This window comes from Melanerpes formicivorus, unplaced genomic scaffold, assembly GCF_026170545.1.
Source record: "Melanerpes formicivorus ecotype bairdi unplaced genomic scaffold, bMelFor1.0.p_v2 SCAF_23, whole genome shotgun sequence".
Lineage (NCBI taxonomy): Eukaryota > Metazoa > Chordata > Aves > Piciformes > Picidae > Melanerpes > Melanerpes formicivorus.
The window spans coordinates 4,101,457-4,384,354 of NW_027142375.1; the positions used below are offsets into that span (position 1 = coordinate 4,101,457).

Genomic DNA, 282,898 nt, shown 5'->3' on the forward strand with positions numbered 1-282,898 from the left:
CTAAATGTGCCCTTCTTCAGTTTGAAGCCATTGCCCCTCATCCTGTCACCACAGACCTTTGTAAACAGTCTCTCTCCATCCTTCCTGTAGCCCCCTTCAGGTACTGGCAGGCTGCTATTAGGTCTCCCCAGAGCCTCCTCTTCTCCAGGCTGAACAGCCCCAGCTCCCTCAGCCTGTCTTCATAGCAGAGACACTCCAACCCCCTGATCCTTATGTCCTCATCAGTGAATGCTCTGCTGTGCTTGCCGTTGCCCACATCTTTCCACAGGAGGAATGAAGGACCCTTGAAGGACATGGGTTTTTTTGCAGCAATAATAATTTATCTGGAATTGGAGAATGGGAAAACTGGAAGGACCACAGCCCAGGTGGGAGGAGAAGCCTCCAGGTACAGGGAGAGCTGGGAGAGGGAGCTGTCATGGGTTAAGCTGAATATTTGCTGCCGTGATTCAAACCCACCTTGCCTCGTGCCAGCTTCAAAATGAAAGTGCTGGCTGGAGCAAAGTACTATGGGGCTTGAAGTTCAGATTGTAACATGAGAGGTTTCTTGTTCTGGTTGCTGCTTTTGGGTTCTGGGGGTTTTGGTGTTGGCTCTTTTCTGCTGAGATAGCAGCAGGACAGGGAAGGATAGGGTTGGGTTTTTAGCTCACTTGATTCTGCTTGCTGCTGCTTTATGCTGTGATTTTCTGCAAATAGGCTAAAGTAATTGTGCAGTGTAGTATTATTATCTCATTTATTCAGTAAACTCTTACCTTAACTCTTTATCTCAGCCTGGAGGGGGTTTTGTGTGTTACTTTTCCCTCACTTCTGCATTGTGGGGAAAAGCCTGTGTTAGTCTTGCACAGGAGCCCACCTCAGCCCAAGCAGGAGGAAAGCTCTAGCTTCTGGCAGCTTCTCTGTATAGACAAATAGAAGTAAAGCATCATCTGAGATCAGAGGTTGAGCAGGGGACCACCTCGGTGTGGTAAACTGTTGTATGATCAAGGACATCTGAGTCTAGCAAATTCCTGACAGAAGAAGTTGCTGCATGCCTTACAGAAATTGGTTTAGACAGAGGACAAAGTAATTAGGCCAAAACTGACCCACTTTAGGGTACTGATAAAATTGACACTTCTTGCTTCTTTGAAAAGCTCTCCCAAACTGAGTCCATTAACTCAAACCTTCATTGCTGTCATAATCAAGTTCCGAAGCTTTCTGCTGCACTTCCACTTCAGTTTCTTCGAGTTAGCCTCTCAAATGTTTTACATTCCAGCTTAAAGAGTTGATGATGCTAGCAGAACACAGTTCTCATCAAGCAGAGTCTTGCTTGTTTTATTGCAGGTGATAACAATCTCATTCCAAAGAGTGGAAACACTATTTCTGACTGATCGGGTCACGCGAGACAAGTCGCCGGTTTCAGTCGATGTACAATCATCGCAGTTAAGCATTATCCCAGACAGAGAATATATCCTGCAACCTCATTCAATCCTTCTAATTATGCCCATAAAAGTGTGTAATGTCCTCATATAGTTGATGCATTGTCATGACCATGGTGCTCTGAAGGAGAAAGATCCTGTTCCCACAAACTGCTAATTGCCATGATATACCATAGCTGTTGCCACAGCAATAAAGTCCAGAAGCTGCTTCGCTGGGGTTTGGCCTTCTGTGTGTTGCACTGTGAAAATCAGCTGAATAGCACTGTGTACATGTGGAGAAGAGACTATACTAAATGAAATCATATCTGACCTTTCTTCTCCAAAAGAACTGCAAACACTGCTGTGTAACACTGCAGTGCTGTGTCCATAGTGTCATAGAAACATAGAATTGTCAGGGTTGGAATAGACCTCAAAGATCACAGGATCTCAGGATGTTAGGGGCTCGAAGGGACCTCCAGACATAGAGTCCAATACTCTGTGCTTCAGAACTCATCAGTTCAAACAGAAGAACCTTTTGCTACCTGCACATTCCTATTCTTTGCCTCTCTCCAAAGAGCCTTACCTCCTCTGCTTGTCAAGACCAAACAATAACAATCTGACCATTAAGAGTCACTTCCCACCCACAAAATAAATCATTTACCATCTCCATTACTGTTTAAAAACTATTGCACATCCATTATTAAAGAGAGGGGAAAAAAAATCCCATAATGTGATAAGGAAAAGGGAGGTGGTAGGAAGAATTTCTTCCCCATCAGGGTGGTGAGACACTGGAACAGGTTGCCCAGGGAGGTGGTGGAAGCCTCATCCTTGGAGGTTTATAAGGCCAGGCTGGATGTGGCTGTGAGCAACCTGATGTAGTGTGAGGTGTCCCTGTCCATGGCAGGGGGGTTGGAGCTAGATGAACCTTGAGGTCCCTTCCAACCCTATTGATTCTATGATTCTATGATGTTTAAATGAAGGCTCCACTTCATAGCTCTTCCTTCAGCCAGTTTAACTCCTACAGCCTCATCAAAAGTGTCAGTGGGTTTGTGGTGGTACTTGTTGACAATATGACTTAAGCAGCTCACTCTATTCTGACTGGAAAGCAACGTGTCCAAAGTGTACACAAGCCATGCTGTGAAGCAGCCATCTGGACTTCACTACCACCCTGACACCTGAGAAACACTCTAAAATACAGACTCTTTGTGCTATAGCCTGATGTCTGGCTGGGGAGGCAGTGGAGTCACCACGCCTGGAAGAGTTTAAGAAGAGACCGGATGAGGCACTTAGTGCCACGGTTTCATTGATTAGATGGTGTTGAGTGACTGGTTGGACCTGATGATCCCAAAGGTCTTTTCCAACCTGGCTAATTCTGTGAAGTCTGCCCAAAAGAGAGGGGGAGCCTGCAAGTGTTTCAGGCATTCACAACCACCCTTTTGTTGGCTTGGGGCCTGGCATCCTCTCTGCTGTTGGCATGGGCCGAGGTTTGAATGCAATCCTTGATATTTAATTAAGAATGGTATTTGCAGCATCTGTTTGCAAAAGCAGTCAGAGTGTATTAGGATACCAAATAATGAGCGCTTTGCAACCTGCTGTGAGGCTATGCATTTTATTTAGAGCTTTCCTGGAGCTGAATTCCTCTCAGTATACACAGAATGAAGTAGAAAAAGAATCTAAATGTTCTTCTTCTGACCCCCAACACTGTAATGGCTGTGCTGAAAGTACACTGCAGAACCACACAAACAGAAGTTCTTGTAGGCCATATGATAAACCTAAAATTAGACCACTGGTTTGGCTGAAGAATTGGCTTAGGATGTCAAGTCTCTTCAGCTGAACAGAAAAGAGTAGAAGGAATGATGCCAAGGTAATAAGAAACAAAAAACAGAGCTTGAGTTATCCTTCCTTATTCATTATCAGAGCTTGATTTGGTGTTGTTTTTCTGAAAAGTGGATTATGCTGCTCTAACCTTCATGAACACAACTACTAATGCATCCAGGGAACATAATATGCTTTACACTGTTAGAGTTCTATAGACATGAGAGTTATTCCAAAGTGCTGTGCATTAACCCTACACACTGTGGAATAGTTTCATAGTTTCATAGTTTCATTCAGGGTTGGAAGGGACCACAAGGATCATCTAGTTCCAACCCCCCAGCCATGGCCAGGGACACCCCACACTAGATCAGGCTGGACAGAGCCTCATCCAGCCTGGGCTTAAACACCTCCAGGGACGGGGCCCCAACCACCTCCCTGGACAACCCATTCCAGGGCTTCACCACTCTCATGGTGAAGAACCTCCTCCTCACATCCAGCCTGAATCTCCCCACCTCCAGCTTCATTCCATTCCCCCTAGTCCTATCACTACCTGAGATCCTGAGCAGTCCCTCCCCAGCCTTCCTGTAGGCCCCCTTCAGATACTGGAAGGCCACAATGAGGTCACCTCGGAGCCTTCTCTTCTCCAGACTGAACAGCCCCAACTCCTTCAGTCTGTCCTCATAGGAGAGGTGCTCCAGCCCTCTGCTCATCCTTGTGGCCCTTCTCTGGACACCTTCCAGCACCTCCACATCCCTCTTGTAATAGGGGCTCCAGAACTGGACACAGTACTCCAGGTGGGGTCTCACCAGGGCTGAGTAGAGGGGGAGGATCACCTCCCTCGACCTGCTAGCCACACTTCTGATGCAGCCCAGGATCTGATTGGCTTTGCGGGCTGCAAGGGCACACTGAGAGCTCCTGTTGAGCTTCTTGTCCACCAGCACCCCCAAGTCTCTCTCCTCAGGGCTACTTTCCAGCCAGTCACTAGAAATGGCCTCACCTAGATTTAGTTTCTGATTATAGCTTTTGGTGAGCAATAGGTTCTGATGGACTTGTCATTAACCCAACCATCAGAAAATAAACTATGGCAGCAGCTTTTGTCTCTGTCAATAAATGCCAGGCTGGGATGTGGTATTCAAAGTGTTCTTGAAGGAAGGAAGATGAGAGGTCCTTCTGGTTTTGATTATATGAATGCACACAGCAGTTTTGTTACTTAAAGTGGCATATGTTCAAAAAGGTGGAGGCATAGGAAAGTTCATTTCTGTAAGTATAATTGCTGTAAGTGTAATTTCTGGGGTGCATTAAGAGGAGTCTGCCCAGCAGATCGAGGGAGGTTCTCCTCCCCCTCTACTCTGCCCTGGTGAGACCTCATCTGGAATATTGCATCCAGTTTTGGGTTCCCCAGTTCTGCCTGACAGAGCAGGACCATAGAATCTAGCACAGGTCATACAAGAATGCACCCAGATGGGGCTTGAAAGTCTCCAGAGAAGGAGACTCCACAACCTCCCTGGGGAGCCTGTTCCAGTGCTCTGTGACCCTCACAATGAAGAAGTTCCTCCTCATGTTGAGGTGGAACCTCCTGTGCTGTAGTTTCTATCCATTGCCCCTTGTCCTATCCCAGGGTGCAACTGGTCAGACCCTGTCCCCTCCGTCTTGACCCCCAGCTCTCAGATATTTGGAAACATTGATTAAATCCCCTCTCAGCCTTCTCCTGTCCAGACTAAACAGCCCCAGGGCTCTCAGCCTCTCCTCACAGGGCAGTGCTTCAGTCCCTTCACCATCCTCATAGCTCTCCCTTGGACTCTCCAGTAGATTCCCTGTCCCTCTTGAACTGATGAGCTCCAAACTGGATGCAGTATTCTAGGTGAGGTCTCACCAGGGCAGAGTAAAGGGGGAGGAGATCCCTGGATCTGCTGGGCACACTCCTCTGAATGCACCCCAGGATCCCACTGGCCCTCTTGGCCACAAGGGCACACTGCTGATGTAGACAAAATTCCCCCAAGTGCTGAATCTCTCTGAAAATCAGACCCTTGCACTTAAGATTCTGTTCATAGGCTTCAACACAGTGAAATAAAACAGATGCTTTCTACTAGCAGGGCTCTTCATAACTCACAAATTTCTTGAGCTAAACCACAGCACTGTGTTATAGCTCAGAAACAAATGATAACAAAATGATGGATGAAATGCTCCACTCCTCAGACAGCTTCTGTCTGCATGTGCTCATGTATCCTGGCTTTCTCCACCAAATCCATACTCAGCTTGGCCTGTGCTCAAGAGCACTCAAGAGCAGTGTTTGACTTTTCACAGATTTGTGACATTGTTGATTTCAGCTCAACTTGTGAGACATTTTCCTCGGGAATGGTGCATGTTAAGTAGATTGATTGCAAGTACTAGGATGAAAGTGGCATAGAAGTGATTACAACCTAACAGATTTCTATTCTGGGTTGGCATTCTTGTAGGACCTACCACTCTCCAGTCCAGTTTTCACTGTTGACACAGAATGGATTTGTGGTCACTTCCACATTGGAATTCCTGGAATTTCTAATGCCTGCAATGGAGTTATTTTTTCAGTCTCATGGAATCATTGAACCATTGAGGTTGGAAAAGACCTCCAGGATCATTGAGTCCAACCATTATCCCTACTCTACCAAGCCCAGCACCAAACCATAGCCACTGCATCTGCACAGCTCTTAAAACCCTCTGGGGATGGGGACTCCACCACCTCCCTGGGCAGCCTGGGCCAGAGCCTCACAACCCTTTTCCTACTGCCCAGCCTAACCCTCCCCTGGTGCAGCTGGAGGCCTTTCCCTCTTGTTCTCCTCTAGTTCCTTGGGAGCAGAGGCCAAGCCCCACCAGCAACTGCCCCCAGGTGGTGTTTCACATCAGAGCCTTCCACGGGGTCAGTGCTGTGGGAATTTGCTTGCAATCAGCCACAGTGGACATCAACCAGGTTCAGACATGCCCAGAAAATACTTTGATTGATCAAAAGCCTTCAGGCAGCCCTCCCCCAGCAGCCCCCAGCTCCCTCTTTTATCAGGATATCTCCCAAGTGCAACATCCCAGTAAGGGTCTGTTGAAATAAGTCTGAAGATTCAGAATCTATTCAAATATATAATTCTTAGAAGGGCAAGACATATTCTCTCTCATTCATCAAAACTGGGATGAGAGAAAAGATATTCAACGTAACCTATCCTGTAAGACAGTTACCTAAAACAGGTTCACCATGAGCATTTTTCTTCTGCATCTCATGGCAAGTGTCTAAGGTAAGAGAAGAGAGGACATGATGGCCGCATCCAAAGAGTGGCTGTCAATGGCTCCATGTCCCAGTGCAGGCCAGGGACAAGCAGAGTCCCTCAGGGACCAGTCCTGGGACCTGCCTTGTTCAACATCTTTGTGGGTGACATGGACAGTGGCCCTGAGTGCACCCTCAGCAAGTTTGCTGATGACACCAAGCTGTGTGGTGCAGCAGACACGCTGGAGGGAAGGGAGGCCATCCAGAGGGACCTTGACAGGCTGGAGAGGTGGGCACAAGCCAACCTCATGAAGTTCAACTAGACCAAGTGCAGGGTCCTGCATCTAGGTTGGGGCAATCCCAGGCACAAATCCAGGCTGGGCAGTGACTGGCTGGAAAGCAGCCCTGAGGAGAGAGACTTGGGGGTGCTGGTGGACAAGAAGCTCAACAGGAGCTCTCAATGTGCACTTGCAGCCCGCAAAGCCAATCAGATCCTGGGCTGCATCAGGAGAAGTGTGGCCAGCAGGGCAAGGGAGGTGATCCTCCCCCTCTACTCAGCCCTGGTGAGACCCCACCTGGAGTACTGTGTCCAGTTCTGGAGCCCCTATTACAAGAGGGATGTGGAGGTGCTGGAACGTGTCCAGAGAAGGGCCACAAGGATGGTCAGAGGGCTGGAGCACCTCTCCTATGAGGACAGACTGAAGGAGTTGGGGCTGTTCGGTCTGCAGAAGAGAAGGCTCCGAGGTGACCTCATTGTGGCCTTCCAGTATCTGAAGGGGGCCTACAGGAAGGCTGGGGAAAGACTGCTCAGGATCTCAGGTAGTGATAGGACTAGGGGGAATGGAATGAAGCTGGAGGTGGGGAGATTCAGGCTGGATGTGAGGAGGAAGTTCTTCCCCATGAGAGTGGTGAAACCCTAGAATGGGTTGTCCAGGGAGGTGGTTGGGGTGCCGTCCCTGGAGGTGTTTAAGCCCAGGCTGGATGAGGCTGTGGCCAGCCTGATCTAGTGTGGGGTGTCCCTGCCCATGGCAGGGGGGTTGGAGCTAGATGATCCTTGTGGTCCCATCCAACCCTGACTGATACTATGATACTATTTTATCTTTTTTTTTCAGTAGATGCCTAAAAATAAAACATGTTTGAATTCTTATGTTAGAAAAACTATGAATCTCTATACAACTGCTTCAATGTCTTGAAGAATCTGGACCCTAGTGGGATTTTCCAAGTGCTGAGCTGCCCAATTTCGTGAGAATCATGAGAAGTTTGGTGGCTAAAAGCTTAGGCATTTTGGAAAGCCTCTTTAGCACCTGTCAGTAGTCAGGGCAGATGTTCAAGGCTGTTCTTTGAGCTGTTAAACTGTTTTGGTTCTGCTCGGTGAGACGAAGGCACAGAGCACCAAAAGCCTTTTTGTTTCCATTTCTCAGGCCTTGGAGGAGCATTTGGCCCAGGGCTGCCTCTTTCTCCAGATCTCCACAATACACTGTACCTTACTTGGCAGATTCCAGACCATTGCTAAAGAATTCATAACTCAGAAACACCAACATGCAGTGCTAGATGATGCAGTAGGTATGAAAATAATCGATGCCAACTCTGAATTGTCGAATCATGTATAATGCATCATGTTAACTACCACAGCCAGATCTGCAGGCACTAAAATGACATTTGAATGCAGTCCTCAGGCACTTTGTGTCTTACTTTCAACATGGGAAAGTGAAAGAAGGAGAGGCAAAAATATCTCAGAGCAGAAAACAAACTCAGTGTTGAAACTGGTCAGTAGTGCTTTCAACAGTTGCTTGCTTAATTATTTCTTGCTTTCTTTGTGCTGTTGCAAAGAACAAAGGTCATATGTAATGACTGCCTAGATAATTTGCAACATTTTTCAGACTTGCCCCAGAGGCAGCTGATGGGGATCATTTTGTACTTGTTAGGACAATCTTATAGAGATTACTCTGTTAAAGAAACATTGCCTCTATTCATACTTCTAAAGTTATTCCAATCTCTTCACATCTTCCAAAATACACACTTTCCCCCCCACCCTCTTTCTGTCTTATGTCAGATGCTGTAGTGACAAGTCCAACGAGGCAACACTGTTTGTTTCAAGATTATAGAGCACTCAGGACACCCACATCAGCTTTGAAGAAAATTAGGAAAGCCACAGGCACTTCCCTCTGCCAAACACAAAAAGTGCTGTCTGTCACCATGAGCTGGCTCCAATGACATGCCTCCTCACCTGAGAGTCACAGACAATAGCTTCACATTGAGAACCTCAGTCTCCTCAAGTAGAAAATGTCATGACTCCACCAGTTGGGTACAGCACTTTACCATCACTGATCCAGCAGGTGAATCACAGAATCACAGAACATTAGATGTTGGAAGGGACCTCCAGAGATCATTGAGTCCACCCCCCCTGCCAAAGCAGGACTACACATGGTAGTCCACACAGGAATGCAGCTAGGTGTGTTTTGAATGTGTCCAGAGAAGGAGACTCCACAACCTCTCTGGGCAGCCTGTTCCAGTGCTCCATCACCCTCACTGTAAAGAAGTTTTTCCTCATGTTGAGGTGAAATCTTCTATGTTCAAGCTTGTATTTGTTGTTCCTTGGCTTATTACTGTGCACCTCCAAAAATAACTTGCTCCCCTCCACTTGAACCCCAGCCCTCAGATATTGATAGACATTGATCAGATCCCCTCTCTGTCTTCTCCAGACTAAACAGCCCCAGGGCTCTCAGTCTCTCTTCATAGGGGAGATGCTCAAGTCCCCTAATCATCTTTGTGGCTCTCCATTGGATTCTCTCCAGCAGGTCTCTGTCCCTCTTGAGCTGGGGAGCCCAAAACTGAACACAGTATTGCAGGTGTGGCCTCACTAGGGCAGAGCAGAGGGGGAAGAAGAACCTCCCTGGACCTGCTGGACACACTTTTCCTGATGCACCCCAGGATCCCATTGGCTCTCTTGGCCATAAGGGCACATTGCCCTTCATTTCTGAAGAGCATGATCCAAGCATAAGAGGGAACTGTGGAAGAGAGGGAGACTGTCAGGTTATGTGCCTGCATTTCCTAACCTGCATTCCTAACCTCTCCTGGTATTTAAACAGTGTGAATCCTTGATTCAGGATTTGGTGCTTTTCCTTACATGGGGTTCTTCTGAAGTTTGTGAGACTGCTTTCAGCAATACCCAAGAAGTGGCTTGTTCATTCCAGATCTTTTCTCTTGGGCATTGTCTTACCAATTTCAGGTCTCTTTTGCCCACACCACTGTACACCTTTCTATTTCAAGGGACATTACCACTTCAGAAGAAAAATAAAGCAGATCCTGGCAGCACATGGTGGCAGCAGTGAGTAGCAAGCAGGGGGTGATGAAATCAATGCTCAAGCTTCAAATAGAATACAGAACACAGAATAAAACAGGCTAGAAAAGACCTTTGAGCTCATCATGTCCAACCTATCACCCAACACCATCTAATCAACTAAACCATGGCACCAAGCACCCCATCCAGTCTCTTCCTAAACACCTCCAGCGATGGTGACTCCATCACCTCCCTGGGCAGCACATTCCAATAGCCAGTCTCTCTTTCTGTGAAGAACTTCTTTCTAAGATCAAGCCTAAACTTCCCCCTGCACGGCTTGAGACTGTGTCCTCTTGTTCTGGTGCTGGGTGCCTGGGAGAAGAGATCAATCCCCACCTGGCTACAACCTTCCCTCAGGTAGATTGTAGATGGCAATAAGGTCTCCTCTGAGCCTCCTCCAGACTAAACCCCAGCTCCCTCAGCCTCCCCTCACAGGGCTGTGCTCCAAACCCCTCACCAGTTTTGTTGCCCTTCTCTGGACATGTTGCAGCATCTCAACATCTTTCTTGAATTGAGGGTCCCAGAACTGGACACAGTGCTCAAGGTGTGGTCTGACCAGTGCAGTGTACAGGGCAGAATGACCTCCCTGCTCCTGCTGGCCAGACTATTCCTGACCCAGGCCAGGATGCCATTGGCCTTCTTAGCCACCTGGACACACTGCTGGCTCATGTTCAGCCTACTATCAGCCAGTACCCCCAGGTCCCTCTCTGCCTGGCCTCTCTCCAGCTACTCTGTCCCCAGCCTGTAGCACTGGCTAAGGTGTGAGCAAATTCCATACAACTGCAGAGTTTTTCACATACCTTGGTTCCTTACTCATAGGTGTATATTTCTGCATTCTTTGTATGCATCTTTGAAACTCCAGGTATGATGTATCAGGTTTTTTTCTAAGGGCATTTTATTCCTCTTTGTGTATCTCAACATCCATCCCCCCTAGTCCTATCCCTACCTGACACCCTAGAAAGTCCCTCCCCAGCCTTCTTGCAGCCCCCTTCAGATACTGGAAGGCCACAATGAGGTCACCTGGGAGCCTTCTCTTCTCCAGACTGAACAGCCCCAACTCCTTCAGTCTGTCCTCACAGGAGAGGTGCTCCAGCCCTCTGCTCATCCTCGTGGCCCTTCTCTGGACATGCTCCAGCAAGTCCAGATCCTTCCTGTAACAGGCACTGCAGAACTGGATGCTAGCTTTGTCTGTCTGTCTGTTTGTTTTGTTGGGTTTTGTGGTATTTTAAGAAAACAAATACTGGTTTTCTGAACACTGTGGGTATTGTGTGGTAATGTCAGCCCCTGGAAATCTAATTTGCAGAAAATTACTTTGTGTTTGGGTCATCTGAGCACCCTAATGATCAAATATCAGCCCAGCTCTGGGCTCTGACTCAAGAAAAATATCAGGACACCTGACCAGATTCATTTTCACCAGGCCTCATTTTGAAACTTGTGAAGATACATTTTCAAATGACAGGCTGTAAATGGCAAGGGTTTAGGAACTGCTTCATGGAGAGCTGTGCAGTCTGTGGTGTGGAGGCAGAGCTGGTGATTCAGGACTATGAGCTCAAGGACATCCCCCCCATACACACACATTGTAGGCTGCCTTTGCTCTTCAACCAATGCCGTGTGAAGAAAGTGAGGAACATTAGCAGAGATTTGCAAGCATGGCAGGGAATGAAGTCTGTCCCCAGGAAAGCTGATAGCCTTTAACCAAAATGGTAATTCCAAACATCCATTGCCTGTCATAGACTTAGTGGCAATAGGGAGACATCCCTCCAAAGGCAGCTGAGAGGATGGGAAGCCACAACAGCACAGTCACAAGTGAACATTGGTAGGTTTCATTGATTCTATGAAATGACTGTAGAGTGCAGTTGTGATGGCCTGCGAAGTGATGATAGAAGTGGAGGGAGATGCATTTGTAGCAGTGGTGATTTCAAAGCCACTTCCGTGAGACTGCAGCATTTGTAATAAGCATGCATGGAAAGGGCTGAAGGGCTGCAGAAACACTGCAGTCTTGGAACTGTAGTGATGCTGATAGGATTTAGTGTGGAACAAAACCTAGTAAGGAAGGACTTTCCACTGCTGCAAGAAGTAATAGCCCAATAATGTAAAGAATGGTCAATATTGCATTGCCACTTTCTCTTCTCCTGACTGATTGTGTGTGAAAGCTTTTATTCCTGACGAATCCACATTCCTGTCTGTGCCACTATCGCTATTAATTACCTCCACCACACCCTAAAAGTGTCCTCAGTAGGACTTTATAGTAGCCTCAATAGTGCTGTTCACATAAAATGCTTTGTACCTTGGCCCACAATGTGTGCAGAGAAGATTATAACATTCCCAGGCTGTAAAGACAATTCTATTATAGTTGATGCAGAAACTGTATACTCTAAGCATACACAGGTGTGGAAGTCATTCATGCAAAAATCTGAGGGTCACAGAATGCCAGAGGCTGGAAGGGACCTCAAAAAATCATCCAGTCCAACCCCCCCTGCCAGAGCAGGAGCACCTACACCACATCACACAGGAACACATCCAGGTGGGTCTTGAGTGTCTCCAGAGAGGGAGACTCCACAACCCCCCTGGGCAGCCTGCTCCAGTGCTCTGTCATCCTCACAGGGAAAAAATTCTTCCTCATGTTTCCATGGCACTTCCTATGCATCAGCTTCCACCATTTCCCCCTGTGCTACCATTGGGCATCACCCAGCAGAGCCTGGCTCCATCCTCTTGGCACTCACCCTGCAGAGCTTTATAAACATGAATGCACCAAGGTAAAGAGCCCCAGCTCCCTCAGTCTCTCCTCATAAGGAAGATGTTCCACTCCCTTACTCATCTTTCTGTCTCTCTGTGCTGGACTCTTTCAAGCAGTTCTCTGATGTCCTTCCTGACATGAGGGGCCCAGAACTGGACACAATATTCCAGAAGTGGCCTCAGCAGGGTAGAGTAGAGGGGAGGAGAACCTCTCTTGCCCTACTAACCACAGCCCTTCTAATCTACCCCATAATGACCTTGGCCTTACTGGCCACAAGAGCACACTGCTGGCTCATGGTCAGCCTTCCATCCACTAGGACCCCCAGGTCCTTTTCCCCTTCACTGCTTTCCACCAGGTCAGTCCCCAAGCTATGCTGGTACTTGGGGCTGTTCTTTCCCAGCAGCAAGACTCTATGCTTGCCCTTGTGGAATTTCATTCAATTTCTCCCTGCCCAACTCTCAGCCTAAGTGTGGCTGTGTGGCAGCACAACCCTCCTGTGTGTCAGCTACTCCTCCCAGTTTGGTGTCATCAGCACATCCCTCATTTTCTACAGTTACTTGTTGCTTGTTCTGAGCTTAGATTTTGGGACCAATGGGAGCCACCTCCACCATGCAGTAAGTCTAATTACTCTAAGTGACTGTATGCTACACAAACTTAGTTACTGAATGTGACAACAGTTTGCCAGCACTGTTAGAGGGTAGCAAGAAACAGAGCCCCCTTGCAGTTTCATTAGCATAATTGGTGTCCACAGCTAGATGGATTCAGCAGTACTGAAGCTCTTTCAAAGGGACTGATTATGTGTGTTATCCCTTAGAGCAGGATTTCAGGCAGAGGTCCCACGGGGATGGAGCAGACATGAAAAGAAGCTCTACATTTTAGAGTGCTGTGTCAGTATTACTACAAGAAAAGTGTAATATCTAAAATAAGGCTATCAGGCATAGACCATTACCAGTTTGATGGATTTATGCTGTTCTTTTACATTTATCTCCATCAATTTTCAGTTAGAGCTTCCCTTGATCATCTAACAGGTTCTTCCCCTAGAAAGGGAACTTGGCCATGCAAAGTGTAGTCACTAACCACAAGAGTTTGGAAGTAAGGCATAGCAGCACTCTGACTACATTGACCTAGATGGTTCTGTTAGCAGCAGCCTTCAGAGGTTTTTTTTTGTTTCCCTTGTTGAAACAAATGCCCCAACACAGCTGAGCAGCAAGCAGAGCACAAAGTCACACACTTGGTTGTCCCTCAGTCAGAACAGCCAAATAATTTCTGACAGTGGCAACAGGTTCTGAGAGCATAAATCAGAACATGCAGGTTGCTAAAGTTTCAAGGATGTCCCAGCCACCCCCTTTTATTCCAGCCCAAGAATTGTAAGGATCAGAGAAGGGGAAAAGGACCTGGGGCTCCTAGTGGATGGAAGGTCGACCACGAGCCAGCAATGTGCTCTTGTGGCCAAGAAGGCCAATGCCACTCTGGGGTGGATTAGAAGGGCTGTGACCAGCAGGTCAAGAGAGGTTATATAAAAGCAGTTAAGCAAATGAGAAGTATTTAATATTTTTAAAAATCAGTTAGAATCATAGAATTGTTAGGGTTGGAAGGATGATCTAGTTCCAACCCCCCCTGCCATGGGCAGGGACACCTCACACTACATCAGGTGGCTCAGAGACACATCCAGCCTGGACTTAAACACCTCCAGGGATGAGGCTTCTACCACCTACCAGGGCAACCTGTGCCAGTGTCTCACCACCCTCATGGGGAAGAACTTCTTCCTAACATCCCATCTGAATCTACCCATTGCTAGTGTGCTTGCATCCCCCCCCACTCCTATCACTCCCTGACACCCTAAGAGGTCCCTCCCCAGCTTTCTTGTAGCCCCCTTCAGATACTGGAAGGCCACAATTAGGTCTTCTCAGAGCTCCCTCTTCTCCAGACTGAACAGCCCCAACTGCCTCAGTTTGTCCTCATAGCAGAGGAGCTCCAGCCCTCTGCTCATCCTCATGGCCCTTCTCTGGACATGTTCCAGCACCTCCAGATCCTTCCTGTAATAGGGGCTCCAGAACTGGACGCAGTACTCCAGGTGTGGTCTCACCAGAGCAGAGTAGATGGAATTGATGAGGCAATTAACATCACTTCCCTGTGTGTTTCAAGCAAAATGTGTTGTGTCCTGCACAAAAGGGTTTGTTTAGCCCTGTTCCATCACTGGCTATCTCACAGCATCTTTACACTGCATAAGTAGAACAAAAAATTGCAAGTTTCTACCTACTGTACTCATCTAAAAGCACATTTACCAAGGGCTGAAGGGCTCTAGCTCAAGCAGTGAGCACCCTGAGATACCCCAGCCTCACTAATGGGAAGTACTTTCATGCATGTGCATTTTGGCAGAAGCCAGTGGAAGCTGTCTCGTGTCTCCCACCCCTCTCCCAGTTCTGTGCTGTCCTTGACCCCTCCTGGTGAGATTATTTCTCCGTCTGTGCAATGAGCTGGTTCAGTGGGTGGATCTGAGTTAAAGATCAGAGATCACTGAGGGGAAAAAAAATAATCAAACAGAAAGCAAGCAGCTATTTTTCAGCCTGGCTGACCAAGTAGCAGAAGTGGGTGCTTGGCAGTGAGGAATGGCAGCAGCGTGAGGCTGTTTACACTAGCTCCTGTCAAACCACAGCTATACTGTGAGAATCCTCTGCTGAGCAATGGGAAAGGGTGAGGGCAGAGCTGGTGGCTCACTTCTCCCACTCTGGCATTTCTCAAAATGGAATAGCACTCTGGAAATGAGTGTGGGGTAATGGAAATGAGTGTAGTGCCAACCCCAGGCACTCAGAAATGCTGAGTGAAGAAGGCTAAATCATGAGGTCCTGAAAAATAAGAAAGATTATAAGAAAGCTGGTGAGGGACTTTAGGCTGTCAGGTAATCATAGAATAGAATCATAGAATTGTTAGAGTTGTTAGAGTTGGAAGGGACCACAAGGATCATCATAGTATCATAGTATCATTCAGGGTTGGAAGGGACCACAAGGATCATCTACTTCCAATCCCCCTGCCATGGGCAAGGATACCTCACACTACTATGTGTGGCTGCTCTGGCCTTAAAAACCTCCAGGGATTCTTCAGATGGTCATGAACCTGATCTTCACTCACCATGGGCAGTTCCTTCTTCCAGTCCCTGCCATTATCTTCCATTATTCTGGAAGTGTGGCTGGAGCCCTTGCCAGTGAAGACTGAGGTAAAAAAGTCATTGAGACCCTCAGCCTGCTCCATGTCACTTGTCACCAGCTCACCTGTTTCCTTTCCTTTCCCTAGTCTTCTTTTTACCATTAGTATACCTACAGAAATTCTTACTGCTCCCCTTGATCTCCCTGGCTAGATGTAATTCTAACTGAGCTTTACCCTTTCTAACCAGGTCTCTTGCTGCTCAGGCAGCTTCCTTACATGCCTCCATTCTACCTGTCCTTCCTTCCACTCTGTAGAGTTTCTTTTTGTGTGCCAGCATGTCCAGGAGCTCCTTGCTCACCCAGGCAGGTCTCCTAGCATTCTTTCCTGCTTTCCTCTTTGTGGGTATACTTTGCTCCTGGGCACAGAGACGGTGATCCTTGAGATCATGAGATACTGAATGCACACAATATGAGACTTTTCAGACACTGATACAACCATAAACAGATTTTCATGCTGTTCAGAAAGTACACCCAGTCTTATCTTGGTGACTGTTCAACTACCTAGGGCATCTCCCTAGCACATCTGACACTTGTGTAGCAGGAAAAAAAATGAAGCTGGGAGATAACCTGGCCAACACTTTCCAGGCTACTGCTGTGGTTGCCTACTGCCTGGGGCTGGCCATTGTTCCTTGCTGCCAACACTGGGCAAGGTGTGCAGTCCCTGAGCTGCAGGCACCTGCAGGCATCCAGTGCTGGTGGGTGAGCTCCTGAGCTGCTGATCATCTGCTGCTGTGCCATACACACCAGTCTGGGTCACATCCTGCTCTGGAGCCTGCCAAGTCGGTCATCCTCAGGAAATACTGCTTCCCCCCACTCCACTGATTTAATTTCACCAACCCTTTGAAGAGCAAAAAAACTTTCCATGAAGCAGTAAAAGTTTCAGATTATGGATATCTCTTCTTGCCCTTAGGGCTGATCAGAGTGTGCCCATATGTATTATTTATTATGCCACTGAAGTGCTTTCAGAGTTGGAAAACTTACTACCAGGAGACAGTTCCAGCTTTGTGTAGCTGGCAGTCCAAAAGAAATCACAAGAATGATTGTAGGGGGGGAAATCTGCAGCTTGGCAGATGCAGACCTGCCAATATACACATGCAGATGTATACCCTGGATGGAGATATGCAGCTGCTTACTACCCAAACTGAAGTGTCAACTTTCTGTATCACTCCCTTCCTCTACTCTGTGTCCTCACATGGCTCAGTGTCATGTGGCCCCATCCAAAAGCCTACTAAAAGAGAACAAACAGTGATTTCAAGTGGATGACTACGTGATTCCCAGCTAAAATCACGTTGCCTTGCACAGAACTTTTGCTTTGCCTTATGAGTAATTATTTGTACCTGCAAACAATGGGCTAAGAAGCCACAGCCCCTTATATACAGGATCTGATCATGTCAGTGCAGAGGGCATCACTAGGTTTCCAAGCTGAGAGGGTGGTGGTAGAGTGTCCTCAGCACTGAAGATATAAACATCTGTACCAGACAGCAGGTGAAGAGGTCTGGAGTGGGTTTGTCCATGAGGGAGGAGCAAAGGTACTAGCTAGTAAAGGGACCTCTGGGCTACATTTCATTTTGATTTGTTTAGCACAAAGACAGGCAGAATTCTAGGTGCTCTCTGCAAGATGTGATCAAGCAGTTAGCAGCTGGCTTCTATGAGCAGGTGACAAAATTAATAGATGAGGGGCGAGCAACTGATGTCGTTTACCTGGACCTGAGCAAAGCCTTCGACACTGTCCCGCACCACATCCTGGTCTCCAAACTGGTGACACATGGGTTTGATTGGTGGACCACTAGATGGATAAGGAACTGGCTTGATGGCCGCACCCAAAGAGTGGCTGTCAATGGCTCCATGTCCCAGTGGAGGCCAGGGACAAGTGGAGTCCCTCAGGGATCAGTCCTGGGACCTATCTTATTCAACATCTTTGTGGGGGACATGGACAGTGGCATTGAGTGCACCCTCAGCAAGTTTGCTGATGACACCAAGCTGTGTGGTGCAGCAGACACACTGGAGGGAAGGGAGGCCATCCAGAGGGACCTTGACAGGCTGGAGAGGTGGGCACAGGCCAACCTCATGAAGTTCAATAAGAGCAAGTGCAGGGTCCTGCATCTGGGTCGAGGCAATCCCAGGCACAAATACAGGCTGGGCAGTGACTGGCTGGAGGATAGCCCTGAGGAGAGAGACTTGGGGGTGCTGGTGGACAAAAAGCTCAACATGAGCTCTCAGTGTGCACTTGCAGCCCGCAAAGCCAATCAGATCCTGGGCTGCATCAGGAGAAGTGTGGCTAGCAGGTCGAGGGAGGTGATCCTCCCCCTCTACTCAGCCCTGGTGAGACCCCACCTGGAGTACTGTGTCCAGTTCTGGAGCCCCTATTACAAGAGGGATGTGGAGGTGCTGGAACGTGTCCAGAGAAGGGCCACGAGGATGATCAGAGGGCTGGAGCACCTCTCCTATGAGCACAGACTGAAGGAGTTGGGGCTGTTCAGTCTGCAGAAGAGAAGGCTCCGAGGTGACCTAATTGTCGCCTTCCAGTATCTGAAGGGGGCCTACAGGAAGGCAGGGGAAGGACTTCTCAGGATATCAGGTAGTGATAGGACTAGGGGGAATGGAATGAAGCTGGAGGTGGGGAGATTCAGGCTGGATGTGAGGAGGAGGTTCTTCACCATGAGAGTGGTGAAGCCCTGGAATGGGTTGTCCAGGGAGGTGGTCGAGGCCCCGTCCCTGGGGGTGTTTAAGAGCAGGCTGGATGAGGCTCTGTCCAGCCTGATCTAGTGTGGGGTGTCCCTGCCCATGGCAGGGGGGTTGGAACTAGATGATCCTTGTGGTCCCTTCCAACCCTGAATGAAACTATGAAACTATGAAACTATGAAACTATGGCTGCTCTGGGCATGTGGGCAATGTGCACCAAAGGCTGAGGCACCACATACCAAACCAACTTGCTTTTCTCAGGCAGATGCCTGCCAGGGAGCTGTGGATTTGGGGGTCTTCACACCCTGTGATGCTCTGATGGACATATTTGATTTCTGGAAGTATTGAAAGAACTGCCAGATCCATTCATTTTTAACCTCACTGGTTGGTCCCCATCACAAACATTTCAGACCTCTGCAGTTACCCTTCTCTTCAGCTGGGTAGTACCATAGCTATTACTTTCTCCATACTTGGAGAGACTTGGACAGACTGAGAGCTGGGCAAAGAGGAACCTAACAAGGTTCAATAATGATAAGCGCAGAGTCCTGCATCTGGGAAGGAAGAATAAACTGCACCCATACAGGTTGGGAGGAGATCTGCTGGAGAGCAGCCCTGTGGAGAAGAACCTGGGAGTCCTGGTGGACAACAAGTTCTGCATGGGACAGCAATGTGCCCTGGTGGCCAAGAAGGCCAATGGGGTCCTGGGGTGCATTCAGAGCAGTGTGTCCAGCAGATCCAGGCAGGTCCCCCTCCTCCTCTACCCTAGTGAGACCTCACCTGGAATATTGCATACAGTTTTGGGTTCTCCAGTTCAAGAGGGACAGGGATCTGTTGGACTCTGTCCAGCAGAGGGCTAGGAGGATGAGACTGGAGCACTGCCCTGTGAGAAGAGGCTGAGAGCCCTGGGGCTGTTCAGTCTGGAGAAGAGAAGATGGAAAGCGGATTTAATGAATGTTTCTAAATCTCTGAGGGCTGGGGGTCAAGAGGGAGGGGACAGGCTCTGCTCAGCTCCACCCTGGGATAGGACAAGGGGCAATGCATATCAACTACAGCACAGGAGGTTCCACCTCAACATGAGGAGGAACTTCTTCACTGTAAGCATCACAGAACACTGGAACAGGCTGCCCAGAGAGGTTGTGCAGTCTCCTTCTCTGGAGACTTTCCAGACCCATCTGGATGCATTCTTGTGCAACCTGTGCTAGATTCTATGGTCCTGCTGTGGCAGGGGGGATGCACTGGATGATCTCTGGAGGTCTCTTCCAACCCCTAACATCCTGTGAGCCTGTGATCATATAAACCCCCAGCAGAAGGGATGTTCACAAGCCTCATCTGCCACTGTTCAGTCCCTCCTGCCCCTTTGCCACAGATGCTGGCATTCATGCAGCCCTGCCTGTGGCAGGGAGCCCACTGAAAGCTAATCTGACCACAACCCGGACCAGTCATCATGCCTGTGAGCACACAACACTGTTCAGGTTACCAGTTAGCTGACACCAGTCACCACTGCTGCCTTGTCCCCACGTCCTGCACCACTACTGCTTGCCTCAGGCTTGCAGGCTTGTTCTCCAGGGGAGAAGCTGTCTTTTTTGATCTGTGCTTGTACAGTGGCTACTACTAAACCAGATTTTTTTCAGCTGGAAGTGTATTGCTTTGATACTTGTAGAAAGCTGCAAAAGAAACTAATGACAGGAAACCTTAGGTAGAGCATTAATGCAAGTAATAATGAAATGAAAACTTCCACATATAGCCAAATAACTCTTCTAAGTGAGAGGAGTAAGGAGGTATTTATAAGGGTATAATGTATAGCTAGGTGTGAGTGTCAGAGCTGTATTTCAAATGCAAAGAGGATGCTACTTAGTATTGATGGAGTGGATCCAAAGGAGGGACACACAAATAACAAGGGGGTTGGAGCACCTTTGCTAAGAAAACCTTCTGAGGGAGCTGGGGGTGTTCAGCCCGGAGAAGAGTAGGATCCAGAAAGACCTAATAGCAGCCTGCCAGTATTTGAAGGGGGCCTGCAGGAAGGGTGGAGAGAGACTGTTTACAAAGGCCTGCAGTGACAGGACAAGGGACAATGGCTTCAAACTAGAGAAGGGTAGATTTAGATTGGATATCAGGAAGAAGTTCATTACTATGAGAGTGGTAGAACACTGGAACAGGTTGCCCAGGGAAGTGGTTGAGGCTCCTGCCCTGGAGATATTTAAGGTGAGGCTGGATGAGGCAGCCTGATCTAGTTGGGGCTGTCCCTGCTGACCGTGGGGAGGTCGGACTGGATGACCTTTGGAGGTCTCTTCTGGCCTGGACTGTTCAGTGATTCTGTGATTGTATCTATGGCAAGCCTAATGGTGATTCTCTTCCAAGATTCCCATTTTGGACAGTGTTCAACTCCAAAGCTGCTGTGATAACACGAGATGCTTTGCATTCCACAGTAGGAGCGCAGGACACCGCTCTGGAAATCAGTATTAATTTTAGAATACTCTGTAGAATTGGAAAGTGTGCCATCTAGAAACAAAGAAAGAAACAAATCTGCTCTGTGTGCGCAGCATTTTCAATACATGTTCACATTCTGCTTCACTTTGCAAATGCAAAGCCCTGCCCTAAGTCAACATTATATTGCACAGACCAGTAGCCTGTACAGGACCACTGCCAAATATGTTACATGGAACTTTTCCAGTCCTTAATTATGCTATTTCTGTGTATCTACACTTCAGTTTAGCAAATTCACCTCATGGCAATGTAGAACTCTGCAGTCATTACTTTAGGGAATATTTGGTGTTAATGTCTTCAGTAAAAGAGCTTTAATTACATTCATCCCAGTGCTGGCTGACCTGGAGGTTATTGTCACATTTCTCCAAGGGAAGTATCATGTTTTACTGTTTAAGAAATGAAAATGCAGGTTATGCAGCATGCTCTACAAGTTAAGAATCTCAGGCTCTTGCAGGTGAGGAAGGAGAGGTGTTCACAGTATCACAGTATCGCTAAGGTTGGAAGTGACCTCAAGGATCATCGAGTCCAACCTGTCACCACAGACCTCATGTCTAGACCATGGCACCAACTGCCACATCCAATCCCCTCTTGAACACCTCCAGGGATGGTGACTCCACCACCTCCCTGGGCAGCACATTCCAATGACTAGATCCTGAAGAGGAAACACACCATCTGCAGCTCGCTCATGTTCAGGGCTCTATCTTTTCACCTCCCAGATGAAAACACTTCTTTCAGCACTGTAGTGACAGACCCAGCTATCAAACACCTTACTGATTTCATTTGTTGCATCATATGCTGGGGGAGGGGAGAACTTACCAAATCATAAGTAATAATGAAGTTGTAGGTGGTTTAATGCATTCTCTACGTGCACATCAGTTGCCACATCCAGAGCAGCTCTAGAATCATTATTAATGAAGAACTTCAGACTGAAAGAACCACATATTAGTTTCTCCAACTGCTGTAAGTGACAAGAGTACTAACCCTTACCTGTACAACTCCTTGTTAATATTTTATACAAATGGAAATCCTTGAGCAAGAGAAGGAAGACAACATAATGAAAACACGAATCAGGCTGTCTATTAAGATGCAAAGATAAATGCAAACTGCTTGCTTCATTTTCTCCTCTTTTTGAGGTACAAATTTCTCGCTGTCACGGAAAACCTTTTCATCTTCCCTGAAATTCATCACTGTGGCACTCAGTTGACAAATATATTCATCACAGCAGTGTGTTTCCTAGGGATTCCTGTCTCCTGCTTCAAGCACTTTATTCCTTTAGATGATAAAAGTATTTATCTGAGAAGAGTCTGCATAGACGTCTGTGTGCCTGTAGGCTCCTGTACACCATCAAAGTATTAAAAAGGTATTTGTACTTCAAGAAAAAAACAACAGCTTTGGAGATGGATAATCTTTATGACAGAATCTTTATTCCACAGTGGATGTACAGTGATCACACTTCCACAGTGTTTGGACAATAAAATGCTCTCTCCTGTAGCAATTAAGGAGACTACAAGTGTAATTTTATGAACTGAAAAGTATTATCTCAGGGTGCTGGGCAGGGACTGGCTTAAGAGCAGCCCTGGAGAAAAGGTCTTGGGGGTGCTGGTGGATGAGAAGCTCAACATGAGCTACCAGTGTGCACTTGCAGCCCAGAAAGCCAATCTCATCCTGGGCTGCATCAAGAGAAGCATGGCCAGCAGGGTGAGGGAAGTGATTCTCCCCCTCTGTTCCGCTCTGGTGAGACCCCACCTGGAGTACAGCATCCAGTTCTGGAGCCCCTATGGAGGCTGAAGGTGCTGGAAGGTGTCCAGAGAAGGGGAACGAGGATGATCAGAGGGCTGGAGGACCTCTCCTATGAGGACAGACTGAGGGAGTTGTGGCTGTTCAGTCTGGAGAAGAGAAGGCTCCCAGGAGACCTTATGGTGACCTTCTCCTATCTGAAGGGGGCTACAAGAAAGCTGGGGAGGGACTTTTTAGGGTGTCAGGGAGTGATAGGACTAGGGGGAATGGAACAAAACTACAAATGGGTAGATTCAGACTGGATGTTAGGAAGAAGTTCTTTCCCATGAGGGTGGTGAGACACTGGAAACAGGTTGCTCAGGGACTTGGTGGAAGCCTCATCCTTGGAGGTTTTTAAGGCCAGGCTGGATGTGGTTCCGAGCAACCTGATGTAGTGTGAGGGGTCCCTGGCCAAGGCAGGGGGGTTGGAACTAGATGCTCCTTGAGGCCCCTTCCAACCCTAACAATTCTGTGGTTCTATGATTCTCCGATTCTGAACGTCTGGCAATGCAGCTGCAGTGCTACATTTGTATGTGCCACAGCCATTTACATAAAATGCCAGCAGGCAATACAGTATTACTGGGTGAGAATACATGTGTCTAGTTACTGCATTTTGGTTTGTATTGCAGTCCTGAGGGGAATGAGGGCTGAGAAATTTGACCATTACTGCAGCAGCTGCAGTACTGGTAAAACAAGCTTCCCTTCATCTTCACCCTTCTTTGCAGGACACCCTGTCCCCATTTTCATGACACCTACTCCTGCAGCATTGGGTGTGAAAGGTGAACTTGTGAAAGCAGAATCCCAAATTGTTCTCCTTTCTGAGCTGTTATGTGTAGCTAATTTCAGAGGTCTCATTTCAACTGGAATCTGCCAATTTGAAGAATTGTGTGTGTGGGGGGGAAGTCTTTTCGTTTCCACCTCAGCAACCACTTGAGTGCTTTTTAACAAAATATACAAACCACCCACTGGAGTCAACTGCAACCAAACTACTCTGAAAGCAAAAATGAGAGGATGTAGTCAATAAGGTATCCCTGGCTCATTAGGACAAGAAGTTTATGTATGCAGATATCTTCTTTACATGAGAAGCTGGCTGGAATATTAGAAGCACATCTGCAGAAAGTTGTGGCAGTTTTAGATTGTGCCTAGGGAAATTTTCCCCAGATTGAGCAGGGAAGTGGTAGAATGCAAATAAATTCCCATTGGATGTAAAAGGGAAAATAATGATAAGGTCTAAATAAACCCACTGGTCTGGTAACTAAGATAAAGTTAGTTGTATACACTAACTCACTCTCTTTTCCACTTCTTCACCCAAGGTGATACCAGCTGGTGCTTTTGCTTGGCTGTTGCTGACCTTGGCTGCATTCTTCTTGTGGCTAAGTACTAGCAGGCTACTCTATGCACTTCCCTCTCTCTCTTTTACCTTGTATGGGGTGAGGGGAGGGAGCAGGGAGGGGGAAACTGTTGGCAACCCCTTGGTTTGGCCCAGGGGAGTTCTTTTGTGTTTATAAATAGTAAATCCATATAAATATTGTATATTTTGTCCATATTAATTGCATTTAATATTCCTAGCTTGTAGTCTTGCTTGTAAATACAGCTTCATTTGCTTTCCAACTGAGCTGGTCTGGCAATTTTATTTTTGGGGGAGTAATTTCAACCCACCACAAAAGCAAAGGGTTGAGATGCTCAGAAACTCCTTGTTCAGAAGTCAGAACTTGTATTTTGCCTCTTGCATAAAAATCAGCATTGGCACTTCAGTACTTTTTGATACTTCCCCTAATGATTTCATTCCATACATCACTAGAGCACTGGTGCTGGAGTCACCATCATTGGAAGTGTTCAGGAGGAGACTTGATGGGGTGCTTGGTGCCATGGCTTAGTTGATTAGGTGGTGTTGGATTGGTTGATAGGTTGGATGTGATGATCTTGAAGGTCTCTTCTGGTCTGGTCTATTCTATTCTATTCTATTCTATTCTATTCTATTCTATTCTATTCTATTCTATTCTATTCTATTCTATTCTATTCTATTCTATTCTATTCTATTCTAATGCATCTTTAACAAAATATCCCTGTGTGGCAGGTGACATAAAAATACCCTTTCAGTTAACCAAGAGGACTGACCAAAACTCATTCCTTTTTGTTCTTCACTTTGGGTGTTACCCTCTGAAGAACTGGCCAAGCCTGAACAAATAATTTGCAAGATCACATCTCCCTGGAGTTTCCAGTTAGTCAATTCCATGTCCATTCTGAAGTACAATGCATGTGGCAAAAGGACATTTTGAGGCACATGTTTATTGCTAGAACATGAACCCCAAACAACATTTGGTTAAATAAACACTAATAAAATACTCTGTTTATATATAAAAAGATACATATATATATTCTGTGTGTATATATATATTCTGTAACCACTAATTCAGGGTAAGCTGGTGTGAGAACGCATAAGGGTGCTTGCATTCACAGTGTTTTAAGAAGGAGCATAGGAGGTACCAATACTAGAAAACATCTAAGTTACCTCTTTTTCTCTCTTTTTCCATGTCTCAGTTAAAGGTACAATTTATTTCATTAGTTTTTATTAGATTAATTCTGGTTTTAAAGCTACTCACAACTAATAGTCTTTTAGGACTACATTCCCAAAGGTGTACAACTTCTTTTCACTAATGTTTGGACAGTTTTGAGACTTATTAAAGAAAGGAAAAAAATATAAGAAGATTTGGGATAAAATTCTCTTCAGTCCAGAGCCCAGAGTTCTTTACACCTTGCTTATGACTCTTATCCTGATGGAGATGAGAAACTTAGTTTTATGGGGAGGGGGAGAGGAAATTTGCATGTTATTTAAACTAGAATTGTGAACAAGATTTCTAATATGCAAGTTGAAGGTAAAAGTGCTACCTTTGTGGAAGTCACCTTTGTATCCCCTTGCTTAATACATTATTTACCAGTAACACTGGCAATCAGGCAGCACAAGGACACACCAACCATCTTGCAAACATCACAAGTCTTTCCCATCACAATGCATATTTCTCACCACTGCTGCCTCATTCTACCTATTTGTAATTTGCTTTCTCTCACTTCTACTTGATTTTGCCTTAGGATACATGATTGATAAGAACTTAGAGCTGTTTGGCAGGCCTCTGCCACTTGCTGATTGTACAAAGGATGCTCATATTTCATAGTTTCATAGTTTCATAGTTTCATAGTTTCATTCAGGGTTGGAAGGGACCACAAGGATCATCTAGTTCCAACCCCCCTGCCATGGGCAGGGACACCCCACACTAGATCAGGCTGGACAGAGCCTCATCCAGCCTGCTCTTAAACACCCCCAGGGACGGGGCCTCGACCACCTCCCTGGACAACCCATTCCAGGGTTTCACCACTCTCATGGTGAAGAACCTCCTCCTCACATCCAGCCTGAATCTCCCCACCTCCAGCTTCATTCCATTCCCCCTAGTCCTATCACTACCTGATATCCTGAGAAGTCCTTCCCCTGCCTTCCTGTAGGCCCCCTTCAGATACTGGAAGGCGACAATTAGGTCACCTCGGAGCCTTCTCTTCTGCAGACTGTACAGCCCCAACTCCTTCAGTCTGTGCTCATAGGAGAGGTGCTCCAGCCCTCTGATCATCCTCGTGGCCCTTCTCTGGACACGTTCCAGCACCTCCACATCCCTCTTGTAATAGGGGCTCCAGAACTGGAGGCAGTACTCCAGGTGGGGTCTCACCAGAGCTGAGTAGAGGGGGAGGATCACCTCCCTCGACCTGCTAGCCACACTTCTCCTGATGCAGCCCAGGATCTGATTGGCTTTGCGGGCTGCAAGTGCACACTGAGAGCTCATGTTGAGCTTTTTGTCCACCAGCACCCCCAAGTCTCTCTCCTCAGGGCTATCCTCCAGCCAGTCACTGCCCAGCCTGTATTTGTGCCTGGGATTGCCTCGACCCAGATGCAGGACCCTGCACTTGCTCTTATTGAACTTCATGAGGTTGGCCTGTGCCCACCTCTCCAGCCTGTCAAGGTCCCTCTGGATGGCCTCCCTTCCCTCCAGCGTGTCTGCTGCACCACACAGCTTGGTGTCATCAGCAAACTTGCTGAGGGTGCACTCAATGCCACTGTCCATGTCCCCCACAAAGATGTTGAATAAGATAGGTCCCAGGACTGATCCCTGAGGGACTCCACTTGTCACTGGCCTCCACTGGGACATGGAGCCATTGACAGCCACTCTTTGGGTGCGGCCATCAAGCCACTTCCTTATCCATCTAGTGGTCACCCATCAAACCCATGTGTCACCAGTTTGGAGACCAGGATGTGGTGTGGGACAGTGTCGAAGGCTTTGCTCAGGTCCAGGTAAACGACATCAGTTGCTCGGCCCCTCATGTATTAATTTTGTCACCTGCTCATAGAAGGCCACCAGGTTGGTCAGGCAGGATTTGCCCTTGGCAAAGCCATGCTGACTGTTCCCAATCACCTCTTCACTATTCTTTTGAGCGAGTAGTGACTCCAGGAGGATCTGTTCCATGATCTTTCCAGGCACAGAGGTGAGACTGACTGGCCTGTAGTTCCCTGGTTCCTCCTTCTTGCCCTTTTTGAAGATGGGGGCAATGTTTCCCCTTTTCCAGTCTGTGGGGACTTCACCAGACTGCCAGGACTTTTGAAATATAATAGAGAGGGGTTTAGCAACCTCCTCTGCCAGTTCTCTCAGCACCCGTGGGTGTAACCCGTCGGGTCCCATGGACTTGAACACTTTCAGGTTCTTCAGATGATCACGAACCTGATCTGCACTTACAATGGGCAGTTCTTCCTCCCTGTCCCTGGCTTTGACTTCCATAACATCAGGAGTGTGGCTAGAGGCCCTTGCAGTGAAGACTGAGGTAAAGAAGTTATTAAGTACCTCAGCCTTTTCCTCATCACATGTGACCATGTCACCATTTTCTTTTCTGAGGGGGCCCACACCTTCCCTAGTCTTCTTCTTCCCATTAATATACCTGTAAAAGTTCTTAGTATTCCCTTTAATCTCCCTGGCTAGATTCAACTCAAACTCTGCTTTGGCTTTCCTGACCAGGACTCTTGCTGCTCGGGCAGCTTCCTTGTATTCCCCCTGTTCTACCTGTCCTTCCCTCCACTGCCTGTAGAGTTTCCTTTTAAGTAATAGTGTGTCCAGTAGCTCCTTGCCCATCCAGGCAGGCCTCCTAGCATTCTTACCTGCTTTTCTCTTTGTTGGTACACAGAGCTCCTGGACACAGAGGAGGTGGTCCTTGAATACTGACCAGCTGTCCTGGGTCCCTCTTCCCTCCAGGGCTTTGTCCCATGACACTTTGGCTAGCAGATCCCTGAAGCGATCAAAATCTGCATGCCTAAAGTCTAGGGTCATGAGCTTGGAATACTTCCTCCTGATTGCCCTGAGGATGTTAAATTCAACTGCTTCATGGTCACTGCAGCCAAGGCCGTCTATGAGCCTCACATTGCTTACCAGCCCTTCCCTGTTGGTGAGAACAAGGTCCAGCATAGCACCATTTCTTGTTGGTTCCTCCACCATTTGGAGGAGGAAGTTGTCTTCTATGCAGTCCAGGAACATCCTGGATTGCTGGTGCCTTGCTGTGTTGTCCCTCCAGCAGATGTCCGGGTGGTTGAAATCACCCATGAACATATTTGCCTTACCCTCCTCTGGATATTAAATTTGTTCTTTGAATATGGAGGGCACGTGAGCTCTCTCTACTTGTCTGCACCAAGCAGGGACAAAATTGGTCAAGTGAGCATCCATAAGCATAAAAGTGCTTTGGAAATGCCAATCAATGATATTTGATTGATGATGCCATTATGATATTCAATATGTTGCCATTACAATCAGTAACCATGAACAGCCAATGAATCAAAATGTAATCTCTGGGATAGAATCACAAAGTCTTGACTGGTTTGGATTTTGATGAATAAAATGTCACAGTATGTCTAAAACCTTTATGATGGTGCTCCCAGCACACTGATGCCTTCCATTGGAAGAGTGGCTCCTGAGTAATGCTGATTCAGGGTCGTACAGATGAAGACATCCCTCCACAGGAAATGATAACATTATATTGATTTTAGACACCTTGCATTCTGTGCAAAAATAGATTTGGTCCTGCCTTGATTTAGAAGTATGGGACAGTGTTTGCAGCGGCAATCAGGTCTCCTGGATTCTATTCCTAACCACAGCAGTGACTCATGCCATGACCTTGTGTAAGTCTGTTGACCTCTGTGCCTATTTATCCACGCAGAAGAACAACAACAACCAAAAAGAATAAACACCCACTTTCCTGGGCTTGAAACCCTCGGTTAGAAAGGGCAAAATATACAGGCCTTCCTGGCAAACTGAATAAATCATGAGCGTGCTCCAGATGAGTTCACAAAGCATCTCCAGCATGAGGTTTCTATGGTCTCTTCAATTTGATCCCATTCTGTATTTCAGTGCAGCACATATGGTCCTATCTTTAAAACACTGGGTAGAGTTACACACTGTGGGATAAGTTACAGCGTGGAGATTTAAGATTAACGCTAATGGGAGCCGTGAAGTTAAAGCCTATCGGGCTCGGCTGAAAGTGTGCCCCCAGGAGAGCTCTGCTGTTAATCACTTACAAAAAGTGTTGTGGAAATTACTCAGCTCTGCAGAGGAATATTCTGGACATGGAGAGAAACGTCATGGCTTTCAGGATGTTTGGAGGGCCACACTCAGAGACTTCTGTGAAGCATTCTGTTGGCATTCCTAAGAGATGCCTGGACAGCTGTCCGTCTCTTAACAGCATCTAAAAATAACACAGGTGAAGCTACCCCAAAACATGAGGTAATAAATGATCAGCAACCACTCATTTCCTTATAGCACTGTTCCTTTTGACTTTTGAGGTTTCCTTTCAATCATTTCTATTGCCCTAAGGCCACATGCCATGTTCTGTGGGACACGAGCAGATGAGGTTAAATTGTTGGGGATATGATCCTATTTTTGTTGCAGTTAAAATAACCATTTGGGCTGCTTTATAGAATAAGATTAGGAGAGTAATTTGTATTGTAACTTGAGAAAAAAGTGTCCACCTGCAACTGACTGGTATCAGGGACACCACACCCAGCAAAGTCCACACTTTTGCATAACCCACCTCCTTGTATACAAACCATCTCAACAACCACTCTGCTTAATCTGAAACAGACAGGTATCTCCAGTATGGCTATTGTAACTTCCATGTTTTACCAGTTACATTACCTTGTGACTCAGGGGAAGCAGACCCAAACTAAACCACAAAACCCATAAAACAAAACAAAACCACAAACCAAAACCCACACACAGACAAACACCCAAACCCAAACAAACACAACTCAATGATCTGAGGTCAGGATTCAGTTGGCTGATCAGGTTTTAAAGTACATATGGTTAAAAAAAAACCCAACCCAGCAACAAACAGCTGGATCTGGTCCCTAGCTATAGCCTGAGGACTGAAATAAGGAGTCAGGGAACCAGTAAGATAAAGATTCACCTCTCCCTACCAAACCAGTGCCTGGCTTCATGCTGCAAGAGGTGCTAGTGTGACAGAAATGACTCTAAATAGTGGGTGAACTGAACATAGATGTTTTTCTGAGTAACTCCATAAGCTGATAAGCTTCACAGGAAGAAGCAGAACTTTATCAGCTCCTAGACATTCTCTTCACTTTGAAAAGGAGCAGTCTAATTTGGGGACAGACAAAGCCAGTGCTTCCTGATGTCATTTTCTCCTTCACTGACTGCATTGGTAAAATTATCTCTCATTTCCACAACCATCAGTCTCTTTACCATGTTGTTATCATGGCCCTCAACCATCTTGCAGAGTACCAAAATCTACCTGCTTCATATTTGGATGTCATACAATTCTGTTCACATATTTAACTAAAACACTGACCTACCATAATCATAAATTCTGGACATAGCCAGATGTCAACAAAATGGATTTAGACAGTGTGACAACACCGAGGTTCTTCCTGTGCCAAAGAAAACAGGACTGCAGTCTTAACTGGTTCAAATAACATAAATGAGCACACCTCATCAGGCCACTAGTATTGAAATATAACTGAAGAGCTGTCTCAGACAGCATTATAGAAAACCCTTCTGTGTCTTCAGGTTGCTGGTCATCAACAGAAGAACATGTCCATGTGCAAGGCTCCTACTGGAAGCAACAACAATCACACCAAGAAGGGGCAAAACCCCAGAAATGACTGTTCACACAGAATATACTTACTTGCTTTATTAAACTTTCTTCTTAGGGTAAGCCTTAATGTCTGAGTAGATTTTACTACATGTGAACTGCTATGTCAATCTATTTTGAAGCTACAAGAAAGTCAAGGAGCTTGAGACATCTGTATCAGTGCTGACTGGCAGAATGCAATCAGTAAAAAACCCCAATCTCTTTGGTCTGTTATTTTTTTGATGGGAGGAGGAATCAAATATCAGGGGAAAGTAACCCTACCAAATCAGTTATCACGCTGGCCTGGCTGGCTGATATGTGATTTTACAGAAGAGCAGCATTCACCAAAGCTCAGTGTGCTGCACACTGCTTTTTCTTCCTTTCAAAAGAGGTTTTTAAAGTCCTGTCTATGAAGATGTCTTTTGTGTTTGATAGGCAGAGGCCTACCACCAAGCCTGTAAATTGCTTCTCAAAATACACAATGAGAATTACACAGGTGACACGTCTACTGATCCTCTGCCAAAGAGAGATGTGCAATAGAGAGCTGTATTAACGTAGTGCAACCTTTCTTTTCAGAACCATCTCCTGTATTCTGTTCGTGTATGCCTGCTCTCGCTGTTTGCTATTTGTCAAAGCGCCCCTTTATGCCTTTACTCGGCCTGTCCTGCTACCCTGCATGCCAGCTCTACTGCTGCTCCCCTCTTCTCCCGTGACAACTAGCATGTGAAGCCAGGCGCTGCAAAGAGCACCTCGGCCAGGAGACACAAGGCGAGTGCTGTCCAACGCCACACCACACCTGCCCCGGGCCTGCAAGACCCCCCGAGTGTAACGCGTACCCCTGCCTGCAGAGCTGCGCGACCCTACTTCTCAACCACCTTTCTGACACAGGCAGGTGGGAGTGGGGAGGCACTGGCTCTCCTCGGCAGCGACGGGGCTCGCACCGCCTCAGAGCTGGTGGGTGAGCTGCAGCCCTGCACGCCTGCTGCAGAGCGCCGCCTCTGGTCGACGGTTGCAGGAGGACACCTTTCTAAGGCCGAGCTCCTAGCCCGGTTGTACCGATAACCGCAATCCCGGAGTTGTTCTTGACAGAGCGCTCGCACAAGGGCTAGGGAAATAAAGGAGGCGATTCCTGAAGCAACCGCCGCAGCCCCCTCGCCGTGCCCAGCCACGCCAGCCTCCGCCCCCACGTGCCCGCCTCACGCTATCTCCCCCAGCCAGCCAGCCCGCCTCGCCCGTCCCGCCAATCAGCAACGCCCTTACTCCGCCCAGCCTATTGTGGCCAATCAGAGCCGCCCTTGGTGGTGCGGGTCGGAGCCGCGGCCGGCGGCGCGGGCGGGCGCCTTTGATGCCGGCGGGCGGTTAATTCAGGAAGCTCGTCGGGAGCGCAAGGAGGGCGGCGGGGGCGGGGCCGAGGGGGCGGGGTGGGAGGAGGCCCCGCCCCTGGCGGTCCAGCCGCGAGCCGCCGCCCGCGAGTTCGGCGCGAGGCCCCGGCGCGGGGTGGTGCCGGCGGCCGCGGCGCGCGAGGAGGGGGGCGTGGCCGGCGCACAGGCGGCGGGGGGGCGGGGCGGCGAGCGGAGCCGAGTCGTTGGTGGCCGGAGGCGGCGGCCGGTGGGTCGGTGTGGCGGTCTCGCCATGGTGTTCCTCAAACTCCGCGAGCAGGTGGGTGCGCGGGGGCGGCGGCCGTCGCCTGCATCTCTCCTCCTTCCCTTCTCCTCCCGGTGCCGCCAGAAGCGGCGGCTGCGCACCCTTCCCCGCCCCCTCCGCGCTGTAGTGTGCTCGTGCGTGTGTGTGACAGGCGGCGGGCAGGGGGAGGCAGCATGGCTGCTGCCGCGGCCCGGCGGGGACGGGGCTGGGTGGCTCCCGCCCGGCGGCAGGAGGCGCCATGTGCTCCCCGTGCGGGCGCCAGTGCTCCCTCGGCGGCCCCGCTGGGCGGGCAGCAGCCGCCGCCCCGCGCAGGTATCGGGCCTAACAGGTGGCCGGAGGAGCTCGCCCGCCCCCTGCCCTCTGCACACCGCGGCGGCGTGCTGGCTCCGGGGCAGGGAGAGGGACGGCGCCCTGCCTGCGCTGGACTGCACCATCCGCCGGTCGCTGCCGTGCTCCCCGTCGCAGGAGCGGAGGCCCGGGAGGAGTGATGAAGGTGTTTGCGGGCTCCCCCGGGCCAGCTCTCCCCCGCGCCCGTGTTTGTGAACGGAGATGGCTCTGGTTGCCGACGGGGTAGCCCGGGGTAGCCCGAGGCTGAGGAACTGCCCGGTGCGCGGGGACCGCTCTGTAGACAGCAGGCTGCGGCTGCTCGGGAGCCGCGGCGGAAGGCGGCGTGCCTGGGAACGGGAGCTGGCGCCTCTCCCGAACCGGGACCGAGGCGGTGCTGCCCTTGGCAGTTTTCACGTGCCCGAGAGCTGCCTGCTCGTCCCCTCACGCAACACCTTTTCCTTTCAGGCCTTTAAAATCTTTTGTTCAGCCGCTCAATCTTTCTTCTCTGTGTCTCGACAAACCTTCCCGAGCCCGTTCTCCCCTTCTGAAAAACAGGCGGCTTTTCGTGCCTTTGGTGGTTTGTTGCTTTCATCGCATCACACCCTTCTTTGTTCGCTAGACTATTGGGTTTCCATCCCGGCTTATGAAAATACTTGTCTCTGTTGCTCTGTCCTTTCCCGGTGTCTTCCCTGTCCTACCTATTGTCTCCTGTGCAGTATCAAGATACAAAGGTGGGAGGGTCTGCTCTTCCAGTTTGCTGCCTGTAAAAAGATGCTTACTAGGAAATGTGTTTTCATTGGTGCTAGACCAAATTCTCTGTGAAAACTCGTACGCCCTGCCGTTGGTGCCCTTGGTACTCTGCTGTAAGATAACTGACTAATGCTTAGAGACCCTACCGCCTGCCTCCCCCCCCCCCCCCCCCCCCCAAGAAAAAAACCCAAACCAACCCAAAACAAAACCAAAAACCCAAAACAAAGCAAGCAACAAGCCTCATATGAAAAACCACCTAGAAACTTGGCAGTGGTTAGACAACTGGTATCCTATGTCTGTTTATTATGCTGATAAGTATCAACTCATCCTTACCTGGTCCTTTCCTCAGTCTGCCTCTGCCTGTCTTTTTGTGCTTGGGCTCCGTGGTCTCTTGACATTGTTTTTCTTAAGATGTGTAGCAATTATGGGGCTGGGATCTCTATGCCCTGTGGTATTTTATCTAAACTTAGCGAAGTGAGATGTTTTTATGAACTGCATCTGAATGTGCAGCAATTGTGGACTCAAAACGCACTTTGTGTCTTTGAGTTAGGTATTTTTTAGGCTTCCTTGCTAGTCCTCAATGGGAGGCTTTCTACAGAAATGAGGACTTGCTCATCCTTTCAGTTGAATAAGGCTTTCTGCTGAAGCCAGGGATTGCAACTGATCTACAAGTAATTGTTAACTTGCAAAAGACCCATCATGATTATGGCAACATGAAAATACTGTATTTCAGAACTTTCCTTTGGGGGAGGATCCTGCTTTTAACTGATGCTGAGGTGGAATATTGGACTGTGTGAGCCCACTGGTCTGACAGTAATGCATGTGAGGTGTTGAGTTTCTGTTGTAACCTAGGCTTTAATCTAGAAGGGTGAGGTGGATTTTTTTTCTTGAGAGACTTCGTGGGTCTGTAAAGGTGCACTGATACACTGGGAGTTGAAGTGTTCCCTCTCTTAGAAGAGGGTTGGTAGAGGCAGGGAAAGGAAGCAGAGGAGGGAGGGAAGTGCTCCTTTGGAAGAGGCTTTGGTAGGGGAGCGATCTTTAGCAGGAGCTGTATTTCCGCTGCATGGGTGTCAGCTGCTTGAGAGGCTGTTTACTGCCAACTAAATTCCATGAAAACTTCTTTAAGAAAGCAAAAAATCACGAGGAATCCTGTTAACATGAGAATGCCTGTTTTGCTGATTAGAGACCCTTCCTCAAGGTCCTTTTCGTGCAGGATGCTGCAAGATGTCTTAAGGACTAGATGCTGTCGCAGGATCGACCACCACCTGCTCATTGTGAAAAGCCACCTGTGGCGCTGTGTAAAAATAGAGGTGTTTATCTTCAGTGTTTCATGAAACATGCTTTTTGTTTGCTTATGCCATACACTTTGCTTCACAGTGATGCAGTAAGTTAGAACAAATTGCCATTTGCATTTGTAGTCCCTGTAGTGAGTCTGTCTTAGAGTGGTGGCTGTCTTTCACGGGGGAGTGCAAAGGCCGGTTGCGCTGTTCCACTAGTAGGGGGTAAGGAAGTGATTTGCTAGTTTTCTTCCACAACAGTCAGATTAATAATTTTCTGGAACAAAAATTCTGCTACATAAAGTGTTACTTTAATTCTTAAGGTGCTTTTTAATTACTATTTGTTTGGGTCTTTTTCTTTCTTCCCCCCCCCCCCCCCATCAACCCAAACCCGTTACTATTTTTCCTTTGATAATGTAGACGGACTCTGTTACTTGTTTAAATGTCAGTTATGCTGGGGAGAGGCAGAACAGGGACACACAAGCAGTTTTGTACTTTCTTACACTTGCTGTAGTTTAGTTTTTCAAGTTCCTGCAAGTTAGCATAAAAGCAGAGAACCTGGAGTGAGGTGAGAAATTCTGCTCTGAGGCTGTTTAGCTCAGAGGGCGAAATCCCAGTTCCGCTTGCAGTTGATGTAATTACTTGGGACACTGATAAACAAAACTTTGATCCTTTGATGCTTAATGTGTTTGTGAAGCTCAAATATTTGGTTGGCTTTGGAGGCTGACATGATACCTTTAACTTGCAGAATAAAGTTTTTCCATGCACTGAGAAGAGCAGAGCTTTCCTTGGGTTAGCAAGTAGCCAGGTGGTGCATTCCCTATAAACTTGGGTTGCCACTGCTTGAGCTTTACTGCTTTGCAGGTCCAACCTGTGAGGCTGGAATACATTTCCAAGTTTTAAAATAATTCAGAGTGTACATTGTACTTTCAGAAGTGACTTATGTTTGCTTACGCAGGATCACAGGATGATAGGGCTTGGAAGGGACCTCCAGAGATCACTGAGTCCAACCCCCCTGTGAGAGCAGGACCCTAATAGAATCTAGCACAGGTCACACAGGAATGCATCCAGATGGTCTTGAATGTCTCCAGAGAAGGAGACTCCACAGCCTCTCTGGGGAGCCTATTCCAGGGCACTGTGACCCTCACAGTGAAGAAGTTCCTCCTTATGTTGAAGTGGAACCTCCTGTGCTGTAGTTGATACTCATTGCCCTTCATCTTATCCCAGGGTTCAACTGAGCAGAGCCTTTCCCCTCCTTCTTGACCCCCAGCCCTCAGATATTTAGCAACATTGATTAAATCCCTTCTCAGTCTTCTGCAGACTAAAAAGCCCCAGGTCTCTCAGCCTCTTCTCATGGGGCACATGCTTCCAAAGTATATTAGGTATCAAAAAATCCCCAAACCCCATAAGATGTATTTGCAGAGATGTCATTTGAAGCTGAAGTGAACTGTTGAGTGGAGCGGATACCTGTAACACACAGTAGTGAACTTTAACTCTGGGATAGAAAGAGGAATTATTCAAGTGTCAGGTTGGAAGCTGTGATTGTCTTGGTTGGTTGGTTGGTTGTGCAATGTTGGACAGAGGTGTTCAAAATCAGAGAAAACGAGGCTGCAAATGCTGTCACTGAAGGTTAAGCCATTCAAAGCAGGGATGAAAAGTATAGTAAGTGTACCTTATGATTAAGGTATTTGCTCTTCAGTTTGTTTGCCTTCATACTGTCTTCATGGATTGCTGCTTGTGTACCAAGCTCTTCTAGGTGAGAAGCTGCTTTAACTACTGAAATGCTAAGTGAGAGTGAGGCTGTAAAAGTTTGTTTCTTCCTGGAGCCCTGCAGTGCTTTGCTGTAGGAAACTGCACTGAAGGCAGTTTAGGTCGAGGTTCAGTAGTGTTTTATCAACTTCAATTTCATTACAATTTCATTAGTATTTTTTGAGCTGGTGCAGGGAGAGGTGTGTTGTGAGGGAAGAAAAAGGAGTAACGTGCTTGTGAGTCTCTCTAATGGTATGCTTTGGTCTCCTGTGTAAAAGCCTGCTCAGCTCTGCATAGCTACCTGTGATGTCTCCTCTTGCTTCTCAGTCACAGTTTCTAAGCTCATTTGCTTCGAAGGGTTTCAAGTTAGTCTGGCTTATACCTAAGGAGTAATTGACAGCCTCAATGGGTAGGTAAAATTTGTATTGCCTAACAGAGGGATTGGTTGCTTTTCTGTTACCTTACCTGCATATGTGCCTACATGTCCTCTTTTAGGTTAGCATATGCCTACACTTCAGTATAGTATTATTGAAGTATACCAAACTCTGATGTACCAATGTACCAAAACTTGCTACATTTTTTAATGTTCTAGCTATGTAACTGCTTGTGGCACAGCTTGTTGGGTGCAGCATCATTATATTGGTAAAGCTTTATTACTACTTCTCAGTCCATCATAGTCTTAGTTACACACCTCTTAGGTTTTGAATCTTAAATATGTGATAGGAAGAAGTGTTAGGGTTCATAATAGTGGACATTTGAAGGAAGTTTGTGTGGGACTTTTCTGTATGACTGCTGGGCTGTGCTTGAGGCAGTGCATTTATTCCCAGAAGTCAGATGTGAGTGGAAGGGGTCGAAGTATGAAAAACTGCATGAGGATATTAGAATGACCACTTATCTTCAAAGTCCTTGAACAGTGAGAGCAGTGACTTCTTTATGGCCCATTTATATCTTTCTTTCAGCTAAGATGGATCTTGTTCAATTGGCAGTTAAACAAATGTTTGCAGTGTCATAGTGAACGCTCTGAATGCCTCGATGGTTGCTATTTTCATTACTGCCAGCGTTAGACTTCATTCGTTTAGAATTCATGCCAAGAATAAACGTCCCAACTAGTTCCTTGTTACACTAAGGAGGAATGGTCTCCTGTGGTGATGAAAAGGAGCTGCTGCTGTTTGATGAGGGAGGGATGTGGTGGGAATGGAATTATGTGGTATTGCTCTACAACTTCTGTGCAGGTGTAGACTTAAGAAGATGTACCTATTTTTTGTCTCTTTTTTTGTAGAAGTTACTTTAATGATACTGTTCTTCACAAAAGCATTGTTTTGGGGAATCTTGTTGAAGTTGAGAACCACTCTCTGTGCTCTCTTCTCCCATCACACGTTCTTCTGAAACTTGCACCTAATCTATTTTAACTGCATGCAACTAGAAAGTTGTAACACTTAGAATAGAATTAACCAGGTTGGAAAAGACCTTCGAGCTCATCGAGTCCAAGCAATCACCCAACACCATCTAATCAACTAAACCATGGCACTAATTGCCTTATGCAGTATCTTCTTAAACACCTCCAGTGATGGTGACTCCACCACCTCCCTGGGCAGCACATTCCAATGGCCAATCTCTCTTGCTGCGAAGAACCTCTTCCTAACATCCAGCCTAGACCTCCCCTGGCGCAGCCTGAGACTGTGTCCTCTTGTTCTGGCGCTGGTTGCCTGGGAGAAGAGACCAACCCCCACCTGGCTACAACCTCCCTTCAGTTAGTTGTAGACAGCAAGGTTTCCTCTGAGCCTCCTCTTCTCCAGGCTAAGCAAGCCCAGCTCCCTCAGCCTCTCCTCGTAGGGCTGTGCTCCAGACCCCTCCCCAGCTTTGTTGCCCGTCTCTGGACTTATCAAGTCTTACTGTTATGTCTTATGATCCCGAGATAGGAATTCCCCTATACTGTAAAGATAAGTTCCTTTTAATTGATGGAAAACTTGGAGTAACTTGAACTCTGTTTATCTTGTTATGCGAAGTAATTACTAGTCCTTCCATTAGAATGTGTTGAGAGAACCTGGGTCTACCACGTGTTTGTTTCGGGGGATCAGATTTCCCTGGTGATAGGTTGGGAGCTTCTGACTTGTGAACAAGCAGTTCTTCTCGGGGAAAAGAAACTCCTTCAAAAGGGAAAAATAAGAGAGGGCAGGGGGGTAAGGTAGAGGAGAAACAAAGCAAGCCTTGATTCTCCGGTCAGATCCTTATGGCAGATCCTGTTAACTCAGTGGCCTTCTGTGAGGGTTATAAAGGTCTATTCATGTAGATAGCATCGGAGATTTGTGCCCATTACTGGGAGGCAAATACCGGGGGAGAGCCGGGAAGAAGCCCATGTGCGTTTGCCTTTGCAGATGCGATTTCCTTAGCACCCACACAAAGGTTGATTGCCGTAGCAAACTAGTAAGTATTGATACTCTGAACTAGCAATCTGCCATCTGATGTGAATTGCTACATTCCCTAACGTCTGTCATTGTTTCTACCCTCTGAAACGGGCTGTGGGATAACAGAACTAAAATTAAGTATCTTTTGTATTATACCCTTCTTATCCTCCACATCCTTTCTCAGCTACTTTGTTTCTCAGTTGCTGTGCCTTCTATTTTTCCTCTACCCAGTTGTGCCTTCCTGAGATCAAACTAATATCTGATCATTTATTTTCTTGCCTCTGCCAACTTCTCATTTGGTTCTTACCTCCATTCCTATTTCTGGCAATTGAGGGGGAGGCTCGTTGCCTTAGTTACAGTGACTAACTGTTGCAAAGTTATTTATAATGTTCGTGTTTAAATAACCTATATGGTAAGAGAAATCACAAAACATTTCACAGCAGTGAAAAAAAAACCCAGTGTAGTTCATTGCTAAGTGCCTGGAGCATGTTTACAGTGCTGATTCTTGGGAGTTTTGTTTTCCTTCATTGTTGGGGGTGGAGAACAAGCATTTGATGATGAGTCTGGAAAAAAAAGGGTGTCCTCCTTTTTGCAAATGAAGACAGAACCTTAATATTTCAGTTCTAAGATACTAGGGAATGTTGTTCTTCCTATCCATAGTGACACTGGCACTATTGATACCCAGAATATACCAGTTTAACCAGAATAGAATAGAATAGAATAAACCAAACCAGGTTGGAAGAGACCTTCAAGATCATCGCGTCCAACCTACCATCCAACACCACCTAATCAACTAAACCATGGCACCAAGCACCCTATCAAGTCTCCTCCTGAACACCTCCAGTGTTAATAAGGTTGTGATTGCTCAGGTGTTGATACAGCACTGACCCTTTTCAGCATAAAGACAAGAGCTGATGCTTACATGGTGGCACTGCATAGTAGGGAGATAAAGGAAGATGGGGCTTGGAGCCAGCTCAGTGGGGGCAGAGTTAAAGAGGAAGCACTAGCAGTGATAGGCAAATGCAAGAGGGGCAAAACAGTTATCTTTAGCATTATTGTTGATTGAGGAACTACTCATTATCTGAAGCATCTAATGAATTGTGTCATAACAAGATGCTCTTTTACTGTGATTTGAGTATAGTCTTGCATTTTCGTTGATCATTTCTACACTAATGTATATGTGTGAACTGACTGAACAATGTAACTAGATTACATGACTAAAGCCATAGAATTGTTAGGGTTGGAAGGGACCTCAAGGAGCATCTAGTTCCAACCCCCCTGTCATGGGCAGGGACACCTCACATTAGATCATGTTGCTTGGAGACACAGCCAGCCTGGCCTTAAAAACCTCCAGGGATGAGGCTGCCACCACCTCCCTGAGCAACCTGTTCCAGTGTCTCACCACCCTCATGGAGAAGAACTTCTTCCTAACATCCAATCTGAATCTACCCATTGCTAGTTTTGTTCCATTCCTCCTAGTCCTGTCATTACCTGACACCCTACAAAGTCCCTCCCCAGCCTTCTTGTAGCCCCCTGCAGATACTGGAAGGCCACAATAAGTTCTCCTTGGAGCCTTCTCTTCTCCAAACTGAACAGTCCCAAATCCCTCAGTCTGTCCTCACAGGAGAGGTGCTCCAGCCCTCTGATCATCCTAGTCTCCCTGCTCAGGACAGTGTTTTATTTCACTAAATTACTGAAACTATATTTGAATTTGGGAAGTGTAAAGCAAAAATCTGCCTGTCTGACACTGAGATTTTGGTATAGCAGGAGGAAAAAAACCCAACTGTTTGCTTATGCTTATGTTGTTGAACTTCAGAACCACCTTTACAGAAAGGGGGTGGGTGGAGGGGGGTGGGGAGAGAGGGGCTTTCTTGCCCCAGAGCAGAATATCATGCCTCTTGGTTGCAAACTGACTGATATTAGGAGAACTTGGTGACTGTTCATGTTTTGTGTGTAGGCCTGTTGGCAGGCCAGCCTGAGTGTTTAATGTTTCTGTATGTTCAAACAATGAGCTGTCACTTAATGACCTTTCTAATTCCTGATGGCAGTTGGCTTGTAAATTATTCCTGGCTGTTCTGCAATCATACTTGAGGTTCACTCTTGCTTTGTTCTGAAATCCTGTGCTTCTATCCAGTGCAGAGAAGAAAGCATGGCTACATCTGGAGTGGGTTTTTTTTAACAGAAGCTGCAGTACCCTAATCAAGGAAGAGAAGGGGGCACAAGGAAGGATTCTAGTCAGCATGACAAAATGAGAATGAAACTGGAGTAGTTAAAGCATTGAGACCAAAATGAGTCTTTTTGGAGAATTTCTGGCAATCATGAAGAGTTCAATGATCTGTTTCAAGACTTTGCTCTATGCACTCTGCATTTCCCTAGCTCCATCTGTCCTGGTAGCACTGACAGGGAGGAAGTGGTGACTTCTATTCAGGAACCTGATCATTCAGTGGCAGGCAGCCTGGGAGAACAAGGATTTACCTGTCTCAGAGCTGACTTACTTGAGTCATAGGCTGCTGAACTGGGAGGCAAAAAAACACTTTCAGGAAGTTCTGCAGTTATTTATATCCTAACATCATCTGTAACTGATGCATAATGTAGTCATTTAAATCCCTTGCTGCAGACTCAGTTTTGTATTAATGGTAGAGATAATTGGTATTCTCTCCTTCCCTGTCTCATCTTTAGGTCATCTGCTTCTTCTGTCCATTGTTTATGATAGTGGGTCTATGCAAAGTCTTTCTTTTCATCTTGAGCACTGAATGCCTCACATTTGTGTGGTGTCTGTTGCTTTTTCTCTACCTCTGCTAACGCTTAATTCTCACCAGTGTCACCCTCGCCTCACAAAGTGTTGGTAGATTAAAATGAAGAAGGAGCACACATAAAATAAACCAAAATGCTAACATTGAGTTTTGTGGTTGCATTATTACTCACTGCTTTGAATTAGTGAAAGATGCCAAGCAAGAACACTTCAGAAATAGCATATTAATGGAATTCCCTACCCCTCACCTCTGGTCTTTGGTAAATGCAGAGTTCTGTTCAGTTCTTGCTATGTTTGCTGAAACATGAGGATCAATAGAAAGAGGTCTTCAGCTTAATACTGTGTTGTCTTTTTGCCAAATTAGAGCTTTGTATTGGTACTGCCTGATAGCTTTCATTCCCTGTGCTCCTGTCTCGGTTCCAGGAGCAGTATTTTGTTTTACAGCTCTGCTGTATCTGCTGTTTTGTTGTTCTTTCATTCTGAGGGATCATTTTCAGTGTTAAGGAGGAGATGTAGGACACCTCCTCTTCTCAGTGTTGCAAATGCCATTAATGGAATGAAATTGAAGGTGGGGAGATTCAGGCTGGATGTGAGGAGGAAGTTCTTCCCCATGAGAGTGGTGAAGCCCTGGAATGGGTTGTCCAGAGAGGTGGTTGAGGCCCTGTCCCTGGAGGTGTTTAAGCCCAGGCTGGATGAGGCTCTGTCCAGCCTGATGTAGTGTGAGGTGTCCCTGCCCATGGCAGGGGGGTTGGAACTAGATGATCCTTGTGCTCCCTTCCAGCCCTGACTGATTCTGTGATTACTGTCCTCTCTCATTCATGACCACCCAGCTCACAACTTAGTTCTTTTCCTCCTTCCAGAGGAATACAGCCATTTAAAGATTATTCATACTATTTAGCTCTCAAACTGAAAAGTCTGTTAAAATAGAACTTAAAAGAAAAATTAACATTTTATGATTTATCCCTAGACATTTGTCTGTTCTTACCATAAGTTTAAGAAATAAGTACTGCAGTCAGGGACATAAACAGTGAGGTTAATCTACCCTAAATAAAAATAGGGCTTGGGAGAGGGGTTCTATGAAACTTCATAACAAGAGCAAAAGAAAGGTGAAGAAAGGATTTGTAAAGCTCTAGTGTGAGAATGAGGAGGTCTGCAAGATGGTTAGGATGTCACAGATTGTCAGTGAGCAGCAAACCTTCTGATTAATTTGTGAGCTGCACAGTCAAGGAGCATCCAACCCCCAACAGGTATGCAGCTGACCTGTGGAGTTTGGTTTGCAGTGACTACAGCCTGGTTCCTTTTTCTACCTGTTGCACCTCTCTGCAGCACAGATGTGGGACTCTGGCACCTGTAATCTCAAACTTATGCTGTGAATGATACATGGAAGAGAGTGCCTTCTACTATTTTTCTATACCTAGAAAAGCAAAAGATGGGTTTGGGGTCAAGTATATACAACTTGTTCTCTTGAGGGGGTGAATACAGCTACATGCAGCCACATGTCTATGTTTTTTTGAAGGGGCTTTGACTTTGCATGCTGTGAATTACTGTTGGAGTTTTTTTTTAAGGCCTGCTCCATTTAACAAGCCATAATTGGGGAACAAAAATGGGATCTTTTTCATAGCTTGCATTTGAACAGATTAGTTTTGAGTTTTCCTCACCTGGAGGTTGATAGAATTCCTGCAATGCTCTGCATATGTTTTAAAACTGCCTTGGCAATCATGAAAGTATTAATCTTATTGCATACCTAATGAAATAAAAACAACAAGCATTGAAGTGAGAAGTACCCTGCTTCATCACTGTGTTCCCACAAGTAGCAGATTAATTCTGTAGAAAAAATTAGCATGGTTATTAAAAAGCTATTGATTGCATCTCTGCATTTCAGCCTGAGCTTAGTCTGGAAGGTTTTCTTTTGCTCTTGCAAGGGCTGTAGAAAATACTGAAGCATTCAGAGTATCACACTGGTTTCCTGTCTCAACATCTGACCCCTTACATGGGGGGAGAGTGTGATACAGCCCCTTCTGTAAAGTTCTTTGCTGGAACTTACATAAGCCAGAGAAACAGTATCCCTGTGGATGACAGGAGGAATAGCAATGCCAGCAGTGTCTGTGGAGACTGTCAGAGGAGAAGTTCAGCTCCCCATTCCTGGAAGCTTGCCATACTGGTATTAGCAGTGCTCTCCTTCATGGTGGTTGGAGGTGTTGCAAAGTCATTCTGGAGTAAGTTCCTGAGAAAATTGACTCTTTGCTTCCCGAGTGTCCATAAGCAGAAGTACATCTTCTTGGGCTGAAGTTTGGCCTTGTGGCAGCTGTCAGCCACAGTAAGCTGAACCTAGAGATAGAATGAATGTGTCTGCAGAAGTTCAGGTGCCTGTACTGTGGGAGCCCTTACTGCCTTCAGAGAAGTACTTGTGTTTTAGCCATGGTCACAAAAGCCTTATTTATTTAACAGGTTGTGACTACAGTGCGTGCTAGTGCTTCCCTTATACCACTTACCATTTTTTGGGGGATAAGTAACTTTTAGAAGTAGAATGGATAACTGAAGAGGAGGAATTTTTGGCATTATGCAATTGACCTCAAGCTTTCATGACCTGCTCTTCTGTGGAGTGCAGCGAGTGTGGAGAGCAGTGACGTAGGACAGCTGTGAAGCAACGCGTGGTCACAGGGTGCCAATCCAAAATGCCAAGGCTGGACTCTCCGTAGCGTGCAGAAGTCAGAAGGCAAACTGCTTTGGTTTGTATTTGCACAGTCTTGGTTTGGTCAGTAGGTGAAAAAAGGAAAATGGCCCACAGCAACAAAGGTTCAGCAAGGGCTGAAACATTAGGATATGTTTTTCTTGTTATTATGCTCTTTTGAGAGGTTAATTAACAACCAAAACTGTGCTAATTACGTGACTTGGAAATTATCTACTGCAGTGAAGGCTGACATTTTCTGCTGACAGATAGAAGGAAATACAGATACATGAACTCCTGAATGCTAATACATGCAGTCCTAGCCTACACCAGAAATACATGTGTGAGAACTGGAGTACATCACCTGAATCGACCCCTGTGTTCAGAGTCATGTGAAGTAGGCAAATCGTCATGAAAGGGTAGGAGCTTCCTAATTTTAGGATGGAGTGTAATGGGTTTTTGTGAGGGGGGGTTAATTTTTTATTATTATTATTTCTTTTAATAACATGCAAAGTTTGTGACAGTAGTGATGGAGACTCACTGGCTTCTGATCTCCTGCCTAAAGTGTGGTTTGATAGCTGGTTGTTGCTGATCTTAAGCAGTCACTCATTCCTCCTCCTGTGAAAAGAGAAGGGAGAGGCAAATTATTTAGGTTAGCTTGCAACTGCAAAGTTGGTCCTTGAAGTAAAAGCAGTAAAAACTAGGAGAAGTATTTTGACTCACATAAACTTACTCTGATGTCTTCCTTTGTGACAGAAGTCCTGTCATAGAAGAGGTAGAGAAGAACGTGAGTGTGGTCTGCCTTGGACCTCTCTCCCAGTAATTTAATGCCATTGGCCCCAATCTTCTTAGAATGTATTCTGAAACTGGCCAGTGTGCTTAATTTTCTTGTCTGGTTCCTGTTTGTTCTGAGATTTGAGTGTAGCTTTAAATTAATGTTTAATTGTGAGAGAACCTAGGGTCTTAAGGATGTCTGCCTCTATGTATAACACTTCATAGTGAAACTGATACAGAAAAGGTCTATAACAAACTTGTCCACTAGATGTGAAGCCTTTCAGGACCTTCACCCTTTCCCCCATCTCTCCTATAACAACTGCATGCCAGTTTGCTTGCAGCATTTTAGAGTTGTTTCCCCCCCACCCCCCAGGCTGATCACATTCTCTGCTGCTTAGTTTTACAGCTGGAGCTCTGAAAATGACAGCAAAACCTACTTAATCACATAGCTTCTAGTTCTTCTCAAGAGGTTACAGTGAAAGTATAAGATAGTGTTGAGGTAGTTCAGTTACCTGAAAACAGTATGCCAGAAGCAGTCTAAACTTCCCTCAGCCTTTTCCCTCACAGAAACATGTATGGACAGAAACCCCTTTAACTTCTTAACTCCCTTGTATGCTTCTGTGTGTACAGCTCTAATTCTTGGACACCATCCAGTGACAGCTTGGAATCATGCCTATTGTGACTAGTGATCCCTCTATCTCCCTGCACACAGAGATATGGTTGGGGTAGGGGAATAACAAGAAAATATGGTAATAGCAAAATGGCTAAGTTGAAATAAACTAAACTAAGGCATTCCTTCTCTACAAATAGCAATTAAGAACTTCAGTTAAGGATAAATTGAAGCCTTCTGCAGTGGAAGAAAATTTTTTCATCTCAGCTCTGTAGGAAATCACAATAGAAAAGAGCAGTTAAAGTTCTTGTTTTATATTCCACATATCACCTAGTATGCTTGTATGGATACCACAGTATAAGCATGTTAGTTGTGCAAGTGTTTGTTATCAAGTAGCTAGAGAAGATGACATTCTGAAGCACCACTAATGAAAACCTTATCAAGGTGGACTTCCTTTTGTTTCCCACAAGTAGGAATAATTACCTTGGAAAACAAGAGCATAATAAAATTGCACTTAATCTCTGCACAAACAGTTGTCTGCAGCTCACCTGTCTGCTTGTTGTGTCTTTGTTAGAGGTGTTTCAAGCTAAAACCCAAAGAATATTGAAGATTTAAGGCAGAGCCCTGAGCCCTCACCTTTCTTGTAGGATCAGGGAAGACTCAGTGAATGTCAGGTTACAACTTCTGCTTCATGCTAATTCCTCAAACTGCTCTTCAGCACCATTGAAAATGTATTTAATGTTTGCCCAAAACTGTGAGTGCTTCAGGGGCTGCTTCATGACTAGCTCAGATGTCTCTGCTGTGGGCTGTAGAGCAAGTGGCTGGAGGACAGTATTAGAGCTGCTTCTAGTAGGTGTCAAAGCCAACATGGGTAATACAAAAGTGTAAAACACTGGGTTGCATGGGAAGGAAAAACAGACTGACAAACATTTATTACAGAACTCTTTTGCAAAGTGTTAATATGACAAGTGGATTGGTATTTAAGAGTGCTGGAATGTCTCCAGAGAAGGGCCATGAGGATGATCAGAGGGCTGGAGCACCTCTCCTATGAGGACAGACTGAGAGAGTTGGGGCTGTTCAGTCTGGAGGAGAGAAGGCTCCAAGAAGACTTTATTGTGGCCTTCCAGTATCTGATGGGGAGCTACAAGAAAGCTGGGGAGGGACTCTTGAGGGTGTCAGGGAGTGATAGGATTAGGGGGAATTGAAAAAAAAGGGACTTTTTAGGGTGTGAGGTAATGATAGGACTAGGGGGAATGGAGGTAAAATAGCAATGGGTAGATTTAGATTGGATGTTAGGAAGAAGTTCTTCCTCATGAGGTTGGTGAGACACTAGGAATATGTTGCCCAGAGAGGTGATAGAAGCCTCATCCCTGGAGGTTTTTAAGGCCAGGCTGGATGTGTTTCTGAGCAACCTGCTGTAGTGTGAGGTGTCCCTGCCCATGGCAGGGGGGTTGGAATTGGATCATCCTTGAGGTCCCTTCCAACCCTAGCGACTGTAGAATGCTTAGCCAAATACATGATTCTAATATTCTTTGTAAAAGGAGGGAATAGGAGAGCATAGCAGAAACTTATTTGCTGTGTTGAAATAAATGAAAGTTGTTAAAGTATGCAGAGCTTTGAGAGCACCTTTTTTATATGGCTGTTAGGATTTAAAACCAGAATTAATCCTTGCAAATTCATTTATGGTAGTATTATTTTTTGGGGGCTATTTTGTACTTAATGTTCCCTGCCTCGTAAGAGAGATGTAGTGCTTTCTGTTGTGCTTTTTGTATTCTGTGGTACAAAGGTTCTCAGTGATAAGACTAGACAAAAGGTTAATCTATTTTCAGTGTGTTTTATTGGCGTGGAGTGTGGGAACTTCAAGGGAATGTTCAGCTTAAGGATGCAGAGAAAAGGAGAGGGAAACTTTCCATTTAAAAGTTGCATTAGGGGAATACACAAACATCACTTGTTAAGATCTAAGTGCAGCATCTGTGTGCATTCAAGAAATTAAAAAAACAAAGGAAATAAAAAAGTAGTACTTCAGTAGCATATATGTGTAGCCAGAGGATTGAATTCAGACTGCTTTATAGGGAGAAGTCATGAGCTAAGCACTTGGAACGAGCTTGTGAAAGTTCACTGATGGAAAGCAGCAATCGACAACAGTAGCCTCTTCCAGAAAAAAAATGGTCCTACATTGGTTTCTTAATTGGCTCTTTCAGTGTTGAAAACTAGAAGAAGCTGAGGGAAAGAAAAGTTTCTTTCCTGAAGTGAAGTGTGCCAGAATTGTGTTCATTCTAAAATTTTGACAGACTTTGTGACAAACCCCCAATCACATCCCCATGGATCCCTCTTGTGACAAACCCCCAATCACATCCCCATGGATCCCTCTTGTGACAAACCCCCAATCACATCCCCAGGGATCCCTGTTGTGACAAACCCCCAATCACATCCCCAGGGATCCCTGTTGTCACAAACCCCCAATCACATCCCTATGGATCCCTCTTGTGACAACCCCAAATCACATCTCCATGGATCCCTGTTGTCACAGCCCTTTCAAGTCTTCCATTGTCTGTGAAATGTAATTTTGTTCATATAATGTTTTACTCTGTAATTTGCCTTGAAGTTTTTTTCCCCCTGTAATGACACAAAGTTGGTGAGGGGCTTGGAACACAAGCCCTATGAGGAGAGACTGAGGGAGCTGGGGTTGCTTAGCCTGGAGAGGAGGAGACTCAGGGGTGACCTTATCACTCTCTACAACTACCTGAAGGGAGGCTGTAGACAGGCAGAGGTTGGTCTCTTCTCCCAGGCAACCAGCACCAGAACAAGAGGACACAGTCTCAAGCTGCACCAGGGGAGGTTTAGGCTGGAGGTTAGGAGGAAGTTTTACACAGAGAGAGTGATTGCCCATTGGAATGGGCTGCCCGGGGTGGTGGTGGAGTCACCATCATTGGAGGTGTTCCGGAGGAGACTTGACAGGGTGCTTGGTTGCATGGCTTAGTTGATGGTGTTGGATGATAGGTTGGATGTGATGATCTTGAAGGTCTCTTCCAACCTGGTCTGGTCTATTCTATTCTATTCTCCTACTGAATTTAAAGATTGTTCACCGCAGTACTCTGACTAGATAGTGAGGATGGTAGGCTTCTGGTAGAGACACCTGACTTTCCTCCCTTTGCAGGCTGTATTGATGTTGTGGTATCAGCAGTGTCACTGGTGCATGACAGGCAGCACCAGGAGTTGTCCTCTTGTGTTCATGTGGAGTGTCACTCATGACTCAAGCTTTAAGCAATTGACAGAGTGCAGGTGAAGGAGATGTTTGCCTGTTGGTCTCTGCATCCATCTGAGCAATTGGGTTCTTCCTTGAAGAAAGCAAGTCCTGAAATGTGTGGAAGTGTTCTCTGCATTTCCCAAAGACTCACACTGAACTGGAAAATGCTAATCATGCTTTTTGCTTGGATGTCTGAGCTGTTGTTGACTGATTTGTGCCTGTTGCAAGGTAAGGTGCTGCTGCATCCGTGTGCTGAAAGTGTGCCTCTGAGTCTGCTGGCTGGTTTTCCTGTTAGAGCTTGCATTTTGGGGAACTAGAAGCTATAGATCATTCAGCTGTGGCAAAAGCTTGCATGGATAAAGTAAACACCTCTGCTGCAAGTGAAATAGTTGATTCTGACTCTTCTCATCTCCCACCCTAAAGCCCAGTTTTTGTCCTGTAACAATAGGCTGAAGGCTGGAAAGGCAACAAGCATGCATCAGCAGTGCTGGAAATGATTACATAAAACTGCAGCCTCTTCAAGTGCATTCTGAGAGCTGCTTATTCCATGTATTAGGCTATGCTTTTCTGTTTCTTCTTTAGATGGTGGTTGAAAGACACAGTCAATAGGATTATGAAGACAACTACTGCTTAAGTTGCTGCCCCTGGCAGTAGAGAATGACGACATGCACTGTTATTCCAGAGGTTATTCCTTGTTAGAAACCCAATGAGGTCACTTGGGTGCCCTTCTAGTTTCATTTAAAAAAAGACTGCTCTAAAAATCTTACTTTAAAAGTGTTGCTTTCCTTTTGGAGGGGAAGGGAAACAACTCCCAAGTATTTCCCTGTCATGATCTGTTCCTGTTACTACATAAGCTGACTGCTTCCTGTAGGCATCAGTTTTGTGCCTATCACTGAATTTCATTTCACAAAAGCATGGGTTTTGAAATGTTGTTTTTTTTTTCCTGAGGGACATGTACATTTGTAGTATTTTCATCAAATCACAGTATCACCAAGGTTGGAAGAGACCTCAAAGATCATCGAGTCCAACCTGTCACCACAGACCTCATGACTAGACCATGGCACCAAGTGCCACGTCCAATCTCCTCACAGGGCTGTGCTCAAGGCCTCTCCCCAGCCTTGTTGCCCTTCTCTGGACACGTTCAAGTGTTTCGATGTCCTTCTTAAACTGAGGGGCCCAGAACTGGACACAGGACTCAAGGTGTGGCCTAACCAGTGCAGAGTACAGGGGCACAATGACTTCCCTGCTCCTGCTGGCCACACTATTCCTAATGCAGGCCAGGATGCCATTTGCCTTCTTGGCCACGTGGGCACACTGCTGGCACACAGCTGTCAATCAGCACCCCCAGGTCCCTCTCTGTTTGGGAGCTCTCCAGCCACTCTGACCCCAGCCTGTAGCTCTGCATGGGGTTGCTGTGGCCAAAGTGCAGCACTTGGCACTTGGACTTGTTGAATGCCATCCTGTTGGACTCCACCCATATGTCCAGTTGGTCAAGGTCCATCTGCAGAGCCCTACTGCCCTCTAATAGATCAACATCTGCTCCTAACTTGGTGTCAACTGCAAATTTACTGATGACTGCCTCAATCCCCTCATCCAGATCACCAATGAAGATATTAAAGAGGATGGGGCCTGCTAACCTGTATTGTTTACCCCCACCCTCACACTAGGTTGGCTGGAATTGTTGATATTCCAACACATGCAAATGGAATTATTATTAGAACCCATGAATGAACCCCCAGATTCAGAAAGTTGGTGTGCCTGGTACAAGATTCCCTCAGCAACTGCTATCCTGTAAGTAGTATTGATCAAATATAATCATTGCTTTCTGGCAGCTACCTAAAGTATGTGATGCTTTCCTCCCACTATCCAATACCCATTTTTAACTGTTGTTTCCCCATGCATGTTCTAGAATAGGTACCAGCTGTGTACTAGAAAGTCAGTGTTCCCTAGTAATAGTCTGAGGGTGAGGAGTCCCTGACCATGGCAAGGGGCTTGGAACTAGATGAGCCTTGAGGTCCCTTCCAACCCTAACAATTCTGAGATTCCATAATTCTAAGTCTTCAGTCCTTTTAGAGTAGAATAGACCAGACCAGGTTGGAAGAGACCTTCAAGATCATGGTGTCCAACCTATCATCCAACACCACCTAATCAACTAACCCATGGCACCAAGCACCCTATCAAGTCTCCTCCTGAACACCTCCAGTGATAGCGATTCCACCACTTCCCCGGGCAGCTCATTCCAATGGGCAATCACTCTCTCTGTGTAAAACTTCCTCCTGACCTCCAGCCTGAACCTCCCCTGAGACTGTGTCCTCTTGTTCTGGTGCTGGCTGCCTGGGAGAAGAGACCAACCTCTGCCTGGCTACAACCTCCCTTCAGGTAGTTGTAGAGAGCAATAAGGTCACCCCTGAATCTCCTCTTCTCCAGGCTAAGCAAGCCCAGCTCCCTCAGCCTCTCCTCACAGGGCTGTGTTCCAAGCCCCTCACCAACTTTGTTGCCCTTCTCTGGACATGCTCCAGCAAGTCAACCTCCTTCCTAAACTGGGGGGCCCAGAACTGGACACAGGACTCAAGGTGTGGCCTAACCAGTGCGGTGTCCAGGGGCAAAATGACCTCGCTGCTCCTGCTGGCCACACTGTTCCTGATGCAGGCCAGGATGCCATTGGCCCTCCTGGCCGCCTGGGCACACTGCAGGCTCATGTTCAGCCTACCATCATTCCTAACTTGGTTTTCATTTCAAGCACTGAGGTTTCTGTGAAGCCAAACTATAACCTGTGAGAGGTAATCTACTCCGGACAAAAGCAGACTTGGCTAGCTCTGAAGCTGTCTTGCCATCTTTGATTTTGATGTGTGTGAGCATTGCTACTTGAACTGTCTCTTGTTTGACTGTGACAAACACCTGTTCAGATTGGGAAGTATTATTCTCTTCTGGTCTCATATGGTGTTTTTGAAGAGTAGCTGCAAATAATCTGTCCTGATTGTGAACTTTCTTGGTGGATTGATTTATACATGAACTGTTGTGACTCATCACAAGCTGCTTTATTTTTATCCAGACAATTACCTTGCCAAAAGATGTGTGAAACAGTGTGTACAGATTTGTTCTCTCAGCTTAAGGAGCAGTGCTATTGTCTATCTTTTTATCTGTCCTCTTAAGAAGGTCAGTTCTGATCTGACATAAACATTGCTTTCTTCCCAGATTGTTTTAATGGCAATGCTTTCTGAAGTACTTAGAAATGTTAAAGTGCGTCCAAGGGCTGTAAAAAAGGGCAGCAGAAGTTTGTTTGGGTCTCTGAAAGCTGTGACAATCCCAGATACAAGCAATTTGAAAGCTGATGTGACTTTTTGTATATGCAATTACTGTTTGAAGAGCTACACATCCACAGACTGAAATAACAGAATCACAGTGTCACCAAGGCTGGAAGAGACCTCAAAGATCATCAGGTCCAACCCATCACCACAGACCTCATGACTAGACCATGGCACTGAGTGCCCCATCCTCTTGAACATGTCCAGGGATGGTGACTCCACCACCTCCCTGGGCAGCACATTAACAGTATCACAGTATAACTAAGGTTGGAAGAGACCTCAAGGATCATCGAGTCCATCCTATCAACACAGACCCCATGACTAGACCATGGCACCAAGTGCCACATCCAATCTCCTCTTGAACACCTCCAGGGATGGTGACTCCACCACCTCCCTGGGCAGCACATTCCAATGACGAATGACTCGCTCGGTGAAGAACTTCCTCCTCACCTCGAGTCTAAACCTGCCCTGGCGCAGCTTGAGACTGTGTCCTCTTGTTCTGGTGCTGGTTGCCTGGGAGAAGAGACCAACCCCTTCCTGGCTACAACCACCTTTCAGGTAGTTGTAGAGAGCAATGAGGTCACCCCTGAGCCTCCTCTTCTCCAGGCTAAACAACCCCAGCTCCCTCAGCCTCTCCTCATGGGGCTGTGCTCAAGGCCTCTCCCCAGCCTTGTTGCCCTTCTCTGGACATGTTCAAGTGTCTCAGTGTCCTTCCTAAACTGAGGGCCCCAGAACTGGACACAGTACTCAAGGTGTGGCCTAACCAGTGCAGTGTACAGGGGCACAATGACTTCCCTGCTCCTGCTGGCCACACTATTCCTGATGCAGGCCAGGATACCATTGGTCTTCTTGGCCACCTGGGCACACTGCTGGCTCAAGTAAACATCTAAGTAAAGGTTTCTGGGAGTTCCCTGGAGGATCTTACCCCTCCTCTGCCATGGTCATTTTTCATTTCTGATAGTGGTGTGACCATCAGAGGATCAACATGTGTTTTCACTGAAGTTGCTTGGGATGCTTCATAGATGCATTGTTCTGCAGGCTTGCAGATTGATTATTTCACCTCTGTTACGCTGTTCAAGCTCAAAGGTTTTCTTCTAAGTAGCAAATCAGTGAGATGCATCAGCAGGAGTGCTCTTAAATCGGGTTTTGCATCTGCTTTTATTTTAAATGGCAAAATACTGTTGCCCTGATCTCTGACAGTTCTGCTGATTCATAATGAAACAGCTTCAGTTACTGTTTCATTTGCCTGTGAGGCTCCTGGGAGTGGTAGTCATTGGTGAATAGGTAGCTATTGAGGAAGTGGTGTGGCATAGCATCCTCCTACCCCATCTAGTTCTCTCCTTCCCCCCAAATCACCTCAGCTCACAGCTGGACATATATATTAATGATGTTAGTTTTATGTTAATGTACCTACTTGTGAACCCTGATTACTGGAGGCAGACATCCTTGTGAATAGCTACTGCTGCTAAACCTGCTGGGAATTGTAAATGCTATTAATATAGCCTACTGAATGCTCTGAAATGACATGCTTGGTTTTTAACCAAGTTAGAGGATCAAGTAAGTAAATGAACATGAGTGGATGAGATTAGTTTTTTTTAGGATAGTGCCCAATTTTCTCATCCTTTAATTAATGAAGGAATGAAAACTAGGAGAGAGAGAGATACCATTTTCAATAAACCATACATTTAATGCTCTGCAAAGCTTGATTAAAAATATAAACAAATTATCACAAGGACTGTGGAGCAGCAGATGGAGGTCTATTCTCCTCCTCCCAGCTGCCAAGATATCCAGGAATATCTCTGGGAGAACTTGGTATCCTTCCTGTAAGCTCTGTAGTTTAAATGCAGCCATCATAAATAAGCTGTTTGTGCTGTGTTGAAGCAGTCTTTATTACTATCTAGTAGTGCAAACTCTCATCTGATGTAAAAGATGGAGTGTTGGGCACCAAAGATGTTGACTTGCATGTCTTGAGATCCAAAGTAAAGCTTGGTCTTGTATTTAAAAATGCATTGGGTTTGTCACAACGTGAGATTGAACACATCCAAGTGCTGGGGTCTGCACATTGGCCACAGCAACCCCATGCAGTGCTACAGGCTGGGGTCAGAGTGGCTGAGAGCAGCCAGGCAGAGAGAGACCTGGGGGTGCTGGTTGATGGTAGGCTGAACATGAGCCTGCAGTGTGCCCAGGCAGCCAAGAGGGCCAATGGCATCCTGGCCTGCATCAGGAGCAGTGTGGCCAGCAGGAGCAGGGAGGTCATTCTGCCCCTGTACACTGCACTGGTTAGGCCACACCTCGAGTCCTGTGTCCAGTTCTGGGCTCCTCAGTTTAGGAAGGAGGTTGACTTGCTGGAATGAGTCCAGAGAAGGGCAACAAAGTTGGTGAGGGGCTTGGAACACAGCCCTGTGAGGAGAGGCTGAAGGAGCTGGGGTTGCTTAGCCTGGAGAGGAGGAGACTCAGGGGTGACCTTATTGCTCTCTACAACTACCTGAAGAGGGGTTGTAGACAGGCAACCAGTCTCCCAGGCAACCAGTACCAGAACAAGAGGACACAGTCTCAGGCTGCGCCAGGGGAGGTTTAGGCTGGAGGAGAGGAAGAAGTTCTACAGAGAGAGAGTGATTGCCCACTGGAATGGGCTGCCTGGGGAGGTGGTGGAGTCACCATCATTGGAGGTGTTCAGGAGGAGACTTGATGAGGTTCTTGGTGCCATGGGTTAGTTGACTAGGTGGTGTTGGATTGGTTGATGGGTTGGATGCGATGATCTTGAAGGTCTCTTCCAACCTGGTTTATTCTATTCTATTCTAAAAGTAATGCTGATAACCTCAGTCTTCCCTGTGCTTCAAGTTCCCGGTATTTTTAATCAGGAAAATGAAGAATCCTGAACTTCACATGTTTTCCTTGTATGAGTGTCACTTGTTTCATGATAAGCCTTTACACACCTTCATTATGACTTTATTGAATGAGGGTCCCCCACTCCCACAGCCTCTTTGGGAATAGCAACCGTCTGTGGCATGTTGCTCTGGGTGCTGACAATGGCTTTGCCTTTGCTTAGCTACTGCCATGAGTTGTATTTTTGTGTGAGACTTGGGGATTAGTCTCACACTGCATCTTTGCATGGTCTTCATGGTTTCTTCCCATGAGGTTGCTGCTTCTACTCTGCTCAGCACACTTTGGTTTAGAAGGCTGCTTGCCAGTGTTGATTCTGTTGGATGGTGGTTGGTGGTTTTTGTTCCCCCTTCATCAATGTGTTTTGTCTTGCCTTTGTAACAAATAGTGATCTTAAATGGCTTCTCTCTGAATTTCTGATGTTTTGGGATGACTTTTTGCTCCAATCTATTTACTTTCTACTTGGATTTTTCTCTTGCATTACTCTGTGTCATAAATGTATTCATATGAAATGCAAGGTTAATCAGCTTCTTCAGGGTCTTTCTGTGTGAGCCTATAGGTATCTCTGTAGCACTACAGGTTTTTGAGTAGAATTCTACAAATAATTATAAGCTCTGAGAATAAGATGTTCAGTTTTTGTTTTTGCAGATAGCTCTTATTTTTACTGATAAGCTTCCCCCTTCTCCCCATCTTAATAGCTACCATAACATTAAGAGCAGAACGTCACGCTGCTTTGTGTTCTCCCTGCTATCTTGCCAGACTATCCTTTGAATGTGAGTACAGATGGTATGACTCATTTACACTTGTCCTAAGCAGGCGAGGTACTTAACACCAAGTATGTGCCTCCAGCTTTTGATTCCTGTGAAAAGATAGTGCTTCCCTCCCCCCACCCTAAACAGTGCTAGAATTCAGCCAGATTTTAGTTCATCTTCCTTTTCAAACCGGGCATGCAGTCTTCCCCTCCCCCCCTGCAACTAAACTGTAGTTGGTTTAAATTTTCAAAGATGCCAGGCTTCTGGTTTTGCTGAGGCCTCTTCTGAATGGGAAAAATGAACACTGCATAAGAAAATTGCTCCACTGTAGGCTCTAGAAAAGACCCAAGGTACTGTAACTATTCTGCTGCTTCTCTGGTACCTCTGAAACACAGGTCACTTCTCTTGTAGTGTATTAGGAAGCTGATGTATTCTGCAGCTTGGGGCCTCTGTAAACCAGTAAATAGTTTCCTATTTCAAAGAGGCTTCAGTGTTGACAAGACCTTGCCTGCTGGGTCTTGAATATGCTGAAAAATGACCTCTCTTCCCTCTTAAGCATTGGTGATAGGAGAATTGACTTGTGTTTGACTGGGGGTATGTAGGCTTGATGTGTTACTTTCTTGAATAGGATCATTCTCCCCTCTTTCATCTGTTCATCAGCTGAGGGTCTGCTTTTACAGATCATGCTGAGGAGCATGCAGTATGTTGAAGTCACACTTGGCACTGAGCAGCAGAGAAAGGGAAGTGAGAGAATGGCATAGAGTACAGGCTGGTGTATAGTCAAGTGCCTTCTTTGTTCAGCTTGTCCCTTTGCAGTTCACTCAGAACCAAAATCAAGCTGCATGTTGTTATGCAGTATCGTTTTTTTTCCACTTTGGAAGGCAGTAGGTTTACTGAGAAGAAGGATACTGAGAGGAAGGATCAGGAGCACCTTTTCCCTGATTACTTATTTAAATGGGTGAAACGGGAAAGCTGTTTATTGTCTCCTGGTCGTGTCTGTGTATAGAAACGGCATAGTAGCTCTGTTTTGCAACAATACCTTTGTTTTCTTGCAGCTGTTTCCCATATATGCCGTTGGGCAACAAAAATGCAGAGGACTGTAAGCCTGTGTAGGTGTTCTGGTCGCCCCAGAGCTGCGTGTCTGCGCTGCCCTGGGCACTGAGTGCTCAGCGTGAGGCTGGCACTCCCTCTGCTGGCAAGCTGCCGGGCTGCTCTTGCTGCCTCCCTGCTCCCATCTCTCCCTTTGGTCTCCATTTTATCTTTTTGCTGATATGTGGAATTAGGCTAAGTCTTTTCATGTGTGCATGTGTCCCCCAGAGAAAGGGTAGCTTTAATAAAGCTGCAGAAACTGAAGGGCCTTAGCAGACTGCATATGTACTAGACAACAATAAGCTATTTAGGTCAGCTGGGGGTAAAAAGTTACCTTCTCCACTTGAATTTGTGTGTGTGTGTTTTTAAGTATCACAGTCATTCTTCTGTGATTCATGTGGAGTGTGCTTCTTAATGCTTGGTTCGTAGTGGTGATTCACTCTCATAAAGCTTGACTAGTTAATAGTTTTCCTCTCATAAACTCTTTGTTCCATGGATGTGAAGTATTTGAATAATTCATGGATTCATAGAATGGTTTGGGTTGGAAGGGGCCTTTAAAGATCATCTAGTTCCAGCCTGTCCCTGCCATGGGCAGAGACACCTTCTGCTAGACCAGGTTACTCAAGGCCTCATGCAGCCTTAACTTGAACACCTCCAGGGAGGGGGCATCCATGACATCCCTGGGCAGTCTCTTTCAGTGTCTCACCACCCATACTGTAAAGAATTTTTTTCTAATATCCAGTCTAGGTCTGTCCTCCTCAAGCTTCAATCCATTCCCTCTCATCCTATCACAGCAAGCCCTTAAAAAAACTCCCTTCCTGACTGCCTTGTAGCCCTCTTCAGGTACCAGAAGGCCACTATAAGGTCTCCCCAGAGCCACCTTTTCTCCAGGCTGAACAGTGTCCCAACTCTTGTAGGCTGTCCCCACAGGGGAGGTACTCCAGCCCTTTTATTGTCCTCTCAGAGCACTTCTGGACCCACTCCAGTAGGTAGATGCCCATCTTGTGTGGGGGGCACCAGAACTGGACTCAGCTTTCTCCAGGTGGGGTCTCATGAGAGCAGAGTATCTTGTGTGTGGTACAAAAATAATAGTGCTATGAAGACTATTGGATGCTTTTGCATGGGGCCATTAAGGAATGATTGTGTGTATAATGTTGAGATTGTACTAATGGAGATTTAGTACATGGGAAAATGAAGCTAAAAACTGCCATTGCAACTTGTGAGTTAATGGTGCTGTGGATAGCATATGGTAATTTTTTATTAGTCAGTATGTGGAGTGCAATTTGTGCAAAAGGAAGTTATTTATCAGGCATTTACAGAGACAAAATGTGATCATTTATAAAGCCTTGTACCTGCCTATGACCAGATCAGTTTGAGAGAGAAGAGAGCTGTGATGTGTTACCTGTGTGGTAAATGAGCCTTGTAAGAGGAGGACACCAGCAGGTCTTTGTGTTCTCATTACATCTCCTTCATGCTGCAGTAGTTTCAGTTTCAAATATTTCTTGGATGTGTTTAATTGTTTTTTAATTTAACCTTCACTTCACATCTGTTATTTAAATGGGTGAAGGCTACCAGTTCTGGTTTATTGTCACTGACTGTAGTAGCACCATGAAGTATTTGCTGCATAAGGTGCTGCCTTTCATGTGTAATGCTGGCAGCATTTTCAGGTGGTAGAAGAGATGCTGGTATGAGACGTGGAAATTACAGTAATGTCCACTGGGAGAGGGTTGCCAGATCTGTGAGACTGGTAATAACCTTTGTGAAGCAGCAGGCAGCCAGCATCTCAGAGGCAGGAGCTGAGCAGGGGGCTGTGGTGGCTGGCAGGAGTTCCTGGGTGATCCTGCTCTGGCAGGGGGGTTGGACCTGATGATCTCTGGAGGTCCCTTCCAATCTCAATGTACTGTGAGACTGAGTTTTCTGGTATGTTGGTAGGCCTTTTCTGACAGCATGGGAAGAATCACAGAACTAACCAGGTTGGAAGAGACATCCAAGATCATCAAGTCCAAACGATCACCCAATACCATCTAATCAGCTAAACCATGGCACTGAGTGCCTCAGCCAGTCTCTTCTTAAACACCTCCAGTGATGGCGACTCCACCACCTCCCTGGGCAGCCCATTCCAGTGGCTAATCTCTCTTGCTGGGAAGAGCTTCTTTCTAAGATCAAGCCTAAACTTCCCCTGACACAGCTTGAGACTTGTGTCCTCTTGTTCTGGTGCTGGTTGCCTGGGAGAAGAGACCAACCCCCATCTATGTACAACCTCCTTTCAGGTAGTAGAGAGCAATAAGCTGAGCCTCCTCCAGACTAAGCAACCCCACCTCCCTCAGCTGCTCCTCATAGGGCTTGAAGAAGGTAAAATTCAGTTTGATGGTGTGTCTGAATTAGAGGCTTCAGGTTTGGTTTGAATGTCTATTTGAATATCAAGCCTTCAAGCATTGCTTCTGTTTGCTCATGCCTCCACCTGCTAGGAAATCCTATTGAGCACGTTTGGCAATTGGTAGGTGAACCTGTAAACATCAGTCAGAAAGACTGAAGTAGAACTCGTTGAATTTTGAGCCTGTAATATTGACTTGGATGTGTAGTCAGTAGCCTTAAAAATTTAGGTGCCTGTCTTAAATTTATGAAGGGACAAGAGCTTGCCAGGAGTTGTGGTACTTGTGTGCGAGGTGTAGGGCTATGTGCTGGGGAGCGGTTTGGTTTTCTTTGGTGCACTGCCACCAAGTGACAAAACTCGATATTGCCGCCTCTTGTTGGAGAGCGATTTCCACCAGTCACTCTCTTCCTTTTCGTCTTTTTTTCCTTTCTTTCTTCCCAAAGTGAAAAACTACAATATGACTGTGCACTTCGTGTATGATTGCATGTCATGTTTCAGACTGTTTGGAGTACCGTGACTGCTTGAACAGTCGGACTGAAACGTCTAGGACAGAAGAGTCATCGAAACAGCTTTTTTTCCCCTCATCATCCTGCTGTTCAGTTTAGAGACTCTAGATTTCTGTCAGAGGAGGGCAAGGAAGCTGGTGGAGGGCCTGGAGAATAAATCTTATGAAGAGCAACTGAAGGAGCTGGGGCTGGTTAGTGTGAAAAAGAGGAGGCTGAGGGGAGACCTCATTGCTGTCTACAGCTACCTGAAAGGAGGTTATGGAGAGGCAGGTGCTGGTCTCTTAAACCAAACCAGATTGGAAGAGACCTTCAAGATCATTGTGTCCAACCCATCAACCAATCCAACCCACCTAAACAACTAACCCATGGCACCAAGGTCCCCATCAAGTCTCCTCCTGAACACCTCCAGTGATGGTGACTCCACCACCTCCCCAGGCAGCCCATTCCAATGGGCAATCACTCTCTCTGTGTAGAACTTCTTCTCACAGGTCATTAGTGATACCTTGCCAGTACCAGAACAAGAGGACACAGTCTCAGGCTGTGCCAGGGGAGGTTCAGGCTGGAGGTCAGGAGGAAGTTTTACACAGAGAGAGTGATTGCCCATTGGAATGGGCTGCCCGGGGAGGTGGTGGAGTCACCATCGCTGGAGGTGTTCAGGAGGAGACTTGATAGGGTGCTTGGTGCCATGGGTTAGTTGGTTGGGTGGTGTTGGTTGATGGGTCGGACACGATGATCTTGAAGGTCTCTTCCAACCTGGTCTGGTCTGGTCTGGTCTGGTCTGGTCTGGTCTATTCTATTCTATTCTATTCTTGAAGCCATTCCCTCTTGTTCTGCGACTGGGTAGGTTTAGACTGAACATTAGGAAACATTTTTTCAGGGAAAGGGTGGTCAGGCATTGGAATGTGTTGCCCAGGGAGGTGGCTGAGTCACCAACCCTGGATGTGTTTAAAGGTCATTTGGATGTGGTGCTTGGGGATATGGTTTAGGGGTGAACCTTGTAGAGTAGGGTTCTGGGTTGGACTTGGTGATCCTGAGGGTCTTTTCCAACCTGAATGTTTCTGTGATTGGAAATAATCTTCAATTTGAAACAATATCATATACCTGAACACAAAGATCAAGTATAAAAAGGCTTAAATTGGAAGACAGCATTTGCCAGATCTGAAAATGTACAATGCACTGTAGAAACAAAGTTTGGATCCTAGTAGATGGTTTCTTTTCAGAGTGTCCTTTGATGAACAGTCCTGTAGCATCATCAGTACACACCAGTACTCCCAAGTGCTCAAAATACTTCATTGTGTTCTGCTATGCAAAAATTCCTTGTAAGATGAAGGACATCAATGTGGGCAAGGGGAGAGTGGAGCAGGTGTGCTCATGGGATGCTGCAGGTGTGCTCACAGCCGTGCAGCTCACCTATCTGAGGTGTGGCTTCTACTGTCTGCTGTGCAGTGGACTGGGAGTGATGGCATGGTGTGGGTGCAGAAATTGCACAAAAGATGATTTGTTGTCCCTGGTTGTGCACCACTGATTGTTACACTGTTATCTGGTTCTTGCAGACTTGAGCAGCAGTAAAGTTGCCAAGCAGCGGAATTGCACTGTCTTTCTGAGAACATAAAGAAAGCAATCCTTTAGTTACACGTTATTTGGCAGCACAATTAAAGGTCTGTAGATGAGACTGGTAGCCAAGATATGTCTGCACAGATTAGCAAAGCTACTTTAAGTGCTGTTTAAAAAGATAATTTCAAACCCATATTGGGAAAGGTAGTTTGCCTTCATATCCCTTGGGAGTTCCTTGGATGTCATCGTACAGTGGCACTCAGCTGATCTTTCATTAGGCCAGTTTGGGGGCTGAATTAGCAGAAAACAGTTACAGCTTGTAGCCAGTTGGGCACTCTAGGTCAGTTTATGGGACAATTAAAGCGCAGGAGACGTGTAGCTACAGAGGTTGTCCCTCTTTACCCTTGGCTATATTCAGTATTCAGACTGAACACATTATGTGCTACTCTGCCCAATTTGGAAAGGTGACCAAGGATTGGGGTTTTTTGACCTGAGTAATTAAATTATTATTGAGTCATCTACACAATACTGTAATGAAGGGAATAGAATAGACCAGGTTGGACAAGCTTTGAGATCGTTGTGTCCAACCCACCATCCAACCCCATCTAACCAAGTGAACCACGGCACCAAGCACCCCATCAAGTCTCCTAAACACCTCCAGTGATGCTGACTCCACCACCACCCTGGGCAGCCCATTCCAATGGCCAATCACACTCTCTCTATGAAGAATTTCTTCCTAACACCCAGTCTAAACCTCCCCTGGCACAGCTTGAGACTGTACCCACTTGTTCTGGTGCTGATTGCCTGGGAGAAGAGACCAGCCCCTACCTGTCTACAACCTCCCTTCAGGTAATTGTAGAGAGCAAGAAGGTCTCCCCTGAGTCTCCTCTTCTCCAGGCTAAGCAACCCCAGCTCCCTCAGCCTCTCCTCACCGGGCTGTGCTCCAAACCCCTCCCCAGCTTTGTTGCCCTTCTCTGGACACATTCCAGGAACTCAACATCTTTCCTAAACTGAGGGGCCCAGAGTTAGTGTGGAAGAGCCTCTGCCTGACTTCTATTCACCTTAATTCTATGTGCCCTCCTGCCTGTCAGAGCTGAGTCATTTGAGGTTGGTTGGTGTTTTGGTTGTGGTTTTTTTTAATGAAACATCTTTGGAGGCTGAACATTCTTTGTAAACATCACAGATTGGAGAAGGAGAATAAGAAGACAGTTCCTTTTGGTCCATAACAAAAGCCCACCAGTAAAAAGCACTAGCAGTAAAGGTGTTTATATAAATACTGAAGCTTCCAGAGAAATTTATTCTCTCTGGCACAGGGAATCTCATGCATTGCTCACTACCCTGCCAGGTCTGTCCCAAGAAGTATTGGCACATCAATATGCCAATTGTGCTGCTTGTTTTTCAAATGAAAAAATCACTAATAACCCAAGGCATGGTTTTGTTTGCCTCAGCAAGCAATAGTAACAGTTAACATACTTTAAACCTTTACTTCTGAGGTGACAGGATCTCTGTTTTAAGAGCAGACAGATGCTCTGTAACCCTTCTCAAAGGAGTTAAAGAAAAATGCTCCACACCAGATTGGAAAGAAACAGAAGTTTAAATGGAAGTATTATTCATAACTACATATAACAGTGCAAAAGCATATAAAATACACAGGACATTCAGTGCAGCTCTCCAGTCTGGGCTTCCCCAAGAAACCTCACTGGATCATCACCTTCCCCACACCAAGCCTCATACCCTGGGCCACAAAAGTCCCCAAGGTCTCCAGTGCCCTCCCCCATACCTCCCTACCCACACCTGAGTGATGCAGTAAAAATTATCTGGGCCAAGACCAAAGCCAGGCTGCAAACTCCTCTGCACAAGCAGAGATAAGACCCCACATGTACAGGAGAGCAGAGAGGGAGGAAGAGGGCTGAACAGATAGAAATACCTGTCTATAAAGGGTTGCAGGGCATATGGGAATGAAATTACATAGATTACACTCTCTGGTCCATCCTTGGACCTTTCTGGTCCTCCTGGAGGTCCTCAACCCTGGTTCTTGAAGGCATCCAGCCTTTAAACCCACATCACAGTAGTTGTTCCTGCAAAATGTATCCATCTTCTGATCTGTTAGGTTCTATTTAATCCTAGTGAAAGAGGATTTAAATGGTGATTTATTTTTTGTCAGTGCAAACTGGGAATTAGTTTTGCCTGTGGCCATTTCAAGTCTGTTGTTAATCTTCCTCTCATACTGCATAAATGCTGCTGCACCTATTCACATGGCATTTATCCTGGTAAGAAACTTATGTGTAATTTCATTAAATGCTGTGTGGCATTTCAGGTCTGTATTTCCTTGTTCTCCCCATGGTTTTTCAAGTGCTAGGGTTATTTCCATGGATAACATGGTTAAGTGAATTTAGTGTAATCCCATCATGGGTTGTGTGACTGAAGTTTTACCCATTCCCCCTCACAGAGCTCATCTGTAAGGGAAATACCTGAACTGTTTACAGATCTGGAGGAACTGGAATTGTGGGCAGACTTCTTAATTGAATAATACTCATGTCCCTGACTCTCAGAGGAGTAGAGACATGTAATTAAGCAGTGGCTTTATTCTGTTTAAAGTAAATGTGTGGAGGTTGGATGTTACCTTAATTCTGTCATTTGCTGTCTTGGTGTAATCCCTGTGGGCAGCTCAGCCTCACTCAGCTGCTCATGCTCTCTCCTCCTGCAGCATAGGGGAGAGATTCACAAAGGTAATGAAAAAACCTGTGGGTTAAGAATGATGTTCATAGTATCATAGTATCAGTCAGGGTTGGAAGGGACCAACAAGGATCATCTAGTTCCAACCCCCCTGCCATGGGCAGGGACACCCCACACTACATCAGGCTGGACAGAGCCTCATCCAGCCTGGTCTTAAACACCTCCAGGGACAGGGCCCCAACCACCTCCCTGGAGAACTCATTCCAGGGCTTCACCACTCTCATGGGGAAGAAGTTCCTCCTCACCTCCAGCCTGAATCTCCCCACCTCCAGCTTCATTCCATTCCCCCTAGTCCTATCACTACCTGAGATCCTCAGAAGTCCCTCCCCAGCCTTCTTGGAGCCCCCTTCAGATACTGGAAGGCCACAATGAGGTCACCTGGGAGCCTTCTCTTCTCCAGACTGAACAGCCCCAACTCTTTCAGTCTGTCCTCATAGGAGAGGTAAAGTAAAATGTTTGATAGGTAAAGCAAAAGGCACATGGCTAGGCAAAGTAAAACAAAATTCTGCCCCTGTACTCAGCACTGGTTAGGCCACACCTTGAGTCCTGTGTCCAGTTCTGGGCCCCTCAGCTTAAGAAAGATGTTGAGTTGCTGGAACGTGTCCAGAGAAGGGCAACAAAGCTGGGGAGAGTTTTGGAGCACAAGCTCTATGAGGAGAGGCTGAGGGAGCTGGGGTTGCTTAGCCTGGAGAAGAGGAGGCTCAGAGGAAATCTTGTTTTTCATTCCCCCACTCCCTTGTAAACCTTTCCTTTTCCCTGAGAAGCTGTGCAACTGCTTGTTACTGCTAAAGATCAAGGTAAATTGCAACAACTTAAATGCAAAACAAGCTATTGGGGGGGAAAATATCTTGGATCCAGGTGGTGAGTAGAAATGTTTTTTCCCCCCCTCTCATTCTTGCATCTCTTTTGAGGATGAAGTGACTGTAAAGATGAAGGTTAGTAGTAGTTCACTTGGGAAATGGAAAGCCATGGCTGGTGTTGCACTTTGTCTTGCTCTGTTCAAATACAAAAGTGATGCACACCCTTATTTAGCAATACACTACTAGCTGAAATATTTCCAAACCCTGCACTTGGTGAAGGATGAGTAATTAACTTACGTAGGGGGAGTTTACTAGTTCTTTGTTTAGGGCTGGAAATCGTTGTTTGAGGGTAAATTATTCAGGAAACTGTGTTGTCAGACAGCTACATTTGTAATATAAGAGAGATTAACTCCAGGAAATCTGGGCTGATTTTTGACAGCTAATAATGATAAAACAACAACAAAAAAAAGGCATCATTCCATTTGTGTGCAGCAGAATCACATGGTGCATGTTTCTTTGACCTTATAAAATTTCATGTGGCAGCAACAAAATAGTGTGGTGCTGTAACTTAAACTGCTGCAAGTGTGGGTTGAACTGATTAATTTTATCCTAATCTTACCAATAGCTGATTTGTGTTTTCTTTTCCTCTGCATTCTTTAACTAATTCTGGCACCTGATACAGAAACCCTGAGTCTGAAGTTTGGCTGAGTTACCAAGCCAAATGCTTATGGCTGTTAGTATGATCTGCCATCTCTGCAGATGTTGGTAGCAGCTCTTTAGTGTATATATGCAGAGTGAAATAAGCTTTAAAGTGTGTTATGTTGGATTCTGTACTTCATGTACTTCAAGATGACCTAATCTTAATCTTTTTATAAATGAGAAGAGGTGTGATAATTCCCTGGGTGTTGACCAGATGGTGGTAGTAATGACTGAAAAATATAACTCCCTTCCATGATGAATGGAATTTACCAGCTGCTGCTTTTGGCTGGAGTGGGAGGGAACGTGTTGGGGAAATAAGCTGACTTGGTTTATGTGCTGTGGGAGCCCTGTGGGACAAAGATGTGATGGGATGTTTCTCTGAGATACAAAGCAAATATTTTTGTCCTCCTTGATTTGGTTTTAATGCTACAGGAATTCCACCTCAAAAGAAATGTATCATAGCATCAACCAGGTTGGAAAAGACCTAAGTGATCATCAAGTCCTACCTATTACCTAATACCTAACACCTCATGACACCCAAACTATGGCTCCAAGTGCCACATCCAATCCTTTTTTAAACACCTCCAAGGACAGTGACTCCACCACCTCCCTGGGCAGCACATTCCAATGGCCAGTTACTCTGTCTGTGAAGAACTTTGTCCTCACCTCCAGCCTAAACTTCCCCTGGTGCAGCTTGAGACTGTGTCCTCTTGTTCTGGTGCTGGTTGCCTGGAAGAAGAGACCAACTCCCACCTGTCTACAACCTCCTTTCAGATAGTTGTAGACAGCAATAAGGTCTCCCCTGAGTCTCCTCTTGTAAAACAATGCTTGTATTAAGTAAAGAGTAAGTACTCAAGAAGGTTTTTTTTCTTCCATTAGGCATGGGAGGGAGATGAGGTAAAGGTTTTTTTTGTGCATTTTTATTTTTAAAACCCACAAAGCCTCACAGCTTTTGACCAAAATATTTAAATATTGTGTTCAAGAATGCCACAATTACTGTGTCCAGTTCTGGGCCCTTCAGTTTAAGAAGGACATTGAGACTCTTGAAGGTGTCCAGAGAAGGGCAACAAGGCTGGGGAGAGGCCTTGAGCACAGCCCTGTGAGGAGAGGCTGAGGGAGCTGGGGTTGCTTAGCCTGGAGAAGAGGAGGCTCAGGGGAGACCTCATTGCTGTCTACAGCTACCTGAAGGGGGGTTGTAGCCAGGAGGGAGTTGGTCTCTTCTCCCAGGCAACCAGCACTAGAACAAGAGGACACAGTCTCCAGATGAGCCGGGGGGGTTTAGACTGGATGTTAGGGGAAGTTTAGGCTGGAGGTGAGGAGAAAGTTCTTCACAGAGAGAGTCATTAGCTGTTGGAATGTGCTGCCCAGGGAGGTGGTGGAGTCACCATCCCTGGAGGTGTTCAAGAGGGGATTGGATGTGACACTTGGTGCCATGGTTTAATCATGAGGTCTGTGGTGACAGGTTGGACTTGATGATCTTTGAGGTCTCTTCCAACCTTGGTGATTCTGTGATTGCTTTAGAAAACAAAGTTCAAGTGTTAGCACCTCTGAAGAGGAGACACAGTGGAGCTTCTTTGCATGTTTAAGAACTAACAATATCCTTTAAGTAGCTTTGTCTTGCATATTTAGATAAACATTCCAAAAGAATGAGTTGTTTGCTCCCTGCACAGTAACAAAAGAAATGAATTTTATTTCATTTAATTAGCTCTAATAAAATTAGCTCTCCATGATTTCAGAAGTGTCTGATAATACCCCTAGCAAAGAAGTCTGACAGGCTTATTACTTTTATATTCCTCTCATGTTTTTCACTGTTGGGGGCTTCCTCATTTTATTTAGCAAGGATCAGTTTGTCAGTTTATCAGTCTTGGGAGATATGATGTGTGACTTGACTTGATGTGTTCACATAGACTGGGTTTGGTTTATGAGGGAGTTGCTTGTTCATTTTCCCTTTCTCTGGCCTCAGTCAAGACAGAAGAAACGGCAGAGGCTTCTTTTCAGACTTGTTAGCTTGTTGGGAAAAGTGAAGGCACACTTCTACTCCAGAATGAGCATCTGGAAGGAACATCACTTTTTACCTGTGTTTTCTATGGTACAGCAGTGTTAAATAAACCTTATTGCTACTTAGCCATAAATTGAAATAGTGTGAATTATGTTCACATTCTTAGGTGATCCTGTGTAATTACAAAGGCTTCCATGGTTGTCCCTGCCCATGGAAGGGGGTTTGGAACCAGATGATCTTTGGGGTCCCTTCTAACCCTGACAATGCTGTGACTTCAAAGAGTAAATTACTGCTGTGTAGCCCTGGAAAATTGTTCAGAGCTAGCTTCTGTTATATGGGGAAGAACACTTCCAGTCTTATTCTTCACATGACATTTGTCATATTTTTCTTTCTGGTCTGTTCTGTAAAGAGTTAACAGAGTTTGGGGCTGTTTCTCTATAGTTTGGAGTGGTGAGGCTGGAGAAGTACCTTTCTTCCTGTGTTCCATGGTTCAGTGTTTAGAGTAAGACCTCCTGGAGCACTGCTCATCCAAAATGAATGCTAAGTATTTTTTATTAAGGGAAAAAATGTCAATAGACCAAATAATGTTCTGTACTTTTCTGAAGAGGACAACAGAACCTAATTTTTTTAAAAGCAAAAGTGATTGGAGTTTAAAAAATAGAGAGGGAAAAAAACAGAACTAAGAAGGAGTAGACCTTAAACGTTTTATAAATGACCATGAGGTGTCAGTGTATGTCCAAGAAGAAACCTGGGAGATCTTCAATTCCTTAGTATGGTGTAGTGGTAGCCTTTATTTCTTAGGACCTGAAATCATTTCCAAGAGAGAAAGCAACAACAGCTGACTCAAGACTCCAAAAATTCTCACCTGCACGACTTTAAAGGCTGCATTCTCATGCTAATGTGTGTGTTGGTTTTTAAACATGGTATGTGAGCTTATTGACTGACTGCTTTCTAGGGTTTGGTTTAGTTTACAAAACAATTGATGAGTTCATTGTCATTCTCTCTTGACTGTCATACATTTTGAGTAGGCTGGTTGCATAGGTAGAGATTCCTGGGGAAGACCGTACAGCCTGGGAGATAGGATACAAACAACAGGAATACTCTGAGCTGTTATCTTGATTTTTTTTTTTGTTGTTACTAAATGTTAGAGATGTTTCTAACATTCCTAAAACTCAGTATATTTTATAGTTTTATTTTACATATATATATATAGTATAATATGGACATATTTTATATATATAAGTATATAGATATTAAAATATATATATATGTAGCTTTATAAAACAAAAGTCACCTTGCCAAAAAAATGACAGACCAGAAATGGTTACAGGATGGTCTGTGGCCTGAATTCTGCAAAAAGATGTGCAGATGTTGGTCAGTTAGAGGGCAGAAGGGCAGAGGGACCTCAACCAACTGGACAGGTAGGCGGAGTCCAATGGGATGGCATTCAACAAGTCCAAGTGCCGAGTGCTGCACTTTGGCCACGGCAAAGTGGCCACAGCCGCCTCAACGTGAGCCAGCAGTGTGCCCAGGTGGCTAAGAGGACCAATGGCATCCTGGCCTGCATCAGGAATAGTGTGGCCAGCAGGAGCAGGGAAGTCATTGTGCCCCTGGACTCTGCATTGGTTAGGCCACACCTTGAGTCCTGTGTCCAGTTCTGGGCCCCTCAGTTTTAGAAGGACATCGAGACACTTGAATTTGCCCAGAGAAGGGCAACAAGGCTGGGGAGAGGCCTTGAGCACAGCCCCATGAGGAGAGGCTGAGGGAGCTGGGGTTGTTTAGCCTGGAGAAGAGGAGGCTCAGGGGACACCTTATTGCTCTCTACAACTCCCTGAAGGGAGATTGTAGCCAGGAAGGGGCTGGTCTCTTCTCCCAGGCAACCAGCACCAGAACAAGAGGACACAGTCTCAAGCTGCGCCAGGTTTAAGCTTGAGGTGAGGAGAAAGTTCTTCACTGAGAGAGTCATTCATCATTGGAATGTGCTGCCCAGGGTGGTGGTGGAGTCACCATCCCTGGAGGTGTTCAAGAGGGGCTTGGACGTGGTGCCATGGTCTAGTCATGAGGTCTGTGGTGACAGGTTGGACTCGATGATCCTCGAGGTCTCTTCCAACCTTGGTGGTACTGTGATACAGCTACTTTTCCTTTTTTCATACCTGCATGTTTGCTGGATGGGATTTGGTTATTTGCAGGCTGTAAGATCCCCTTGCCTCTAAAAATTCATGGGCTTAGTTACATATAAATTCTCTTTCTCAATGTGTTAAATGTATTGCTGACATTTATTAAGTATTCAGGTTTAATACCATCTTTCTGATTCTGTATTATTAAGCACCTCCTTATTAAAGCATTTTGTTGGCTTTTAGAAATGCTAGAATTTACACAGTAAGTTCTTCTCCTGGGGGGGAGTGTCATCTTAATTAAAGAAATCACCAATTGAAGTCAATGTTAGGAAGACTTTGGCAGAGATGAACTTCAGAATAATCCTGATTGGAGGGGAAAAAAACCAAACAAACCAGAAGTTTAACTTTTAAATCATGCATGGATGGTTGTACAAGGTTGTAACTACCTTGCTGTGTTTGTATAGTACTATATACTTGACACTTGGTGCCATGGTCTAGTCATGAGGTCTGTGGTGACAGGTTGGACTCGATGATCCTCGAGGTCTCTTCCAACCTTAGTGATACTGTGATATATGAATCAGTTGCATGTGAATGCTGTATGTGTCATTGGGTTTGTGTGCATTTGTTTGAAATCTGGGCCCTAAAATTCTCTAGACTAATTGCCACATTGCTTTAATAAGTACTGTTAGTCTTGCAGAGACAGTTTGATTAACATAATCTGTGACATTCCTATGTTGTGAAATAACTTTTTTAAGAGGGAAAAAAACAACTTCCTAAGAATTATTTATGTACTGAATCATAGGAGAAAAGCTCAAGTTCTCTACATAAGTTTTTTAACTAAAGAATTTACTGACTGATATACTTGATGGTTAATAGTGCCCAAGTTTGGGACAAAGTCCAGTTTTCACAAAGGCTGTTTGAGGTATTGTAAGGAAAATACAAGGAATTAGGTAGTTCTGATACAGTGTTGATGAAGGGAGCTCAGTTGATAGGTGTGGGTTTGGAAAGCACTTACATGAATAGAATAAACACTTTGGCTCTTGGTACTTTAGAAGAAGAATAGAATAGAATAGAATAGAATAGAATAGAATAGACCAGGTTGGAAGAGACCTTCAAGATCATCACGTCCAACCCATCAACCAATCCAACCCACCTAAACAACTAACCCATGGCACCAAGCACCCCATGGTTTTCTCTGCAGTGAGCAGTTTGAGTGCTCTCACTGCTTCTGTTCCAGCTGTCAGCCCATCATGAACTGGCTCAAAGTCACAAAGAATAGGGACAACAGGATCACAAAAGTGCCCTTTTCAGGCTCAGGAAGGGGATGTGAATGTGCAAGGATCGTGTGGGAAAGGGAGGAGTGAGTAAGCTCTCTGGTGGCCAGCAGTTAAAATCAGACTCAGCCACTTCCTCAGATGTCACTTCAAAAAACCAAACAGCCCTAAATTAACCAAAACCAGTCACACAAATGTCTAGGCTGCTGAAACTTTAATTAGTGTTCCAAATGAACACTTCACTATAATTTTTTGAAATTGAATTCAATAGTGGGCTGCTCAGCTTTCTGAGGAGAATGCTTTTTAATCTTTTAATTAACAGAAGTGACAAATTGATAGCAAAAGAGCCTCTAAGAGTAAACGTGGCCATGCCCTTGATCTGAAGGGATGTGTAAGAGCCCTCCTGGAGCTACTTGCCTGATAGGCATCGAGTTGAGGACTCCCCACAAGGTTTGAAGCAGCCAGGTAAGATTCTTGGCTGCTGCTGTGTTTCTCCTTGCTTAATTCTGGGGAAAGCATCGGCTTTGGCAGCTGCAGAAGGTTCAGATGAGCTCTCTCCTCCTGCAGTGGCGTGCGTATGTTTGTGTGAATACGTGGATTGTATCCAGTTGTGTTTTCCAGACTGTTTCCAGTTGCCAGGAAGGATCTTGCTTTTGGACATAAGGGAACTGTAAGGAGTTTCAAAGAACTTCTAGGGAATTCAGCCTCCCCCCAAGGGCAAATGCTAATACATGGGGCAGCTATTTTAAGGAGAATTGGAATAATTTGTATACAGTGCTGCTGAGTGTTTACATACTGAAGAGAGATAAAATACATTAAATATGATGGAAACCATAGCAACTAGAATGAATTGTACTCAATTGCCCATAGTATTGAGTCCCTGGTATGTATGGAAACAATCCCATGTGTCAGCAAGCCAGCTGAACTGTGGTTTCTGTGGCTGCAGTCTATTTGTCTGTACCCAAGTTATAAGGATCATTTTGTTTCAACTCTTCTGCCAGAGAAAAACTGAATTAGAAGTTTTCTTTTAAAGATATCTCAGCTGTTGTGAAGAAAATCAATAAATATGTTTAGGACTTTCCCTTCCCAAGCCCCATCCTGGGGGAAAAAACAAAAGACCAAAAACATCCTCACCAACCCCTACACTACCCCCACCCACCAGATGCTCTTCCCTGGGTGGGACAGTGAGGTGGGGCCTGGGCTGTAGGCAGATTGTACCATCACATGACTAATGAATAGGAAAATCTGAGCAGAAACTGTTAGAGGCAACAATTTTTCTTTCCTGAGCTTGAGAATTTTGGAGCTTTTTAGGATTTCAGCAGCTTCCTGCCCTCAGTATTACTGGCTTCCAAAACTTTCCTGGGAGAGTTTCAGTAGTGACAAAAATGGGGACTAGGGGCAACCAAGTTGGTGAGGGGCTTGGAACACAAGCCCTGTGAGGAGAGGCTGAGGGAGCTGGGGTTGCTTAGCCTGGAGAAGAGGAGACTTAGGAGTGACCTTATTGCTCTCTACAACTACCTGAAGGGAGGTTGTAGACAGGCAGAGGTTGGTCTCTTCTCCCAGGCAGCCAGCACCAGAACAAGAGGACAGAGTCTCATGCTGCACCAGAGCAGGTTTAGGCTGGATGTTAGGAAGAAGTTCTATACAGAGAGAGTGATTTGCCATTGGAATGGGCTGCCCAGGGAGGTGGTGGAGTCACCATCCCTGGAGGTGTTCAGGAGGAGACTTGCTGGGGTGCTTGGTGCCATGGGTTAGTTGTTTAGGTGCATTGGATTGGTTGATGGGTTGGACAGGATGATCTTGAAGGTCCCTCCCAACCTGGCTGGTCTATTCTATTCTATTCTATTCTATTCTATTCTATTCTATTCTATTCTATTTTCTTGTATTTTTCTTGGTGACAAAATTGGAGCTGTGTTTTGAACAGTATAGAATTCATGTGGTCTTCTGATAAAGTATTGGCTGCCATCACTATGTCATTCTAAATACAGTGTTTCCTTTGGATAATGCTTCTTAGTTGTTTTCTTTATCAGAATGTTATGAGTGAATAGCAGACAGACATTCAAAGCTAATTTTGTTTTCCTCTCCTAAGATGGCCAAACTTGGGAAGTGTTAGTCAGGAATTGCTTCTATGCAAGATGTGCTCTTCCTAGTTTCTTTCTGGTAGTGGAAAAGCAGTCTGCATTATAAAGTTGCTCCTGCTTGGCACTTTTTCCTTCCTCAGTTCAACTCTTGTTACCTTCCCTCATGGTCATTTAATCGCTGGAGGTCACTGAGTCCTGTGTAACACTTCTTTGAATGCATTGCTCTATTCTTAGCTTTTCGTGGGTTGTTCTTTATTTCTCACTCTTAATTGGTTGTATCTTCTTGCTCCTGTGACTGGATTAAAGTTTTGTTAGCACTGGCTGCAGAAATCACACAACCATGTGAGTCCAAGCAAAATATTGGCTAAGATAAAGCCCCAGTAATACAGCTGAGAGCTGCAGCAGGATTACCAAGATTTTTGCAAATACATCTGAAATCAGACTTGGCATAATCACCATTTGGGAGTCAGTGGGCTTTCTGACCTTGGCCTACAGAGCTTCTGGGGGTTTGCATTTTGTCTTGAGGGGGCAAAAAAACCAACACCCTAAATTCATCCCAGAATCACAGAACGTTAGGGTTTGGAAGGGACCTCGAAAGATCATAGAAACATAGAACGTTAGGGGCTGGAAAGGATCTCAAAAGATCATTGCCCATTGGAATGGGCTGCCCGAGGAGGTGGTGGAGTCACCATCACTGGAGGTGTTCAGGAGGAGACTTGATGGGGTGCTTGGTGCCATGGGATAGTTGTTTAGGTGTTGGATGATAGGTTGGACACTATAATCTTGAAGGTCTCTTCCAACCTGGTCTGGTCTGGTCTGGTCTGGTCTGGTCTGGTCTATTCTATTCTATTCTATTCTATTCTATTCTATTCCACAATATAGCAAGGATTTTTTGGAGGATGGGTATGGGAATCTGAGATTCCACTGCCTGCACTACCACAGGCTCTTTGCATGATTTTGTTCAAGCATGGTATACTATCTGTGTCTTACTCATCTAGTCCAAGGCCCTCGCCAGAGCAGGATCACCGTGAATAGGTCTCACAGGAACGTGTCCAAGAGGGTTTTGAATGTCTCCAGAGAAAGAGACTCCACAACCTCTCTGGGCAGCCTGTTCCAGTGTTTTGTCACCCTCAAAGTGAAAAAGGCTTTCCTTACGATCAGATGGAACCTCCTGTAGTCAGTCTTGTCCCTGTTTGTTCTCTGTTTGCTAGCTGAGTGGTTCTGTTGAAAGTGGACCAGTCGTCTTGATTTTCTTGAAGTACTCAACAGCTTCATGTTTGCAGTTTGTTACTTGAGAAAAAGCAGCTGATTCTGGAAATGTCCTAAGCTGATGTGAGTCATCACTGAATGTTTTAAATAGTTGAATGTGATGTTTGTTTCCTCCCTTCCATGGCACAAACTGGCATGAATCACTGCGATTTTTGTGGTGTTTCCCAGATAGCAGTCTGAGCGGAAGCCGCGTGCGTTTCTGACTCAAGTGCTTGAATGCTGGTGAGCACTCCCAACCACTGCTGGTTTTGGCCATTTGGGAATTCCAGATGAATGTATAAAAGCAAACATTCTGTAACCATAGCAGCATATGAGGATTTATGTGGTGGTGACATGAAACAGTGGAAACCCTCTGCTTATACTGGTGTGACTGACACACCAGAAGGCTGTGCTGCCATTCACTGAGATTCAGGCTGGAGAGTTGGGCAGAGGGGAACCTTATGAAGTGCAACAAGGAGAATTGTAGAGTTCTGCACCTGAGGAGGAATAACTCCATGCACCAAAGTTAGGTGTTGACTGCTGGGAAGCTGATGAGCACAAAAGGACTTGGGAGTGCTGGTGAGCATTAAGTTAATGGGAGCCAGCAATGTGCGCTTGTGGTAACAAAGGTCAGTGGAATCCTGGGGTGCATTAAGAGTGCACCTCGCACTACATCAGGCTGCTCACAGCCACATCCAGCCTGGCCTTAAAAACCTCCAGGGATGAGGCTTCCACCACCTCCCTGGGCAACCTGTTCCAGTGTCTCACCACCCTCATGGGGAAGAACTTCTTCCTAACATCCAATCTGAACCTATCCATTTCTAGTTTTGTTCTATTCCTCCTGGTCCTATCACTCCCTGACACCCTAGAAAAAGTCCCTCCCCAGCTTTCTTGTAGCCCCCTTCAGATACTGGAAGGCCACAATTAGGTCTCCTTGGAGCCTTCTCCAGACTGAACAGCCCCAACTCCCTCAGTCTGTCATAGATCAAAGGAGATGGGATAATTCTTGGTGTATGCATGCAGCAGTGTGGGCCCAAAGGGAATTTTCGTAGTTGTTATGCCAGCTGCCCCACTGCAGTTTAGTAGGATCATGTTGTAGTTAATTTACAGGAGTGCATGCACTGTTGATAAAAACACTTTTAAAGCAACTTGTTGGATGATGCAAAACTAAGATTAGGATTTTTTCAGTCATTCATTTGCTCCAGCCAAGCTAGCTGTAAGTTATCTGTATCTGTTTCTTCTCCTTGGGAAGAAGCAGCATCAGGATGTCAGTGCTGGCTGTGCCAGCGGCTTGATGTCTTCCTGTGTCTCTGGGTTTGTTGTTGCTCTGTTCCTGTCCAGTCTCACCTCCCAGCAGCTGGCTGGGTAGGGGCTGGGAGAGGACCCTAGACATGTGAAAGAGCAAATGGACTGCTGAGACTCAGCCTTTGATTTTTTTAATCATCTTTTTAACATTTGTTTTCTTCAACTCTGCTTTTAGATCTGGTGTGCACAGCTGAAATTGCTGCCTTCAGCAATTGTTCTTGGAGGGGTGTTGTCATTATTATTGTTATCAATACAGTTTCCAGTGCCAGAAAACAAAATTGGCTGTGGGCATGGTCTGAGCTACAAGGAACTAAAGAGGCTAGAAGTATTCCTGGCCACAACAACCCCATGCAGTGCTACAGGCTGGGGTCAGAGTGGCTGGAGAGCAGCCAGGCAGAGAGGGACCTGGGAGTACTGGTCAGTGGTAGGCTGAACATGAGCCTGCAGTGTGCCCAGGTGGCCAAGGCAGCCAATGGCATCCTGGCCTGCATCAGGAACAGTGTGGCCAGCAGGAGCAGGGAGGTCATTCTGCCCCTGTACACTGCACTGGTTAGGCCACACCTTGAGTCCTGTGTCCAGTTCTGGGCCCCTCAGTTTAGGAAGGAGGTTGACTTGCTGGAATGAGTCCAGAGAAGGGCAACGAAGTTGGTGAGGGGTTTGGAACACAGCCCTGTGAGGAGAGGCTGAGGGAGCTGGGGTTGCTTAGCCTGGAGAAGAGGAGACTCAGAGGAGACCTTATTGCTCCCTACAACCACCTGAAGGGAGGTTGTAGACAGGCAGATGTTGGTCTCTTCTCCCAGGCAACCATCACCACAACAAGAGGACACAGTCTCAGGCTGCACCAGGGGAGGTTTAGGTTGGATGTTAGGAAGAAGTTCTTCAGAGAGAGAGTGATTGCCCATTGGAATGGGCTACCCTGGGAGGTGGTGGAGTTGCCATCTCTGGAGGTGTTCAGGAGGAGACTTGATGAGGTTCTTGGTGCCATGGTTTAGTTGATTAGATGGTGTTGGATGATAGGTTGGACACGATGATCTCAAAGGTCTCTTCTGGTCCTATTCTATTCTATTCTATTCTATTCTATTCTATTCTATTCTATTCTATTCTATGCTTTTCTGCCTTTTCTCTGACAACAGGTGTCAATACCTGTAACCCATCTGTGAGCCTTGCTTTTCATGTTATGAAAACATATATTTAGCAGCTGTCATCCTTGCAAGAAGCTCTCTTACGCGTGTGAGCTTCAGTAACCGTGGGTTTGCGTGGGTTTAACAAACGCTGAAGTGTTTTGCCTGCTTCTCTGATTGAGCTGTTATTTTGAGATAGTATCTTCTCTAACTTTCAGCAGAAGTAATCTGTCACTTCTGGTGTCTTAAAACCAACCCATCCCCTGTCCAAAACCCACGCCACGCTACCCAAAGTGGTTTCTGTGCTGCTGTTTGTCTACCCTTATCCATGCAGCATTACCTGAACTATCCATAACAACATGTGGACAGATGCATCTTTTTCTTATCTCTCTCTTGCCTGAAACAGTTCTTTTGACTTCCAGCTAATCTTGTATGACTGCCAGTTCCACCATTGAGTGGTTGTTCCAGCTGCCTTCCATTTTGGTCAGAAGACAGGAGGGGGCTGCTGTTAGGTGCAGCTGATGGATCAATAGTCGCCCCCAGCCAGAGCACATACACTTATTTTAATGAAGCACCTTGAAAATCTGAAGTGAGACAGGAGGGAGGACTCCCTTCAGGTACTGTTTGTTAATATAAGAGTGGATTGTTGATTACAGGATTGTACACTAAGAGAGCACCAAACCCAAACTTGCTACCAGTGGAGTCTGGCCTTAATAAAAAGGGAAGTGTTACGGGTGACAGTCTAGCTAGAAAATTGTCAGGGAAGATGTTGCCCCCTCTGATTTCCACCTTCTTTAATAAGAAATGGAACTTGTATTTGCTTTTCTGGTCTTTAGGAATATCTCTGTTCAGTTCACCTTTTATATGCTGTGGCTTTGTTGCTTGGTTTTTGTTGGTTTGTTTGGGGTTGTGTTGGTGGGGTGTTTTTTGGGGGGGGAGGGGGTTTGTTGTTGTTGTTTGTGGGATTTTTCCTAGACTGTTGTGGAAACTGGAGTTGGTTTATTTTTAAGATACTGATTTATGTTCTGTGGTGGTTGTAAGATGCTCCAGGCAAGAGTTTCTCTACCACTCTATTGTTCAGATGTATAGGACGTGCAAGAATCATGACAAAACAAGAGGACACAGTCTCAAGCTGCGCCAGGGGAGGTTTAGGCTGGATGTTAGGAAGAAATTCTTCACAGAGTGATCAGCTGTTGGAATGGGCTGCCCAGGGAGGTGGTGGAGTGGCTGGATGAGGCACTTAGTGCCATGGTTGAACTCATTAGATGGTGTTGGGTGATAGGTTGGACTTGATGATCTCAAAGGTCTTTTCCAACCTGGTTAATTCTGTGTTCTAGAAGTCTTCAACATAAAATTGCTTTAGAGGACTTTTGACACTTGTATCTTATTGCTCTTTGATCAGGTTGTATTTCTGAGGCATTTTTTAAAAGGTTGCAGTTTGATTAAGTACAGGAATTAGGTTTACACCTCAATTACACATGTATTTTGCATTATTACTTTTTCTTATGCTGCTCCAGTGGAGAAAAGTTAGAGCAAATAACTGGAGTTTTGTTGGGGGTTTTTTAATGTCTTTGTCATGCTTATGTCTCAGTTTGTAAGGTGACAGTTCAGTTACTGGATTTTGTTAAATTCAAGCAAAATACATAACTATGTAAAATAGCTCTGTAGATTTAATAGAGTCCATATACCTGCATGAGAAACATAAGTAAGAGCTGCCTTTGGTATCCTGGAGGTGCAAGCCATGCTCTCTTGCTTGCCTTTGGAAGCAGGACTCTGGAGTCTGGTGGTTAAAACTACTATCCCTTTTTTGCATCCCAGCTGTGCTCTGGAATAAACTGAGCAAAGCTGGGAGGAAAAGTAGTAATTTCTTGTTCCTCTAGACTGTTCTTTTTCCGGACTCCACCTCATTCCCGTAGGAGTGGGGAGGAAACAGCAGAGAAGTACAGCTAGATGAGTGACTCACATGGCTTCTAGAAATACTGTAGCTTGTATTGGTGGTGGTGCTGAGCACTCATCTCTGTCTATATGTGAGCAACACTTTCAGAAATATTCTAGGTAAATGATACAGAAATCTGCTTATCCTAGGGCATGCCTGTATACTTACAGCTGTAGCTATTGCAGGCAATCTGTCTTCTGAAGAAATCCATAATTAGGCCTTGGCTTTGCAGAGCTGATGCAGACTCTTTAAAAAATAATTCATAAGACCTGGTTCTAAAAGTTTCCATTTTTAATGGAACCCGACAGAACAATTTCCTCCTTTTACTAAACCCTTCATTATACAACCTAGTGGATGAATCCAAGTTGGAAAGACTTCCTAAAAGCTGGTGGGCAGGAGAAAAATCTGAACTTGGGTGAGTTTGTCAGCATTGAATGTACTTCAGAGGGGTTTTCAGTGTCATCAGCAGTGTGGCTGCAGTCTTCCCTTCATTGGCTCTTAGAGGAAAGGGTAGATCCTCGAAAAGATTGCTATTTTTAGCTGACACACAGCTGCTGTTCTTTCAGTGTAGTGTAAACGTGGCTGCTGTCATCCGTGCTTAACCTGCAGGTTTCATTGCTGTAATACATTCTTTCTGTGCACCCACGAAAAACTCTTGGAACTTGATTTGCATCAAGGGAAATGTACTTTGAAAGTTACAACACAGCTTTATTTGCAGAAAGCTGCCATGTCAGCACAGAAGCTAGTTTGCATATCCTCACTATTGGCCACTTCAAAATGCTTTTTATTCTCTTTCCACTGCACTCCTTAAAATGTTAGCATTATATGTGGAGAGCTCTACTCACAGTTAGTGTGGAGGGTATCAGATAGATTACCCTTTGAGCCACAGTAGGAGTGCCCTGGGGAGGCCTCATCTGGAATATTGTGTCCAGCTCTGGTCCCTTCAGTTCAAGAGGGACAGGGAGCTACTAGAGAGAGTCCAGCACAGAGCCACAAAAATGATAGGAGAGTAGAATATCTTCCTTATGAGGAGTGACTGAGGGAGCTGGGGCTCTTTAGCTCAGAGAGGAGGAGACAGAGGGGACACCTCATTCATGTTTATAAAGATGTGAAGGGTGAGTGCCAAGAGGCTGGAGCCAGGCTCTGCTGGGTGATGCCCAATGACAGCACAAAGGGCAATGGTGGAAGTTGAGGCATAGAAAGTTCCATGTGAATGTGAGGAAGAATTTTTTTTACTGTGAGGGTGACAGAACACTGGCACAGGCTGCCCAGGGGGGTTGTAGAGTCTGCCTCTCTGGAGATATTCAAGACCCATCCTGAGATGGCTGAGGCCCCATCCCTGGAGGTGTTTAAGACCAGGCTGGATGAGGCTCTGGCCAGGCTGATCTAGTGTGGGGTGTCCCTGCCCATGGCAGGGGGGTTGGAACTAGATGATCCTTGTGGCCCCTTCCAACCCTGACCGATTCTACGATTCTCTGTTACTATTCTCTTTTCTCCTGCACTGAATGTTAGTTGTCCAGATAGTCTGCTGAAACACTGAAGCCTTAGTTTGGTTTCTTTCAGCAGAATTGTGAACTTCAACTTTTGGCTTTCAAAACAGCTGTTACAGAGCACAGAAACTTTTACTTTGTGCATGAGGGGACACCTTGGATGATTTTTTTTTGAACTTCAAAGAAGATATGATTAGAGATGGTTGGTTGCCTTGTGGTGAAGGCAGTACTTTCAGTGGAAGGGATGGGAGGGGGAAAGATTGTCCTTTCAAGTGTTGTCCAAGTGCTAGTTCACTAGTTAGATGTTTTTAAAACTGGGTTGTCCTTTGGTTGTAGAAGTCATTGTGCATGCACACACACACACACATTTTGAGCATGAGTGGGGTGGTTTTTTTGTCTGCTGACATAGCTCAGATTGCTGTCAAGATCAATATAGTATTGATCCAGTTGCGTTGGTTCCCTTTCTAATGCAGGCTGTGACGTATTGGCTTTTGAGACTTTGACCATAGTAATGTCATTCAGAAATACATAATGTTATGTAAGATACAATATGTTGACTTGCTTTGGGAAGTAGTTTATGGTTTTGGCTATATGTAAGATCTCTAGAGTAATGCTCAGAGGAGATTCAAGTATTTGTAATTATCCTGAATTTTCACAATGAACTGTGAAACCCTCTACTTTTAAAGCAACTACTGCATTTCTGGCAGATTTTTTAAGTACACTTTGAAGTGTCAATTGTAAAGGTCAAATCTGGGACATTATCTAGCAGCATGGCCACGAGGATGAGCAGAGGGCTGGAGCACCTCTCCTAGGAGGACAGACTGAAGGAGTTGGGGCTGTTCAGTCTGGAGAAGAGAAGGCTCCCAGGTGACCTAATTGTGGCCTTCCAGTATCTGAAGGGGGCCTACAGGAAGGCTGGGGAGGGACTGCTCAGGATATCAGGTAGTGATAGGACTAGGGGGAATGGAATGAAGCTGGAGGTGGGAAGATTCAGGCTGGAGGTGAGGAGGAAGTTCTTCCCCATGAGAGTGGTGAAGCCCTGGAATGGGTTGTCCAGGGAGGTGGTTGAGGCCCTGTCCCTGGAGGTGTTTAAGCCCAGGCTGGATGAGGCTGTGTCCAGGCTGATCTAGTGTGGGGTGTCCCTGCCCATGGCAGGGGGGTTGGAACTAGGTGATCCTTGTGGTCCCTTCCAATCCTGACTGATACTATGATGTCCAATGGGTAATTCCAAAGAAAGCATGTGGCATTTGCTTGCTATATAAACCTGCTGACTCTCAAAAAGGCTTCATTTACAGTAATCATAGGCTTAGGGAGAAACCCTTATCAAATAAGTGTGTGTGTGTATAGTAGGAAACCCAAGTATGTGTGTTGTAGACTTAAATCTGACTTTTAATTCTTCTTTTTTTAATGAGTGTTTAGTTATGCAAGTAAGCCACAGTGTCTGTTCCTCAGGGCATTGTTCACAAACAGCAAGCACAATTTCCTAGGTTGTGGTTGCTCTATTCCCCAGCAGGCAGTAGGTGAGCCTTGAGGACAATCCATGGTTTTGTTTAAACTGCTTTTGCTGTGGCCAAGAACAAGATGATTTGTTGTGTGTGTTCGTGTGAATCTGCGTTGTTTCCCTTCAGTACATGGCTGTAGTGCCAGAAGAAAGCAGCACGATGTACGAACCGCTGCTCTTACATAATTAAGACCAACGGTGTGAGACAGAGGCCAAAACAACTGGACTCTGCATAATGAACAGAAGTTTGTTAGTACAGTGCTGTGAATGAGGACACTTGGGAAATTTGAAGCTGGAATTCCACAGTGGATCAGAAAATGGTGCTATATTCTGCCAGGCCAGCAGTCCTGAGCTTGCAGAGCTCTAGGCACACTTCTACCCTCCCCTGCACGAAGTGTGTGTTAAGCAATTTGTTGCATTGCAGTGAAGCTATTGTAGACATTATTTCAGAAGAGTGGTGATGTGAGCTTTTCCTGCCTGTGGCCCCCAAAGGTGGGAATTCAATATTGCTATTAATACCCAAACCCTTTGCTCTACCACTTAAGCCTGTCTTTCTCTCTGCCCTGGATTCACATGTGAAACCCGAGTGCAGATGCTTTATTGCAGAGCTAGAGACTTGTTCACCCTTGACCAATTCTGGTTTTAGCAGTCACTGAAGGACATCAGAAGTGCCTTCGTGTGCTGCACAGCAGGAGCAAAACCCCTCCCTCTGTTCCTGTAAAACTGAAGCTTATCCAGCAACTTTGACAGAAGCCATTTATATAATACACCCACAAGCCAGCACCGTTTAAGCAGATTCAGGCTGAAATATTTCTTTGGCGAGTTGTAAGGCTTTATATTACAGTTTTATTATGATATTATTAATAATACTATTATATTTAAATGATCCTATTTTTTTTTCAATGTGAAGGTATGTTTCTTTATACTAGTTGCAAAAAAAAAAAAACCCAAACCCCAAACCCCCTAGGTTTGCCATGAATAGCTGGCTTTTGAAAAGTCCATCAATTACTTTGGGGAGATTTTTCAGTTGCAATTCATTTTCAGACTATTTCTATGGGGAGTTTCTTGCCTTCAGTGAGTTACGAGAGGGCTGTTTCACTGTTCTGGCCAGTGCCATATGAAAGCAGTTAGAAGGCTGGAATTGTTTGTGGCCTAAATTGTTAGTCAGCAGAGCTGGTACAGCAGATTTCTTTGTGGCTTTTGGTGGAAAATATTAAACAGTCGCTCTTTCTTCAGTTAACAGGCTTCGTACGTTTTCAGCTGAGTTAGTCACAGAGCTGGCACAGACGTAACTGCGAGGGCTCCCCCCCTCCGGCTCCAAAGGCGGGGAGGAGCGGCGGGTGGGAGGGGGAGAGAAAGGCTCCTTTTTTTTTTTGCCTTGCCAGAGGAAGTTGCATTGGGAGCAGTGGCTGGGTTCTCTGGTGAGTGTGACATGTGAGCATTACTAGGCACTTCATCCTGCCAGGCTGCAGTCGCTGCTCACCAGGCTGCTGCTCGGTGGGAATGCTGCTGCTGTGGTGGTGGTTCGTGCTCCGCTCCTATGGGCTTGTAATGACCGGCTTGGGCAGCCAGGATTTTTTCAAGCTTTGCAAGGCTATCTGCTGATTGTATAATTGAATTTGTCAAGGAAAAAACCCCAAACCCTGGTAAACAGAAGCGCTAACTGAAGAGGAGAATCGGGTTGGCACGGTGACAGATGTTTGAATAAAGAAGTTGGCTTGGAGAAGATGTGCAGAGTCTGATTTTTTGATTTGGTTTTTTCCCCCCCTCTAGCATGGGAACTGCATTCACATGGTGATCAAAAGAAGCACTTGAGTGATGAACTGCTTTTGCAGAAGAAGTCTAAGCCAGTAATTTGATCTTTTGTGTGTGGTAGCTAGCTTATTTCTCTGAAGCGTTCTTTCTCAACAGTGTTTCTGCCTAGCGCGTTGGCAGATGGAGAAGCCGCGGCTACTGTCTGCTGAAGGAAAAGCGAACGCTCCACATTGCGTGCGTCCCTGACGGAGCAGCGCTGTCTGCCTTGCTGTCATTTGGGGAGACTGGATCCAACCAGCAATGTTATTCAGGGAGTTCATTGTCTCTGTGGTCTGACTCACCGCATGTAAATGTGCTGCAGCCGTACTGTATGTTGCAGATATTCTTCTCGCGCGGGAAAGAATTCTTTTCCTCCGAGCAGGTCCTGAAAAACTGTTTGCCATGAGATGCTTTTTCCTGGCTGGGCTGTTTCTGACATCGAGGATGGAAGCTGTAGAATGAGAGGGTGATCGGAAGGAGCGTTTATTTCCCGTCACTAGAAAGCCTGCGACGGCTGATTTGCAACTGACCTTGCAGCAGTGGGGTAGAGCTGCAGCCGTCTCTCTCAGGGCGATTGTTCCGTCCTCGACAGTGCCGTGTCTTCTGTAACAATGATTTCTCTGTGGGGGTAGAAGGACTTTGTGGAAATTGTGACATCTTACAAAGACCAATTTGCTTGTGGAAGGACAGCTGTGTGTGACAGTCAGTGCTGTTCAAATGGAATTGGATCTCGGTGTATTTTTATCAGCTGTTCCACAGTTTCGTTATTGAGGTTTGGGTGCTTAGAGGAATTTTGTTTTGGGGAGGAAAAAACCCAAACAACAACAACAACAACAACTTTTTTTTTCCCAGCATTGTCTTGAACATCTCAGGGTGCTTAAATCTGAAAAATGAAGTGCGAGGGGGAGATGGAGTGTCCTTTTTTAAATCCTAATACACCACCAGCAGGAGCACTCCCAAGTTTGTGAGGGGGTGTGGAACAGGTGAAAGTATTTCCTCTATGGTCCCCATTAGGATCCCTGCAGGCTGGTTCCAAACACGCTGTTCCTGGCATTTTTTGGCTGGCTTTTGCTTCCTCAAACGGATCGAATGAGTCGAGTTTGTATTGTTGTTTTGGAGGAGGAGGAAGATGATACTCCTACATTTATTTCCAAATTACCTCAGGAAAATGTATCCTTGCATCCATCACCCACTGGAAATGTGCTGGTAAGGCATATTGTTCGTTGGCATATTTCCAGCTTGTATAATACTGTTGCAGATACCACGTATTAACATGAATGTGCTCGATGCTGAAACAGGACAAAGTGGTAAAAACTGCCTGGACTAAAGAGGGTGAAAGCTGAAACTTAGTTGTAGAGTTAACATTTGCAAAGGCTCCTTCTTTTTCATTACTCTTGTATAATAGCAGAGGGTTGTTAGAATGCTTGGTAAAAACTGTGTTTGAAGTACACGTTTGGGTGTTGGGGTTTTTTGTCTGCTCCACTCCTTATTCCTCAATGGTGCATTTAGGCAATACCCCTCTAGAAACTGATGTAATCATTGGGTTGCAGTAATATACTGTGTTCATTTTGAGAGCTGATCTATAGCATCCATCAAGCAAGAGCAATTCTGAACTGAAATGAAAAATAAGCCCAAGGTATAATTTTGCCACGAGTTGCCATTTTCTGGAGATGATCGACAGTGGGACTGTGGTTTGATTACTTTATTTTGTCAAGTGACTCACTTAAATCTTGCTAGTCTACCTCAGCAGCTTTTCTTACTAAGAAAGCCTGCTATATTTAGTAATAGATGTGTGTGAGTGTGAATGTTGCCATACTTAATCTGACGGACTTTGCTTTCCCGCTCTGTTTAAACAGGTGAAAATTTCCTGGTAACTTTAGTCATGTAAAAGGGATTTCTTTGCTTATCTTGTACAGAATTTTCAGCATGAAGCAGCAGCCCTACCTTTATGATGAGGAGTTTATTTCTTAGCTGTTACAAGCCAGTCTTCTGGGCCCTTTTTTATATTTCATTGACATTAGAATATGTTCACATGTTGGAGGTTTTTAAAACTTGGAGTTTCTTCAGTTCTCAATACTGTTGGTGGTTTAATTACTTCACTGGCTGGGATTTCTTTTCTCACCTTGTGCTTGTGTTATGTACCACTAACAATTAAGATGGGGCTGTATTGTAAGATGTGGTTTGTTTGTTTTCATTTCAGCCGCTGTTGGTTCAAGCTATATTTAACGGAGATCCCGATGAAGTTCGAGCACTGATATTTAAGAAGGAAGATGTTAATTTTCAGGTAAAAACAAATACCATTACCTTTGAGTACATGTTGTTTTGATAGAACTTTCTGCTGTACTAGTCACTTTAAAACATTGCTAATTTATGAGCTGTAAATAGCATTGCTTTTATGTCATAGACCACGTAAAGCCGGTACATACACTTAACACTAGCAAGGAGGAGTGTGGAGTTGCTCTACTCCTTCCAAATGCTGGTTGTGCAGTGCTTGGTTAACTAAAGTTTGCTTATGCAGTTGCCTCAGACTTTTTAGAAAGTTGGACAGGTTAAGTGTCACATTATGTAGACTTTTCAAATACAGCATATGCAGTAGAAAATGATAAGAACATAGCCTTGGATTCAGTAGAGAGGTTCAATAGGTTTTAAGAGGGGGAGCTTAATTATTATACTAAGTAAAGAAAAGAAATTATGAATCCTGTTTGCAGTGCTACAAACCCAGACACTGCAGCCTTGAAAACTGTACTGAAATGGAATTGAGATCCATTGGCTGAAACTCCAGAGTGGAACAGCATGCAGCTACAGCATTTACTTTCTGTTAAAACTCTCCTATGCATGTTTGGCACTATGCAAGATAATACAGCATCAACTCTTCACATTGGTTAGAAACTGCTTCTATAATAGGCTGATATAAACCATTTAGGGCTCAACATTACTGAAAGGTCTGTAGCTATTTCTCCTCCAAATGCACCAGCCCAAGAGTGCTGCTAAAAAGCAAAGGTTCCTACATAGTGGCCACTGTAAGACCGTGATAATTGTTTGCATTTTCTTCTTGAGAAACATAAACCAGAAGCAAGTATTTTGTTTGCTATGTGTGTTTTGACATTTAAAAGCATTCTGCAGAATTTATACTTCAGCTGGCATTTATCAGATACAGGGGAGCCCTCCCATTGACTTGAAGAGCTGGAGCAGGGCTCTGTATAAGTGAAACTGTCAAATCTGAAGTTTTACTTGATAAGGTTGAACTTTCTTCCTCTCCTTTTTCAGTAGTTTGGCATGTTCCCTGCAAGACTGCATGGCATGATGGATTATATAGTATCAGAAGACTTAATCTTCTGTTTAGTTATAAGAGCATTAGCTTTGTATCCTTCCAGTCTCTTCATGTGTATGCTCTGGTCACACTGCTACTTTCATTTTTAAAGCTGTTTAGTCTGGGTTGTTTCATTTACATTCCTCCCTGTGTAACTCAGGTTTAGCCTTCATAGCTATAGTGCTTGTAAACAAAACTGGGTTAGTATCTTTCAACTTCTTTTCAGTATCTATTAAAAAATTCTCTGCTAGATTTCAGTGTGTCTGCAGCAGTGGTTTGATTTTTTGTTTTATTTCCAAGTTTTCTCAAACAGTTGCCCATAAATAGGAGGTCAACAGATGTGCCTTAACAGGAAAATATGTAATTGCTTGTCTTTGAAGAGGGCTATTTCAGACTGGTGGGTAATTATGGTAAAGAGGATGCTGTAGGCAGAATAGGCATACTGTATTATTTTTTTTTTAATCATTTCTGTGGCTAAATCTCCCTTTAACATAATGTGTCTGCATCTTAGGATAGTAACACCCAAGGTGTCTTTAGAATCCAGCCAGAACAAATTTGCTGTTTTTTCACAGCCGCCTTCTTCAGCGCAGGCAGATGCTTATCACTCCTTCCTACCATGGCATTCCTGATCCTACTAGAGGATGCATTCACGTATATCCCTTAAAACATTCTTTGTTGGGGCTAAACAAGCGGAGGGACCTCGACCGACTGGACAGATGGGCGGAGTCCAATGGGATGACATTTAGCAAGTCCAAGTGCCAGGTGCTGCACTTTGGCCATGGCAACCCCATGCAGAGCTACAGGCTGGGGTCAGAGTGGCTGAGAGCTGCCAAACAGAGAGGGACCTGGGGGTGCTGATTGACAGCATGAGCCAGCAGTGTGCCCAGGTGGCCAAGAGGGCCAATGGCATCCTGGCCTGCATTAGGAATAGTGTGGCCAGCAGGATAGGGAAGTCATTGTGCCCTGTACTCTACATTGGTTAAGCCACACCTTGAGTCCTGTGTCCAGTTCTGGGCCCCTCAGTTTAGGAAGGATATCGAGACACTTGAACATGTCCAGAGAAGGGCAACAAGGCTGGGGAGAGGCCTTGAGCACAAGCCCTATGAGGAGAGGCTGAGGGAGCTGGGGTTGTTTAGCCTGGAGAAGAGGAGGCTCAGGGGTGACCTCATTGCTCTCTACAACTACTTGAAAGTTGGTTGTAGCCAGGTGAGGGTTGGTCTCTTCTCCCAGGCAGCCAGCACCAGAACAAGGGGACACAGTCTCAAGCTGTGCCAGGGGAGGTTTAGGCTGGATGTTAGGAAGAAGCTCTATACAGAGAGAGTCATTCATCATTGGAATGTGCTGCCCAGGGTGGTGGTGGAGTCACCATCATTGGAGGTGTTCAGGAGGAGACTTGATGGGGTGCTTGGTGCCATGGGTTAGTTGTTTAGGTGGGTTGGATTGGTTGATGGGTTGGACATGATGATCTTGAAGGTCTCTTCCACCCTGGTCTATTCTATTCTATGTTATGGAATTTTTTCCAATTCACTATGCAAGTACTTCAGTAAGATTGTTTGAATTCCAGTTATTGCCTCCAATTCCTCTGCAGTCATTTCCCCCTCTCCAGAGCCGCTAATTATTTTGCAGTTGGTGCTCTAATAGCTGAGATTCTTCCCTTCTTCTCAGCACAGGTTGGACTCCACAACCAGAGCCTTGGCAGGGTTCTGTAAATGGATTTTGCCCAGAAGCAAATGGAAGGTAGAGCTGTTGTAGGTCTTTGTTGTGACAGTGACATTCATCTAAGAAAGTTGTTAGTGTCTTGCTGAAACGTGGGTGGTGATTTTCCTTCTGGTAGCATCCACCTTCCTTTACTTCTTCACTTTTGGTGTATATTATCTTCAACAGCAATTTCAATTGGCTCAGTACTTTTTTAAAGCTATGTGAACTGAGTCTATGTATCTGGCTTCCCCGAGCTGGATTGTGGCATCTGGTTTATCTTAAGGTGGCATTCAAAGAGTGCACCCAGACTGGGCTGGGCTCTTGGTGTTGAGCATTATTCCTGAAACAAATTATGTCTACTACCCTAGTGCTGTGTCTAAAAAGATTCTGAGATGGTTGGCCTTTCATAACATGAATTGCTGTGAGTGACCACATGATGATCTACTGATAGCAAACAGACTTTTTCAGGAAGAAGGCTGTTCTCTGTTCATGCTGTACCAGCCTTCTTGAGTCACAAGCTCAGTCTAGATTTAGAAAGTAGGTATTGTATTCTCCAATTGTAATCTTTTGTGAAGAAAGACCAAACTGAATGTGTCCCTAGCTGCTTAAACTGTGGTTGAAAACTGCTTACCTTCTCTGCAAGTTAGAAATGCCTGTCTTTTGTAGACAAAACTGGCTTACAGGATCTTTAATCAAGTGTATTGTTTGGAAGTGGAACTCCCTTAGGGCTCCAATTAGTGGAAGAAATGGAGGGGTGTTGGGTTGCTTCTCCTCAAGTTAGGCTGCACCTCGAGTACTGTGTCCAGTTCTGGGCCCCTCAGTTTAGGAAGGAGGTTGACTTGCTGGAACGAGTCCAGAGAAGGGCAATGAAGTTGGTGAGGGGCTTGGAACACAGCCCTGTGAGGAGAGGCTGAGGGAGCTGGGGTTGCTTAGCCTGGAGAGGAGGAGACTCAGGGGTGACCTTATTGCTTTCTACAACTACCTGAAGGGAGGTTGTAGACAGGCAGAGGTTGGTCTCTTCTCCCAGGCAGCCAGCACCAGAACAAGAGGACACAGTCTCAAGCTGCGCCAGGGGAGGTTTAGGCTGGTTGTTAGGAAGAAGTTCTATACAGAGAGAGTGATTGCCCATTGGAATGGGCTGCCTGGGGAGGTGGTGGAGTCACCATCATTTGAGGTGTTCAGGAGGAGACTTGACAGGGTGCTTGGTGCCATGGGTTAGTTGTTTAGGTGGGTTGGATTGGTTGATGGGTTGGGCGCGATGATCTTGAAGGTCTCTCCTGCTCTATCCTATCCTATCCTATCCTATCCTATCCTATCCTATCCTATCCTATCCTATCCTATCCTGTTACTATTCCTCCCCTTCCCCAAGAAAGCTTGAGAGACTGTATCTGCTTGTTTCATGAATCAGGATGAAATTGCAGATATCACATGTGTCAAGCCTGATACAATTCTGTTCTCCACAGGGCTCTTGCTGTGGTCTTTGTGTAGATGTATCTTTATGTTAAAAACCCCCAAATGTTTCTTAGTTCCACCCTGAGCTTTTCAGACTTGTCAGAACTGACACATTGAATATCTTCTTATTAGTTAACATTTCCTGCTCCTGCTGATTAGATTAGCATGGTGTGTTTGAATGTGATGTACTTTGCAGCAGTTAGTTATAGCCAACTACATGATTGCAGCATTGCCTCTTATAAATCGAGGTTTACCTTGTAAGATTTGGAGATGTATTGCTGTTGGGAACTGTGCCATCTGTAACCAAACCTTTCATGATATATGTTCACTTTGAAAGGTGAGGAAAATGGCATATTTCATCTGAGGTATTTGTTAAAAGTATAATTCTCTGGGGGACTACTAGCTCACTGTCAAAAATGATTTAAAGGTTGCAGACCTGACTACTGAAGTGATTGTTCAGAGTGAGAACAATTCTTCCTACCTCTAGACCTGTTGGGATAATATTTCTTGCCATGAAAAAGGATACTTCAGGTAACCCAATATGCAGTTTCTATAACCCAGTTTTGTTTGATCTTAGCTGAGGGGATAAACACCTGATTCTCCTATTCGGGACACAACGTGGTGTCAAACACCCACAAAACAAAGAGTTCCAACCTCCTACACCTGACTTACTCTTTACTAATGCTCTTAATACCAGAGCATCCTTCTTATGAGGAGAGATTGAGGGACCTGGGGCTCTTTATCTTGCAGAGGAGGAGCCTAAGGGGTGGTCTCATTCATGTTTATAAAGATAGTGAGTGCCCAGAGGATGGAGTCTGGCCTGCTCGGTGATGCCCAATGACAGGACAAGGAACAATGGTGGAAGCTGAGGCATAGGAAGCTCCATGGAAACAGGAGGAAAACATTCATCACTGTGAGGGTGATGGAACACTGGAACAGGCTGCTCAGGGGGGTGTGGAGTCCCCCTCTCTGGAGATATTCAAAACCCACATGGATGCATTCCTATGTGATCTGCTCTATGGGGGTTGGACTGGATGATCTTTCGAGGTCCTTTGCAACCCCTACCATTCAGTGATTCTTGGCAGCTCTTTTGGGGGGAATCTCAAACCCACAGAGATCTCTCCCAGTGTTCAAAAGTGCTCACCACTCCTCTGTAAAGCAGTGATACTGGCTGAAGAGTCATGTTAGAGTAAGAAATGCTTGGTTGGGGCAGCTGATGAAGTCACTCAGAGCAGGTTAATGCATGGTGCTTTTAAAGTAGTGTTTCATCTGCAGTACCATGGTTTGTGTTTTCAGGGGGGCTCAGGGAGGCTGTTTTTAACAGGGAGTGGAGATACAGAGGTAGCTTTGGAAACAGCAGGAAAAACTTGGGCAGTTTTGCATGGCTATTTGCATGCTCCACGGAAAAGCAATGAGAGGGAATGCAGGTGTGTCCAAACCATGCTCTTTCCTCTTCAGAAATACTATGACCATTGATCAGAAGAGCTGTGGTGTTTCCTGATAGTTTGTGACTCAGTCCACCCACAGTCTGCTTGCAGGGAAAAATTTTTCCAGGCCACTCCATCCATAACACCTCTTGTTGCTACTTTAAGCTGCTGGCAATCAGAGCAAAGCTGCTGTGTGGCTTCTGTATATAAACTGGTGAGAACAAGCAGTAGTAGTTAAAAGCTAGCAGAATACAGCAAAGGCTAAGCAGGATTTGGGCACAATTTTTAACTCTTCAAGCTGTGATTCTGAAGTGAGGTGAGAGATTGGGTTTACTAACTAGTCTGTGTGTCCCAGGTATGCATTGGACCCAGCATTGTCAGATTCCTGCAGGCAACATACACTGTTTGGTAAACTGGGCAGACAAGGTTGGTTAGAATAGAATTAGCCAGGTTGGAAGAGACCTTCAAGATCATTGTGTCCAACCCATCATCCAGCACCATCTAATCAACTAAACCATGGCACCAAGCACCCCATCAAGTCTCCTTCTAAACACCTCCAGTGATGGCAACTCCACCACCTCCCCGAGCAGCACATTCCAATGGGCAATCACTCTCTCTAAGAAGAATTTCTTCGTAACATCCAGCTTAAACATCCCCTGGTGCAGCTTGAGACTGTGTCCTCTTGTTGTGGTGCTGGTTGCCTGGGAGAAGAGACCAACCCCCTCCTGGCTACAACCTCCCTTCAGGTAGTTGTAGACAGCAATAAGGTCTTCCCTGAGCCGCCTCTTCTCCAGGCCAAGCAACCCCAGCTCCCTCAGTCTCTCCTCATAAGGCTTATGTTCCAAACCCCTCCCCAGCTTTGTTGCCCTTCTCTGGACACATTCCAGCAAGTCAACATCTTTCCTAAACTGAGGGGCCCAGAACTGGACACAGTACTCAAGGTGTGGCTTAAACAGAGTGGTGTACAGCGGCACAATCACCTCCCTGCTCCTGCTGGCCACACTGTTCCTGATCCAGGCCAGAATGCCATTGGCTTTCTTGGCTCTCTGGGCCCAGTGCTGTCTCATGTTCAGCCTGGTGTCAACCAGTACCCCCAGGTCCCTTTCTGCCTGGCTGTTCTCCAGCCACTCTGACCCCAGCCTGTAGCACTGCATGGGGTTGTTGTGGCCAATGTATGGAACCCAGCACTTGGATGTGTTAAATCTCATGCCCTTGTACACTGCCCATCTGTCCAGCCTGTCAAGGTCCCTCTGCAGAGCTGCATGGCTGTTTTGCAGCATGGTTGTCTGCATGGCAGTGTTTTTACTGCATTGCCTGTCCACTAAATGTATTTTTGCAGTGCTTGAGGATTTGACAGATTGGTTTTGATTCAGTCATTGTTATTTCTTTAACATTGATATAGAGAACCATGAATAATTGGATCAAATACAAATGTGTTTCAGGAATTCTCTGTTTGAGCCTCCAGTGTGATTCTTAGTGATAATGATTTTGTAGATCATGCTTCATTTGCCATATTTCTTTCAGTGATTATGGCTTAAGATTGTAGCCTTCAAAGCATAATTGAAGTTCTGTAATTCCTGCTGCTTTTACAAAACAGGCTAGAGGCAAGGACTTGAATAGTTAGAGCTTACTGGGGTTACTTCTGGCAGTTGCTCTGTCTGTCATGCAGGGGATTGGTATTTGAGAACAGAGAATCTGAACTGAAAGAGCAGAGAGAGGATAAAAGCTCAGTAGACTTAATGTGCGTTAACTTCCAGCATCAGCACAGTTCTGGTGATTGTAAGATAGGATCTGAATTTACTGAGTATTTGCAGTAACTCTGTGGGCAAAAACTTTTCATCTATGTGCAACATACCTTTGAACAAGACAAATTTCTACACTTTTCAGGTGCTTAAAGCTGTCTTAACTATTTACTGTGGAATATCTAATTGCACTATCAGCAAACACCATCATTTCCTTCACCCAATTTGGCCCTTGTACATAGGCTCTGTGCAAGGCAGATGCAGCTTTTAAGTTCCTCAGATCTGCTCTGATAAAGGAGGCATGTAAATCAATCCTGGGAAAAGAAGATACTTCTCCTTTGTTTGCTACATGCTGTAGGGAGAGCTCTTCCATAAACACCCAAGGAGGAGGGCTCTCATTGACTGTCAGTAGATGGCTGTAGGCCCTGGTGTCAGAAATGAGGACAGATGAGGTGGAAGCTCATTACAATGAGGGATCTCTGAGTCCTTAGTGAAAAGAAAGTTGAGATACAGTGTCTGTCTGGAATATTAATTTTGAGTGTTTGAATTTTCTCCAGCCTATAAGGTCAGCTTGTACCTTTCCATCTCCAAAACCAGTGGAATTCTGTTCTCTTTTCAGTCTTTTATCAATGTCCTGCTTTATCATCATCCTTCCTAATTTACATTCAGGTTTTGGTTGCATGAACATGCAGTTGTGCTGGCTGACTTTCTCAAAGGAGTGCAGATGTCTTGCTTTAGTTGCTGCTAACCTTTCCTATAATGGCAGTTACCTTCTAAGCTTACACCTAATCTAGTTAGCCTAAAGAACAGTACAGGTGAAGTACTTTCATCCTAAGCTTGCCAGCACTTTTGGAGGAGTTTGGGTCCTGGTTAGCAGAAGCTTTCTGTTGTGTTTCTTTGTGACTGAAGTGGGGATTTTTCATCATCATTTATTGCTCTGTGGAGGGTGGTTTCAACTCATTCTTAAGAACAAATAAATTCTTTGGGATTCTTTTTTTTTTTTGCCTAATAATTTGTATTAGCATAGATTGTGCTGTATGCTGCTTTGAAGCAGATGTTCAGAGTAGTGCAAGGTTTTCTTAACAGAAAGACTTCACATATTGCAACTAGATGCCCTCATTTTATGAAGCTATTTCATGTGCACAAGCAAAATGTTTAAGCTTGCTAAAACTGAACAGACAAGCTGAAAACCTCATCTTTCCCCGTCACCAAGGTGGTGCAGTTAGTGAGACAAATTCCTGCTTCACATCAGACACATACAGGTTAGTCATTCTGGTGCTGGCCTTTGCAGTGAAGAAGGCAGAAACCCCAGCTGTTCTGAACAAAAGTGTCATTGGCCTGAATGTAATGTGGTGGATTTAAACTGGCATGGAAGATGTGCATACCTTACCTAGTGTGGTGTGATCTTTCACTGCAGCATAAACAGAGCCTGTATTGTACTGTTTGCTCTCTTGGCATGTTTTCTTATTTGTGTCCTCAGATATTACAGATAGATGACAGGAGTAAGGGGAGGCAGCCACTGTCCCTTGTTCAGCCTGCTCTGAGCACAGGCTGCATTATGTAATGTGCTCCACATCACTGTACTCTCATTATGAAAGTCCTTTGTTTACACACAGTGCTTTTATTCCTCCCCCAAAAGCAGTTTCAGAGTCATTTTTTCCTACCAGCCACTGTATTCCAGTTCAAAGCTGGGAATTTCTTTTTCTGCAACACATAGCAGGTGAATGTTTGCAAATCCTATACTTGGCATTTGGGAAGAGGAAAGCTAAGGGAAAGTAACTTTTAATTAGCTACTGTGTCTGTTGTTTGGGGTTTTTTAATAGGACATAGTGTTGAATGCTGTAGAAGTTTGTGGTTTGTGAATGGGTATTTTATAACTTTAATGGTGGAGGGGTTGTGCTGTCTCTCCACCTCTCAGCCTCTCTAGTGTATTAACAGATAGTCTTGGCCCTAAAAGTTGCTCCATTTTAATTCCTGAGGAAGGAAGGGAAATGCATTCCAAATGTCTCAGCTGTACTGTGAGCTCAAGTTGCTCATATCAAAGGGTAGAGAAAAGCTCTTTATTTATTCTGTGTATTGGGCAAGGATTCAGTAGCCTTTGTAAGTGGTAAATGGGACCAAATTCTTGATGTTGTAGCTTCCAGTGAAAGGGGACAGCTCACAAAACCTCACTTATTCAGGTCCTGGTACCCAAATGGATGCTTGAGTTCACTGACAAGGAATCTTAGTCTTTGTAATTTGAGCAAAAGAAGATATGTTGACATTTTTACAGAACAGAGGCCTAGGTTCAGCTTTTCTTAAAAGCTGTGCTGCCTCTGTGCATGAGCTTGAAAACCTGAGCAGTGAGAATTAGAACCGTGACAGCAGCATTACAAAACCTGCATGGCATGTAGGGCACAAGAAGATGTGTATTCCTAAAGAGCACCCCAATTTAGCACTTTCAGTAAAAAAGAGGTAGTTTTGAGGTGAATTTGTCCCTTGAAATACTTGACTACAAAAAATGTCTTCTTACTCTGTACCACTTCAGTTGTAAGAGAAGGGCAATGAAGCTGGGGAAGAGTCTGGAGAAGAGGGTTGGAGAGGAGCAGCTGAGGGAGCTGGGGGTGTTTAGCTTGGAGAAGAGAAGGCTGAGGGGAGACCTTTTGGATCTCTACAACTCCCTGAAAGGAGGTTTGAGCCAGGTGGGTTTGGTCTCTACTCCTAAGGGCAAGTGAAGGACAAGTGATAGGACAAGAGGAAACAGCATCAGGTTGTACCAGAGGAGTTGCAAATGAGGAACAATTTCTTCCCCAAAGGGTTGTCAAGGCCTGGCCCAGGCTGCCCAGGGCAGTGGTGCAGTCTCCATCCCTGGAAGGGTTTCAAAGCTGTGGAGATGTGATGCTGAGGGCCAGGGTTTGGTGGTGCCCTGGCAGTGCTGGGTTAAGGGTTGGACTTCAAGATCTTAAATGTCTCTTCCAACCAAAATGATTCTATGATTCTAAAATAAGGATGTAATATCTACCAGAATATCTCAAGCCCTCTTGTCTTTGTATGTTGATCATTTTTGACCTTTAGGAGTAACATAATGAGAGTAGGAAATGTAACTTCATGCTGTCTTGACTTTGGCAGACAAAAATAATGGCCATCCAGAAACCAAATGAAACAAAGAAACACTCTCTACCCTGTTTTCTTAGTAAAACAGCATGTTTCTGAAGTAGTTCTCTCCTCTTTCTCTCTTCTGTAGTACTTCTCTCCTCTAGGTATTTTTCTGATGTGCTTATCTTGGGATTGCCTGTGGCTCTGAGCAACCTGATGTAGTGTGAGGGGTCCCTGCCTGTGACAGGGGGGTTGGAACTAGATGAACCTTGAGGTCCCTTCCAACCCTAACAATTCCATGGATTGGATCCCCCTAATAACTTTGTTTAGAATCTGCCCCACAGAGCAAATTGACCACACTCAGAATTTGGAAGTGAAAAATGGAATTGTATTTACAAAAGGCAATACCTATGTACAAAGTGTATTTACATATATTTATGCACATCTTAACGACAGCCCAGCCCCCACTGCATCCCGATTCAGCTCTTCTGTCCCCTCATGGGGACAAAAGGGCCCCAGAAGGTTATGCAAGCACATGCATTCCCTCTTCCCTGTACCTTAGAGAATCCAAAAGAGAGAAGCCCAAGGTCAGAGGGAGAATAGCACAGCCCGAAACCCGAAGCGGAGCAGCGAGAGAGAGCAGCCAAGAAAAACAGCAGACTTCTGCTATCCTTCAGGCCAGTCGAGTGAGGTGGACTTAGCATTTCAGGTGACAACAATACTACTCATTCTCAAGTTCTAGTTACATGGCTTTAAGATACCCCTTTGTGGTCCTTCCAGTCAGTGGCCTCAGTCATAGAATTGGGTATAGAATCATAGAATAGAATCAATAAGGTGCCATGTCCAAGCCCCTCTTGAACACCTCCAGGGATGGTGACTCCACCACCTCCCTGGGCAGCACATTCCAGTGGTGAATGACTCTCTCAGTGAAGAACTTTCTCCTCACCTCCAGCCTAAACTTCCCCTGGTGCAGCTTGAGACTGTGTCCTCTTGTTCTGATGCTGGTTGCCTGGGAGAAGAGACCAACCCCTTCCTGGCTACAATCTCCCTTCAGGTAGTTGTAGAGAGCAATAAGGTCTCCCCTGAGCCTCCCCTTCTCCAGGCTAAACAACCCCAGCTCCCTCAGCCTCTCCTTGTAAGGCTTATGCTCGAGGCCTCTCCCCAGCCTTGTTGCCCTTCTCTGGACACATTCAAGTGTCTCGATGTCTTTCTTAAACTGAGGGGCCCAGAACTGGACACAGTACTCAAGGTGTGGCCTAACCAATGCTGAGTACAGGGGCAGAATGACCTCCCTGCTCCTGCTGGCCACACTATTCTTGATACAGGGCAGGATGCCATTGGCCTTCTAGGCCACCTGGGCATGCTGCTGGCTCATGTTCAGCCAGCTGTCAACCAGTACCCCTAGGTTCCTTTCTGTTTGACTGCTCTCCAGCCACTCTGACCCCAGCCTGGGGTTGTTGTGGCCAAAGTGCAGCACCTGGCACTTGGACTTGTTGAATGCCATCCTGTTGGACTCTGCCCATCTGTCCAGCCTGTCAAGGTCCCTCTGCAGAGCCCTTCTGCTCGAACTTGGTGTCACCTGCAAATTTACTGATGACTGACTCTATCCTCTCATCCAGATCATCAGTAAAGATATTGAATAGGATGGGGCCCAGCACTGATCCCTGGGGGACACCACTAGTGACTGTCCTCCAGCTGCATGTGGCACCATTCACCACTGCTCTCTGGGCACAGCCAAGTATTAGTATGTACAGTTTAGTAGGTAACTAAACTTGTGTGGAGTTTATAGTTGGAAAGTAAAAGCCAAATATCTGAGTGTGTTTTTCTTGTATGTGAAGGAACAAAAAACAAATAAATGTGTAGTTATTCTACCTGATGAAATGATCATTTTAAAAACTGCAGCAAAATCTGCACATTAAATTCACTGCTCAGGTCTGGGACTTCACATTGGAAGTGACCTCTGTGGTATTAGACAATAGCAGAGAACTGTAATCATGTCATATGTTATCTGTGAACCCAGGAGTCTACAGATCATGCTGATTGATCTTATCTCTCTAACCTAACTGAAAAATACACTAAGTGTTACATTTGAAAGTAGTTTCATGTACAGGCAATGCTTGTTGAAGCTATTACAGGGCATGTTGGAATTGAAACTCTTTCAAGCTTTAGGAGTGTGTATTTAGGGTTGATTTCTGCATGGAACAGATGGCATGGAAGCAGACAGCTGACAAGTGATACAGCAGAAAACACCTATGAAATTCTGTTTCATAAGTGTGATCATGAAATAATGAGAGCATTTTGAAGTGTTACTGCAAAATTGGGCTTTGAAGAGCAGGTAGGATGAAGAGTTTTTAATCAAAGGGGAAGTTGCATTCATGCTTTTCAAGAAAAATACCTGAACTCAAAGACTTTTGTAAGTGTTTTGTAGCTTAAGTGAGGAGGAGAATCTCTGGATGCTTGAAGGTGTCCAGAGAAGGGCAATGAGGCTGGGGAGAGGCCTTGAGCACAGCCCTGTGGGGGGAGGCTGAGGGAGCTGGGGGTGTTTAGCCTGGAGAGGAGGAGGCTCAGGGGAGACCTTATTGTTCCCTACAACTACCTGAAGGGTGATTGTAGCCAGGAAGGGGTTGGTCTCTTCTCTCAAGCAACCAGCACCAGAACAAGAGGACACAGTCTCAAGCTGCGCCAGGGGAAGTTTAAGCTTGAGGTGAGGAGAAAGCTCTTCACTGAGAGAGTCATTCGCCATTGGATTGTGCTGCGCAGAGAGGTGGTGGAGTCACCGTCCCTGGAGGTGTTCAAGAAGGGATTGGATGTGGCACTCGGTGCCATGGTCTAGTCATGAGGTCTGTGGTGACAGGTTGGACTTGATGATCTTTGAGGTCTCTTCCAACCTTGGTGGTACTGTGATACTTCAGACCAGAAGATGTGGAACTATTTGAAGGGCAAATTGAAGTCATATTCTCACACACTCCTAGGGAAGCCACTGTGAGGTCATGGCAGGCCTACTGGTTCTGTACAGAATAACAAGAGATTTGCCTTCAAGGCATCTCACTCTTTAAATCTCTCTTTAGTTTTATGTAGTTATCCTAAATCAATTTCTGAGAGGGAACCCAAACCAGGAATAAATTATTTTATCTCAAAGGCTGCTAACTACTTCAAAATGAAGTAGATTTGAATGCTACATGTTGAAATTAGCCATGGATTTGTCCACTTTAGAATCAGCAAAAGGCAGCCTGTGTTGGAAGTTAAATGGAACAAAGGTGGCATTAGATTTTCTAGGTTAGGGGAGTCACGAAGAAGCTCATAGCACTGCTATCCCCGGCTCTTTGTTCCAAATTCAGGTTTAATGGAGTCATAAGGCCTTCTCCTTACAGAAACTCCCCTGTGGATTAGATGTTTGGGTACCTTGAGAGATGGAACTACTGCCAATGGAAGGATTGTATGTTTTTCATGTAATGCAATTCATCCAAAGGTGCATGTCAATATAGTGTTGGGGGTTTTGTGTCACAGAGCTGTCATTCTAAACCCTGATTCCTTCAGGTGGTGTGTTTGGGGTTTTTTTTCACTTACTGCTTTTTAGTTTGTTGGCAATGTTGACCAGGAGCTGAAATTAAACTTCAAAATTTCTTATTAGGAATATAAATGTCTTTGGCTCCTACTGGAATACCAACATTCTCTTTCAGCTACGTAAAACCTGCCCAATGCAATTAGTATGATGTGTTTTCTTACTGACACTGCAGCTGATTTAGAGTTGCAACAGTCCTGCTAGCTTGGAAAATGAAGATGGCACAGCACTTGCTTGTCTGCATTGCCAAGTAATGCAGTAATCCTGTGATGGTTTGAACTAAATGGTACCAGCAGTGTTAGATTTTAACCTTTTGTGTAGCTGAGTTATATCTGGTGAGACCCCACCTGGAGTACTGCCTCCAGTTCTGGAGCCCCTATTACAAGAGGGATATGGATGTGCTGGAAGGTGTCCAGAGAAGGGCCACAAGGATGATCAGAGGGCTGGAGCACCTCTCCTATGAGGACAGACTGAAGGAGTTGGGGCTGTTCAGTCTGGAGAAGAGAAGGCTCCCAGGTGACCTAATTGTGGCCTTCCAGTATCTGAAGGGGGCCTACAGGAAGGCTGGGGAGGGACTGCTCAGGATCTCAGGTAGAGATAGGATTAGGGGGAATGGAATGAAGCTGGAGGTGGGGAGATTCAGGCTGGAGGGGAGGAGGAAGTTCTTCCCCATGAGAGTGGTGAAGCCCTGGAATGGGTTGTCCAGGGAGGTGGTTGGGGCCCTGTCCCTGGAGGTGTTTAAGCCCAGGCTGGATAAGGCTCTGGCCAGGCTGATCTAGTGTGGGGTGTCCCTGCCCATGGCAGGGGGGTTGGAACTACATGATCCTCATGATCCCTTCCGACCCTGACTGACCGATACTATGATCTACAAACCCCTTTCTCTCTTGCAATGTTTCTGCTAGAGTAATTCTAAGTTTATGAAATTAAAGGAACAACACTGGGGCCAGTATTTAAATCAGTAATAACAGTGCTGCAAGATGCCTGCCTCCAAAGTTGCTTGTTAAAAGTGAAAGCTTGATTAGTGCAATTTGCTGTAATGCTGCAGACGCAGTAGCTTGTCCTTGCAGATGGAATTTGTTCATCAAATGATTGCTGGGTTTTATTACAAAGAAGCTGATCTGCACAGCAGCACTTCAGTAGCATTTAAAATACCAAGGTCTCATGAATTGTATTCAGATTTCATTTATTAAAAAGCACCAATATAATGTAGGACTTCAGACAGGGCAAGAGTAGAATTTCCTGCTCGTGGAAGCAAAGCTTTTGCACGCTGAGGGCTTGCTGAGTGCAGCATTTGTGCTCTTGCAAGAAGTTCTGAAAAACAAATTTTAAAGTTCTAAACCAAAAACTCTCTCAAAAACTTAAACAAAAACTGTTTGGAAGCATCAAAACCTGACTGCTGTGAAACTTGGGGGGGAAAAAAACCCAGGGCTTCTATCTAAGCACCCTCAGCATGCAGAATGCTTGTGGTTAATAGAGACCCTGTGGCATGGGATTGCTGAGATACCAAGCTTGGCACTTGACCCAGATGATGACAAGCCCATTGGGCACCCCCCTGGTGCTGTAGAGCCAGCAAACTCTCTACCAGCCTCCTGTATGTGTACCTTCCCAGTTTCAGCTCTCCTGGAGAGGAGGAGACTCAGGAGTGACCTTATTGCTCTCTGCAACTACCTGAAGGGAGGTTGTAGACAGGAGGATGTTGGTTTCTTCTCCCAGGCAGCCAGTACCAGAACACAGTCTCGGGCTGCACCAGGGGAGGTTTAGGCTGGATGTTAGGAAGAAGTTCTACACAGAGAGAGTGATTGCCCATTGGAATGGGCTGCCTGGGAAGGTGATGGAGTCACCATCACTGGAGGTGTTTAGGAGGAGACTTGATAGGGAGCTTGGTGCCATGGGTTAGTTGATTAGGTGGTGTTGGATGGTAGGTTGGACACGATGATCTTGAAGGTCTCTTCCAACCTGGCCTATTCTATTCTATTCTATTCTATTCTATTCTATTCTATTCTATTCTATTCTATTCTATTCTATTCTATTCTATTCTATTCTATTCTATTCTATTCTATATTCTATTCTATTCTCTGTATAAAAAAGAGCTGCAGAAGCTAACTTTAGTGAGCAACACTGAAATTGTTGCACATGAAGGTGATGCTGTTTTTGAACTGTGCAGGAGACCCTCAATTCCCTGTCTCTGGAGACAAGTGAATGGTGATTTCTAACTTCTGGGTTAATCTAAAGGTGTGATGAGCATCTGTCAATCCATGTGTGGCAGGAAAACAGTTAACACAGCAGGCTCACTATGTAGGAGTTCCAAGCATGCATGTCTTAATGTAATGATGTTTTCTATTCTATAAAATGTACAGTATTTGGAAGATGCACTTTGATACAGCCATTTTTTTTTTCATAACTCATGCAGAATGCTAAACCATACTTTTTTTATTTTAAATAAAACCTTTTTTCCCCCCTCTTACCACAGGATAATGAGAAAAGGACCCCTTTACATGCTGCTGCCTATCTGGGAGATGCAGAAATTATTGAACTACTTATTTTATCTGGTATGTTCTGTTCCTGTTCACGGGGGGGAAAAAAATAACTCTGTGCACATTTAAAGAAATACTCATGTACATCTTGGTCTGTGTAGCTTTTCATGAGATATTGAACTGTATTAGAACTCAAAGGTGGTTGTACTGAAATTTTGGGGTTTGCTTTTCAGACTTGTCAGTATACTGTGTAGATCTGCTCTGAAGTATTTCTTTGTACAAAGCTCTCTCAGTTACAGCTGGTTTTATTTCATAGTATCAGTCAGGGTTGGAAGGGACCACAAGGATCATCTAGTTCCAACCCCCCTGCCATGGGCAGGGACACCCCACACTAGATCAGCCTGGCCAGAGCCTCATTCAGCCTGGGCTTAAACACCTCCAGGGACGGGGCCCCAACCACCTCCCTGGACAACCCATTCCAGGGCTTCACCACTCTCATGGGGAAGAACTTCCTCCTTACCTCCAGCCTGAATCTCCCCACCTCCAGCTTCATTCCATTCCCCCTAGTCCTATCACTACCTGAGATCCTGAGCAGTCCCTCCCCAGCCTTCCTGTAGCCCCCTTCAGATACTGGAAGGCCACAATTAGGTCACCTGGGAGCCTTCTCTTCTGCAGACTGAACAGCCCCAACTCCTTCAGTCTGTCCTCATAGGAGAGGTGCTCCAGCCCTCTGCTCAACCTCGTGGCCCTTCTCTGGACACCTTCTAGCACCTCCATATCCCTCTTGTAATAGGGGGTCCATTTTTGTAGCTTGATCAGTTTTAAGTAGTTTAGTTTAAAGAAGTAATAGTCTGTATGTTATAGGTATATGAGAGCAGCATTGTTTTGTTTCTAAAATGGCCTTCAGAAGAACAATTCAAGTTGAAAACAGCTGCCATCCACAGTTGGTTATATTATTTTCAAGTATCCTATGCTGTTGTCATAAATGCACAGAATATAATCAGGGTCAGAAGAAAATTTTTTTCATCTCCTGCCTGTTTGTTTTCTATTTTGCACTAAGATGTCCAACTTCTCTAAAAAACCTTACACTTCCATTCTTTTTGTGTGGGGGGGGTTTTTTGTTTGGTTGGCTTGTTTTGTTCAAAATGAGTTTTAAAAAGGTAGGAAACCAAGAAACAAAAAAATCCCAAGAGGAAAACTTTATGACTGTGCTACAGAATTGGTTGTCTTTGATCTTGGGCAAATCTACCCATCAGCTAGTTTGAGGCTGAATTCATGATTCAAGATCAAAACTTGTAATAGTGTGAGACACTGGAACAGGTTGCCCAGGGAGGTGGTGGAAGCCTCATCCCTGGAGGTTTTTAAGGCCAGGCTGGATGTGGCTCTGAGCAACTCGATGTACTGTGAGGTGTCCCTGCCCATGGCAGGGGGGTTGGAGCTAGGTGATCCTTGAGGTCCCTTCCAACCCTGACAATTCTGTGAATCTATGATAATAGTCCCATTGAACTGCTTTAAAGTTCAGTCTGCTTAATGACACACCTTACCTGTGAAAGCTGGCAAAGTCCTCCTCCCCATCAACCTTTAATGACAAATCTTCCTCTAAGGAAATGTCACTTTTAAGGCTTCAAGAGTCACTTCCAGACTTTCAGTTGAAATTAACCAGGCACAATTTAATTTGTTATAATTTAGCAAGATAAAAATCTTCTTACTCTTGCTCTCTTGTGTACTCTTAAAATTAATATTCTGTTAAGTGCTTTTTATCTGTATACATATTTCACATGGAAGTACTCTGTAGTGTTAAATTCTTCCAGAAAAGTTCACCCTTGTTGCTGAGAAGGTGCTGGGTTTCCTTATCAAGAACATAAACAACAAAGCACAAGTTCTGGTGACTCTTGAAAATAAATGATGACCCCATTCTTCTGAAAAGGGGATCTTGGATTTGTGAAGGATATTTTGTGATTGAAACCAAACCAAGCAAAAACCCCAGACTACTAACCAAGTTACAAACAGTGCAAAGTTATATTCACCTGCTTCAGGGAATGAAGCCTCTGACTGTTGTGGCTGAGCAGAGCTCAGTTACCAGAACTGTGGCTGAAGAAAATCCCTCTCTCTTGGGTCAAAGGGCTTATGGAAGGTGTAAGATTCTAGTTCAGATGTTAATGAAACAAGATCCTGATTGGGGGATGGTTGCAGGAGGAGAGAGGTTAGCCATTGCTATTAGGGCATATGGCATGGGGATTGAAAAAAAGATGAACAAAGGAGGCATGTGGGGAGCTAAAATTTGGGACTGTGCAAATAGTCCAAAGTTCAGCTACTGTGCAGAGGAGAGGTGGTGGGGTGCTGCTGTGCCTTTAGATTGTTTGGGAATACTGGGAGGCCTTGGTGTGTCCCAGATAACACCTATTTAATCACAATCCATTGAATAGTTGCCAAATCAAAAGTTTCAACAGCTGTGGAATATTTAGGCAATATTAGTCTCACCTGGCTGTGCTCCTCTGCTACGCCGTGGACTTCAGTTCCGTGTTTGTGCCTTGCTGCAGAAGCAGCATAAATTTGAGAGAGGGGTTGTGCTGAGAGTGAGTTGTGGTGGTACAGTGAAGAAGGCACAGATGCTAGCTGTTGATGCATCTGTAAGTGAATGAGAGGGGCATTAATTGCAGGATGAGAACGATGCCTCTGTGTTAAGGCTCTTCAGTTTGAAAGGCCGTGCTGTATTTGGGCACTAATCTGTATATTACCTGCTTGCAAGCTGTGGTTTTAGGCCAAGCAGCTTAAACAAGATATTTTTATTATTTTTTTTACAAAAATTAGTCACTAATTCAATATTTTTCATTTCTGAATGCTGGATTGGAAATCTTTGATGCAGCATGAGCACTGGCAGCTGTATCTGAAGCACTGCCCCCGCTGCTTCTCTGCGAAATCAGGTCGATGTGTCTCAGCACAAACCAAGATACTGGGGGTTTTTTAACTCCTGTAATTGAAAGATGGAGAACAGAGGTTAAGTGTATTTATCCTCTCCATTTCATAAAGATACTGGAAATGAATCTATTGTTTCAACTGGAAATCAAATCTGTCCTTTGAGACAGACGTATAGTGTTACGTTTTGTCACAGAGGAGCCTTAGGGAGCAAATGAAGAACATCTGCTACAATAACCGTGCCTGAAGGATGCTTGCCATGTTGCAAGATCTCTTTGAACAAGAAGAAAGTAGTTTGTTGAAGAAATAAATAACATTTCCAAACAACAGTCTGCTCTGTGCAGTAGCTTTTGGGTGTAAAACTTCAGTTGACCTGTGGTAACTTATTTGCACAAGGGATTCAGTTGAGTGGACCGCTTTCATCCTCGCATTTCTCACCTTGTGAGAGCTTGGCTTTGTAACTTGTGATGTCCTCTAATGCAGTTTGGCTGGAATGTTTGTGGGAGCCATTAGACAGCTTTCCTTCTGTGCAAGCTGTTGAATGCAGACTGTTTGCTTTGACTTTTTTATTCTTTCTTCAAACTGGACCTCAAGATTACTGAAGTCAGTATTAATCTTTCCACTACTCAGTGGCTCTTACTGGATTCCTTCTCACTATTCTCTGTTCTTAGTTAAACTATGTGTCATATGTTAACTAGACTCAGTTTTCTAAAAGTCTATTGCAAAGCCTTTTACATCCCCCTCCAGGGGAATCCATGTTGCTTTCAAGTATGTATTTTGGATCATACACTGCTATTACAGTGTCTTTAAATTACTTTGCTGTAGAGCAAAGCAACCCATAGTGCACATGCTGAAGATGGAAAAGCTCAAGCTTACAAACATAATTACTTAGTTTCTGAATTCATGAGAGATTTTCCCCATCAAACCTCAAGGTTGCTCAGTGACTTCTACTGTAGTTTTTCATCTGAGCAAGGGACCTGAAGGTGATGGTTTGGTTACAGCTAAGCAAATCACTTCTGTGACTCCAGTCTGAGACTGAATGTTTAGATTGCCTTTTGGTTTTTGTATTGAGGCAAGGCTTCACTGAACTTTGTAATACACTTGTCCCCTGAGGAGGTGAATGTCTTGCCAGCAAATTCTCCTGTGGTCAGTGGAAGTCTAAATATTCAAACTATCTCTCCTTGTTAGATTGTAGCATTCCTACATTTTCTAGGTGAACAGTAAATGAGAGAGAGGCATATTGATGGCTGTTTATGGTACACGAAATGATGGGGAGAAAGTTCACATTTTAGTCACTTGAGAATCATAATTTTAGAAGTATTTTTCTGTTTGATATTACTCTGAAGAGTCATAACACCCATTTTAGTAGTAGTTTTAAGACATAGGTCCAGCTCTGCATCCTGGTGCACAAATGTGTCTGACTGCTTTGCATAACTGCACTGACTTTGTGTAAATACTTAATGGCAAACTGTCGAGAAGCAGAAAAGTCCAATCATTAAATCAGATGATCAGGGGGCTGGAGCACCTCTCCTATGAGGACAGACTGAAAGACTTGGGGCTGTTCAGTCTGGAGAAAAGAAGGCTCTGAGGTGACCTTCCAGTATCTGAAGGGGGCCTGCAAGAAGGCTGGGGAGGGACTGCTCAGGATCTCAGGTAGTGATAGGACTAGGGGGAACGGAATGAAGCTGGAGGTGGGGAGATTCAGGCTGGGTGTGAGGAGGAAGTTCTTCCCCGTGAGAGTGGTGAAGCCCTGGAATGGGTTGTCCAGGGAGGTGGTTGAGGCCCCATCCCTGGAGGTGTTTAAGCCCAGGCTGGATGAGGCTCTGGCCAGGCTGATCTAGTGTGGGGTGTCCCTCCCCATGGCAGAGGGATCGGAACCAGATGATCCTTGTGGTCCCTTCCAGCCCTGACTGATTCTGTGATTCTAATTGGCTGAATATCCAACTTTTGGCTCTTTCCAAGAAGTCCTTATTTTAAACAAGCAGAAGCTTCCTTGAGTTACATCCTGCATGGGAACTGTTGTGAGGAGGCTTCTTGCTTTACAAAAATCGTTCCTGCTATTTGTCCTACATCTCTTTTTTTAGTGCCATCCGAGTAGGCAAGTGAGATGTGAGGGCCAGGAGAGATTAGTGTGAGCCCAAATGTGTTGTTTTGATTAGTCATTGTTTTATTCATGTGTGTTTTTAACTTGTGCAGATTATTATTGTTTTCTCTGAAATCAACACACTTCATAAAGATAGAACAAATAAATCAGATGTTTCTTTTTTGGACAGATTTAGTTACTGTATTGCATTGCTACTTCAATACTAGTACAACACTTTTTTGTTTGTTTAACCCAAAATTTTCACTGCGTGGAGCTCAGCCTGGATGAGTTTGTGGTGAAACTCAACCTCATTGACATCTGGCAGCCCACAAGTTCTTGTGCTTTCCTCTGTCTCAGCTGGAAAATAGAAGGACCATGCTCCTGCTAGAAAACTATGTTTACAGTAATAACAGGTTTGGGAGGATAGTAAAGACCCCTCTGCTGTTACTCCACTGTACCTGAAGCTGTGCAAAAATTCAAAGTCTGTGTTGAAAGGCTAACACTGCAAAAATATCAGCCACATGAGGCTCTCATGGTTTGGATTGCAGCTGTACACACATGCACCAAAGCTGTTGCAGAGGGACTCCTTTTACATTGGATGGATCTTTTGAACACTTCTTTTGATAATGATAATTGACAGCAGAAACAGTCAGTAGCTTTGATGCTCTTAGGAGAGAAAGTGAAGCTGACCTATGGAAAGATAGAAGCATTCAGTAGCTCAAGAAGCCAGAAAATACCCAGTTTCTCTGAAGCTTGAGGAGGTGGTGGCTGAGATGTGGCAGAAGCAATGAAGTTCTGAAAGGAAATGGACTTCTTATATTGACAAGGCAGTGAAACTCTGGAGGATGGCTTTATCTTGAGGTTTTCCTCCCTTTCTGTGCCTGGTGTATCTCCACATGCTGTGTTTGGTTTGGGGCTTTTTGGAGGGGCATTTACTTAATGAAAACTTGTTGAAACTAGTGTTGAAACTGATCTAGTGTGGGGTGTCCCTGCCCATGGCAGGGGCGTTGGAACTAGATGATCCTTGTGGTCCCTTCCAACCCTGAATGAAACTATGAAACTATGAAACATCATTGAGGCTGGTCAAAAGATATTCCAGTCCTGTCCATCTCAGATTGGTTATTTTTGTTGGTTGTTTTGTTTTGTTTGTTTGTTTGTCTTTTCCCTGTTCTCTACTATGCAGTTAGCTTCTAAATAGGAAGATACTTTCTCTCAGTGAGATCTTGTTCACTATTTTTGCAGCGGTAGTTTTCCAAGTATGCCAAATATTCAGTAGGAAATTGCTCTAGATTTCTATTACTGGTTGCTGCAATTCCTACCTAAAATCTTTCAGTTTACAATCTTTTTCTGTGTCTCCTCCTGAACAGTCACATTTTTTCTGTCTAGGGAGAAGTGTTCTTCCCCAGTGTAGTCTGGGGATTTCTACTTGCCATTTTTAAGTACTTCCATGGTCATCTTCTCTAGATTAAAAGTGAAGAGCTTTAAAAGCAGAAACTTATGAAGCTAATTTTAGCCCTTTAGACAATAATTAAATACAGTCACAGTAGGACTGCTGGTTATTTTTACTCATTTATACCTGAGACCTTCCTAATTTCTGCAGAGGTCATTCCTAAAATTACCTCAATGTACTAGCTGCTAAGACAACGTTTTTTAGCTTATTAATTGTGAGCTACAGCTCTCAGTTACATGTTTTAATCCTAAAGACGTTTACTCCTAAAAACATTTCAGAGCTGCAAAAACTGAACCTCAAGTGTCTGTGCTGCATATGCCAATGAAACCACATTGGCTTTATTTGCTTATATTATGATCAGTTGCTAGCACATCTTGTACAATAACAAAGGAAAATACCATGCCTGACAGTCTAAAAATACAAACAGAACAGTAGAAGGCAATTCAGTACTGAAGTCAGTGCTGAGGGAAGGGAAAAGAGCCTCTTCAGTTGTGTTGGATTTCTTTTCTGAATCTTATTTCCAGCCAGTGAAGCCTAATAATGAAGCTGCTGCATTCATTAGTCTTTCAAGGGCATTTACAAATAGGAAGAGGCTTGATGCAGAGTAGCTTGGGAAGAGAACCACAGCAAAAGTTCTTCTGAGAAGAACACAGAGGTGATCTGCTGAGAAACGACTTTTAGAGGTGTTTGTATAGCTGCAGTCTGTGGATGAAGGAGAAGCAGCGTGGCTGTTCCTTGTAGCATTTTACTGTCCAGTCATTTGTTGTCTATCTCACTGGGTGGTGATTGAGGTGCTAGCCTTTGTTCAAATGTAGAAGTGCTGACACCAATCCAACAGCAGCTGGGTCTCAGAAACATACCTACAGGTACTGGTAGGGAATAGCACACTGAAGTCTGCAGTTGCTGGCTAGGTACTGGTGCAAGTTTTCAGGATCCTTCTGTAAATCTGTGTACGTATCAAGTTGACAGATATGTCTCTTGGAAGATAGATTTGCTAAAAGTAAGCATCACTGAGTTTTTCAGTAGCTTCTGTACTAGATTTATTAAGTAAAACATGTTTTTCTGGTTGTCAGACATGTGAATGAAGCTTTGCAAAATTAAATGCAAGGCCCAGGGAGAAGGGAAGAAAAATAATGTAGTACTTCTGTCTCCCTCCCCCACTCCCCCCACCTCCACCTTGTCATTTTTTTGCAGAGCAAAAATCCTGCTTTTGTGTTTGCCTGGATGTATAAATTTAATAGTCTGTCCTGGCAAGGTTGGTGATGAAAGGGAAGATCTTGTTTAACGTCTTGGTTTAGAGCACTGTCATGGAAGAATAAGCTGGTTTGTTTAGAAGGTGCAGTTCTTAATTTCAAGCAAAGGTTCATGTTGCAGTCCTTTACCTGAAGTCTCTGGCAAGCATCTAAATCATTTTTCATCATGCCTACTAGGTCAGAGAGGTTCTCTTCCCCCTCTACTCTGCACTGCTGAGGCTCCATCTGGAGTATTGTGTCCAGTTCTGGGCACCTCAGTTCAAGGTGGACCTCGGGGAGCTGCTGAAGAGAGTCCTGCACAGAGCCACGAAAGTGATTAAGGGAGTAGAACATCTTCCTTATGAGGAGAGGCTGAGGAAGCTGGGGCTCTTTAGCTTGGAGAGGAGGAGCCTCAGGGGTGACCTCATTCATCTTTATAAATATGTAAAGGGTGAGTGCCAGGAGAATGGAGCCAGGCTCTCCTGGGTGATGCCCAATGACAGCACAAGGGGCACTGGGTGGAAGTTGAGGCATAGGAAGTTCCATGGAAACAGGATGAAATATTTTTCCCTGTGAGGTTGACAGAACCCTGGCACAGGCTGCTCAGGGGGGTTGTGGAGTCTCCCTCTCTGGAGATATTCAGAACCAGCCTGGATGCATTCCTGTGTGATGTGGTTTAGGTGATCTTGCTCTGGCAGGGGGGATGAACTGAATAAACTTTTGAGGTCCCTTCCAACCCCTAACATTCTGTGATTCTGTGAAATTTTACCTTAAACAAATAAATATATGAGCAGTTTTAATCAGCATGTTAAGACCAGACTCCTGAAGCCTGGATGATCCAGTATGGTGGGGGGTTTCCTGAGCTTTGCTTTTCTGTTCTGACAAATTGGCTAGTGAGGTAACACTGCAGTGTGCTTTGGAAGAGCAAAGTGCAGCTTAACTGGCATTTGAAATGTGAGAAATGCCCTGGTTAACACGTCAGCAGGTTGGGCTTCACAGAGATAATATTGCATTGGCAGTGTTGTACAGTGTCTTATAAATACATGTGTTCAGACAGTCCTTAAGCAAACAGTGAAGCAAATCACCTTTAAGCAAGAGAGACTCGTTAAAGCTGCACTGTATTCCATAGTATTTATTTGCAATGATCTGGAGTAGAACTTCACCACAGAGGCTGAAGGCTATAAAATCCCTCGCTCTTATTTTTGTTTCCTTTGCTAAAAACAAGGTGTGGCTGACATTGTGAAAGAAGGGCAACAAAGTTGGTGAGGGGTTTGGAGCACAGCCCTATGAGGAGAGGCTGAGGGAGCTAGGGTTGACTAGCCTGGAGAAGAGGAGGCTCAGGGGAGACCTTATTGCTCTCTACAGCTACCTGAAGGGAGGTTGTAGACAGGAGGGGGTTGGTCTCTTCTCCCAGGTGGCCAGCAGCAGAACAAGAGGACACAGTCTAAGCTGCACCAGGGGAGGTTCAGACTGGATATTAGGAAGAAATTTTACACATTGAGTGATTGGCCATTGGAGTGGCTGCCCAGGGGGGTGGTGGAGTCACCATCACTGGAGGTGTTTAGGAGAAGATTTGATGGGGTGCTTGGTTGCATGGGTTAGTTGATTAGATAGCATTGGGTGATAGGTTGGATGCGATGATCTTGAAGGTCTCTTCCAACCTGGTCTGGTCTGGTCTGGTCTATTCTGGTCTGGTCTATTCTATTCTATTCTATTCTATTCCTGTAAAGGTTGACTAGAAACTGACTAACTCTCAGAGTTTACTGTACATCTTAGCTTTCCTTAGTTTATACAACCACCATTTCATAAAGACTGCTAAGTTTCTTGGGCAGATTGTCCAGCTGGACTCGGAGAGATTTCTTTGCTGGGGAGTGTCTAGGAGACTTGAATCAAAATACCCTGCCTCTCAGCTGAGTATTGTGACCAGCAGCAGCCAGTTTGGCATTTTCTGCTTTGCTGGCCTCCCATCCTTCTCACTTCTTTGCATAGAAAAAGTTAAGTTGGTTCAGATACACTACTTTGTTTAGCCTGTAGAAGTTACTGGGTTCTGACCTTGTGACATTAATGTTACCATCTTCTAGGAACTCTTTTCAACAGTATTTCCAAACTACTTTTTTGTTTGTTTTGTATAAGCTATCCCCTGTCTGTAAAACCTCATCAGTAATCAAATAAAGATGGCAAAGTTTCTACTCAAAGCTTACAACCTCGATAAGGTTATAATGTGTGGCTATGTGCACACACACACATATATATATGTATTAAATTTAATGATGTAATTTCTGACTGGTAGGTTTTTCTTGTTTGTTGCAGTTGACTGGAAGTTAGAATGTGGTTCAATTGCTTCCTTCAGGAGAAAGAAGAATTCCCAAATGATTCTTTTCTTTTAATATTGAGGAACAAAATACAATTGCAACCCAGGCTTGTGTCCTTTACAGATATTTGTGTGACCTTTCTTCCAGGGGGTGAGGACAGCTCTTTCTGAGCGTGCTTTTAGAAGCAGAGAGGAATGGTTGTTACAGATCTAGGCCAAGAAGGGAATTTAGACGGTCCAGGAGGTCCTGAAGTGGGCTAGGAGACCTGGTGAAGTAGACAAGACTCATTTCCAAATTCCCAGCAGAAGAAGTGGCATCATTCTATATACCTACACACCAGACTCACAAACCACAAGGAAACTGGAGGCCTGGGGAGTAAATGTAGCCTCTTTATTTTAATGGAGAGTTTCCACTACAGTGGGAAAGTAGACTTTGGTGGCTGAAGGCACGGAGTCTGTCTGTCTTACCCCACAGTCTTTTATGTTCTTTTAGCAGTGAAAAGGATTATAGAGGATTACTGAGTGTAAAAAGATGAGTATGCTTTGATGGAGTGCAGTGTTAAAAGAATTTCCTCAAAGAGTGGATTTCAGCCAGGGAGAGATTCCTTTCCATTTTTGGCGTCATGCTGTATTAATGAGCCTAGAATAACTGTTTTCTGATAGTTCTATCTCTCTACTTGAAAATATTTAAGTTGTTTCTGGAAATACATGCTGAATTCCTGTTATTCTTGTTCTTTGTTACAGGAGCTAGAGTTAATGCCAAAGACAGCAAATGGTTGACTCCTTTACACAGAGCTGTGGCATCTTGTAGTGAGGTAAGCTTGCATTTTTTCATCTTACTACTTGGTGTTAAAATAAGACACCTCAAGTTACCTTCTGTTCTTTGTTTCATCTTTACAAAGTGTAACTCCTCCAAACATTTAGAATTGCAGAACGTTTTTGCAGCAGTTTGTTTAACCTTTTGAGGGTGTGTATAAGTATCACATGCCAGAGCAGTAAGAAAGGGGAGAAACTGTAAACATCCAGTTCTCAGCTTTGCTCTCTGCCACTTCCTTAGCAGATAATTCTGCATGAAGTACTTTCAAGTCCAGTTTACTTCAACTGAGGGAGCTGGGGTTGCTTAGCCTGGAGGAGTCTCAAGGGTGACCTTATTGCTCTCTACAACTACCTGAAGGGAGGTTGTAGACAGGTGGATGATGGTCTCTTCTCCCAGGCAACCAGCACCAGTCTCAAGCTGCACCAGGGGAGGTTTAGGCTGGAGGTTAGGAAGAAGTTCTACACAGAGAGAGTGATTGCCTAATGGAATGGGCTGCCCGGGGAGGTGGTGGAGTCACCATCACTGGGTGTTTAGGAGGAGACTTGATGGGGTGCTTGGTGCCATGGGTTAGTTGATTAGGTGGTGTTGGATGATAGCTTGGATTCGATGATCTCAAAGGTCTCTTCCAACCTGGTCTGGTCTGGTCTGGTCTCTTTTCTTCTCTTTTCTTCTCTTTTCCCTCTTTTCCCTCTTTTCCCTCTTTTCCCTCTTTTCCCTCTTTTCCCTCTTTTCCCTCTTTTCCCTCTTTTCCCTCTTTTCCCTCTTTTCCCTCTTTTCCCTCTTTTCCCTCTTTTCCCTCTTTTCCCTCTTTTCCCTCTTTTCCCTCTTTTCCCTCTTTTCCCTCTTTTCCCTCTTTTCCCTCTTTTCCCTCTTTTCCCTCTTTTCCCTCTTTTCCCTCTTTTCCCTCTTTTCCCTCTTTTCCCTCTTTTCCCTCTTCAGGCAAACTAAAATTTAGTATAGCTTTTACACCATAATCTTTGCATTTCTCCTTTTTTTTTCTCTCCTGCCTGTCTGTTCAGGCATTAAAGAAATATCTTTGTTTAAAAAAAAAACAACAACCAACCCCAGAATTCCTGTAATGATAGTATTGAAAATGAATTTAAAGGTTATCAATGAGATATGCAGGAAGCTTTTTTTAAACCTACCAGTTACACAACTGTGAGAATACAGTCATGCAAGACAGAAATTTGTTGTTATTCCTATTATTGTTGATGTCTTAAATATTTTAAATGCCTCTGCAAGATCAAAACAGAGAAATTCTGAGCTTGTTATGTGGAATAGTTTATGCAAAATGATCTCCTTTGAGATCCTGAGTCACATCAAGGCTCATTTCAGTGAGTCTCGAAAAAGAAAGTGGGTTTTGTTTCTGGTTTGAGTTTGTTGGTTTTGTGTTTAGGGATTCTTTCTAAATTTTTTGTTTGAGACAAGAGAATTGAATATTTTGGTTTTGACAAGCATGGAACTTCAAGTACTTGGTCCATCAACTATCTACACAAGCCTCGTTTCAGTTCTTGCTTTTGAATTCCCTGGACAAATGGCAGTATTTTGCCACCAGCATTAACAGCCAAGTTATGTGGAGATTGTGTTATTCAAAACAGTGTCTGAAAATGAACCTTGGAGGGTGCCTTGATCCCAAATGCTCTTTATTCATCTTGAGGTATTTTTAGGCTGCTCCTTTGGGAACTGACCAGAGCACCGAATTTGCATTCTCCAGTGCTGAGGGGCAATGAAAGCTCCTTGTATCAGCTCCTTGCAGAGAGGAGTGCTGCAGGGAAAAAATGGACCTCAGTGATGACTTCAAAAAATGCAGCTGTGATTATTTTTGCCTTTTAATGTGGAATATTTTAAACAAAACACCAACCAAAGGCAAACAACACATGTAAATCAGTCAGACATTTTCCTATACCCAAAAGGCTCTTGTCAGAACTTTGTGTTTATAAGCACACTAAGTTATAGGAGCCCACACAGGGGGTTGATACATGTAGGCACTGTTTTGCAGTTGGCAGACAGATATGGGTTTGGGGCATTACATAGGGGAAAAAAAAACAGTTAAAAACAAAAACAACCTCTTGAAAACTATTTCAGTAAGACATCTGGACTTACTTTTGGCACAAAGATGTTGAAACATGCAAAATGGCTGGAATTAGAATCATAGAATCCAACCAGGCTGGAAAAGACCTCAGAGATCATCAAGTCCAACCTATTACCTAATACCTAACACCTCATGACAAATAAACCATGGCTCCAAGTGCCACATCCAATCCCTTTTTGAACACCTCCAGGGACAGGGACTCCACCGCCTCCCTGGGCAGCACATTCCAATGGCCAATTACTCTTTCTGTGAAGAACTTTCTCCTCAGCTTGAGCCTCAACTTCCCCTGGTGCAGCTTGAGACTGTGTCCTCTTGTTCTGGTGCTGGTTGCCTGGGAGAAGAGACCAACTCCCACCTGTCTGCAATCTCCTTTCAGGTAGTTGTACAGACTAATAAGGTCTCCCCTGAGCATCCTCTTCTCCAGGCTAAATTGTGGATTTCGCTATCAACCACACAAGTTCAAGCAACTTAATGTCAACATGGTCATGCCCCCAGGCCTTTCGACTTGTGTGCTTGGTGAAAAAGAAATCCTAAGCAGATTCACTAATTCTTGAAATTCATTAATGCAGACATGCATTGAAATACAAAACACATTCTTTTCATTCTAGTGTTGTGGTGCTCCCTTTCAGAACAAGGATAATAGCTGTGCTAAAATTTTCTTGTCTGATCATATTTCATAATAATTGTCCTAACTCTGTTTAAGTTTCTGAGAGGCAGAAGGGTTCTTCCTTTTTTTTCATTTAAATTGGAAGCAGGTAATGCAATATTTTTCCCTTCTGTATTTCTTCCTGTTTTCTTATTCCTTTGACAGTTGAATAAATTTGAACATACTAAATATCTTTTATTGTAACAAATTGTCAAGTGCTGCTTAGCCTTCTGCTTGTAGCAGAGAATAATAGATTACAGTAGAACAGAATAAATCAGGTTGGAAGAGACCTTCAAGATCATTGTGTCCAACCCATCATCCAACACCATCTAAACAACTAAACCATGGCACCAAGCACCCATCCAGTCTCCTTCTAAACACCTCCAGTGATGGCAACTCCACCACCTCCCCAAGCAGCACATTCCAATGGGCAATCACTCTCTCTAAGAAGAATTTCTTCCTAACATCCAGCTTAAACCTCCCCTGGTGCAGCTTGAGACTGTGTCCTCTTGTTGTGGTGCTGGTTGCCTGGGAGAAGAGACCAACCCCCTCCTGGCTACAACCTCCCTTCAGGTAGTTGTAGACAGCAATAAGGTCTTCCCTGAGCCGCCTCTTCTCCAGGCCAAGCAACCCCAGCTCCCTCAGTCTCTCCTCATAAGGCTTATGCTCCAAACCCCTCCCCAGCTTTGTTGCCCTTCTCTGGACACGTTCCAGCAAGTCAACATCTTTCCTAAACTGAGGGGCCCAGAACTGGACACAGGACTCGAGGTGTGGCCTAACCAGTGCAGTGTACAGGGGCAGAATGCCTTCCATGCTCCTGCTGGCCACACTGTTCCTGATTCAGGCCAGGATGCCATTGGCCTTTGTGGCTCTCTGGGCACACTGCTGGCTTGTGTTCAGCCTACTGTCAACCAGTACCCCCAGGTCCCTTTCTGCCTGGCCTCTCTCCAGCCACTCTGACCCCAGCCTGTAGCACTGCCTGGGGTTGCTGTGGCCAATGTGCAGAACCCGGCACTTGGATGTGTTCAGTCTCATGCCCTTGGACTCTGCCCATCTGTCCAGCCTGTCAAGGTCCTTCTGCAGAGCTCTCCTACCCTCTAACAGATGAACACCTGTCCCCAGCTTGGTGGTGTCTGCAAATTTACTGATGATGGACTCAGTGCCCTCATCCAGATCATCAATAAAGATGTTGTATATTGTACCACAGAGCAATTTGAGATTTCCAGTAACTTCTTAAGGCAACATTTCACGTTCAAAGTGCTGACCATCTCTTGGTGTGCCCTGTGTTTGAGTTGGAAGTCACTCAAAGCAATGCAGTGTTCCTTGTCACATTGATATCACCAATAGATTTTATTGATTTATTTATGTGTTCCAACTGTGTGCACATCTTCTAATGGAATTAGTTTGTTCTTTCTGTGAGGATCACAGCCTTATTTGTCACATCTTCACGGCTTGTGCTCTTAACAAAAGGAAATGAATAACTGTTTTATGAGGTGGAATTTACTGCAACATTTTGAAATCGTTTTCAGGAGTTTTGCAACAGTGGATGTTGAAACTTTTCTGTGACCATGCTCTGCTTTCTCTGCAGTTCTCTGCATTTAATAAGCTCTTTGCCATTTCTGGACTTTGACAGTCCCAAAAATGTTGCTTGTCAAATTGATGAATAGGCATTATAAGTTCACAGTACTGCACTAATCCTTAGAAAATGAAAGAATCCTAAGGAGATTTATTGAGCTTTGGAAATTAGCTGTGATGACAAAACAATTTGCTAGCCAGCTTAAAGAACTGGATAAACCTGCAAATGGTTTATTCAGTTGAATCCTGTAGGGAGTCTATCGCTCATGTCCTTGAGAACGTCCCCAAGTCTGGATTCATGATAAAGTACACATCCCAAAGCATAACATTATGTTTACAAAAGAGCCAATTGTAAATAGCTCTGTTTCATTGTACAGTCCTTGGATTTAAGGCTACTGTTTCAGGCAGCCAGTGCCAGAACAAGAGGACACAGTCTCAGGCTGCACCAGGGGTGGTTTAGGCTGGATGTTAGGAGGAAGTTCTATACAGAGAGAGTGATTGCCCATTGGAATGGGCTGCCTGGGGAGGTGGTGGAGTCACCATCATTGGAGGTGTTTAGGAGGAGACTTGATGGGGTGCTTGGTGCCATGGGTTAGTTGTTTAGGTGGGTTGGATTGGTTGATGGGTTGGACATGATGATCTTGAAGGTCTCTTCCAACCTGGTCTGGTCTATTTCTCTTTCTATTTCTCTTTCTATTTCTCTTTCTATTTCTCTTTCTATTTCTCTTTCTATTTCTCTTTCTATTTCTCTTTCTATTTCTCTTTCTATTTCTCTTTCTATTTCTCTTTCTATTTCTCTTTCTATTTCTCTTTCTATTTCTCTTCTCTTCTCTTCTCTTCTCTTCTCTTCTCTTCTCTTCTCTTCTCTTCTCTTCTCTTCTCTTCTCTTCTCTTCTCTTCTCTTCTCTTCTCTTCTCTTCTCTTCTCTTCTCTATTTCTATTCTGTCTTTACTAAGTGGCTTGGGGATTTTTATATGTGTTTCAGGATGCTGTTCAGGTGTTGTTAAAGCATTCAGCAGATGTTAATGCTCGTGATAAAAACTGGCAGACACCCCTACATATAGCAGCTGCAAACAAAGCTGTGAAATGTGCTGAAGCTTTAGTGCCTCTCCTAAGCAACGTGAATGTGTCTGATCGAGCAGGCAGAACCGCACTGCATCATGCGGCCTTCAGTGGACACGTTGAGGTAAGAGTTATTTCTTGGCTAGTTTCCCACTCACCTTTCTGTCCCTCACATTTCTGATGTTTAGTTATCCCAGTTCAAGCTCATGTTTGCCCCATCACCTCAAACAACCCTAACCCTTTCTCTTTTCAGTTTGAATCTGTCCTTTGTATCAATGTGTGTATAGAGTGGCTGTGGTAACTACATCATCCATATGGAAGGCTATGGCAGTGGTCACCTGTATTAAGACATAAGCAAACTTGCCCAAGTTAAATGGAGTTAAACTAGTGATAGATAAATTTACAATGGGAAAAGAGAAGAAATCTTTCTCTTCAGTAGACAGTGACCATAAGGGCCATGTTGACAGTGAAGTGTAGAGAAAATATGTGTAATAAGCTCAAACCTCTCTAATCATCAAACCCAGAGAAACAGTTGCTGGAAAATTGCCATTGCAATTGTGTGTAGGTAACTGGGGACAAACTAGCAATAGGCTTGCTTTCAGTGATTAACTTTACTGGATCCCTTAGTAATAGCCTGAAGATTTCAGAGATTCCATGGACTTGCCATATTTAACCAGGAAACATTTTTGTTGGCATCAAGGTTTGTGTTGCTTAGTCACTTCCTTATTGCTGCCAAAGCGGACAGCCATTTTCTTTTGAGTTTATGGAAAATTCAGGAAACAGCACTTTCAGATCCTTTGAGAACTTTTTGTGTGTTTTTGTTTTTCTCCTGTGTTTTTCTTTGTCTAACTTGAAGCAGAGTTTTCCATTATGACCAGAGGATTTCTTTCTGTTTATCTCAGATGGTCAGCTTACTGCTGTCTAGAGGGGCCAATATCAATGCGTTTGACAAGAAAGACAGACGAGCTATACATTGGGCAGCCTACATGGGTATGTACTGATGTCAGTTGATTTCCATTGTGCTAGTGAATTTAAAGTCACCTTATGTTTAGGACTTCTATTTATTTCTAGGAAAAGCACTTACATTGGAAGCATTGAGGTTTTTCTGTGTGTCTGCCAGAAAACCATTAATATTATTGCCTTGTAAATGTGTTTAGTTTGGGGTTTTATTTTGTGGTGAGGAAAAGCAATTAGTTGGAAAAAGAAAAGTGAGGTAAGTAATTTTTGTTCTTCAAAAGGAAAGAACTGTGTTCCTCAATCAGGAGGAGGTTGCTTAGCCTGGAGAGGAGGAGACTCAGGGGTGACCTTATTGCTCTCTACAACTACCTGAAGGGAGGTTGTAGACAGGCAGAGGTTGGTCTCTTTTCCCAGGCAGCCAGCACCACAGCAAGAGGACACAGTCTCAAGCTGCACCAGGGGAGGTTTAGGCTGGAGGTTAGGAAGAAGTTCTATACAGAGAGAGTGATTGCCCATTGGAATGGGCTGCCTGGGGAGGTGGTGGAGTCACCATTGCTGGAGGTGTTCAGGAGGAGACTTGATGGAGTGCTTGGTGCCATGGGTTAGTTGTTTAGGTGGGTTGGATTGGTTGATGGGTTGGACTCAATGATCTTAAAGTCTCTTCCAACCTGGTCTGGTCTATTCTATTCTATTCTATTCTATTCTATTCTATTCTATTCTATTCTATTCTATTCTATTCTATTCACAGGTGAAATCTTTTGAAATAATCAGAATTGTTAGGGTTGGAAGGGACCTTAAGGATCATCTAGTTCCAACCCCCCTGCCATGGGCAGGGACAGATCAAGTTGCTCAGAGCCACATCCAGCCTTTGTACTAAATAGAAAGTAAGAAATTAATAAAAGGAGCACTTGAAACATTGGGACCATTACACCAACCTTGGGTATTTTATTTTAAAATAAGGATACTGCATCTCTAAAACTCCACATTCTTACCTTGCTGTTCTTATTCCATGAGTGGATAATTATTGTCCTTGTTGTATTGATTCAGTGCACTTGGCAGCACTGTCAGAGTAATGTGCTTCATTGCCTTTCATCAGAGTTGGATTTTATTAAGTGGTATGAATTGTTTTCTTCAGCATAGCTATGATAAATAGTAGAGCTTTGTATCTCAGGGTTCATTCATTATGTGAGGAATATAACTGACTGGAAGGTGAATCACAGAAAATGCTGATTATGAGTTCTAGGCTGACAGTGACAAAAACTTCTTACCTTCAGCTGATTGCTTTGTTTCTAAGTAATTCATATGCAGCTGCAGATTGTTGTTGTATGGCAGAGCGTGTTGTGCCTGTTCAGAAATCAAAAAACAGAAGCCAAAACTTCCAGAAAATGTCTAAATATGCCCTTGGAATGTGTGCAACTCATGTCATAGATGAGCAGTGAACAGTTAAGCTTTTGTATCAAGTTCAGGGAGAAGTTGGTTGGGGTGATTCGATGGTCTTGTCTGTGGCACTGAGTATTGTAACTGCTTTGGAGTTGTTCCAGTTATCTAAGCAATGTTTCCCACTCTTGCCAGCAAGGAGCAAATGTAAGCAGTAACTTAAAAGTGGAAATACAGTTTTAAACTTACATACTGAGCAAAACAATCATGTGGAGCATATCATGTTGCCAAAAGCCTTGTACTGAGTTTTGGGGCATGGTGATGAGTTGTTCATTGTATGAAATGTGCCTGGATCAAAGGACTGAGAATTCTGATCTTTGCAAGTGCAAGCCACACATTTAGAGAATTGGGCATGTTTATAAGATCTCAGCACTTGTGATCTTCTCACAAACACTTGGATTCACACAAAAGTGGAATTATTAACTGTTGTCATTGTACAACTCTCAGGCCAATTTCCACCTTAGTCTCGGGCACCTGACCACTCAGGTCTGCAATAATCAGCTGTAACGTAAAATAAGGCTGAGAAATCCATATATGAAATGCTAAAGAGAGCAACAGGACCCTGCTGAGCTTTCATCAGAGGAAGACTTGAATGTCCCAGTGAGTTATGATGTGATTTCCACAGAATTAGTACCCCCAATTTGTTGAAGCTGTATGATATTCAGTAGTGATGGCAGTGCTTGAAACAGAGAAGTTAAAGAGCAATCTTCATTATTGACCCAGCATTCTTTGAAATATGTTGTACTTTGTAACTGACTTAGGTATGCACAGCAGTGTCTGTGGCAGGCTGTCCTACCTTACTCAAGGCAATGATTTGCAGTCTTTAGTGGATAGAAATTTGTGCACGAAGTGGCAGAGAATCTGACAAGCATCAGTGGGATGCCAGATGTTTTCTGGCATGTGCTCACCTAGATGAGAGAAGAGTCTTCTGTTTTTCAGATAAGCAACACTTATTCTGGTTTTAGTCAGTGCTGTTTCATACACAGGCTATTCATGAGGGAACTCAGTTAATCAGAAGTGTTTGGGTGGGAAAAATGCAACTTATCCGATGTGGGTCAAGCTAAATATCCTTGCAGACAGTCAAGGGGGGAAAAAGGGGAAAAAAAACCTCCATGATGTTCTCTCTCCCAGTTTGAAGCCATTTTGCACTGTTCCTATTGTTTGGAGAGAGCCTTAAAGCTTTTCCACCTTACAAAACTGGCCATGGAATAAAAAAGAAGTTGTGCCTTTCGTCACTACTATTAATAACTTCCTAGGGTTCTATCCATTGTTTCCCTTCCTTCCTGCTTTTCACTCGGCTCCATTGCTGGTCCAGCTGCAATGCTGTGAGTAAAATGGACTTTCATTCTTGCCTGCTGGTGTTGCCCTCATTCCTCCGGCGGTGTCTCCTCAGCTCTTCCCACTTAAGTACCTTGCTCTTCTCTTTGAGTGTCTTCCACTGATTGCTGCTTCCCTTTTCAATGCAGGTCAGGGATTTTTTGTTCTTATTGTTGTTGCTGTTTTTTCTTTATGCAGTTTTTCTGTTCAGTGTTTCTCACTGCTTTCAGTATCTTCTGTAATTCTATCTCATGTAGGGCTTGTTTTCTTGCTTCTCCCCATTATATTTGGGTCAGAAGATGAGTACTGTGTCTCTGGTTGTCTCTCTTTCCTATAATACTGAAGTAATGCAGACGTGAAGTACAGCAGCACTTCACATTGCACTGGTAAATGCTGTGTTTCTGACCAGTATAGCTAGGAGAAATGCTTTGTATGTTGTTGGGCATGAAGCATAAAATAGGCATGGTGACTGAATGTTTATCAAAACAGCTTTGTCTGTATCCCTTTGGGCAGACAATTCCTTTTCAAACTTTTGCAAATTCTCTTAGTCATTGTATAAGCAAAGATCCTCACTTTTTATGAAGCACTTAAACTGAGGGTTGGATTTGGTACATTTTACTTACATGTCTGACTGGATAAGCATGAGTATTCAGTGTGCCACTCACCACTTTTTAACTAAGGTAAGGGTGCCATGTGAAAGGTATAACAAAGAATCCTACATCTGTCTGTATGATAATGTTAGGAAGGTAAAGCATTAAACATATCATGGTCTATTTAACTTAAGTTTGCTCCTTGATCCTGAAGACTGTCATGATTATCTGTGTCTTTTCACTATCTGACTTCTTTGGTAGTTAAATTAACCACCAAGCAATAAGTAGAGATTTATTTTGGTTGCTTCATTTTCATTGCCTTTCTCTGATGGTGCAGTGTCACAACTGCATGCAGGCTAGCAGAGGAGCATGCAGGCACAGAGATGGGGAGAGATGGTTGCCTTTGAAGCAGTGGTGCAGTGTTGGGGTTCCTGGCCCAGCCACAAAGCTGGCAGTGAGAGTGATTGCCTACTACTTCAGTGTGGGCTCTCTGCCCTCCCTTCCCTTTTCCAGTCTCTTCCCTGGAACTTACCCCAGGTCACCTCTTCCCTGCCATTCCACTTAATTGTAACTCTCTTCCCAATAACTTAGAGGAGTTGACACATTCCAAGATTCCTCAGGCCTGAGTCAGCTTTGAAAACAGAGCTTTGTTAAACCTTAAATGATTTGAGTCAACATTTTAAAGACTGTGCAAGGAAAGGAAGCTGTTGTTTGCAGGGATATAGTTTTATTTGGACACAGAGTGTGCTTTTCTTGTTTGTGTAATTTGTTCAAAGTTTATGTTGAAGGCTCTGAGGTGGTTAATGGACATGTTTGCAGCTGAGGTGAAAGACTGGCAGTCAGATTCGCTGTTCAAGTTGTTAACACAAATGTTAGTAAGCCTCTCTAGTCCCGAAATCTTCTCAGAACTCCCTTCTGTGCAAACAGAAGGCAACATTTTATTTTTGTAAAGATACAAGGTTGGTTTTGCAGTATAAATGCTGTGATTATTGAAGAGGATATGTAGAAATGCTCTCTTCTGGAGATTAATATTTTGTGTTGCTTTTATAGCTCATGATACAATTAGAACACAAGACCAACTCTCTTATTTCCCAGATGGGTTCTGAATGAATCATATTTTCATTGTGTTATAACAATTGTACAGTGACTGTGTTTGTAAACTTGTGCTGGTTAATGTAAAATGTAGCTTCCTTCTTTTTGTCTTTACTCTTTTAGGTCACATTGAAGTTGTGAAATTGCTTGTGGCCCATGGAGCTGAGGTGACGTGCAAGGACAAGAAATCATACACACCCTTACATGCTGCAGCATCCAGTGGGATGATCAGTGTGGTCAAGTATCTTCTAGATCTTGGAGTTGATGTAAGGAAGAATAGAACAAACAGACTTCTTTATTGTTTAAAATGCTCTTGTTTGTCTTGCAGCACACTTCAATTAGGGGCAGGTTGTGATACAGTGAAAACAGTATTTCCAAGGATCTTCTTTCATGTGCCTTTGTTGTTACAAAACCTCATTCCTCAAGTAACTTCAGAGCCTTGTAGATTTTGCACCTTTTATTTTTTTGGAAACAGATTTGTGTTTAGTAGGGCTTTTTGTTGTTGTTCATTTGGTATTTCTTAGTTCAGTGGACTGGAAGTCAGGAAGTAAGAATTCCATTCCCAGCTTTGCTACACAATCCTTTTTTTGAACTGCAGGAAATTAAGCTCTCTTGCATCAGCTATTTGTGAAGTGTAGTTGTTACTTTCTTACACCATGAAATACTAAGAACTGAATACTGCAGTAAGGAAAGCCACATTAATATTGAAATTCAAAATAAATTAGGAGAGTGTACAGAACCTGGCACATAGGAAGTGTGTTAGCAACAAGCTGTGAAACTGTGTAAGAAATCTGCACTGTGCATCTTCCAGGACTGGAGAGCGCTGCTGAAGTTCTGTGTCGAATAGATCAACCTGTGCGCAACAACAAACTCTGCTCCTTTGTATCCCCTGCCACCCACCATCCTTCCCCACCCAAAAAGACTTTTTGACCTCTGTTTTTGATGGAAACCTATGAATACTGCAGAAAAGCCACAGAGGTCTGTGCTGGGCTTCATCTGCACTGTCTGCGAATTGCCACAGTTGATGCTTTTCCCATATGTGTGTTCTGTCAAGTTGCTTTCTGCATACAGGAAACTGCTGTGGAGACAATTGGAGGAGGTTGGCTCACTTTTAAAGCACTTATACTCTTCCCCAGTACACAATTCTCAAAGTAGTACAGCCATAACTGGCTTTTAATTTTTGGTTTTGAAGAGCTGCAAAACATTGGTCTCTTCTCCCAGGCAGCCAGTACCAGAACAAGAGGACACGGTCTCAGGCTGTGCCAGGGGAGGTTTAGGCTGGATGTTAGGAAGAAGTTCTATACAGAGAGAGTGATTGCCCATTGGAATGGGCTGCCTGGGGAGGTGGTGGAGTCACCATCATTGGAGGTGTTCAGGAGGAGACTTGATGGGGTGCTTGGTGCCATGGGTTAGTTGTTTAGGTGGGTTGGTTTGGTTGATAGGTTGGACTCGATGATCTTGAAGGTCTCTTCCAACCTGGTTTATTCTATACTATTCTATTGTGAAGTTGTCCCATGAGATTTTTAGTTGACTTAATTAAATGCTGCAATAATTGTAGAATCATAGAATTGTTGGGGTTGGAAGGGGCCTCAAGGATCATCTAGTTCCAACCCCCCAGTCGTGGGCAGGGACTCCTCACACTACATCAGGTTGCTCAGAGCCACATCCAGCCTGGCCTTAAAATCCTCCAGGGAAGAGGCTTCTACCACCTCCCTGGGCAACCTGTTCCAGTGTCTCACCACCCTCATGGGGAAGAACTTCTTCCTAACATCCAATCTGAATCTACCCATTTCTAGTTTTGTTCCATGCCCCCTAGTTCTGTTATTACCTGACACCCTACAAAAGTCCCTCTCCAGCTTTCTTCTAGGCCCCCTTACGATACTGGAAGGCCACAATAAGATCTCCTTGGAGCCTTCTCTTCTCCAGACACAGCCCCAACTCCCTCAGTCTGTCTCCACAGGAGAGGAGCTCCAGCCCTCTGATCATCCTCATTTTGCCTACTAATAACTAATCTTAGTGTTGGGATTTTTTGTGTGTCTGCTAGATGAACGAGCCAAATGCCTATGGAAATACTCCTCTCCATGTAGCCTGCTACAACGGACAAGATGTTGTAGTGAATGAGCTGATAGACTGCGGTGCTAATGTAAATCAAATGAACGAGAAGGGCTTCACACCTTCGCACTTCGCTGCGGCGTCAACACATGGAGCATTGTGTCTGGAGCTTCTGGTCTGTAATGGAGCAGATGTGAATATGAAGGTAGGTGAATCTAAATCACTCCCTTGACTCTTAAAGATGCACTGCATCATCTTTATCTCATCTTTATTTTCAAAATCATTGTTAGGATCACGTTAGAAGTTCCCTCTGATTGCTGGAGTGCTTCTGTGGAAAGTACACAGAGAAATAAAATGAGCCCAGTATGTTGCTTCCAGGAACTTGATCTGAATCTGAAAACCTCCATGGAATATAGTAAATGGCCCAAAAGGATAAAGAAAAAAGATGACAATACTCTGCCCCTGTACTCAGCGCTGGTTAGGCCACACCTTGAGTCCTGTGTCCAGTTCTGGGGTCCTCAATTTAAGAAGGATGTTGAGATTCTTGAACATGTCCAGAGAAGGGCAACAAAGCTGGGGAGAGGTCTCAAGCAAAAGCCCTATGAGGAGAGGCTGAGGGAGCTGGGGTTGTTTAGCCTGGAGAAGAGGAGGCTCAGGGGAGACCTTATTGCTCTCTACAACTACCTTAAGGGAGGTTGTAGACAGACAGAGGTTGGTCTCTTCTCCCAGGCAACCAGTGGCAGAACAAGAGGACACAGTCTCAAGCTGCACCAGGGGAGGTTTAGGCTCGAGGTGAGGAGAAAGTTCTTCACAGAAAGAGTAATTTGCCATTGGAATGTGCTGCCCAGGGAGGGAGTCCCTGTCCCTGGAGGTGTTCAAGAGGGGATTGGATGTGGCACTTGGAGCCATGGTTTAGTTGTGATGAGGTGTTAGGTATTAGGTAATAGGTTGGACCTGATGATCTCTGAGGTCTTTTCCAACCTGGTTGATTCTGTGATATTTAAATGTCACAATTCCCCACATTTGTCTTTCATAGTCTTTCCTTATGAGTCAGAGCAAATCATTTGGGAAAAAACAAAGCACAATAACTTCTTTTTGTTCCTAATAAGTGCCAATGAAATCAAGGCTATTTCAGAGAAATGTGTGTCACCAGACAATTGCTGAAGCAGCTGAAGAGCTCACAGCATAAAATCCTAAAATCTAATAAGGAGGAGTTTAAAATGAGAAATACCAATATACTTCCTCTTCCTTCCCTCACTGCTCCCATGGGAGATGCTCCCTATCTGGTAATGGAAGGGGAGTTATTTCAAGGCTTCTTGGGCCTGGCTAATGCCTAATGCCAGGAGGAGAAGGGGGAAGGGCAGTCTCAGTTCTGGCCAGCTGAGATTAGCCTAACAGGGTGGGGCGAAGAAGGAGCCCTTGGTGGTTTTGGGTGTACCCTCAGGTAGGGAGAAGGGGAGTGCTGGGAGCCTTTTGAGTATGCTTTGGGATCTCTTTTGTCACTGTGCTTGTAGCTCTCTGTAAAACACTCACTGCTTTTCCATTTAAACTTTCCATCACTTCTGCAATCCATTTGTCTGAGTCTCATTTTTTCTGCCCCAATGGGAGGCAAGAGAGGGTCTGCCTCAAACTGGGACGTGTTCAAAAATACTCAGCGGCAGTGTCTGGAGTCCTTACAGGTATTCATACTGGGGACAGTGGGAAACAGGTCTGTGGAATGAAAAGCCCCAAGCATGTTCCACCTACAAAGTATCTAATTGCCTGTACTGTTGAAGCTGTTTGATAGGGAACAGTCTTAGATGTATGGTGCTGCTCACTTCTATTTGTATTTAAACATCAAGCTCATTTAATGAAAAAGTACTTGAACTCAGTTGTGGAAAAATTCATCACCAAACTGCCCTGGAGAAGACAGGAGCTGTGCCACAGGATTTAGTGCTGGCTTTTCCTGAAATACTCTGGTCTCAGTTCACTTATGTATGTTGCAAGCTTTCTGCTCTGCATAATGTCCCAGACTGTGTATGACTGAGTGTTTAGCCTCACAGGGCTACATCATTTCTCAGTAATGTATGTTCTGTCCTGAAAATAATCCCACAATGTTAAATACACTAATGATTACCTATGAATGTTGCTTACACAAAGGAGAACAAGAGAGAAACAAATATTACCAAGGAAAGATTTACTGTTTTCCTATATGCTGGGTTGCAAGGGTTCATGACTTTGTGCCTGTTTCTTTGTGCCTGTAGAAGAAAGTGGGGAGGTCTTCATTTCAAAAAGGTGTGCAGCCAGGTGGTTGTGTTATTTTGGCTATTCATTTTCAGGTGCACCTTAATTGTTGGTTAGGAATCAAAATGAAACAACAAAATCCAGCATTCTATTAGGATAATTAAGCACTGTTAAAGATTACAGTAATCTTTATGTTTGAACATCAAATCTTTGTTTCACAGATGGTATATACTATAACTACTATTAGTCAGTTATAACAGTAAGTAACCTTACTGTTTCATTTTGGCTATTCATTTTCAAGTGCACCTTAATGGTTGGTTAGGAATCAAAATGAAACAACAAAATCCAGCATTCTATTAGGATAATTAAGCACTGTTAAAGATTACTGTAATCTTTACACTTGAACATGAAATCTTTGTTTCATATATGGTATGCACTGTAACTATCTACTAACTATTAGTCAGTTATAACAGTAAGTAACCTTAGAAATTGTGTAAGGAAGGGCTAAGAGCTTCAAAGTGCCTGGCAAAGTTCCTGAATTCTTTCAAGTTCATAATGTGAGTGAACTTTTGTTTTGAGCTGACAAAAGAGGTTTTAACATCAGAGATAAAATTTGTTGCCTTCCTTCCCATTGCAGTTTAAGTTATGGAATACAAAGTACAGATTTGAGGGGGTTTGTAACTTCAAAAAAAATATAGTAATCCTTAGAGATATATTATGGAGAAAGCTAGGTTTTCCCTCCAGCTTCTTCTGAGATGACAGTCATTTTTGTTGAAACACAGTAGTGAGGAGGCTGGGAAATGCAGCCTGAAGCATATGAGAGAGCTGAGAATTTCAGCTGCAGTCTAAGAGCTTGGTAAAGGTTCAGCTGCTGAAGTTAGCCTGCTTCAGAAGAAAATGTCTTGCACTGTGGAGTTACTAGCTTTAGCTATAGGCTGGCTGTAATTAGAATGTGTTGATTTAGTAAGTATCAGAACTGGTGAGTGCAAAATTAAGCAAGTGGGGTTGTGTCGAGGTTTTAAGCAGCATGTGTCTCCATTGTAATTCTCTTAGTAGCATTTCTGTGGATTTGTACCAGCCAGCAGTGCTGAATTTGCTCTGAATTTGCTCTTGAAGGTGTGAACAGCCTTACTTTGTATATGAAAACTTACCACTTGTGCTGTTCAAAAGCTCAAGAACTGAGGCAAGAGAAAATAATTTCCAAGTCGGATTCTGCTTGCCTGGACAGGGCTATAAGGATGAATCTTTGATTTACTTAGAAGAACAATCCCTAAAAAAGAACAATCCCTAAAAAATAGCAAAGGTAAATTGAAATAGAACATGATGTCTAGTAAAGAACAGTTTGTAGAGTTAAAATGGGGTGCCACTGGAGTGTTCTTACTATTTATTGAAGCCAGGCTTATTCAGTTTCCAAATACTGAGGCTGAAGTTCAAATTCGATTTTAACATTGTTGTAAGATTTGGGTTTCATCATAATTATATTGTTTGTGTAATCCAATAGTTACCTCCCATGTGCAACTCTTTCTGTAATCTTAGGGGTGGCAGAGTGGGGGTGGATGTTAATCCAGGTGCAGACTATGCAGTACTTCTTGAAGCCCTTTCTGCTGTGGATGACTTAATGGGAAGACAGAAGGGAAAGGCTCTTACTCTTGATGACAGGTGGAGAGTTAAGTGCTTCTGCACATCTGTGGATGCTGGCCACATCTCAAGGGAATATGTAGCAGAAGACAATAGACACTAAAAATATGTTATATGCTTTCTATCATGTCTTACTTTCTGTAGCCTTGTCAGTGTCCATATAATACTATAGAGCTGTGAATTCTGTTCAGTATTGCTCATTACTGCAGCACTCTCTCCTCGCTATTCAGGATTTCCACGCCTGGAAGAACACTTTGAAATAAGCATGTAATGGGAGGGTAATAATTGTTTGATGGGCCCCCTTGCTGCTTGGAAATTCAGTGACCTAAATAGAAAAAATAATTTCCTCCCATTGATGATAGTAGAACATGAGAATTGTTGCTAGGGGGAGTTTGACTTGGAGGAATGCTGTGACTCAGACCCACATTTGCCCTCAGTAAGGCTCAGTAGCTTGGATACAGTTAATATTTGAGTATATCTGAGGTGAGGGTTGGTCTCCTCTCCCAGGCAACTAGCTCCAGAACAAGAGGACACAGTCTCAAGCTACACCAGGGGAAGTTTAGGCTTGAGCTGAGGAAAAAGCTCTTCACAGAAAGAGTAATTGGCCACTGGAAGGTGCTGCCTAGGGAGGTAGTGGAGGTGTTCAAAAGGGGGTCGGATGTGGCGCTTGAAGCCATGGTTTAGTTTTCACAAGGTGTTAGGTAATGGACTTGATCTCTGAGGTCTCTTCCAACCTGGTTGATTCTATGATTGACTCGATAGAACACTTTGTGTTCTGTGTTAATTCTTTCTGCCTGGTACCAATTACTTTTCTTAGCAAATTTTGTGTGATTTTAAGAATTTTGTAGATACGTTTTCTCCAGTGATAGAGGCAATCTCTGGGTGATTTCTTTCCCATTACCACACTTAGGAGTTTCACTGTGACAAAAGTCATCATTAGCTCATAGTTATTCTGTTAGGTGCTGTGATCCTCTCCGATCTTGTCAAATCAGACAGCTGTATTGAACATAAACATTTCACATCCACCTCTGTCTGAAAGGGTCTCCAGCAGACTTTTGGTAATACTTTGTGGCAGTTTGGTTCCAAAGGAAAAGGTGAGAAGACACTTGTGCACATGGGAGCAATTAGTGATATTTCAATGCATACATTCATAGTGTACATTCCACAGACCATCTTTCTCTTTGTGTCCTGTGAGCATTCCATGCTTTCAAAGCCAGCCTTTAAAATGTAAAGGTGGATACGTGTGTGCATGCAAGAGTGCTTTCATTTTCTATGTCACGCATTGAGGCAATCCCAGGCACAAATCCAGGCTGGGCAGGGACTGTCTGGAAAGCAGCCCTGAGGAGAGGGACTTGGGGTGCTGGTGGAGGAGAAGCTCAACAGGAGCTCTCAGTCTGCACTTGCAGCCTGGAAAGCCAATCAGATCCTGGGCTGCATCAGGAGAAGTGTGGCCAGCAGGTCAAGAGAGGTGATTCTCCCCCTCTGCGCAGCTCTGCTGAGACCCCACCTGGAGTACTGCCTCCAGTTCTGGAGCCTCTATTCCAGGAGAGATATGGAGGTGCTGGAGTGTGTCCAGAGAAGGGCCACGAGGATGATCAGAGGGCTGGAGCACCTCTCCTAGGAGGACAGACTGAAGGAGTTGGGGCTGTTCAGTGTGGAGAAGAGAAGGCTCCCAGGTGACCTCATTGTGGCCTTCCAGTATCTGAAGGGGGCCTACAGGAAGGCTGGGAAAGGACTTCTCAGGATCTCAGGTAGTGATAGAACTAGGGGGAATGGAATGAAGCTGGAGGTGGGGAGATTCAGGCTGGATGTGAGGAGGAAGTTCTTCCCCATGAGAGTGGTGAAGCCCTGGAATGGGTTATCCAGGGAGGTGGTTGGGGTGCCGTCCCTGGAGGTGTTTAAGACCGGGCTGGACAAGGCTCTGGCCAGGCTGATCTAGTGTGGGGTGTCCCTGCCCATGGCAGGGGGGTTGGAACTAGATGATCCTTGTGGTCCCTTCCAACCCTGACTGATACTATGATACTTTTTCAGTTTCATGTATGCATTTCTAGAAACTTTTTTCCTTTCATAAACTGTTCCCATTGCCTTTGCTAAAGTACAGGGTGTGGGGGGGGAAATCATCATCTTAAAGTAAGAATAAAAGAAAGAAAATCATTTTGTAAGCGCTTTGAGATTGGGCTGTGTGCTAGTTTCAGGCTGTGCCTTTAAAATTTTTCACAGATCTTGAGCAGGAAGTAATAAAATGTAAATAAATCACTATTGGGTGTGAAAAGACAATAAAGATAATTCTAAGCAATTCCATGGGAGAGATGCTGTGCCAAAACAGTTCTCTCTTCTCACTCCTTCCCTCTGGAGAGATACTAACTCGCTTCTCCTTGACCATGGCTGCATTGTTTTAGTTAAGTCTAACAGCAGCTTTCTCTGCTCCTTTCCCCCTTCAGCTTTCATTTGCTTCCACCTGAGCTGGTCTGGCAAAGTTAATGTTGGTGGGGAAATTTCAACCCACCACATGCTTCTCCCAGGCAGCCAGCACCAGAACAAGAGGACGCAGTCTCAGGCTGCAGCAGGCGAGGTTTAGGCTGGAGTTTAGGAAGAAGTTCTGCACAGAGAGAGTGATTGCCCATTGGAATGGGCTGCCTGGGAAGGAGGTGGAGTCACCATCATTGGAGGTGGTCAGGAGGAGACTTGATGGGGTGCTTGGTGCCATGGGTTAGTTGTTTAGGTGGGTTGGATTGGTTGATGGGTTGGACGCGATGATCTTGAAGGTCTCTTCCAACCTGGTCTGGTCTATTCTATTCTATTCTTGATGCTGTTAAAAATTGAAATTCTCTTACATGTTAGTGTTAGCCTACTTGAAGTACACCTTCAGTGGGTGAATGACTTAAGTACACATTGGGTACCACACACAAATGTGTGGTGCTAATTAGGGTTGAGAAGTTCTGCCCTACAGTTACTTGTGGTTTATAACAAATTACTTCCAAATACCACTTTCCAGAAAGGTCCATGGAACACCTGAGCTTTTTAATGTGTTTTCTTTTGGTGTCACATGTAAACCTCTATAGAAAACATAGTGATTCTTCTGTCAAGAAACAAACTTAATTTGAAGAAGTATTGGCTTGTTTTAGACTTGGGTGGGGGAAGAGTTGGACACAGGCTTGTTGCTGAAGTTGAGCGCTGTCATCATCCTCTCAAGAGTGACTATCCCAAAGGCACAACTTAGAGTGGACATCACCAAGTTGTCACTCACAGCTGGAAGTGTGAGCAGGCGTTTAGAATAGCTTGCCATATCGTGCCAGCATCCATCTTGAAGCATAGAAACAATTCTGCTGAGGGAGTGGGTGGAGAAAAGAAAGTAGAAGAATGTCTTTTTCCTTTTCTTTTTTCCTTTCTCAGTTCTGTTGGATGACTATTCCTGGGTCACTAAACCACTGTGGGTTTTTCTTTTCCAGAGTAAAGATGGGAAAACACCTTTGCACATGACAGCAATTCATGGGAGATTTTCAAGATCTCAAACCATCATTCAAAATGGTAAAAAGGGGAAGGGACTACTTTTGTCTTCAGCTTCTCAGTATCATGAATGTTTTCCTCCTCTTATATTGATAACAATGTACTGATTATTTTTTTTCCTCATACCCAATATTCAGTAGTAGCTCAGTTCCTGGTAGAGCATACCTGCTAATAAAGTTTGATAAGTTACATTGAAGAACCACTTTTTGTTCAGAATGCAGAAATATATCTATTTCTGTTCCATAACCCAGGCTGCAGAAACTTTGTCCCATATGATTTTCAGGGAGAAAGTGAATGAAATTGAACAAGGGCAGGTGTAGAGTCTTGCACCTGGGAAAGAACAACCCCAGGTATCAGTATAGGCTGGGGACTGACCTGTTACAGGGCAGTGAAGGGGAAAAGGACCTGAGAGTCATAGTGGATGGGAGGTTGACCATGAACCAGCAGTGTGCTCTTCTGGCCAAGAAGGCCAATGCTGTTCTGGGGTGGATTAGAAGGGCTGTGGTTAGTAGGTCAAGAGAGGTTCTCCTCCCCCTCTACTCTGCCCTGGTGAGGCTGCATCTGGAATATTGTGTCCAGTTCTGAGTCCCTCAGTTCAAGAAGGACTTGAAGGACTCTGTGTTTTGAAGAGTCCAGCACAGAGCCACAAAGATGATTAAGGGAGTGGAACATCTTCTCTGTGAGGAGAGACTGAGGGAGCTGAGGGCTCTTTAGCTTCGAGGAGCCTGAGAGGCGACCTCATTCATGTGGATAAAGGAGTGCAGGGTGAGTGCCAAGAGGATGGAGCCAGGCTCTGCTGGGTGATGCCCAATGACAGCACAAGGGGCAATAGGTGAAAGTAGAGGCATAGGAAGTTCCATGGAAACATGAGGAAGAATTTTTTCCCTCTGAGGGTGATGGAACACTGGAACAGGCTGCCCAGGGTGGCTGTGGAGTCTCCCTCTCTGGATATATTCAAGACCTGCCTGGATGCATTCCTGTGTGATGGGGTCTAGGTGATCCTGCTCTGGCAGGGGGGTTGGACTTTTGAGGTCCCTTCCAGCCCCTAACATTCTGTGATTAAGAAAATGCTTTTCCCTGTTTTGCTTGGTATTAACACCAGATACCACTGAAGGCTGGGGGTTTAAACTGTATAGGTTTGTGGGGCTTTTTAATCCATTGTTAATTTTTCTTCCATTATCATGAGTGCTGTTTTTCTAGTAAGTGCCTGTGTACCAACATGTGTTCTTACTTGATCATTACTTTTTGTTACAGGAGCTGAAATAGACTGTGAAGATAAGAATGGAAATACTCCTTTGCACATAGCAGCTAGATATGGCCATGAGCTATTAATCAACACTCTGATTACAAGCGGTGCTGACACTGCAAAGTAGGTAACTTTACTGAGATGGATGCAAGCTGAGAGAGTCTAGAAATGTATTTATTAGATTAACAAGGCTATTGGGAGTTTTTAAATACCACCTTCAATTGTAAATTGGAAATGCTTTGTGCTTTACTCTTTAAGTAGCTACTCAGTACTTTGCAATTTGTACAAAAAGAAATAGATTCCCCTTGAAGTAAAAGCTCTGGGAAGTTTTCATAGGCTGTTTCACTGACTTACTGCATCCTGCTGGCTTGAAGGAAAGCATGTAATATGTGAAGCTTTCCTAAGGCTCAGTATTGTAATTAGGTGGTTTGCTGAGCCCACCATGCATGTGCACTTTGGCACACAATCATGTTTGCTTTCTTTTAACTGTAATGAAACTGTGATACCTGATTATGGTGTATCTTAGGCGGGGTATACATGGGATGTTTCCTCTCCATTTGGCAGCATTAAGTGGATTTTCAGACTGCTGCAGAAAGCTCCTCTCATCAGGTAGGCTGCTCTTTAAAAATCTTATGGTTGCTTTGTACTTTTTGGTTTGTTTGGGTTTTGGTGGTGGGTTGGTTAGGGTTTTGTTTGGTGGTTTGGTTTGGGAGGCTTTTTTGTTTGGGGGTTTTTTTTGTTACTCCATAGACTAGCTTTTAACTAAGTATTAATTCAATGATACAGAAAAACCTCTATAGTTTGCTAATAGCTTGAGGGGGATGGTTGGGGATTTTTTCAATGGGTTGTTTGTAGTTAAAGTGAAAGCAAAGTTTTACAGAAGTGATTAAAAAAAACCCCAAAAGTCATCCAAATTGAAGGAATGTATGTGTAAAAGCTGTGTGTCTGTGTTTTAAGTTGGCCACACAGAGGCAGGATGACTGGTTCAGACCATAACGCAATTTCCAGGAGAAAGACTAATGTTCTTTTAAAGGGAGCATCATCTGTTTCACTTCCATGGTGTTTTTAGCTTAGAACAGATCAGTCTATTCCTTTCTGTTTCTGTAATGGGCACTTCATAGCTCTGAAGGCTCTACAGACTGCATGAAGAAACTCTTGCATTGGTGGGATATTGTTAATTAAATGCAAACCAAACTGTGCTTTGCTTTCGTTGTTTGATTCGTCCCTGAGGTTGTAGAGGGTTATACAGTTATTACATTCCTTATTGTCTGAAGTCTGCTCTGGTGTGAATTCTGAGAAAGCAGACTTGTCTGAAAGGTTGTGGAACCTTGGTTCTACACTAATATGAAGGCACTTCATGTTTATTTTAAAACTAAAAGTGGAGGGCAAAGGGCTGGGGAAAAAGAAGAGTAAGAAGTTGCTTCCCTAGCTTTGTATTGTCTGCTAAGAAGAACTAGAGGAGTATATCTGTAATTACCACTGGTAAAGTCTCTTATTTCACTCTCCTCTCATGGACAAGCTTGCAAGCATTCACTCTAGGAAAGAATCATCCTGTAGTTGACTATATTTCAATTGGATGCTTTCAAAATGAGGAGTACTATGGCTCTTCCAGCTTTCTGACGTGGTGCTTTACTTGCCTTACTCTTGCTGGAGATACAATATGGGAAAGGAATCCATGAGGAAGACTTGCAGTTGGTTTCTGTGATTTTTACATGAGCTGAGCAAACTTGGATGTAAATCTAGTATGAAACAGATAAGGACTTGAAGAGTATCTCCAGCCTTCAGAATGCTAACAGCTTACTAGTACACGCTTTTGATGCAGGGATTGGTATCTACGGGCTATGCCCTTGTGGTTTTGGGATGAAGAGTCCTTTATGTAAATGAATGACCTCTGCTTTGTAAATTCATAAAAGCTCTGGTGAATATCTAAAAAAAAACTTACCATCAATCTGCCTTGTCCCAGTAGTGAATGTCTAGGGAAGTGGAGAGGTATCAAAGACTGTTTTTCAAATCAAACAGGTTGATTATCTTAAATAGATTGCTGTGTAGCACTGCCTCTTTAAATGGGAGGAGGATGTAGTGGTGCAGGGGATGTAGTGGCTCAAGAGAGACCTTATTGCTCTCTACAACTACCTGAAGGGAGGTTGTAGCCAGGTGGGGGCTGGTCTCTTCTCCCAGGCAACCAGCACCAGAACAAGAGGAATGTGCTGCCCAGGGAGGTGGTGGAGTCACCATCCCTGGAGGTGTTCAAGAGGGGATTGGACATGGCACTTGAAGCCATGGTTTAGTAGTCATGAGATCTTGGGTGACAGGTGGGACAACTTGATCTTTGAGGTGTTTTTCAACCGCACTGATTCTATGATTCTCTAGGAAAACAGTCTTAAATAGCAGTGGTCTTGAATAACACATCAGTTGTTGTTCACCACTTACTTTTGTTAAAACAATTTTTTAAAAGGGGAAAAAAAATTACATTCTCATGCAAAAGTAGCAGAACAGATTTAATGAAGGAGCCAATTACACCACAGCAAGGCACATAGAATGTAATAGCTTTCTCAAAACAGACATGGAGCTGTGAAACCTGGTTTCATTTGGTAATCTTCATGTCAGAGTAGAAGTTAGATGTGGAATTGAATAGTCAGTGACCCCAGGTAAGTTCCTTAGTTCACACAACTTGGGAAGAGAAAATGATAAATGTTCTCTAACAGCCTCCTCTAACCAGTTCCTGTTCACAGCCTTCACTCCAGTTCGACAGAGCTCTTTTCCCGGGGACTGAAGATCTAAACTAAACTCAAGGATGAAATTTATGTACCTTCTGCATTTAGTGATGCTGATGTCCATATTCTTAAAGTTTCTTCTTGCCTTCATATATTTTATATTCCATACTAAATTATACAGCAAGGTTAGCAGGCAAAGAAGATAGGAAAGAATATGGCCTCTAGTCTCAGTGCAGCGAACTGGCTTTTTACTTTAGCCCTTTCAGTTTCACTTGAATGCCTGTTCTTCAAGCTATTAGGAGGAATTTATTTCAATTTGAGTACATTTGAAGTGAGCAGCTGTTAAGTTTGCTTAGTAAGGGTTTCTCTTCAGAGCAAATGAGAGCAGTTTTGTGAAAGGTGGTGTTACATAATGGTTTCACAAAATACTTGGTTTGTAGGTTTTGACATTGACACGCCAGATGACTTTGGCAGGACTTGTCTTCACGCAGCTGCAGCTGGAGGGTATGTAAGAAGCATTCATGCTTTCCTACTTGCTGTGCCTTTTTTATGGGTTTTTTTGCTGATCCTTCTTGTCCTGTTCTATTACTTCCTCTGCTTTTCCTGCCCTCTCCCCTTGGAATTTATGTAAGCATGAAAATCATTTAAAGATGGATTGGATCTACAATAAATAAATAAAATATTTGGCTCAATAAGCAGTTGGAGTACAGTGTCCCAGTACCATCAGCCTTACCTTAGGTTTATGTTTGGGGATGACCTGAATTCTGTTTATAAGTTCTCATGCATGGTGATACCATTTTTAGAGTCCACAGCCTTCAAGGATGTCACACCCAGCTAAGGGCCCTGTAGCACAGAAGATGGAGAACAGCAGTTTGGGGAAATGCATATTTTTTTTACCATATCCATAAGCAAAAGATCCATCTAACTCAATCTGAAGCCATAATTATATCCTAAAGTTTAGGTGGATGAAGTAGTCAGAACTACTTGCTCATCATTTGAATTTTGTGATCCATGTTGATTATTGTTATTGTAGGTTTTCTATAGCAGCTACTCAGAATTGCTTGGGAGAACTGCTTAATAAATTTCTTGATAGGCTTTGTTGGACACAGGGACTCCATCATACTGATGTTTTTGTTTCTGTTGCAATGTTGCTTAAGTAACACTGTTCAACAGTTGTGTGAGCTTGCAGCATGGAAGGCAAATCACATCCTGGGCTGCATCAGAAGATGCATTGCCAGCAGATCCAGAGAGGTGATTTCTGCCACTGCTCTGGTGAGACCTCACCTGGAGTACTGTGCACAGATCTGGAGCCCTCAATATAGGAAGGACATGGACCTGATGGAGAGGGTCCAGAGGAGGGCCATGAAAATGAACAAGGGTTGGAGCCAGCTCTGCTACAAGGAGAGGCTGATGGAGCTGGGGGTTTTCAGCCTGGAGAAGAGGAAGCTCTGGGGAGACCTAATAGCAGCCTTCCATTACCTGAAGTGGGCTACAGGAAGGATGGAGAGAGACTGTTTGCAAATGCCTGCAGTGACAGGACAAGGGGCAATGGCTTCAAACTAGAGAAGAGTAGATTTAGATTGGATGTTAGGAAGAAGTTCTTTACTATGAGGGTGATGGATCACTGGAACAGGTTGCCCAGGAAGGTGGTTGAGGCTCCTTCCCTGCAGATATTCAAAGTGAGGCTCGACAAGGCCCTGGGCAGCCTGATCCAGTTGGGGATATCTCTGCTGGCTGCAGGGAAGTCAAACTGAATGACCTTTGGAGGTCACTTCCAGCCTAGACTGTTCTATGATTCTAAGTCAACAGACACTTGACAGATACATCCTTATTGCAAGTGATTGTGATTAAATTACTATCTCTTCCTATCAAAACACAGAACTTGTGACACATTCCCTCATTTATCTACTGTTTGGGGAAGTTACTCTAGATAGTGTTGAAACTATTAGCAGTGTTGTGCATCTATTAGAATGAACATTTTGTATTTAAGGTTGATTACACTAAAAAGAAAAGCATTCTGTTGCAACTTATATATCTTTTTGGCCAGCTACATTAAAAGCTTGCCTCTGTGCTGGAACCCCTGCAGCAAAAAACATGTGACCCACAGGTGTTACTGTTTGTTTGCTTTAAAGAATAGAAATGTTTATTAAACTGGGTTAATGTTTATGTGCTTTTGTGCATGCCATTTGACAACAGTGAAATTGCTCTATGTGGACTTCAAATAAGCAGTGTTCTCTCCTGGTCTGGATATTAGGGGCTGGAAGGGACCTCAAAAGATCGGGGCTGGAAGTGACCTCAAAAGGTCAGGGCTGGAAGGGACCTCAAAAGATCATCTAGCCCAACCTCCCTGCTAGAGCATGATCACCTACACCAGATGCATTTATCAAATATATATATTTACCAAAAATTGTGGTTGAGTTGGAAATAATGTGTGAGATGTGCATGTGTAGCAGCTCTGATACCTGCAGAGGCCAGTATTAAGGAAATAACGTTTGCAATCACAAATAATACTGCATTAATTCAATAGGAATTTGGAGTGCCTAAATCTTCTGCTAAATACTGGTGCAGACTTCAACAAAAAGGACAGATTTGGGAGGTAAGTCATCCCAAATTTCAGCATTGTAAAAGGCTGTTGAAAGTGTTGCAGGATTAGCATGTTTCTCTGTGGGCAAGTCTCGGTGGTGAGTTGAGGATGTTTCTCAGATGCAGTGTCTCTCGTCAGCCATGCTTCAGCATATGTTATCCAAAATCACAAAGATATTCTGTGTTCTGTTAAGTAGGTGTTTAGTTTCTGTTAATAATGACTGAGTTCCATATTTGACTGATTTCTATGAACCTTTTTAGCTTATAAAAGCTCTAATGAGCTTAAATTGCTCCGATCCAAGGACAGACATGATGTTTTCCAGATCATGTATTAGTCACACTTAGAAATCTGTCGCTATTTCTAAGCTTTGTTGTTGAGGAAAAAAACAACCAACCCAGCATTATTTTATGATAAATGCTTCACTTTTTTCCTTTCATTGTATCTACCCTTTTCTGTTTCCTTGTTCATGCTGTGAGCTCTTGGGAAATGATATTGTTTTCTATTTTTAGTGTGGGATTATTTAAGTTCAGAGCGCCTGATCCGTACCGGTGTAAAACCTCACATCACATCATGGAAAATGTGATTTCTCCAGGATGTGACTGGCAGGAGTAGGGCATGAAGAAACTGTTATGGATCCAAAGCTATAGTTTGCTTTAAATAGCAGGTCCATCCTTCCCTGAGAAAGGAACAGCTATTTGTCAGACATCTTGTCAATGAAAGTTGTGGTGTTCTTGGTTCGGTTTGGTGTTAAATGTGTGTTTCACAAAGCAGTTATTTCATAACATCATAGAATTGTTAGGGTTGGAGGGGACCTCAAGGATCATCTAGTTCCAACCCCCCTGCCATCCTTCAAAGGTCATTTCAGGAGAGGGAAAAGACTAAAATAGTATAAAATGAAGAGAAATGGGGGAAAGGTAATTTTGAGAGAGAGAGGGAAGAGGCAGGATACTTTGAGGTGCCTGACAATCTCCTGAAAATTGAGATATTTATAGTAGCAACCTCTTTAAAAATAGAAACTTAAACTCTGAGTCATCTTAGTACTTCTGAAATTCTATTTGAACTGGTTTATTTGGAGAATTAGGTATTTGAAGCTGGACAAAGTGTCCTCTGAAATGACACGTCAGTATTTCATGGTTGTGGTGTAAGGAAACAAGGTACAGTGTTTGAAGTTTCCCTCCACATTACCTCTGCTATATTAGTACTGTTAAAAATTAACAAGTCATGCTTGCCTCTTAGCCAAAACACTGATCTGTCTGTTGAATACCTTGACTTGTTAATTTTCATGGGTTTTGACCTTGTTTAGTTGCTCTGCAGTTCTTAGGTCTGTCCATAGTTTTCCTTGTGGCTTAATAGGGCTCCTCAGTTTAGGAAGGAGGTTGACTTGCTGGAACGAGTCCAGAGAAGGGCAACGAAGTTGGTGAGGGGCTTGGAGCACAAGCCCTATGAGGAGAGGCTGAGGGAGCTGGGGTTGCTTAGCCTGGAGAAGAGGAGACTCAGGAGTGACCTTATTGCTCTCTACAACTACCTGAAGGGAGGTTGTAGACAGGTGGGGGTTGGTCTCTTCTCCCAGGCAGCCAGCACCAGAACAAGAGGACACAGTCTCAGGCTGCACCAGGGGAGGTTTAGGCTGGAGGTTAGGAGGAGCTTTTACACAGAGAGAGTGATTGCCCATTGGAATGGGCTGCCTGAGGAGGTGGTGGACTCACCATCACTGGAGGTGTTCAGGAGGAGACTTGATAGGGTGCTTGGTTGCATGGTTTAGTTGATTAGGTGGTGCTGGATGATGGGTTGGACACGATGATCTTGAAGGTCTCTTCCAACCTGGTCTGGTCTGGTCTATTCTATTCTATTCCATTCTATTCTATTCTATTCTTGATTATTTTTCTCTGTATGTTTACTCAAGAAAATTCATATCAAACTTCACTCAATGGAAACTTTGTGCATATTTTTGGCTGGCAAGTAGAGCCTCTAGATACTGTTCTGCATTATTACATGGCCCCCTTTTTAATGATGCAATAATGCCTTCACCACCACCAAAAATTGTTTTAACATGTAAGGAGGATTTAAGATTCATTTTATTTACTTTTTCTCTATAGATCATATTATTTTGCTGTTATTTACCATTGTACTTTTCATTTAAATGTGTACTAAAGAACTCCACTCCATTATGCTGCTGCCAATTGTAATTATCAGTGCCTGTTTGCCCTTGTGGGATCTGGAGCAAGTGTGAATGACCTTGATGAGAGGGGTTGTACACCTCTGCACTATGCAGCTGCATCAGACACAGATGGAAAGTAAGTGGCATGCTTTGTACTAAAGACTTTTCTCCTTAGAAATATTTGAGCTGTGATGTTTGTGTAAGCCCTGCCTAGCTTTTCCTGCATATTTGCCAAAGGCTTTTTGTCTTTACTGTATTTTTATAGCTGAAACTTGACAGTGGGGTTGTTCATTGTATTTTGAATACTTTAGGTAACAAAGTAAAATGTAGTGTGACTTTTTTTGTTCTATAATGTAGAATTCAGGAATTCATTTGAAATAGAATTTTTAATCCCACCTGCTGTTTAGTGGTGGAGTCCAATATCTTTTGTGGTGGCTGTTAATGGCAGCTGTGAGCAGTAAAGGGTCATTCTGTAGCTTTAAAATCAAATTCTGCTGAAGTCTAGGGTGTTTCATGAAGGGGTTTTAATGTTGAATGCTGTGTAGCTAGTCAGAAAGACACTGTAAAACTAGACAGCAGTAAGCTTAAGACAGAATAGAAATGAATTTGGTGTTTTGAGATGCTTTATCCACCTGGTGTTTGATTAAATTATTTATCATTGGTGTTACAACTCCACCACTTGTTTTTGTGATAACAAATTTGTGGGAAGTAGTTGCCCCTTCATTAATTATTACTTTATTAATGAAATGCACTCAGAGACTTTGATAAAACACCCAGAGACTGTGATCAAACCAGAAATACCTTTTGTGCATGTTTATTTTTTAACTAATGGCTATATTTAATACAGTTTATTAATGGCTTAAATGCTTCCTTGGAAAGATTGTGTAGATAGCACAAAACTGATGAATTTTCTTGAGCTCCACACATGGTATATGTTGAGGAGACTTGAGAAGAGTGCCCCTTGCATTTGCACACACTCACATGCACAGGTCAGAAGCAGCTGGTGTGCAGCACTGCATTTAAATGCATACAGTGGCACCTTCTCTGGAAGTGAATACTGCCATTTCAGCCTGGTTTAATACAGCAGTATTATACAGGTGAGGTAGCAGTTGGAATGAGGTGGCATATAACTTACAGATTGGGTTCTGAAGGATAAATAAAGAGCTGCTTTGGCCATTTAACTAATATTTAAAGTGTGTGCCCTTTTTCTTTCAAAGCCAAGTTTCAAAATTGAATTGTGGCTTGTTAGAAATACTTTCAATTCCTACTGGAGTCTGCTGAGATAATTTTACTTTAATTGCCCTCTCACAAGTTGAGCCAGGATTAATTTTAGCTTCACAGTTGCTCTGAAAACCTCCAAACTATAATGGTTCTTCAGATGACATCGTTTTGCCATCTGTCTTATAAAAGGCAGAAGTAAGAATGGTGATGGCAATGCTGCAGAACTTTGGGAGGTAACTCGAAGAGTCGTTTCTGGAAGCTGCTTGATATTGCCTTGCTGATTAAGAGCTGGCTCTCTGGAACAGAAGCTGCAAAGCAGAATGGCCTAAGGAGAAGCTTTTTATATTGGTGTAGCAAGACGATTAGTAACAGCTGGAAAACCAGTACTACTCAGCCTCTATTCAAGATGGAAATGAAGCTAAAAATGATTACTGAGTTGGAATATAAAGCTTGGGGGGGATGGAGGGGGAGTCAGAAAATTATCTGTATAGATATTCCACTGATATTTATTTTATAGTCTTTGTTCAGGCATTTATTTTCTGTTTTGTTCCTGTTTGGAAATGTTTCCTTTCTTCTGGTCTGGAGCAAACATCAGGAAGCCTCATTTTGAGAGGCTAGAGATAGAAACAGGATTGCAGAATGAGACAAACTAAGCAGCATCTTATGGAGAGAAGAAGCTACACTTCTGTCTATTAAATAGCAATGACATAGCAACAGGCCAACAGATAAATGGGAAATTAATTTGTGTGAACTTTCAGAAAGTTTGATTGATCTTCTTTTAAAGAGGATTGCCCTGCTGAGGACACTTTAAGTATGCAAAAGATGCAAAGTGAATATCTTTTCTGAATGAGAAGAAATGGCGAAGATAATGATTCCTTTTTCATTGGAGAGAATGGGCACTCAAGGATTTGTAGTAAACTTTGCTTCCTGCAGTGTATTCAGGGGGGGTTTGAGAGCACCCAAGTATAGAAAGCACACAAATGTAGCAATTTAAATAGCCAAGGCCCATGATGTTTAACATTTATTAATGAGCCATGCATGCTAATAGAAAATCATTGATTCAAATAGAAATGTAAATAGCCAAGGCCAGTGATGTTTAACACTTATTAATGAGCCATGCATGCTAATACAAAATCATTGATTAACCTTAGCAAAGAAATTGAGATGATTAGACAGGAAAAAAAATACATCTCAAGGACAGTAATTCTCAATGGGACAAATTGACTTGTTTTTGGATTCTCAGAAACCTCATTCCATTTCAGTTCAAGTACACAAAAGCAGAGTTGCCATTAATGAAATACAGGCATCTGTTCACTGGGCAGATAAAACACGCATCATTTGGCTAAAAATATGGATGTGCTTTCAGGTACCTTTTTATTAGGTACATTGAGCTGGTGAAGTTACTGACATACAGTGTTTCACATGTTATTGTTTAAAATTGGAGAGTTTTTACCTTTTTCACTCCCTACTGAAGTCCTTTTCTCCTCTATGCTGGGCACAAAATGATGAAAGTGAGAGTGCACCTTGGTATTGCTCCTGTTTCTTTCAACTGTGTAATGAGACAGAGTACTTGGTAATTAGATGCTTCCTTGCTCATGTTTTCTCTTGTAGCTTTTTGCCCTTGACCCAGTAAAGCTATGTGTGGAAATGTGTTTCCATTTCATCACAGCTGGTACTGGATCTCATTCAGATGATGAGCTTACACTGTTCCATCTGCTGAGTCCAGGCCCTTTCTTGAAAGAACTTAGAGAATTGTGATGTGGCAGGGTCATGCTCTCTTCCCTCAGGAGGTGGCTGCTTATGGAAGATTTCTGCCTGTATTTTCCCAAGGTTTTAATGTTCTCCAGGGTTTTGAATGATGAAGTTCCTACACATGATGATGTTGATCAGAGGTCATGTTAGGATTCTTGCCTCCCGAATTTAAGTCTGCTGCATTCTGCTGCAAGTTTTTCCACATACTATCACAGCATAGCTGTATCAGGCAACTACAAATGTTAACATTTCCTTTAACTTTCTACCAAATTGAATCTTGAAAGTCTCTTCCAACCTGGTTTATTCTATTCTATTCAATTCTATTCAATTCAAACAATCTTCTAGGAGATCTCAGTGGCAACTCAGTGGCATATTGTCAGTGCATCCAATTGTCCCATTTATCACTACTGATAACAGTAACCTGTTAGGCCCTTGGATAAACTGTGCTAAGGCAGAAAGATTCCAAACTGGATTTGAAAAGATAATATATTCTTTTGGCTTCACATGTATCTTGTTTAACTGATAAAGAAGTATTTCATAATCCCAGAGAGAAGAAGGGATAGCATTCTGTTGTGAACTTCAGGAAACCAAGTGGTTTCACCAGCAAGTTCAAGGTCATGATGGCGACTTTGAAATGTTTCTGAAATTACAGACAATGGAAAAGTATGAATAAATGGGTTTACTGGTTGGAATTGTTCAGTGTGCATGCATGGGTTCTGTTTAAGACAAACAGGGAGACAGCACTGACTTGAATATACCCTGGTATTCATCCTCCTGGCTGAATGTCTTTGGTTGAAAGTGTGCTGATCGTGTTTTGCCTCAAACTTGTGTATCAAAAGTAAGGAATGGTAGGCTAGAAGTGTGCTAACAATTAAGTGTGTTTATTAAATAAATAAAGCAATAAATGAGTGTCTGTTGTTGGAAGTGTATAGGTGTGTGACTCTTGGATGCATACAGTGAAGAACTTGGCTGGTGGTTCTCTTCCATATGAAGTAGAGAAGAGTGTACTGATACAAACACACCAAAGTAATAACCATTTATATTAACAAAGCTAACTATATTAGCCAGGAGGAAAATACCCATGAAATACTAGTCTTAACCAAGTCAGATATTTCAGAGGATGCAAGGTGTCTGCACAGAAGGATACTTTGGAAGTCTTGTGATTGACCTGAGCACTCGGTGTAACGAGTTAGATGTTCTCTAGTCCTAGCCAATATCATACATTAGGTCTGCTATTCCTGTGTGCTCTATTCTGTTTCATAATTGGATTGGAGCAATGCATCACTTAAAGTTGAAATTCAATATTTGGATACATGGTTGCCTGTGTTAATTTAACTAGGTGCCTGGAATACTTGCTAAGAAACGATGCCAATCCAGGGATCCGAGACAAACAAGGATACAACGCGGTTCATTATTCCGCTGCTTACGGTCACCGCTTATGTCTGGAACTGGTAAGAAAACCCATCAGAAATGAAAGCTGTCACAGCTGCTCTTACGGAGAGCATCTGTGGTGCAGATCTACCTTGATTCTTCACCTGTAAACTAGGCCACCAGTAGGTTTCAGCCCCTGTGAGGATAAGTATTTAAGGAATTGGTAGTCTTAAAACAGAGGCAAGATGAGTAGCTAAGGTGCTGGCTTAAGGAGATAATACATTCTGAGATGGAGACAGCTGGTTGAGGATCATAGAATCATAGAATTGTCAGGGTTGAAAGGGACCTCAAGGATCATCTACTTCCAACCCCCTGCCATGGGCAGGGACTCCTCAGAATACATCAGGGTGCTCAGAGCCACATCCAGCCTGGCCTTAAAAACCTCCAGGGATGAGGCTTCCACCACCTCCCTGGGCAGCCTGTTCCAGTGTCTCACCACCCTCATGGGGAAGAACTTCTTCCTAACATCCAATCTGAATCTACCCATTGCTAGTTTTGTTCCATTCCCCCCAGTCTTATCACTCCCTGACACCCTAAAAAGTCCCTCCCCTGCTTTCTTGTAGGGCCCCTTTCAGATACTGGAAGGCCACAATTAGGTCTCCTCAGAGCCTTCTCTTCTCCAGACTGAGCAGCCTCAACTCTCTCAGTCTGTCTGGAGGTGGGATATTAGTTTTGTTCTGTTTCATAACAAAGACTGTATTGCTCCTGGCTGTAATACAGTAGCCATAGGTTATCCCCCTAAGAATTATTAAGAAATTTCACAAATGTCATCTGAAGAAGCAAATTACAGTGTAAGGAAAACCTGTGAAGTAAGGCTGCCTTTTAAAGTAGTTTGTCTAGTTACAGTAACTTAACAGCCACACAGTAGAAGTTTAGATGATAAAGCCTCAGGTAGCTTGCAAAACTGTGTATGTTATTTGACATGCTAATGTTTTTTTATCTTCCCTGTGTTGTACAACTTAGTCTGTTTATACAGACTGCACTTTTGTATTCAAATGTGCTCAGAGATGAATGCTGAATGTTTTTAATTGCAGATTGCCAGCGAAACGCCCCTGGATGTTGTAAGTGTGCATGCTCACTTTTAAAGCACTTCTGGACAGCAAAAGGGAACATGTCATTTCAAACACACTGCCTTACTTTTTAGATTCCTTCAATGTTTTTTTTTCACTGCACAGCTGTATTATTTAGTTCCCATTCCAATCTAAATTTAATTGCCATTTCAAATGTTAAAACTATATTTTAGCCTATTTCCCCCACACACACACTTTCATGTGACCATGTTATCAAACTCTGATGATGAAAACTTAGTGATGTAAATGTATTTGGTGTTCCTCAGACACTTTGTTTTAATTCTACTGGTGTACTAAGTCTTAACATGGTAATTAAAATGCAGCAGACCTGTACCTACATAGATGATATGATCCCATTTGATAATGCTTGTGCCTTTTTGTGGTTTAGTCTTTTTAAAGGTGTTCTTCTGTTCTGAAAAATCAGTCCTTGCCTTCTGGCTTTTCACGTTCATAGGATCATAGTATCAGTCAGGGTTGGAAGGGACCACAAGGATCATCTAGTTCCAACCCCCCTGCCATGGGCAGGGACACCCCACACTAGATCAGCCTGGCCAGAGCCTCGTCCAGCCTGGTCTTAAACACCTCCAGGGACAGGGCCTCAACCACCTCCCTGGACAACCCATTCCAGGGCTTCACCACTCTCATGGGGAAGAACTTCCTCCTCACCTCCAGCCTGAATCTCCCCACCTCCAGCTTCATTCCATTCCCCCTAGTCCTATCACTACCTGATATCCTATGTTGTTTTCTTTTGGGCTTTTCACCTATTGTAAATGCATTCCTGTTTGGTTTGGGGGTTTCTTGTTGCTTTGTTGCGTGGGTTTTGTTGCTTGCATTGTTGATTTAGTTGTTAGTTTGGGCTTTTTTTTAACTACTACAGCTGTTGTCTCTTGTTCTTGTCCTCTCTTTATATGCATTTCATCTGTTTCATATGGCTGCTTTGGGAAAAATAGTCCTTCTAGATCAGTTTCTCATCTAATTATTGTATTGTTACTCAGCATTGAACTGTGCTTAGGTGATCGATATGGAGGGAGAGTTTGCAGACACTGCAGCTCAAACTCTTCAAAAGCTGAAGGAGAATGTGAATTTCCAAGGAAACTGTAATCCTGGGTTATTCCTGTTCTTCTTCCTTTGTTTTTAAATCTGTGCATACTGGGAGCTGTGGCAATTTTTGCTGAAGGTTTTGGAAGGTGAGGGGGTTTTGCACTCACTCTGGCTTTCTCTCTCTGCTAAGCTAATGGAAACGTCAGGTACTGACATGCTGAATGACTCAGACAACAGAGCACCTATAAGTCCACTGCATTTAGCTGTAAGTATTTCATTCTGTAGTGATGACAGCTCATCTAATTGTTGATAGTTTGGACTTTTTAAGATTAGGTCAATAACAATAATTGAAACATAAAAATATGTACTAATACTCCTGAGTGAGCCATGCAGGGCATCTTTTGCATTTCTCTTGAAACTTGGTTCAAGGAGAAGCTTTCATTTGGAATCCTCTACGTTTCTTGTTACAATTTATAGTAGTAAAACTATTAGAAGCCTTCTTCTGTAAGAAATGGTGACCTTTTTTGTATCAGCACCATCATTTTGCCCTCATCATTCTTCAGTGTGAGAGAGATTTGCAGAGAGTAGTGTAGGAGAAAACCTGGTGAAAGTCCACAAACACCCTCAAAATGCAGAGTAAGTCCCTCAACATGTAGCCTTCATCTTTTCAGTGGACTTTGGGCCATGGTAAAGCCACCTGTACTTTGTCTCATGCAGTGTGTATATGTGTATATGCATTCAGAGTACAAAAGTAATCTTTAATAGTGGAAGTAATCCTTAATACTGGCAAGTGAAAGCAGTCTGGGGGCAGAGGTTATGTATCCATGAGTTTATTGTGGAAATGAAAATCATAGTTGTAGATAATCCTTTTCATTACTAACATTTGGCAGTTTGTCTTCACAGACCTACAGAGTATTCTCTCTGCTTGTTTTTTATGCTTATATATCCAATCTGATAGCTGTTGCATCCCCTAAGTCCTTTCTGTTTTGCTAGTTACATGAGCTGTAGGTATTTGTACTGTATTCTATTTACTTAGGATTCTTACTGCCTCTTTTTGATTTCAAGTGTTTCACTGGAAAAAAAAGGAATGTGTGTTTGCACATGCTTCTCATTTGAAATAATCTGAGGATGCTGTAGCTATACCATACAGCAATGAAATACTGGTAGTTAGAAGAACTGGAGATAGGCTGTTTTTTTCTGAAAGTAATTTCAGTAGCTGACTGAAAAGATAAAATGGAGGAGAAAAAAACCACACAGCAGCTTTCCTGCTGAAAGTGGGGGGGAGGGAGGGCTGTAATTAATTTTAACCATTTGAACTACTTACATGATGCTTCAGTAGCTCTTCCATATGCTGAAACAGAACTGCTGGCTGAACAGCTTCCTTTTTTGTGATCCTGGTAAGAAAGGGAAAAAATGTGAAGGATGGGAAAACTGAAGAATTTTCTTATTCTTGTAGGCCTATCATGGCCACCATCAAGCTCTGGAAGTGTTGGTGCAGTCGCTGCTGGACCTTGATGTGAGGAATAACAATGGAAGGACACCACTGGATCTTGCTGCCTTTAAGGGACATGTGGAATGTGTAGATGTGCTCATTAACCAGGGAGCATCAATTCTGGTGAAAGATTATGTTGTAAAGAGGACCCCAATACATGCTGCAGGTATGTGCTAACTGGCAACTCCTGAAACTCTGGCTTGTGTTTAGAAGTCCCTAAATTAATGTTCTAAATTTAGAAGTCTCTAAATTAATGTTCTGAGAAAGTACTTAGGGATAGATGGTGATTTTTTAAGGTATATAGAATGATAGAATTGTCAAGGTTGGAAGGGACTTCAAGGATCATCTAGTTCCAACCCCCCTCCCATGGGCACAGACACCTCACACTACATCAGGTTGCTCACAGCCACATCCAGCCTGGCCTTAAAAACCTCCAGGGATGAGGCTTCCACCACCTCCCTGGGCAACCTCTTCCAGTGTCTCACCACCCTCATGGGGAAGAATTTCTTCCTAACATCCAATCTGAATCTACCCATTTCTAGTTTTGCTCCATCCCCCCTAGTCCTATCACTACCTGACACCCTAAGAAGTCCCTCCCCAGCTTTCTTGTAGGGCCCCTTTCAGATACTGGACGGCCACAATTAGGTCTCCTCAGAGCCTCCTCTTCTCCAGCCTGAACAGCCTCAGCTGCCTCAGTCTGTCCTCATAGCAGGGGTGCTCCAGCCCTCTGATCATCCTCATGGTCCTTCTCTGGACACATTCCAGCACCTGCTTTTTGTAATAGGGGCTCCAGAAGTGGATGCAGTACCCATTGCTATGGTGAAAAAGTTGCAACAAAATATTTGTAGGTAGAAACCAGTATTAACCCATAAATAATTGTGGCTCAAGGAGCACTGTTCCACACCGCTATCTGGAAGGGTGTACTGACCTTCTTCATTCAGCTAGCTAGGCTAGCTCTAATGGACAGGTGTCACTGTCACATTACTGTTTCTCTCCTCATCTGTCATGCAGCCCAAACTGTGGGCCCAAATTTAGATTGTGCTGCTGCCTTGGCGGTAAAATACTCCTAAAAGCGACTGGAGTCTTGGAGAGTTCTGTCGGCTTGAGATGAGACAACAAAACCTTGTGCTTCTGCCAAGGATTTAAATGACTCAAGTGTATTCCGAGTAACAGTAGTCCTTGGCAGTATTTTCTCTCTGTTTCCAAGAATTCTTCTGTAAATTTAAGTCTAGTATCCATACTACATGCTTATGGGGGTTTTATCCCCCCCTTTGAAAATGGGCTGATTGAAATGCACCTTTATAGCTCCAGTGCTCCCGAAATGTCGCAGTAAAAAGGGCTTTATGTGCAACACATTGTCAGTTGAATCACTTAATTTGTTACCCATGAATACAAGCTGTGTCCTTCTATTTGGTTTAGCTCCTCCTAACTTCTATTAGTGTTTCTGTTAGCTACAGAAGCATGAATTGTCTCTGTTCTGATGTGGACTGAATACAGCCCAGCTGTATGGCAGAAATAATTTCCCCTCCAACACGCAATCATTTTTCTTTCATGAGTTCCATTTAACTGTGATTTCTCAATTTTCCACTTCTCTCCTTTCTCTTTCTTTTCTGAACTGCTTGGTTAATTACTTCTGTGCATTACATTTCCTTCCCCTCTTTCTAAATGTGATTTCAGTTCTTATTTCATAACCAGGCACATGCTACATTTGATATAGCAAAATCAGTTTGTGATCGACCGGGTATGTCTTTACCTGGGCCTTAAACCAAGCAAAACATTATGCTAATTACTGTAATTAATTCTTCATGTGGGGGTTGTATAAGCATATATACTAATTATGGTTAATGTGTGCAATCTCATTTATATATAAAAGAAACCCCAAGTATCTTGGCAACTGGCAGTTTGAATCAATTACTTCTAATGCTGTACACCTGAGTGCCTGATCGGTGATAGAATTTTCTAGCATTCATAGTTTCAGTTTTTAATGTAAGTTGCAGCAATGGGAACACACTGTACAGGAGGTTCTCATGCTAATGGGCTTTAGTCTGAACAGGTTACCATTCCTGGGGTGCATTTAAGAGGAGTGTATCCAGCAGATCAAGGGAAGTTCCCCTCTCCCTCTACTTTGCCCTGGTGAGAACTCACCTGGAATATTGCATCCAGTTCTGGGCTCCCCAGTTCAGGAGGGACAGGGACCTGCTGGAGGGAGTCCAACAGAGGGCTACAAGGGTGATTAAGGGGCTGGAGCACTGCCCTGTGAGGAGAAGCTGAGAGACCTGGGCCTGTTTAGTCTGGAGAAGGCTGAGAGGGGATTTAATCAATGCTTATAAATATGTGAAAGCTGGGTGTCAAGAGGGAGGGGACAGGCTCTGCTCATGTGCACCCTGTGACAGGACAAGGAGCAATGGATAGAAACTACAGCACAGGAGGTTCCACCTCAACATGAGGCAGAACTTCTTTACTGGGAGGGCCACAGAGCACTGGAACAGGCTGCCCAGGGAGGTTGTGGAGTCTCCTTCTCTAGAGGCTTTCCAGGCCCATCTGGATGCATTCCTGTGTGACCTGTGCTGGCCCTGCTCTCACAGCGGGGTTGGACTCAGTGATCTCTGCATGTCCCTTCCAATCCCTAACATCCTGTGTTCATGTGATTGTGTTTGAGCTGTGTACTCCAAGGCAGCTAATGTGCAACTTCTGGTGTGTTTGTTTTACAGCTACAAACGGTCACTCAGAATGCTTAAGGCTGTTGATAGGAAATGCAGAACCACAGAACGCAGTGGACATTCAAGATGGAAACGGACAGTGAGTTTAAGCACTGCAACGTGGTGCTCTTCAACCCACCACAAACACTTTGATTTGTAGTTTATCACTTGGAAAGGGAGATGACATTTCAGCTGGGGCAAATGTGGCTGAGTATTTTGCAGTCAGTGTAATGCTGGCATTGAAAAATGTTCTTGTTCAGTTGGGAGGAAACCAGAATGCCTCTTTTTGCCCAGGTGTCAAAAAGCCCCCCCCCACACCATTCTAGTAACTGAATCTGGGCTTCTGAATTAGGGGATGTTGAATTATTTTACTTGAATCTAAACAAAGCAAATATAAGTGGCATGCTCAGTATGAAAGTAGTGCTAGAGGAGACCATTGATGGTGTAAAATTTACCAGCATTCTCCAGAGGGGCAGTGGTTGTTCTATTTCAGCTGAGGGCTGCTATATTGAATTTCCATGAGGGTTATACTTTCTCGCTCCCTGCCTAGGACTCCTCTGATGCTGTCTGTTCTCAACGGGCACACCGACTGCGTTTATTCACTCCTTAACAAAGGAGCAAATGTAGATGCCAAAGATAAGTGGGGGAGGACAGCATTACACAGAGGGGTAAGAAAACATTCTTTTTCTCTCCTGTCAAGTTTGTACATACTGATTTGAAATACAGGCACAGTGTCTAGAGTGAATGCATTTCTCACTGTTGGCTTGCCGTTCTTAGCTTTTGTCTCTGTAGCTGCTTTCAAAAGGCTGGCTGTGGCCTGTGTGCTGTGTACCCTCAGAGTTATTTTAGACTTCTAGAGGCTCTTTTGGGTTGTTTTTCGCTGTGAAGTGTTGACTGGAGAGGTCCCAGGGCACACACAGCTTTTTGTTATGAGGTGGCAGTAGTGTTAATGGGAAGATGAGAAGTGTGCATGCTCTATGCCAGTGTTTTGGGGGTGTTTGTTCTTCAGCAATCTTTACCAGATCAGACAATTGGATGAGCCCCAGAGATTTGCAGTTCTGTAGGTGTTATTCCAAGACATTGTTTGTCAACAAGATTACAATGCATAGCTCTTTTTCCACCAGAATAGCCATTTCCAGGGATCAAAATAACAGCTGTGCTTATTTTGTTATGACTTACAAATGTAAGAAGTTGCCTGAGGTTTGCTTGGTTTAGCTACACACCTTGGCTTAAATACAGGCATCTTTGCAAACTTGCTGTTTCCTCTCCCTGGCAGGCAGTTACTGGGCATGAGGAGTGTGTGGAAGCTTTGCTTCAACATGGTGCTAAGTCGTTACTACGAGACTGTAGGGGGAGAACCCCTATACACTTGTCAGCTGCATGTGGACACATAGGTGTTCTAGGAGCTCTCCTGCAGTCAGCTACATCTGCCGAGGCAGTACCTGCCATAGCAGACAATCATGGCTATACATCACTGCACTGGGCCTGCTATAATGGTGAGATACTTTACAATTAAGTCTGTGTGTTTGTTAATCACAGAATTGCTTCTGTTGAAAAAGACTTTTAATGTCATCAAGTCAGGGCAATCCCAAGCACCAATACAGGCTGGGCAGCAACTGGCTTGAGAGCAGCCCTGAAGAAAGGGACTTGGGGGTGCTGGTGGATGATAAGCTCAACATGAGCCTCCAGTGTGTACTTGCAGCCCAGAAAGCCAATCACATTCTGGGCTGCATCAAGAGAAGCATAGCCAGCAGGGCAAGGGAGGTGATTCTCTCCCTCTACTCCACTCTGGTGAGACCCTACCTGCAGTACTATGTCCAGTTCTGGAGCCCCTATTACAGGAAGGATCTGGACATGCTGGAGCATGTCCAGAGAAGGGCCATGAGGATGATCAGAGGGCTGGAGCACCTCTGCTGTGAGGACAGACTGAGGGAGTTGGGGCTGTTCAGTCTGGAGAAGAGAAGGCTCCAAGGAGACCTTAGTGTGGCCTTCCAGTATCTGAAGGAGGCCTGCAAGAAAGCTGGGGAGGGACTTCATAGGAAGTGTGAGACCTTGCTGATGGATTTATAGGGAGCAGGACATTATGGGAATGAAATACACAGCTTCCTGTGTCCACCCACTGGGCTGGACCCTTGGGACACCAGAGGTTTGTCTTAGGTGGCAGCAGGAGAAGGCACCCAGCCTAAACTACCCCAGTTCTTCAGACAGCATGAGATCCCTCTGAGTTTCTGAAAGTTTCTAGTGTTTTAAATGTCAGTTTGATTTTCCAGGATTCTAGCAACCTCTTAGTTCTTAAACCCTAGTAAATAGTGGTTTTGAAACTTTAAAACAAAATATTGCTTTATCTGAGTTAGATACATGGGGGGCAGGGGGAGGAGTTTGTAATCTGTGAATAGACCTTTCCCCTGTTTTTTTTAACACCTAACTTCTACCTTTACTTTAGGTCACGACAGTTGTGTAGAGCTCCTCCTGGAACAGGAAGTTTTCCAGAAAATGGAAGGGAATTCTTTCAGTCCATTGCATTGTGCTGTGTAAGGAAGTACAAAACTATTCTCCAAGGCTTTTTTTTTCTTGCTGTGTTTGACAAAAGATTTATCATTCTGTAAATAACAGTCTCTTTAATTCATTGTAGGATAAATGACAATGAAGGTGCTGCAGAAATGCTAATTGATACACTAGGTGCTGGCATTGTGAATTCAACAGATTCAAAAGGAAGGTAAGAGTGGAAGAATGTTTATAGTGTAACAGTATCTACCTACAGTAATTTGGTGTTTGTGATTGCTAAACCTAATTCCCCCTTCCCTCTGTTTTTAAGCTTTGACTATTTTATGATGATTATTATTCTTATTCTTTGCTAGAAATTTAGCCTTTTGAAAATCTGATTCAGTAAACCTGAGTTGGCCTCATTAAATAGGCACTTCTGAGGATGTTTGAAATTGCATCACTTTGTGGGGAGTATTTTGTAGCTGTTTTCTTTTCTTCTGAATCCCATCGTTGCTCTGGTGTAAACTGCCTAGAGGGAATTACTTGAAACTGGAAGGTGACTTTCTGAAGGCAGCAGTCACAGCTCCAGCAATACTGGTTTCAAAGGATCAGTGAGAGGGACTGCTCAGACTTGTGTCTGCAGGTTTACAGTCAGGATGCCTCTTTGAATGCAGTGGAAAGCACAGCTGAACGTGGCCATGTTGTCTTTTGATCTGTTGTAGAACTCCTCTTCATGCAGCAGCTTTTACAGATCATGTTGAGTGTCTACAGCTTCTGCTCAGTCACAATGCTCAAGTAAATGCTGTGGATTCTTCTGGGAAAACACCTTTAATGATGGCTGCAGAAAATGGACAGACAAATACAGTTGGTAAAGAGAAAGCTTGATGTATTTCTGCTTGTTAATCTTACTATGGGTAAAGTTGCCTTAGAGTTTACTGTTCTTGGAGATGTATCTTGGCAAAATGTCTTCACTTCACACAAGTGTAAGCCATTAAGACTTTAAGGAATATGCTTTTAGTTAATACAGATCTTTCTTTCCCCAGAGGTGCTGGTTAGCAGTGCTAAAGCTGATCTGACTTTGCAAGACAGTTCTAAGAACACAGCACTCCATTTGGCTTGCAGCAAGGTGTGTGCATAGTCTGACTTCCCAGTGCTGAGCTTTGTGTTATCAAGCACTGTTTGCAAATACTGACTCCTTATTTTGAGAGGCATTCAAAGCAGTTTTTGAAGAGTGTTTGTTACATGACATGCATTTGTTTTATACTTAGGGTCATGAAACTAGTGCCTTGTTAATACTGGAGAAGATTACAGATAGAAACCTCATCAATGCCACCAACGCAGCCTTGCAAACGTAGGTATCAGCAGTGAGTGTGTTTTACAGCTGAGTTTTGGTGGGGGTCCTGCTCATGAAGAGGAATCTTCCTCAGAATTTTTTTTCCCAATTGATTGAGATTTAATTGCTTAATAGGTATCAAGAGTTGATCTGACTTGAAGTGATGTTTTGGTCATACTTAAAATTCTCTGTTTAGCTGAGTGAAAGGGGTGATGAATAAATCTTACACTATGTGAGTCAGGGTATCTGGTGTGGAATTACTGCAACCCACTGAGATTACCTGCAAGCCAATACTGGGGAATATGTGTCAGGTTGGCCTATTGAAATTACTCTTCTGTATTTATTTGTTTTCCCTTTAAAGAATGTGGTCTAGAGAACGTTTAACACTCGATGTGAGGCTGAGTTATGTACATCAATTGTTAAACTGCTTTAATAATGCTGTTGGAGACCATTTAGGGGGGAAAAAACCCCAAACACCAGAACCTGTAAGCAACCCACATATTTTGCTAGCCTTACATCCTTTCTGGAATCTGTCAAGTTCAAACCCCCACACTACTTCCAACTATTCCCAGGGATCTGCTTCAACATCGGGAACAGGTTGCCCAGGGAGGTAGTAGAAGCCCCATCCATTGAGGTTTTTAAGGCCAGGCTGAATGGGGCTCTGCATCAACCTGATCTAGTGTGAGGTGTCCCTGCCCATGGCAAGGGTTTTGGAACTAGATGATCCTTGAGGTCCCTTCCAACCCTAACAATTCTATGATTCTCAGGAGTTAAGATAGTACAAAAATTTTCCTCTGCTCTTGCTGCTCACCATGGTGCACCTCAGGCAGCATGAAATAATCAGAAAGCAGGAAAGGGCAATCTGATTGCTTCATTTCTGGCTTGAAGCAGGAATGTCTTGAGAGAAGGGAAAGCAAAATGGGAACAGAGATGGGAATAGGAATGGGAAAGTATGCTGCCACAGGCTCATGTAATTCCACCCCCATGTCCTGGCTCATATTCTGATCAAGAGATGTCATGCAGAAAAATAGGTACATCCTCACACCTCCATGAACCAGCTGTGAAAAACTGTTGCATTGGGAAAAGATAGGACTAGAACAATTGAGGTAAACCTGCACTTTTCTTGGCAGGTGAAGTCACTGCAAAACACAGCTACAGTTAATAGCTGGAGCTTTTGAAATAAAAAATAAATCTGTGTTACTTGCTTCGTGCACCACACTGTAAGCTGTTGTTTTTCTGCTCTAGTCACAGTGGAATACAGTGGCTTCTAACAGGCAGACTGATGAAGTGCTTCTCTACATTTGTCATGGTGGTGTCGGGTCCACAGTTGGACTCAGTGATCTTTTCCAACTGGAATAATGTCGTGATTGTTATCCCCTATGAGCATTTAGATGCAATCATATCTGACTCCCATTCTGCTCCTGGTGGTGTAATGATCGCTACCAGTGTGCGGTGCCATAAAGAAAGTGCTGAAGTGCTTCTCTGCATTTGTCACGGGGGTGTCAGGTCCACAGTTGGACTCAAATGATCTTTTCCAACTGAAATAATGCTGTGATTGTTATCTCCTATAAGCATTTAGATGCAGTAATATCTGCAATAATGGGACTTCTGCTCCTGGTGGTGTAATAATCCCTGCCAGCGCGTGGTGCCATAAAAAAGACAGTGCATGACAGTTGCTGTGCAGTTTCTTGGCACTAAGAGGTTTGCTGTTATTCTCATTTTAGCTATTCCACTTGCAATATTCATGTGATGTGTAGATAACATACAATTCTAAGTACTTCAATAACCATTTAACTAGGTGCAAGCTACCTGTCTTACTCAGTATCTTGTTCTGAGGTCTATAAAAGAGTTTCCTTGTCTTCACAGGCCTCTGCATGTTGCTGCTCGGAATGGACTAACGGTTGTAGTTCAAGAGCTTTTAGGGAAGGGAGCAAGTGTGCTTGCTGTAGATGAAAATGGTAAGAAAAGTTTAACTTTGTTTCCCCATCAGTGAACTGTTGTTAAACTCAGCTCACCCTAAAGCAATGTCTTGGGTAATTTCCTATGAGCCTTGCAGTAGGTTTCCCCAGTAAAAAGCAAAAGCGTGTTGGTGAGGTCATCTCAGCAGAGCAGCAGAACTGTGAGGAGAGTGACAATTTAGAACAGTTCAGGTCACAACATAGAACTGTTTGGTTTGCATTTGTACTTTTCCTAATGTATACCCTCTAAATATACTAGCTTTGGCATACATAAAAAAGGTCATAAAAACATAATGCTCAAAGTAAAATACAACTTCCAGCTGTTAAGCAGCTGGGTTGAATTGCCGTTCCTTTTGTCACGGTAAGTATCTTGGTGTTAGTATTGAGGAGCAAGTACAAATTACTGATCTCATTTACTGGTCTCAAGCTTCTGGCTCTGTAGTGGGTTTTGGCACATTGGAGTAAGAAAAAGCAACTGCATTGTCACAGAGAATAAAACCTATACCTTGTACAAACAAAAGAGAATTAGATCTCCTGACTTCTTACTGACACATTTTCATCTGAGACATCTGTGGTCCTCTGAAGCTGTGCTTTGCAAAACACAAGAGCTGCTGCTCTTATGCCATAGTCTAGTGTTCCTTAAGTGAAAGCAGTAGCTGGGAGGTGGAGCTGGCTGTTTGGGCTTTTGTTGTTTGCTCTTTCCAGAAGAAATGTGCCTAATTAATAGTTCTAACTTTATTTCCACTTTGGAAAGTTTTTCCTGCCTTAATGTCTATGGTGACACACTCTGTATGTTTCTCAAGTGAGACTGCTTAAAGTGACATGGGTGACTGAAAGATGATTCCTTACCTAAAACAGGGGGCAGGGGTAACTGCTAAAGGAAACTCTCTACAATTACAACTTTGGAAAACATATCTTTTGGATTTCTGCTTCTCATCACAAGTATGCTACTTGGAGGTGTTTGTATTTGGTGGGCTTCTCATGTGCAGCCAGCCAGCCTTTGTTAGTGTGGCCCTCTGACTTGACAGGGAAAAACAATTGGGTTGAATTCACAGTTCTCTGGCAGCCTAACTGCAGCATCATAAAACTTCTTTCTAATTCTGTTCATGTTTTCCATTTGAAAGCAGCTCTCAGTGCTGCCTAATCTTGTTCCTTACTGTGGTTCTTTTCTTTCTAATAGCAGTTACTTTGGTTATAGAATGTTAAGCAATCTTGAGAGTATTCCTAATTAAGTCTCTTTCTGCTGGGTGAATCTGCCAGCTTGAAGCACGCTGTGTGCAAAGTGATAAACACTTGGAGGTCTGAGAGAGCAAGAGAAACTTTCAATCTATTTCACCTGTCGCTGTAAATTTGCTTAACTCTTAGGAGTGTCAGCCTGTCAGCAGGCTTGCTAAACCTGCTTTACAAGTCCTCTTGGTTTCCATAGTCTGCTTTTTGTATTAAATGGAAAAACTGGCAGTAGGGAGAGCCAGGTTCTGCTTCAGGTCTGCTTGTCTTTGATTTTTAGCATTTACTGGTAGAATCTAAGCATTCCTAAAGACAAAAACCCAAACCATACACTTATTTCTAATGAAATAAAACATGCTATATTTATTTCTCATAAAATAAAACATTATTATTTGTATTTCTAATAAAATCTTATACTATTTAGTTCTAATACATTATTATACTATTTAGGTCTAATAAATTAATCTACTATTTCTAATAAATTATTCCACTATTTATTTCCAATAAATTATTATACTTATTTCTAATAAGTTACATTTATTTCTACTAAATTATTCTATTAATTCCTAATTAAAATATTATATTTATCTATAATAAAAAATACAGGAGAAACTTTGCTTTTCCTTTTCTTAGAAAGGCTTTTCAAGGCTGTCACCTTGTGGGATGAAAGCTAACTGTTTGGCCAAGCAATCTGAAGAATTGGCCACTGTAATATTTTGCATCACAACACTGACCTCCTCCTGCCTTAGCAGAGCTCATGAGTACAGTCAGCTGCCATGCAGGCTTGGCATTCCCAGTGGAATTAGATGAAACTGGAGGTAAAGTTGTAGTTGGAAATTTGCAGGAAGTGTGTCTTGAGATGCAGAACATGTAACCATCAGAGCCTCAGCTGGGATGGAGTGGTGATCTCCTTTGTGTCTTTGAAGTTGTGCCTTTCTATAAAGGCTGCATTGACCCCTTTGCACAATCAGTCTCTATTTGTGTCTGTGTAGAACTACTTACTAGTCCTCTGCTGCTGTATCTGGGCTACAGCAAGTCATGAGCTCTGAAAGAAAACCTGTCATTGCTCCAGTGCTTAGCATGTCACTCTATAACTGATCTCTATTTTAAATGCCAGTTTTGAAGTTATGCTGCTTTTGTTGCAGAACAGGTCTTCATGTGGAGAGGTTACTGTTAGAACTAATACTCTGGGGTGTGGGGGGGGGGAATCCTCTTAGTTCTCAAAAGATTAAATGCAGCTAAACCAGCAAATTAACTGTCTAGACAACTTCCCAAAAGAAGCCCTGCTGAGGGGTTCATTCTGAGTTCTGTTATCAGTTCCCCTCAAGTCTTTCTGTGTTTTTCCCATGTTCCCCCACCTGCCTTGATGAAACGTTGCCATCACTCTCACCTACAAAAATTCTGATGAACAGCAGCTTACCTGTCTTGAATTTGACACCAGCTGAAGTTTGTTTTTGGTTACTCAACCAACGTAACAAGTAGGGGCTTGGTTTGGTTTTTTTATCCCCAATATGTAACTTACTAGGCTAGCTGAATTTCATAGTGCTGGCTGTCATATTTGTCACATATACGCTCTAGAGATATTCAAAGTGAGGCTCAGTGAGGCCCTGGGCAGCCTGATCTAGTTGGAGATGCCCCTGCTCACTGCAGGGAGGTTGGACTGGATGAGCTTTGGAGGTCCCTTCTGGCCCAGACCATGCTATGATTATTGTGCACCACAGTAGTGAGAGGAGGCATTCTCTTTCAAAGTTCTTTTTAAGGGATGGGGGGGAGGAGGGGAAGGAGAGCAGAGAGGGGAGAGCTTTTCCAAGCTTTCCTTTACTGACATTCTGGTTTGTTTTGGAGACTTCCAGATTCTTCTTGTAAATGCTCACAAGATGACTCATGCCTCAGATTGCTTTCTTCTTTTTCCCAAGAGCTAGAATTCATTCAGTTATCTTGAGAACTGTCTTTGCACTGACCACATAAATAACCCTCTTGATTTTCCTGTGGCCTGCTTCATGGAAACTTTCAAGCCCCAGAAGAGAGAGCAGTGCTGCATATAGGCAGGGGGAGCCCTGGTCGTAAGTCTGTGCCCTCCAGTTAGGCTCTCTTCTCTTGTGTGAGGAAGCTGTTTCACTTGCCTTCTGTTGTCCTGTCTATAAATGCAGATAGTGATTTCTTTCCATTTTTTTCCCTTGAAAGCTTGCAGAAATATCAGTACAGGTTATGGCTTTAAGCTGGAGAAGAACAGATTTAGACTGGATGCTAGGAAGAAGTTATTTACTATGAGGGTGGTGGAACACTGAAACAGGTTGCCCAGGGAGGTGGTTGAATCCCCATCCCTGGAGATATTCAAGGTGAGGCTTGACAAGGCCCTGGGCAGCCTGCTCTAGTTGGGGCTGTCCCTGCTGAGTGTGGGGAGGTCGGACTGGATGACCTTTGGAGGTCCCTTCTGGCCTGGACCATTCTTTGGTTCTGTTCTATGATTCTATGAAACCATATATGAGAACTCCATGAGAGTATTGCATTGGGGTTAGTACATTTACCACCATCTAATTAAGGTAACATTTAAAGTATGTATTCCTATTGCTGCCATGGCATGAGTGATGGTTTGCAGTTGTCTAAGGGACATAAAAATGCAATTTGTTCTTCTAACTTTAAAGTCATACAGACAAAAACCACTCAAGTGGTGGAGGATGCAGATGTCAGTCTTTCCTGGTGCAAGTAGCTCACATTCCTGTGTCCACAGCAAAGACTAAAACTGAAATGAAAGTAAATGAAAGCCAGAAGCTTAAGATCCACAATGACCTATTTGTATGACCGCTGTTGTTAGAGAGGTTCTCACAGAAGTGATCTGTTTAATCTTTACCTTGGCCTTTAATGTTTTTATGATGAACTGGGACACTCAAAAGGTAGATCCTGACTGCTCGTTTTTCTTCTTTTGAGCTTTTTTCCCCACATCCTGTTAGTGAAAGAAATGGTGTTGAGTATGACCAGCTTGAACAAACTCACTTTGTGTCATCTTGCCTTCGTACAATCTCCAGCTACTGTAGACACTAAATTGTGTGCATTCGAGTATCAATGCTGAGCCTTCTGTTCTGCCTGACGTGCCTGAAATGCAGACTTCGTCCAAGCATAGCAAGCTCTGGCCCGTGCTTCTGAACACTCTCAAAATGTATCTCTTCTGCAGACTGTCACTGTTAACTCTGAGGTGTTTAAGTGCTGTGGTACCTTACTAACAATGACAACATCTGCTGCGCTGCACTTCTGCACGGCCCTATCGCATGGTCAGCTGGTGCGTTTTGCGCTTGACTTATCTGTTTCCTCGGATTGTGTGCTCCTTTGGGCAGGGACTGTTGTCTTACTGTGGTCCAAGCATCAAGCACAAGGTCTGTTCTGAGCAAATAATAGTTCAACTGCAAGATTGTCTGTCCCCACCCCCCCTGCTTGCTGTTTTCTAGCTCCAGTTACTTTCCATGATGTGCCTACTTGTTTAAAACTGTGCAGTCGTACAACACGGTAACCACTCCTGAGCCTAGCCCTAGCCCAACACCTGACCTGGATCTACTGCTACAGGATAGGTGATTCCTTAGCAGGGGGAACACTTGCTGGTAGGACAAGTGTGGGCCTCGTTTCCATGCCTTCCTAAGGTCTTAGACAGCCCTCTAGGGTTTAAAATTACTTGTGTGCTTTTTACCTGGACATTGTACACCTTGAAGTTGTGGGGTAGGGGTAGTGCAGGACTTCAGGCTTCCAAATGTACCTGAAGATGAGTCTTCCTGTTCAGCTTATCATGGGTGTATCTACTGCATGCACTAAGAGATGCTGTGGAGGTGCTGCAAGGTGACCCTGGGGCTGAGTAGAAGGAGCTTCCTTTGGTCTTGGCAGCAGCCTTAGCTGTGGTCTGGGGCTGTACTTGTGCTTCTAGAGCTGCTGTTGTCACTACCGATTGCAGTGGCTCAGTATGGTAGACATACCCTGACACCTGTGCCAAAACCTACCCTCAGGGGCCTTGATGAATGATTCAAACTAAAGCCCAAGAGAGGAGCCATGTGCAGACCTTCAGTGAAGAGAATTGGAAGCATTTCAAGTGCATAGGGAGGGGGCAAGCTGCAACAGGAGAAATGTTGGAGGATTATTAGAGCCCCAGTTAGGCAGAAGAGATTTTACAGCTGTGGGACCCTGACTGCAAAGCAGGGTCTGACCTGACTGACCTCCTCCAATTTTGGAGTTACCACAGTAGCATTGCCTGGCAGAAGGAGCTTGGCCAGGCCAGTTGGGCAACTCAGAGGTGTAGTTTTTCTCTGCAGACTTGGCTTGCTGATCTAGCTGGTGTTTCCTCAAACTCCTATGGATTTCTTAATTGATAGCCCTCAAATAAAACTTAGAGAAGAGCTTTACAGGTGACGTTACTGTATGGTGTAAGAAGTTATAGATTGACATTGTGTGCTCTGCCTTTTCAATTCACTGCTCCTGAGGCTGTAGCAAGCTTCCTACTGAGGCAGGGCAGTCCTGCTAAAGTAGCTGCCTGTGATGAACAGCTGTATGGAAGCTTCGGGATGAAGGAATACTCAACACGTTGAGCTGTAGTTTCCGCAGTGGCTCTCTAGTGAATGCCTCCTTGCAGCACTCTTAGCTGCCATTAGTTGTCTCTTCACAGCCAGGTGACTTTCTCACCTTTTTCAAACCCAGGCTTTTCTCTCTGGCCTAGAGTGCCTGGACTGTGCTGAACCAAACAATTCCACCTCGGTTCCAAAGCTCACCACCTCCTGGGTGGGTTTCTTTTGCCACCAAAAGTTCAACAGTTCTATTGGCTGGCGCATTCAGTGTGTGTTGGGGCTTTAAGTGGTGCAGAGCTGAGTGACACGGCATACTTTTGCAGCTGAAAGATTATATGCTCTTGGAGAAATGTTTGCATTCTCTTTTATTTTAAATGAAGGTTTTGGGTTTCTCTTTGGCTTCCCAGGTTACACACCAGCTCTGGCCTGCGCACCCAACAAGGACGTGGCTGATTGCCTAGCTCTCATTCTGGCCACCATGATGCCTGTTTCGGCGAGCAGCACGTTACCTTCCCTTACGTTCAATGCCATTAATCACTACACCAACGCCTCAAAAACTGTCACCTTCGACTCCCTGCCAATCATGAGGAGTGACCACAGCTCTTACTGTACTTTCAACAACATTGGCAGGGAAGGTGGCTACCCATACACGGAAGAAGACGAACTCAATGACTCCGATTCTGAGACCTATTAGATGCTCCGTTTTGTAGGCCTGGAGTGGAAGGCTGATGCTGGAAGGTCAGACTCGTGCTAGCCTAAAGCTGTCAGTGTTTGAATACAGAAAGAGGACAGACCTTGGAGAAGAAAGGGTTTTTTTTTAATTATTGTGGTTGCATATAAAAAGGATAAAAAACAAAACCCTGTGAGACTCTGGGAGGGGTTTTTAAGAGCCTATTTTGCAGAAGCAGCAGCAGAAATTCTTGAGCGAGTCCTTGGAATCCACGGCACACCAAGATACAACAACAACAACAAAGGAAAGGAAAGGAAAGGAGGGAAAAAAAGAATGGCAAACCTCTTTTTATTTACCTGTGTCCTACCCTTCTGTTGCTGGTGCCAGGAGTAACTTCTGCAAGACTGGGGGGCGCCCTCCTTGGCTGTAAATGACCACCGCTGTTGTACAACTCGAAGGACGCTAGACTTTAGACCTTATCAATAAAACTAAAAACCATTTTGAAGGCAATAAATGAGTTTTTGGTACAGTAGGCATTGTTTGTGCTGCCAGTTGCCAAAGGACCAAATAACTTAAAAGAGATTTTTGTTTTGGTTTAATTCAATACCTTTTTTTTGTGTGTGTGTGTGTGTTATGTGTGTGTGTGAAAACTGGAATAGGTTATTTGAGAAAGTTGTTTCCACCAAACCTTAATTGCTTCTGGAAGAGAAGCTTAGATTTGGTCTGAAATGTTGATTTATTTTTTTTCTGGGGGGAGGTTGAAATGTTTGGGGTTTTGAGTTCTTTGAATCATCCAAAAAGCCTTCCGACACTCTCCAACGTCCCGCGACAGAAAGCAGGATCTGCTTGGAAGCTTTGGGTTTTCTTCTTTTGAGGTGAAATGCAAATGAAGTCCTACTTTTATAGTGCTGAGATTGAACCAGCTCACAAGGTGAAGTCAGGGTGCAAAAAAAAACATGTACAGTGTAATAAAGAAGGGAATGGGGGTGGGGGATGTGGAAGGGAAGGAGTTCATCGTTGCACAGGTTGGGATTCTTTTAAACTTCGGGGGCTCTGGATTGAGATTTTTAATTTTAATGTTTTGGGGTGCTTGTTTGGTTTGTTTGGTTTTTTAATTTAAAAATACACTATGAAACTGCATAAAAAAAGAATCAAAATGTCTTGGTGACCCTGTCGTGACTGAGAGTTCTTCGCAATCGTTTGTCCGCTTCCTTACATCATAGATTGATGTATGTAAGATGAAAAGTTGTGTATCCCCCTGGCTCGTTGTTTGGGTTGAAGTCCTGGAGTTACAAGGGGGTGGGGGTGGCCGAGGGGGGAGGGAGGGGAGGTGGGGTGGGGAAGTGAATTTCAAAGTCTGTTTCCCTGTTAGAGGACAAGAGTCCAGTGTTGGTGTGTGGGGAAAAGCTGTGTTCTCGTCGTCGTGCTCCGTTGGGGAAAACCAAGGGCGGTCGCAGGTCCCTGCGAGGTCGCTCAGCCTCGCCCAGGTGATCTTGGTGGTGGTGTTTTGATGTATGGCAGCCTGCTGTGGGGTTCTGTAACTGCCTGCAGCATGAACAGCTGAGCGCAGCGAGCCAAAGGTCTGTCTGTGGGATCCGAGCGGCTGCTTCGTTTGGCTGCGCTCCGGCTCTTGGCCGCCCCTTGCCAAGTGAGCTCTGTGGCTGCGCGCGCGCAAGGGATCCCGGCCCGGCCCCTGGTGACGTACAAATAAACGACTCCAAACTGCTTCCAGATGTCCTTTCTAGCCTTTTTGTATTGTGAAACTGGAGATCTTTATGATACTGTAAATTACCTGCTGAGGTTTTTTTCTCCCCTGGAGAGGGCGTGGGAACAGGGAGTGATACTTTGATCTATTTGCTAATTTGGGGGGTTGGGGAGGGGGGAGGTTTTGGAAGACTTAATGAGCATGTACATAGGAATAGTGGCTGCTTGAATACTGTATTTACCTGCACTCTTTCAGTACTTCCAAGAGTCCTGTATATTTTATGGAGCGTAATAAAACTCAGTTGTTGAGTTCTACTAATGAACAATTTCTGTATCTACAGTGGGTTCTTGCAAAGCGCTGTTGTCTTAGCGTATACTCAGGAGAAGGGGTTGTTTTATACAGGCATGGCACATCTGTAACAGCCTGGGGGTGGGAGGGCATGCTGTGTAATTCCCTGTTTGTATCAGAGAGGTTCACATCTTAAATCCAGAAGCCTAGATAAAAGCAATGTTTGTGGCAGGGGCAGTTCTGTGAACTGCAGGATGTGCTCTTTGGCAGGGTGCACTACAGGGGGAGTGAGAGAATAGAGTAGAATAGAGTAGAGTGAAGTGGAGTAGAATAGAAGAGGAGTAGAATAGAAGAGGAGTAGAATAAGAACAGACTGGAATAGGACTAGAATAGGAATAGGACCAGAATTGGAATAAAATTAACCTGGTTGGAAAAGACCTTTGAGATCATCAAGTCCAACCTATCACCCAACACCACAAGGGGCTACAAGGAAGCTGGGGAGGGTCATCTTAGGGTGTCAGGTAGTGATAGGACTGGGGGGAAATGGAACAAAAATCAATGGGTTGATGCAGGTTGGATGTTCAGAAGTTCTTCCCCATGAGAGTGGTGAGACACTGGCACAGGTTGCCCAGGGAGGTGGTAGGAGCTTCATTCCTGGAGGTTTTTAAGGCCTGGCTGGATGTGGCTCTGAGCAACCTGCTGTAGTGTGAGGTGTCCCTGCCCATGGCAGGGGGCTTGGAAATAGATGATCCTTGAGGTCCCTTCAAACCCCAACAAGGGAGGGGACAGGCTCTGCTCAGTTGCACCCTGTGACAGGACAAGGGGCAGCACAGAAGCTTCCACTGCAGCATAAGGAGGAACTTCTTTGCTGGGAGGGTCACAGAGCACTGGAACAGGCTGCCCAGAGAGGTTGTGGAGTCTCCTCTGGAGACGTTCCAGACCCATCTGGATGCATTCCTGTGTGACCTGTGCTAGGTTCTAAGGTCCTGCTCTGGCAGGACTGGTTGGACTCGATCTCTGGAAGTCCCTTCCAATCCTGTGATCCATAACATGGAATGCAAAGAGCCTTTCAAACTGTCTTAATATTGTCAGTGTCACTAAATGAAGGAGAAGCATCTTGCATTCCTTTTTTTTTTTCCTTTTTCTTCGAAACTGCAGTGGAAGTAGCCAGAAATTTTGCTACTCAGTTTCACAAGAGAACAAAACAAACTCCCACTGCCAAGCCTTGTCAAATGACAGATGTGCAGGGTTTCTTTGCCCTGTACCTGGGAGTTCACTTGGAAACCTTAAGACGCTGAGCATTTAGATGTTCTTCCATATGAAAATCAGACATTTTTAAAGCAGAATCTAAGGATTCACATCTTGTGTCATACTTTTCCCACCCCTTGCCAAATGCTCTTATCTGTGGTTTGCTTTTCTTGCACTGACAGATGGAAGCTGTTCAGGCAGCTCTGATAAAATGTGCCTCTGTTGAAGAGATGGTAGCTGATGAGCTGCACTGCAGCATGCTGTGAGCCTGCCTGGGAGCTTCAGCCTTGCTGAAGGCTTCCACACCTCCTCACTAAAGGCAATGTGAACACCAGGCTGGTTGGGAACAGTGCATCAGGGCAATGCTGGGGTTGCTGTTCCAGTGCAGGCTTGCACTGGATGAGCTTCAACAAGGCTACATGCCAAGTCCTGCACCTGGCTCACAACAACCCCAAGCAACTCTACAGGCTTGGGGCAGTGTGGCTGGAAAGCTGCCTGGCAAAAAGGGACCTGGGGGTTCTAATGGACAAGCAACTGAATAGGAGCCAGCAGTGTGCCCAGGTGGCCGAGAAAAATAATGGCATCCTGACTGGGATTAGAAATATATCTAGCAGGAGCAGAGAGGTGACTGTCCCCTGGTACTCAGCTCTGGGGAGGCCACACCTCGAGTATTGTGTCCAGTTTTGGGCACCTCAATACAAGAGAGATGTGGAGGGGCTGGAGCCAGTGCAGAGGAGGGCAAGGAAGCTGAGAAGGGCCTGGAGAATACAAACCTAATGAAGAGTGACTGAAGGAGCTGGGGATGGTTAGTGTGAAAAAGAGGAGGCTGAGGGGAGACCTCATTGCTCTCTACAACTACCTGAAGGGATGTGGAGAGGCTGGTGCTGGTCTCTTCTCACAGGACATTAGTGATAGAACAAGAGGGAATGGCCTCAAGTTGTGACTGGGTAGGTTTAGACTGGGCATTAGGAAGCATTTTCACAGGGCAAGAGTGGTCAGGCATTGGAATGTGCTGCCCAGGGAGGTGGTTGAGTCACCAAGCCTGGGTGTGTTTAAAGGTGGTTTGAATGTGGTGCTTGGGGATATGGTTTAGGGGTGACCCTTGTAGAGCAGGGCTCTGGGTTGGACTTGGTGATCCTGAGGCTCTTTTCCAACCTGTTTCTGTAATTCCAGAGATGCTGTTCAAGATACGAGAACAAACTCCAATACTTCACCTCAGGGAAGAGACAGCACAACGTGCCCCATGCAGATCACAAGAGCAGGTGGTGTTTGCTGTAGTTTTGACAGATTCTCTGGTGCTGTGCACTTTGCAAGTATCTCACAGATAAATACCTTCTTTTCCTGTAAGCATAGCAAATGGGTGTGCCAGTATGTGCTTGTTTAGCCTAACGTATTGTGATGCCAAGGGCCTGCTGTGGAGCTAAATCCACAACTATTTCATGTGAGGGTATGTCCTACAGTCTACAAAGTGGAGTAGGGAGGCTTGTCCAGAGAGCTGAACTTCTCCAGCTGTTCACTGGCCCTTTCTTTTAGGTGTGGTCAGGGGGCAGTGTAACCAGAAGCACAAGTCAGCACCACAGATGTTTTGTTGTGCCCTGTGTGTCCTGCAGTTTGCACAAGAACCCCGCAGCGGGGGCCAAGGCATGAATGGTTCCTGATGTCCCTGGGGCAGGGTGACCTATTTCTGCATCAGGAAGTTTGTCTCTAATGAGATGCAGACATTCCTCTCTCAATGTTTCTGTCCAGAATGTGCTGCAGGATAAACAACCCTGGGCCTGAGTAGGTTCTGGCTCACAGTAATTTCAGCTTGAAGAAGGAAGGTTTGATAGAGTCCAAGATCATTACTGTTTACAAACTCACTTTGAGTGCTGGATAACAGAGACATCCATGGGGCAGCAATCTGCCTTTGTGGTCAAGAAGGCCAATGGGAGCCTGGGGTGCATTAAGAGGATCCAGGCAGGTTCTCCTCTCCTGCTACTCTGCCCTGGTGAGACCTCATCTGGAATATTGCATCCAGTTCTGGGCTCCCCAGTTCAAGAGGGACAGGGATCTGCTGGAAAGAGTCCAACAGAGGGGCTACCAGGATGATTAAGGGACTGGAGCACTGCCCTTTGAGGAAAGGCTGAGAGCACTGGAGCTGTTTAGTCTGGAGAAGAGAAGACTGAGAGGGGATTTAATCAATGTTTCTAAATATCTGAGGGCTGGGTGTCAAGAGGCAGGGGACAGGCTCTGCTCACTTGCACCCTGGGATAGGACAGGGGGCAATGCATATCAACTACAGCACAGGAGGTTCCACCTCAACATGAGGAGGAACTTCTTCACTGTGAGGGTCACAGAGCACTGGAACAGGCTGCCCAGAGAGGTTGTGGAGTCTCCTTCTCTGGTGACTTTCCAGACCCATCTGGGTGTGTTCCTGTGTGACCTGCACTGGATTCTATGGTCCTGCAGGGGGGTTGGAATCAGTCTCTGGAGTTCCCTTCCAACCCCTAACATCCTCTGAAAACAGTTAAGGAATTCTGCAGTTCCTTGGTGGTTTGGCTTTCTGACACCACAAGGTGAGTTCAAAGCAGGAGCTTTCAGCAGGCACACTTGTAGCTGCCACAGTAGTTTGAGTCTGAACACATCTGGGAACTGACACAGGCCACTGAAAGAGACTCTTGGCTCTCCTGGTGGTGCTCTGCTCCTCTCAGCCTGACCAGCAGCCTCGGCAACCCCAGCCCAAGGGCCTGCCCAAGGAACAGTTGTGTTTATTCCACAACCCAACCAGTATTGTCGTGCAGATGAAACCAGAACAGGCAGGAAGGCCACACAAAATTGGCACACTTGAGAAGCAATTACTGTAGCTGAGTTTAGCCCCTGTGAACATTCTCTTCCCAACCTCTTTATTGCAGTATGGCATTACAGCACTTCATCTAGTTCTTGCTCTGGAGAGGAAGGTACATTTCACTCACTTACTAGCAGGAACCTGCTGCACACAGAACCTTACTGTAAAAACCTTACTGGCTCACAGTGGGATTTTCATAGCTCTTTGTTGAAGGAATAGAAAATTCCAAGCAGTCTTGAGATTACTTCCTCTTTAAACTGGGGAAGTTAGCAGTGCTTAACACTGCATAGAATTGTCTTTGATATCTGTTGCCAGCATTTTCTTTAAGCACAGTAGGCTGAAAACTGCCCTAATGCAGTCAGCTTTTTCATCATCACTTGATACCCTCCTCTCCAGACTAGATGTTTGTAGACATTCTCAGCTGTTAACATTCATTTACTGTTAAAAGTACAGGAGAAAAGTCACTGAGTTTTCTAACAGGACTGCAGGCAACTGAGTGGCTGTAAATGGTCATGATTTCAGATGGGAGTTTTTTGGCTCTAAGGAAAAACATCCTGGCACCCTAAGGAGAAATGAGACCCTCAGCATATGCAACCTGTATGTGTGCATTTTCATGCATGTCATGCATGGTGTTTGTGTCTTTGTTCCCCTCCCTATTTCTCTTGCCTTTGCAGTGGTTTTCTGTTCCATTCATTTCCATACTCCTAGCCAGGACCCCAGAAAACCAAAGGATTAACTTAAAAGGAACAAACTCAGTTTAAATGAGACATGTTATTTTCCCAGTGCAGAACATCTCAGCACGTTGCACCAAGCCTTTGAACTCTGCAAGGCTTTTACCCCTGGCAGGACCTAAGCTGCCGAGGTACAGGCTGTACTTACAGCCTCTTAAGTGCTTCCCTCATCATTTCAAACGTGGAATCTGAGCAGTCATGTAATAAATGTACCCAAAGCTCTAGGAAGTGCAGATGTTCAGCAGTTCACATGAAGGTGTGGGCTCTGAACATGGGGGCTGTTGTCTTCTTCTTCAACTGTCTGTGCTAGTCCTTTTCATACCACCGTCCGTAGAGAGCAGCTGTCAGCAGGCCAGAAGATGTGTTATTTTTGCTCATGAAATAGTGGTTGTTTTTCCAGCCCCTGTGATCAGCAAAGTCCAAAGTAATACCAGATGTCAGCAGCAAAGGAAAGATGTAAGGGGTACTCATATTTCCCCAGAGCTGGAAATCTATCAGAGCAGTGGCGTCTGTAACCTCCTGTCCACAAGTGCTAAAGCTGAGGCCACCACACTTAACTAAGGCACAGGCCTGGACATAGTAGGTGCCATGCACTGTGTGGAGCCCATCAAACACTCCCAGAGCATAGAGTTCATCAGTTGGAAGAGCTTTCTGGTAATTTAAGTAACAACAAAGGGTATTGGCACAGACCTGGAGCTCTCCTTTTTCCCCCCACAGAGGAACAAAAGTGAAGTTGTCATACATCATTTCTGCATAAAACAGGGGAGGTAACTGTTCCTTTCCTGTTTCTGATACTCTGCTGGGGCTCTCTTCTTCCTCCTTAAAGCAAACTTGATCATCCAGGGAGGTGCTTGTAGAAGTCTTGCATGAGTGATGTAAGCTCTCTCTGAATCTTTCACTACTGTCCGGATTGGTTTCACCATCTGTGGCAACCACAGGAATTTCTGCTACTATGAGCTTACCACCATAACCTTCCATGTTGTGGTAGGTGAATGACTTGACTGGAGTGTATATGCCACTCCCTGTCATGCCCAAGGTAGGGTGGTGGATATTGGCTGCTAAGACATTGATGTTGAAAGCTGTTGCAAAAGCCTGTTGAAACTCTACAGCAGCCAGGAGTGGCAGCTGGTTCATCCAGGCAGTTGGATAGGCAATTTGTTTCACGTTGTGTTGCTTGATGAGGTTCACTGCAGGCTCAAAAAAGAGTATATCAAAGCAAGTGAACATGCCAAACCTGCCAGCAAAAGGAGTCTCAAAGGATGCATAGTCAGGCTCTGGAGGAGTGTCAAAGGCGTATTCAAAGTAGAGGTTGTGTTTGCGGTATGTGGCTACCAGCACGCCACCGTCATCGAACGCCACGTTGGTGTTGAACTGGTACCTCCCATCAGGTGGGCAGTGAGGGTCAGGCTGCTCACAGGGCTGCTTTGTTCCCAGGTTTGCCACAAGGAAGATTTGGTTTTTCAGTGCCATGCAGCTCAGACGCTGAAGAACCTGGAGAGCAGAATGGGAAACTTTGGGCATTTCATGGCACGGAGGAACAGATTTGACTTCAGCAGTTAGGACTCCATTAGCAGCTTCCAAATGATGAGGATTTTCACATTATGCAAAGGGGTTAAACTCAGCTACAATAACTGCTTCTCAAGTGTGCCAATTTTGTGTGGCCTTCCTGCCTGTTCTGGTTTCATCTGCACGACAATACTGGTTGGGTTGTGGAATAAACACAACTGTTCCTTGGGCAGGCCCTTGGGCTGGGGTTGCCGAGGCTGCTGGTCAGGCCGAGAGGAGCAGAGCACCACCAGGAGAGCCAAGAGTCTCTTTCAGTGGCCTGTGTCAGTTCCCAGATGTGTTCAAACTCAAACTACTGTGGCAGCTACAAGTGTGCCTGCTGAAAGCTCCTGCTTTGAACTCACCTTGTGGTGTCAGAAAGCCAAACCACCAAGGAACTGCAGAATTTCTTAACTATTTACACAGGCTCACAGGATGTTAGGGGTTGGAAGGGACCTCCAGAGATCATTGAGTCCAACCCTCCTGCCAGAGCAGGATCATAGTATCTAGCACAGGGTGCACAGGAACACATCCAGATGGGTCTGGAAAGTCACCAGAGAAGGAGACTCCGCAACCTCTCCGGGGAGCCTGTTCCAGTGCTCTGTGACCCTCACAGTGAAGAATGTTAAGGTAGAACCTCCTGTGCTGTAGTTTCTATCCACTGCCCCTTGTCCTATCCCAGGGTGCAACTAAGCAGAGCCTGTCCCCTCCTTATTAACAGTCAGCCCTCAGATATTTAGAAACATTTATCAAATCCCCTCTCAGTCTTCTCTTCCCCAGACTAAACAGCCCCAGGGCTCTCAGCCTTTCCTCAGAGGGCAATGCTCCAGTGCCTTCATCATCCTGGTAGCCCTCTGTTGGACTCTCTCCAGCAGATCCCTTTCCCTTTTGAACTGGGGAGCCCAGAACTATATTCCAGGTGAGGTCTCACCAGGGCAGAGTAGCAGGAGAGGAGAACCTCCCTGGATCTGCTGGACACATTCCCCTCAATGCACCCCAGGATTCCATTGGCCCTCTTGGCCACAAGGGCAAATTGCTGTCCCATGGAGAACAAACCCCTCCTCTGCTAAGAATGAAACCAGCATAAACTGAGAGCATGTGACTTCAAGTTGTTAAACATCTTGCTTACTTCCCCAAACAACCTACTAGAGCTATTTTCCTACTTGGAGCACAAATCTGGCATTCATTCCACCTCTCTGCAGAAGCCACTCCTACACTTACCTCTGTGTCGTTGAACAAATAGGGCTCCCGGCAGGGATTCCACTTCACAGAGTCCGAGTGCAGAACAAAGTCTAAGTAAGGGTAAATGGAGCTTCTGGTGAAGTTGAAGCCATGGATTCCATCCTCAGGAAAAACAATGATCTGTGCCCCCTGCACATGAAACAAAGAGGTGCTGTAGGCATAGCTGACCCAACATAAACATAAAAGGAGTAATGGAACCTCGTGGGTAAGAAGAGCTGAAGACAGCTATGGAGAACCCAACCATGTTCTGACAGGAATGTAGTTGGCAAGTATCCTTTCTTTGACTGCACAGTAGACAAACCTGTGTGTTTAAATCTTATTTAACCTGACACATGTCTTTAGCTTGAAAAATTAACCCAGTTGGCATTATTTAAAGGGCATGCAAATAAGGGGAGACTGCATCCATATGCTTGGGAAACTATTATCCAGGCACCAGTCATGAGAATGACATCATTTAGGTGCAACATTGGTGATGTCTTAGGGTTTTTTTTCCAGGATTATGATTATGTCTTGGGTGACAGGTTGGACTTGATGAACTTTGAGGACTTTTCCAACCTTATTGCTTCTATGATTCTATTTCAGACAGTTTTTCTCATGGCAGGTATGAGGGGGATGCATACATCAGACCAGGGGCCCCGGGTGGCATTTACAACATGCAGCCAGGCACTTGCTTCACCCTTAAGCAGTGAAACAATGAGATTTTTGTGATGAGGCTTACAGGTCAGTGTAAATCTATTTTCTTAAGAATAATTCTTGCCATTTCAGATTAATCATGGAATTGTCAGGGTTGGAAGGCACCTCAAGGATCATCGAGTTCCAACCCCCATGCCGTGGCCAGGGATGCCTCACACTACATCAGGCTGCCCAGAGACACATCCAGCCTGGCTGCAAAAACCTCCAGGGATGAGGCTTCCCCCTCCTCCCTGGGCAACCTGTGCCAGTGTCTCACCACCCTCCTGGGAAAGAACTTCTTCGTAACATCCAGGTAACTTCTCTGTCAAAACCCCTGGGTCTTGGGGCTGTGAGCTTTGGGAATTGTCATGGAATCAGATGTTGAGTTGCTGGAACGAGTCCAGAGAGGGGCAACGATGTTGGTGAGGGGTTTGGAACACAGCCCTGTGAGGAGAGGCTGAGGGAGCTGGGGTTGCTTAGCCTGGAGAAGAGGAGACTCAGGGGTGACCTTATTGCTCTCTACAACTACCTGAAGGGAGGTTGTAGACAGGCAGAGGTTGGTCTCTTCTCCCAGGCAGCCAGCACCAGAACAAGAGGACACAGTCTCAGGCTGTGCCAGGGGAGGTTTAGGTTGGATGTGAGGAAGAAGTTCTATACAGAGAGAGTGATTGCCCATTGGAATGGGCTGCCTGGGGAGGTGGTGGAGTCACCATCATTGGAGGTGTTCAGGAGGAGACTTGATGGGGTGCTTGGTGCCATGGGTTAGCTGTTTGGGTGGGTTGGATTGGTTGATGGGTTGGACACAATGATCTTGAAGGTCTCTTCCAACCTGGTTTGGTCTATTCTATTCTACCCATTTCTAGTTTTGTTCCACTCCCCCTAGTCCTGTCATCATATTGGGTTGTGTAGTCCTATCAGGCTGTATAGTCCTATCAGGCTGTATAGTCCCATCATCACATTGGGTTGTATACAGTGCTGGAAGTATGGTTTTCAGAAACATCTTGGCTGTGGAAGCAATGGAGAATCTGGCAGAGATGCAGCCATGTCAGAACTAGATGGTTTCTACCTGAAGTTCAGGGAGATCTGTTCTTAACCATATAGTGGATTCCTCTTAAATCAGATAGGGCATCAAATTCCTGTGGCTGTTCAAATGTGTCAGCTCAGATGTGTTATCTGGCTTTGGGGTAATTTATGTGTTAGATGCAGTACTGCATAAAAATAGCTTTTATGCTTCTGGACTGTGATGCCCAGCCATCATTCCCCCCCAAAAAAAAAACCCAAATGAACAAAAAAACACCCAAACCCACCACCCACCAGCATGAAACAAACCACACACAAAAACCCCTCAACAAAATACACACACACAAAAAAAAGCCAAACAAAACCCAGAAAACAACCAACAGAAAAGCCAACTCCTTTTTCAAATGATATAAAGTAATTAGTTCTTCTGTTCCAGAATTGTGAAACCTGCAGGTTCCTTATTCTCTGCAAAGGGACAGCCATGCCTGCTTCCTCTGACTACAGCCAGCTGTGGGGTTTCTTGGAGAGGGAAGGAAAGGAGGCTGTTCTTATGCCTATCCCTCTCCTCTATACATATTTAGCCTGAGGACCATCCCATGGATAATAGGGGAAGGGAATGGAAAACTTTTAATTCCATGAAGTTGTTAAATGTTTTAGAGATGAATGTTCCACTATTAACTTTCTCAGTTGTTAGAATCATTCTGGAATCTCTATTGAGAGCACTGGAAGGGGGAGGAAAAAGTCAAACCCAAAGGCAGCTGCCTGTAAGACAATCTTTCAATAAAACCCACTCCATTTAAGACAACAGAAAGGAGCCAGGTATTCAACCAAAGCAGAAAGCTGCCTTCCTTATGCTAACTAGCTATAGGGATGCTCTTCCAAGCTTGGAAGAACCCCAGTCAGGCAAGCTGCTAACTGGCCTGATTATCATTGTTTTTTCCAGAGCTGCTGGCAGGTCAGAATGTCTGAAAACCCAGCCCATAGTTATGTGTTTAAATATGGCTTTAGTTGCCTGGGAACACAAATGGGAAAGATGATCCTCAAATAGCACCTCCTCTCTCTCTATATATATCCATAGGACACATGCAACTGCTGCTGAGCTGTGGCATACCTGTCTGGCAGCAGCCGCTGCCTGCTGTTCATAGATGTCCAGGTTCCTGCCCATGAGTTCCAGCGCAGACTGTCGATCAACCAGAGCTTCTGGGGCAGGACTGAGGATGGACTCGTGTTCATACACAGCAGCAACATAATGTCCTTCCTTCTTAACTCTTGCAGAGACAGCTTGGTAGCAAAAAAACCAGACAGACAGCTTCCAGTACACACACACCATGGTGTATGCCATAAATCTAGGGGGAGGGGAAAAACAGGGAGAGGGGAGAAGCTGAGCAACTAAGCCATGCCAGGAATTTCAACTGGTTATTAAATATGGAGTGTAACTCAGACACTTAGCAGTGTCTGAACTGAGTGTGGTGTTCCTCAATTCCTGAGTGACCATGAGCATATTGTTTCCAAACCCTAAATACACCTACATTGATGCTAACCTACACTGATGATAACTCTGTCCTGCTTAAACAGCTTCATGCATAGTTCTAATGATTTCTTGGCTTGGTCTCCCTTTGCAAGTAATTTTGGCAGCCATTCATTTATAGATTATTGCAGCAGATATCAAAACCATGTTTGGGAAGAGTTAAAAGCAGCCTTGCAAATGTGCAGCTTCTCCCCCCCCATCTGTTGATGGGGGATGCATTTAGAAGCAGCACTTCCTACCATTGCTTGAACTTTGGATTTGGTAGGCAAGTAAAAGCAGAACTCAACTGCCAAAAATATCACAGTATCACCAAGGTTGGAAGAGACCTCAAGGATCATTGAGTCCAACCTGTCACCACAGACCCCATGACTAGACCATGGCACCAAGTGCCACATCCAATCCCCTCTTGAACACATCCAGGGATGGTGACTCCACCACCTCCCTGGGCAGCACATTCCAGTGACCAATGACTCTCTTGGTGAAGAACTTTCTCCTCACCTCGAGTCTAAACCTCCCCTGGCACAGCTTGAGACTGTGTCCTCTTGTTCTGGTGCTGGCTGCCTGGGAGAAGAGACCAACCCCTTCCTGGCTACAACCACCTTTCAGGTAGTTGTAGAGAGCAATGAGGTCACCCCTGAGCCTCCTCTTCTCCAGACTAAACAACCCCAGCTCCCTCAGCCTCTCCTCACAGGGCTGTGCTCAAGGCCTCTCCCCAGCCTTGTTGCCCTTCTCTGGACACCTTCAAGTGTCTCAATGTCCTTCTTAAACTGAGGGGCCCAGAACTGGACACAGGACTCAAGGTGTGGCCTAACCAGTGCTGAGTACAGGGGCACAATGACTTCCCTGCTCCTGCTGGCCACACTATTCCTAATGCAGGCCAGGATGCCATTGGCCTTCTTGGCCACCTGGGCACACTGCTGGCTCATGTTCAGGCAGCTGTCAATCAGCACCCCCAGGTCCCTCTCTGTTTGGCAGCTCTCAGCCACTCTGACCCCAGCCTGTAGCTCTGCATGGGGTTGCTGTGGCCAAAGTGCAGCACCTGGCACTTGGACTTGTTGAATGCCATCCTGTTGGACTCTGCCCATCTGTCCAGTCGGTTGAGGTCCCTCTGCAGAGCCCTTCTACCCTCTAACTGACCAACATCTGCTCCTAACTTGGTGTCATCTGCAAATTTGCTGATGACTGCCTCAATCCCCTCATCCAGATCATCAATGAAGATGTTAAAGAGCACAGGGCCCAGCACTGATCCCTGGGGGACGCCACAGGTGACTGGCCACCAGCTGGATGTGGCACCATTCACCACCACTAGATACTGCTCTTGCATTTATCTGTCTTTCAGTCATGAAAATGCCCCTCCTGCTGGGTTATGGATTCACTCTGTCCCAGCAGACTCATGTCTCATACAGTGCAGCCCTTTTCAGCATTTACACAAATGCTGAGAACAATTCATGTCTGCATCCCTCCTACACAGCACAGATAGCTGTGGTGGAAAATGCTTTCATAATAAAAACCTACAGAGCAAAAAATCCATACAAAATGTGGAAAGTTGGCAGTAATGAGCTCTTCATACTGAAAAAAAAAGAAGTCCAGAAGTCTGAGGCACTCTCTCCAACATGGACTCCCCATGTAGCCTTCTTTAGACACACAAGAGGACGTCCTGACCATCCAGCTACACAATCCCACCTGGCTTGAACCTGAGCCAACTGAAATGATTTAGTAACTAAAATTGTTCCTTTTGAGTCCTTACCCTTGCTTGTGATTTACTGTGATGACTGAGCCCTGGTGAGCACTCCCTAATGCCCTTCCCCCATGTGACATCTTCAACAGCAGAACCCTGCTACCTAACAGATTGCTGCCAACAAGGAGAGCTGTGACGAGCACCAAAGCTGGCCTTGGGGATAGTGATCTTTCCAGCCAAAATTAAGATACCATCAGGGTTTCCTCAGCCCCAAGAATCCCAAGTAAGTCTCAGCCATGTTTTCTTTCCCTAATGGAAAGTGCTACACCATCCCTTCCTTGAAGGGAAGTTAGTTTAGGGTCACCAGAGCTGTGACTTTTCAAGAAGTTTTCATGAACTGCTTTGTAATTTATTAGTATCTTTTTCTGTCTCTTGCCTGTGATTTATATGGTCTTTTGCCTGGCAGATATGAGGGGTTTGGAACACAGCCCTGTGAGGAGAGGCTGAAGGAGCTGGGGTTGCTTAGCCTGGAAAGGAGGAGACTCAGGGGTGACCTTATTGCTCTCTATAACTGCCTGAAGGGAGGTTGTAGACAGGCAGAGGTTGGTCTCCTCTCCCAGGCAACCAGTACCAGAACAAGAGGACACAGTCTCAAGCTGTGTCAGGGGAGGTTTAGGCTGGAGGTTAGGAAGAATTTCTACACAGAGAAAGTGATTGCCCATTGGAATGGGCTGCCTGGGGAGGTGGTGGAGTCACCATCATTGGAGGTGTTCAGGAGGAGACCTGATAGGGTGCTTGGTTGCATGCTTTAGTTGATTAGGTGGTGTTGGATGATAGGTTGGACTCAATGATCTTGAAGGTCTCTTCCAACCTGGTCTGGTCTATTCTATTCTAATTCTCTGTGCTTCAGTAAGTTCACTCAAACACAGCTAGTCCACAGCAGTATTATTGTCACAGTATACTAGTCACAATGCCATCCAAAAGGTGTTTAAGTTTGGATGCTGATTCAGGCAACTCTTTCCCCCCAGTCACAGTGCAGAGTGTTTTCAGTTTTCCAGCACCATCCAATTGTGAGTATTGTTAAGTAGAGCCTCCAGTCACTTTTCAACAGCTTCAGAAACGTAGGAGTTTGTCAGCTTTCACTGTACATAGATGTACACACAAAGAAAAGCAATACATACCCTTGCTTCTCAGCACTTCTATGCTCAGAAGAATCCAACAGCCTATAGAACACCAGTAGCACAGCACTAGTCCAGGTCCTCTCAAGTGATCAGTAGCAAATGCCTGTTAAGCTACAGTAATAGAAACAGTAATAATTACTAGGCAAAAGAGTAATTTTGCTATTCATTGTGTCTTTTTGAGTGATATCCATCAATTTTGAGGTTGCTACCATTCCAATACATAGAATATATCACACAGTGGCCCCTATAAAGATGTAAAAATACTGAAATTCAGGGTTTTTTCACTGATCCCTCACATATACTGCTTTTATTGAGACACACTGCAGCATGTAGAGTGCTTTACTATGAAGGGGATTTCTCAATATACAGGGATCATGCATCTCCTCTTCTGAACAACGTTTATCCCCTGTGCAAGGCATCGTGCAATCTGGCTCTCCTGTCCTGTCTCTCACCCTCAGGTTTTAAAGCACGCTGCCCCTCCTGTCGTTTCACGAGAATTAATCGGGAGGTCTGCATCACCCAACCTAAAGGGCGAGGATGAACTGAGTGCTGCCCTGCGGTCAGGCTTGCACGCCTCGCCCTTGGCAGCAGAGCCAAGGCTTGGCGAGGGGCAGCGCCACTGTGGCACGGCACGGCACGGCACGGCACGGCACGGCACGGCACGGCACGGCACGGCACGGCACGGCACGGCACGGCACGGCACGGATGCGCAGAGCCAGCCCAAACGGGCCGCAGCATCCTTCAGGTAGGGGTTTGGTTAAGTGCCTCACGCTGCGCTCCGGGTTCTCCTCATGAACCTCAGGTACCTTCACGCAGAACACATCTCTACCGTGCCCCGCTCTGCATTAGCCATCTCTGAACCCAAGTCCACCAACCCGCAGTGTTGCGCTCCCGGCCCAGTCACCAACGCGGTGTGCCTCCCGCATCCCACACACCAAGCCCGGCCTCACGGGGACTGCACCGCCCGCTCCCGCAGCCCTGCCCCGCTGCCGTGAGGCCGCCAGCCCCCGCCCCAAGCGCTAAGCGCCAGACCCCTCACACCACTACCATGGCTGGCGGCGGGGCTGCGCCTACGTAACGGCCGCCAGACGCTGAGGCTGGCCGCCAGACGCTGCGGCTCGCCGCCCTGCCCTCGCCCCCTGGCGGCCGCTCCAGCTCCACACCGCCACGGACCTATGGCTGCGCGGGGGCGGGGGGAGGGCAGGGATCTTCCGGCCTCTGATTGATTACCCGCTCTAGCTAATAGAAGGCTGCCTCAGCCTTCACTGAGGGGATCGGGGGCGGCACTATTCCCGGGTCTTGGGTCCGCCTCCTCCGCTGTCTCATTGGCTGGGCGGTGTGCCAGTCAATTGTACCCGACCTTTGGCCGGGGGTCCTTCTCCGTTTGCTTCCCTGGCAGCAGCTCCTGCCTGGGTTGGGGCTGTACGGAGCTGCGATGGCGTCTAGCGGCAGTGCAGACGGGGAGGCTGTCAGCGGGGCCCAGCTCATCGCCGAGTCCCTCAAGGCTCAAGTAAGAGTGCGGGCGAAGAGTAGGTTCCCTACGGCGAGCGGGTAGGGACATTTCGCGGCCGCGGGGGCCGGCTCAGATGACGGCTGTGCGCGGAGCTCCAGAGACGCGAGCGTGCGCGGCTCGACTCACCCTGGGTGCCGCTGGCGCTCTCCCGGCGGGGCGCGCAGAGCCGGTGAAGAGGCTTTGCCTTGCCGCAGCAGCTCGGTCCCGCTGCTACTGTGGACGGGCGTGAGGCGCTGACCCTTATGCAGCGTTCCCTAGTGCTTCCCTGAGAGCCTGCCCCTTCCCGGGCCCGCCCGGTACCTCCGTTAACCATCAAACAGTGCTGACCGCCCTCCGCGGCTGCTCCTGTGACAACCGTACCTGCCTCTCGCACCTCCTTTACAAGTATCGAAGCTGTCTTGTCTCGTACTTTGACGTGGTGCTGAAGGGACACGGGTCTTACCGAAACACAGTTTGGCCTATGACACACGAAAAGGTTGTAATTACCACTAAAAAGCTAATTGCGTTGCTGTCATCAGGAGAAGGTAGTTCAGTTGTAATTAACACGGGAAAGGTAGTTCGGTTGTAATTGTCACGAAAACGCTAATTGCGTTGCTGTCATCAGGAGAAGGTAGTTCAGTTGTAATTAACACGGGAAAGGTAGTTCGGTTGTAATTAAGCATATAGATACAGACAGTACCGATAAGCAGCCACACAGAAAGGGACCTGGGGGTGCTGATTGACAGCCTGCTGAACGTCAGCCAGCAGTGTGCCCAGGTGGCCAAGAAGGCCAATGGCATCCTGGCCTGCATCACAAATAGTGTGGCCAGCAGGAGCAGGGAGGTCATTCTGCCCCTGTACTCTGCACTGGTTAGGCCACACCTTGGGTCCTGTGTCCAGTTCTGGGCCCCTTAGTTTAAGAAGGACATTGAGACACTTGAATGAGGGCAATGAGGCTGGTGAGAGGTCTGGAACACAAGCCCTATGAGGAGAGGCTGAGGGAGCTGGGATTGTTTAGCCTGGAGAAGAGGAGGCTCAGGGGAGACCTTCTTGCTGTCTACAACTACCTGAAGGGAGGTTGTAGCCAGATGGGGCTTGATCTCTTCTCCCAGGCAACCAGGACCAGAACAAGAGGACACAGTCTCAAGCTGAGCCAGGGGAAGTTTAGGCTTGAGGTGAGGAGAAAGTTCTTCACTGAGCGAGTTGTTAGCCATTGGAATGTGCTGCCCAGGGCGGTGGTGGAGTCACCATCACTGGAGGTGTTTAGGAGGAGACTGGATGTGGCACTTGGTTCCATGGTTTTGTAGTCATTAGGTGTTGGGTGACAGGTTGGACTTGATGATCCTTGAGGTCTTTTCCAACCTTATTGATTCTATGATAAAGAATCTGTAAGTTTCATTTGGCTCAATACTATCCCAGGGACCTTTGTTGTTATTGTTGCTGCTTTTCAGTGAAAGCAGAAAGACATGTACCACCATGAGGAATTTTCATAGAAGACAAACTTGGCATGCTGAGAAACAGGACAATCATGGAGCAGAGACATCCCAGCTAAAAAGTTGGCAGTAAAAAGTGCTCAACATGTTGACAGAAGAGCTGGACTGCAGCATTGTTCCACTTCTTAGAGGCTTTCATAATCCAGTGTTTGCACAACTAAGAGTATGCTGAGCTGCAAATGACAGAGGGTGCTCTGTGTGTTCCCACAGTAGCCTGTGAACCTCTATGTGGATATATATGCCGTTACAGTTTGGTTTTTGACTCTGTGTGTAGCTAGGATGACTGTCTTTGGCATGTGCTTATTAAAACTCTTTGGGTTTTTTTCCCCCCTGAACCAATTCTTTATTTCTTTTAATATTGTCTTTCTTTATTTTCAGAATATTGAATACATGTTTGGTGTTGTTGGCATTCCAGTTATTGAAATCGCAGTTTCAGCCCAGGCTGCTGGAATCAAGTATGTAGGAATGAGAAATGAACAGGCTGTAAGTATCTGTCTCTAGTAGAACTGATCCTTTGACTGGCTTACAACTGAGTGGGATCTGGTTTTCCTTTTCTTGCAAGGAAGAATGTGGTTTCCAGAAGTCCTGCTACAGAGCCTGTAGAGAAGCATTTACTGTTACCCTGGGGTAAGGGAGAGCATTGGGGGTTTGTGTGCTCTCCACCCCTCTTCCAGTTCTAACTGCTGCTTTCTTTGCTCATAAGGGAATTACAATGCTGGGGGGTTGTCATTGGGGTTGTTTTTTGCTGTTGTGTTTTGAGGGGGGAGGGTTTGGTTTGAGGGTTTTTCTGGTGGTGTTTTTGGGGGGGGGCAGGCAGGTTGGTTTGGTTGGTTGGTTGTTTTTTTCACTTTTAGTTGCCTTGCTTCCATAAAAGAAAAGATAGGATGAAAAGAGGGAGCAAAAGGAGTTCAAAGTGGTTTACTGCAGAGAGAAACAGTAATTTTGTCCCCAAATAATCCATCAGCAGATTATCTGCCACTTTTTGAGGAAGCTCATCCAGGCTTTTTGTGTGGAAAGTCCACAGAAAGCTCCTTCTCCCCATCTCTTGGGGATTTTGTTCTCTTTTGATCTTCTCCTTTGCTTTGCCATTGCTGCTTTACCTCAAGCAAAACCAGTGGCTTCCCAGGTCTCACAGTGGCACTTTTGCAGTGACCGGTAGTTGGCCATTAGCAAATTGTTTATTGTTCTGAGACTGCTGCTTTCAAACCTGTGTCCTTATTTTCAAGGCCTATGCTGAAGGTGTCTGTGGTAACAAAAGCTACCATGTGCCAAGCTCAGGTTCATACAGAAGGCTCTTAGCTGCTAAGTTGATCACATGCCCTATAGGCTAGTCCTGAAACATTAAGCCTTGGGTACAATTAGAAGTGCCTCAGACCTTCTCCTAGCCATGGCAATACTGATTTAACTGGGCCATGGGTACCAAATAGCTTAACCATTGTTTACCTGCTATGTATATTGGATTGCTTATGTTTGAGCTCAAAACAGATTAACTAAGCTCTGCCTAATGCACTTCTTGTGTGGGAGGAAGACCTCTGCTTCGGCTACAGTTCAACCCCAGGTGGTGGCAAGCTTTGAGTTCAGTGCCTACATCTAGGCTTCCCACGCTTTTCCCTGATGTTGATTGCAGTTTTGTTGGGCAATGGCATCCTTCCAGCCTCTCTGAGGAATGTAATGATCAGGTTTCATCTGTCAGCTGTGTTGTGACTGATAATGAGTGCTGTCACTCACATTTTAGTGGTGAGAGTGCAGGGTTCATCAGTAAAATGGGTCTTCATTCTTACTGTTGTCCCAGTTTAGAGCAGGACAGGTGCTCTATTGCCCCAAAGGAGCAAAAGAATGATACACAAATGGATTGGATACTGATGGAAGGTTTACATGGAAAAGCAATTAACATACTATGACAGCTACAAAGCATTGGTGGTGAGCATATCCAAAGCATACAGAGTTGCCTTACACCACACTAAAAAGCTCAACACATCCCTTCTTCCCACCTGGGGTACACCCAAAACCCCCAGGGCTCTTTCTTCCCTGCCATTGCTAGGATGGTCTCAGGCTGGCCAGGCCTGAAACTGCCTTCCTCTGCCCTGCTTCTTATCCTGGCCTTAGCCCTAAGAGGCCTGTGATACTCCCCCACTGTTACCTGATAGGAAAAGTATCTCCCATGGGAGCAGAGAGGGAAGAAAGAAAAAGACAATGACTTTGCAATCAGATCTACAAAGGTGCAGGATTTATGGGTAGCAATACACTGTTGCTTGTGTACACCCACTGGGCTGGACACTGGAGGTGTAACTCTGTGGCTTCAGTTTAGGAGGCAGCCAGCCTAAACTGCCACAACTGTTCACACAAAAGATCTTTCAAATATACCTTCACAATTAGTTGCAGTCTTCTCTCCTCTTCTAAATAACCACAGAATCCAACAGTAAAACTTCAGATGTCAATGACTGTACATGAACCCAAATTCTATGTGCTGCCTTGTTTTGCCACTGAGTTCTGAAACATCATTGCCATAGAAACTCAACACCATGCTTTGAGCTGCATGAACAAGATTATTTTAGTAACACCTACTCCAAATACTTCTAAACTTTCACACAGATAAGTCATGAAATTGTTACCTAACTGTTGGGCACTAGTGGCATTTTTCTTCTCCATGTCTGAGACATAAGGAAAGGAGAAAGAAGAATCCCAAAGTTTCTTAATGTTGTTCTGGTTTTAGAGGTTATCTTTCATGTGGCTGGAATTCTTTTTCTTTCTTTGAATCCCAGATATTCCTAATGTAATATCACGGAGCAACAGGAGCAAGAAATGTGGAGGGGACACATACACCCTCCCAAAACACCTCTTACCATGGGGAAGGTGAAAGGTTGCTTTGCCTTACTTTTAAGCTTGGGGGAGAATCTCTACTTGGTTATTTTTGTTGAAAGTTGTGAAGTTATGTACAAGATACCATAAAATAAATATAGTAATAAAGAGTAATAATAATAGCAGTAATAAAGAGTAATAATAATAGCAATAATAATAGTAATAATTAATGTTAAATAACACTAACTCAAATATTTTTGACAGGCCTGCTATGCTGCATCTGCTGTTGGGTATTTGACTGGCAGGTATGTTCCCTATTTCTTCATGCCATAATGTCATTTATAGTATTGTCTGTGTCAGACTCAAAAGCTAGGAACATTTTACTGTGTTGGAGCTGGGTGGTTTTGTTGTGTGCAGATGTAGGCCAGTTAAAATGGAAGATGAATTTTAAAGTGACTGTCAATCATTGTTAATCAATATTTCTGTTGCAGTGATTCAGGGCAGACACAAGGAGGTGCTTAAGTTCATCTGATATTCATAGAATCATAGAATGGGCTGGGCTGGCAGGGACCACCAAAGGTCATCCAGTTCTACCTCCCTGCAGTCAGCTGGGACATCCCCAAATAGATCAGGCCTTGTCCAGCCTCACCTTGAATATCTGCAGGGAAAAGGCCTCAACCACTCCCTAAGCAACCTGTTCCAGTGTTCCACCACCCTCACAGTGAAGAACTTGTTCCTAACATCCAATCTAAATCTGCTCTTCTCTAGTTTGAAGCCACTGTCCCTTGTCCTGTCACTGCAGGCCTTTGTAAACAGTCTCTCTCCATCCTTTCTGTAGGCCCCCTTCAGGTACTGGAAGGCTGCTATTAGGTCTCCCTGGAGCCTCCTCTTCTCTGCACTGAACACTCCCAGCTCCCTCATGACCTGTGGTTGTTGATTCATTTCCCTGTGCTCACTTTCCTTTTTTTTTCCTCTTCTTTTTTCCCTCTGTTTTTGTTTGTTTTGACTTTTTTTCTCCCCCTCTTTCTCCAGACCCGGTGTGTGCCTTGTAGTGTCTGGTCCAGGCTTTTTACACGTCCTTGGTGGGATGGCCAATGCAACCATCAACTGCTGGTAATTTAACTACCTTTCACCTTTACAATTCTAGTAATTGCTTGCTGTTCTCTGCTTCAGATGTTAAGCTTCACAGTATTTAGTATAGGACTTCTTTTTCTCTTTCTTGTGGATAATTCTTCCATTTACCAGTGCTGAAAGTGGTTTAGTTCCTGTTTAGTTTTGGGGTTGGTTTTGTGTTCTCCTGAATAACGTTCTTCAGTTTGTCCTGCCCTGTTACACATATGTATATATATATATATGAAAATCTGTTGGTATACCTGATGGTATGGATACATTTGAGGGATAGGATAGGATAGGATAGGATAGGATAGGATAGGATAGGATAGGATAGGATAGGATAAGATAGGATAGGATAGACCAGGTTGGAAGAGACCTTCAAGATCATTGCGTCCAACCCACCTAAACAACTAAACCATGGCACCAATCACCCCATCAAGTCTCCTCCTGAACACCTCCAATAATGTACTTGTTGCTCAGGCCTGTAATGCTGAATAACATTATGGATCATGGAGAGTCTTTAGAGAGTCTTTGAATCCACATTGCCTTTGAATTCCATGCGTGAGCGAGCTGACATCTGCCTTGCTAAAATCCCTGTTTACTCCCCACGCAGACAGTCACAGCAGCAGTTCAGTACTGAATTAAATCATGTAGATGCTACCACTCTGCACTTCCACAAGCCTTTGCTGATATGTGGCAGCTTTTAGCTGATCTGCCATTGAAAGCTGCTTGGAAAGCTCCTTCAGGTATTTTGGGTTGGAGCTCCGGGAATACCAAGCGCAGCGATCTGGAGCATCAGATTAGCAGCGACTGGTGGGCAAGGGAAGCTTGATCAATCACTGCCAGTCAGTTCTCTGACACTTAAAAAAGAGACCTTTTAGTGTTCAAATTCTGTTTTAGGAAATGAGTTCTTGACTAAAGTTTTGCTGTCCCTATGTGGCCTTTGGGGGGGGGAGGGGAAAGAAAAAGGATCCTATGAAAACCTTGCTTTTGAACAGTTATGGGTTTGGTTGTAAGAAAGAACCATTTGTGGCACTTGCTTATATATTTGGAAGAGACATTTCTGTTTTCTGACAAACTTACTGTTGTCTGAGATAAGGTCTGGATACCTGGCTTGTGGCCTATAGAATAGAATTAACCAGGTTGGAAGAGACCTTTGAGATTGAGTCCAACCTATCATCCAACACTATCTTATCAACTGAACCATGGCACCAAGCATCCCATCCAGTCTCCTCCTAAACACCTCCAGTGATGGTGACTCCACCACCTCCCTGAGCAGCCCATTCCAATGGCCAATCACTCTCTCCATGAAGAACTTCTTCCTAACATCCAGCCTAAACCTCCCCTGGTGCAGCTTGAGACTGTGTCCCTTTGTCCTGGTGCTGGTTGCCTGGGAGAAGAGACCAGCGCCCTCCTGGCTACAACCTCCCTTCAGGTAGTTGTCGACAGCAATAAGGTCTGCCCTGAGCCTTCTCTTCTGTACATGTGGCAAAAGGTGAAGGGAGATCTGAGGGTCTTCAGCCTGTAAAGACAGAGAGGGGATGTTTGTAAACATCTAAAAGGTGGGGGGTCAAAAGGATGGGGCTGGACTCTTTTCAGTGATGCCCACTGACAGGATAAGGGGCAGTGGGTACAAACATAGGAGATTTCACTTCAGCATGAGGAAAATCATGCCTACTTTGAGCTGTAGTCTGCCCTGTGGCACGGTGTTTAGAAGTTAGTCCTGTATTGTACTGGACCCTTCCTATTTCTGTTCTCATTTGTGGACACTGAACATGCACAACATGCCAAGAGCATTAGGATTTGAGCATAAGGAGAGTTTAGAGATGTGATTGCAGTAACAAAACAAAAAAAGGCTTAAGGTTGGTTGGTTGGGGTTGTTGGGTTTGTGTTTTGTTTGTTGTTTTTTTACTGTACTTTTCTAGGCCTTTGATTGTTATTGGAGGCTCTTCTGACAGAAATCAGGAAACCATGGGAGCTTTCCAAGAATTCCCACAGGTACACAGACGTACACAACTTCCTACGGAAAAGTCTCAGTTAAATAATGGGGTGTCGTTTCCTGCTGGGTGTGGGAATCCCAATCCCAAACGTTAACATTGCCTAACAGCGCTCTCAATGCTGTTGGCCTGCGCCCTCTGCTGGTCTAACGTGGGCATTGCGGCTACTCTGCTGTGTTTAACACCGTGCCTTTGCCGTACTCGGGGTAGAGTTCATGCTCTGGTTTGGGTTTTCAGCTGGTAAACTGCCATTCTCTGCCTGTTCTGACATGGAATGAAGCAAAACTAAGCTTTCCAAGAAAAGAATCGCCACTTTCCGTGGAAAAATACTTAAAATAACAAGATTGCTTAAGCTCCTGGGGAATGAGTTTGGCTTTGGCAATTTCCATCAGCTGAGGAACTGCACTTTTCAAATAGGGTCTTCAGCTTCTTGCTTCCTATTTGGAATTTCTTCCCTTTTGTGAATGTTCAAATGGGATGGTAATGAGCCAGTCACTTTGGTGAGTTGGTATAATGGTTCTATGCATTTATTCAGGTTGAAGCTGGCAGGCTGTACAGCAAGCTGTCTGTCCGTCCAAGCAGCTTAGAAGTGATTCCTGCTGTTATTGAAAAGGTATGGGAAAAAAAATACTGAATCAGCAACAGAATGCTAAGTACTTATCTCCTCCTGTATACATTCTGAGGCATTATGGTTTTGGTCAGTTGTTGTAAATAGTTTGATCCTGCAGATGTTAGGTGATGCTGGTTAAGTAAGTTAACAACCAGGGAGGTTTTTCCCTATGAGCAATGCTATGGAACAAGTTAGATATATGTTCTGGTCCAATGTGGATTACCAGGAGGGTAGTGGAGCACAGGAACAGGTTGTCCAGGAAGGTGTTTGAGGCTCCAGATATTCAAGGAGAGGCTTGACAGGACTGTGGGCAACCTGATCTGGTTGGGGATGTCTCTGCTTACTGCAAGGGGAGGTTGAACTAGATGACCTTTGGAGGTCCCTTCCAACCCAGACCATTCTGTGATGCTTATTGATTCCTGCAGCATTTTTCACTTGCCTCAGTCAAAGCTGACATTTTTTACTGAAAGAAATGCTTTTAGGGAGAAGTGCAGCAACTAGAAATGTCATACTGCAAACTTAAGCCCTTCTGCCACCTGTGAAGAAGATTTGGAGGTGGGGGTGGGGGGCAGTGGAGGTGGCTGTGTTTGGATTTTGAGTTTGTTTGTTGGTTTGGTTGGTGGTTTTTTGAGAGAGGAACATCCTTATCTCAATGCTTCAGAAAGGGTTCCAGAAGTGTATTGCTACAGCAACACTTCATCCATGCCAGCCTAAACTCTGCACACTCTGATGCTGCTTCCAGGGGGGCAAATTCAGCAAAGCAGCTCTCTGTAACAGAAGAACTGGAATCAAAAGTAGTAGAAAAAGGAGGGATTGGTTGTCTTGGTTTATTTCCTGTCTGGGCTACTTTAAATTACAACTTCCATGCTGATTTCTATTTATAGTTCCAAATACAACAGCTGATAATGCAGTTGTCTTACTGTAAATTAAGCAAAAGAAATTACAGTCTAACACTGTGCCTCTACTGAAAGGCTTCAGAAGCCATGTAGAGGAAGCTGTAAGTAGGTATCAAGACATGAATTGATGGCTATGATTCAGTCCATGGGAGGTTTCCCTCTTCAGCCAGATGAAACAGCATGTTTCTTCTCTGCCTACAGAGGAGTGTGGTGGGTTGAAATTAGCCCCCAGAATAAAATTGCCAGACTAGCTCAGATGGATGCAAATGAAGCTATATTTGCAAGCACACTAAAATCTAGAAATATGGAATGCAGTGAATATGTACAAAGCACACAGTAGTTACAATTTATAAACAACACAAGAGCCCCCCTGGACAAAAGCAGGGGGTTACCAACAGCTTTCTCCTCTTCCCCCCCCTGTACACAGGACAAGAGAAAGGAGGAGAAAAGCAGGGAGTAGCTTGTCAGTACTGAGCCACAACAAAGACCACAGCCAAGGTCAGCAAGCAACCAGCTAGTATCTGCTAGAGCAAACAAAACAAAGAGAAAGAGTTAGGTTACACAACTAGCTTTCTGTTAGGTACCAGCCCAGTGGCGTGATTTGGATCTTATCATTCTTTTTCTTCTCCATCCAGTGGTACTTTGATTTAGGTTTATTGACTCAAGATCTGTGGAAAATTTTCTAGGCCTCAGCCTAAAACTACCCCAAAGGGCTTTATAGCAAGTCTTTTTTAAAGAATAGAATAGAATTAACCAGGTTGGAAAAGACCTTTGAGATCATCAAGTCCAACCTATCACCCAACACCATCTGATCAACTAACCCATGGCACCAACTGCCCCATCTAGTCTCCTCCTAAACACCTCCAGTGATGGTGACTCCACCACCTCCCTGGGCAGCCCATTCCAATGGGCAATCACTCTCTTTATGAAGAACTTCTTCCTAACATCCAGCCTAAACCTCCCCTGGTGCAGCTTGAGACTGTGTCCTCTTGTTCTGGTGCTGGCTGCCTGGGAGAAGAGGCCAACCTCTGCCTATCTACAACCTCCCTTCAGGTAGTTGTAGACAGCAATAAGGTCACCCCTGAGCTGCTTCTTCTCCAGGCTAAGCAACCCCAGCTCCCTCAGCCTCTCCTTACAGGGCTGTGCTCAAGGCCTCTCCCCAGCCTTGTTGCCCTTCTCTGGATATGTTCAAGTGTCAAAATATCCTTCCTAAACTGAGGGGCCCAGAACTGGACACAGTACTCAAGGTGTGGCCTAACCAGTGCAGAGTACAGGGGCACAATGACTTCCCTGCTCCTGCTGGCCACACTATTTGTCATGCAGGCCAGGATGCCATTGGCCTTCTTGGCTGCCTGGGCACACTGCAGGCTCATGTTCAGCCTACTGTCAGCCAGTACCCCCAGGTCCCTTTCTGTTTGGCTGCTCTCCAGCCACTCTGACCCCAGCCTGTAGCACTGCCTGGGGTTGTTGTGGCCAATGTGCAGAACCTGGCACTTAGATGTGTTAAATCTCATGCCCCTGGACTCTGCCCATCTGTACAGTCTGGCAAGGTCCCTCTGCAGAGCTCTCCTACCCTGTAACAGATCAACAGCTGCCCTTACCCTGTGATTGTCTCTCTTCTAGGCTGTAAGAACCAGCATGTATGGCCGTCCAGGCTGCTGCTATGTTGACATTCCTGGGGATTTTGTGACTCTTCAGGTGAATAAGAGCTCTGTCAAGTGCGTAATTATTGCATTCCTTTTCTTTTCCTGAGTCACTGAATACCACATTTCATTTGTGTTACTGTTGTGTTTTCTTAATAAGAAGATAAACAGCCATAGAGAAAATAATTTGCCGCAAGACCTGTAATGATGTTCAAAAATCCAGCCTCCAAATGTAGCCTCCAGTTGTACAGATTGGTAGTGAAAGGTGCAAAAGAGGAGTGAATTAGTGTGATGGCAATACAGTGACATCACTTTGTAAATCCCTGGAACCACACTGCCCATAAGATTAAAGAAACATCCAAGAACATCTTCAAAGGCTGTGTTAATAATGTTCATGTTCTGATAAGTGCTGTGAGTAGAATGGTCTGTAGGAAGTGTGATTGTATGCAGAAAAGCAGGGGTGCGCTTTCACATGCCCTGCTTTGAACTGTTTTTAAGAGATTCTTTTGCTTTGCTTGACTTCCAGGTATGCAGAATGCTGCCTGCCACCTCCCATCAGCACAGCTGAATGCTCTGCTGTGTCCAAAGCAGCATCTATCCTTGCTCATTCCAAGCAGCCTCTCCTCATCGTTGGTAAAGGTAGCGTGCTTTAATGTAGCCTTGAGCAGTGTGAGTTTGGAATCAGAACAAATGACCCTGGAGGTGTTTAAGCCCAGGCTGGATGAGGCTCTGGCCAGCCTGATCTAGTGTGGGGTGTCCCTGCCCATGGCAGGGGGGTTGGAACTGGATGATCCTTGTGGTCCTTTCCAACCCTGACTGATACTATGATACTACTATGACCAAAGTGATTTGTTTTCCCCATAAGTGTTGCCCATCTCCCTTTCTCTATTCAAACAAGCAAACAAAAGACCCCAACACACAAAAAAAAACCCCAACACATAAAAACCTCTTTGAAATTTGCTGTTAAAATCTGCCCTGTTGTGTGGCTGTTGTTTGGTTGGTTTTTCAGTTAGTTCAAGAGAGGAAGCAATTAATAGAAGACAAGGTTAAGTAGGAAAAAAACCCAACCTGATAACTATTGTCTTCAGCCCAGAGACAACAGCAGGGGATCTCTTCCAAAACTCAAAACAAATTCTGTTAGGATACAGAAGTGGTGTTCCCTGTCTGATGCTCTGCCACACATAGCAAGAATCAAAATAAGCCAAGGTTGGTTTTCCATTTGCTCTTAGCACAAGTCTGTGGACATGGGGCAGCACAGAGTGCTACTCTTAATGCTGGTGTACAGACTTTAAGAGCAGGCTGTATTATCATACTATCAGTCAGGGTTGGAAGGGAGCACAAGGATCATCTAGTTCCAACCCCCCTGCCATGGGCAGGGACACCCCACACTAGAGCAGCCTGGCCAGAGCCTCATCCAGCCTGGGCTTATACACCTCCAGGGACGGGGCCCCAACCACCTCCCTGGACAACCCATTCCAGGGCCTCACCACTTTTCTGCTGGTGTATTTCATTCCTGAAACAGAGCTGTGCCTAAAGGTGGAGAATGGTTGTTCTCTGTGCTGGTTTGCTTATTTTTTGTCCCTCCCTGTGGAATGTGAAGTCACTGCAGTGAAGATACAGGTCTGCTGGGTATGAATTAAGTAACTGACTTATCATAGGATCAACAAGGTTGGAAAAGACCTCAGAGATCATCAAGTCCAACCTGTCACCCAAGACCTCATGACTAGACCATGGCACCAAGTGCCACATCCAATCCCCTCTTGAGCACCTCCAGGGATGGTGACTCCACCACCTCCCTGGGCAGCACATTCCAACGGGCAATTACTCTTTGTGTGAATGACATGACACAGCATACAGGTTGCTGCTGCAGAATTCTCTGCCCCATGACACCAAACTTCACCCACTCAAAACTGTGTTTTTTCTTACATTAACAAAAATCTCCCATTTTCTCCTGCCAGAAATAGCTAAATAGTTCAGATGATGCATTAAACCCAACAACCAACCAACAACAGCAGAAAAAAAAGGCTTCTGTCAGAAACACAGGAAAATTGAACCCAAATGCCTTTAGCTTGACACATTGCTTTGGGTTCTCCAGAATGAAAATTAACTGGCAGCTTTCATAATGGGAAGTAGTCCTCCTTAGTCTTAGATTCCTTTGGGTTGGAAGAGACCTTTAAGATCATCAAAGTCCAACTGTTAAGCCAGCACTGACAGGTGACTGCTAAATCATATCTCCATGTCTTTGAAACCCCTCCAGGGATGGGGACTCCACCACTGCCCTGGGCAGCTTGGGCCAAGCCTTGACAGCCCCCAAGGGGAAGAAAATTTTCTTCATGTCCAACCTAAACCTCCCCTGGAGCAACTTGTGGCTCTGCCACTAGCATAATCAGGTTAATCAAAGTTCAAGTGAATGCAGCAGGTTTCTGTAGTACTAAGCAGTCTCTTTCCTTTCTTTCAGGGGCTGCTTATTCACGTGCTGAGAACAGCATCAGAAAGTTGGTGGACCTTTGTGGACTGCCTTTTCTGCCTACACCAATGGCCAAAGGAGTAGTTCCTGATAACCATCCAAACTGTGTAGCTGCAGCAAGATCAATGTAAATATAAAGCAAAGCTTCTCATCTTAGCCTCTGAGCAGCAACTAAGAATTGTGGTGGCCTACAGGGAAGACACAATGCAGAGAATCAAAGTTTGTTTTTTCAACCACAGTTTGCACCTCAGTTTAGAGCACTGAAGATTGTGCTTGGAAGGAGACAGCAGATTTAGGTGGATCACTTTTGACAATGCTTAGAAGGCTGGTCAGGAAGATCCTTGCTCTGAGAGCTAATACTCTGTAGCTAGAAAGCCTGTGGCAAGCAGTATGTGTTTTGTAACCTAAAAATGAAACTGGCAAACAGTTTGTTAAACATTTAGCTTGGTGCTCCAGGCAAACTAAGAGCTTTTCATTTTATCACCATCAATAGAAGCTGAAGATGCAGATGTTGCAGTTGGAAGTTGTGCTCTCTGCTGTCTCTGCATGGTGTTTGGAATACCTTTTTCCTAAACATGATGTGCAATTGATTGTATTTCAAGCTACACTGAAGGACTATTGTTAAATGTCAATTCTGAGACCTTTTTTGGCTTTTGGCAAAATTAATATGAATGGACTTACAAGAGCCCTGTTAGGGCTGAGTGTGCACAGTCAGCTTGCAGATGGAGCATTTGGGTGCTTGGAGTAATGTAGCTTTATGGCTGTTGAGCTAGAGAATAAAAGTGTGGTGGGTTGAAATTACCCCCCACAATAAAATTGCCAGGCCAGCTCAGTGGAAAGAAATGAAGCTGTATTTACAAGCCCACTGAAATCTAGAAATATGGAATGCAATGGATATGTACAAAGTATACAATATTTACATGGATTTACAACTCATGAACAACACCCTGGACAAAACCAGGGGGTTCCCAACAGCTTCCCCCTCCCTGCTCCCTTCCCCCACTCTATACAAGGGAAACGAGAGAGGGAAGGGCAGAGAGCAGCTTGTTAGTACTTAGCCACAACAAGAATGCAGCCAAGCAAAAGCAGCAGCTGGTATCAGCTAGAGCTAAGAAGCTGAAAAGAGAGAAGAAGTTAGTTAATACAATTAGCTTTGTGTTAGTTACCAGACCAGTGGGATTTTTTAGACCTAATCATTATTTTCCCTTTTACATCCAATGGGAATTTATTTGCATTCCACCACTTCCCTACTCAATGTGGGGAAAATTTCCCTAGGCACAGCCTAAAACTGACACAAAAAGGAATACACCAAACAGTCTACCCAGCTGCAAGGTGACTTATCAGGAGTCTAAGATGAGAGCTCCCTAGCAGTCTTCATTTGGCACTCACTGTTGCCAGTGTGACTGTGCTAAGTCATTTGCTTTAACCTCAGCATCTTTACAGCTTGTTGTTAATCTCCAAGCATAACAATTCCTCTCCCAAGCAGAGTGTGTGAGGAAAACAGTCACTAATTTTCTTCTTGAGTTCCTTAACCTTGAGTTCCTTAACTCAGGAATGGCTTAATGGTTTGCTGTGTGAAAGGATGCAGGGTTTGGGGGCTAAGAAAGCATCTTAGAGGAAGGAAGGATTGTACTTATATTCCAGGGTTTGCTGTGGTGGTTTGAAAACACTTAACAGTAATTGCCTTTATCTGCTTCTCTTGTTTCCCCTTATTTTAGGGCATTACAGCATGCTGATGTAATCATCTTGTTTGGTGCAAGGTTGAATTGGATTTTGCATTTTGGCCTTCCCCCAAGGTTTCGACCAGATGTGAAGGTGATTCAGGTAAGCAAGGAGATCCTCATTTGAAGGAAGTCCCCTGTGTTTTAGCATTTCCTGGAGCAATTACTGTAAGTTATCTTGGTAGTGTGCTTCATGTGGCAAATACTGCCCAGGGGACAGTGTAGTGTAGTGGATGTAGTTGTGGTAGTTCCTCAGAAATACTTCTGATTTCTTTCAATTATTTTTTCCCCCCTCCTTATTTTTCCTAGCTATGGGTACAGCATTTTTCTAGCTATGAAGAACTTGGTGTTGCTGTAATGAGAAGGGCAGACACTTATGTAATTGACTCATACAGGATTAGACTCATGATGCTTGTGTGATCTTTGGTGTGCTGGATTTCCTGTGACTGAAGGGAAATTGTCTTGAAATTGTGAAATCTTTCATGCTCTTTGCTCTCTCAGCAGCACTTTCCTTGAAACAGAGCTACTTTCATATCCAGAGTCAGTCATTGTAAGAGCTCTGTGACTCCAAAATGTTAGTAAGAGGAAGAAAGGCTATTTAACAAACTAATGTATGTGGCAGCCTGCCAGCTCTTGCAAAGGACAAGTCACTAAATTGTTTGGGTCCTTAACATCTCTTCCTTAAAGTCTGATTGCTGTCAAGGGTTAGCATTAAAAAGCCACTTCAGTTCACAGTCTGTGTGACCTGGTCATCAGTTACTATACCCTGTAACCTTAGAGTCTCATACATCAGTGATAAAGAGAGTGGGGAAGTTTCTTTAATAGTTGCAATTTACATTTGAGTTTCTTTGTGCTAGAAGCAGGACAACATTTTCTCAGTCAGAAGCTTACTGCTTTGTACTGATTTTAAAAGTATACCTTGGCCTAGATTTTTAGTTCCCATGTAGTCTCCAGGCTGGATGTGACTCTGGTGTCCCTGCCCATGGCAGGGAGGTTGGAAATGGATGATCCTTGAGGTCCTTTCCAACCCTAACAATTCTATGATTCTATGATTGTCTCCAGCAAGGGACTGTGACAATTCTTCTGAGGCTGGAGAATGGGGTAGGGGCAGGAACTGGATCCTCCTTATCTTGAATTCAGATTAAATTAGGGCATGCAATCACAAGGACTATCAGTGAAACCCACTGATTTGGGGTCTTGACCAAAGGAGGTGGGAGGAAATGTCCTCCTTCAGCTGCAGCCTCACTACCACAGTGAGAACTGAACATGGAATTGGAAGAGAAAACTGACCAAAGGTATATTGTACAGGGAGGTGGTGATGTCCACATCCCTGGAGATGTTCAAACACAGCTTGGATGTGGCACTTGGAGCCATGGTTTAGTTGTCAGGAGGTGTTAGGTATTAGGTTATATGTTGGACTTGATGATCTCTGAGGTCTTTTCCAAGCTTCTTGATTCTATGTATTTACCACTAAAGTCATCTTCTCTGTGATGTTCTCAAGCCTGAAGAGTGAAAGAAGCAGTCAATTCTACATGCATATGTGTATATATATATAATGATTTTTTTTATGACTATGTACCATAGTATTTAGGATAAAAAAATTCCTGATGTCCTTCCAAGGAAAGGCAAAGGAAGTTCTCTGTATAGCCAAAGCGTGGTATGAAGATGCTGTCCAACAGTGTTCCTCACCTGAACTGAAAAAAACCATTTACCTTTAACTCCAGGATATTAAAGAGCTCTTTCTTTTTGAAATCCAGGTTGATATTTGTGCAGAAGAGCTGGGGAATAACGTGAGGCCAGCTGCAGTTCTGTTAGGTGACATAAACGCTGTGACTAAACAGGTAACGTAATACCTAATGCCCTCCTGTTTTGACCTGAGTTTCCTCTGACCTATAGAAAATAAGCTACCAGTTCAAAACAACAGCCCAAGCCAACCGAACAAAAAATACTCAAGGAAAACCATTTTTCAGGCAACATACCCATGAATAGAATAGAATAGAATAGAATAGAATAGAATAGAATAGAATAGAATAGAATAGAATAGAATAGACCAGACCAGGTTGGAAGATACCTTCAAGATCATCGCGTCCAACCTATCAACCAATCCAACCCATCTAATCAACTAACCCATGGCACCAAGCACCCCATCAAGTCTCCTCCTGAACACCTCCAATGATGGTGACTCCACCACCTCCCCAGGCAGCCCATTCCAATGGGCAATCACTCTCTCTGTATAGAACTTCTTCCTAACATCCAGCCTAAACCTCCCCTGGTGCAGCTTGAGACTGTGTCCTCTTGTTCTGGTGCTGGTTGCCTGGGAGAAGAGACCAACCTCCATCTGTCTACAACCTCCCTTCAGGTAGTTGTAGAGAGCAATAAGGTCACCCCTGAGTCTCCTCCAGGCTAAGCAACCCCAGCTCCCTCAGCCTCTCCTCACAGGGCTGTGCTCCAAACCCCTCACCAACTTTGTTGCCCTTCTCTGGACTCATTCCAGCAAGTCAACCTCCTTCCTAAACTGAGTGGCCCAGAACTGGACACAGGACTCACGGTGTGGCCTAACCAGTGCAGTGTGCAGGGCCAGATGCTGTGCACCCAACCTGTTCCCAGATTTAAGATTCCAGGTTCTAATTAGTGTTGGCCGTGATCCTTTTTCCCGATGCTCGCGATGGTCTTATTCCATATGCTGACATCAGTCTGTGCCACCTTTCAATGTTGTTCCAGCTCTTAGAGGAATTCAGCAAAAGGCCATGGAAATACCCTCCTGATTCAGAGTGGTGGAAGAGGCTAAAAGAGAAGATAGCATACAATGAGGACAGATCAAAGGTAGTGTTCTGTGAAAGGAAGGAAGGAGGTTTCGCAGCAGGTACCAATGCGTGCTCAGTTTTGTCACTCGTCTGTAGCCAAGCTCCTCAATTATTTCTGACAGTCACAGCACCCTGGCTGTGAAAAATGTATGCCCTTCTGATATGGGCTTGCTCTTGCCAGACTTATGAACTGTAAGTTAATCCTTACCTGTAAGTTTTCTAGGTTTTGTATCAATTCAAACTGTGTGGAAGTCGTTGAACTTTGTGACTGGCTTCTTAAAAGCCAGTAGTAGGAGACCACAGCCCCAAGTGCTCTGTTAAGGAGGGTGACTTCTGAGCAATGGGCAGGTACTGCAGGTACCTCTAAGTGGAATCTAACTAACCTGAAGGTGCATTCTTAGCTCTGTAATTGTACTCTTTATCAGTGCTGGTGGAAGTATAATCTATGTTAAAAACAAGTAGCTGTTAAGGCAAAAAGACCACAGATGCTTGACATAATGCTTGGTTTATGCAACTCACACTCTGCAGTTCAGAGACTGAGATCTAAAATTAAGTTGTCCCAGCACATCACATTTTTGAACTCCCTCCCAGCACACAGCTGACAGCTCACTTAGGGTTATGTATACTCAAACCTGTGTGCAGAAAAATTCATTTGCCTTTCAGAGGAAACCAAGTTTTAATTGCTTCTTGTTAATCATAGGCCATACAAGGGTTGCTGAGCTGAGTGAGCCTCTGATACTTGGTGTCACCAGGATAAACACAGAAGGAGTGGCTTTGATGCAGTCTGTGGGAGCCTAACTCAGCCCTACCTTGCAGAGTGCATTTCTTGCCCCCTTTGTTACTGTTTAGATGCATCAATTCTGCACCCTATTATAAATTCCTGCCTGTGGGAGTTACTAATGTCTCTTATTTCTAAGTCTTTAGCATTGCAGAAATCCCTGCCCATGAATTATTACACAGTCTTTCACCACATCAGAGAACTGCTACCCAAGGACTGCATCTTAGTAAGCGAGGGAGCAAACACCATGGACATTGGACGAACGATGCTCCCCAACTACCACCCTCGACAAAGGTGCAGCATTTCTTTTGTTGTGCTGACTCAACTGGCCTACAGCTGGGTAGAAATCTTTTTCATTTAGTTGAGAGGTATGATGGTGCAGAGTTTTTATAGTCCTGCTTAGAGCCAGGGGAGGTTTAGGCTGTATGTCAGGAAGAAGCTCTTCGTAGCAAGAGTGATTGGCCATTGGAATGGGCTGCCCGGGGAGGTGGTGGAGTCACCATCACTGGAGGTGGTCAGGAAGAGACTGGATGGGGTGCTTGGTGCCATGGTTTGTTTGATTAGGTGGTGTTGGGTGATAGGTTGGACTCAATGATCTCAAAGGTCTTTTCCAACCTGGTTAATTCTATTCTAAATAAAAAAATAGAATCAACCAGATTGGAAAAGACCTCAGAGATCATCATGTCCAAGCCAGTACCAAATACATTGTGACTAACTGAGCCATGGCTTCAAGTGCCGCGGCCAATCCTTTTTGTAACACTTCCAGGGATGGTGACTCCACCACCTCCCTGGGCAGCACATTCCAATGGCCAATCTCTCTTGCTGTGAAGAACTTCTTCCTAACATCCAGCCTAAACTTCCCCTGGTGCAGCTTGAGACTGTGTCCTCTTGTTCTGGGGCTGGTTGCCTGGGAGAAGGGACCAGCCCCCTCCTGGCTACAATCTCCCTTCAGGTAGCTGTAGACAGCAATAAGGTCTGCCCTGAGCCTCCTCTTCTGGCTAAACAATCCCAGCTCCTTCAGCCTCTCCTCACAGGGCTTGTGCTCGAGGCCTCTCACCAGCCTCTTTGCCCTCCATTTCCCTTTAATCCTGTGTAGGCTAGTTTTTATGTCAGCAGTGCTGTTTCTTGAGGGGGCTGGGAGAAAGTGAATTCTGTCTGCTGAGGTGAAATACCGATCTAACTGTGCAGCTGATGCCTTTGGGTGAAAGTAGCTCTGAAGGCCTACATGAACCTAAATATTTCTTTGTAAACCAACAAACAAACAGAAAAAAAAAAACAAAAAAAAAAACAACAAAAAAAGAAACCCAACATTCTTCCAGTAAAGTTGGGGGGAGAGTTTGCATTTCCTCCCTCCTCTCATTTAAAACAAGGGCAGGAGTCATTGCTTGTCCTTCCTGATCGCATTGTGCACATCCGGCAGCAACTCTGGGAAGTTAACCCCAGAGTAATTCAGTCCTTTATGTACTTTTTATATCCATTATGTGCTCCTGGCTGAAATGACCTAACTTCATTACAGCTTTCAATTGGATTTCTCAAGTTGAACAGAAGACTGGAATTTGGACAGCAGTGTGTAACCCATGGCTTGCAGAGTTGTAGTTTCCTCTCCAGGGAATTAAATGTAGAAAGGTTTTGTGTAGTCTGCCCATCTCCACAGTAATTGAATGGTTTTGGAATACTCTGCCTGTGCAAGCTAAAAGAACACAATTACAGTGCTGCTCTATTCTGCACTGTAGTGCAACTGGTGTATCAGAGCTCTTAGTTTTAATTAGAGTTCCAGTATGCTCGTAATAAACTGCACCAGTACAGGTTAGGAGGTGATCTGCTGGAGAGCAGCCCTCTGGAGAAGGACCTGGGAGTCCTGCTGGATAACCAGTTCTGCATGGGACAGGAATGTGCACTTGTGGCCAAGAAAAGCCAATGGGATCCTGGGATGCATTAAGAAGAGTGTGTCCAGCATATCAAGGGAGGTTCTCCTCCCCCTATATTCATTCCTGGTGAAACCTCACCAGGAATATTGCATCCAGTTCTGGGCTCTCCAGTTCAGGAGGGACAGGGACAAGCTGGAGAGTCCAACAGATGGCTATGAGGATGATGAAGGGACTGGAGCACTGCCCTGTGGAGAGAGGCTGAGAGCCCTGGGGCTGTTCAGTCTGGAGAAGAGAAGACTGAGAGGGGATTTAATGTTTCTAAATACCTGGGGGCTGTCAAGAGGGAGGGGACAGGCTCTGCTCAGTTGCAGCCTCTGATAGGTCAGGGGGCAATGGGTATAAACTACAGCACAGGAGGTTCCACCTCAACATGAGGAGGAACTTCTTCACTGTGAGGGTCACAGAGCACTGAAACAGGTTACCCAGAGAGGTTGCAGAGTCTCCTTCCCTGGCGACTTTCAAGCCCCATCTGGATGAATTCCTGTGTGACCTGTGGTAGATCCTCTAGTCCTGCTGTGGCAGGGGGGTTGGGCTCAATGATCTCTGGAGGTCCTTTCCACCCCCTAACATCCTGTGATATCACTTAACACTCTTGCAGTCCTACCAAATGTTTGGCATAATCTGTGCCTCTGATCTCTCCGTATAGCTGCTGGTTTAGGAAACAGTATTTGAATAGCATTGGAGAACTTCTTTCAAAGTGAACTTAATTCAGTATGGATTAGCTTAAAAGTTTGGGTAGAAATACAGGAATAGTAATTGTGTGTTTTCCCCTCCAGGCTTGATGCAGGTACTTTTGGAACCATGGGAGTTGGGCTGGGATTTGCTATAGCAGCTGCAATGGTAGCTAAAGACCGAACCCCTGAAAAGCGAGTCATCTGCATAGAAGGGGACAGTGCTTTTGGATTTTCTGGGATGGAGGTGGAAACTATTTGCAGGTAACTGGTTTTTGCTCAACAAGACCCTCCTCATATATTGCCAGGATCAGCTTAACTAGAAGGACAAGGATGCTGCTGTTGGATGGGTTGCATGTAAGCACATGGCGTTGGCATGTTAGGAAGAAGCTCTTCCCCATGAGGGTGGTGAGACACTGGAACAGGTTGCCCAGGGAGGTGGTGGAAGCCTCATCCCTGGAGGTTTTCAAGGCCAGGCTGGATGAGTCTCTGAGCAACCTGATGTAGTGTGAGGTGTCCCTGCCCATGGGAGGGGGATTGGAACTAGGTGATCCTTGAGGTCCTTTCCAACCCTGACAATTCTATGATTCTGTGAGAACAGGCCAAAAACTATACATGGTCCTTCTTGGTGAGTGTAGGTTGTGAGGAGTAAATCATGGGGTTTAAATTATTATTATTATTTATTTAAAGGAAAAGTTTCACAGCACCTCAGAGAAAGGGGCAGGTATTTCAGCAGTCTTCCAAATGCATCTTTTGGGTTTTTTTTAGATACAACTTGCCAGTTGTGATCATTGTAGTGAACAACAATGGGATTTACACTGGCTTGGATGCAGATTCCTGGAAGGAGATATCAAAGCTTGGAGATCCTGCTACATGGTGAGCATTTTAAAGTGTGTCCTGTCAATTAAGGAAGAAGTGACTGAAATGGCTCTTCTCTTGGCTTCCAGTGCTTTATGATTCTTAAAGGGAACTTAGTCCTAGGCTAAATTCATTTAAGAACCAGTTACTGAAAGCAAGCCAGAGCAACCTAATCCAGGCTACAGTTTACACAACTTTGCTCAGGAATGTCTCCTGAAGATGAAAATGAGTATGCTACGCTATAAACACAGCTGAAGTGGTGTAGGAAATGTAGTTCTTCCAGCCCAGAAGAGTTCATCAGGCCAGCACAATAATCATCTTACACTCTAAGACCAGTGCTGAAGTAACTGGTCAGTCTGGCAGTTCTTCCCTACCATTAAGCAGAGGTTTTCCATTTGATTACAGTGTACCTCCTGTTTCTCTCCTGCCAAATTCACACTACGAGGAAGTTATGTCTGCCTTTGGAGGTAAAGGATACTTTGTTAAAGCACCCGAAGAATTGCAGAACGCTCTGAAAGCGAGCCTGACTGACAAGCAAACACCTGCACTTATAAATGTGATGATTGATCCACAGTCCGAGAGGAAGAAACAGGTATGTGTGTCTGTCTTCAAGCTTCACCTGGGCAGGCCTCAGGAAGTGTCCCCTAAACTGCAGAGAAGGCAGAGACAGTTGCAAGGCAGAAAGATTTGCTTTAGAAGTCAAAGACAGGAGAATGGATGCTTTTACACTGTGCCTTCTGCTTTCCTTGCCTTTTGTTCTTTAGTTTTTTCCATTGGCTGTGATTAATGCATAGTATCTTTAATGACTGTTGCCTGAATTTGTGGCTCCTTCGAATTCCTGACAAAATGAGACTGAACTTTTATAAACAGTCTTTATTGCTTATGGAGATGAGCAGGCAGTGTGAGCTTGCAGCACAGAAGGCAAATCACATCCTGGGCTGCATCAAAAGCAGCACTGGCAGCAGATCCAGAGAGGTGATTCTGCCACTTTGCTCTGCTCTACTGCAACCTTACCTGGAGTACTGTGTACAGGTCTGGAGCCCTCAGTACAGGAAGGACATGGACCTGAGGAGGGTCAAAATCAGGGGGTTGGAGCACCTCTGCTATGAGGACTGGCTGAGGGAGCTGGGGGTGTTAGCCTGGAGAAGAAGAGGCTCCAGGGACACCTAATTGCAGCCTTCCAGTACCTGAAGGGGGCCAACAGGAAGGATGGAGAGAGACTGTTTACAAAGGCCTGCAGTGACAGGGCAAGGGGCAATGGCTTCAAACTAGAGAAGGGCAGATTTAGATTGGATGTTAGGAACAAGTTCTTCACTGTGAGGGTGCCCAAGGAGGTGGTTGAGGTCCCTTCCCTGGAGATATTCAAGGCAAGGCTCGATGAGGCCCTGGGCAGCCTGATCTAGTTGGGGCTGTCCCTGCTGACTGCGGGGAGGTTGGACTGGATGACCTTTGGAGGTCCCTTCTGGCCCAGCCCATTCTGATTCCATCTGGTAGTTAAGCTGTATTTGTATCCTGTCCATTTCACTGTTTGTTCATTTTAATGTGGTGGTGGGTTTGTGTTTTGTTTCCCTCTAGGAATTTCCTTGGCTGACTCGGTCTAACCTGTAGTAGAAGATGAAGATGGTGCAGTGTTTTAAACAAGCCTGAATTGGTTTCCAGAAGAGCAACTGGTGCAACTTCTACATCAGCACTGGACCAAAGTGCAATTGTAGAGCTATTAGAGGAATCATTGCATGATGCAATTAAGTAATTGTAAAGAGAAAAAAGATAGAGATGAATGCACACCAGGCTTTCCAGAAGAGTGCATAGAAACAGTGGAGATAACACTTTAGACTTTCTCTTTTACTTACTCATAGCCATCAAGATCTGGGAATTAAAATCTGGGATGTTCTGGATGAAGGGAGTAAGCTGAGAATGTTATGCTGGCTGAATCATACAAGCCTGCCATTATGGTAGCTTCATTTTTGCCTGACCACCAGCTTGCTGTTTGTTAGACTTTGTCCTGTGGGGAAAAACCAGAGGCATCTGCTGGAAAAGTGCTGATTGGCCTGGTTAAGCATTAAAGTCCATTCTGCTTGATAGCTGCTTGGTAATTTTACAGGCTGCTCTTTCATCTGCTGTTGCAGGTAGGAGCAGTGTAGTTCAAACTGCAGACTTGCTCAAGGGCTGAGTTTGTCTGCTGCATGCTGTTTTAACTGGGACTTGGAGTGCTTGTAGGGAAGACAAACAAAAAGGCATTTGAAAAAACCATGAGAACAACAACAAAACCTTACCAGAACAACAGCAACCACGTGTTAGAGTGGCTGAATCACAAAGCAACCACCAGTACTCATGCTGCCAGCTAAATGTAACCTAGGGGTTGTTTGTATAATGTACTTACTATACAGACACTAAGAGCCCAACTCGAGGTGACTGATGCAGAGAGCATTTAAAGGAGATAATTAGAACCTCCAGTAGGCCATCTGTTATGTTTTCATCTGATGTTGCATCTGACAGTCGAATTTAGAGCTCCAGGCTTTAAAAGTGATTATTTTTCTATGCTTCTAGTATGGTCTGCAGCAAGTACTATTCACTGTATTGCTGAGAGGGCTACTGTGTGTTTGCATCTGTTCTTAAATGTACTGGGAGGTTCTTTGTTATTGGGGGGTACTGGTTGACAGTAGGCTGGACATGAGCCAGCAGTGTGCCTAGGTGGCCAAGAAGGCCAAGGGCATCCTGGCCTGGATCAGGAACAGTGTGGGCAGCAGGAGCAGGGAGGTCATTCTGCCCCTGTACTTAGCACTGGTTAGGCCACACCTTGAGTCCTGTGTCCAGTTCTGTGCCCCTCAGTTTAGGAAGGCTGTTGAGATGCTGGAGCATGTCCAGAGAAGGGCAGCAAAGCTGGGAAGGGGTCTGGAGCACAGCCCTGTGAGGAGAGGCTGAGGGAGCTGGGGTTGCTTAGCCTGGAGAAGAGAAGGCTCAGGGGTGACCTTATTGGTTTCCACAACTACCTGAAGGGAGGTTGTAGCCAGGTAGGGGTTGGTCTCTTCTCCCAGGCAACCAGCACCAGAACAAGAGGACACAGTCTCAGGCTGCTCCAGGGGAGGTTTAGGCTGGAGGTTAGGAAGAAATTCTTCACAGAGAGAGTGACTGGCCATTGGAATGTGCTGCCCAGGGAGGTGGTGGAGTCACCATCACTGGAGGTGTTTAGGAGACTTGATAGGGTGCTTGGTGCCATGGTTTAGTTGATTAGGTGGTGTTGGATGATAGGTTGGACACGATGATCTTGAAGGTCTCTTCCAACCTGGTCTGGTCTGGTCTGGTCTGGTCTGGTCTGGTCTATTCTATTCTATTCTATTCTTCAGTTCCTTGACTTTGACCTCAGGTATGTATGCTTCCATGAATTATAAGCAAAAGGGAACAATCTCTCTGGTTTGGGTTTTGATTGCCTCTGTCTGTAATTCCATGGACACTAAGTGTATTTAACTAGTGGAAGGCACCTGGATGACCCAAGGAAGGGGAGGACTGGGCTAGCTGAGGATCCTGGCCCACAGTTAGGTGTGCTGCAAAAAGCCTGGCTTAGTAGTACTTTCACTTGGGTCGGGGTCTGACACAAGGCCATGAGTTACTGTTAGGGAGGGGGCTAGGAAGTGCAAAGAGGTAAGATGTGTAGAATGGATGCAACTCAGGAACAAGTGTAATGCTGCTGAGACAGCAGAATTGCTGTGTTCTGAGGGGTAGTGTGCAAGGAATGGGGAACAGCACTGTATCTTGCCACTGATTTTGTTTCATTCTTCTAATTCTCAAAAAATGAATGTTGCAGTGATTAAATCTATTATGATGATGTAAAATACTGCAAGGGAGAAGGCTGGAACTGACCCCAGGGCAGATCGTTTGCATTGGGCAAGAGTGCAGAGTTGCAGTGATTCTGGTCTGGTGTTTGAAAAGATGAAACTTAATAAAAGGTGACTTTTATTTTGTGTTTTTTTCATTCTCTTTCTCCTTTTAATGAGAGGATGTGCATTATATCAGTATGTTGTGCCAGCTCTTGGGAGTCAGCTTAATCTGGATCATACTGACACTCCCCTAGATGAGGAGGGAAGGGAGAGGAGAGAAGAGAAGAGAGGAGAGAAGAGAAGAGAGGAGAGGAGAGAGGAGAGGAGAGGAGAGAGGAGAGGAGAGAGGAGAGGAGAGGAGAGAGAAGGAGAGGAGAGGGGAGAGGAGAGGAGAGAGGAGAGGAGAGGAGAGGAGAGGAGAGGAGAGGAGAGGAGAGGAGAGGAGAGGAGAGGAGAGGAGAGGAGAGGAGAGGAGAGGAGAAGAGAGGAGAGGAGGGGGGAGGGGAGGGGAGGGGAGAGGAGAGGAGAGGAGAGGAGAGGAGAGGAGAGGAGAGGAGAGGAGAGGAGAGGAGAGGAGAGGAGAGGAGAGGGGAGGGGAGGGGAGGGGAGGGGAGGGGAGGGGAGGGGAGGGGAGGGGAGGGGAGGGGAGGGGAGGGGAGGGGAGGGGAGGGGAGGGGAGGGGAGGGGAGGGGAGAGGAGAGGAGAGGAGAGGAGAGGAGAGGAGAGGAGAGGAGAGGAGAGGAGAGGAGACCTTCAAGATCACCAAGTCCAACCCCTCATCCAACACCACCTAATCAACTAAACCATGCAACCAAGGACCCCATGAATTCTCCTCCTGAACACCTCCAGTGATGGTGACTCCACCACCTCCCTGGGCAGCCCATTCCAATGGGCAATCACTGTCTCTGTGAAGAATTTCTTCCTAACATCCAGTCTGAACCTTCCCTGGCACAGCCTGAGACTGTGTCCTCTTGTTCTGATGCTGGTTCCCTGGAGAAGAGACCAACCCCTACCTGGCTACAGCTTCCCTTCAGGTAGTTGTAGACAGCAATGAGGTCTCCTCTGAGGTCAGAGCAGGTATCAGAAGTGATCATTTTTGTGGCATATAGACAGCATGTCTGGCTGATTGATTGATTGATTGATTTATAACTGAGTGTTGTAATGAGTGAGAAACAGCTTCTCTAAAGGAAACATTTGCTGTTTCTTTGGGTGATTTGATTGAAACCAGACAAGGTTTAGAGAGGCCCTCAGTGAAGCAGACCCTTCCAGCTAATGATGGCACACGCTAATATAAATGAGATTTCAGTGTCTGTTCTTTCCAGGAATTTCTGGGCTCCCTGAAGCAGGGCAGGAATAAGTCAGAAAAATTAATAGAATGACAATTTGCTGATTTCAGGCAACACTCTTAGGAAGCTTTGTTTTATTTTCCATCAGCCTTTTCAAGCAGGTGACAGAGAAGATAAGCACAGTTGCACAGAATGTTTAACATGGATATCTTCTTCTCAGCTACAGGATGTCTAAATGTCGCATAGGATAGTTTCATGTGATTCTTTGGTTTGCTTCTTGTCAGCTACAGGAGGTCTGAGCAATCCAAGTAGCAATTAGTTGTGCAACACCTTCAGTCAAATTCTCTACTAGGTGCAGAGAAGGGAGGCTTTTAAAGCCGGCATCTGAGCTGCTGTGTTTTGGAGTTGAAATGGATTAGCAAGACATCCAGGGGGAATGGAATGGAATGGAATGGAATGGAATGGAATGGAATGGAATGGAATGGAATGGAATGGAATGGAATGGAGCAGGTTGGAAGAGACCTTCAAGATCATCACATCCAACCTATCATCCAACACCATCTAATCAGCTAACCCATGGCACCAAGCATCTCATCAATTCTCCTCCTAACCACCCCAATGATAGTGACTCCACCACCTCCCTGGGCAGCCCATTCCAATGGGCAATCACTCTCTCCATGAAGAATTTCTTCCTAACATCCAGTCTGAACCTCCCCTGGTGCAGCTTGAGACTGTGTCCTCTTGTTCTGGTGCTGTGTAAATGGCTAGAGACACATGAGTTGTTGGCTGGCGTCTTAGAGTATCTTTGCACATAGCTAGGAGATCTCCTCTGATCCTTAGTATTGGTAATGCTACCACATGAGGGAGTGAAGACTCATACATGCCTGTTTACATCTCCAGTCTACATGGCAAGTTTTTTGTGGCTCTTACCTCCAGAAAGCAATCACTATTTCTGGATGTGAGTTGTGAGCAGTGACTACCTGTAGAAGCATGAAGCTTGGAGCTGGGGCTCTTCAGCTTGGAGGAAAGGAGGCTGAGGGGTGACCTCATTCGTGTTTCTAAATGCATGAAGGGTGAGTGCCAAGAGGCTGGAGCCAGGCTCTGCTCAGTGGTGCCCAATGACAGCACAAGGGCCAGTGGTGGATGGTGAGGCATAGGAAGTTCCATGGAAATAGAAGGAAGAATTACTTCACTGTGAAGGTGACAGAACGCTGGCACAGGCTGCCCAGGGGGGTTGTGGAGTCTCCCTCTCTGGAGATACTCAAGACCTGCCTGGATGTGTTCCTGTGTGATCTGCTCTGGCAGGGGGGTTGGACTGGATGATCTTTTGAGGTCCCTTCCAGCCCCTAACTTTCTGTGATTCTGTGAAGCTTAGCATAACCTGCAAGCCTACCTGAGAATCAGTGTGTTGGGCAGAGAGGGCCTCGTGCTCCCCTTTTGTTGGCTGCTGTGGGCTTGTGTACCTCTGCACCACCAAACAGCTGCAGTGGTGACTGCAGTGTCAGCATACCCTCAGGTGCTCATCCACGCCAGAGCTCCACAGTGTCCAGAGAGCAGTCCCTCTCTAAGGAAATCAGCACACTATTAAAACCAAACCAAACAAACAGAAAGCACTACCCAAACCTGGTTTGTGCTGGCTTGAAGTGTTTGAAGAACTTTTCACCTGTCTCCCTGGCACTGTCATTAAGACAGTGTGCACTTGCAGCCCAGAAAGCCAATCACATCCTGGGCTGCATCAAGAGAAGCATAGCCAGCAGGCTGAGGGAGATGATTCTTCCTCTCCACTCTGGTGAGACCCCACCTGGAGTACTGTGTCTGGTTCTGGAGCCCCTGTTACAGGAAGGATCTGGGCATGCTGGAAGGTGTCTGGAGAAGGGCCATGAGGCTGGAGCTCCTCTGCTATGGCAACAGACTGAGGGAGCTGGGGCTGTTCAATCTGGAGAAGAGAAGGCTCTGAGAAGACCTTATTGTGGCCTTCCAGTATCTGAAGGGAGCCTACCAGAAACCTGGGGAGGGACTTTTCAGGGTGTCAGGTAGTGATAGGTCTAGGGGGAATGGAGCAAAAATAGCAATGGGTAGATTCAGACTGGATGTTAGGAAGAAATTCTTCCCCATGAGGGTGGTGAGACACTGGAACAGGTTGCCCAGGGAGGGGGTGGAAGCCTTATCCCTGCAGGTTTTAAGGGCCAGGCTGGATGTGGCTCTGAGCAAAGTGATGTATCATAGTATCATAGTATCATTCAGGGTTGGAAGGGACCACAAGGATCACCTAGTTCCAACACCCCTGCCATGGGCAGGGACACCCCACACTAGATCAGCCTGGCCAGAGCCTCATCCAGCCTGGGCTTAAACACCTCCAGGGACGGGGCCTCAACCACCTCCCTGGACAACCCTTTCCAGGGCTTCACCACTCTCATGGGGAAGAACTTCCTCCTCACATCCAGCCTGAATCTCCCCACTTCCAGCTTCATTCCATTCCCCTTAGTCCTATCACTACCTGACATGTACTGTGAGGTGTCCCTGCCCATGGCAGGGGGCTTGGAACTAGATGCTCCTTGAGGTCCCTTCCAACCCTGACAATTCTATGATTGTATGATTTGCTAGACCTCAGTGCTGGAAGGTGCTGATACCAATACTTGCAGGCACACCTGAAATTGCAGCCAAAGCAGTGCAGTACTTCAGCCCTACCAGGGGTTTCAAAGTGCCCCAGATCAGCAGCCAGTGCCTGTGCCTCATTCTATGCAGTTGAAATCAATGAAACCTTTTATTACTGAACTTTTTCTACGAGCTGTTCTTTTTCAGAGTTTTCATCCCTGTGTGCCAAATTGCCACTCTGTAAGGATGTCTTAAATGCAGATGATTGAACCCTCCAAAGTAGGACTTTATAACTGAAATGCTAACACAGCCTTAATTACAGCTCCCTGACTCTGCAGAGGTAGCTGGGAAAGTGCAGTTGTCGAGTTGGATTAGGCTCAGCTGCTGTCACATGTCTGGAAGACAAGCCTGGCAGACTGGGACGACTGGACAGTGTTCAAAACCTGCATGGGGGCTGCCCAACAGCTATGGTGCCACAGAAGTCTCATTAAGTTCTGCTTGCTGTAGTGTCATGGGCAGCACTTGTTAGTGGCCATTTGTCTGCTAAAGAGCAGGCAAGCAAACAGACAAAACCCAGGCAGGTAAGCAAATCTGGCACCATACTGCTACTTCCTACTGCTCTTCTGTGACCTTCTTTACCCATCTCTAACTTGTCAATGTCAGTCCTTTGGATAAAACCATGACTGCTGTCCTCTACTATGGCTTGCCCTGTGGCTTCAGCAGGTCTCCTCCTGGTTTGCATTCTGCAAGGGGTAGGAACCCTAAATATTTCATCTCCAGAGTGAGCCATAAAAGGAGGGGAAATGAGGCAACATGCTCCTCTGTGTCCAGCAGGAGTGAATCTAAGGATTCACATCTTGTGTCACATATTTCCTACCCCTTGCCAAATGCTCTTATCTGTGGTTTGCTTTTCTTGCACTCACAGATGGAAGCTGTTCAGGCAGCTCTGATAAAATGTGCCTCTGTTGAAGAGATGGTAGCTGATGAGCTGCACTGCAGCATGCTGTGAGCCTGCCTGGGAGCTTCAGCCTTGCTGAAGGCTTCCACACCTCCTCACTAAAGGCAATGTGAACACCAGGCTGGTTGGGAACAGTGCATCAGGGCAATGCTGGGGTTGCTGTTCCAGTGCAGGCTTGCACTGGATGAGCTTCAACAGGGCCAAATGCCAAGTCCTGCACTTGGGTCACAACAACCCCAAGCAACTCTACAGGCTTGGGGCAGTGTGGCTGGAAAGCTGCCTGGCAAAAAGGGACCTGAGGGGTTCTAATGGACAAGCAACTGAATAGGAGCCAGCAGTGTGCCCAGGTGGCCAAGAAAGCCAATGGCAGCCTGGCTGGGATTAGAAAAGTGTCTAGCAGAAGCAGGGAGGTGACTGTCCCCTGGTACTCAGCTCTAGTGAGGCCACACCTTGAGTATTGTGTCCAGTTTTGGGCACCTCAATACAGGAGAGATGTGGAGGGGCTGGAGCCAGTGCAGGGGAGGGCAAGGAAGCTGTGGAGGGCCTGGAGAATATAAACCTAATGAAGAGTGACTGAAGGAGCTGGGGATGGTTAGTGTGAAAAAGAGGAGGCTGAGGGGAGACCTCATTGCTCTCTACAACTACCTGAAAGGACATTGTGGTGAGGCTGCTGGTGTTCTCTTCTCACAGGACATTGGTGATAGAACAAAAGGGAACAGCCTCAAGCTGAAATTGGGTAGGTTTAGACTGGGCATTAGGAAACATTTTCACAGGGCAAGAGTGGTCAGGCATTGGAATGTGCTGCCCAGGGAGGTGGTTGAGTCACCAAGCCTGGATGTGTTTAAAGGTGGTTTGGATGTGGAGCTTGGGGATATGGTTTAGGGGTGACCCTTGCAGAGTGGAGTTCTGGGTTGGACTTGGTGATCTTGAGGGTCTTTTCCACCCTGAATGTTTCTGTGACTCTGGATCTTTTTCAGGCTCTGATTTGGCAAGGCAGCTCTGTTTCAGGAGGAGCTTTGTTGATTTCACTTGCATGCCTGAGGTCATGCTCATGATTAAGTCTTGTCCTGAGTCAGTGGTGCTCTGGCCGCTCATCTGACAGGGATCCTCTACAGGAGGCTGCAGTGCCTGCTTGAGCAGGCATTCCCCTAGCTGTGTCTTCACTGGTGTCGGATCCCTGTTTGTTTGCATCTAAATGGACTAATGGGCTCTAGTGCAGTATGAAAATCATAATCAGGGTGCTGTGCTGCCAGCATCTGTGGAGGTCTCTGGAATTTAGAGTCCTGAGACCAATGTGAGCACTCAAACAATACTGGTAATGTTTGTTCCCTGCAAGAATGTTAGCAGAGGGGGGAAAAAAGATTGTGCTTTGTGGTGTTTAATTGAATGGGCTTTTTGGCAAGCTAGAGGATAAATCACTTACATTAGAAGTTGTGAGAGTTAATTACTGCCAGATATTCTTCTGCTCTGTGCTTCCAGCAGCACTGCAGTGATACTAGCCCAGGCAGGGAGCTCTGCAGACCTTTACTAATAGAACTAAACAACAGCCATAGACAATCCAAATGAAAATAAGATGAGAGAATTACCCTGAAGATTATTTCCATCTCCTCTAGATGTAAATGTCAAGAACAGACTAGGTTATAGCTATGACTTGGTTTGTGATTCACTACCCTATTATGTCTACTTATGTACTAGAAACTGCAGAGCTCAGATGGCCAGGACCCCCAGGGGCAAGGCTGTTGGACACAGGGATTTCTGTATACGTCTTCCTTTTCCTATGGAAGGTTCTCCTACAAATATGGGCAATTCAGCTGTGAATGGCAGCCCTACCACTGTGCCAACCTTTATAGAACCATAGAATTGTTAGGCTTGGAAGGGACAGAATCATAGTGTCAGTCAGGGTTGGAAGGGACCACAAGGAGCATCTAGTTCCAACCCCCCTGCCATGGGCAGGGACACCCCACACTAGATCAGGCTGGCAAGAGCCTCATCCAGCCTGGGCTTAAACACCTCCCTGGACAACCCATTCCAGGGTTTCACCACTCTCATGGGGAAGAACTTCCTCCTCACCTCCAGCCTGAATCTCCCCACCTCCAGCTTCATTCCATTCCCCCTAGTCCTATCACTACCTGAGATCCTGAGCAGTCCCTCCCCAGCCTTCCTGTAGCTCCCTTCAGATACTGGAAGGCCACAATTAGGTCTCCTGGGAGCCTTCTCTTCTCCAGACTGAACAGCCCCAACTCCTTCAGTCTGTCCTCATAGGAGAAGTGCTCCAGCCCTCTCCAGCCACAGAATTAACCAGGCTGGAAAAGACCTTTGAGATCATCAAGTCCAACCTATCACCCAACGCCATCTAAGCAATTAACCATGGCACCAAGTGCCTCATCCAGTCTTATTTTAAACACTTCCAGTGATGGTGACTCCACCATGTCCCTGGGCAGCACATTCCAATGGCCAATCACTCGTTCTGTAAAGAATTTCTTCCTAACATCCAGCCTGAACTGCAAAATTGTGTTAGAATCATAGAATTGTTGGGGTTGGAAGGGACCTCAATGATCATCTAGTTCCAAGCCCCCTGCCACGGGCAGGGACACCTCACACTACATCAGGTTGCTCAGAGCCACATCCAGCCTGGCCTTAAAAACCTCCAGGGATGAGGCTTCCACCACCTCCCTGGGCAACCTGTTCCAGTGTCTCACCACCCTCATGGGGAAGAGGGTTTGTGCAATCCCCCAGTGAATGCTAACTGATTTGTGGCTTGAAAGGCAAGGTCTGCAAGGCAGATGAACGAGGCAAAGGGAAGGGTAGTGATGTTATAAAGGTCAGGGGATGAATTATTGTTTTAAAATGGTACCACTTTGTTGTGCCTTCCAATATTTCAAGGCCACAGTGAGGTTCTCTGGATCACCTTGATGGAAGTCACTTGGTGTTATCCCACAATCTTCAATCCTGTCCATAAATCTTGTATGCTGTAGCTTGTTCCATTATCCCCAGTGGAGAAAGGAACATATGCATGATGATTACTCATAGGAGGAAGCAAGTGAAGGACAGCCTTTGAAACCTGGCTAAAAGTTCAAGGAGTTTCAAGCTGAACTTTCTAAAAATAGGGTGAGAGCTGGGCTCCCCTGGAAACAACCTCTGAAAGAAGTGCAGATAAATCATGTTCCCTGGGCAGTTTTGCATGTGTGAAAATAGAGAGTGAAAAGAGGAGAGCAAAAGGCCACTGCTTGCTGTATGATCTATGCTGTCCATTGGCTAGTTTCCAGAAGGGTTGCTTGTGGAAGCTGCTAGGCATTAACATCCTGCCTCTAGCAGAGCATCAGTGTCCTGCCTTTGTTCTGTCCATCCCAGTGAAGAATCAGAAGCTGTACTAGCACTGTCCTGCCTTTACCTGGCCAACTGCCCTGTGACCTAATCCCCTGCTGAGTGGAGCTGTGAATCAAATCATAACTTCCTCATGTGTTTAAATTTACTTCACTGAACAATTAGTGGGACTATTCCCATATAGCCTTTTGTTTGGCTGAGCTGGAGTTAATTCTCCCTAGAGCATCTTTCCAGTGCTGTGCTTTGCAGTGCTGTAGCTGGGTGTTGATAACACAGCAGGGTTTTGGCCACTGCTGAGCCAAGTACCCAGGCTGTGCTTGTCCAATGTTTCCCCCACAGCAGGCTGAGAGGTGGGCAAGATCTTGGGAGGGGACACAGCTGGGCCAGCTGACCCAAACTGACCAGAGGTATTCCATGCCATATGATGTCAGCTCAGATAAGTAAGCTAAGTGAAAGAAGGAAGTGTGGGGACATTTGCTGATGGCATCTGTCGTATGGAGCCACCACCACACGTATTGGAGCCCTGCTTCCTGGGAGTCACCCAATGCTGCCTGTTGATGGTAAGTAGAGAACATTATCTTTGCTCTTGCTTCCACACAGGGCTTTTGCTTTTCATCCTATTACATTGCTTCTTTCTCAACTCCAGGGCCTTTTGTTGTATTTTTCCTCCCCCCTGTCCATCTAAGAAGGGAATTGATAGAGCAGCTTTGGTGGGCATCTGCTTCCCAGCTCGGGCTGAGTCACCACACCTTTTGAATTAGATCCTAATATGTTAGCAGGGCAATGGTGAAGCCATTCATTATTTTTCTGCACTTACCATCTTTTCTTTTGTTACTTCAGCAGCTGCCTTTGTACTTTCATGTAACACCATCTCCCAGAGCAGCGCTGGCTGCGTGCCAAAGCCTTAAATCTACACGTGAAGCATAACTGATTCAGACATTCCAACTTCAACAGGTATTTCTGTTCTGAAAAACACTTGCTGCTAAGTAACTGCCTAATGTGGAAGCCATAAAGAATCTTTTCCACCTGCTGCACTAACTGAATGAGCAGAATTCTTCTGTGTTGCTTTGCAGACAGAAACTGTTACTGAATTAATGCATTAACACTAGCTGTGCTACTTGCTGTGCTACCTTCGGCCCCCTCATCAGAACAGCTTTCAGGCTTTTGAACTGGTCAGCCTTGATTGTATATCAAGTATCCCCCTAGGATTAGGGGGTCATGGTGTTTAACTGAAAGAGAGTACATTTCAACTCTGTGTAAGAAAGAACTGTTTTACAGTGAGGATGATGAAACACTGGGAAATGGTGCCCCAGCTCTGGAAACGTTCAAGGTCAGCTTAGATGGGACTCTGAGGAATCTGATCTAATTGCAGGTCACTGCGGGGGGGTTGGACTAGATGACCTTTAAAGATTCCTTCCAACCAAACTATTCTGTGATTATCTTTGTCCTTCTTTCTAGACCTGTGTTCATTAAGACCTTGACATTCACATTTTGACTACATTCTTTTGCCGTTGGCTTGCTGGTGAAGGACCTGCTAACAAATAGAATCATAGAATGGTCCAGGCCAGAAGGGATCTCCAAAGGTCATCCAGACCAACCTCTCCACACTCAGCAGGGACATCCCAAACTAGATCAGGCTGCCCAGAGCCTTGTTGAGCCTCACCTTGAATATCTCCAGGGAAGGAGCCTCAACCACCTCCCTGGGCAACGTGTTCCAGTGTTCCACCACCCTGTTCCACACAGTGAAGAACTTCTTCCTAACATCCAATCTAAATCTGCCCTTCTCTAGTTTGAAGTCATTGCCCCTTGTCCTGTCCCTGCAGGCCTCTGTAAGCAGTGTCCCTCCATCCTTCCTGTAGCCCCCTTCAGGTACTGGCAGGCTGCTATTATGTCTCCCTGGAGCCTCCTCTTCTCCAGTCTGAACACCCCCAGCTCCCTCAGCCTGTCCTCGTAGCAGAAGTGCTCCAACCCCCTGATCATTTTTGTGGCCCTCCTCTGGACCCACTCCATCAGGTCCATGGATATGATTGGGAATATGCATAGAAAAGGCTTATAAATTTTATTTACATGATAAGGTCATCAGCAGATTCTTCCACCCACTTCTAAGAGCTCAGGCATGGCTTGGAAAGGTCAAGCAACAGTTACTTGAGCAGGTTAGTCACCAACCCTGGGTGTGTTTAAAGGTGGTTTGGATGTGGTGCTTGGGGCTATGGTTTAGGGGTGACCCTTGCAGAGTAGGGTTCTGGGTTGGACTGGGTGATCCTGAGGGTCCTGAATGTTTCTGTTATTCTGGATCTTATAAGACTTGGATCCTGCAGTGGGAAAACTTGGCTGTGTTTCTTCCTTGAGCTGATGTCATCTGAACAAGAAAGTTGATGAATGCTGCTTTGGGTGTTGGGGTAGCCAATCCAGACGAGTGGCAATTGCTCTGTGCTTGTTACTTCAGTTTCTAGCAGCTGCCTTCTTTCATCCACACATTTTAAGGTTTTTTACATTATTAGTTTAAAAAATAAATTAATGAGCTGATGAACTACACCAGGCTGAAGTGCTCTTTTCAAACACAAGTCCAAACATCAGCTGTTGGTTCTTTTGTGGAAGATGGAATCTTTCCCACAGCAGTGCTTGCCTGTAGAAATTTTCCCTCCCCTTGGCTGAGGCTCAGTTCAGGTTAAACAGGTTCAGACTTCAGAGGGATGGAGATGCTATGTTAAAAGAAAGGAGAATGCTGAAAACATCCATTATTCTTTTTTTTTATCATGGTTTACCCCTGAAAAAAAGGGGATAAAAAAATCTCTACCTAGCAAACCTATCTGTATGTGTGTTTTTTCTACTCTAAAGCAGCTCTGGCTTTCTGTATCACTTCGGAGTATCACAGCATCACAGTACATTAGTGGTTGGAAGGGACCTCCAGAGATCATCGAGTCCAACCCCCCTGCCCAAGCAGGATCACCCAGGGTAGTCTGCACAGGAATGCAGCCAGGTGGGTCTTGAATGTGTCCAGAGAAGGAGACTCCACAACCTCTCTGGGCAGCCTGTTCCAGGGCTCTGTCATCCTCACTATAAAGAAGTTTCTCTTTATGTTGAGGTGAAATCTTCTATGTTGAAGCTCGTACCTGTTGTTCCTTGGCTTATTATTGTGCACCAGTGAAAAGAGCTTGGCCCCTTCCATTTGACACCCACCCCTCAGGTATGTATAGACATTGCTCAGATCTCCTATAGTTTCTATCCATTGCCCCTTGTCCTATCCCAGGGTGCAACTGAGCAGAGCCTGTCCCCTCCTTCTTGACACCCAGCCCTCAGATATTTAGAAACATTTATTACATCCCCTCTCAGTCTTCTCCAGACTAAACAGCCCCAGGGCTCTCAGTCTCTCTTCATAGGGGAGGTGCTCAAGTCCCCTAATCATCCTCGTGGCTCTCTGTTGGACTCTCTCCAGCAGGTCTCTGTCTCTCTTGAACTGGGGAGCCTAAAACTGGACACAGTGTGGTCTCAGCAGAGTAGAGGGGGAGAAGAACTTCCCTAGACCTGCTGGACCCCAGGGTACCATTCTGACCAGCTCAATATAGCACTCTTGTGTATATAAGTTACATTCCTTGTTCTGGCCTCCTTCAGAGCAGATCAGAGGGTGGATGTACTTTATGACAGAATTCTTTGCAATACTCTTCAAGAAAGTTATTGTTATGTTTTTTCCCTTTGTTGCAGCCACTGCTCTGAGGGCAGCTATTGGATGCCTGCAGGGTGCAGGATTCCTCAGCTGACCAATTCCTCAGCAGGCTGCCTAGAGCAAAACAATCATATTCTATGGGTGCCAAGAGCAACAGCCTCACCTTGGCACCCTACCACACTGCAGAAGCCACCTTCTTGACATGCTGGCATCTCTTATTGGGAAAAGATTTTAGTTTATAGATGTGGTTGGGTTTTACTGGTTAAGGGATTGATAACAAAGTATATAGAAACTTGGGTTAGGCACCTAGGTTGGGAAAGGCTGGTGGGGGTTAGGGCTGCTAGGGACTTCTGCTTCTGTTAGTTATCTACTTCTTCTGGCTAGGGCTTTGGTTTAGGGATGCTGCTAGAGAGATGCTTGGGACTTCTGTTAGCTGCTTCATCTACTAAGGGCCTCCAGGACTTCTGTTGTAAGTGGCACTCCGAGATCTAGTGCAAGGGGCTCCACAACACAATGATAAAGGACTTTGGGGAGAATCCCTCTACTAATTGTTGAGGGGATGGAAATGCATTCTCTAAGCCTTACAAGTTGCAATCAGACACAGAAAGCTTTTGTACAGGTGGCATGGAGCACACATTGCTTTTCACAGAGTCAGAGGTTTGTTTTCCTCCCACAGCGCTGTGTCATGTCATGTGCTGACTGTCACCACCCCTGGGACTGAGGGCATTTTACTCACCCCATCAGAGCACACATATTGTTTCTTCCACCTGTTGCACCCTGTCAGTAAAGTCTCTGCAGTCCCACAATGTCTGGCACTATCAGTGGTACTGTCATTTTCACCTAAAGCCGAAAGAATCATCTGTGCTGCACTTTGTGAAGTCTCTATGGCATCCCCCTGCCTGAGCTGCACTGGGGAGATGAGTGCAAGGCTTGTAACTACCAGGGATAAGCAGATGTTGGGTCACTGCCTCTTATTAAGGCAATTAGAGACCTGTAGAGGATTATCAATCAGGGATTTTTATCCATCTCTATGTCTGTGTCTGGTTGCAACAAAAGATGCTGTTTATAGTCCAGGTCATCATTTCTCCCTTTCCTGCTCATCATCATCGTTATCATTATTACCCAAAGTGCATTTTTTCTTCTGTTATCAAAAACAGAATCCCCCATGCCCCAGTTTTAGCAGCTAATGGCTACAATAGGGGCAACTGATCCAGTGCAGGAGTTAAATATAACTGTGTCTAGTGTAAGGAGAAGATTTAATGGGAAATGGTTGGCATTCTTTCTTCCTAAAGGCACAGGGAGGGGAAAGAGAGAGCAGGAGAGAGAGAGAGAGAGAGACGTACACACACACGCATCCCACACCGAGGGAAGAGGCAGAGAGCAAGCAAGGCAGAGAGGGAGTGAGGGGAGGGAGAGAGAGAGATCCCCAAAGCAGCCCTGCACCTCTGAGCTGGGATCTGCCAGGGCACAACCAGCATGTTGGTCCTCAGCCTGCTTGTCTGGGGATCTTACCTGAAGCTTTTCTTCTGCTTTGCTTTCTCTCAGACCGCTTACGTTGACAATGACTTCTCAGTTTCAGCAGGTAAATTGCTTTAAGTCTTGTTACTTTTACTTGCTTGGAGCTCTCTGCCCTCTGATTCCTGCACTTTCTGGTGATAAGGGAACACAGGAAAAAAACCCCGTACTTCCAATTTCAGATCTTGGTGGAAGGATTTTGCATTGCAGACCTGTTCTGCCACATGCTGGGACGTTTTGTTGCCTGACTGTTTTTTGCTTTATAATTTCTGGGGGGGTTAATCCCCTCCCTTCCCTTCAAGAAATAACAGACAAGATCCTCTAAAATGCTTTTATTTCCACTGGCTTCTATGGTGCTGTGCTAACTCATGGATCTGGCCCAATTAGTGTATTGCTTGCATGTCTGCATGTTTCTTTCTGTTTTGAATGGGCTTAGGTAGATTGCAGCAAGGGAAAGGAAATTAATCTCAATGTATATCTGCTTCTATAAATAGAGCCCTGACCTCAATGAGCACTGCCAGAGTCTGACTGGATGTTAGCAGAATAAACATCATCTGGCTCCGGCTGTGACACTAACAGATACTCGGATGACTTCCATAGCGAACGAGAGTCTACGGCATGGAAAATCCCTGCTAGGCAAAGGCAAAACAAATTGGTTGTCAGCTGAGCCAGGGCACTGGAAATCCCACTTAATATTGATTTTAGAGTTCCATCAGCCACGTTGGGTGCAAAGGGAGGGGAATGTTGGTGAGAGGATGGTTCCTCCACCTCTGCTTTGAGGAACTTTTTACCAGATTTTATGGCAAATTGCTGTCGTCTCCCACCTCCTTCTGTCTGCTGTTCTGTGCTTGTCAATAGAGATGCTTCTAACTAACATCCTGGGGTGGGTTGAAATTTCCCCCTCCAGCATTAACTAAAGCTACCACACATCCTGCATTCCTTCAGTATCACATTTGAGATGGTTCAGCTGAAATTTTCCAAGGTCACCTGTCTGTACAGGTGCTACCTGTGGCTTTCACATGAAGGCAGTGACTAGAAGGGTGCACGTTTTGAGCCTGTACATACAACGAGTCTTAGGCATGAATCTGAAGACACATGGCCATTCTCTCTCCCTCTCTCCAATGTCTCTGATGTGACCACAGAGTCTGGTGGTTTACATTCAAGGAATTGAGGAGAGAAGGATGATTAGGAGGGTAGCTAATAGGAGATGAGAGATTTCTGCACTAAGTAACAGTAACAGTATGCAGAAATACCTTCTGAGGGGTTCTGTTGGGGTTTGTTCTTTAAAGCTTTTAGAATGTGCAGACCTAGTCCACTGTAATTCATTCCTAATGGTTTGAACAGTCCATTCATTTAAAGATATTAAAACAATAAGCCACAACAGTAACGTAGATACCCTTTGGGGGAAAGTCTTCTAGCATTTAACAACACATCCATTACAGTTCTGCAGTCCTTTCACATAGCTTTTAAGATAGCATCTAGGGAAACCTAATGTCCAGAGAAGCACATCCTTTGAAAAACAATTTAATCATTATTTTTTTCCAAACCTTTGGGAAATAACAACAATTTCCCCCCCCCCCCCGCTGAGCTCTGTAGAATGCTAAAAAGCATTTACATTTGTCATCATTTCTGCTCAACTGGATGTGGGTTGGTTTTTTTCCCCCATTATATTGAGATTAGTGAATGCTGAGGTAGAGGTCTCATCAAGATTTATTCTCCCTGATGTATTCCAAATTGCTTTGCAACGGTGTTAAGTCCACAGACCTCAAAAATGGCTTTGAGGAGGTTTACATGGATCTGGCATTTGTGGATGGCACTCAGACAAACAAGGATTTCACATTTCCATTGCCTGCGTGGCCTGGCTTCCTCCTATGGTGCACACTTGTGTGTTTAGAAAAGCCATTTAAGCTGCTCTCTTTAAAAACAAGCAGTTCAAAAGGCTGTTTTCCCTTTATGATGAGAAAAGAGAGATCACCTCTGCTGAAAATCTAGTAGGAGAAGCAAACATGAAGGGAAATGCCCTACTCTGTTCTTTGTAGTAGGTTGTTTTCCAAAGTACAGCCCTGAGGACTTGCCTGCCAGCGTGACCCCAGGGCTCCCTGAGCAGAGGTGGCCCCTTCCTCCTCCCTTCCCAAAGGCAAACAGCTTCTGGTTTCAGGCTCAGAGACGGTGTGAGCCTCTTCCCAGTGTGCTGGTTTGGGCAAACCCCCATCCCAAGTGCTGCTGCACGAGGAAAGCCCTGTGATGTGCTCTTCTGACCAAGCCACTGCAAATCACCTTTCTGGCCAGCAAGCTCTTAGCAAAGCTTCTGCCAAAAATGTATTTTAAGTGTCAAAATAATATCTGGCAGACAATTCAGTCATAACCCCATAACCACAGGGCTGGATTGAGAGCCATCATCTGGGGATCTGTAACATACCTGTGTGCCGTTATCACTTGCTAATTGGGTCTATTTGGTATGAGAAAAATGACATGAAATATTCCTTTTGTACTTGGTACAATGTGCTCTTGTGGGCAACCAGTACCAGAACAAGAGGACACAGTCTCAAGCTGTGCCAGGGGAGGTTTAGGCTGGATATTAGGAAGAAGTTCTACACAGAGAGAGTGATTGCCCATTGGAATGGGCTGCCCGGGGAGGTGATGGACTCACCATCACTGGAGGTGTTCAGGAGGAGACTTGATGGGGTGCTTGGTGCCATGGTTTAGTTGTTTAGGTGGTGTTGGATGATATGTTGGACACGATGATCTTGAAGGTCTCTTCCAGTCTGGTCTGGTCTGGTCTGGTCTGGTCTGGTCTGGTCTGCTCTATTCTATTCTATTCTATTCTATTCTATTCTATTCTATTCTATTCTATTCTATTCTGTCAGTGGTATCCTGGGTTGTATTAGAAGGGCTGTGGTCAGTAGGTCGAGAGAGGTTCTTCTCCCCATCTACTCTGCATCTCTGGAGTATTGTTTCCAGTTCTGGGCCCCTCAGATCAGGAAGGATTTCAGGGAACTGCTTGAAAGAGTCCAGAACAGAGCCACAAAAATTAATAGGAGAGTGGAACATAATCCTTACAAGGAGAGACTGAGGGAGCTGGGGCTCTTTAGCTTGGAGAAGAGGAGCCTAGGAGTGACCTCATTCATGTTTATGAAGATGTGCAGGGTGAGTGCCGAGAGGCTGGAGCCAGGCTCTGCTGGGTGATGCCCAATGACAGCACAAGGGGCAATGGGTGGAATTGAAGCATAGGAAGTTCCGTGTGAACATGAGGAAGAATTTTCTCCCTGTGAGGGTGACAGAAGGCTGGCACAGGCTGCCCAGGGTGGCTGTGGAGTCTCCCTCTCTGGAGATATTCAAGACCCACCTGGATGTGTTCCTGTGTGATGTGGTGTAGGTGATCCTGCTCTGGCAGGGGGCTGGGACTTTTGAGGTCCTTCCCAGCCCCTAACATTCTGTGATCCTGTGATACTTGGAGTGCATCTCCATTTTAAGAAATTTCTTCTAAGGCAGAAACGAAAAACCCCACAACTCTCCTGGTTAGTAAAATCTCACAGTGAGTACAGAAGGTGGATTAATTCAATTTCAAATTCTCAGTTGTTTTAATGGTTTCTCAAATGTTCTGTGTCTGTCAGCTAAATCAATTATAGGTATCTGGCACCAGCATGTAATTTCCATTTAAAGAATGGATTTCAGCACTGTACTTGCAAAACCTAAGACTAATCACATTGAGCAGTGAGAATGTTCCTATGGGACACTTTGGCTCCCCTGTATGCTTTTTGGTATTTTCCAGGTATGTCTTTTATACTTTGCTTTCTATCCTTCACACATTTTGCATAGCAACAGCTCACAAACAAAAGGGTTTACATGTCACAAAGCATTAACTAGAAAGCACAGGCAAACAACCAGGAGAGGGGAGAAGCGTTTGTAGAATAATTGGGGAAAGAAGAATAATCTGCTGCCAACTCCACCTTATTGTTCTATCAGCCTCAAGCAACACTGCATCTTTGTTTCTGGAAGTGATTTGAATGCCTTGTCAGCTCCAAAGTGTTGAGTCCCTTGGTGCTGAAGCATCATTTCTGGAAGAAATGTCTCAGGAAATAGGGAGGTGATTCTCCCCTGGTACTCAGCTCTGGTGAGGCCACACCTCAAGTATTGTGCCCAGTTTTGGGCACCTCAATGCAGGATAGATGTGGAGGGGCTGGAGCCAGTGCAGAGGAGGGCAAGGATGCTGGGGAAGGGCCTGGAGAATAAACCTGATGAGGAGTGACTGAGGCAACTGGGGCTGTTTATTTTGCAAAAGAGGCTGAGGGGAGACCTCATGGCTCTCTACAACTGCCTGAAAGGAGGTTGTGGAGAGGCTGGTGCTGGTCTCTTCTCACTGGTCATTAGTGATAGAACAAGAGGGAACAGCCTCAAGCTGAAATTGGGTAGGTTTAGTCTGCATGTTAGGAAACATTGTTTTCAGGGCACACCTCGAGTATTGTGTCCAGTTTTGGGCACCTCAATACAGGAGAGATGTGGAGGGGCTGGAGCCAGTGCAGAGGAGGGCAAGGAAGCTGGGGAAGGGCCTGGAGAATCCAAACCTAATGAAGAGTGACTGAAGGAGCTGGGGATGGTTAGTGTGAAAAAGAGGAGGCTGAGGGGAGACCTCATTGCTCTCTACAACTACCTGAAAGGATGTGGAGAGGCTGGTGCTGCTCTCTTCTCACAGGACATTAGTGATAGAACAAGAGGGAATGGCCTCAAGTTGTGACTGGGTAGGTTTAGACTGGGCATTAGGAAACATTTTCACAGGGCAAGAGTGGTCAGGCACTGGAATGTGCTGCCCAGGGAGGTGGTTGAGTCACCAAGCCTGGGTGTGTTTAAGGGTGGTTTGGATGTAATGCTTGGGGATGTGGTTTAGGGGTGACCCCTGCAGAGTAGGGTTCTGGGTTGGTCTTGGTGATCCTGAGGGTCTTTTCCAACCTCTGTGATTCTGTGATTACAACACACTGAAGCATGTGACTGTGGTTCCCCATGGCAGCTACACAGGGTAGGTAGCTCAACCTTCTTGGAGACAGTGGGGATCTTTCTGAGGTAACCTGTCATATCTCACCCTTAAGATGCTATGTTTGTGGAGTCCTTTATTACCATTTTTCAGAGCTGTGCCTCCCATGAGTTTCTTGCACCATGTGATGGAGGAGAACCTCTGCTTGCCTCTGCTGTTGCTTTCATGTAATGAAAACTAGGCATGCATTTTATCCTCATTTTCAGTAGGGTTGTGTGGGCCAGTAAGAACCAGCCTGGAGAAAAACACCTGCCAAATTCAAGTAGTAGAAACTCTCTCTTCTCTCCCTCTTTCCTCCTCTTCTCTGAAGATTTCTGGGGCTTTGCAAGGAGGTAGGAAGTAATTTAAATTACCAGCACAACTGGAACAGTATTTCAGTGGTTCTTCTGACCCAGTCTGCCTTTTGCACATGCCACAAATGCATACCTGGATTAAATTTTCTCCTGCTTTCAATACTGATGCACAGCCTTATGAAAATAATGCTGCTGATTAGTTTAAAAGAATTCCATGGTTCAGTGACATCTGAGCACCATTGGCAGTATTCCTCACTCTTTTTGTGCCTTTTCCCCATTGTTTTCCCAAGGGAAAGAAACACCACCTGTAGCACAGCCTCTGTGAATTGGGAAGGTGTAATATTAACCTGCAGCCAGACCTCATGTGGGACAACTACAGAAAACAGTTTGGCTTTCGTGGGACCATCGCTGTTGTAGGAGTGTAGAGACCTGGTGATGGGCAAGGCAAGTTGGGAACAGAGGCTGAACAGTGACAGATTTGGCTGGGCAGGACAGGGAAGGGACCTGGAGTGCTGTGCTGAATTGGAGGGGGCATTATGTATTCATGAGAGAAACAGTGGGAGAGAGAAAACACAAAAGCAAAAGTGGTGATTTCTGACACAGAGGGAGTCCAGTTCTGGGCCCCTCAGTTTAAGAAGGACATTGAGACACTTGAAGGTGTCCAGAGAAGGGCAACAATGCTGGGGAGAGGCCTTGAGCACAGCCCTGTGAGGATAGGCTGAGGGAGCTGGGATTGTTTAGCCTGGAGAAGAGGAGGCTCAGGGGTGACCTCATTGTCCTCTACAACTACCTGAAAGGAGGTTGTAGCCAGGAAGGGGTTGGTCTCTTCTCCCAGGCAACCAGCACCAGAACAAGAGGACACAGTCTCAAGCTGTGCCAGGGCAGGTTTAGACTCGAGGTGAGGAGGAAGTTCTTCACCAAGCGAGTCGTTCGTCATTGGGATGTGCTGCCCAGGGAGGTGGTGGAGTCACCATCCCTGGAGGTGTTCAAGAGGGGATTGGATGTGGCACTTGGTGCCATGGTCTAGTCATGAGGTCTGTGGTGACAGGTTGGACTCAATGATCCTTGAGGTCTCTTCCAGCCTTTGTTAGACTGTGATACTGAGTCAGGATCTTTGCTGCCTTTCTGCAAAAGGAACATCTGACCCTATCATCAGGGTTTGTTTTGGTTTCTTTACCTCTAATGAAACAACCTGCAGGAACCCTAAGTATTGTCAGGATGAAGAGATGTCAAGTGGATGGGGCTTTTTTGTTCCTAAGGAGAGGAATTGTAAACATTTTTCTGTGTAAAATCACAGGGAGAAATGATAAGAGTGCTTGCAGAGTAAGAAAGACACAGAAGGAACTGAAAATAAGACTGACAGTAAAGGCTGGAAGACTCTCATGGGCAGCAGGCAGATGTTGTTGGGAAAACAGCCCCATGGGTGACTGGCAAGCAGAGGTGCAACTCTGAGGGGAAAATATATCAGTCTGGGTAAGGAAGGCAGGTTCTGCTTTAGAAAGTCAGCATCTGCCCAGCATCCTGCTGTTGTCAGTCATGGGGATTCTCATGGAGCATGCATGAGAGGTAATCTTTTGTTATAATGACATTCCTGATGGAAAGGAGCCCCTGGCAAAGGTTACAGCTTCATTGAGGGAAGGAAAGCAAAGTATCTTGGCCATAAAAGAGGGCAGTCATCTGGCTGTGAATCTGCTTGGGCAAAGGTCTTGAAGCTGGACTCAGCTTTGTATCTTGTTTGTGACTCACAGAAGCCTGAATGGGAGGCAGAAGATTCTTTTCTCTCTCTTTGGCTTGAGAGAAAAACAGAACCTTGGAATAGGCGACTTGCACTTGGTATCCCCAGTGAGCAGCTAGGAAGAGAAGCCAAAAGAAAGGTTGTGTACTGTTTCCCTTTCTAAGCTGATAAAGAAGGCAGCTCCTGAGCAGCCTCTGGGGAGATTTTGGCTTGTAGTTAAATAAGCATCTACTATGGTGTGGTTACTGTTGCTTTAAGTAAATGGCTCTTGAAAATAAACACAATTAGATTAAAGAAGCACCTGATTTTAATTTATCTGTGGTTTCTCCCCTAGCAGATACAACCTGTGAGCATCCCAAGCTGGATTTCCTGCTTGGATCAATGTGAATAACACCCAGGGGTGAAATTACCTTAGGATTCATAGCCCTTCTGGTGGCATGTGGTGTACCAGCTGAGCTGAGTCAGGTGAGAGCTGAGCAGTCATGCTAGAGCATAGACTGTCCACAGCTTTGTGCCTGCTCCCATCTTTGTGGCAGAAAGGGCACAGGGAAGGACAACACAAGCTGCAATAGCAAAGGACCCCCAGGAGTTCCTCTGAAATTAGGAGGAGACCAATGAAATGAGCAGTGGCCTCCTTGATCCTGTGGGGGAGGGACAAAGAAAGGGCATCAGAGGAAGTTCTGGAGGCTGTGGCATTTGCTTTGCATGTAAGGGGATGTTTGCATGCAGGAGGGGAAAGGAGCTTCTGACCTGCTTGTGGCAGTAGTGGATAGCACAGACCCTCGCTTGTCAAAAAGGGTTTGGTCACTATAATGGAGATCAAGGGAAAGAGTTCAGCTAAATGCTGCTTAAGGTGAGTGTCTCCAATATTCATTCACTTAAGGAAATGTATATCAAAAGACCATGGGTTCACCACAGTGTTCCCCTGTTCCTCCTGATTTAATGTGAAGGCCAACTCATTTGGCTTCATGTGATGAACTGATCAGGGCAGAGGCATCCTGAAATACAGAAACCAGGTTTGATACTTGGACTCCTGAATTGCAGGAAGCCAGGACTATACTGGTGACCAGTGCAGAGTTTTTTCTCTTGGGTAGCATTTGTATTGCAAGTAAAGCAGGAGTCCAACTGCAGGCTGTGGAAGCTCCTTTGGAGGTGACAGAACAAGCAAAGGCACTTCTATGTTCAAGCTTGTCCTGTTGTTCCTTGGCTTATTATTGTGCACCACTGAAAAGGGCTTGGCCTCCTCCACTTGACACTCACCCCTCAGATATCGATAGATATTGATCAGATCCTTTCTCAGTCTTCTCAAGACTAAACAGCCCCAGGGCTCTCAGTCTCTCTTCACAGGGGAGGTGCTCAAGTCCCCTAATCATCCTCATGACTCTCCGTTGGATTCTCTCTAGCAGGTCATGTGGCTTTAAGTGTAAAAGGACATTTGGGATGAGGAGATTGCTATAGGAGGAATGCAGAAGAGGCCTGAAAAAGAAAAGCAGCTGTGAGCCATTTTTCCCAGGACTGGGGAACTGTGTATGGACAAATGCATGGGCCTGGGAAATGTGCACCAGCAAAGGGAGATGCTTTGCCTAAAGAAGGCAGCACTAGAATTTCTGTTTCCTTCTACCCAAGGAAAAGCATCACTGGATTTCTTTTAGCTGCTTGAAACCACAGATGTAACAGCTTTTTGAAATACCAAGTTAATAGAGCTGGGGTTTGGGTTGTATTTTGGTGAAAGGCAGTAGAACCATGTCAGCTGGGCTGGGAATCTGTGGCAGTGAGGGAATCAGAAGGAATTAATTTAGTCCATGGTAGCAAAGTTTCTAAGAGGAATTTGAAGGCATTTCTCTGAAGTCTTTCTGAGCCTGTGACACTACTCACAGTCTCACTGGGATTGTCTGAGCTTGTGGTGGAGCAACATCAAAGTCAAGCACAGTTTTGACCCATGCCAACCCTTGCATTTGTGGAAGGATGGCCCTGTTGCCTCTCAGCTTTGTTTGCTGCTGATCTCAGAGATGAAGTGGGAGAAGGTGGCAGTGAGTGATGTGCAGCAGTCTTGCAGGCCTGATGAAGCAACCATCTTGCATCAGACTTCAGGGTTTTGGGCTCTTCTATTGGCTGCAGAAGATTCCTGGGCTCTAATACTCAGGGTGTTTCTAGTATTGCTCTGGAGTGACAGGGGCTGAATTTTATTGTCTGGTTCATAAGATGACTGAGATGAGATACTGTGATTTACCAGGCTGGAACTCTGTTTCTGACATTGTCATGGAGTCACCCATGGCTTTGAGGGACTTTTCACTTCTCTGTGCCTCAGTGGTCAGCATCACTTACAGACCTCTGCAAATGAAGGCAATGGGAGGGAAATGGAACAAAATAGCTTTGTTGTGGTTATTGGATGAATCTCCTGTAGTTATAACCCCCTGCTGGGGCTATAATGTGTGGCTTTATTTTATTAATCCACTGAAGAGTTCCACCCTTCAGCTTATATTGGGGTTTCTATGCTCCTGTGAATCTGGAGCACAGAGACAATGCAAGAAAATGCTCCTCTCTTTCTGCACTGACCTCAGAGTTTTCCTTCTGCAATCATTCTGATAGAAGAGTATATTGTCTTTTGGCATGTGTGTTATCCTCATGCCTGCACATACACACAGCTTAAATGTCTGAAATGTCTGTGTATAGAGAGCAAAAGGCCTTTCCCTTACCCACAAGTCTCACATACCTCTCTGCTTTCCTGTGTCTTGCCATTTCTGCAGTGTTTCTGAGGCTGACCTACAAAGATGCAGCCACCTAGCACTCACCAGCTGTGCTGTGAAGGGCTTACTGGGAGCCTCACAGCCTGAGAGCATGCAGGAGGTACCCAGAGACGCCGGGGGGTGTGGGCTGAATATTAGGTGGGGCTGGAGGACAGTGTGTCCTTACTTCTCCAAGTGGGTGAGCACTGAGCTCCTTCCCCAGGCAGTATGCCAGCTGCTGCTGTTATGCTTTTTTTAACATTGACTGAAAATTGGTTTATTTATTTATCTATCTACTTATTAGGACAGCTTCTGAGTGTGAGCCAACTGGTTAAGTACACACTACTGCTGCCACAGCCCGTGGGCACTGTGGGGAATAAAACCAGAGTGCTAACAAATTGTTCTGAGCCTCTCTTAGCTGAAAAGAAACTTGCAAGATTTCAGCTGGATTTTTTTTGTTTGCTTTCATTTTCTCTCAGAAGGAGAAGGAATTAATTTCTGATCAGCTTTGCTCTGTTCCTTAAAGACTCTGAAGCCTCATTTCAAGCAAGAGGAAACCAACAGAGGAAAGAGTTACAGCCTTGTGTCTCCATCTCCAGCTTCCCTGGGAGCTTCATGCACCTTCTGCTCCATGCAGACATCATCACCTAAGCTGCAGAGCTTGATATATTTCTTTGGCATATTAACTTTAGCTAGTTTATAGGAAAAGATGCATTTAGGCCATCAGCTATGAGATCTGAGTTCAAAACAGTGCTGAGAGATGCAAACCGTTCACCAGCCTGACTGTCCAGCCCAGCTCCAGATGTGAGCTGTATCCCCAGCTCTGCTTCTGTGTCCTTAAGGCACATTTTAGGTCACAGAGCTTCATAAAACCCATATTGAAGAAGCATGTATCAGCAATGCTGGCACGTGTCCTGGGGATGCTGCTCTGTTTGCCTGGAGGGTAAGAGGATCCTGAATGAATGACAACAAAGCAGATGAAAGTCTCAGTTTCAGCTGGACAAGCCCACATTCATTAACTGACTGCTCTGCCCAGCTTGTTTATTATTAATTCTGAGTGCCATCCAAGTGGGAGAAGCACCTGTGATGGGGTGTCAGCAACCAGAGATCTCTGTCTAGCAAGGACCTGCCTATCACAAGCTGGGTAGGCCACCAGTGCTCTGTCAGGGTGACAAGCCTTTGGACAGCAGCCTGGCTTCCCATCAGGGCTCGCTGGATGAATGTGGTTGCAAATAGGAAGGGAAACACATGCTAAGCATCCTTTTCCTTTCTTGTCCTTTCCTCCTGACAGCTGGTCTACAGCTTTGTGATTTTAGGATAAAAGTCACTTTCATGCTTTACTTATTTCTTCTCTCAGTGAAATCTTGTAACTCTAACTTGAACCCAGGAGAACACTTCTCTGGCACCTCAGTTGCAGCCATTTGGGATAGGGTTGAAGGCCAGCTCTAGGGTCAGCTCTAGGAGGGCTCAGATGAGTCCCACTCCATGGAACTCAGCCTGGGTGAAGGCTTCTCTCCAGTTCTGTGTTGGATAATCCTGGATAAGAGTTCCAGTTATGATCAGAAGCAAGCAGTCTGCAACAACAAAATGAAACATTGCAGCAGCTTGTCTAAAATGTGTTATTTTCTGAAGCAACCTTTGCCAGTGCACACACAGATTCACTCTCTTAAACTATGCTCTGGACAACAAAAACTTATTTCAGCCTGAAAATGGTAAAAACCTTTCTCTTTTAAAGCTGCTTATTGCCATTTTGGGGTTCTGAAAACAACCACCACTTAGGGAAGTCCTGGAGGGAGCTTTGCGCTTTGTCTTCCTTCAATATTCCATATCGAACATGTTCCTTGAGATTGAAGCTGTTGAAAGAGCAGTTTCCCCACAAGCTATGTAAACACATGCTCTGTGTAGGCAGGGTCTTCATATTTCACAGAAAACGATGACAGTCCTATTCTTGGACCGAGATTTTTTCCACTGATGGGAGCTGGAGCGGTCTGAAGCTGCCTTTAGCACACAAAGCTAACCTGGAGCCTAAAAATACACATTGCAATTGCAGAGAGTCTGTCAAGGTAACCCTCTTCTGGTGTACACCAAGCCAATACTGTGATGGTTGCACATCCTGAGCTTACCACAGTTAACCAAATCCATACCAATGCAATGCAGTGCTTATAGGAAGAGCAAATTGTAGCAGTCACTATAGTCACTCTGTGACTCACTTGGGGCTTTTTCTCTCTCTGCTCTCATATCACCTGAGGGAGCTGGGGCTGCTTAGCCTGGAGAAGAGGAGACTCAGGGGTGACCTTATTGCTCTCTACAACTACCTGAAGGGAGGTTGTAGACAGGCAGAGGTTGGTCTCTTCTCCCAGGCAGCCAGCACCAGAACAAGAGGACACAGTCTCAGGCTGTGCCAGGGGAAGTTCAGGCTGGAGGTCAGGAGGAAGTTTTACACAGAGAGAGTGATTGCCCATTGGAATGGGCTGCCTGGGGAGGTGGTGGAGTCACCATCACTGGAGGTGTTCAGGAGGAGACTTGACAGGGTGCTTGGTTGCATGGATTAGTTGATTAGGTGGTGTTGGATGATAGCTTGGACACGATGATCTTGAAGGTCTCTTCCAACCTGGTTTATTCTACTCTATTCTGCTCTGTCATACCTGAGTGTGAGAGGTCTCTGGGTCCAGAACCAGGCTTTTCTTAATTACTTGCCTTACAAGTACAGCCTCCAGGACACAGAGAAGGTTCTCAGACATTGGAACAGGCTGCCCAGGGCAGTGGTGGAGTCACCATCCCTGCAGGTATTTAAGTAGCCTGTGGAGCTGGTGCTTAGGGATGTGGTTTAGTGTTGACCTTTCAGTGCCGGGTCAAAGGTTGGACTGGATGGTCTTTGAGGTCTCTTCCAACCAGATGTTTTCTGTGATAGCCAAGGTCAATGACGGAGCCTCTGAAATATTAACTACCTGATCATTATACAACTGATATCTACCCCATACAATAGCAATCAGACCCTTTGTTTCCCCTCCTCATTCCTGCATAGAGATCAAGCACATGTTGTCACCATTCATACCAATGAACCTAAACTGGATGTTAGCCTCACTGCTGGTATGGTGGGATTAGAATAAGACTCAATGGCTGTTTTGCTACCACCTTGATTGGTTGTAGTGTTCTTCTCAGTAAAACCCATTTTTACAGCATCTCAGGCCTTTCTTACATGAAGGGAGGTTGTAGCCAGGAGGGGGTTGGCCTCTTCCCTCAAGCAACCAGCACCAGAACAAGAGGACACAATCTCAAGCTGTGCCAGGGGAAGTTTAGGCTGGAGGTGAGGAGAAAGTTCTTCACAGAGAGAGTTGTTAGCCTTTGGAATGTGCTGCCCAGGGAGGTGGTGGAGTCACCATCCCTGGAGGTGTTCAAGAGGGGATTGGATGTGGCACTTGGTGCCATGGTCTAGTCATGAGGTCTGTGGTGACAGGTTGGACTTGATGATCCTCGAGGTCTTTTCCAACCTTAGTGATACTGTGATGCTCTGATATTTTATTACATGTGAAGAGTGGAGACAGGCAAACAAACCCCTTTGCCAATCTTTAAGGGGTACTGGTGTTTTTAGTAGGTACTTAAATGAAAAATATATGTCTGGGGTTTTTTTATGAGGAATCTTCTGCCTTTCTTCTTAAACTGGTGCTTCTGGTTGGGTTTCAAACTTGAGAGGAGAGGCTGAGAAAGAGTCTGTGTTATAGACCCTTTCAAATGTTGACACATTTCTCAAAGGTATCATCACAGTGTTTTGATAGAGAAAACAATCTGGCTGACATAAACTACCCCTGAATGCTGATGAATCACACTGCTCTGGGAGCTCTTTGTGGTGCATCAGGGCTGAGAAAACGCTCTCCCCATCAGCGTGGGGTGGTGGAATTGATAGGATACATTTTCTGAGACTCTTGAAAATCTGGAAGTATTTATATCCCTTAGAAAACCTGCCTTACCTTGAGATGTGGCTGCTGTCCAGCCTGTGATTGATTTGCACACACATCTACCAATTTTCTCGGGTTTGTCTCTCTAGAAACTTAATTTAGAGATTTTCTATTAATACCAGATACTTCACCATAGGTTTTTCTTCCTGCCTGCATTTGGCTCTCTGCCACCCTTCAGTTCACAGACACTCACTCCATCTGCCACTAGCCAGAGGAAGAAACCAACAGACATAACTAAATGTTTGCTCTCCTTGGCAAAACCCTTGCAGAAGGCCTCTCGTTAGAGATGCAATTTCCAAGGAGAAAACAGATTCAGGCCAAAAAACAAACCCCAAAACCTCAAACAAAGAAACAAACAAACAAAAAAACCCCACCAGTGTAAGTCAGAATAGAATAGAATAGAATAGAATAGAATAGAATAGAATAGAATAGAATAGAATAGAATAGAATAGAATAGAATAGAATAGACCTTCGAGATCATCATGTCCAACCTATCATCCAACACCACCTGAACAGCTAACCCATGGCACCAAGCACCCCATCAAGTCTCCTCCTGAACACCTCCAATGATGGGGACTCCACCACCTCCCCAGGCAGCCCATTCCAATGGAATGGAACACAGGGGAAAGAGAGTGAGAAATCACAGCATCACAGATCATTAGAGGTTGGAAGAGACCTCCAGAGATCACCAAGTCTAACTCCTCCTGCCCAAACAGGATCACCCAGGGTAGTCCACACAGGAATGCAGCCAGGCAGGTTTTGAATGTGTCCAGAGAAGGAGACTCCACAACCTCTCTGGGCAGCCTGCTCCAATGCTCTGTCATCCTCACTGGGAGGAAGTTTCTCTTTATGTTGAGGTGAAACCTTCTATGTTCAAGCTTGAACCTGTTGTTCCTTGGCTTATTATTGTGCACCACTGAAAACAGATTGGCCCCCTCCACTTGACACCCACCCCTCAGACACTGATCCCTGGGGAATACCACTGGCTCTTTTCTAATGTTGTCTATCTGAAGTTTTCCAAAAGCCCCCTGTGTCATGGCCACATTGTGAGCATAACACTTTGTGTGGACATCAGCACCAGGAGGAATTTACTGACTTAGTGGACCACCCAGGCTGGTAAACCCCTGCTTGGATTACAGTGTTACTGGCAATGTACACAGGATGTGGGAAAATCCAGCAGAAGGGAAACCCCTCTTACTCTGTAAGAAATGTTTGTGGTGTTCAAGTCAACAGATGAGTGTTTGTGTTGAACAGATCTCCCTTGTTTGGAACAGAAGAAGCGGCTCAACCGGAGAGCATGCTGCCCCCTCATCCCTCCTCCACCACCCCTGTTTCCACCACCACAATTCAGAGACAGCTGGAGCACTGTAAGTGTGGCCATCAAGCCTTTATCTTCTTTTCACATGAGTTTTTGTTCATGACTTTTTGTATATCTTATGTATATAGTGCCAGGTTCTGCACATTGGCCACAATACCCCCGTGCAGCACCACAGGCTGGGGTCAGAGTGGCTGGAGAGCAGCCAGGTAGAAAGGGACCTGGGAGTGTTGGTTGATAGTAGGCTGAATATGAGCCAGCAGTGTGCCCAGGTGGCCAAGAAGGCCAATGGCATCCTAGCCAGTATCAGGAATAGTGTGGCCAGCAGGAGCAGGGAAGTCTTTCTGCCATGTACTCAGAACTGGTTAGGCCACTCCTTGAGTCCTGTTTCCAGTTCTGGGCTCCTCAATTCAAGAAAGATGTTGAGATACTGGAATGTGTCCAGAGGAGGGCAACAAAGATGGTGAGGGGTCTGCAGCACAGCCCTGTGAGGAGAGGCTGAGGGAGCTGGGGTTGTTTAGTCTGGAGAAGAGGAGGCTCAGGGGAGACCTTATTGCTGTCTACAAATACCTGAAGGGAAGCTGTAGCCAGGTTGGTCTCTTCTCCCAGGCAACCAGCACCAGAACAAGAGGACACAGTCTCAAGCTGTGCAGGGGGAAGTTTAGGCTTGACCTTAGAAAGAAGTTCTTCACAGAAAGAGAGATTGCCCATTGGAATGGGCTGCCCAGGTGGTGGGGTTAGCATCCCTGGAGGTGTTTAAGAAGAGCCTGGATGAGGCACTTAGTGCCATGGTCTAGTTGATTAGTTAGGGTTGGGTGATCAGTTGGATTTGATGATCTTGGAGGTCTCTTCCAACCTGGCTGATTCTGTGTGGCAAAGGCTGAAGCATCCTCTGAAGTGCTGCTTCATGGTGTCATTCAGAAAGGCTGCTGGCCATGTTGACATGGCTCTGTTAGGACAATCATTCAACATCCCAGACAGGGGCTTGGAGTAAATCTCAAATAGACCAAGGAATGAAATGAGCCTGGATTTGTTAAGGCAGTTGATTCAATTAATCTAAACATATTCTCCTTACTCTGTTCTGAGATCTTTCTGAGAGGTAAGGCAATCCTGAACTATGGCAATAATGAAATGGCAGTGAAATAAACCAGGCAAGGACAGAAAGGCAATTTCCCAGCCTCCACAGTGATTTCAAGAGGTGCATGATGTATGTGTCCTGTTTTGCATCACGTTTTTCTTACCCAGTAGGTGAAATGAAAGTCCTGAAATCCTTCTGTAGGATCTATTCCCATCATTTCAGAGAGAAAGAGGTGTTTATGTTGCTGGCATGGAATTGTTGCTCACCCACCTCTCTCTGCTCTATGTGATGTGTAGCTCTACACATGTCAACACGTGCAGCATACAGGGAGCACTGGGTGTATGCCACTGGGTTCACCCAATTGCTGTTACTGCCAGAGTCTGTTAACTCCAACATCCTGCCCATTCCAGCATGAAGGATTTTCCTACCTACTCATTCATTCCTAATTCTTCATTCTGCTATTAATTTGCTATATAAAAACATAGGTCACCTGTGTTCCCAGGGGAGATCACCTTCTTCATGGGACATACATAAGCCAGTTTACTCCTGCAAGCCTATTTTTGAAGCCAAAAGATGAGACATTCATTGATAATTAAAGGCATTGGCTCTCATCTGCAGTGAATGAATGGCTCCGGGTTAGTATCTTCTGGAGTGAAGTTCACGCTGCCTATAGCCCTGCTGAGCATAGCATTTATTATTAGAGCAAAGACACTATTTTTGGAGAGGAACTGCTGCTTCTGAAGTGGGACAGAGAGAGCAGGGTCACTTCTAAGTATAGACCAGGGTCTCATGGCCCTTGGAGTGCCATGCAGCAGCCTGGCTGGGATGTGCCTCTGGGAGAGAAAGAAGTGTGGGGCAGGACGCTATGCCGAAGTGCTAATGTTCAAGCATCCATGAAGATAACCTTGCAACAAGCCCTAGGCTCCTCTCTAAGGGAGCAAATGCACTCTCCTGAGGATGTAGCATTTGGTGGCTCCTTTTTAATGTGTTTCTCTGGCAGGCTATGTATGGCTGCACATTCACTTCTGTGTCTTCTGTCATTTAGAAGCTGCTTGCCCTGGAAATGGAGGAGTTATGTCGGGAGCTCAAGATGATACAGGCTTCCTCTCTGCCTGAATCCTACTGCCTTTCAGGGCCTCCTGGCCCCCAGGTGAGTGATGCATTTGTGATTAAACCACATCATTCCCTCACTTGTTCCAAGGTCCTTATGAAGCTGTAAAACATTGCAAATGCTAATTGCCACTTAATGAGCATACCAAGCTCTGGCTTAGTTTCCTTTTGATGATGTTACTACGCATAAGTCATGCAGGATTTTCACCATTTGTTCTCATCCCTGACTTACTTACTTCAGCTGATTTCAAGTTCACCATTTCTGTGGAGCTTTAGAGGGGGTAGCACTCACAACACATCTGGGAGGTGCTGTCACTTCAGTCAGGGGATCTTTGTTATTTTTTTCTCTGCTTTAGGTCTGTTATCCTCAACGCAATGGAATGAGCCCATGGAGTGTAGTCATAAGAGGTCCCTGAGAAAGTAAATGCTTAGAGCAAGCATCAGATACAAGCTGGAGCTTCAGGAGAGCAGTGGGATGTGATTCAGGAGATGAGATTGAACACATCCAAGTGCTGGGTTCTGCACATTGGCCACAGCAACCCCATGCAGTGCTACAGACAGGGGTCAGGGTGGCTGGAGAGCAGCCAGGCAGAGAGGGACCTGGGGGTGCTGGTTGATGGTAGGCTGAACATGAGCCAGCAGTGTGCCCAGGCAGCCAGGAGGGCTAATGGCATCCTGGCCTGCACCAGGAACAGTGTGGCTGAGACTTTGGAAGCCTGAGAAATTAACAAGCACCCAAACACCATTTGTAAGTATGGACAGTACCATCACAATAAAGGCTCAGTTCTATGGCAAAAAGCTTAGCTGCAACTGCTTACAAGCCAATACTTCAAAACAAGTTTTTAAAGCCACAAAGTCTTGTTTTGTGAACCTTTGCTGATCTGTCTTTTTGTCTTTGCTTAGATGCAGGATGAGGCAGATTCATTTAGCATGTGAGTAATGAGGTGTGAAGAGAAGCACTGGGAAGCATTTGTCCTGTGGTAGAATCAGAGAATTGTTAGGGTTGGAAGGGACCTCAAGGAGCATCTAGTTCCAACCCCCCTGCCATGGGCAGGGACACCCCACACTACATCAGGTTGCTCAGAGCCACATCCAGCCTGGCCTTAAAAACCTCCAGGGATGAGGCTGCCACCACCTCCCTGGGCAACCTGTTCCAGTGTCTCACCACCCTCACGGGGAAGAACTTCTTCCTAACATCCAATCTGAATCTACCCATTGCTAGTTTTGCTCCATTACCCCTAATCCTATCACTTTCAGACACCCTAAAAAGTCCCTCACCAAGTTTCTTGTAGCCCCCTTTCAGACAGTGGAAGGCCACAATAAGGTCTCCTTGGAGTCTTCTCTCCTCCAGGCTGAATAGCCCCAACTCTCTCAGCCTGTCCTGTATGAAGTCTTTTCTGCATGATGAAACAGCCCTGCAGTGTGGTTGGCCATAATCCAGAGCTGCAGTGCATGTGGGAGCAGCAGTGCATGTGAAAACAGCAGTGCATGTGAGAACAGCAGTGCATGTGAGAGCAGCAGTTGTCACTTCACTTGGCTGTCCTTTCAAAAAAAGAGAATCCTTCTGACTCAAATTGTAAGAAGAATAATATTTCCTACAAGGTTCAATGCTGTAAATGATAGTACTCTTGAGACCAAATGGGCTCTGATCCCTCTGAGAACAGTTTTAAATAGCGTAGGCTGGCAGATTTGATCACAATGGCAGACAGCAGGGTGGTACAACATGGTTTGGAATTTTTAATTATAAATTACAGGGCTGTGCCTTGCAATAAGAGTGTTAGAGCAGCAGCTGTCCTCTGTGCAGTACTCTGCCTACAATGGCCCCCTGAAAAGTTTAGTTTGGAAAAGAGGAGGCTGAGGGGAGACCTCATGGCTCTCTACAACTGCCTGGAAGGAGGTTGTGGAGAGGCTGGTGCTGGTCTCTTCTCACAGGTAATTAGTGATAGAACCAGAGGGAGCAGCCTCAAGCTGCCACTGGGTAGGTTTAGACTGGATGTTAGGGGAAAAAAAATCACAGAAAATTGGTGCTGAAGCATCATTTCTGGAAGAAATGTCTCAGGAAATAGGGAGGTGATTGTCCCCTGGTATTCAGCTCTGGTGAGGCCACACCTCAAGTATTGTGTCCAGTTTTGGGCACCTCAATACAAGAGAGATGTGGAGGGGCTGGAGCCAGTGCAGAGGAGGGCAAGGAAGCTGGGGAAGGGCTTGGAGAATAAACCTGATGAGGAGTGACTGAGGCAACTGGGGCTGTTTATTTTGCAAAAGAGGAGGCTGAGAGGCCCATGAGAGGAGGCTCATGGCTCTCTACATCTGAAAGGAGGTTGTGGAGAGGCTGGCACTGGTCTCTTCTCACAGGTTCACAGTGCTCCCAGGAAACATGTCCAGGGGATGAGGGAAGACAGCCACCAGTGCCTCCTTACTGATGCAGCTTAATAATAGCATTCACTTTTCTCTGTAGGGTCCACGAGGAATTCCTGGTATGATGGGACCAAAAGGGGAGAAGGTAAGTGTCTGTTGTCATGGAGTTTGGTGTGGTTTTCAGAAGCAAAGACTGAGGGGCTGTTTAATCATAGTATCATAGTATCAGTCAGGGTTGGAAGGGAGCACAAGGATCATCTAGTTCCACCCCCCCTGCCATGGGCAGGGACACCCCACACTAGATCAGCCTGGCCAGAGCCTCGTCCAGCCTGGGCTTAAACACCTCCAGGGACGGCATCCCAACCACCTCCCTGGACAACCCATTCCAGGGCTTCACCACTCTCATGGTGAAGAACTTCCTCCTCACCTCCAGCCTGAATCTCCCCACCTCCAGCTTCATTCCATTCCCCCTAGCCCTATCACTACCTGAACAATGAACAGTGGACCTTGTAGATGAAATTGGAATGTAAAGCTGGGGATTGGTTTGAAGTTATAATTTAAAGTTTCATCTTTCAGTGTTCATTTTCAGCCTTGAAATGGTGTTTTTTTATGGCTTCTCATGCCAGCCACCTCTGTCTAGAGCACGTGTTCAGAAATCAGCTCATGTGTGCAGGTCTGGCCTTTACATGCCCTGTGCCCCTGGGAGGACATGAGAAGCAGAGCCTCTCTCCCATGCAGTGGTAATTGGATGGGTCAGCTCAGATATTAAAACTGTCCTATGTGTTAAGTTATGGCTTCAAATCTGCAAGGCATCTGCTCCATGATGATGCTTGAAGAGCCTTAAAGCTGAAGATGGGCATTTAATTGCATGCTCTGCTGTACAGGGGGATGACTGTAGATTTAGGACTGAGAGCACAGAGAAGAGCTCTGTTAAAGTGATTCTTCTCATTTTACCTCTGCAAGCAATGTCTTGAACACAAAGATAGTCTCAGTATTCAGTTATTTGTTTGAAATAAATGCATTCATTAATGAGCCACTGTGCTTCATGTGGTGCCTGTGAGACTAACATATTCCTTTCTCTGGCAGGGGGAGATTGGCAGGCCAGGAAGAAAGGTATGAACAAAGGTGCTGTCTCAGAAAGCCATCTAATACTTGACAAGTAGCAGCTGCCAGAGAGAACTGCAGACAGTAGTGAAATAAAAACTAGCTAGCGCTGAGGTTTAACCTTTTTGTGCTACTTCTCCTGGTACTCTGGGTGGGTGGTAGGGAGCTCTGGATGCAGGGCTGGAGAGCTGGATCCTCTGGCTTGGAGAGCTGTCCCAGCTGGTTTGGATTCAACAATTTCCCTCAGCAAAAGCATGCTGCTCTGGCTAGAGAGTTAAAACAGAATGGAAATGGCCTGAACTGTGTCTCTGTGAACAGGGGGAAGCAGAATGTATCATCTATCACTAAAAGTGTGCTAAAAAGAGCCCAAAGCAAACCCAAACTTTTTACTCCTCCATAGTCTAAACAAGGCTCAGTCAAACATCCCTGAAGGAGGGAAAACCATTGGTGATTACACTTACAGAGTTTTGGCACCAGTGCAATGTGCTGACTAGAATCCTGTGCTTGGTGACATAAAGCCCCTGATATATAGTTCAAAATATGTACCCCTACATGTGATGAAACAGAATACATTACCTCAGTCACTAAGTGCCTCTGTTTAATGCAATTAACTTTAGAGGAGCACAGAGATGCAGGATGAAATCGGAGATATGCAGAGGTAGTCACTAACCAGGGCAAGAAATAACCTTCTAATAATACACCAAGGATTTCAACACCCTCCTAATAATATACCAAGAATTTTAATACCAGCTCCCAATCAGTCATTGAAACAAATACAAAACACATAAACAAGAAGTCTTTTGTTCAGTCTAAACTGCAGATGCCCTACAGTAAACACAAAAGTATTTACTGTAATAAATGCCAATGCTCAAAACAGTAATGTCTCAGAGGAGGTCACCCACCAGCCTGCAAGGGAGTGCAAACCTTAAACACAGCACATTGGCACTTCCTCTTCTGGCAAAAAACTAAGAGGCTCCAAAAGAGAAGTTGCTTAGGTTTGACCTAAGGCAGTAGAACTCTTGCTAAAAGCTTTTTGGCTCTTGAAACTCTTAGCACCAAGTGTCATGATGGTATTTCTTAGATCAGTAGTGCCAAGTGGCATAAAGCAGTGGGATCTCACTCTGCAGCATTTTAGGAGATACTAAAAGAAAGGGTTACAGGAGTAATAGAATAGATAAATAGTTATTGATAGTCATCTAGTAACTACTAAATGGCAATTATAGCTAAAAGTGAGGATGTTCAGAATAAGAAAAACAGTCAACAAAATAGCTGGGTTCAAGATCTGGTTCTGGTTTTGACACAAATTTGATTCAGACTGATGCGTGGAGGTCTGGTTTATCTACATCGTATTGAATGAAAAGAGGATTTAAGTTACTGGGGGCTTGGGGTGATGGTTTTGACTGCATGTAGCTGATCTTCTTAATCAAGTCACTACAACCTGGTATTCTGCAAGCCCACACTTCCTCCAGTAGCTTCAACACAAACTGTAGCATCAATACAAAATGATGGGCTTTGTATTAAAACCCCTGGGTTTGCAGGTCTCTTCCTGAAAAGACTTTATTCCTCCATATCTGCTGTCTGTAGTGGAGGCCTGTGTGTGGTAATGATGTTATATCAATCATTGTAATCATTGTTTTCCCCTTCAAGGGTAGACCAGGACCCCCAGGCGTGCCTGGGATGCCAGGACCAGTAGGGTGGCCTGGACCTGTGGGGCCGAAGGTAAGGCTAAAATTCACATGGAATAACCTGTTCAACGTCGCAGTCTGAACAGAACACTTGTCTCAGGAAGTCTCTAAACAATTACCTGCTGGGATGGGAACAGCAGCAGTGCAAGGACATCTACTGCTCTGCAAAAGCCTGCCCAGTTTAAGGGTTAGATTACTCCACCTTCAGCCTAGTCCCTGCAGCTCTTACTATGTTGATTAACATATGTGAGAGGCAAGTGGAAAATCTATCTAATGAAGACCTGTTGATAACCACTGGTGTCTCACAACCATATGAATCAGTGTTTCCAAGCCAATCATCATCTTTATCGCTATTCTTTATGATGGTCTCTTTGCCCAAAATGTGTGCTTCTTGGCAGTGTAGCTGTGTGTCCATGTGATCAGAGGGAAGGTACCAGGCTGGTGTCAGAGGACAAAGATTACAAAATGTAAGGATTGCTGATCATAGTAGTATCATAGTATCAGTCAGGGTTGGGAGGGACCACAAGGATCATCTAGTTCCAACCCCCCTGCCATGGGCAGGGACATCCCACACTAGATCAGCCTGGCCAGAGCCTCATCCAGCCTGGGCTTACCTCCAGGGACAGCACCCCAACCACCTCCCTGGACAACCCATTCCAGGGCTTCACCACTCTCATAGTGAAGAACTTCCTCCTCACATCCAGCCTGAATCTCCCCACCTCCAGCTTCATTCCAAGGATGATCACATCCTTGAAGTTCATTCCCATACAAACAAACTGCCACTCCTGTGATTTTTCCATAACCAACAGAAGAAATAGCAGGACAGGCTTTGCTATTGCAAAGTGGTTGATTCACCTGCACTGATTATGAAAAAGCTGCAGGAGAGCCCTTAACTGAGTATTGTCTCAGGCTCACAAGATGTTAGGGGTTGGAAGGGACCTCCAGAGATCAAGTCCAACCCTCCTGCCACAGCAGGACCATAGAATCTAGCACAGGTCACACAGGAATGCATCCAGATGGATCTTGAAAGTCTCCAGAGAAGGAGACTGCACAACCTCTCTGGGGAGCCTGTTCCAGTGCTCTGTGACCCTCACAGTAAATTCCTCCTCATCTTGAGGTAGAACCTCCTATCCCATAGCTTCTATAAACTGTCCTTTGTCATATCCCAGGGTGCAAGTGAGCAGAGCCTGTCCCCTGCCTCTTGACCCCCAGCCCTCAGATATATAGAAACATTGATTAAATCCCCTCTCAGTCTTCTCTCCTCCAGACTAAACAGCCCCAGGCCTCTCAGCCTCTCCTGACAGGGCACTGCTCCAGTGCCTTCATCATCCTCGTAGCCCTCTGCTGGTCTCTCTCCAGTAGATCCCTGTCCCTGCAAAAGGTCTACAGATCTTCACAGGAGCCACAGTATATGGAGTTTCTACTACAGCTTTTGAGGGAAATTATTTTTCTTCAGCCAGAAGGGCTGCACATGATGTTTAGTTCAAAAATGCATTTTCCAGTAGATCTTTGACTCTTATTTTGCTCCATAAAGATTGGTTCTGGCACCTCAGAGGACATGATATAGTACCCTTTCTACTGCAGGAATCACAGTAGATGACTTCTGAAGTCAAACCCCATCTGGGAAGCAGACCTCCAAACTCTTAACAGCGATGTTAGATGAAGAACATTGTATTACAGTATGTGGGAATGTAGCAAGCAATAAGATAATACATACTTAAGAGTAGCCAAAGTTCACTTTGAGAAGGAAGGTCCAACTGAATCCTTAGCTCACAGTCCTATATGGGAAGCAGAGCACTCAGTTGGCCTTTTCCTTTCAAAAGCCCTATTTTTATGTAAGAAGTCTTCCTAGTTTTGTTTTTCTCTCCTCTTGGTCAGTCGTTACGTTATATAATCCCTCACATTCAGTAGCAATGCATTTTCCTCTACTTTGACTTCCTGTACCACTTACTGCTTGACTCCAATTCTTATGCTTCTATTGTCTCCTCTGACACCTGTCTTCTCTGTTCTTTTGCTGAATTTACACTTTTCTTTTTTCTACTCATTATAAAACTGGGTGTCCTGCCTGCTGAGGAGGGCTCCTTTCAAATAGAGGCCAGCAGATCTCTGTGCTGACTTCCATCAATTGTGCCTCTTTCCTTTCCCTTCTTCTCATCTCTGATCTCCCCAAATTTCTGATACTCCTCTGTAGCAATTTGCTGCATCCCCTTCTTGATCCAAATCTCCAGTGAGCTGCTGTTTGGGCTGTTTTTCTCATAATCATCTCTGTGTCTTGTACTTCTTCAGCTTACTCTCCTTACGTGGCTTACACTCCTTTGACACAGCCTCGGTCCAGTCCTTATTTCTCCTAGTCTGTTTCTTCAGGTCTTTTCTGAGCTTCTGCCACAGCAGCAGCCAATGTGGAAATCATCTCCATTCTAGAGCAGTGCAAGCCCAAGGAGAATGACAGCCAGCTGCGCTCTGCTGGTAGCTGCAGTGTGTATCTGCTGGGACACTAAATGTAATTAGCTGACATCAGACAGAGAGGTTGTTGTAAAGCCTCTTCATGATTCACTGGCTCCAAAGCACCGTAAAGCACATGATTTCTCAGAACAGAATAAAAGTAGTCGCTATGCCTCCCCCCAGCCATAAAGGCTTGCAGCAAAATACCTTTTCTTTTCTGCAACTCAGTGGGAGTCATGCTGGGTAGAAACAGTGCACCTTTGTGCAGAACAAGGATGCACTGCTGCTGCTAATCTGCTCACCTGCCCTTTATTAGCAACTGGCAAAGCTGAAGCACAAGTTACACACCCAAGGAAAAGCAAACAGAAGAATAAGGTCACATATGAGGGTGCAGGCAGAATGCAATTGCAATGCAGACCTTTGACTGCAGTACTACATCAAGGTCAGGCTTGGCTCAGATCTGACTCAAAACCTGAACCACTCAGTTTGTCAGACATTCAAATATGACCTCACCAGAGAGCCACAATCAATAACTCTCTTTATTGACCCCTTTAGGGTGAAAAGGGAGAGTTGGGTGTGATGGGATTGCCAGGTACCAGAGGACCAATGGGCTCCAAGGTTTGTTAACCAAATGCTGCATTTTCAGACATTGGTTTCTAATGCTTCCCTGACAGCTGCTTCCCTCATGAATTTGCTGGAGAGCATTTATCAAGATACATCTTTTCTAATACAGCTAGAAAGATGTGCTCTCCTTCCAGCAAGGTTATGTTGTCTGCCTGGGCTTGGCTGTGTTTTCTGGCTTTTCATAGAAATGCTTCTTTTGTTACCAACTCTTGCAATGCAAAGAATTGATTTAAAAACCCAAACTCATATGTAATTGTCTCCCACTAGAGATATAAATCAATACATCTGCAGCATTAAATCATGTCTGCAGTGCTCTCCACCCAGCTCACAAGACTGTGGAGGTCATTTTTGCTCCTCTACTAAAAGTATGCATATGTATTAGCTGTATCTGCACATCATTGCCTATGGCATAGCCTCTGCCGCTACAAATTTAATCCACGACACCTTAAGGCATGTGAAAAGAACCAAATAAATGCATAATCAGCTTATTCAAACAAAAGATGGGAAAGAAGATATGAACATCATTGTTGGCTGTGGATTTCTTCAAAAGAAATCAATTTGTACTCTTAACAAACTTCACTGGAATAATAATAATCAACTGGAAGATTATTGAAGTATAGTTTAAGGGTATTCCACAGGGGAAAACAAAAACACACACACACAAAAAGCCACAAAAGAGGAAGATTGTAGCTGTAATTGATTTATATTATTAATTATGTCATCAAAAGCTTTATTCACTTTCAGTTACATTCCTCCCCCACCCCCCCTTCCCCTTTGTTTCAATTTTCAAGTGATACCAACACTGCTGGCTGTACCTGGCTTTTTCACACTGGCTTTTGGGCTGAGTTGTCTTGCCTTCACATTTCACAGGCCTCTTTCAGTGCAATTTTAGAAGCTACCAATGTTCCTTTGCATTCACAGGTTGATGCCATTAATTATTTGTGCTTTATTCTTTTTTTTTTGTTGTTGTTGTTTCTTTCTTTCTTTACTTTAAAGTTTGAAAGTCCAGCTGCTTGAGCGATCTTGAAAGCTGGAAGCATTAAAATATCTGTCATTCCCTTTAGGGTTTTCCTGGAACTAGAGGAGAAAAGGTCAGTGTGATACTGGTGTGACATTTAACAATGGGAAATAGCTATGTGGGGGAGAAAGAGTAGCTGTGGAAGTGAATCAGATTTTGATGGGATGAAGGCTAAAGGTCCTGCTGAGTGTGACAGCCTAAAACTGTCACACTGAGAAATGGAAACAAGCATCAAGAGGGAGCAGCCTTGTGGCAGGGATGTTGAGTAAATGAGTTTAACACAGCATCTCCTTGTGAGCAAGGCACTACATTGCCCCTCACAACTGCTTCCCCACCTGTAGAATGGGTATAATAATCCTTAATTGTTGGTCTGGTTTATTTAGGCTGCACAGACTTTGGCACAGAGGTAATTTTTGCTGTAAGACCTTACAGTGGGACCTGATCTTGGATGAATCCAACTGGGGGAAAAAAATAATCCAGGAAAGGGTGTGTTTCAAGTACTTACCTGGGGACAATGAGCCCCTTTTCCTATAACCCTTACTCTTAATCCTGATATCAATGAGAATACTATGGAAACACTCTAGTGTAGCTGTCACATACCTCACTCTGAAGATACGACTGTATTCTGTGCCACACCAAATAATGCCTCTTGTAGAAGAAATATGTTTTGCTTCCTCATGAAATGGTAGTACATAAGCTGTTGTCACCCTGTTATCTCTCCCCAGGGATCCAGAGGTGACAGAGGTGACAAAGGAGTCAAAGGAGACCAGGTAACTTTCTTTTTCCAACTGGCTGTAAGCTTTAGCTGAACGTGCACATGAGGTTAATGTACTTCTGACAGCAAAACCTAGGAGTGGTACGGAGGAAGGGAGCCTGGAGGCATCTTCCTGGAAAGGCAAGAGTGTTGATGGAGGACTGTGAGGCAACCTCACCGTTCCTGGGAACCCTCAGCCTCAGTGTCTAGCAGGGTTGGTGAGTCAGAAGGGTTGGTGAGTCAGAAAGGCTGGTGAGTCAGAAGGGGATTTCTCTGGAGGTAACCTCAGTCACTCCTAGTCTTGCAATTCAGAATCTCAACAGCTTGCCTTGGGTGTAAAGGGAGAAATGCCATTCCCCAGTGCAGGCTTTGGGAGTTCTCCAGCTAGCAGGGTTGCCTATGGACAAAACCAACATCAGGATGGTTTTGCTGGAGGAGGGAAACCAGGTGTCAGAGGATCAAACAGAGGGGTGGTGTTACTGTACCAGGGGCTTTTCAGTAACATTTTGCTTATAATTCTCTACCTGCTGTGTCACCTGCAGCACTGAATCACTGTCTGTTGTTATTAAGCTGATATCAATGCCTGGCACTTGTCTTTCTTTCTTTCAAGGAAGGAATATTGCTCTGTAGTTTTTTGTTGATTTTTCTCCTTTTACTTTGTAGGGAGACATAGGCTTCCCTGGAATGCTAGGACAAAAAGTAAGTGGGCATGACATGTTGGGGAGTGCTGACAGAGGGTTAAAGAGTGGCTTCAGGGTCTTCCTGGAAAGTATAGGACATTGAAGGTGTCCTCTTTTCACCCCAGAACATTGGTTTGCTCAGTGCCTTTCTTCCTTAATGAAGGAGATTCTTGATTACATATTCCTTACTGCCCTAGTTGCTTGGGTTGTATTCACCTAAAGCTCACAAAGGTTTCCTTCTTGACACTCTGAATTGAAATGGCACTGGTATGTGTAGCAGTGACAACCCTGACCAAGTTTTATGTCATCATTATTCTGTGCTTGACAAAATCATCTAACTTCAGATGTATGGATAGAAAGGCTTAACAGAGGACAATTTTATCACATAATACTTTATTGGCCCTGAAATTAGGAGAAGGAAATACCAGTTGCTTCTAAGGAGGCTGGCAAAGTAGGGCTCCCCTTTCTTGAAGGACTTCATCACACATGCAGCTTACCAGCAAAGCAAGGGGTCAGAGAGTTTGCTAGCCTTGACCTCTCCCAGTCTTTGAGCATGTTTTTGAGCTCCTGTTTTGAAAAGAATTTTTTTGGGGGGAAATGTGTGTAAATTGTTAGAAAGATTTGTATTTTATTCTTACTTTATTCTTGTTTTCCAATATTTTGTTCTAATGTTGGATTTCTGAGGCAGAATCAGTGCCAGCACAGTCTAGAGGAATTGTGTGAATGAAAGCACTGCTTTGTGTATAACCATGTACTCACATCCTACTTCATTCTCTCTGCACCCACCAAGGGAGAGATGGGCCCAAAGGGACAGTCTGGAGTGCCAGGACACAGAGGACCTATAGGAAGACCTGGAAAGCGAGGCAAACAAGTAGGACCTCAGTGGTTTTCTTCCTATAACTCATGGCATGCAACCATGCAATCTGTGCTCTTGTGGTACTGTGTGCTTTATCATGCAGGGAAGGGGCATAGCCCTCCTAGGCTCACAGGATGGTAGGGGTTGGAAGGCACCTCTGGAGATCATCGAGTCCAACCCCCCTGCCATAGCAGGACCATAGAGGTCACACTGGAATGCATCCAGATGGGTCTGGAAAGTCTCCAGAGGAGGAGACTCCACAATCTCTCTGGGGAGCCTGTTTCAGTGCTCTGTGACCCTCACAGTTGAGGTGGAACCTCCTGTGCTGGAGTTTATATCCACCTGACATGCATGCACAGACTATGCAAGAGTTTAAACCCCAGCTTTAGGGCTGGAGCCTGTTCTGTAGCATTCAGCTCTCTGGCCATGCAGCACAGGGAAATGTCTGGGTTTCCTGGCATGGTAAAAAACTCATAGAATACAGCCTGAGCAGACCTTGAAGCCCTCCTTTGAATCCTAAGCAATAGAGATGTACATTCTCAGCCTCACCTGATGGCTAGAGAGTTGGTACTCTGAATTGCCAGTTGCAGCAGCTGTTTCTTTCTGCTGGCTACCAGGAGAGGGACCCTGCTCTGACTACACCAGTGTTGGTGCTAATGTCCGTCTGCTCAGATACAGGAGCCTGCAGGTGCAGTAGTTAACAGGCTTAGCACAAAGTATTTTATTTGCATTCTAGCTATGCCCAGCACTGCAAATAGACACATTCTCATTTCACTGCTGCCCTGATGCCACCAGCTAATATCTGAAATAAAAGAATAGCCATCGTGGGGAGAAGTTAAAAGTTGGACCCTAGGGAGGCAGTAATAGGCCAGGAAGTAAGGAAGTGCAATGTAAGTGTGCTGGATAGCCCACAAGACTATTTCTTATCCTTGTTTAGTCAGGTTTTAAAGCTAATGTGTGCTCTTTGCTTGTTTGGGTTGGGTTTTTTTTGTTTCTTCTTTGTAAAGTGTGTTGATCTGTGCTGCCAAAGTAACTTGCACAGAATGTCTTCCTGTAGGGTAGGACAAAGAGCATGCAGCACCTGAAAACCAGCTTGAACCCAGCGCACTTCTCACTTGACCTTGGATGTTTTGTCACATCGCAGGGTGTCTTAATCAAAAAGTGGTGGCATTTGGTGTGCCATAATTTAAGGCAACGATTAGTGTGACTAAAAGAACTGTAGTCTGGCCCTGACATAGGATTTCCAGGTCCAAGCCCTTTTCTGGTGTCCTGAAGGCAATTTCAGCACTGATCTTCTGCATGAAAACTGGGTTTCCCTTTCTGTAACTGGCGAGCTAGCTGTTTCTTTTCCCCTTTTCTAATCCTCTGGGGGGAAAAAACATCTTCACCTTGAGAGCTGCATTTTAAGGCTGGGTGAGTTTGGCTGTTGCCTTTAAGCACTGTAGTTGTCTGGCTGCTTGTTCAGCTGAGAGGATAGTTTACATCAACATGGGGCCATTTCCTGTCTCTTGATCCAGCTGGCATTCCTAGATGAGAGCAGCTAAATTAAGAAGGTGTCACTTCCACTTCCATTTTGATGTGCTGTCTTGATTATCTCACTGATTTCTTCAGCTCTCCCCTGCCCTGGGGGCAGACTCTGCCTCAAAGGTGCTCAGGAGGTGGGAGTCACAAGCACCAGACCGTTGCCCTCTGACTGAAATACAACACCCAAAGCTTTGCGATTCGGAGACTGACCCCAAGAAGCACTTTCAGAGGTTCAGTCTTGATGAGGAGAAATAACTCAAGAGTTTTAGATAATGTTGCTTTGAAATGAAGGAGAGAAATAGAACTACTGTCCATGGGGAAAGCTTCTCTGAATGTCCTGTGTACGTGCAAAAAGAAACAGAGCAAAAATATTTAATGTAAGTGTCTGATATTATTATTTAATCTACCTGTGCTAAACACATTTAGTTTGAAAAAGAGGAGGCTGAGAGGAGACCTCATTGCTGTCTACAGCTACCTGGAAGGACTTTGCAGGTAGTTAATGATAGAACAAGAAGGAACAGCCTCAAGCTGTGACTGGGTAGGTTTAGACTGGACATTAGGAAACATTTCCTCAGGGCAAGAGTGGTCAGGCACTGGAATGTGCTGCCCAGGGAGGTGGTAGAGTCACCAAGCCTGGATGTGTTTGAAGGTGGTTTGCATGTGATGCTCGGGGATATGGCTTAGGGGTGACCCTTGTAGAGCAGGGTTATCAGCTGGACTTGGTGATCCCAAGGATCTTTTCCAACCTGTCTGTTTCTGTGGTGAAGCAATCGTTCCTCCAACACAGCAGACAGAAGACAGCTCGTTTTCAGGCAGTACATGTAGGACCTGCACTGCCTTGCCTTTGCCAGATCTCTATTTATTGTGTGAGGGAAAGAGGTTTCCCACCCACCTCTTGGGAGCTACAAAATCCTGGCCTGTTGCTTCTGTGTTGCATAATGTAAGAAGTAATTAGGGATCAGCATCACTGACATTCACATAAATCCTGGAATATTTTGATGGCACAGAGCTTACCTAATAGGATTAAGCAAAGCAAATAATCAATTAGCTCTTTATAAGCTGTGGCAAAATCAACCCTCCTTTGCTGAAGTGGTGTGACATTCAGCCCCTGCATTCAGCACTGCTTAGGCAACACCTTCAGTACTGTGTCCAGTTCTGGGCCCCTCAATTTAAGAAGGTCATTCAGATACTTGAATATGTCCAGAGAAGAGCAGTGAGGCTGAGGAGGAGCTTGGAGCACAAGCCCTATGAGGAGAGGCTAAAGGAGCTGGGGTTGTTTAGCCTGGAGAAGAGGAGGCTCAGGGGAGACCTTATTGTTCTCTACAGCTTCCTGAAAGGAGGTTGTAGCCAGGTGGGGGTTGGTCTCTTCTCTCAGGCAACCAGCACTAGAACAAGAGGACACAGTCTCAAGCTGCACCAGGGGAAGTTTAGCCTGGAGGTGAGGAGAAAATTCTTCACAGAAAGAGTAATTGGCCATTGGAATGTGCTGCCCAGGCAGGTGGTGGAGTCACCATCCCTGGAGGTGTTCAAAAAAGGATTGGCTGTGGCACTTGGAGCCATGGTTTAGTTGTGATGAGGTGTTAGGTATTAGGTAAGAGGTTGGACTTGATGACCTCTGAGGTCTTTTCCAACCTGGTTGATTCTGTGATTCTATGACATGCAAATGTATCCATGAGGTACAACACATTATGTCACAACAAATTCTTTGTTGTGATATAATCACAACAAATCTGTTCATATCACAACATCTGTTCTATATCACAACAAATTCTGCTTCATTACTCTGAAATTTGATCTACAACCACACATCCTGCACCTGTGCATGTACAATAACCTGGTACTGCACCACCTTCAAAGAATTCAGCTCTTTGTGATTAAAAGAAGGTTGGCATTGGACTTACCACTTTTTGTTATGCTGAATGATGCATGCTGTGACATGAAAATCAAATCAGATCCTTCAACTTTAAGCTATGTAATGCACCTCTGAAATAGAAAGCTGGGAAATCCAAGCCTCAGAGAGCACATGAGCAGGAAGGTAAACACAGTTATTTTTAAGAAGTGTCACCATATTAAATTCAGAAGCAAAAATAGGAAGGTGCTGAACAGCTCTAGGGTAAAAATTCCAAATGCCTAAGGGTATGGCTGCACAAACAAGCTCCCAGGAGGCAAATTAGGGCTGGTTTTACAGATGGTTTTCACTAGTGGTGTCCCCCAAGGATCATCTTCGTTAATGATCTGGATGAGGGCGTTGGGTCCATCATCAGTAAATTTGCAGATGACACCAAGCTGGGGGCAGGAGTTGATCTGCTGGAGGGTAGGAGAGCTCTGCAGAGGGACCTTGCCAGGTTGGACAGATGGGCAGAGTCCAAGGGCATGAGATTTAACACATCCAAGTGCTGGGTTCTACACATTGACCACAGCAACCCCACGTAGTGCTACAGGCTGGGGTCAGAGTGGCTGAGAGCAGCCAGGCAAAGAGGGACCTGGGGGTGCTGGTTGATAGTAGGCTGAACATGAGCCTGCAGTGTGCCCATGGGGCCAAGAAGGCAAATGGCATCCTGGCCTGCATCAGGAACAGTGTGGCCAGCAGGAGCAGGGAGGTCATTCTGCCCCTGTACACTGCACTGGTTAGGCCACACCCCGAGTCCTGTGTCCAGTTCTGGGCCCCTCAGTTTAGGAAGGAGGTTGACTTGCTGGAGTATGTCCAGACAAGGGCAACAAAATTGGTGAGGGGTTTGGAACACAGCCCTGTGAGGAGAGGCTGAGGGAGCTGGGGTTGCTTAGCCTGGAGAGGATGAAGCTCAGGGCAGACCTTATGGCTGTCTACAACTACCTGAAGGGAGGTTGTAGCCAGGTGGGGGTTGGTCTCTTCTCCCAAGCAACCAGCACCGGAAGAAGAGGACACAGTCACAAACTGCACCAGGGGAGGATCAGACTGGATGTTAGGAAGAAATTCTGCACAGAGAGAGTGATTGCCCATTGGAATGGGCTGCCTGGGAGGTGGTGGAGTTGCCATCACTGGAGGTGTTCAGGAGGAGACTTGATGGGGTGCTTGGTGCCATGGGTTAGTTGATTAGGTGGTGTTGGATGATAGGTTGGATGCAATGATCTCGAAGGTTTAGAATAGAATAGAATAGAATAGAATAGAATAGAATAGAATAGAATAGAATAGAATAGAATAGAATAGACCAGGTTGGAAGAGACCTTCAAGATCATCGTGTCCAACCTATCATCCAACACCACCTAATCAACTAACCCATCTAACCAAGCACCCTGTCAAGTCTCCTCCTGAACACCTCCAGTGATGGTGACTCCACCACCTCCCCGGGCAGTCCATTCCAATGGCAATCACTCTCTCTGTGTAAAACCTAGTTTATTCTATTCTATTCTATGGCAACAGTGTGGAAACTCCTCTCCCACAGGTAATTTTACAGCATTTTGTCTGAGTGACAATGTACCAGAGGGGCACCATTTCTCAGCATGGTGGTGTCACATGCTAGCTTGCTCTTTATAGAACCAAGCTCTTGCTTGCCTTGAGATGATTTGCTAACATATCTATACCCACAGTGAAGTCAGAGAGACACCAGGCACCTGAAGTACTGTTGAAAACAGTGTGGACCTCAAAAAGTCACTAGCATGCTTCTGAAAGACTGCACCCTAAGACTGGGAAAGGTCACTGTGGAAGATCTTGCCTACTCCTTAGGAAATTTTCTCTCCCCCCACCCCCCAGTATATATTGTTACAGAAACTGAGGATTTCCAGGGTCAGCTATTTGATCTCCATCAGCCCTTTCTTTCTGTGCTGCACTGACTCCTTGGGAGCTACCAAGGGTAGAAAAAGGCATCCTTAAAGAAATGGTTGAAGTCAGAGTAGGTAGGGTGGTTTCTGACTCCACACAGAGCAGATCTCTGGGACTGGTCACATTTAGGAGCAGAAGTCTTTCCTGGACATGCTTTTCTCTCTCCATGTAGAAGAGGATAGCACCTCTTGCCTTGCAGGGTGACTATGCTTCATGCTGTCAGCAAATGTCTTGGCTTTCTTGAAAGGGAAGCCAGTGGGAGCTGGAAGAGGCTCTGTGTTATTAATGCTTTAGCAAATAAATGGATGTCTCCTCTCTCCTAGGGACTAAAGGGAGACATTGGACCTGCAGGTGTTATGGGTCCACCTGGAAGACCTGGTCCTTCTGGCCAGCCAGGCCCCCCTGGACCTTCAGGAGCAGGTAAGCTGTATCCCTGCTCTCCAGCCCCCGACTCCACTGTACACAAAGTGCTGTAGGGCTTCTTTCCCTTCTGCACTGACAGCAAGGAGAGGATTTCTCCTGAAGGTCATGCCAGAAAGGCTCTATGCCTTACTCTGAAGCCTGCATTATGAATTCTGCTGTTCCAAACAAAACCAAAACCGTGGTTTATGTGACTCCTTTGGGACAAGGTAGGGATGATGAAAAGCTATCTGGCGGCCTTGGAGGGACCAGCTCATCTCCATCACCAGAAGTATAGTGCATCTCTAGATAGCCCAGCTTACAGTGAAAAAATGCTTCTCTGTTCTCCTTCCTTGCTTACATCAGTGGGCAGGAGGTCTCTTCTTGTGGTGGTGTGGAAATGGTACATCTGTGAAGCTAGGGGATGCTTCAAGACCTTCACATATCTTGTGTCTCCCATTACAAACCATCTTTGTCTCGAGTAAATGAGACGGAAGTTTCCAGAGGGGAGCATTTTCACCCTGTCAATAGCAAGGCAGCCAGGATCTTGAGGTGGCTTTATTTCATCCACAGAAATTTAAGTCAGACTTGTTGATCTCTTTCCCCTTGAATATAAATTCTGGTACTAGAAGATCTTTCTGTAATGATGTCACTGCTTGCAGCATGAACGTGTTGGCCCACAGCCCAATCCTGCGGAGCGCTGCACCCTTGCCAAAGTCCGAAAGTCAAAAAGCAGTGGTTGTATTTGCAGCACTCCTGGATTTCCCATGGGGCTTTCTTGTACATAAACCTCTGGAAGAGGATTGCTCAAGGGATTGTACAGATGCACAAGCCCAGTGAGTTGTGGATGTGTACAGGACTGACCCTTCTGAACCTGATGCATAGGTGCTGAGGAGTGGTTGGAGTATTCAGCGTGTCCTGAGGCTCTGTAACTTCAAACAGGCTGACATTTATGCTGAGCAAATGGTCTCTTTTTTTCCAGTATCTAGTGGAGTCCCTCAGGGGTCAGTACTGGGACCAGGACTATTCAATACATTCTTCAATGACCTGGATGAGGGCACAGAGAGCACTGTCAGCAAGTTTGCTGGTGATACCACACTGAATGGAGTGCCTGACACACAGGAGGGTGGTGCTGCCATTCAGCCAGACCTAGGCTGAGAGCTGGGCAGGGAGAAATTTGATGAAATTCATCAAGGGCAAGGGGAAAGTCTTGCCCCTGGGAGAGAACAACCCCAGGTATCAGTGTAGCTTGGGGACTGACCTGTTGGAAAGCAATGAAGGGGAAAAGGACCTGGGGGTCCTAGTGGATGGGAGGTTGACCATAAGCCAGCAGTGGCTTGTGGCCAAGAAGGCCAATGCCATTCTGGGGTGGATTAGAAGGGCTGAGGCTAGTAGGTTGAGAGAAGTTCTCCTGCCCCTCTACTCTGCCCTGGTGAGGCCACATCTGGAATACTGTGTCCAATTCTGGGCCCCTCAGTTCAAGAAGACCCTCAGGGAACTGCTTGAATGAGTCCAGCACAGAGCTACAAAAATGATTAGGGGAATTTAACATCTCCCTTATGAGGAGAGACTGAGGGAGCTGGAGCTCTTTAGCTTGGAGAGGGGAAGACTAAGAGGTGACCTCATTCATGTTTATAAAGATGTGCAGGGTGAGTGCCAAGAGGATGGAGCCAGGCTCTGCTGGGTGATGCCCAGTGACAGCACAAAGGGCAATGGTGGCAGTTGAGGCATAGGAAGTTCCATGCAAACATGAGAAAAAGGTTTGTTTTTTTCCCTGTGAGGGTGATGGAACACTGGAACAGGCTGCCCAGGGTGGCTGTGGGGTCTCTCTCCCTGGAGATACTGAAGACCTGCCTCGATGCATTCCTGTGTGATGTGCTCTAGGTGATCCTGCTCTGGCAGGGGGGTTGGACTGGATGATCTTTTGAGGTCCCTTCCAGCCCCTAACATTCTGTGGTTTTGTGATTCTGTGTAAAGCTGGTAGGAAAAAATGTAAAACTATCTGAAACTAGCTAGAAAAGTTTCTTATGGCACAAGCTCAGACCTTTCTGCTGAAGTGCTGGAATTGGTAGTTCTGCTAATCCCTTCCCTCAGTTCCCAGTGGGTTTGGTGGGAGTTGTGGGCATCTGACAACTCAGGCAAATGCACATCCCCACCTGGACTACACCTTCCCCACTAACACTGCTTTTGTGTATTAACTTCATAGCGAGGCAACCTAGTCTTTTTCTTCTCAGGGCAACTTGCAATAGGACCAAAAGGGGAAAGAGGGCTTCCAGGGCCTCCAGGGAGGTGTCTCTGCAGACCCCCACAGCCTGTGAATAACCCTTCATACGAGGACTCCGTGTTTGGACACAGCTATCCCAAAGTCCCTGCGGTAAGCGGATTTCCTGGGAGCCGACGTGGGTGGTCCTGACTTTTGTGTAAGAGGTGGTAAGCTCATTCATATTTTGGACTGAACAAGGGATATTTTCTGGGAGACTACACGAGTGGCTCTCACTTTTATGTAAGTGGTGGAAGGGACCTAAGGGTACTGATTCACAGCCAGCTGAATATGAGCCAGCAGTGTGCCCAGGTGGCCAAGAGGGCCAGTGGCATCCTGGCCTGCATCAGGAATAGTGTGGCCAGCAGGAGCAGGGAAGTCATTGTGCCCCTCTACTCTGCAATGGTTAGGCTACACCTTGAGTACTGTGTCCAGTTCTGGGCCCCTCAGTTTAAGAAGGACATTGATACTTGAACAAGTCCAGAGAAGGGCAACAAGGCTGGGGAGGGATTTGGAGCACAAGCCCTATGAGGAGAGACTGAGGGAGCTGGGGTTGCTTAGCCTGGAGAAGGGGAGGCTCAGGAGTGACCTTATTGCTCTCTACAACTACCTGAAGGGAGGTTGTGGCCAGGAGGGAGTTGGTCTCCTCTCTCAAGCAACCAACACCAGAACAAGAGGACACAGTCTCAAGCTGTGCAGGGTAAAGTTTAGGCTCAAGGTGAGGAGAAAGTTCTTCACCGAGAGAGTTGTTAGCCATTGGAATGTGCTGCCCAGGGAGGTGGAGGAGCCATCATCCCTGGAGGTGTTCAAGACGTGGCACTTAGTGCCATGGTTTAGTAGTCATGAGGCGTTGGGTGACAGGTTGGACTTGAGGATCTTTGAGGTCTTTTCCAACCTCATTGATTCTATGATTCTGTGAAAATTCATTAATACTTTGGATTTAGCAAGGAATATGTCTGTATGTGAGCCATGTGTCTGTATGTGAGCAATGTGTGACTTCTAGCATCCAAAACCTCTGAGATCCAGTCAAGAATTCGGTCTCACAACTGGTCTGAGGGTTGTGTGGTGGAGGTGCTGAATGCAGCTGTTTCAAACCTGCAGTAATGGAGCACTTTCTCTTTTTTCAAACTTGAGGATGCTCTTCTGCCTGCTGCTGTGCATAGCTCTTCATCCACACTGTTCACAATCTCTTCATTTTAGTAAAGTGCCATATATTGAAGGTTTTTCAGTGAAATAAGAATCTCTTTCTTGCTTATTTTTTAGATCTATTTCTGCAGAGACAGTGCTTTCAGAATTGAATATTGGGGTCAAGCATTTTTGCATTCATGATGGAACATTCTCCCAAAGCACAGACCCTTTGTCTTGAATCAGAAAGGAGGCTTTACAAGCCGTGGAAGTCAGACTACTGAGCTCATGTCTCTAGACACACATTTTATACAGCTCATATCAATCTCTAGCCTTCTTGAAAGCATTTTTATGAGACAATTGGACAAAGTAATTTCAAGGAGAAGTCACTGGTGACAAATGACAGCAGGTTTTATCTCTGGCTCCTGTGGACTTTGTAAATACTATTTCTGTACCTTCCCTTCCTCTGGGCCCTGCCTTATTAATCTGTGCAGTGTAGCACTTAACCAGCAACGAAGATGCTGCCTTGCTGCTGCGTGCCAGCACAACCCACTCCTTCAAGGGGATATTGTGTGGTGTCTGGTCACCTCTGAATGACAATAAGCAGCAATCAGCTTCGTTAAGTTTCCCATCTGTCACACTGTCAGAAAGCTGTTAGAGTGTGTGAAAAGGACATACACACAACACTGTGTCGTTGAACTGCGTCACTGAACTCTATCTTTTGCATGAGTGTGCTGCACATCTTGGCTGCTGCTTCCTTAGCCCTATCTGTGTTGCATTAGAAGAAAGCGCAGTGGTTGGTAAAAAGTAGTGGTGAAAGAAGTAAGTGAAATAAAAGTGGATATCACATCACACTGCATGCTGGTGCAAATAAACTCTCATGTGCCTCACAGCATGGAAAACTCATATGAAAAATGTTTGGGGTGTCAGGTAGTGATAGGAATAGGGGGAATGGGGAAAAAATGGAAATGTGTAGATTCAGACTGGATGTTATCCCTGGGGGGGTTTAAGGCCAGGCTGGGTGTGTCTCTGAGCAATCTGATGTAGTGTGAGGTGTCCCTGCCCATGGCAGGGGGATTGGAACTAGGTGATCTTTGAGGTCCCTTCCAACCCTGACCATTCTATGATTTTGAACCCTAAATAATGATAGACAAGCCTACAAAAAGCCCTTATGCCCATGTGGATTTTTCAACTGCTCAAACATCTGAGCCTCTGATAGTTCTTCCCAGCTTGGTTGTGCATGAGTGTTTGCATCAGCATCATTTGTGCATGTACAATTTTAACTAGGGCTCACTGGAGCCCTAGCTGGGTGCTCAGGAAATAAATTCTCCTTTGGGAACTCCTATCTCCTCTTCCCATAAGAAGCCTCTGCTGGTCTGCCAGTCCATGGGTGTAAGTTCTCATGCTGTGGTGTTCCTGAAAACAATCAAAGCATTTTTTTTCTGTATAGTTATTTACCTGTTTGCAGATAACACATGCCTGCTGGCAAGGCTAGACTCCATGACAATCCACCCCCTCTTGAGAGGGTTACCAACCACCTCTGTTTCTGTGCCCCAGATTTTTGTGGTGAACAATCAAGAAGAGCTGGACCGACTAAACACCGAAAATGCCTTAGCTTTCAGAAGAGATCAGAGGTCTTTGTATTTCAAGGACACCTTTGGATGGCTTCCAATCCAGGTGAAAATGTGACTGTGGTCTCAGAGAACTTGTGAGTGTGTGTGTGTGTTTCATTTTTAAATGGAGAAAATGCTTCTGTCCTTAAGATGTCACACAGAAACAAGGAAATGGGGAGGAAGAAGCTCATTTGTGAGAACTGCTACAACAGTATACAGTTCTGTTAATTTTCCTGCTTCCCAGGAGTCTTAATTACTGAGGTATTAACTCATCCCTTCCTGTGAACCAGGTTCCACTGGTGAACAAACTGGGAGTGAGTTGGGGAAATTATGATTCTGTGGTGGGTTGAAATTACCCCACCCCCCCACCCCCCCCCCCCGAGTCAATTTGGAGAAACTACTGCCCAAAATAACATTGCCAGACCAGCTCAGTTTGGGATGGAAGCAAATGAAGCTCTACTTACAAGCAAACGACAATCTAGAAGCCTGAAATGCAATGAATATGTACAAAATACACAAGAGATGTACACTGTAGATATATTTACAGTTTCACAAACTACACAGAAACTCCTCATACCCCCCCTGGACAGATCCAGGGGAATGTTCACTTCCTCCCCCACTCCCTTGCAAGGGTGCTTGGTGCCATGGTTTAGTTGATTAGGTGGTGTTGGATGATAGGTTGGACACGATGATCTTGAAGGTCTCTTCCAACCTGGTCTGGTCTGGTCTATTCTATTCTATTCTATTCTATTCTATTCTATTCTATCCTATCCTATCCTATCCTATCCTATCCTATCCTATCCTATCCTATCCTATCCTATCCTGCTCTGCTCTGCTCTGCTCTGCTCTGCTCTACTCTGCTCTGCTCTGCTCTATTCCCTCCCTCCTTCCTGTTACCTCACACAGTGGTCAAAACAGATACCCCTGTCAAGGCCACAGAAGAGAGAGAGAAAGAAGTAGAGAGAAGGTAAAAATTTAAAGATAGAGAAAAGCTGCAAGCAGAAACAGCTGGAGAAGAAAAGAGAGAGAATGGTTTATGTCACTACTCTATATTACCATCAGCAATCCAGTGAATTATATAGACCTTTATAATTTTCTTTTCTAGCCACTGGTAATTAGTTTTACATTTCAGTCCCTGCAGCCAGGATTTAGGCTAAAGTTCCCCCTTCAAGCTATAACAGATACTGCAGAGCAGTTTCTAATTTAGTACAAAACAAGGCAAAACTCCCCAGGCTACAGAGCTGCAGAAAACCCCCCACAAACCCTGCAAACCAAAATCATATGTTTCCTCCTTGCCTCAAGGAGCTAAGCTAAGTCCTGCTGAAACCAGGAGCAGGATCCTTCCTGTGTCCACTGGACTTTGAATCAGATTCGGTGTAAACACTGCAAACCACCAAATGGCAGAATGAACACCTGGCTGCGGGATCTGCCCCCCACAGCCCCTCCACCTCTGCTTGCTGGTAAGGCTGCTGGTGGTCCATTCAGTGACTGCTGTGTATTTGGCCAGGTCACCCCTCTCTATCCTGTGGATTACCGCTTCGGGGATGGAGGCACCTGCGGCGATGGGATTGTGCAGGCTGGGGAAGAGTGTGACGATGGCAACGCGATCGTGACTGACGACTGCATAAGTAAGTAACAGTGCCCTTGCAGGCCAGAAACCAATCACATCCTGGGCTGCATCAAGAGAAGCATAGCCAGCAGGGCGAGGGAGGTGATTCTCCCCCTCTACTCCGCTCTGTGAGACCCCACCTGGGGTACTGCTTCCAGTTCTGGAGCTTCCTATTATAGGAAGGATCTGGAGGTGCTGGAACATGACCAGAGAAGGGCCATCAAGGATGATCAGAGGGTTGGAGCTCCTCTCCTGTGAGGCCAGACTGAGAGAGTTGTGGCTGTTCAGTCTAGAGAAGAGAAGGCTCTGAGGAAATCTTATTGTAGCCTTCCAGTGTCTGAAAGGGGTACTAGAATAAAGCTGGAGAGGGACTTTTTAGGGTATCAGGTAATGATAGGACTAGGGGGAATAGAAGAATGATTTACATGCATTTTTGTTCATTCATAAGTCTGCATAATTCTGTTCATGTGCAAGCACTCACTTGCTATAGACACAGATACTGTGCAACACTGTGTAAAGGCTTAGGCTGGGATGTCTCAAACCACTTTATGACCTCAGTGTTTTGGTGGGGTGGTGGTGGTGTTTTAGTTTAGTTTGTTTGTTTGTTGTTTGGTTTTGTTTTGGTTTTGTAACTGTGATGTCCCCCAGAATTGGGGTGTTTTTTTTAATGCTTAATTTGTTTTTATAGTAATGAATTATGGCAGTAAGAGTTATTAAAACTACTGCTGCTGTAATCAGTGTGTCAGCAGTCAGCATTTTTAGTAGTTTTCCTTTCTTTCCCATGGTCACTGAAATTAGGCTAAACCCCTTATATGGTTTGTAGTGAAGAACATAGCTCCTTCTAAGCCCCCCTATGTGATGCCACCTCCAAATGCTTTCTTTTATACTTTACCCTTAGAAAATCTAGTTCCACTTACTTCACCTGCCCCTGTCACCTATGAAGTGCACTGAAGGTATCTCTTGCCCTGCTCTTCACTAGGATGCCGCCGTGCTTACTGTGGAGATGGTTACAGGCATGAGGGGGTTGAAGACTGTGATGGGAAGGATTTTGGATATTTGACATGTAGAACATATCTCCCTGGGTATGTATGAGCTGTGTTCACTTTGGTTTGGGGGTTTTGTTTGTTTGTCTGTTTCTTCTGCTTTCTCTTTTCCAGCCTCAAACCAGAAAAGCATTATCCACTTAAGCCTCCTTCCACTGGGGCCACTCCAGAGTCTATCAGATTTTTGCTACGTATCATTGACTTTAAGGGCTTTAAATCTCATCTTCCACTAATAAGCACTTGCCTCTTTCTGGGTAAGATGATTGAAGGTCACATAGACTAATGTTTGCCCATGGCTTGAAAAGATTTCTGCCTTTGATGACATTATCACAGGCTCACAGGATATTCGGGGACCTCTGGAGATCGTCAAGTCCAACCCCACTGCCAGAGCAGGACCATAGAATCTAGCACAGGTCACACAGGAATGCATCCAGATGGGGCCTGAAAGTCTCCAGAGAAGGAGACTCCACAACCTCTCTGGGCAGCCTGTTTCAGTGCTCTGTGACCCTCACAGTGAAGAAGTTCCTCCTCATGTTGAGGTGGAACCTCCTGTGCTGTAGTTTATATCCATTGGACCCTGTCCTATCATGGGGTGCAAGTGAGCAGAGCCTTTCCCCTCCCTCTTGACACCCAGCCCTTAGGTATTGATAAATATTTATTAAATCCCCTCTCAGTCTTCTCTTCTCCAGACTGAGCAGCCCCAGGGCTCTCAGCTCTCCTCATAGAGCAGTGCTCCAGTGCCTTCATCATCCTCATAGCCCTCTGTTGGACTCTCTCCAGTAGATCCCTTTCTCTCTTGAACTGGGGAGCCCAAAACTGGATTCAATATTTCAGGTGAGGTCTCAGCAGGGCAGAGTAGAGGGGGAGGAGAACTTCCCTTGATCTGCTGGACACACTTCTTTTAATGCACCCCAGGATCCCATTTGCCCTCTTGGCCACCAGGGCACATTGCTGTCCCATGCAGAACTTGTTATCCACCAGCACTCCCAGGTCCTTCTCCACAGTGCTGCTCACTAGCAGATCATCTCCCAGCCTGTACTGGTGCAGTTTATTCTTCCTTCCCAGAGGCAGGACTCTGCACTTGTCCTTGTTGAACCTCATTAGGTTCCTCTGTGCCCAGCTCTCAGTCTGTCCAGGTCTCGCTGAATGGCTGCACAGCCTTCAGGTGTCTCAGCCAAGCCTCTCCGTTTGGTATCATCAGCAAACTTGCTGAGCAGACTCTGTCTGTCTGTCCCCTCATCAATGTCATTGATGAAGATGTTGAACAGGACTGGACCCAGCACTGATCCCTGGGGGACTCCACTAGGTACAGCTCTCCAGGTGGCCTTGGCACCATTGACCACCACTCTTTGGACTCCATTTTGCAACCAGTTCCACCTCACTGTTCTTCTGTCCCACATTTCCTTGCTTGAATGTTTACCCACAACATGCCAACAGTAGGAAAGACCATGAGAAGTGATCTATCACACCAAAGGGGGGAAAAAATCAATGCCAAACCACAACTTCTAACCAACTTCCTCTTACCCTTACTGTTGCTGTGTATCTTTTGTTTCTGAGTCAGCTGGTCATCAGCCTTCCCAAAGACCAGGCAATTCACAGGGCAGCAGATGCAAAGCCGTGCATCCACTCAGCAATGTCCTTGTGGTGGTTTTAGGCTATGCCTTTAAGTTTTTTTCACAGCTCTTGAGCAGAAAAGTAGTAAAATGTAAATAAATCACTATGGGTTGTCAAAAGGAGAATAGAGATCATTCTAAACAGTCCCACTGGAAGAGATAAGGGACTAAAACTGGTTGTATCAACGTAATCTCTCCTCTCTTCTCTCTGCTTTGCTCTAGGAGAGATACTAACTTGCTTTTGCTTGATCTTGGCTGCATTGTTTTGGCATTAACTTCTCTGCTTCTGCCTCTTCTCCCTTTTGTACAGGGGAACAAGGGGGATCAGAGAGGGAGAAGCTGGTAGCTTCCCCTGGTCTTTGACCAGAGGTGTTCTTGTGCTGTTCATTAGTTGTGAATAGCTGTGAATCCTGTATATCTTGTACATATTCATTGCATTCCATTGTAGTTTGGCTTGTCAATACAGCTTTCATTCCCTTCCAGCTGAGCTGGTCTGGCTAATTTAATGTTGGGTTGGAAATCTCAACCCACCACATTGAAAACATCTGCTTATTGTTGACTTGCCTTCTGTGCCTTTGTTTAAGCAGCTTCCCCTGGTCAGCATTTTGCCTCCAACAGCAGTACCTCCATTTAACTGTCAGGCATTGTTACTGGCTAACAGGAAACATTTAATCTGCAAATGGAATTATGCACAGAGCCCTCATCATTCATGGGAGAATAATGTGCTAATTGACAGGGAAAAGAAGCCACAGAATAGCATCCTGTGTTAACTGCTGGTACTGGTAGATGATAGGCTGAACATGAGCCTGCAGTGTGCCCAGGCAGCCAAGAGGGCCAATGGCATCCTGGCCTGCATCAGGAACAGTGTGACCAGCAAGAGCAGGGAGGTCATTCTGCCCCTGTACACTGCACTGGTTAGGCTGCACCTCGAGTACTGTGTCCAGTTCTGGGCCCTTCAGTTTAGGAAGGAGGTTGACTTGCTGGAAGGTGTCCAGAGAAGGGCAACGAAGTTGGTGAGGGGTTTGGAACACAGCCCTGTGAGGAGAGGCTGAGGGAGCTGGGGTTGCTCAGCCTGGAGAAGAGGAGACTCAGGGGTGACCTTATTGCTCTCTACAACTACCTGAAGGGAGGTTGTAGCCAGGTGGATGATGGTCTCTTCTGCCAGTCAACCAGCACCAGAACAAGAGGACATAGTCTCAGGCTGCTCCAGGGGAGGTTTAGGCTGGAGGTTAGGAGGAAGTTCTACACAAAGAGAGTGATTGCCCATTGGAATGGGCTGCCTGGGGAGGTGGTGGAGTCACCATCATTGGAGGTGTTCAGGAGGAGACTTGATGGGGTGCTTGGTTGCATGGGTTAGTTGTTTAGGTGGGTTGGATTGGTTGATAGGTTGGACAGGATGATCTTGAAGGTCTCTTCCAACCTGGTTTATTATTATTCTATTATTCTAATCCTTCCCCTGCCTTTGTCGGAGCGCTCCTGGTGTAAAATCAAGAGCAGGAAACGTTAACAACCTGAAATGTGCTACAGAGGTCTCGCTCTCAGGCAGCATGGGGCTGCTTTCTGCTTGGAAAGCTATTTCTTGCTAGAATACAGAAATTCCACAAGGTTTGCTAGTTTCACAACATTTTCTTCATGCACTCTTCATGGTTTTAGCTAATGCCAGCATATACTACTGAATAGTTTGGTTTCTTTTGCTTTGTGGAGTTGCCATCTTATCACACTAGTCTCATTTTTCAGCTGTTACTTTTTTAGGAGTTCATCCCCCATCTCTTTTTCTCTTGGTTTGACAAGACTCTCAGTGGCACCTGTAGGCTCTTGCCTTCTTGATCTTGGGCTTTAATGCTTAGCTTAAGGAGCCTCACGTACTCCTGTCATGCCTATCGCTACCTCTGTCAACCTTCTTTTCAGCACAGCAGGCTTCAACCATGCCTACAGACAAGGTCTGCAAAGGAAAGGGAAAACAGATCTTCTTCCATGAAGATTAGGTAATGGAACCATGGCTAGCAAATCCACCTACAGCTTTCTTATGGCTCTTCAGTCTGGGTTTCTCCAATCTGTTAGGATTTACTGAGGGTAAGGTAATAGGTTCCTCAGCTGCAGATGTTGTCAGCGATTCAGAACACAGAATTAACCAGGTTGGAAAAGACCTTCAAGATCATCAAGTCCAACCTATCACCCAACACCATCTCATCAACCAAACCATGGCAATAAGTCCCTCATCCAGTCCAAGCTTCTGAGCTTTGTTGTTTTCAGAAATAGCACCCCCCAAAACTGAGAATCTTTTGTAAGCTTTGCTTTCCCTGTATAATCCACTTGTGAAGAGCAACTGAGATCCTTCATTTTTCTGTGTGCAGTCTGCAAATTATCTGCTCAACTAAAGGGAAAAAAAAAGAAGCTGTGACTCATGAATAAAATGGGATAAGTATGTGAGCACAGCACTCCCACGGGAATGTCATGTCAAAGCAGCTTTTCCTCCAAGAGCTCTGCTGCAACTGATTTCCCCTTTTGTCTGCTGCAACTGATTTCCCCAGTTCTACACTTTCCACTCCCCCAAGTCCCTCCTATCTCACACAACTTCAGCTCAAAGTTTATGTTGGTTTTCTGAGGATGTGAGTTATACAATGGGCTGGGCTGGAAGGGACATCCAGAGGTCATCCAGTCCGACCTCCCTGCACTCAGCAGGGACAGCCCCAACTAGATCAGGCTGTCCAGGGCCTCATCAAGCCTCACCTTGAATATCTTCAGGGAAGGGGACTCAGCGACCTCCCTGGGCAACCTGTTCCTGTGTTCCACTACCCTCATAGTAAAGAACTTGTTCCTAACATCCAATCTAAATCTGCTCTTCTCCAGCTTCAAGCTGGAGAAAACATAACTTTAAGGACCCACTTTGGGGCTGCTTAATCTATAGTTTGTAGATTATCTGATAGATGTTTTATTGATTTAGGCGTGTGCTAGCAATAAGAACTCCTCAAAATGCCTCTTTTATTGTCATCTCTGGTCAGCTCTTCAGTAGGTAGGGTCACTGCAGCTCATTTCAAGTTAATATAGGACAAAAATCGCTGGGTTTCCTTATTTTGCAAGGACCCTTCCATTTACTTTTATTTACTTATTTATTTACTTATTTATTTCCAAGCTGGACATGTGTCACTGTCATTATTTCAAGTACATGAAAAATAAGTTGAAGGACAGGCACAGTCACACCTGCTGGAAGTAACTGGAAAAGACATTTAACTCAGAGCCTCAGATACTTCATTACACAGTTGCTGTGGGTGAGCGCCAAAGCCTCCTGCACCCATCCCTGGGTAACACTCAAGTCCCACTGACAGTGGGGAATTTTTTGTTTGTTTTTTTTTAATTGATTTCCCTGGGAATTTAATCTTCACTCACAATTTCCCCTGATCTCCTGTTTTGCTTACAAGGGGGAGCACAGTTGAGCACCGATGGAGATTATCCTCTTATTTCGGTTCCCGTATGTTGCCGCACGTGGCATTTGCTGATGTTTTTCGCTCCCACAGTGTTACACCCAGAAACTGTGAAGTGTGGACTGTGTCATGCATTGAAACTGAGCTCTTGTCTTTTCTTTTAGGTCTTATGGAAAATTGAGATGCACTTCTTACTGCTACATTGACTCTACACAGTGCCGCTACTTCACATGAGGGGAGCCGAGGTGGGTAGCACCCTCCGTGTCGTGGGGTGCTAGGTGCTAACTACACTGCTTTGAGAAGGACTGGGACATAAAAACCTCACTCATCTCTGTGTGAAAACAAACAAAGGGATCTCATGCTGCTGATGGCCATTTAAAGAGATTTTTCTGGTTTTGTTGGGGTTTTTTGTTTGTTTGTTTTGGGGGTGGTTTTTTTTGTTCTTAAATCAGATTGGGGGGAAAAAATAGGACCACTGAATACTGTCTTAATAGAAACGTCAAACGGCATTTGCCAGTAAGACTTTTGTGTGGCTGTGGAAGGCAGCTTGCTCTCCATCACAACTGCGACATCAAGCTACTGGAAATTGAATTTCACTAACCAGGAAGGTTGTGTAACAATTACCTCGACTCAGCACTGTTAAATCTCTACATGTGAGCTCCTCAGGGCTTTTGTCTTTAAGCCTTCCCTGCAAGGAGCGTACCTTGGCTGCGGTGTTCATAGAGACTTTCTCTTCTACTACAATGTGAACTTTCCAAGTGTTGTATCCATACCAGTGATGGCTTTGGCAACATTAAGGGTAACCACACGCCTTCACGGGTGGAAGGAGTGGAGGTCCTTCAGTAATGCTTTCAGGATCAGCAAATCAGCCACAAAACTTCACCTTCAGGCTAAGAGATTTGGCTGCGTATGTCTGTGTGCATGCAAGGAAATGCAACCAGTCACAGGAGGCCTGAAATCGTAGGCCATAAAGGCCAAAGTGGACAAATAAGCTGTGAAATAGCCATGGAGTTCTCTCCCAGTTGAAAATTAGACAAGCAAGGAAGATAAAGAAGGAACTTATTTCCTTGGTTGTCACCTCTGTCAAGCTGGCTGGCTGCTGTGTGATCCTGAAGGGGCTGGGACAACTTCAGTTACCTGCCTGAAAGTGTAGTATTGCCTTCACTCTGGTTTCTGTACTGAAAGGTCTGTTTGGTTTCATCCCCTTGTCCACCTGACCGTCACCCTTCATTCGCCAGATCCATCCTGTCCTCTCTCCCTCTCTCTCTTCCTCGCTGTCCCCTCCACCACGTCGGGGGGACCCCCAGTGTACATTGGCACTTTTGTAGCACTGTAAACCAGATCTTGGAGTAGGCTGTTGGTGGATTCTCATTCATGCTGTGTAATGTATGTGCCTTTTCCTGTTCTAGAAAGTCTGCTCGACTATGTTAGCTCTGAACGCAGTCAGGGTCGCCATATAACTATTTATTAGCAACCATTAAAGAGCAGATTTCACACAGGAAGCATATTCCATGTTACATGAGAAGGAGTCTGTAACAGAAGAAAATGAAACAAAGGATGTGCAGAATTAAAGACTAAAAGCCTCAAAAAACAAAAGGAAAGAAAAGAAGTGTTACTTTCATTCAAGCCTCTCTTTGCTGCTTCCCAGTAAATGCTGTTCAGCTGCCCTGACACTGGTACCCCTGTAAAGGTTGAGCAAAGGTGGATGTTGCATTATAAGGATAATGCATTGAAGCCATCCAGAAAGTCATCAGAAACATAGACAACTTTTGCCACCTGCATGGAAGACTTTTAGCTCTGCATGTCCAAAGTGATCCTGGAAATGATTCAAAGAACTAAACCCAGACAAAACAAAATCAGTGTGCTCTTTGTGCCTAGCCACCTCCTTGGGCTAATCATATTGCTAAGAAGCTAAGCCACCAGCATTTGTAGCCCAGGTCAACAGTGCAAAATGTTTCATCTTGTGACCTTTTTTTTTTTATTATTAAAAAAAATGTATTATTATTATTTATTTTTTAAAATTGAGGTCTTAATAAAAGGTCAAGGAACCACTGGAGCAAGGAACTTGCCCTAAGCTATGGGAATCTGGGCGCTGTCATAGCTGCCCTTCAATCTTCTGCGCTTGTGCAAGCAGTGGGTCACAGCAGTGTCACACCATGCCAAAGCACACATCCCAGCAGGAGGCTCCCAAAGGGCAGCCACGCTCCCAGCAGCATGTCCTGCTGGCTAACCCTCTGGCTTGAACCTCTGCAAGCATCTGCTGGGTGTTGCCATCCTGGACTTGGAGAAGCTTCATTTGAACTCCTCACTTTCCCCAAGGAGTCGACCTCTACTCCCCAGAAGACTGGGAAGTTGGTAACCTCAGTGACCTTTCACCTTCACTTTTTAGTCACTTCATTTCAAAGACATTGAAAGACTTCAAAGACATTGAAGTTGCAAAGCTAAGTGCATGAAGGGTGGGAAATGGAAAGAGGAGTTGTGAAGTCACTGGAGGTATCACCATAGAATCATAGAATCAATCAGGTTGGAAAAGACCTCAAAGATCATCAAGTCCAACCTGTCACCCAAGACCTCATGACTACTAAACCATGGCACCAAGTGCCACATCCAATCCCCTAGAGCTGCTTTCCCATTTATGTGCACTGGGGACAGCTCTTTGCTCTCTTTTGGCACCATAGTATCATCATAGAATCATAGAATCAATAAGGTTGGAAAAGACCTCAAAGGTCCCCAAACACCTCAAAGGTGTTTAAGCCCAGGCTGGATGAGGCTCTGGCCAGCCTGATCTAGTGTGGGGTGTCCCTGCCCATGGCAGGGGGGTTGGAACTAGATGATCCTTGTGGTCCCTTCCAACCCTGACTGATTCTATGATACTATAAGTGAAATTGTACTGTGCTGCACATGTTCAGGGAGGGGCATATCAACCTAGCCAGAAAACATTCACAAAGTCTTGATTTTAAGTGGACTTTATTAATACAGCACAAACTGTTCAGCAGCTTGACAGAAAACAGCTTTGAAAGTTTAAATGAAAGCAACAAAAATGAGACAGGAAACAAGTTTCTTACTATCATTACTGCCTTGCTCCCCTCAGATGATAAAGCATGAGGAAGGCATGTGGAAAGTAGTAAACATATATCATTTCCCAGGCTTCAGAGGAAATCTTTCTTCCTTATTTCTGTATACCTGCTTTATCATTACCTAACTGGGGATTCTTCAGCTGGATGGTACCTGCTCTGCTGTGAATTCTCCTCCCTCCTTCTCTGATTTTCTTTAACTCCCTGTGCCAAGACTGATTCAAAAGTGAATTGGGCTATTTCAGTTCCTTGGCCTTTTGTGGTAGCCAATGCTTTTGGGAGAGTTTTCTACAGGTTAGGATGCAGCTCTAGACAAATGCAAACCCAGTATGACCTTGTGCCAGGCACTGTATTAAATGTATATTAACAATCCAGCTTGCACTTCCTATGTAATGAAATATATGTAGTTACCTACTGCATGTATGAGCAGCTCCTGTCAATAAATCACTCTACCTTAGTTCTGCTGTGTCCTTACTTCTGCCTCTTTCACTTCGGGTTTAACAATGCAGTTTGAAAGTGTAATTACCTAGTTTAAGATGCTGGGGAAGGAAAAACCCAATCACTTCTTTCCCACATCTGCTGGCTCTCTCCCTGATGCCACTAGATCTGTCTCTGTCCAGGCACACCACTGGGCCCAGCCTGGGAGTGTGACTGTGTATCCCCAAGCCTGGTCTCGCAGCCATGCATCACACTGTGTGCAGAACCAGGCTTCTTTCTTTGATTTCTGGTCATAATCCTCATCACAAGGACTAATTGTAACAAGGCTTTGGGCTGCAGTTTTGGGAGATTATCTCTTTCAACTTCCTCCTGTTGTACTGGTTGGTTTGGAACTCCTACCCAGGTCTGCTAACCAGAAAGCAATGGCATTAGGTGTTGATGTATGATGGGAATGGCAATGTTTTCACCTTGGGTCCAGTCACTCCTGGCAGCTGGTACCCAGGCTTTGGGAAGAGGTTCCTGCCTTACAGTAGCAGTCAGCAGTTTTGTCCTCCTGAGGGTTCTGTGTACTACAGGGCACCCCAGAGACAGGTGGTTCTGTCTGTGTCCAGGGTAAATGGAGGTGTGCTGACAGGCAGAGGATGAATGAGTCTCTGGAGTGGTGTATTTTCTGCCTGTCCTTTCTAAAAGCTCAGCTTCTGTGCCATTCACCTGTCTGGCTTCCCAAATGCCTACGTCATGTCTCACTTGAATTCAGAACTGTAGCTGCCAGCCCCATTCTCACTCATAAATCTGGCCCTGCAGCCCATCTCCTTTCTTTGTCCTTGTGGTTTCCTTTAATGACACCAAGGTTCATTGGCCCCTTTCAGCCTCTCCAAAACTCTGCAACACTTTCACTGCACTGGGTTTTGTCAACTTCTTTTTCAGCCTCTCACACCATTCCTTTTCTAACATCTTCAGCATGTCACAGCCCTGCAAGCATCACAGCAAAGCCCTTGGCCACAGTTTGTACCTTTTTAAAGGATGGCTTCTTAGAGGACCCAAGTTCAATGTCTCTTAAAGCCACATGGCACAATTCCTGTTTGGGTGCCACTGACTGGGACAAGGGGAGAGCAGATGGGTGGTTATCCTCAAAATGGATGTCCCCCAGAACAGGCACTGTCCTTGAGCATCTGCCATTTATGACTAGTAACAGTAACAAGTCCCCTGTTACCTGCTTTGGGGGACAATTCCATAGCTTTGGCACTCTCACTGTTACATACCATCAGGGCAGGTATTAAAAGAGACCAAAATATGCCCTAGAGAAGTAAACCACTGTTGTGCTATGATCCTTTGATGATACTCCAGTGTATCATGCTGGCAAATCAATGCTGTAAGAACATCTTTAAAGAGTTATCAGAAAAATAATGTCTTAATTCACCAAGGGTGAGGCAACAGAGAGTGCTTTGTGATAGGCTTTCACGTCCTTTTGTTAATAGTTTTCACCTGAGGAGATGGACACAGCAAAGCAAGTGTCCCTTCCCTGGAAGGAAACCACTGAGTCATGGGCTCTTGAAATCTGCTACAGACAACAGAAGATGCTGGCAACAAGACAAACTAAAGCAGGCAACTAGTGAATGTAAAATCAAGAGCAGGAATTTGGTTCAGAGGAACTGCTGCTTGTTGATCTGGTAAGAGGCTGTGCAACTTGCAGGCCATCTCAGCAGCATCCAACCTTAATCACAGAGAAAAAAGGAACAAAGCCTAAGCAAATGAGCAGTTTTATGTCTTTATTGAATACAGAATCATAGAATTATAGAATTGGGTAGGGTTGGAAGGGACCTCAAGGAGCATCTAGTTCCAACCCCCCTGCCACAGGCAAGGACACCTCACACTACAGCAGGTTGCTCAGAGCCACATCCAGCCTGGCCTTAAAAACCTCCAGGCATGAGGCTTCCACCACCTCCCTGGGCAACCTGTTCCAGTGTCTCTCCACCCTCATGGGGAAGAACTTCTTCCTAACATCCAATCTGAGTCTACCCATTTCTAGTTTTGCTCCATTCACTATCTATCATTCTATCTATCATTCACTAGTCCTACCCCTACCTGACACCCTAAGAAGTCCCTCCCCAGCTTTCTTGTAGGCCCACTTACAGTGGCCAGTGGAAACTCCTCTGTATTAGTGCATGCAGTTATATGCCCAAAAGTGTGCTTTCTGCTGCAAACTGGGATCCTCTGTGCTGAAGGCTGGTGTCACTCCAGCTCTGAAGAGGCCAGTGCAGAGCTTGGGCACATGCTTTCCTTGCATTGGTAATTACTGGGGCATTTAGAAGGCTGGCCCTGAACCAGCCCTGCTGAGGAAAGGCTGTGTTTGAAAGGGTAGTGAGGCCAAATTGTATTAGATGAGTGTACTCCTGCTGGAAATCACATTAGTGGCTACTTCCCTCCCTCTGCCCCCTGCAAAATCTTGGCACTTAAAAAGCACTGAGTTATAACTCTGGTCTCTTAGGGGTTTTAATTCTCTCTTTGAGTTTCCCATGCCTCTGATGAAGGGTCCCATTTTGGTGCATGATGTCCTTGAGTGAGAATAAAGAGATTTTAAACAAATGCATACTTGTTGCAGATTTCCCACCCACTGTTGGACAAGTAGCTCTCCCTGCATGGGCTGCTGCTTGGCATTTCCTCTGGGAAAGGAGAAAGAAGGAGAACCATGGAGCTGAACCCATCAAAGCCTCCCCCAGCAAAGCCAAGCAGTTCTGCAGGGCTGGAGCCTCTCTGACCATCACGCTGGAAGGGACCTCATGCCACAGGTGCATTGTAGCATCTCTCACTCTTCAGAAAGGCCTTCTGCCAGGCTGCCCCCGGGGCCAGTGCTACCAGTGGCATCTCCTGCAGGACACAGGGAAGGGCAAAGCTCTGCCTGAGCTGTTTTGCAGGTGTGTGACAACATAAATATAGAGCCTCAACAGAGCAGGAATCTGAGGTAACAGTGTGACAAATCAGCCAGGAGGAAGAGGAGGTAACATTAATCTCCTCACACAGCAGAGCATTCAGTATATTTAGAAAGCTGGCAACTGATCACCCTCTCATCAAAGTCTAAAGTGTCACCATTTAATAAATGAACAAACTGACATCAGTGTTGAATTCAGGCCTGTGACAAGATACCTGTGTTCAGCCCTCGTGCCAGGCATGGGAAGAAGCTTTCAGGATTCATCTTGGAGAGGAGACAGGGACCTCAGTCCCCAGCATCCCCTGTGTGGGGTGAGCAGGGTGGGATGACAGCTACTCATCATTACCCTCCCAGGAGGAAGTGGCACCCAACTCCTTTTCCCACTGAACTGGGTGCTGACCTAAGACATGGAAATGCAGGTGTGTAAGGCTCACTTTCCTTTGGCCTCCTAACCACAGCATGTCCAATTTGGTGGAATAAGAAGGGAATAGCTTTGGGACCCCATACTGTACCCACCATCATGGGGAGGCCAGAAAACTTTTTAGTGGTGAATTTTGTGTAGAAGAGAACTCACATTGCTCCCTGGCCCTCTCATTTCCATCTGCTGTGTTTCCCTATGAAATTTACTGTGCAGGAGCTGGGGGAGGCTGCACAGAGCCAGTCAGACATTTGGGCAAGCTATGTTTTGTGCTTCCCACCCCTTCCTCTCAGAGGTTATTTGATGGACAAACACACAGAGGAACCCAGAACCCCTGACACTTTCTGGCAATACAGTTTCTTTTAGACATTTCCATTGTGTTTGTCATTTTCCCTACCTGGCACCGCTGCTCTGAGGACAGGATGTGCCAAGCAAGATAATATTGAGGACTGCTTAGGTTTTGAGCTGCTACCAGGTGCAAAGGGGAGCATGACTGATAAGAAAGGGAATATTTCAGGTAAGTGAACTATTCAGAAGTGTCCTGTTGAAATGGTTATGTTAGAGGCCAAAACCCACAGAGAGGCAGGTTGGGAAGCACAATAAAGGGCCAGATTTAAACTGCTACATTCATCCAGACAAAACCATCATAAACCATACCGTGGCCACAGTGACAGGTTACTGGTTTGCTGCCACTTGACCAGTTGTCAGACTCTGTAGCAACCCCAAAGCAGCTGTGTGGGACCACTGGGGTGAAGCTGGTTGTCTTAGTGGACTTGGTGGGCACAGTGAAGGGCACAGAGGTTTGCTCCCTGTCAGGACTTTTTGAGCAGGACAACATCTGGTGTGAAATGCTGCAGGATTATAGCTTCTAAATAAAGCTGTGAGAAGCTGTACCTGTTGCTGCCTGGGGTCAGCAGGCTCTGCCCTAAGCTGTCTGAGGCTGAGTTGTATGCTAACCTAAAGATGTTCTATATTTGTTCTCTGCTCCACACCATCCCAATATTTGATGAGCAACAATGTCCTGCAGGTTTTCCACACAGTAAGGACATGGCAGGGAGAACTGAATGGCTGTGACTGGCCCTTGGGGCAAATATGCTGACATAAGAGAGTTTGTACTGAGTATAGGCAAGGAAGAACCAAGCTCCAAGGACATCTAGGTAACCTGATGAATCCTCCTGCATTCAGCAGAGTATCTGTCAGGGGAAACTAATGCTCTCTCTGCCAGTACTGCCCCCTGTGTTTCACAGCCCTGAGGATGGCCAGACTCCAGCTGCAGTGCAGAGGGGCAGTTTCCCTCAAACTGCAAAACCATGCAGTGGTTTCTGCAGCGCCATGCAGCACAGCTGCAGGCAGCTTGGGTTTCTCTCCGCACCTGGAATGCTTAAGCCAAGGTTTCACAGCAGGGTGGTCTTTTGGGTGAGCACATTCATGTATGAGGTCTCAATTTCAATTCTATCAATGGTGGATGCTTTGCACCAGGATTTGGGAGTGGAAGGAACTGCAGTCTGCAGCCTCACCACCTAAGGCTCAGATGAAGGCTGTCACTGAGGCAGAGAGATGCATGCTTGACAGCTTTGGCTTATGGAGAAAGTCAGATCTGTCTGATGCTTAGTTAGGAATATAAACCCAGGCAGTTTTCCAGACTCTCTCTTGGTTTCACCAAAATTTGGGGCCCACAAGAAAAGTCCTTTAAGGCAGGTCTGTGCTGTGTGTGTCTCTTGACTAGATGATCTTTTGAGGTCTCTTCCAGCCCCTACCATTCAGGGACTCTGAGAAATGCACAACAGAAGCACCTCCAGCAGAGACTGCTGAATTATTTCCCCACAGAAACCACCAGGGATTGATTTTTCCTATTTCTGGTGATCCTGAAGTAGGCTTTGAGGATTTCTTCACTCGCAGACATGTCCTTACAATGGCTGTGTCAGGGGCTTGGGTTTTGTGGTGTGCATCTGGACAGCCCAGCCACACAGATCCAGCTCTGCTCCCTCAGTGGAAGGCTGATTATTTCTTTGCTTCATTCTTTTCTCTTTCTTTTTTTTTTTTTTAAACAAAAAGAGTAAAAAATAGCTCCAAAAAGTTATGTGCTTGCAGGAATATGCTGCTTGCATATGTTTCCAGGCATCTGTATAAAAAAAGCTTTACACTTCTAGCAGCTGAAAGCAAAACTCAGAACTTCTAAGATGGCTGCAGACAAAAAAATATGAGTGTGACTGGATGAATTTTCTCTCTGTGCAGAACAGCTGTATAGAATCACAGTATCACAGCATCACCAAGGTTGGAAGAGACCTTGAGGATCATCAAGCCCAACCTATCAACACAGACCCCATGACTAAACCATGGCACCAAGTGCCACATCCAATCCCCTCTTGAACACCTCCAGGGATGGTGACTCCACCACCTCCCTGGGCAGCACATTCGAATGGCCAACCACTCTTTCTGTGTAGAACTTCTTCCTAACCTCCAGCCTAAACCTCCCCTGGTACTGCTTGAGACTGTGTCCTCTTGTTCTGGAACTGGTTGCCTGGGAGAAGAGACCAACCCCTTCCTGGCTACAACCACCTTTCAGGTAGTTGTAGACATCAGTGAGGTCTCCCCTGAGCCTCCTCTTCTCCAGGCTAAACAATCCCAGCTCCCTCAGCCTCTCCTCACAGGGCTGTGCTCGAGGCCTCTCCCCAGCCTTGTTGCCCTTCTCTGGACACGTTCTAGAGTCTCAGTGTCCTTAAACTGAGGGGCCCAGAACTGGACACAGGACTCAAGGTGTGGCCTAACCAATGCAGAGTGCAGGGGCACAATGACTTCCCTGCTCCTGCTGGCCACACTATTCCTAATGCAGGCCAGGATGCCATTGGCCCTTTTGGCCACCTGGGCACACTGCTGGCTCATGTTCAAGCGGCTGTCGATCAGCACCCCCAGGTCCCTCTCTGTTTGGCAGCTCTCAGCCACTCTGACCCCAGCCTGTAGCTCTGCATGGGATTGCCATGGCCAAAGTGCAGCACCTGGTACTTGGACTTGTTGAATGCCATCCTGTTGGACTCTGCCCATCTGTCCAGTCGGTCGAGGTCCCTCTGCAGAGCCCTTCTGCCCTCTAACTGACCAACATCTGCTCCTAACTTGGTGTCATCTGCAAACTTGCTGATGACTGTCTCAACCCCCTCATCCAGATCATCAATGAAGATGTTAAAGAGGATGGGGCCCAGCACTGATCCCTGGGGGATGCCACTGGTGACTGTCCTCCAGCTGGATGTGGCACCATTCACCACCACTCTCTGGGCTCGGCCCTCCAGCCAGTCCCTAGCCCAGCTCAGAGTGCTGCTGTCCAAGCCAGGGGCTGACAGCTTAGACAGCAGTTTGCTGTGGGGGCCAGTGTCAAAGGCCTTGCTGAAGTCCAGGTAGACCACATCCACAGCCTGCCCCACATCCACCAGGCAGTCACCTGACAAGTTGTTCAGAAAACCAAGGAAATCACTTGAGAGCCTGATGATACAGGCTTAAGAAAATATAAACTCATATTTAGTTATCAAAAGTGGAAGAGCTTCATCAGAAGGAGCCTAGCCTGAGTGCATGAACTCTCCACACAAATAAAGGACCTACATGTGAAAACAAAAGTGCCACACAAAGCAACCTTTGTGCTGGCTGGCAAGAAGCATATCCAAGTCCTTTGAAACAGCTCAGGGTTTGGATTAGCTCCCACCCAGAGGCTGGTTTGAGCACCTGGGGAGAGCAGCCTGCTCAAGGAGACTAGTGAAGTGTGAGGCAGGGGCAAAGTAGCATTGACTTTCACATCCTGCAAGTGTGCTGGTGATTATAAGGTGAGAGAATGAGTATCCTTAGCAGACAGGGAGGGAAGAGGAAGCCAAAATTGAAGGAAATAAATTGCAAAACCTCCTGGCAAGCCACTGTGCAACTGTGACATTCAGCATGTCCCTGAGAAGGAGGCAACTCGCAGTATCACAGTGTATTAGAGGCTGGAAGGGATCTCCAGAGATCACTTAGGGCAGTCTGCACAGGAATGCATCCAGGTGGGTTTTGAAAGTCTCCAGAGACTCCACAACCTCTCTGAGCAGCCTGCTCCAGTGCTCACTCACTGTAAAGAAGTTTCTTCTCATGTTGAGGTGAATCCTTCTCTGTTCAAGCTTGTACCTGTTGTTCCTTGGCTTATCACTGTGCACCACTGAAAAGAGCTTGGTCCCCTCCACTTGACACCCACCCCTCAGATATTTATACACATTGATGACATCCCCTCTCCCCCTTGTCTTCTCTTCTCAAGACTAAACAGCCCCAGGGATCTCAGTCTCTGTTCATAGGGGAGATGCTCAAGTTCCTTACAGACAAGCACCTGCTAGAAGGTCCCTGTGCCCTGCTGGCACATCTGCTGAGGTAGGACTGGTGATGCCTCAACACAAGGGGAAAAGGCAGCAGAATGAAGCTGTGTGTGTGGCAGAGCATTGCCTCTTGCTCTTGACAAGGGTCTCTCACCATGGCTTTGACAAGAAAGCTCTCCTGGCTGCCACAGCACTCCGAGGGGCACAGGTTACACAGAGCCATTCCTCACCCCCTGCTGCACATGTAGGTGTGCCCTGCCCACGCTGGGGCAAAAGCTTCTTGTTTTATTTGCTTCAGGAACGCTGCTGTCAGCACGAAGTGTGGGGGACGTGGAGTGCTGAGCCCAGAGAGTGTTGAATACCTGAGAGCAGGGCTCAGATGTCACATTAGGGAGAAAGCAGGGCAGGCAAGCAGGGGGAAAGGCAGCCGAGGCTGTACAGCACACAGCTTCCTCTGGCCTGCAGGAAGGAGGCTGAGGACCAGCTGCTAAGCAAGAAAGCAAGTGGAAAATTATGACCTATAGGAAACTATGTGAGGCATGCCTGTGCTCTGAAGACTACAGATGAGCTGGCAATACCCACACTGGAAACAGATGCTAAATTGATTGGAAATTATTTTGGCAGGCAGCCATAGCTGGAGCAGGAGCCTTGGTACAAGGCAAATTGGTGCAAAACACATTTTGACGTTTCAGATGCATTTGAGAAAGCAGGGACCTGTCCTGCCTGGCATCACTGCAGGACTTTGCACAGGCCACACACCACTGCAGCTGCTGAAAGCAGTAAGACACACTTAGAAAGTGGCCAACTGGGTCTGGTTGGCAGCAGGACCTCTGGGGGCCCTGGCAGGGAATCAGCATCTCAGTGACTCTGCCTGACAGCTCTGGAAGGACACAAGTTATCACCAGCTTTAGCTCCTCCTGCTGCAGGTGAAACTCCTGCACTCACGGTGGTGCACTGCTAAAGCAATGGGAAACCAGCAAAAGATCCTGGAGAGGTTTTACCAGACCTTGCAAGCCAGAACACCAGCCAAGTAATACAGGTAAAAAGTGAAGGTCAGGGGAATGCAGGAACACAATGAAACTTGGGAATGCCCTCTCTTCCCTAATCCCCAGAGCTGAAGGTTGAGCCTGCACTGTCATCACTGCAGCTCTTCTGGGAATCATTCCCACAAGGGAAGGGAAGCTGGAAGCTTTCTAAGGCTGATGTGGTTTGGTTGGGTTTGGTTGGTTGGCTTTTTTAATGGCAACACACAAGAAATAAATCTAAAGTCTGTTACAAACACAGGGGTGGAATAAGTACCTGTCAATTAATAAATGCATTTGAGTCAATGTATTGAAACACTAGGAAAAAATGTATGGCAACATCCTGGACAAAAGCTTGGAGATGGACAGACACTTAGCTTGGTTGCACCAATGTCTGGTGTGCTGCAGCACCTCCTTTCTCAGTTCTAGTACTTGTCCTTGATGCTTGCTCTAACAGCTCCCAAATGATAAAGAAAACTTTTCCCTTCATGGCTGCTCTTCAAGGAACAGCTTTGCATAAACACATTACCCTTGTGTTCAAACCCTTGTGCTCCATCCAGGCTGCAGCACTGAGTTATGGTCCTGCGCTCTGCATGTCAATAGCTTTACACTCCCTGTAGGACACATCGGTCACACACCGCTTCTAGCACAGCACTTTCCAGCTGGGCACAAAAGAAACCAACCCAGCCAAGGTCTCACTGTGCCTGGGCAAACCTTTGGTGCTGTGAGCTGGTATTGCCTTTCACCCAGACATGCAGAAAGCAGTCTTTCCCTATGGGAGAACAGCAAGAAAAGGATATTTATGGATGTCTTTAATCCGTCCTTTTCAAGCTTCCAATTTTAACAGCAGCACCTACGTGTGCTCCTATGAGCCCAAGGTGTTCTGCACACCAGCTTTTACTTTGAGCCATGGATCTAGATTCCTCTGGGAACAGGAACTTAGCAGACATTACCACAGCCCCTGACCTTTGCTAAGAAACATCACAAAGTCTGCCAAAGCTTTAGCTGAGGCTCTTTCTGTAGTTCGTCTGGGATCCTATACTGGCAACAGATTTGCTTCTCTTAACCAGTGGAAGTTGTAGTGAGGAGACACTCACTTGGAAGGCAGCTTTTTAAGCATGGGATTTTGACTAGAACACATCTGGGCAGTGCTGCTGGTCTGTGCTTAGCTCTTTAGGAGAAGAGAACATTTTACAGAGCTGACTGACTTACTGCCTGTTTGCCTGGAGATGAAGAGGCTCAGGGGAGACCTTATTGCTCTCTACAACTACCTGAAAAGATGTTGGGTGTTGGTCATGATAGAAGGAGAGGGCATAGCCTCAAGCTGCACCAGGGGAGGGTTAGGTTGGATGGTAGGCAGAAATTCTTCACAGAGAGACTGGCCCTTGGAATGTGCTGCCCGGGGAGGTGGTGGAGTCACTGTCCCTGGAAGTGTTTAAAACAAGCCTGGATGAGGCACTTGGTGCCATGGTTCAGTTGATCAGATGGTGTTGGGTGATAGGTTGGACCTGATGATCTCAGGTCTCTTCCAACCTGGTTAATTCTGTGATTCTGTGACACTGGCAAACAGTTCCTCTGTGCAGCCACCCTGTTCTGCTCTCCTTTGCTTGTGGGCGTTTCAGCTGTAAAACAGAACACTGCAGTAGCTGGCTGGCAAACCACCATCACAGCTCACAGGTAAAAGCTGGGCTTCTGGCCCAGCTAGAGGCACTGGCTTGTGGGACTTGCCACAGTACTGACAGTTATGGGGAAGGTCTGTGGGCCCCAGTTCATGATTGACCCCCAGTTCATGATGGACCCCAGTTCATGAAGGACCCCATCACAGCACTCCTCCTCCAGTCAAAAAATGCCAATGGAAAGAAGTTATCTGGGTGGCTGCAGCAAGTGGCAAGTCACTACTCCTCTGGTGAAAACAGATCCTTTATACAGAGGTTGTGTTTGCAGAGAGAGAGAGGAGAGGGAAAGGGAGATGTGACACCTACATTAAGTAAGGAGCACTAGTCTTCCTCTGCATCTCAAGGTGATCACACAGGAGTCCCTGTAGTCATTGAGATTTCTGTGGAGGAGAGAACACACCTTGAGTACTGTGTCCACCTTGAGTCCTGTGTCCAGTTCTGGGCCCCTCAGTTTAAGAAGGACACTGAGACACTTAAACATGTCCAGAGAAGGGCAACAAGGCTGGGGAGAGACCTTGAGCACAGTCCTGTGAGGAGAGGCTGAGGGAGCTGGGATTGTTTAACCTGGAGAGGAGAAGGCTCATGGGTGACCTCATTAATGTCTACAACTACCTGAAGGGAGGTTGTAGCCAGGAAGGGGTTGGTCTCTTCTCTCAGGCAAGCAGCACCAGAACAAGAGGACACAGTCTCAAGCTGCACCAGGGGAAGTTTAGGCTCGAGGTGAGGAGAAAATTCTTCACAGAGAGAGTTGTTAGCCATTGGAATGTGCTGCCCAGGGAGGTGGTAGAGTCACCATCCCTGGAGGTGTTTGA

The 282,898-nt window shown here is 45.4% G+C and overlaps 4 protein-coding genes across 8 annotated transcripts; 3 read left to right on the forward strand and 1 right to left on the reverse strand.

Moving 5' to 3' along the window:
- Positions 1-32,377: 32,377 nt before the first annotated feature.
- ANKRD28 (ankyrin repeat domain 28) lies at positions 32,378-166,967 on the forward strand. Of its 3 annotated transcripts, none has more exons than XM_068152353.1 (28): positions 32,378-32,482; positions 85,791-85,874; positions 102,327-102,405; positions 113,067-113,137; positions 118,438-118,638; positions 119,417-119,504; positions 124,031-124,173; positions 125,952-126,164; positions 133,270-133,348; positions 134,582-134,696; positions 135,100-135,182; positions 137,728-137,791; positions 139,815-139,883; positions 142,025-142,165; positions 146,342-146,453; positions 147,468-147,494; positions 148,735-148,809; positions 150,001-150,202; positions 152,748-152,835; positions 153,286-153,403; positions 154,012-154,231; positions 155,179-155,266; positions 155,368-155,451; positions 155,942-156,087; positions 156,263-156,345; positions 156,488-156,570; positions 158,419-158,510; positions 164,686-166,967. In XM_068152353.1, the coding sequence occupies exons 1-28, from the start codon at positions 32,456-32,458 to the stop codon at positions 164,970-164,972; spliced, it is 3,162 nt and encodes a 1,053-aa protein (XP_068008454.1). In that variant the 5' UTR covers positions 32,378-32,455; the 3' UTR covers positions 164,973-166,967. The 3 variants fall into 3 exon arrangements, with proteins under 3 accessions (XP_068008454.1, XP_068008455.1, XP_068008452.1); XM_068152351.1 differs by lacking the exon at positions 32,378-32,482 and adding an exon at positions 83,140-84,796; XM_068152354.1 differs by lacking the exons at positions 32,378-32,482; positions 135,100-135,182; positions 137,728-137,791; ... (14 more) ...; positions 158,419-158,510; positions 164,686-166,967 and adding an exon at positions 83,120-84,796 and having other exon boundaries at positions 134,582-134,700.
- A 4,798-nt stretch (positions 166,968-171,765) lies between these two features.
- Positions 171,766-182,337, reverse strand: BTD (biotinidase). 2 transcript variants are annotated; one of them, XM_068152357.1, is made up of 5 exons: positions 182,250-182,337; positions 180,611-180,721; positions 177,335-177,569; positions 174,511-174,660; positions 171,766-173,235 (listed from the first exon to the last, which is right to left on the reverse strand). In XM_068152357.1, exons 3-5 carry the CDS (start codon positions 177,563-177,565, stop codon positions 172,051-172,053), a joined length of 1,566 nt encoding a protein of 521 aa, XP_068008458.1. In that variant the 5' UTR covers positions 177,566-177,569; positions 180,611-180,721; positions 182,250-182,337; the 3' UTR covers positions 171,766-172,050. The 2 variants fall into 2 exon arrangements, with proteins under 2 accessions (XP_068008458.1, XP_068008457.1); XM_068152356.1 differs by lacking the exon at positions 182,250-182,337 and adding an exon at positions 181,658-181,744.
- Positions 181,965-207,834, forward strand: HACL1 (2-hydroxyacyl-CoA lyase 1). The gene is made up of 17 exons (XM_068152355.1): positions 181,965-182,120; positions 183,974-184,078; positions 186,659-186,699; positions 187,427-187,507; positions 189,433-189,505; positions 190,040-190,117; positions 192,634-192,728; positions 193,180-193,292; positions 195,112-195,247; positions 196,839-196,944; positions 198,599-198,682; positions 199,563-199,664; positions 200,563-200,717; positions 203,128-203,286; positions 203,791-203,898; positions 204,286-204,472; positions 205,456-207,834. The coding sequence occupies exons 1-17, from the start codon at positions 182,046-182,048 to the stop codon at positions 205,486-205,488; spliced, it is 1,731 nt and encodes a 576-aa protein (XP_068008456.1). The 5' UTR covers positions 181,965-182,045; the 3' UTR covers positions 205,489-207,834.
- A 13,103-nt stretch (positions 207,835-220,937) lies between these two features.
- COLQ (collagen like tail subunit of asymmetric acetylcholinesterase) lies at positions 220,938-271,723 on the forward strand. Of its 2 annotated transcripts, XM_068152358.1 has the most exons (17): positions 220,938-221,104; positions 236,031-236,143; positions 238,215-238,319; positions 240,738-240,782; positions 241,724-241,750; positions 243,389-243,460; positions 246,424-246,486; positions 247,557-247,583; positions 248,236-248,280; positions 248,928-248,963; positions 249,735-249,815; positions 255,447-255,543; positions 257,757-257,896; positions 260,465-260,584; positions 262,028-262,148; positions 263,109-263,211; positions 268,372-271,723. In XM_068152358.1, exons 1-17 carry the CDS (start codon positions 220,999-221,001, stop codon positions 268,439-268,441), a joined length of 1,371 nt encoding a protein of 456 aa, XP_068008459.1. In that variant the 5' UTR covers positions 220,938-220,998; the 3' UTR covers positions 268,442-271,723. The 2 variants fall into 2 exon arrangements, with proteins under 2 accessions (XP_068008459.1, XP_068008460.1); XM_068152359.1 differs by lacking the exon at positions 246,424-246,486.
- The last annotated feature ends 11,175 nt before the right edge of the window (positions 271,724-282,898 follow it).

What these genes read in the sequence shown, in the direction of transcription:
- ANKRD28 (XM_068152351.1), top strand. Translation starts at nt 84,680, where the DNA reads ATGAGTCGAGTTTGTATTGTTGTTTTGGAGGAGGAGGAAGATGATACT. An exon ending in TGAACTACTTATTTTATCTG is followed by an intron (nt 102,406 to 113,066) that starts GTATGTTCTGTT and finishes TCTTTGTTACAG; the next exon opens with GAGCTAGAGTTAATGCCAAA. An exon ending in ACCAACGCAGCCTTGCAAAC is followed by an intron (nt 156,571 to 158,418) that starts GTAGGTATCAGC and finishes TTGTCTTCACAG; the next exon opens with GCCTCTGCATGTTGCTGCTC.
- BTD (XM_068152357.1), bottom strand. Translation starts at nt 177,565, where the DNA reads ATGGCATACACCATGGTGTGTGTGTACTGGAAGCTGTCTGTCTGGTTT. An exon ending in CAGCGGCTGCTGCCAGACAG is followed by an intron (nt 174,661 to 177,334) that starts GTATGCCACAGC and finishes TTTCATGTGCAG; the next exon opens with GGGGCACAGATCATTGTTTT. An exon ending in ATTTGTTCAACGACACAGAG is followed by an intron (nt 173,236 to 174,510) that starts GTAAGTGTAGGA and finishes TCTGCTCTCCAG; the next exon opens with GTTCTTCAGCGTCTGAGCTG.
- HACL1 (XM_068152355.1), top strand. Translation starts at nt 182,046, where the DNA reads ATGGCGTCTAGCGGCAGTGCAGACGGGGAGGCTGTCAGCGGGGCCCAG. An exon ending in TTCCTGCTGTTATTGAAAAG is followed by an intron (nt 190,118 to 192,633) that starts GTATGGGAAAAA and finishes TCTCTCTTCTAG; the next exon opens with GCTGTAAGAACCAGCATGTA. An exon ending in GAGGTGGAAACTATTTGCAG is followed by an intron (nt 203,287 to 203,790) that starts GTAACTGGTTTT and finishes GGTTTTTTTTAG; the next exon opens with ATACAACTTGCCAGTTGTGA.
- COLQ (XM_068152358.1), top strand. Translation starts at nt 220,999, where the DNA reads ATGTTGGTCCTCAGCCTGCTTGTCTGGGGATCTTACCTGAAGCTTTTC. An exon ending in TTGGCAGGCCAGGAAGAAAG is followed by an intron (nt 241,751 to 243,388) that starts GTATGAACAAAG and finishes TTCCCCTTCAAG; the next exon opens with GGTAGACCAGGACCCCCAGG. An exon ending in TTGGATGGCTTCCAATCCAG is followed by an intron (nt 260,585 to 262,027) that starts GTGAAAATGTGA and finishes GTATTTGGCCAG; the next exon opens with GTCACCCCTCTCTATCCTGT.